The sequence below is a fragment of the Vulpes lagopus genome, chromosome 2 (assembly GCF_018345385.1).
Source record: "Vulpes lagopus strain Blue_001 chromosome 2, ASM1834538v1, whole genome shotgun sequence".
In the NCBI taxonomy this organism is placed as follows: domain Eukaryota; kingdom Metazoa; phylum Chordata; class Mammalia; order Carnivora; family Canidae; genus Vulpes; species Vulpes lagopus.
The window spans coordinates 33,553,619-33,841,976 of NC_054825.1; the positions used below are offsets into that span (position 1 = coordinate 33,553,619).

A 288,358-nucleotide genomic window follows, 5' to 3' on the forward strand; every position below is an offset into this window, starting at 1 on the left:
GTTATGCTAAGTGAATTAGTGAGAGAAAGAGAGAAGTATCATGTGAGTTCACTTATAAGTGGAAGCTAATAAATGAGCAAATCAAAACAAAACTCACAGAGAATAGATTGGTGGTTGCCAGAGGGGAGGGGGTTTGGGGAGTGGGTAAAATGAGTGAAGGAAATCAAAAGGTACAAGCTTCCAGTTATAAAATAAGTAAGTCATGTACCTGGGATATCATGTACAACATGGTAACTGTAGTCATCTCATCATACAAAAAAAATTGAAACTGTATGGTTATGGATGTTAACTAGACTTATAGTGGTGGTCATTTTGCCAAATACACAAATAAATCATTCTGTTGTACACCTGAAACGAAATCACATTATAAGTCAATGTTACTTTAATCAAAAAATAAAATGAGTATTAGACTAAAAAAATACTATTATTATCATGCTCCTTTGCCTCTTCCCCTCTAGATAAAACGATAGAAATGGAGACAAGGATCCACTAAGTGTAAATATGAACAGTCTAGGTTTTGAGCTAAAGAGAAGACCGCATTGAGGGATGACTTCTGTGCCTGTTTATTTTGTATTTTTAACCAGACAGGAGGAGAGGACTTTTTCTGCATGTGGTTTTTAAAATTTTCCTTTGGAAAAATTTTATAAAGTTTGTATAAAAATGCTTACCGGCCCATCACTTCCTCTGCAAACCTCTTTGTGAGTAGTCTACCCACCATCTGTCATCTACCTATTTACCTGTCTCTATATCCAATTTGAGACACAAGTCCTTGCAGTGATCAGGGCATCTCCTGCAACATTAGGATCTACTCTAGAGCAGAATGTGAAGGGCACTTATCTCCGTGTAAAGATTATGAGTCTTCCTCCAGCCTCCATTGTTCCCATCGCACCAAGGAGGGTCTCTACCATACCCCAGACCCAATTGCCCTGAACATTCAGCGATGAGTAACCAGGAGGCTGGGAGTGAAGGCCACATAGTGCTCTGAGAAAGGCTCCTCATGTTCCTTTTTCCAGGAGGCCCAAGAGTTCCCAGGTAGACAAGGCACGGAGCAAATGGGAAGGTGGTGTGAGAGATCAAACCACACCTGGGAATGGGCAGAGCCTTCTGTGCACCTCCAGCCTGTAGTCCTCTCCAGTCTGCATTGTACCTATCAGACAAAAGAAGGAAGTCCAAGGAAAGATTGGAAAATGAAAACACTAAAGTCAAGACGGACATGTCATCATCAGCCCCTGGTGGTGAAGCCTGTCTTCACCTATCAGAGCTCAGGGCAGGGATCTTTAAATGAGATCTGGTGGCCTGGATGCAACTAGCACATGCAGTGCTTTCTATCAATTAGACAAAGTGCCTGCTCTGAGCAGACAGTGATGAAAGGGCATCTCTTCCTCAAGGCTGATGCAGCCAGGGCTCCAGGCTTGACAAGCAGGGCCTGGCTGGGTTTCGGCCCTTGCACGCACCCCTCAGGGGGGCATCCTTTGCAGGGAACCACCTGCATGTTGATTCGCTATGACTCTGCCTCCTAGTCAGTGGGCTTGGGGCAGTGGTCCCTCTCACTGGCTCTTCCTGCTCACTTGTCAGTGGTTTCTGTCCAAGGCCTCAGAGGCCACCCCTTATCCTATCACCAACTGCACAAGGCCCCCTGTGTGTGTCTCACCAAGCCAATCATTTGCCTGGGGAATTTCCACAATCTCCCTGCTACTGTGCCTCCCCTGAGGAACTGAAGAGCTGAAAGCCAGAGGTTAGCCTTGTAGTAACTGTGAGGACTTCGATGTACAAAGAGACTGATGTTCCTGTGCTGACCAGCCAAGCTTGACCCCTGTTGTTGGAGTCCCCGGTGTGACTGTTCCCTGAGGCAGGTAAGGAGGGTGGGGCCCATCCTAAAGCTGGCCCTGCTTCCCTGATGGGGAGTTATGAGCCAATAAGGTGAGGAGGATCACCTCTACTTCTGAAGTAACTTTGAAGGGCAGTGAGGAACAGGTGGACTGGCCAGGTGGATAGGAGAGAATACTAATAATACTATTGCTACTAGCAATCAAACACCTATGTGGTAATTACCATCTTCCAGGCACTATTTTAAACACTAGCATTAGCTCATTTAATCTTTATAACAATCCTATGAAGTACTGTGGTGGCTATAAAATATGGCTACATAATTTTTTCATACACTTCCCTTCAAAAAGTGGGGCCTAACTTTCTTCCCCCCACACACTGGCTGGACTTACTTTCTTCTAATGAGTGACTATAGCAGAAGTGATGTGATGTGATATCACAGGTTAGGTCATACAAAGGACGTACCGTCTGTCCAGCTCTTTCTCTCCAGTACCACCTGCTCTGAGGGGAGGCACCTCCTGTGTTGTGAGGAACCTCAAGAAGTCCAGTTGGGGAGAAAGTAAAGCCTCCTGCCAACAGCTAGCCCCAATTTGCCAGCTGTGTGAGCGAACCACCTTGGAAACAGATCTTCTAGCCCCAGTTGAGCCTTCAGGTATGATAGCCCCACCCTACATGTGACTGAACCTCATGAGAATCCATGAGAGTCACCCAGCTAAGCTGCTCCGGAATACCTGACCCACGGAAACTGAGGTAATAAATGTTTATAGTTGTTATAAGCCACTAGGTTTGGGGGTAATTTGTTTCACAGCAAAAGATAACGAATGCCAGCTGGTTCTTTTATTATCTCTATTTTACAGACGTGGAAACGGAAGCAGAGAAAAGTCATGGAATTTGCTTTAGGTCCTGGTCAATGTGATCTGAGACCAGGCAGTCTGGCTCCAGGGCCTGTGCTGTGACCCCCCAGAGTGAGCCTGTCTGGATTCTGAGGCCTGTATAAGAGACAGGGCTCAGGGGACCCAGCAGTAGTCCTGAAGGCGTGGGTCCTGCCCATTTTATCAGTGGGCTCTAGCCTTCCTGTCCAAACTGGGAGTTACCAGAAGCCTTTCCAATGTATTTCTTGCTTAAGTTAGCCAGAATTAACCCCTGTCTCTTGTCAGTAAGAAGCCTAGTCAAGGGGAAGAGACCCATCCTCCCCAAACCCTGTCTTCAATGGCAGCCAGATTGCCTCTAAGGAGCTTAAACTCATAAAAGGAATGTTGGTGGTTACCTTGTTCCAGCCTTCCGAGGAGAGATGCAATTAAAGGCTTCAAACACAAATTTTAAGCTCAGAAAGAATAGCCCCTCTCCACGTAAGTGGCAACTTTTCTCTGTGGCCCCTGTGGCCAGCAGCCGCACTGGCCAGCCTGGTAAGGAAAGCGGTCCGCTCAGCACACACAGACCCGGCACTTAACCGCAACCCAGACACCAGGCCCGGCCCAAGGAAAGCAGAGACAGGAGGTGAGCCATGCCAGCAACAAGCCCCGAAGAGCCTCCTTCACTGCAACTCCCCAGGTCCCGAGAGGGCCAGCGTCTCACACAACATGTGGCATAATTCATCTTGCACCACTTTTCCCCCTTCGGCTACTTGATTAGTTCTGTTTCTGATTACAAAACAGTAGGGTTTGGAAAATGCAAGGAATAACTCAGAGAAAGTAAACCCAGCCATCATTCTTCCGTGAAGTAAGTCCATGGGTTTTTGGTGTATAGCCTTCTGGTGTTTTGTTTGTTTTCCTGTGCGGTTGAGGCTGCGGGTAGACATACAGGTACTTTACAAATTGGGGGTCCTGCTGCACGTGCTATTTTGTAATATGCATTAAAAACATTTCCTGGAACATTATTTTTCTATTCTGCCCTTCGGTTCCCCAATGCACATGACTGCCCCATGACGTGATTCCTGAGCCTCTCGCCACCCAGGGAAGGCTCAGCTGTGAGGTTGAAGGACACCCTCATCACCCACACTCGCTGTCCGGCAACGGCTCCCACAGGCCAGCCCTTGCTTCTGTTCCCATTGATCTAAAGCGAAATGAGAAAAATAGAGACCATGTAGGGGTTTTTCTGTGAGGCTAAATACATCCACTTTTTTTGGGAAGTTATATCCTACTTACCTTTTTGTTAAACTTTTTTATTGGAACAGAGTGTTTGTGGTAGTCATTTTTAAAAAGAAACAGCTCTATGGGGGGCACCTGGGTAGCTCAGTGGTCGAGCGTCTGCCTTTGGCTCAGGTCGTGATCCTGGGGTGCTGGGATAGAGTACCACATGTGGCTCCCTGCATGGAGCCTGCTTCTCCGTCTGCCTGTGTTTCTGCCTGTCTCTGTGTCTCTCATGAATAAATAGATAAAATCTTTAAAAAAAGAGAGAGAGAAAGAAAGAAAGAAGAAAGAAAGAAGAAAGAAAGAAAGAAAGAAAGAAAGAAAGAAAGAAAGAAGAAAGAAAGAAAGAAAGAAAGAAAGAAAGAAAGAAAGAAAGAAAGAAAGAAAGAAAGAACTCTATGGGACTCATGGAGATTTACAACAACAACAAAAAATCCTGACCTATGCGGTCCCCAAGGCCAGGAACTACTCTCTAGGCATCTGGGGGACCCAGTTGAAGTCCAGCAGCCCAGCTAGTGGTGATAATAAGGACGCGCAGATTATACAAGAAAAAACCTCCTTTCACACGCATGCTCTTATCTCATCTTGAGGACAGTTCTCCGGGGCACATAGCATAGATTACATGGGGTAGTACAAACTCCCATTTTACAAATGAAGCTGCAAAAGGGCCCAGTGTAGCACCAGGAGAGGTTCCAGCTCACATGGCTTATTAGGCCTCAGTCAAGCAGACCCACATTTCTGGCTCCCATCCCAGTGACCCTGGAGGGGCTCTTCTCTGAGCCACAGCTTTGAAGTGGTCCTGGATCCCACACAGAATAATAATATATCCAATCGCAGAATTGAACTTGATGGAACATTCTGGAATTCCACTCTGGGAGCCAGAAAGCTATAATATACTTAGGTGAACAGAGAGCCAAGCCTGGGTGGGTCTCTGCAGCTCTTGCTCATCCCTTGGGGCTCTGTGCTTAACCACCCCACAGCTGCCTACAGAGGTGCAGACTCCAGGAGTCCTGGGCATGAGCAACCACAAGCCCAACAGTAACTTCAATGAAATGCCTGACCATTTGGGTGGCAACCTCTAAGGCTTGACTCCTGGTTCTGTAGCTCACTTGGGCAAGTGATATCATTTCTCTTGAGCTCTGTTTCCTCACCTGTGAAATGGGAATAACACTGATCTCTCTCACAGGCTTGTGTAAAGATAGTGAATGTCAGGTCTTTAGCACCGTGCCTGGCACATAAGTGCCTCAGAGCGTAATAAGTGTAACTACATGAATTACGTGAATTTCTCTTCAGCCCCTGACACATAGTAGATGCTTGAAAATATTTTTAATAATTGGATAATTAAACAGATGAACAAATGAGTGAACGGAAAGGAAGCCTGGAGGTTTGCTGTGCACCCTGGACATCTCCCTCGGCCAGCTAAGGCACCGACCTCCAGAGCTCGCTCGACAGCGTGCGGACAGCTGGCGGGGAGGGAGCGAGCTGGGCCACACTCGCATTCCCCAAAACCTCCCCGTGGGGCTAGAGGGCATGATGCACAAAAGAAGCCAGTTTTGAGAGAAGCGAGGTGCAGGACGTGCTCTGAGCACGGAGACCTTCCTTTCTCGGGAAATAAATACAAGCCCAGACCATGTAGGTCCAAAAGGACAGAAGAGACGTGCGGAGGAGAGTTCCGTGGGGGCCCGAGGCGCCGAAGCTGGGGCCGCGCCGAGGGCCCTCCCTGCACCGCGCGCACAGGGTCCCCCGCGGCGTCTGCGCGGCCGGCGCACGCGCGGTTCTGGCGAGGGCTCCGCGGAGCTCCAGGGGGCTGGGCGCACGGGCCCCTGTAGGGAACCACGCGGATCCACGCAGGAGGCCAGCTGCAGGAACTACGTGTCCCTGGGCACAGCCTTCGCCCTCTCTGGTCTCACCTCCTTCTCTCGCAAATGAAAATGTTGAACCGAATGAGCTCTAGAAACCTCCCCAGCTAGGGGCCGGTGAAGTCTGGGGAGACTTGACAAGCTGCTCCACACTGCCCCCTCGTGGCATTTGGCTCCAGCAACCGTCATTCCTCATGGATCCATCCATCCATCCATCCATCCATCCATCCATCCATCCATCTATCCATTATTCCTTCTTTCTACTCAAAAACACTCTCCTGGTTGTTGGGGACCCCACAACAATTGATATGTTGCCTTTGTCCTAAAGGGAAACTCACAAAACATTGATATTAAATATAAAATCACTGAGGGGCACCTGGGTGGCTCAGTGGTTGAGGGTCTGCCTTTGGCTCAGGTCATGATCCTGGGGTTCTGGGATTCTAGCCCCGCATGAGGCCCTTCGCTGGGGGCCTCTTCCTCTCTCTCTGTGTCTTTCATGAATAAATAAATAAAATCTTAAAAAAAAACCCACTGAGTAACTTGCAGTGTTCTTAGATTGTTGTGGGCGATGGCTGGGGTTAGTAGCTGGCTCTCCTGGGGGCTCAAGCAGAATTCACAGAGGAGCTAGTGGGTCATTCAGCAGACAAGCACTGAGTGACAGAAGTGCCCCAGGGCAGAGCAGGGCAAGCCAAATGAGGCAGCATATGACCATCACCAGAAGGTGGGAGCAGACCTAGGAAAGCCAAAGAAGAAGAGAATCATTCTCCACCCATATTTTGGCTCCCCTTGTCATGCCCGTGGGGCTTCTGACAGGCACAGTCACTGGGAAGTGTGAGGCAGGGACCACTCTGGAGCCTTGCCCTTAATTGGCTATCTAGGCTTTTCTAAAGGAGAAACCAATTAGAGCAGTTTCTCAACTCTGTCCCCCCAAATGGGGTCTCATTTGGGACATACTAAAACCCAGTGTTTAAAAAACATTGTTTCTGTCCTTGCATTTTAGGTTTGGTGGCTGAATTCATTTTTGAGGTCACTTTAAAAGGCCTTTTAAATTTAAAAAAAATTTTTAATTTCTTTATTCATGAAAGACACACAGAGAGAGGCAGAGACATAGGCAGAGGGAGAAGCAGGCTCCCTGCAGGAAACTGATGCAGGACTCGATCCCAGGACCTCAGAACCCCAGGATCACGACCTGAGCCAAAATCAGATGCTCAACCATTGAGCCACCCACGTGCCTTGAAAATGTCTTTATTTCTGCAGAGGGAAAGCCAGAGATGAGTCCTAAGGGGGAAGGACGTGACAAATCAGAGCCAACCGCTCTGTTGCATTAGGGTAATTACCCTCCCCAAGGGCCTGAGATGTCTCTGAAAATTGTTTCAGCTTTCCATATCAGAGGGTAAGAGTAGAAAGAGGCCTGGGTTTATGTCAGGTAGGCAATAATGACTTCAAGGAGCAGGAACACAGGAGGAGGGGTGACCAGGTGGTCCTTGGAGCTGCATGTGGAACTCAGAGGTGCTGAGTGACACCCAAGTGAGCAGACTGGGCCTCTGTGGATGGTGGTGGCTTCAATGAGTTTTTAAGGATGAGAGCACATTGGAAAGGGATGTGGTGGCACACATCATGTGCACACCCACGCACTGTAGAAATGCTGCAGGATGATGTACACTTCCTTTCGAGCCCCATCTTGTGACTGGGAAATTTCTCACATGGTGAGTCCCATCTCCCCAAGGTCAAAAGCTAATGCTGGCTTTCCTAACCCACTTGCAACAAGGCATAAACACCCAGGACAGATTTGGCTCCAGAAGAGGACACGAGGAACTTGAGGCTGCATGGATTCCATTTTGGGATAAGGGTTTAGGGCACAGTCATGGGTTCCTAGCATTTGGTGGCCATTCCCAACAGTGCGAGCCATGCAAGGTGTCTATGCCTCAGGGTAGCCCCCAACATGAGGACATCATTCTGGACTGGAAGTCTCTGAGACCTGTTCTCTGGCCCTCCCCTCAGAGACCCTGTGAGCTGTTCATAATACCTTTGCTGCTTAACCCAGCAGACTGGCTTCGTGTGGGAATGTTGCTCCTCTTGTGCTAACATTTTGCTCAGCCTCAGAGCCTCTGGTCTGGCTTCACGAGAATCCCGACTGCTTGGAAAAACAAGCAGCCTTAACTGAGCATTTTCTGAGTGCAGGCATCATGCCCTTTCTTCCCACAACCAACTCAGGAATGAGGCTAGGAGGCCTGGCTAACTTTCTCCCAGTTTGCTTTCTCTCTCTCCAAACTGCATTGCAAAACCAGCTGTTTCTGTCTTGCCAACCACTTCATCTCCCCTTTCTCCTCCTCTCTGGCAACCCTTGCTACTTCTAGCAACTGCCAACAGAATGGGGCCCAGCATCACCTGGCACGGAAGCAGGGACCTGTGAGAGGGAGGTGGGCAGTGTGTGCGGGATGTGTGAGGGACTGGTCGCTGGTTCCCACCCAAGGAGATGGGCACAGGTCCTGCTGCCGGCGCAGCCTCTGCCCGACCAGAAGTGAGGAAAGAGCAGCTCCCTGGAGGAAGTTGCCGACACGGAGTTTCTCTTTTCTCAAATTGTTTTCTGTATAGATTTATGCATGGGGCAGTCTTGTCTCACTTTTGGGTTTGGGACAGAGGGATGAGATTTTCTGGATTCAGTTTTTCTAACTCCTGAAAAATAATAGGTAGCATTTGCTGACGCTCATCGGTACCGTTAGTATCTTCATTTTACAGGTGAGAAAACTGACATGGGGGAGTACACTGGTCAGGAAGTCTTTCGGTTACAACTAAAACTTGAATTGAGGAATTCAACCCAATTTGAACAAAAAGTAGAAGAAGGATAATGGGGGTGGGGAGAGAGGGAAGAGGAGGAGGGAAAGAAAGAGAGGAAAAAGAAATGTACCGGCTCAGGTAAGCAAAAGTCCAGTGGGTAGAACTAGCCTTAGGCACCCCGGGATCCGGGTACCCAATAGACTTGTTTGGACATCTGTGTGCCTCCCGACTCTTTTTTTCTGCTTGGCTTTGTTTCAGGCAGCCTGCCAGTCTCCTAGCAGGAGCACAGAGGCCCCAGCAGCTCTTCCTACTTCCTACCAACTCAGCAAAGTCTTTTCTTGCACGGTGGGCAGAATGCCCGAGTATGGCTGTCCTGGGCTGGGTTGGAGTGGCATGCCCATCCCTGCGATCTGGACTGAGACTGGTGGCAGGTTCCACAGAGAAAAGTCAGAGACCTGAGACAGAGGAAGCGATGCTGGGGAGGCTAACAATAGGGGTCCACAGCAGGGGACAGAGTGTGAGTGGGCATCCATTGCTCTGACATCATGAAGCCCATGAATGGCCTGGGAGAGCTGGACTCTAGTTGTGCTTCTGCCACTAACTAGCTGCGTTACCTTACGACCTCACCATTGACAGCCTCACTTTTCCCGTTTGCAAATAAAAATAGTAATACGTCAGGGCTCTTGGGTGGCTCAGTCGGTTAAGCGTCTGCCTTCAGCTCAGGTGATGATCACGGGGTTCTGGGATGGAGTCCTGCATCCAGCTCCCTGCTCAGCAGGAAATGGGCTTCTCCCTCTGCCCTTCCCCGCTGCTCATGATCTCTCTCTCTCTCATTCAATTAAATAAATAAAATATACATCTCCAACTTCCCTCACTGGATTGTTGTACATATTAAGTCAGACCTTGAATTAAAAAGCATTTCAAAGAGTTAAGCAGAAGGTATCATATTATTCCTGTGTATATCTTCCAATTGGTATGTTGGAATTAACTTACAACCCTCTATATTTTCCTAACTCCCTTTTTTATTTTCCTTTTTAAAAACATATTGCAAAAGTAACATATACTATAAGCAGTTTTAAAATATAGAGAAGAAAAATAAGATTTTTTTATTTTTATTTTTTTCATGTATTCATGATAGACATAGAGAGAGAGGGAGAGAGAGAGAGAGAGAGAGAGAGAGGCAGAGACACAGGCAGAGGGAGGAGCAGGCTCCATGCAGGGAGCCCGATGTGGGACTCTACCCCGGGTCTCCAGGATCGCGCCCTGGGCCATAGGCAGGCGCCAAACCGCTGAGCCACCCAGGGATCGCCCAAGAGAAGAAAAAATAAAGATAAAATGATTTATGATCCCACTGTCCTTAAATAACATTTTGGTATTATATTTTTTCCATGTGCTTAGACACATGTATGTTTTATTAAAATAAAAGTGGCATACTACTCTTTTAAAATCTGCTTTTCACCATAAATATGTTGCACACATTTTATGTAGCATTAAATATTTTCCTACAACATCAGTTTAATGGCAAAATGACCTTCCATTGTTTAATAAAACCCCTCTGATTAGACATTTGGATTATTTCTAATTGTTCCCTATTAGCAAAAATACTATAGGACACATCTTAATAACAAAATACTTATCCAAATATTCATGATTATTTCCTAAGAAATTTTTCTAGATGTGGAATTTCTGGGTCAAAGATTTTGCAGCATTCTAAGGCTTTTGGTATCTATTGTATGTTCAGAAATATTGCACCAAATTATGCTCCCGTGAATAGGAGATATGTGTCCATTCCTGCATCAGCTATTATAGTAGGTGTTGTCATGTTTTAAAACTCTCATAACTTTGAGGGGTGCCTGAGTGGCTCAGTCTGTTAAGTGTCTGCCTTCAGCATAGGTCATGATCCCAGGGTCCTGGAAGGGAACCCCACGTCTGCTTCTCCCTCTCTCTTTGCCTCTCCCCTTGCTTGTGTCTTCTCTCCTTCAAATAAATAAATAAAATCTTAAAAAGAAAAACCTCTTACAACTTTGATATCTTTTCTTGTTTTGGATTTAGATCCATGATTACTTCCCCTTGATTACTTTGTGCCAATGAAACTTCAGAAGACCAAAGTTCACACCCACACTTAGAAGCTGTGTGACTTCTGGTAAGTTAATTTCACTAAGCAACAGTGTCCACATCTATAAGATAGAGATCTAGTCCTGCCCCTGGCCTGCTTGCCTTATAGGCTATGAAAGATCAAACAAGAAATGGATGTGAAAGTCCTTTCTAAGAATTCAGCTTCTACACAGCTGCCCAGGAGGCTTCACATTTGTTCACTATGGTGGTCAGTCTGCCAGGTGGCCCCAGTGAAGGATGCTTCCTGACACTCACTCCCTAGTGTGTAGGCCTTTCCCTTTGTAGCTAGGCTGGTCCTATGCCCCATTTCTAAGTAGTAGATGCACTAGAAGTGACACTGTGTGACTTCCGAAGCTGGTCACAAGATTATCTGAAATCATAAAAGAGATTCCAAGAGAAAACCACCCATCTTGCCCTGTCAATCTACAAAACCAGGAAAGGGAGTAATACATTTTTATTTTAAGCCATTAGGTTTGGGGCTGTGTTGTCACACAATAATGGATGAGCAAAACACCTGCCAAATTTTCTTCTAGTACCTTGATTCTGGAGCGAGTCTAAAGTTTAATTGTTAAAAGGTATTGTCTTTGGAACCAGACAACCTGGTTCTCAATCTTTGTCACCAGATGATGCATCTACATCATCTCAAGGAAATTATTAAACTCTCTCAGCCTTACTCTACCAATCAGCAAAACGGGCACAATAACAGTACCTGCATCATGACACTGTTGAGATGATCAGATCAGATAATGCACATAAAGTCCTTAGCACAATAAGTCCTGACACACAGTCCTCATACATTTTAACCATAGTGATGGTGATAATCCCTGCTGATGAAGTGCCTGCCTTATTTAGCTTCCTTAATTAAATTTCTTAAATTGTATATATCAAACTACCTAATATTTTTAGCCCCTCCTCAACCAACATCCCTGTGACGTCTTCTCCAAGCATGCAAGGGATTTTCAACACTTCCAACCTTGGAGATGCAGTGCGGGTTCAAGTGCCCAGGCCAGACTGAAGGTATTCTAAAAGTCAGTTTCCTTAAAGAAATGGTTTATGTTCGTTGATGTCATTGATCAAATATTTACTTGATTTATAGCCACATTCTTGAAGTCGGCTATATAGTCTCTTTCGCGCCCATGTTTGTTTAAAGGGCTGAATCATACTGCTTGTTCCTCAGTGATTCTCCTGGAAATTCTAAAGCTTAGGTATTTAGGTATAAACCAAGTGCTTCTTAAAGACACTCAAATGGTTGCTATCATTGTTTCTAAAAGACCCTCATTCACTTGTTCTAAAGACATCTATTGAGTATCTACTATGTGCCAGACCTTAGTCTGGGCATGAGCAATGGGGAGGGAAGACCATCCAACCTCTGAACTTAAGAAGCTTACAGTTGGTTGGGGGTGGAATGGGTGGAGGGAGAGAGTGACAGGCCAAGTAGAAGGTTATCATAATACTGAGAGAAAAAGGCAGTGGAAGAGAGAAGCATAAGAATCATGGAAGCCCAGAGAATATTCCCTGTTGTGTCTTTAACCAGACCTCCCAGCTTGGGGACAGAGCATTTGGACATAAGACCTGGTGGCAGATTCCAATCCAGCAGCTATTCCCAAGCCCCTCCTTCTCTGACATCTGGGATGGCCTTCAGTGGAACACAGTGCTCTGTGTTCTTCACACTGTTTCTTTTGTCCTTCCCAGCCACCTTGCAGGAGGTGGGCCACCTCACCGAGTTCAACCAATAGAGATGTGAACAGAGTCTGTTACAGTTTTATGCAATCAGGAGCCAGTACCCTCTCCTTCCTCCCTCTTTCCCTGCTGTGGTGACCTTAGAGGTCTCATGGTCCCAGGGAGATAGCTACAAGATAAAGGAGGGCCACCAGCTCACAAAAATCATGAAGAGAAAAAGAAATAAACCTATATTGTGTTAAGCCGCTGAGATTTCTGCAGGGTTATTTAAAAACACCAAAGCTTAGCCCAGCCCATTCTAATACACTATGTAATTCCATGCTGGTTAATGTGAGGTAGGAAAGTGTCCTGTGCAGTTTCTGGATGGATATTTTCCTAAAACATTTCATTTTATTGGAAAAAGCGGATAGGCATATAGGAATTCTCATTCATTATCCAGGCTAGCTAGTTGTCTGCTTCTTGGTTTTTGAAAAAATGTCTCATTAGACTCATTAGACACACTAAACACACATTAGATAGTGATGTTTGGAACTGCAGCAGCCATTTTGTGAGCATGAGGATGAGAGACCAAAGGGATTACAGAGATGACAGGCTAGAGCCCTTAATATCGTGAAACTGGGATTGTCTGATTCTATACTTCTTTTTAACAAACCAGAAATGTCTCCATGGTGTCAGCCTTTTCTATTATAAATATCCCCCACTTTTTGAAAGTTCATGTTACAGCCTCTGTGCTTTCATAAAAGACCAACATTAGTACCTGTTCTCGATGACTGAAAGAAAGCCCTTATAGCGGCAGTGCACCCCCTGAGCAGCGAGAGGTGGCACTGCCAAGCTCCTTCCTCAGAAACTACACTCAGCATCTCAGCATCAGCTTGTCAAAACGTTGTGTCTGGGAACCATCTGTGCTTTGTCTCAATTTATTTAGTGTATCAATTAGCAAGAGGTGTCCTAAGGTATCAGAAAAGTCTAAGAAAGGTTACTTTTGGGGTCTAAGAACCCTCAAAAAATTTTTTTCCCACGTAAGTTAATAGTAATTGCTTCTTCACTTTACACCATTTCGGCTTAGGAAAGGTTACATAGGACCACTCTACTTTTGGACACTGGGGGGAGATTTGTGTTTGCATCTGAGAGTATCTGTACTGTTACGAGTTGCAAATGAAGATGAGGAGTTGGTTATAATGGACGAGTAAAAGGAAAGGAGGTTCTGGTGGGAGGGGTGGGTAGGGAATGTCACTTTCATCTCCTGTCTTCTCTTTCTCTCTGTCCACACTACAATCACTGCTAAAAGATAAAAAATAATCCTGGATGGTCTTTCTCCACCTGTAATGTGCTTTTGTGTACATTTTCTAGCTTTAAGGTGATAGAGTGGCAGCATTACGTCGAGGGTTAAGAGCACAGTCTCTAGAGATAGACACACTCAGGTTTCAGTACTGGCCCTGCCACTCTTGTTGCTGTGTGATCTTGGACAAGTGACTTAAGCTCTCCAAACCACAGCTCCTCGTCTGAAGCAATTATAGAAACTCCCATGTATATAGTGTTACTGTGAGGACAAAATGACAGGATGCATATGCAGTTTTTAGGATATTGCTTGGGACACTAAACACACTTAGTGCACAGGATTCCCTAAAATAAATCAGACTCTGGTTTCGATGACATCCTAGGAAGATAGCCGGGGCAGGCACTGACATTCCTAAAGCAAGGCTCAGGAAGCTAGTAAGGGGGAGGGAGGTTAAGGACTTGCCCCAAGTCAGAGCCAGATTTTCATCCCAAGTCTGGTGGTTCCCATGTTAGGGCTCTTTCCAGATTAATAGGCTTCCTTGAAATTGCCAAGGAAGTAAAACAAAATAGTTTACATTCTGAGATGCTTCATTTTTCATTTTCCATAAAATTCACTCTTTCAAGGGAAGGGAATTTTTACTGTAGTGTATGTGCAAATGTGATTATTAAATGTATTTTGAGAATAATAGGGGCACCTGGATGGCCCAGTGGTTAAGTGTCTGCCTTCGGCTCAGGTCATGATCCCAGGGTCCTGGGATTGAGTCCCCCATCGGGCTCCCTGCAGGGAACCTGCTTCTCCCTCTGCCTGTGTCTCTGCCTCTCTCTGTGTGTCTCTCATGAATAAATAAACTCTTAAAAAAAAAATATACTCTGGAAGCTATTTTTCATCCTCCAGTATCAACTTCCCTACCACTTACCTCCACCTTATAAAAATCCAGTGAAAATGCACACCTTCATAGTCTATGCAAGGTGGCCTGGATGCTGTCTGCAGTATCTGTGAATCAACCAGCAAAGCTGACCTTTTTCTAAGCCTTTTTCTTCTCCTTCATGAAAACCTCTATTGATTACATCTCCTTCGGTCTTTTAGCATTCAAAACCGTCTGCTTTCTGTGTCTTTGCGGCTATGTGACTCTCTACAGCAGGTTAGGAGGATACGCAGGAACCCCTTTCACGGTGTCAGGATCTGGATCCACACTACTGCCCTTCCTCTACCCCCTCACCCTTTGTCATCACAAAGTGACCCATATAACCCAGACCATTTTCTTTAAGTTCTGTTTAATGATTCACTTTCAACATAAGTCCCAGAACAAACACTATTAAAACTTGGATATTATTTGCTATCTTAGACCTAGCTCAGTCAGCCCCTCCTTCAGAAAGCCTGTCCTCTCTCAGCAGTGGGGTGGTGACCTCACTGTGCTGCCCTTGATCTGCATTATGTCCACCTCGCCTTGGCTCTGCAGGCAGGGGGCCCCGCCACACTCCTCTCTCCCTCTAGTGTCTTGTGTGCCACCTCATCCATTGCATATGGGCTAAATGTTTGCTGAGTCCAGTAAGGAGGTCAGTGCCTGGTATGTCCTCTGAAATGGGTGAGTCTGCCAGAGATTCACCTGTAAATACCTGTTAAAACATCATGGTGGAAGATGTGCTGATCTCATTCTGGGATTAAATCAGTATACTGAGTCTGGTTGGCGAGAAGGTGAAGGTTATGATCAGATGGTAATTCCTTCCCTAGGGGGACATGCCATTCCTTCTTTCACTGGTTTTTTGGTTTGGGAGACACATTAATTGGACGCTCTTTGAGAGCTCCTGCCTACTTCTGGACCTCACGATGCTCCAGGGCTATCTTCTTTGATCCTTTCTTCATCTCTTCAGACTCTATGCACATTCCTGACTTTAACCCTCGTTTGGGTGCCCCCACAAAATTGTCCACTTGGGGGTCTTGTTAGTATTTCCCACTCAACTCTCCAAAGCCAACATGTCATTAGAATCAAGGCAGAGAGCACAGCACAGAGGATAAGGAGAAATAAAGACACGCAGGCCAACAAACCACTGGATTTGCCTCAGGAAGATGAAGCATTGAGGAGGACTTGAAAAGGGAAAATTACCCTTTTGGAAAATTACCCTGCTGGAATCATGGCACACAAGCCAAAGTGGTAGGGACTCTCGTGACTATTGCCTTTGAAATCCTGCGCCTCCCTCGCTTTCTTGCCAACCCATTATGTGACCTTGTATAAGTCACTCCCCTCTCTGGGACTCTGTTTCATCAGAAAGTCAAGGTTGGCCTAGATGAGCAGCTCAACCTTTAGTAAAACACCAGAATGCCCTGAAGAGCTTGTTAATAATGTATATTCCATGCTCTTCACCCCCAAACATTCTGATTTAGGAGATCTAGGGGAAGCCAAGAAATCAACATTTTTAACACGATCCAAGGGTGAGGTGATTTCCCAGACCAAAACCACGCAAGTTGATGATCTCATTGTTCCCCGCCAGCCCACAGATACCCTCAGTTGTCCGAGTTAGGAAGCAGAAGGAAGCAAGAAAGTGCTGGCAGCCAGCCAGTTCTGTTTGGTAAGTGTAGCCACAAAAGAAAAAAAAAAAAAAAAAAGCCAGATGGCAGGTGGAAGGGAATGGTCAGGGAGGGCCATATTCACTGTGTCCCTCGGATAATGCCTATTTGGTTGAACTGGACTTGGGGGGAGACCTCAGTCCCAAGATGGCAGGCTGGATCAAGAGTCTGCCTTCACTTCCTGCCACCCCTGCAGGCTAAGCTCGCCACCACTGCTTTTGCCCCACCGGGATGTTCTACACGAAGGCTACAAATGGGCAGTGTGGCCCCACATAGTGTTGTTTTTAATTTTCCAATTTAAAAATTGGAGGATTTCACATTTAAGTATTCCAGATTTCTCTTGGGAAATCTGAAAGGTCAGCCACACGAGACTCATGTGCATAGGACCTACCTCGGCTGGAGCTGAGCAGGTGCAGCCCCCCTTAATTAAGGGCACCATTTTACAGCCTCACATCACCCAGCTCCTGTTGGAGGGGGCTTTGAGTTGGCTCCCTTGACTCATAAAATTTGCTCTGGGATAAGCAAGAGCATCAGAAAGCCACGTGTTGAGAGAGTATTGCCTGCCCTCCTGGATCATGGAATCGTCTCTGGACTGAAATTACTCACCTACATGGAAGAACATTGGTAAGAAACCAGCAGAGTGGGACCACCTGCTGTGCTCATGGCAAGGCTATGCTAAGGCCGCGGGGCCCTGTATTCTACGGTTTCCTGTGAAGGCACTCAGAAGTCTCTCTCCAGCCTCAGCACCGGGATCACTGTGGTGGTGTTCCTCCTGAAGAGCCGCTGTACATGTGAACCATGTCACTGGTATACAGGACTGTCCCTGTGCTCAGTGCCAGGCTCACCTCTCTGAAGCGCATTACCTGCCCTGGGGCTACCTGAGGTTGGCTCTATTTTACTTCTTAGGCTAGTTTTACTCTCACTCCCCCCACTTTTTAAAAATCTTAGGATAAGATTTATATCTTTCAAGAGTAAGACCTCCAGTCTTTATTAGAATAAGGCAGTTTCTGTACCCTCCATATACCTTGATTATAGCACCTCCTACGATGTATTATACTTATCTAACTTATCTATTATTATACTATCTAACTTATCTGTTAGATATTGGCCTCCTCTAATCCTCCTCTAATCAGATGGTGAAGATGGGGCTGCATTTTATTATCACTGTGTCACTAATACCTAGCCCAGGGACTTTCATGTAGTTGACATTTAATAGGTGTTTGGAGAATGAGATGAGAGATGCTGGAGAACTCGCATAGCAGGGATCCACGGAACAGGTGGAGCAGGGGTTCGACAAGACACAACTTCTCAGACCAGAGGGATGGGAACATCAGTTGGCTCCTCTCTGACTCAAGGAACATTCCACTACTCTGGTTATATTATCACTTAAGTATATTGAGTTTGGAGAATTCACAAGGGTTTTCTGGCAGGGTAGAGAGAAGAATGGCTTTGGAGTTGACTTGGGGGTTTGAAACCCCCAAGAATGTATATGCTTCTTTTTTAAATGATTGTGGGGATTCTGCTTAACCTTTCACAGCCTCATGTGGTTTGGGGTTCCAGTGGATCCTTAACTACCTTATCGTTTTATACTGTAAGTGAATCCATTGTTTTGGCACACCTCTCAGGAGAGAAATCTGAGAATACTTACCTATGTACATATACACTAGGCATATTAAAACTTATTAAATAATTTTATTCTTTTCTCCTTTATATTACTAACAGTAGCCCAGTGTTCAGCATTTTAGAAAACTTGAAGAAATAAAAAAAAATTGGGGGTTTACACACACATGTATAAAAATATATATTCGGATAAGCAAATATCTGCTCATTACACTGCCCAACTTTAAGAGTGCCAAAAATAAATAAATAAAATGCCTGCCAATCAAATGAGAGGGCTAGATGGTTTTGCTAAAATTCATTATAACACCTTTAAATGACCAACATGTGGTAACAAAATTCAAGTTAAAGTTACAGTCAGTTAGTATGAAAGAGAACATTATGTGGCCACTGAGTATTCCTTAAGCAGAATCTGCTTTGTGCTTAGAACACAGCTAGGTTTCAACAATAAGCAGCAAAAAAGGTCAAGAAAATTTCCAACTTTTCTAATAACCGCCTTGTAATAGCAAGGAAAAAATATAGAAAGTATAACAATGGCCATGAAAATCGGAATTGTATGTTTATGAGGCTTGGGTAACAAAAGCCAACATAGTTAAGATCCTTGGTTAGTTATCTCTGGTTTTTAAAAACCTACAAAACATAAAATATTTGCTTGTTGGTGCAACAAATTTAATCCGTGAGCAATAACCTGAACTATCTTTTCTTCATCAAGTACTTTAACAGTGCAAAATGTCAGCTGTCTCAGCTCACACATTCCATCACTGAAGCCTGAAGATGAACCATCTCAGGGAGGTAAAGCTGCCAAGGAAAATGCAAAGCAGCCAAAAAAATACAATGATTCACTCCTATACCAGAGTCTCTGAAGGTAGGGAGGCAGTTTCTTATGTAAGAGGTGAAATAAGTAATTCAAAATATCCATAAGCTAACATAAGATACAGTATTGAATCTTTTGACACAAAAACAAAGAATACTTATATTGCTATTTGGAACAGTATTCAACGTGGACAAGTAGATCTCGATGTTCTGTGGCAGGGTACTGTATATTGCACTTGGGACATTCCACCAGGCTTTCATTTAGTGCAGCAGTGGGAGTTTTTGGTGAGGCAACTTTTACTCTGTTTTCAGACTCTCCTTGGAAAGTGACTAATGGCTCTGTGAAGGCAAGCTCCCGAAGCTGCTTCTGAAAAATAAATATATATGAGGTGGTTATAAATTACCCGAATTACCCAAGAAGTACTAGGCTTGGGGGTTTACATGGATAGTTCTATTAAAATACTTAGAGCCAAATGTAAAGGTAGACTTGTGTGCAAGGCTGGCCAAATTTGCTAGTTTTGTAAAAAAGCAGCAAGTTCAGCAATAAAAACAACAATGTAGAATCAAGAATAGCAAAAAATGTTAATGTTGATCAAACAGGTTACACACAGAAATGATGAAAATACTGCATAAAATGTTTGTGACTTTCCTTTTTCATGTTTTTTCCCCCTAAGGAACTCAGAATAGTCAATAAAGCTTAAAAATGAATATTTTATAGTACAGTCTAAAGATGATGGACAGCAGGGACACAAAGAAAAAAGCACAGGAAAATTATGGACTCTTTTGTATATCCTCCAGCTTCCTATACTTTGGAAAATAGTAACAGAATGAGTTATAAATTTCAATTTCAAATATTATAAATCCTCAAAACCAATGACTTACTAGAGTCAAAGCATATTGTCTTTTACTCATAAAGAAGCTACAAATGATTTTAACAATTGCTTTTTTCTCTTTCAAAAACTGAGGAAGTCTATTTGTAACATTTCACCATCTGCAAATATTCTGTAGTACTACGATCATGTATAATATATGGGCCAATGGGACATAACATGCAAGCACAGATCTCAAAAGGTTATTAGTAAGATGCAAATAATAAATCAAAAATCACTTCTTCATAGAAGAAATCATTTAAAAGGCTTATGTTTTAAAAGATTATGTGTTCAAAGGTAACCCACAAAACGTGCTTAATTTAATATGCTTAAAACAGTGTATTAACAGGAACAGTCTATTATCACTAAAAATGGCATTTTTCTTTTTAAATAGAAAAACAGTTTCCGTTGAGGATTTACAAGTGCGCTCCCTTCCCCCACGCCCTCCAGGGCAGCCCCTGTGTAGTGCCTCTAGAATCCCGCATGCTGGGGCGGAGAAGATCCAGGCACCACTAAGCGGGCGTGATGCTGAGGCCCATCATGTCCCTCTTCCTAGTGCTCTGGGTTGATGCTAAAAGGCAGCTGCTTCAGATGAAGCAGGGGTTCTTTTGCCTACTGATTTGAGAAACAGCCATTCTTAAGCTGTATCCTCCTGGTTTGGGAACTGGTTTGATAAATAAATGGAAAAACAGCAGCAAGAGAAAGAAGAAAAGAAGTTTTAGTTGAACCATTCCAAACTCACCAAGGATTCCAACTGTGTTATTTGATTTCTTGCTTTTCGGAGCTCCTTAAGAATTACATGCAGTTGGTGCTGCATATTCTGACGGTCAAGTTTTTCATTTTCAAAGTCTAAAGTACATGCATGCATCTGGAACAAATGCCCAGGACAAGACAATTATGGCTTAATAGACACTGTCCGGTTCTCCGGACTAGATGTGTAAATGTTTTTCACGGCACAAGAGGCAAGCATTTGTGCCTCTCAGCAAGAATTCATCTGAGTACAATGAGATGTTGATAAATGAAGCTTACGGTTGAGGCTTTGGTTTATCCAAGGAGCAAAGCAAATGCTGGAGGTATAGGTGAGTGAGGAGGAGCTCAGGAAGTTGACTGGAATTTCTCCTCCCCATCCCCCTCCCCTGTTTGTGGGGAAGGGGAAGAAGGGAAAGAGATGGCTATTCCTCAGTTTGGAATACACTAAAAACCTCTGGTCTCTGTTCTGAGAATAAATGGTGCTCTCTGAGTTCTGCTTGAAGTTATACAGTAGCCCTCATGGGGAGACCCTGCTAGGCTAGAATAGGGACTATGGAAGCCATGTGGGGAAGAATAAAATTTGCTAAGGCCAACATCACCCTGTCAAAACAATTGCCATCCTAGTTCAGAGAATCTGGTTTAGCCTAAAGACAGAAATATATGGCAAGATAAGTCAGATAGTCACTTAATTTTTTTGGTTGTTAAAGTTTATTAAAAACATTTTTCAGGGTGCCTGGGCGGGCTCAGTCGCTTAAGCGTCTGACTCTTGACTTTGACTCAGGTCATGATCTCAGTTTGTGAGATTGAGCCCCACAATGGGTTCCATGCTGGGCATGGAGTCTGCTTAGTAAGATATTCTCTCTCTCTCTCTCTCTCTCTCTCTCTCTCTCTTTCTCTCTCACTGCCCCTCTCCACCTACCCCATGCTCTCTCTCTCTAAAAAAAAAAATTCTTTTCATGACTTTCAAATGGTTCTTCACAGAATAAACATGAGGAAATATTCCATTTCCTAACAAGTTAAGGTGAATTTAGAAGCAACCCCAATAAGTACCTGTTGTTCCAGCAGAGCTATCCTTGTTTGTTCTTCTTGATGCTTTAACAGAGATGTGTAAAGGAACTGGACCTGTCAGATGTAAACAGAGCCAACACCGTCATAGCTGATCTTTTGGTTGCGTGACCTGGGGTACATGAGAAGCTCACCAGTCTCACATCTCTATCTGGGACAACACCTGCTTGTCGCGCTGAGTCACTGCAGCTGCTTGTTTGATGGCAATCTATAAAGCAGCTGAGCAGAACCACCCTGGCTGAGAGTTCCCTGGGGCACAGACTGCATGGTGATGAACAGCACCAAACTCTACAGCACACACACCTACTTTCTTGAAGTACTAACATCTGCTAATATTTCTGAGTTGGATAACAAAGCTGGCAATGCCTTGCCCTCCTGGTCCGCAGAGGTGTGCAATAGAATTCTCAACCATTTTTGCTTAATCTTTTGTAAATATCACTGTGTGCACCTGTAGGCAGAAGCTAGGTGGTAAAGACTAAGAAGGCAAATGTTAGACTTTTTTTTAATCCCTCTCTCAACTTTTGGATGATTTTTAAAAATTACTTCGTATTCTAATAATAGCAATAACTAACTTCTACCCAGCCCTTGACTTTACAAAGACCTTTCACATTCTCTCAGCTGACCTTCACAAAAGCCCTTATGAAGCAAAAAGAGATTGTTGTGATTAATTTGACACACCAATGACCTGCAAGTCTGGGAAGGCAGCTGATTTTCCTAAGGCGGCACATTCTGAACTAGAGACCAGGTATGGATCCCAGATCATGTTTTTTCCATTATTCCATGCTGCCGAGTAAGATTTAAATGAATGATTTCAAAGTACTATTCAATTCTAATCATCCTAACTTAGTAACTCTAATGTTACTGACACAGACATCCTGGCAGAAGGTGGGGAGTAGAACGAGAACATGGAAGATTTGTGTGAATTAACTTGAGCACAGCATCACCATGATCAAGGTGCCAGACTGCGAACCAGCATCAATTAACCTCTTTGCTTCACACCTTCTGACTTCTGGCACACACCTGCCTCCCTCTCACCAACTGCCTTGTACACCTGAGTTCCTCCACAGGGAATTCCCCATTGCTCGCCTTCTTACCCAAAGACCTTCTTACCCAAAGACCTTTGTCTCAGTACCATCTCAGGCCTCCAGTCTCTCTGCATCATATTGCCCTGCTTTTTTTTACTTGCTTATGTAGGTACTTGTTTAGGGTCTGTTTCCACTCTAAAGAATCCCATAGTAGGGCAGGAACTTGCAGGAACTTGTTTTGTTCCTTGCTGGTTCCCTAGTAGTTAACCAGACACTGGATGAGTACAATGACAATTTCAAATTCTGGATCATGGATAGTCTTACTGGTTAGGCTCACCTGAGATAAGAGCTCTTCAGATCTCTTCTTCTCCTCTTCAAGTTTTTCCCTAGCAATATCATTCTCTTCCTTGAGCCTTTGTATTTTCTCTGTTTTATGCCTATCGTCTTCCAGATGTTGTACATCTGCCTTTTTTTGTGAAGACAACAGTTGATTTAAATCTTGAACTTCTTTTTGGGTTTCTTCATATTTTCTTCGAAATTCACTAAGTTCAAAATTCAACTGAGTTATGGTCTGTCGTTCAACCTCGAGATCTTTTTTTGCATTTGCCAGGAGATGGTTGTAATATTTTTGTTTTTCTTCTTGAAGAAAATCTATGACAAACACATTGTGGCACAAGACACTTTTTATATAATAGATAATATCCCTGAGAAGTTAAAACTAAACACATTTCTATAAATAAGATCTCTTTTTTTTATATAAATAAGATCTTATGAAATGAAGAGTCAAGAGATAGGGTTGATATTTGACAGAACGAGAAAAAGAAGTTCAGGTACATTTTTTGAAGTTAAACAAATAGAAGAAGTGGAAACAGTAACATAGCTGTTCTATGGGAATATAAAGTAATAATGTAAAGAAGATAAATCAACAAGTAGAGATATAAACTCATTGTTCATATATATATAATTACCAAAATTAAAAACAAAAATGCTGAAAGCAATTGCTCTCATAGGAGGAAGAGCGAGCGATTGGGATGGGAAAGGAAGGGTGGGCAGACCTTTCTATACTTCTATTAAATTACTTTAACAAGAGTTCATATCACTTTGATAAAACACATACAGACAGAGAGAAAAACCTATATTGCCAAAGAAAGAAATTAGACTTAGCTCACCACTAAAATATTACTTTTATGTATAATAAACTTATAAAAGCATTATAGTAAAGTAACTTTGCCCCCAATTCTTTTATATTTTCCTTTTTAAAATTTTTTTATTTATTTGATAAGAGAGAGAATGAGTGAACACAAGCAAGGGGAGCAGCTGAGGGAGAAGCAGGCTGCCCCCTGAGCAGGGAGCCTGACATGGGGCTTGATCCCAGGACCCCGGGATCATGACCTGAGCCAAAGGCACACACTTAACCACTGAGCCACGGAGGCTCCCCTATATTTTCCTTATTAGCATTAGCTTCATTTAAAATTTTCAAATGTGAAGCTCCAAGATTATGAGCCTTGCCTGCCTTTCTTTAGCCTTCTCTTTATATAATTCAAAGCTTCAGTCCCGTTAGGGCTATCAGTTTTTAACAAGTGCTTTGCATGGAAGGTTTCTCTTCTTTTCTTAGTTTATAAGCTAGAACTGCTGGACCTATTTCCCCATCTGTAAAATGAGAATAATGACCCCTCTTGCCCCACTTCTTAGGGTTCTTGTGAAACTCAAAGCCAGGGAAGCTACAAAGCCCTTGGAAAAAAGGTTGCATACTCCCTAGGATCCTTCATTTCAATTCTGTGGGAGATTCAAAGGACTGAAGAATCATCTATAAGATGTATTCTTTCTTCTGGGACTGACCAATACATGAAAGGAAGCAAAGTAAAAACATGATCAGTGAGGAGGCCAACTCTGGGGGAAATGAAGTTGGAGAAGATCTGTGAAAGTGGGGAAGGACACATAGGAAGGATAAAATTTAATGTGCCTTTAGAACTGTCAGAGATCCATCACCCTGTGCCTCTGGTCCCTTTGATCAGAAAACAATGAGAAAACAAACTTGCTAACATAGTCTTTCTTACTTCAGAGTTATAAGACTTGCTTAATTCACTTTCTAACATATTTATAAAAATCTAAATTTGACAAATCTCTCCTTTTGGAAAATGGCAGGCAAGCCTACCCCAAAAGAACATTTTTATACCAGTACCTTCTGATTCAGCCTTTTTTGTCTGCTGTGGGCGTGAATGAGCAGCTGTTTCTGGTTTCTGTTCCAACTCAAAGATCTTGGCTAAAAGTCCTTTTACATAGACCTCCCGCTGTTGATCATACACAAGCCACTGCTGATTTTTCTCCAGAGCCTCAAAAAGAAAATGAAAGCAAATCATTAATAAGATAAAAAAAAAACCAAAATCTTCAAAAGGGTAAGGGAGCCCCAGTGATGTAGCCTTTCCTAGTACAAAGAAATTCTTGTGGGTCAAATAGAACTCTAGACCACCACCACATGATTTGAAACCCAGAGATCCATTCTGACGTCAAGGTCCTTCAGAGCACCTAACACCATGGTGAAGTCATGTTTCCAGGGGGTCAAGTTCATTTGTTCTATACACAACTTGCTTTGTGTCTGTCCATGTAAATTAGAACACCTCTGTGGCAGAGTTAGAGGCCCTGCTCCAGAGATTTCCACCCAACACACAACTCTGCTCGGGAGCTCCCCATGTGGAGAGAGACACGGACTTGCGGCCCCGTTGGCTGGTGCTCCCACCCAGTCCAGCCACTTTCCTTCTCCGTTACAGATGCTGTTGCCCAATAACCTGAACTCCAAACTCCACCTTGTGGCTGCCTCTCAGAGAATCACACCTAAGAAGCCTGCCCCCTCTTTATCACCAATTTTCATCCTCTTGTGACTCAAGTAAAAATCCCACACTGGGATCACTCACTTGATTTGCAAAGGGGCTTATGAACTCAGTTGTTATATATATATGTCTACATATTTTTAAAAGTCATTTTACCAAACAAATAATAAATAAATAAAATAAAAATTATTTTGCCAAATATCTTCAGCTTTTTAATCTGTGGTTACTTTGTCTTTTAAATAGTAAGTTTCTTGAAGTGGCAGACCATGCTCTTCTGGAAGTATTCCTGGCTTTGTGTATAATATGTACTCCAGAAATCATCTGGATGATGGCATAATATTAATAAAGTAGGCAGTGTTTATTTAAGTTAGCAGATAACAGAAACTCATTCACTTTACTTTTACTGCTAACATTAGTTTACTGTTACTGCTAATAGTTTTTCATTTTGGTTCTTTCCTTCAAGAAACTAGACATGCTCTGATAGCCTTACTTGGTTGGCCACCTAGCCTAAGTCTAAAAACCTGATACCATCTGATCTGTGGTAAGACACTGGCAAATCCTCACATAAGAGGCTACATTAACTTTAGAGGATAAAGCAAGGTGGCATATATGGACAAAGGTGTGTAGATTTATGAGGTGGTGTATTATTATCAACCAGGATAAATTCATATATCCTCTGATTCTAACTCTCATTGTTCTTAACCAGTTGATCCCTGGAAATTCGGTGAAAGGCAAAGCCAAAGGAGTCTGCCAGGACAGCCCCGTATCCCCAGCAATTGCACACTACCCTCCCCCCCTTCCCCTAGTTTTGTTACTGAAAGTGGGGCACAGATTCAAGTTAAAGCTAGCAAAATAGACAATTCATCTGTTGATTCTGGGCGGAAAAGCCTAGAAATTCTTATACTGCACCACCATGCAATGAGATTATAAGTCTTCTTTCTAACCTAGAAGTTCAATCTAAGAAGATGAGACTGTTCTTTTCTTGTTCTTTGTTTCTGAGAGGCTGGGCAAGTAAATCTCAACGGTTATTTGTGTAGAGTGTCCATATACATCTAAACCTCATGTCACATATGTAAAGTATGGATGAAACATCCCAGAAGGAGGCCTACATAGTGACATGAATATCCCTTCATGATAGCCAAGCTCATCTGTACTGAGACTTCTGCCCCATGGGCATACCCCATGCTATGATTTGTCTTGAGCAATGATTGACTGTTGGATCTTGGTAAACCCTGCTTTTGGATTAAAAGAAAAAAGAAAAAAGATGTGTCCATTTTTTGCTCAACAATGCAGACCCTCAGTTGGAAGGTGATTCCCCCATTAAGAGAGTGAGAGGAGACACAGACTATCACCAAAAACTTTAGGTTAATTAATAGAATAATCATTCTACTTTGAGAGGAAAAACAACTCTTAATAAGTTCAGTTCAACCTCTCCCTTGGTTCCCCTACGTGCTAAATCATTTAATTAGTAACAGAATTTTTGAGAGCTTCATGACACCACTTGCTAAAACTGAAGCTATGTTCCCTTAGGCTAACATTAAAATGACCCATAAACTGCCTCTTCCTATCTCTTCAGGTTACAGCCTAGCCATTTCTGGCCTCCACTGCCACCTTGCTGTCCACATAGCTATACACACCCTCTTGCCCAGAATGCCCTAGAACTCGTTCCTATATCACATGCCCACTTAAATCCCACCTTTTCATCAAGTTCCAGTGCATCCAGGGTTGTCTTTCAGGCCTCCATGCCATAAGTGCCCTCACCAAGCTCCCTCTCCTTTGTAAGCCAACAGTGATTTTAATGTCCATTCAATTTATTTGGCATCTTATACTAATGACCTTGATTGTGTTCTGATGATAGTTCTTATCTGAACTAGATCATGGCCCCTGGACAGCTGGCCCAGGTTTGTTTAGATTTTGTATAGTTCCATTCATATATTCGATGCTTCCATGGCAAGTAGCTGCCTAATAAATGTGAACGATGGTAACAACATGGAGCAGAGAAACAATGGTTGCCAGAATCAGCAAGCACCCACACAAGCCTTTTAGCCCCAAACTGAAGTTCAGGGGAGGAAACGTCATGAAAAAATCTAGTAGTTCCTTATACATACTAGAATAATCCATTCAAAATGATTTAAAAAGAATCAAACACTCTCAAAAAGCTATTTCTCATTAACTAAGGAATATATGAAAATGAATTTCAAACCCCTTTATAATGGAACTACCATAGCTATTTCTATGATTTTAACAAGTGTATACTATGCACCCTTTGTGTCATAATTCACTCAGACCTGTTGAAATCTATTATTATCAGTGGTTGAAGTGGCAGCCAGGACGTATAATTTTATATCCTTCAGGGGTGCCAAAAAAGATGGCACAAAGTTCTTGACAAAAAAGTTGCATGATCAAAGCAGACTGAAGTAAAACACACATACTGAAACACTTTCAAAAATGTTCAATTCTTTTTCAATCACCTTGCATTTGTTGTAAATACACTGAAAAAGGAGTAGCTCCTCTCTCCTATGAGCTGGCATCTCACCCCAGGGGGTGAGATGGGAAAAGTAGTAAGGAACACACTGGACATTTTCAGTTGTATACCAAGGCGTCTTCTTTTAGAGTAAGAACTTCTATCTTTTAAAGATATAAAACAGCTGAGCTTCAAGTCTGAAAAGATCTTTCTATATAAAAACTCTCAGTCTAGAGAGTTCTTCTAACCTTTACTAGGCTCTTTCCATGAGCATCCTACAAACTCATGAGCATGTAGGCATGGGGCTTAAAGAATTTCAGTGTCTGCTCTCTTCAGAACTAAGAAATGGATTAGGATGACAGAGGCAGTTTCTGGAATCAAAGACTTAGTCCAAGGTCCTCCAGTCACTTGACCACACACTTTTCTCTTGGTACCTGTCAGACAGTTATAACATGAGTCCTCCTCACAGAGCTTAAGAATAGATTTGGAAAGTGGAGATAATGTACATTCACTCTGTATTAAATACTCAAATTTAGCTGCCAAAAGAGGTAGTGTTGTAGGATTCAAAAAGCATGCATATAGCCAAATCTTTATAAATCATGTGTTTGATGCTAAAGATACCTAATTGTATATCAAATTTTAAATCTGTCCAACTTTAGGAAACAGTTTTTTAAAGACTTCATTTATTCATAAGAGACACAGGAGAGAGGCAGAAACATAGGCAGACGGACTTGATCCCAGGACCTGGGGATCACAACCGGAGCCAAAGGCAGATGCTCAACCACTGAGCCACCCAGGTGCCCCAAGAAACATTTCAATATAAATAATTCAAGTCAACGTTGGATGGTGCTGAAAATTTTCTCCTTTTTTAAGATTTATTATTTGAGAGAGAGCACAAGAGCAAGAGGGAGAGCAGGAGCAGGGAAAATGGGCAAAGGGAAGGGGAGTAGCAGACTCCCTGCTGAGCAGAGAGTTCAATGCAGGGCTGGATCCCATGCATCCTGAGATCAAGACCAGAGCTGAAGCCAGATGCTTAATGGACTGAGCCACCCAGGTGCCCCAAAAATTTTCTTTTAAAGGAACCTGTCCATACATCACTTAAGTATGAGAAACAGAACTGTTGGTTGAAGATTTGAGGGGCAATATTCTAAAAGACCAGGTGATGGCGATGTTACGTTAGTAAAGTAGTCAATGTTTCTTTCCTCCAGGCCTCACTGTCTTCTGCATTTGCTTTCTTCTGTAAATAGTATCAATAATAAATGGACTTGATGGCTATCAATAAATGTTTATATTAGTTTTGCATCTTTAGAGTCATCATTGCATTATCATCTCTTCCAGCTTTATGCCCTCTATACATTTATAAGGCATGCATTTAACATTTCCACTCAAATTATCAATAAAAATATGGAACAGAAAAAAAAATATGGAACACAAGTAGGCAAAAGTGAATGCTACTAAAGCTCTTCCTCAGGCTTCACAGGGATCCATTTTATGTTTCCTGAGCAAAAACTCTAACATAGGTTAAAATGTTAGTCTATACTGGAGGAATAAAAAAAGCAAGTCAACTGACAAAGCTGGAATATGTGCTTGTATTCGGCTCAGGTCATGATCCCAGTGTCCTGGGACTGAGCGCTGAGTAGGGCTCCTCACTCAGTGGGGAATCTGCTTCTCCCTCTGCTCCTACCCCCACCCCCACTTGTTTGCTCTCTCTCCCTCTATCAAATAATTAAATAAAATCTTAAAAAAAAAATAAAGTTGCTATCTGTACTGTAGACATGTAAGAAGACATCCTTGTTCTGAGGAATATATACTGAAGAAGACATCCTTGTTCTGAGGAATATATATTGAAGTATATAGGTTTAAGGGGCTGTAATACATGCGACTCACTCTTAAAAGGTTCGGAAAAAAAATTTATGTTCTGGGGGGTCTGGGTGGGGATTGAAGAGATATATAAAATGAAGCAAAACGTTAACAATGTTTGAATTTTGGTAAAGAGTATATGGGTGTTCTACTTACCATTTTTATTCTTGTAACTTTTCTGTAAATTTGAATTTTTTCCAAATAAAAATTAATAATTGTTATTTACTTTCCTTAAATTGTTTAAAAATCAGATTTTTAAAATTCAGAGCAAGAAATGCCTATTTCAGCTTCCTCTTAGCTATTTGGTTTGCAAGTCAATGACACTCTACAATGTTTACAGTATGAACTCCATGTAATTATTTCAAAATGTCAGCCAGACCGAAATGTTCACTGAGGAATGATACAGTTAGGCATTAAGAAAGGTGAACATGGGTTTTTAGGGCTTTTTTCAGCATAACGAATACTGATTCTTAAAATAGGTGGGCAAAGTGATCCAGGAAGCTTTGTGGGAACCTGGAAGAAGGGCAAAAGACTGGAACTACTGAGCTCTCAAAGCAGAATAATGTGAGCCCTGTGCTCAGAGGAGTGACAGGTTGCTTTCCCTGCTTCCTAGTTTCCCCCTGGGCTCAGAGACAACCAGAGCTAAATCATCTCTTGCTCCTCAAATGTGTAAGTTAATACAGCAGAGCTGAGAGCTTATTGGAAACGTGGGATCTTGGACCCTACCCTAACCAATGAAATCAGAATTTGTGTTTTATGAAGATCCCCTAGTCTCATATGCACAGGGGAGTCTGGGAGGCCTTGCTCAGTCTAGACCATTGGATGGTGAGTTGGGTTAAATTTTACTCCACTTATCTGAAATCCTTTCTAAGGTAAACAGAGCAGAGGAGCACAATATGATCCTTAAGTAAGCCAGGAAGATAAAACAGAACAAAAAGGTTGGGTATCCATGTATAACATTTCAAAGTTATTTTCATAAAAAGAATTGTCATTATCTAAAAATAACTTTAACTGATATTTGAAGCAGTTGATACCAAGAAGCCTAAAAGTTACATGTCTTATACATGTTTAAGACAATAGCATATATTTTCAGGTACTAATAAAATTCAAATGTTCTAGACACTGGGCATATAGCAGTGAAAAAAAACATGGAAATCCTCCCCTCGTAAAACATATACCAGTGTAAGACTTACATAATAAACACAATATGTGAGTGAAATATATTGTAAGTTTAACAGTAATATGCGATGAGAGGAAAAGTTACAGAAGCAGGAAAAGGTAATAGGAATTGTCTGGGAGCTATAATTTTAGAAAAGGTGGCTGGGTAACCCTCTTGCCCTGGCCCCACCCAAGAAAGTGACAATTGAATATTATCTGATAAGGTAAGGAAGGTCATGAAGATATCTGGGGAAACGGTGTGCCAGGCAGAGCAGAGAGAAAAGGTAGTGTATTGAAGGAGTAGTTAGAAAGCCAGCATGGCTGGAGCATGTAAAGGGGAAGTAGGAGGTGTGCACATAAATCATTCATACATCTGTACATCTGTGCAGCTGGTAGGTATTGACATACATGGAACAATAAAGGTCGTATAACATATGACACAAGGAACTTATTTTGATAGATCTTTAAAAAGTATGTTTCTTCTTTATCTTAGTTACCTGTAGGTGAGTTACTTTGATAAAGTACTATAGGACCCTGAGATCCAGACACTCAGATTTAAATTCTTTGGAAGATCAAATAGACCTCAAGGTACACTTGTTAGATGAAAGAAAACAGGAATCCTAAGAGAAACTTAGAGAAGAGTAGACTTGCCAGTAATATTTCTGGAACCAAAATACCTACCTACTGGCCTAATAATTAACTCAAGAATTTTCTACATTGTGTATCTCAGACTAAAACTTGAAAAAATACAGTGAATAATAATCCTATGTCCTCAATTAATTCAATTCACAATGAAACACACCAATCTATTTAACACATAAGTTTGAAGTAATATAGCCTTACAATATATCTAGAAAACTTCATCTCAAATTCTACAGAAAAGTACTGAGTATACAGAGAATGTGTTTCTTTTTCAAACTATAAAAGCAAATCCTGATTCCAAGGGAAGAGTTTCAAGTGAATAAATACATCTTGCATGGATAAATAAAAAGAAAAAATTATAAGTGAAATTACAACATAATATAATAACTGGGCAAACTAGATTTAGGTAAAGAAGGAACATTGTTGAGGTATTTGGGTGAGTTCTAGGGCTTTCTTGCCTAAAGAGACTAGGACTAGAGAAACTGGCCCTCTTGAATGCCTAGAAAGAGACCTAAAGGTAGTAACGTAGGGAGATGATCTCAAACCATTCAGTTCTTTACTCCTCAACAGACTATTTTCAAGTCACAGCATCAATGCTGTCAATTTCCATGAAATTTAAGAATGAATTAATTAATCCTCTCTTCCCATAACTTAATAGAAGGAAAATGAGGGGCGCCTCAATGGCTCAGTCAGTTAAGCATCTGACTCTTGAGTTCAGCTCAGGTCATGATCTCAGAGTCAGGAGATCAAGCCCTGCGCTGGGCTCTGCACTGAGCATGGCGTCTTCTGGTCTCTCTCTCTCTGCTCCTCCTCGTGCTCTCTCTCTTAAATAAATAAAAGCCTTAAAAAGTAAATAAATAAAAATAAATAAAAGGAAAATGAGCTTACATCTTTCAGTTGTATTTCCATTTCATGAATATTATTCATTGATGAGTTGATGCAGCTTGTAGCCATAGTCTGAAATAAACCAATATTAGTTAATATAAAAAATTTAACAAGTTTCCTCACCATATTTGGTTCTATAATAACAGAGAATACTTCACAAGGACATCTCAAAATCCACATCTAGTACATGCTGATGAACCATCATGCCAGGTGACAGGTACCAGAGGAGAAGGAAGATCTGGAAGCTTCCTCAGCAGAGTGGAAGCCCTGAGATTTCATACCTAATTTGATTTCTGAGGTCATCTGGATCACAGGATACCTCAGTGCCTAAGAATTGCCCAGTGGTTTTCACCACAATGAGACAAAACTAAACAAGTAGGCTGTTTAAATGAAATCTGGAAAATATTAAATTGTCAAATAAAAGATAAAAGTTGTTTTCTAGAATTATATTTGTATTAGTATTAATTAGTATTAGTCCATACAGATTATATGGAACTCAAGACAAAATTTCTTTCCTTTTTTTTTTTTTAAATTTTCACACAGAGGGGAAAAAAGTGGTTGGATGGTTGGATGGATAGGTATCCAGGCTAACCAACAAAACTCCTAACAAGCTATATTTCAGTCTTTTAACACCTTTAAGGAAGCAGACTTGTGTGAACACTGGCAATAAATCACAAAATATTTTTCTCCAAAGGTTCTTAGCTCACACCAGTAGCCCTTTCTCCCCCTCAATTTAGTCATCCTGGTAAAAACTAGGACAGAGGCAGTTCACCAAAGCCTTTTCCTTTTCCTCTGGGTACACTGTGGACTATATTTCCCAGCCTTCCCTGCAGTTAGTGAGGCCATGAGACCAAATTCTGTCTGATGGAATGGGGGCAGAAGTGACATATGCCAATGCCAGGCCTGGTCCCCAAACCCTCCCTTCATGCTCCACACGTTCCCTCTAGCTTACAGCTGTACACAGAGGATCTGGTGCAAGGCCGGGGGAGCCACTAAAAGGAAGGAACCTGGATCTGAGTGACTCTGCAGAGCAAAGCCTCTTCCACTCCCACATGCACAAGGCCATGACATGGGGGGTGGGGTGGGGAATGAACATCTGTTTTATGAGACCCTGAGATCTGTAGGTTGTTACAGAATCAAAGCAGGCCGACTAACATAGAAATCAATAATAACCTTATAATATGATTGTTATAAGAATACATTTTTTAGAGTTATCATTTCTACCAGAATTTGTGTGTCTGTATTTAAAAGTGGAGAAACTAATTCTTGAGCTTTAAGGAAAAGTTTTAGGTGATCACTTTGGATCCATAATTTTCATGAATTTTAGCTGTGTGAAAATTCTCTACAAAAACATATCCTCTTTGTTTTTATTTTTTTTTAAACCTTTTGTTTTAATAAATAAGACATATTCACTGCTTAGGTCTTAAATCACATTTAGAGATGAGGAACACTTCTAGGCCCAAACGGGTTAGCAGTGAAGCAACTACTGCTGGGAGGTATGCATGGCCCCCATGCACTTTAAGCCTAAGAGCAAAGACTTCATGTCAGAGAACACCGTACACATCACCTCTAGGCTCAAGAACTAGAAGCAGAGGACTCGCGGAAGAGTGGAGACTTGGTGAAGCTCCTGTGACCACCATCTGATACCCTCACCTTCACCCTACAGAAGCCGATGAAAGTTGTGCTACTTTTAGATAAGCTAAGAAGGAGCTTTCCTGATTATATGAAGTCAAACTTTCTCTCTATTGTTAACAATTAGGATAAGGGCATTAGCTACACAGAGTATCCACTGACAAATACAGACTATGAGAACAGAGAAGAGGAAGCCACACAGATATCTCGTTTCTTCAAATATCAGAAACTTCCACGCCACAGCAGGAGAACAGTGGATGAACTCTACCCCTCCCAAAGGTTTAGTTCAAAAACTTCCTGTTGCCTTTTGCACCAAATAAGGCTCCCCGTACTTCTGGCATCATCTGCTGGGCTATAAGGTCCAGTCAGCTTTCTAGAGTATTGGAAACCTTTATTTTACAATCCCCATTATAGATCTCCACTTCACCGGCGATTTCCTCAAGCAGGTAGGATTCCTGATCAACATCTTTTTTGGTGGCAATTTTGTACATAGGAATCACTTTTTGCATTGCAGCCTTTACCAGAGGGAAAGGCTCTGTTTCTTGCAACGAACAATCATTTGGGGCTCCAACAATTGGTACAAACCCTGGAGGACCAGTCCATCCAGCAGTACTTGGACTCTGGTTGTATCTTTTACCACTTGGCTGAGTCTGTTTTGCTTCATTTAGCAGGTCTGTAATAAGGTCATCTCTTATCTTGCTCTGAGGACCTTGAGCCTTGCTTGATTCATCAAATTAGACATCTGAATTTTCTGCTGCTGCTCAATCTGTTTTTCTTTCTTATCATAGTATTCCATAATCTTCAGTCTTTGGGTTTGCACAAGACGACCTTTCTCAATGTTGAACTCTTCCTCTGCCTTCGCATCTATTTCCTCTGCTTTCTCGTTGGCTTCTTGTTCAATAAAAGCCATCATATGCTTAATCTGCTTCTGCACATTGGCGTCGCTGAGGGCCATGGGGAAAGCTGTGCTAGGCCGGCAGGCCACTGGCTCAAGCTTAGCCTCGAAGGTGGCGGTAGAAAGCAGGAAAAGAAAATCCTGCAGAGGTATCGGCTTCCTTTGGTTTATCAACATATCCTCTTTGAATTCACCTGTAAAAGTACTCAATTGCCCATCTATGACAGTACATGTAAATGGTATAGGCCCTATCACTCTGACTATTCTGAATAGGAGAAAAAGTGCAAAGACCCTTATTAACATTGAGGTATATCTGAAAGCTACAGATTTTCTTCTATAGGTGGTAATAATACTATTAGTATTATCTAAATGTTCAAATTTGCAAAAGAATCAAAGATCTAATCAATAAGAAATCATTTCTTGAGCATTTACTATATGCCAAGCACCATGCTAGGGGATTTACATATATCACCATATTTAATCTCCAGGATTATTTCTCTATTTTTTTATACCTCTCTACCTCCTTCACCTATTTTAATCTCCTATATTCTTATCTTGATTTTAACAGTGTGGAAACTGAGGTTTAAAAGAAGGGTCTGGTGAATTCTAGCATTGTCTCTAAAGCTAGAAAGGTTAAGGAATTTGTTCACTCAACTAGCAAGTGGTAGAACCAAAATCTGAACTCAGATCTGCCTACCTACAAAGCCTTGTTCTCACTAGTAACTTTAAAACAGAGGAGGAGGGAGCAAAAGCACTTGTAGCTCGAAAAAGCATACCAGATATTATAATTGTGTATCTCAAATCTGAAAATAACAAAATGAAGGCTATTGTCTTTATGATAGAAACTACAGGAAAAAAAACCCTAGAAAACCTTGGATGTTGTAGATACACAGTAGATTCTGTATTCTGAATATTCCTTTGCACAAAAAAAATGATCTGGGGAGTGGAGGGAGCCATATTAACTATTTTTGCTTATAGAGAAGGTACCAGGCTATAAATAAAAAATAACTTGTTAGTATACTATGTTGTTTCATCATTTGACAAGTGTGTTTTAACAAACCCATTCTTCACAAGAATTAAAAATTGTGTCAGAAAGGGAAAAAATCTGAGTTTAAAGAAATGATGAGTACCTGTGATAAGCGGAGTGTACTGGCTTTGCTTTCAAGTTCAGCAAGCCTTGCAGTTGTAGCAGACAACTGTTTTTTCAATACATCTGTCTCTTCAGACAAGGATTTCAACAGCTGTTCCCTCCTTTCGCCTTCCTTTGTCTTCTCCTCCAGCTGTTCAAGCAATGTAGTATTATTATACTTGGCTTTCAGCTGCTCTCTGAGTCTTTGTATTTCTTTGTCTTTCTCTGTGAGGTGATATGCATTCTTCTCCCTCTCAGCTTCTAGGACTTGAATTTTCTAGATATAAACTAAGAAGAATCTTAGAACAAAGCCAGGTCAAACATGAAAATAAGCAACATACAACAAGCATTTATGAAGAGTTTATTATACATCAAGTCAGCATTATACTAGATACCAGGGCCAAAAAGAAAATGAAGCCGAGGTCCTATGCTCAGAGAGCTCATAGAGAGGTAAACTGATAAATTACTGCGATACACTAAGTGCCATACTTAAGATATATGTAAAATGAATGGGACACATACACAGAAAAGAGAAACCAACTCTGTCAAGAATGGTAAGAGAAAGCTAAAGGAAAGCTGGCTCTCACATCAGTATCTGATAATAATCCTTCTATAATACCAGTTCTAATCATCTTAAAGGCTAAAAGTAAGCCATACAAGAGATAGATACACGCTCATTAATGAACTCGAAGCAACAGAACTTAAAAATTACAGAATGTTACAACTGGATAAAAATGCATTTGTTAACTTGTTTTTTGTTAATAAATGATTTGGTATCAACTCTAAAAGATGATCTTCAAAGGAGTGTTCACATTTTCAAGGATTTAAAAGATAAAGAAGGCATGCTTGTTAAACTGCTGCTGACATAAGGCAGAGAGCAACTCTGGGGAGCCCAAAAAAGTTAAGAGACTGACTTTACATGCTAAGACGGTAAAACCACCATAAAACTACAAACTTGCATGGAGGTGGAGGGGAGAAGCAGTTGTTCAAATATAAAATGGGGAAACTGAGTTAGTTGACCCTGTGAAAATGATGTGGGGACTTTAGTTGCCTCAAGCCTAAGATAAGGCAGTAGTATGATTCAGTTAAAAAAAAAAAAAGCCCATATAATTTTAGGCTTTTGGAGGGTACAGCATCCAGATTAGTGGAAATAACAGTGCCATTTCAACTCATGTTTGCCACAGTGCACAGCACACACACCAATATTGTTCAAGGAATGTGAAAACATCACAAGCATCACAAGGTGCTCAGGAAAGTAACCAGGATTATAAGATGCTAGAAAAGCTGAAGAGTATGGGGTTGGTCTACAGAAAAGTAAAAGTAAAAAAAAAAAAAAAAAAAAAAGTAAAAGGAAGGAAGATTCCGTCAAATATCTGAGAAGTTTTCATATGGATAAAAAATTACTTGTTCTATGCCTATAATACATACAATTAGAACAAATGGGGAGAAGTTACAGAAGGTTTAATTTCAATTAATTATAAAGGAACAAAGTTTTGACAACCAGTGCTTGTCAAAGATGGAAAGAACTGGAAAGAGATCTCTCAGGGAAGCTATTAGATTCCATCACCAGACTGCAAAATAATCTTTATATCTAAGATTTAGTGATAGATCATTTCTCAATGCTTGAATAAGTATGTGTTGTTAAAAGAATAATAAATCATTTGGTTTTATGATGTGTCTATAAAATAAAATTTAAAGAAATCCAATGATACTATTTAATACAGGTCATTTATTTTCTAACTATGAATAATAAGAGAACTGTTGCAAAATAAAATTGATGATTAAAAATTTAAAATCTCCCAGTTCTAATATGTTCCTAGCTGCTTTATTGACTATGCCATAACAAACTGTAAATTAGAGAACCTGAAATATAGTTTAACAGAATGCAAAATGCCAATACATGTAATGATTTTACCTCAAAAAATCTGAAAACAAAGATTACTTGGAAAGCAGCCAATATACATGATAAAATGGATTTTTAAACACTCATGTTAAAATCTGAACTCTGTTGAACACTTTGAAATTATTAGATTTGATTTTTTACATTTAGTGAATGAACAGAAAAACTAAATTATATCATTATTGGGAAAATACTTTATCTCCTACAGCAAAGTTTATTACAATTGAAAAACATTTATAAGGCCACTCACCTCCAAAAGTCTGTGTCTGTCTTTATCAGTCAACTTTCCTTTTCCACTTGTGATTTCATCCACTGATGTTTTTAAGGCTGAAATTTCTCCCCTAAATTTTTCTAATGCAGTTTCTGATTTGGAGTTACTAGGCTTTGATCCCCATTTACCTTTAATTAAACCTTTGGGACTTCTGGAAGACATTTCTGAAACTATCTGTGAAAATGAAAATACAATTATATTTTATGAGTCTAAGTTTAAAAGGACAAATCTCAGGCTTGTAACCTTTTGCTAAATAGAAGAACATTTCTATCTCAATAGAAGTGACACAGCCAAACCAGCGGGGTATGAGAAAGAGACTGGGAAAGGCTTCTGGCTTGGTGGCATCAATATTTATTTTTTAATCTGTGTGGTAGATACATGGGGAGAATTCACCTTTTAAAAACATGACAACTTATCTTGACATTCACTAATTCTGTGCACAGTAATGCACAGAATTAGTGAATCACCATATTGTACACCTGAAACTAATATAACACTGTATGTTAATCATACTGGTATTAAAATAAAAAAATTTAAAAATATGTCAACTTGGATGCTTATGCTTTGGGGAGGATTCTGTATGTATGTCATGCTTCAATGAGAAAGTTTCATTTAAAAAAAGGGGATCAATACTTAAACCATTAAATGAAGGCTGAATGAAACAGATCACAAAGACATATCTTACCCAGGAATAAAATGCTTGTGGTAAATGATATAATTCTGAGAACATAGGCACTGAAATGTCATTACCTAACATAATGATATGTCCTGTTCAAATCTATGTTCAAATCTATGTAAACAGGCAGCTACCTGAGAGACTATAGTAAGCAGAAGCAAGAAGAATCCAAGACAGGATATTTATAGGAAAAAGAGACACAATATTCAAGAATTAAGGATAAGAGGCCAAATTAAGTAAGGAGAAGCTTAGAATCTGCTAAGAATATTAGGTAACAGTTTAGAAGAAGTGTATAGTATTAACTCCAGGGGCAAAATATATAGTGAAACATACTGTGCATATAATGAAAGTAGCTTTAATTAGAGAGATTAAAAACCATTTTCCACCTTATGGATCCCAAGATAAAATAATGGTGGTAACTGAGGAAGTTAAAGGAATATAAGACCATTCATGCACTCAAAAAATATTAGAAAATCTAATTTACGAAGTAGCATAATAGGAGCTGGTATAAACTGGCTATAAGAAAGAAAGAAAGAAAGAAAGAAAGAAAGAAAGAAAGAAAGAAAGAGAGAGACATGTCCCCTTAATGGGACGTTTAATCTAGTAAAGGAGGCAAGAAATAACAAGGACACAAATTCTTAAGTTGTAAAGATTCTCAAGGTGTAAAGTTAACACTAAATAGAAAATGAAAAGTAGTGCTAAGTGATTCCAGTAAAAACTGGGAAGACCTACTTTGATAAGGTGGCAGGGAAGGCCTCTCTGTAGAAGTGACTTTTAAGGTCACCCTGTATGAAATCAGAGAGCCTGAAAACACTCGAGCTGTGTAAACTGAGGTGAAGGGACTTCTAGCAAAAGGTTAGTCCTGGATTTTTGCCCATTTGAAGGTGACAGACTAAAATAACCAGTAAATCAATTAAGGTTCATGTAAGGTTATGGTATCTTGAGAACCCGCCACCACAGGAGGTTCTTCCCTATAGAGTTCTGGTAATAACACTTGCTGACTCGGTATACTGGGTTGATAAGACAGCACGCTGCAATCCAGCCACCTGCACAAGGCATCTATTACACGGTTCCCAACTGCAGGCAAATCTTACAAAGACAGGCGCTCGGGGGGCACAGTCGGTTAAGCCACAGACTCTCGATTTCGGCTCAGGTGGTGACCTCAGGGTCCTGAGATGGAGCTGGCGGTGTCTGTTTAAGATTCTCTCTCCTTCTCCCTCGGCCCCTCCCTCTGTGCACGGGCTCTCCCCCTCTCTCACGATAAATAAATAAATAAATCTTTTTTTAAAAAAATCTTTAAAAAAAAAAACCCTCACATAAGAGCTACGTGGGCAGAGAGGCAAAGAAAATCCGCAAAAGAAGGCACTTTCTCACTTCTAAAATGAAGATGTTTGTAGAACAGACACGAACGTGCTTGCTAATCCGCACGATGTCCTCACGAAAGACCCTGGCCAAGTCACTTGGCCTCTCCGCGCCAAATAAAAGAAAAAGGGGGGGGGGGAGGATGAAAATACGCACCTACGCACCGCAAAGCTGAAAGGAAGGATGGACACGCCCGCGGCGGTGAGACTCCCAACCCGGTGCCAGGCAAGAAGCGAGCGCCCGGGAAGGGGGACATATACCTGGGCGGGCAGAGACTGAGTCCAAGCAGACGCTGTCGGCCCGCGGCCGTGTCCCTCGCCGTCCGGCCTGGCCTCGGGGCTGCGGGCCCTGGCCGCCCTCGTCACCCACGGCTGTCGCCTCCCTGCCGCCAGCCAGCACCTGAGGCGAAGCCGGGTCCTCGCGTCCGCGGGGTCACACCCTGCGGCACCCGCGCGGCTTCCGGGAGTTTGAATCCCGCGGCTGCGGGGCGGGGCACGTCACTGCCGGCGGGGGCGTGGCCGGCAGCAAGGGGGCGCGGCACGCGCGGCGGGCTCGCGGCCCTCCGATTGGCTGCGGCCTCCGAGGGGGCGGGGCTGGAACCTGGAGGCGAGGCGGAACGGAGGTGGGTCCGAGGCGGCGGGAGCAGAGGCGGACTCAGGCGGGCAACTCCTGCCCTCCAGTTGGTGGTCCTCTTCTGGGGATGTCTCCAGGCTCTTCTGAGCGCTCAGACCTCGGGCTATGTGTTTCCTTATAAGGAGCCGAGAATTGTGTTTGTCTGCTTTGGGGATCAAGCACATTACTATGTCCAGTGAGCTAAATCCAGTAACTGAACTGGGACTAACTCGTTCTGTGTCCCGGAGCATGATTTGCCTTTCTAGAAACCAATTTTGCCCATTATGGAATAGGAGAACTGCATTCCCTGAGGGAGGACAGCCTGTCTTCCCATTGTGCTGAATCTTTCTCTTGCCAGAAGTCAGGGGTGGAGTCCTGCGGAGTGTAGCAGGTGGCAGAACTGATAGGCACGCCAGACTGAACTCGTAGATTATGAGCCCCAGAGGAGACTGGGCAGGCGTTTGCTCCAGATTGCTGCCCTCTGGCTTGATGTAAGTCAAGTCTGGGTCATGGTTAGCCACCTTAGGGGCTATATTGCTAAAACGAGGAGGCACAAGGAATGTTTGACAGAGCCTAACCTTTCTTATTTATTTACTTATTTATTCAGAGAGAGAGAGAGAGGCGGAGACACAGGCAGAGGGAGAAGCAGGCTCTATGCAGGGAGCCAACGTGGGACTCGATACCAGGTCTCCAGGATCACACCCGGGCTGCAGGCAGCGCTAAACCGCTGCGCCACCGGGGCTGCCCAAGCTTAACCTCTCTCTTTTAGATCAAGCATAATCTCACCAGAAACGTAATAAAAGGATACAGTGGCAAAACATCCTAGAAAAGCAGGGTCACATACCAGTTAACCCCAGATTAGGGCTGCGTTTAGCTCCTGACTGCCTCTTACCGGATGTGTGATGTTAAATAAGTTCTTTAACCTCTCTGAGCCTTGGTTTCCTGACCTGTAAAATAAGGCAAATAATATTTACCCTACAGAATGGATATAAGAATTAAACTGGAGAATCTATGTTAAGTGCTTGCCATTTAGTAAATGCTCAGTTGGAGTTAGCCATTCTTACACAAAAAGCAACAAACTCCTATGTAACTACATATAATGGATGAGAAACTGTGTAGAGAACTTTAAGGAATTTTTTTCAACATACGAAGATAACATTTGGTCCCTGCTTCCAAGGGGCTCACATTTCTGATAGAAAAGTGAATAGAATTGGGCTCTTTCACATCTGTTGTGTTTAAAGTATCAGATGGGGTTGGGTGGGAAGAAGTCATGGCAAAGGATAACGGGGTTTGTGAAAGTTATGCATTGCCTACAGTTGAGAGCAAGAGCAAAATTAGTTTCCATCGAAATTTGCAAAAATCCTTAGAGTGACAGAGAAAGAAATCTCCCTGCTCAGTTTTGAGCCAAATGGGGAGTAAAGAAGAGAAGGAGCTGGGGGAATTATGTAAAGAGGGGTGACACCTGGCAGACTGGCAGCTTGAGGCCTGGTGTCTGGGCCTGCTGGGCCAGACACCTCAATTGTACACATCTGCTTCCAGGTCCCTCTCTTCTGGTGGGAGCTACCACTGTGACAGAGCAGGCAGAGGGTCATTGGCTCCGTGGCTTGTTGAATTTTGTAATTGTCATTATTAGACTTGAAAATCAATGTTTGCTCTTCGCAGATAGGTGCTGCCAGGCGCAAAGTGTGAGGAGCTGTAGTTTGCATAAGGCCTCACAAAGGTGCTAGTACTTTGATGTTGACAGCTTACTCTGAGAATCCTAGGGCAAGGATTCAAACAGAAAAGTAACAGCCGTAACAGCCTAGCAGACTGGATATTTATTTCTGCAGGTTAGCTCATTTTCCTCCCAGTAGGAAAATCTTCCTGAGAAATCAAAGCAGTACCAAAGCCTGCTGAATGTGTTCAGCCTTAGTAAAACGAGATAGTGGGGCTGTTATAGATGAATATGATCAATACCTTTGAAAGATTAAATCTTCCAAAAGGATGCTGATGAATGCCCAAGGCCTCACCAGCAGGTACATCTGTGTTTTCCAATACAACTTTCTGCAGTGATGGAAAAGTTCCTTCTGCTCTATCCAATATGTAGCACTAGCCACATATGGCTGGTGAGTGCTTAAAATGTGGCTATTGTGATTGAGGAACTGAATTTTTAATTTTACTTATTTTTTAATTTAAAAACTGGTAGCTAATTTGGTTATTGGAAAACTTTTAAGTATATTTGGAACAACTCGGCTATGCAAACCTATTTTTTCAACTGTAAATTTTATGAAATCTAAATGCAGATGTATTTCCAGTGAAAATTTTGTTTCTGAATTGAAATGTGTGAAATACACAGCAGATTTCAAAGACTATGAAAAAAATGTGAAATACTTCACTAGTACTTTTTTATATTACTACATGCTGAGATGGTAATATTATAGATACGTTGGGCAAAATAAAATATATTAAAATTAATCCTGCTATTACTGTTTTTTACTTTCTTTACTGCGACTTTTAGAAAATTCAAAATGATCAATGTGGCTTATGTTACATTTCTATTGAACAGTGTCAGTAAACACACAATAAATGTTCTTTAGATGCAACCAAGTTGCATCTTCTTCTTTAGAAGAACCAAGTAAACTCTTGCCTCCTTCCAATGCAATTTTCTTTCAGTAGAGATATTTTTGGAATAATGCAGATCTAATCATGTCACACATTCCCCAACACAAACACTGAAAACATTTTATTGACCCACCTTTGTTCTTGTCATAAAACAACAAATCCCCAATTTGTTCTCTCAGGCTTAGCAGGGCTAAACTGACCTCCCCAGCCTAGTCTCAAACCAGCCACATTTGACACCTTTCATTCCTTGACTAGGCACCATTCTTCCTGCCTCAGGGTCTTTTCACTGGAGGTTCCCCAATCAGTGATGCTCCCACTATTATCTCTTTTCCCTTTCAGACCTTTACTCAATCTTCACTGCCTCAGGGAAGACTTTCCTGCCTCCTAGAGAAGGGGATTTCCTCTCTTGACTGCCTACTCCTTCAAAGCATTCACTATAGTTACAATTGCACATTTGTTAGTAATTCTTTGACTTGTGTCCTTTACCCTCACTAGACTGCAAACTCCTTGAGGAATTTGTCTGATTTTGCTTACCACCATATCCTTCGCACCAATCATCACAGTGCTTAAACCAATTAGGAAGTTAATAAATATTTGCTCGATGAACGAATGGATAAATAAATGAACTAGGCATCCTCTGCCCTAGACTATTGTGGAGAAATAGACAAATTCTTTACTCTCCTCCTTTCTTTACTCTCCTCTCTTCCTAATGAATATTGATCAAATATTCATTAACTCGCACAAAAAGCATCATTTTAGAACCCAGCGCCTTCTCAGGGTTGACCCACTGCTCTTTCCTGGGTTAGAAAAGTTCATCATGGTCAGCCAGGAAGGGCTACATTCTAAATCGGTAAATAGGGAGACACCCTTAGCATTTAGCTGAGATCAAAGCAGCCCTATCAGTAAGTAACACGTTGGGAAGCCATTTCCGGGCCAGGTTGGGCAGATTTTCCCTGCTGACTAATCTCATTTAAGAGAGTTGGTTCTCAGTTCACAGTGCATTCTGTTTGAAGAGAGCAAGCTCCTTGGGCACTGACTGCTCTACCTGTTTTAGCTCATTTTAAACTAATTTTCAGTCTGTGGAGTTATTAAAATGTTTCATTTGTATCCAGAGTATTGGGATGTAATTCGATTATTTTGCTTCCCTGCTGAAAAATGCATCTCTAGTTAAAACCTCCACTGCCACTGAGGCATGGTGCAAGTAGGTAAGAGCATGGAGTCTAAAGGCAGGCTGCCTCTGTTCACACCCTGACTCCACTCGCTGTGAGAACTTGGACACTATTTAACCAAACTATGCCTCAGTTTCCTCATCTGTGAAGTGGGGGGTGATAAATAGTACTTACCTCATAGAATAGGGCAGCAGAAGGATTAAATGAGATTAATAAAATGCTTAGGGTAGCATCTGGCACAGAGTGAGCACTCATTAGATGTTAATTGTTCTTAACAGAGTAATAAGTCTCTCTAAGCGGCTGCCCACCCAACTGCCTATGTTCACAGTGAGATTATTTCACCTCACACGTGATGTTTCACCAACATTGAATGCCCTGAAGTTTCTAATGCTTACCATATGTATTTGTTTAATTCAATTTCAGATCATACATATGTCAATTCAACCATTAATATAGATATCCCTGACTTAACAATTTTTTTACTTTATGGTGGTGCAAAAGTGATATGCATTCAGTAAAAACCATTCTTTGAATTTTGATCTTTTCCTCAGCTGGCACCATCTGGTAGGATCCTCTTTCATGTCACTGGGCAGTGGCAGGCGGCAAGCCACAACTCCCAGACAGCTGCACCATCACAAGGGCTAAAATCCATACAACTTACAACCATTCTGCTCCTATATAACCATTCTATTTTTCACTTTCAGTACTGTATCCAATAAATTTCATGAGATAGCCAACACTTCGGTTAAATGGTTTTGCCCAACTATAGGCTCATGTAGGTATTCAGAGCATGGTTAATGTGAGCAAAGCTAAGCTATGATGTCTGGTAGGCTAAGTGTATTAAATGCATTTATGATATTTAATGCATTAAATATATGTATCAATTTACGATATTTTCAACTTATGATGATTTATTGAGATGTAACTGCATTGTAATTTGAGGAAGGTTTGCACTCAATCCAGCTGCCATCTCCTCCAGGAGCCTACCCTGCTCGCCCTCACTTGCCCTGTTAGACGCCTGTCTTCTCTGTCTCCCTCTATCATTGCACTCCATTAGGCTATGATTATCTGTGAGCTTTCTTGCAGAGAAAACATGTATCTTCTTTATCTTTGTAGTTAGCATGTGCTTGGCACCAAATAGACTTCCACTAGCTGTTAGGTGAATACACGCACATGTGCATGAATGAAGACTCTTCCAGAAGGATGATTGGGAAGCATTTGTCTATTAAATATTTGGATGAGGAATTGTTTCCATAGGTGAGCACAAGGCTTACTTGATTCCACTTTTCTCTGGTCTTTTTTTCTAGATATATTTTAGAATATGTTCATAGTGAGTTGGAGAAGTTTGGATTCATTCCTATTTTGTATTTAGCTCCTCAATTGCCTTAAATAATGACAATATAATGGTGCCAAGTGTTATAAAATACTTTGTCCCCTCCTGCCCTCCATTTAGATTTAGTCACTACCGGTGCCTTTTTAAAGAAGCAAAATTTAAATATACCACATATTAAATTTTTAAAAAATAACATCTACTGCTATGTAAAGCCCTGTAATTAAACTACCAAAAATAGTACTTTTGCTCTAAAAATCCTTTTAGTTATCAACTGAAATAATTCTTAACAAAGTACTTCAGCAAAGAGATCTTAAACAATGGACCCTCTGTGCATGCCAGTTTGAAAACTACTGTTAGGTAATATCTAAGATTCTGCAAAAATGGAATAGGAATAAGATATTATGAATTTATCTTCTTTTCTCTTCCACTAACCCCCATTTGCTACCCCTGTTACTTTGTTCTTCATATCTAGATTTTTTGCTAAGACTCTCCTCTCTTCTATTTCTTTTTCTCTGCCAAGAGCAGTAAATAGACACATGAGACCTGGCATGTGGTCCCCGCTAGCTGTGGAGCCCCATCAGGTCAGACTTTGGTTTATTTTCCACTGACACCCCAGTATAGACCCCCACTCCCACCCTCCAGAAACATAGAAACAGACTTGCTTACATCTACACATCTCATAATATGACCTACATTTGGGGAAAGGTCAAACTTTTCAATAAATGGTACTAGAGCAATTGAATGCCCATATTTTTAAAAAATGAAATGTGACCTCTGACTTTACATGACATATACTCAATTATAAGTGGAATATAAATCTAAATGTGCATGATGAGGGGCACCTGGGTGGCACAGTCAGTTAAGTGTATGACTCTTGGTTTTGGCTCAGGTCGTGATCTCAGGGTCATGAGATTGGGCCCTACATTGGGCCCTACAATAGACTCTGCACTCAAGGGAGAGTCTGCTTAAGGAGTCTCTCTCCCTGTCCTCTGCCCCTTCCCTCCCCCATCTGTCTCAAAATAAATAAATAAATCTTAAAAAAAAATAAATCTGCAAGATTAAACAAAATGCTTCTACCAGATAATATTGTAGAATATCTTCATGATCCCAGGTAGGAAAAGTTTTTGTTTTGTTTTGTTTTAAAGATTTTATTTATTTATTCATGAGAGACAGAGACAGAGAGAGAGAGAGAGAGAGAGAGAGAGAGAAGCAGAGACACAGGCAGAGGGAGAAGCAGGCTCCATGCAGAGAGCTGGACATGGGATTCAATCCTGGGTCTCCAGGATCAGGCCCTGGGGTGAAGGCGACATTAAACCGCTAAGCCACCCAGGCTGCTCAAAAGGTTTTCTTAATATGGAAAATGTACTAATCATAAAAGAAAATATTGATAAATTCAATTGTATTAAAATTACAACCCACAAAGGACTAGTATTCAGAGTACATAAAACAGCTCTTACAAAAACAGTAAGAAAAATGAACTCAATAGGAAAACTCAATAGGAGTTTTCAAGAGAAAACTCTTGAACTCAATAGGAAAAATGGCAAAAGATTTGAACAAGCACTTCACAAATCAAGAAAGGTAAATATGAAAAGGTATTCAACCATGTTAGTAATCTGAAAAATGCAAATTAAAACTCCAGTGAAATACTATTACAAGGTCACTGGATGGGCAAGCATGGAAAAATCTAACACTACCACCTAGATGAGCAGAAGTTTTTACATGCTGCCCATGAAACTTGAAATAGTATGACCATTGGGGAAAACAATTTTAAATACCCACTAATTCTGTAGAAATGCATGTACCCTCTGATACAATTCCAATTGTATCAACAATTCCACTCCTAGGTTAGATCCTAAATGTGCTCATGCACATTTGTAGCAGGAAACATGCACAAGCATGTTCACAGTAGCCCTCTTTGTAATAGCTCCAAACTGTGGATAATCCAATGTTCATCAAAAGCAGAGTGGATTAATAAAATGTGGCGTATTCACACAATGAAATGGTAGATAGCAAAGAGTAAACAAAGTAGTTTCATGGATGGATGTCAAAATGTAAGGTTGAGAAAGAGAAGCCAAACACAAAACAATTCATACTGATTCCATTTCTTTTTTTTTTTTAATTTTTTTTAAATTTTTATTTATTTATGATAGTCACACACAGAGAGAGAGAGAGAGAGGCAGAGACATAGGCAGAGGGAGAAGCAGGCTCCATGCACCGGGAGCCTGATGTGGGATTCGATCCCGGGTCTCCAGGATCGCGCCCTGGGCCAAAGGCAGGCGCCAAACCACTGCGCCACCCAGGGATCCCCTGATTCCATTTCTACAAAAGTCATAATATAGCAAAGAATTCATTCTGTATGAATATAGGTATATGTGTATTATATACAGAGGTTTGTATATGTCTGTATACAAAATTCATGTAATATATACAATAACTCATGTTATCATATGAAGGTCATAATCAAGGGGGTTAACACTATAAAGAAAAGAACAGAAATTATTACCATAAAAATCAAGATAGTGGTTATCTCTGGGAGAAGGAGGTGGATATACATATGGGAGGGTCTTCTGAAGTGGTGGCAATGTTCTCTATCTTGACCTAGATGTTCATTTGTTAAACTGTCACATTTATGTTCTAAGAATTTTTCTGTAATATTTTTCACAATGAAAAGAAGAAATGAAAACCAGCCAAACAAAATAAACATAATTTTGCTTATATCCTACCAAAATATAGACTATTTAATCTGTGTGTCTAAATACATTTAGTCTAATATAGTCCATTTAGTCAATGATCTATGTAGTATTGTCCATTTGTTGATTACATAAGCAGTTGAGAAGCTCACAGAATTCCTGTAGATAAACAATGCCTTTTCAATGCATTTGAAGTGTTTGCTTACAAGTGGTCTTTTCCGTCGTGTGTTCAAAAGTGGAAGGAAACACTGTGCTCCTTCACCCTAAGTTTTTAGCTTTTCTTCTGAAACACAGTGAGATCCTGGTTTAAAGCCAACTTGCATTACAGGAAATGCTATGAAATCACATACCAGCACGAACTTCTGGTTGTGTACGTGTGTGCCTTAGTGTGCGTGCTCTGTGCCAAGGACCCACGCTAAGACCTTTATCTTATGACACCTTTACCTTTAACTTTAGTTCATAGATTAGATAACTATGGATGGGGGGAGTCGGTTAGAAACTTGTAAGGTTACATAGCTCAGAAATGGTGAAGCAGGGATCCAAACTCAGGTCTGGCTGGCTACTAACCCCAGGCATCCTCTTGCGAACTTACTCATCAGGCTACACTGCTTAATACACCCTCCAGGTCACAGAGATTCTTTGTTTGAGCAAACTGTAGTCAGGCTTCACCCTGGGCCCATCTGTGCACTTCTTTGTAAAAGTCTGTTAAACCAAAACCACTCCCCCACCCTCCATATCTGATCACTCTTAATACCTGATGGGGTTTCTCATCCTTCCCGGTCTCCCAACTGATGTCTGGTCATCCTGATCTACCTTCAACAAGAATCCTGTTAGGTCTGTTGAACCAGAACCCCCTGACTCCTATGTTTCTTCCTAGTAATTTTGCATCCACTGGCCCCCACCCTGACTATAAATTCCCACTTACTTATGCTGCACTCGGAGATGAGCCCAATCTCTCTCCACTACATTGCAGGGGTCCCTATACCTGTTGCAATGGTCCCCTTCCCTTGAATAAAGCCTTATTGTGCTTTAATAAGTGTCACTGAATTTTTTTTTTTTCTTTAGCAAAGGAAAGGAAGACACTGCTGGGGGTTAGCTCTGAAAAAAAAGTGGAGAACCATTCTCCATTTCCATTGAAGACTGTTAGCAGCTTTTGATGGACCGGGAAAACGTAAGTTCCCAGCTGTCATCCCTTAAGGATTTTTTTAAAGAAATCCAACGCTGAATCCTTTCATAAAGCAAAAGGTCAGCCCCAATACACCAATTTTGCAAACCCGTATTTACCCCCTCCGGATGGGTTTACAATAAACTCAGTTATCCCTCTGTCATGCAACAGGGGGCACCCTTTAACTGATTTTTTTATTTTTTTAAAACCTTTTTCTAAGTGGTTGCTGAGTGGAGGTGTTCAACAGCATGAGAAGAAACAGCAAAAGTAAAAAAACCAAAAAAAACAAACAAACAAAAAAAACACAACGAAGTAAAGTTTCTAAACTCCATGAAGCTCAGAAGAGAACGAAAGGGGGTGGCGGAACGCCAAATCCATTCGGCTTCTCGATCTGGGGCTAAAAGGCGGCCGCGTCGGGGTGGTCTCCCGACCTGGCCGCATTTACTGGCGCCCATCCAGGCCGGCTGCGTTTGTCGCACATGATTGTTGCGAATTGAGGCTGGGCCCTTGACACTCCACCTTTCCCAGCTGCTGAGTGCGGGGGCCGGGGACTTTGGGCATCCGTTCACGCGTCGCCTTCAGGCGGCAACCGGTCGGAGACCCACCCCCTCCCCGCCCCGCGCGGCGCTCCCGGGCTGCAGCGCAGACGCCGCGGCTCGGCTCGGCTCCTCGGCTCGGCTCCTCGGCTCGGCCCCTCGGCTCGGCCCCTCGGCTCGGCTCCTCGGCTCGGCTCCTCGGCTCGGCTCCTCGGCTCGGCTCCTCGGCTCGGCCCCTCGGCTCGGCCCCTCGGCTCGGCCCCTCGGCTCGGCTCCTCGGCTCGGCTCCTCGGCTCGGCTCCTCGGCTCGGCTCCTCGGCTCGGCTCCTCCGCTCCGCTCCTCGGCTCTGCTCCTCCGCTCCGCTCCGCCCCGCGCCGCTGGCTGGGACTTGCTCTCCGCGCGCAGGACGAGCCATGCTGCGGGTGATCGTGGAGTCCGCCAGCAACATCCCGAAAACGAAATTTGGGAAACCGGATCCTATCGTTTCTGTCATTTTTAAGGGTAAGGAAACGTGTTCTTTTTTTCTCAGGTCCTGGCGTGGCATCATGCTAAGTTCTCGTGGGTCCCACTGGTTTGACAGTCGGCGCTTGGTCCACGGAGAAGGCAAAGCCTCTCTGGCTTCAGCAGGCTCCGTACCTGTGCAGGTGAGGGGAGAGGACCGAATCCTACGGGAGGCGTTTCAGCTTCCCCGGGGTTTTGAGACGCAGACGATGACCGGATGTGTGAACTCTAAAAATGTGATTTCTGTAAACCCGGGTAGGGATTTGTAGATTTGTAGATGGGTCCTCAAATTAGAAGCCTCAAAGAGGCCTGCGTGGGATCAAAGTTAGTGTGGGCCGTCTGGTGTGCAATTTTACCGTCTCTGCTTTTGAAAAGTCGGTGACAGAGGGAAAAGTGCTAGTTAAGTTTTTCCAAGCGCCAGTACTCCCCACAACAGCCCCCTCACCGCCGCTTGGTCACCGGGCTTCTGGAAGCTGCAGTGAAGTTATTATTTCGGATTCGTCTGTTTTCACATTGTTTTGTGCCGTTTTGTAACTGCTCTTCATCTTTCCCGACTTGGAGAGCGTGTGTTCCATAGCTTCTAAAGTGCTCAGAGGAAAGAGCTCTGGACGAAACAAGTCTGTAGTTTGGACATCTACTTTGGTTTTGCTGAAAAACCTTGGGCAGATGACCTCGTTTCTCCGAATGTCAGTCCTCTTTTCTGTAAAAACTGTGAGCAGGGTTTAGACTAAATTATCTTTAAAAGGCCTACTGTAATTCCAAAAGTTTATTCTTTTACGAGGCTGAATTGCAGCGGAGGGGGCAGGAGTGGCTCGTGTGAGGGCTCACTCCCAAGCGTTGTAAGTGATTCCAGTTTTGGCCTGGGTGATGTGCCAATATCTGAGTTTAGGAGCTTTATCATTTTCTGTTTGTTCAGGGTCACTGGTAAGATTGCCAGCTCACTTCTTGGCAGGAGGGATGAGAGCCGTGGGGGAAGACAGAGAAAGTAGGAGCCTTGATGGGCACAGAGTTCCTGACCACGCCTCTGACCACACCTCAAACATTTCTCGCTTCCTCCAGGAACCAAGCAACTACTTCTCCCTTCCAGTTTCTGGTTTATCTCTGCCTTTTTCCTTTCTTTTGTCTATTTTATCTATTTCTCTTCTCCAACCTTTCTTTATAAGGATGAGCAAGATGAAAGAAATGAAACCTAAAGCTGTCAAATGATTGTTTAGTTAAAAAAAAAAAGAAAAAAAGAAAAAAAAAACAAATTTAGAAGGCAAAAGTTCAATTCTTAAAGGACACCGTGGTTTGAGAATCTGGTTAGTGAATATCATGTAGTCATGTTATGACAATGTTCCCTTACCTGTATTAGTTGCTTGCAAGTCTTTTGTTTTTCCCTGAAGTAATTGCGTAATAGGGACTTAACGTAAAAAGTTTGTACCCTCACCACTGACAAGTAAAGACATGTAAAAGTATATCAGATTCAACTTGGTAATGTCATTATGTGATACAAGTCATACAGATCATAGAGGAATTAGAATTTAACACTGAATTGAAATCTGACTTAAAATTTTTTGGAACGTATATGCATTGGTCAAAACTTTTATTTTTTTTATTTTTTATTTATTTATTTATTTATTTTAAAGATTTATTTATTTACTTATTCATGATAGACATAGAGAAAGAGAGAGAGAGAGGCAGAGACACAGGAGGAGGGAGAAGCAGGTTCCACGCCGGGAGCCCGATGCGGGACTCGATCCCGGGACTCCAGGATCGCACCCTGGGCCAAAGGCAGGCGCTAAACCGCTGAGCCACCCAGGGATCCCTATTTTTTTTTTTTTTAAAGATTTATTTGTTTATTTATTCAAAGAGAGAGAGAGAGAGGCAGAGAGAGACGCAGGCTCCATGCAGGGAGCCTGACGTGGGACTCGATCCCAGGTCTCCAGGATCATACCCTGGGCTGCAGGCGGTGCTAAACTGCTGCGCCACCGGGGCTGCCCCTGGTGACTAAAAATATGCCTGAAGCTATCAACATAAGTTCTCAGCTGAAAGTGGAAAACTTCAGTTAGACTGGGCAAATGCAGTCTCTCCAAACAATTATAGTTATTAGATCATTTAAACTTTAGTCTCTTTTCTAGTCTACTTTGGTTGTGCAAACTGGGGAGTGAGGTCATTCATTCACCTAACAAGCAACTTGACAGCAGAATCAACTCTGAGCTCAGAGTAGGAACGCCCATACTCTAGCTGATGTTTCCTAAATGACCCAAAGTTACCACCCAGGGCTCTAGTTTCTCAGCTGTGGAATGATGGGAACTGATCTCCTTGAGGCTCCTTCTGGCTATAAACTTCTATCATTTTATCACTCTCACCAAGATGTGGAAGGCAGAGCCTTAGGGACAGGAGCACAGTAACAGAAGTGGCCTATTTCTTCCCCTCAGTCTCTTTCCTAGTTTTAAACACTGGTGATGGCAGATTCTTTCCAGGTGTGCTTCCCAGTCTTGAGCACTGTATATAACTAAGTAACATTAAGTGTGGACAGAACTCAGCATACTTATTACAGTGAAGCTAAATGCACTTCACAGTGCAGTGTTGAGAAGTAGAGTGTGGAGAGTGAGATGTCAAAGGCCCTAAGAGAAGATGAAGGAAAGCCCCTATGTTTACTGAAATGTGTAAAAGTCCAACTTTTGAGTACATAAAATGGTAAGGTTGGGCAAAAGCCACTTCTCCTCTAACTCCAAGGTGGTAAGAAGAATGTCCAAGTGATGGGCATTAGGGGTGATGGCTGTATAGACCCCAAGGCCCCTTGAAACTGAAATTACTCTGTAGTAGAGGAGCTGCTGTGCTGCCAACCAACTGGTTTCAGGTTGACCTCAGTCTTTTGTGTTCCAGCCTCTCCTGAGGTTGACTACAGAACTTCATAGGACCTGGTAGGAACCAGGAGGAATTGGGAGTTGAGTCCCTGTTGAGAGAATGTCATGGATGTTTCACAGTGCAGGAGTAGATTATGAAGACCATTAAGCTTATTTGATTTTTTGCATCATTGCGGTGCACTAGCTCTGACTCTTCAGGCCAGAGCACCTGCAAGCCTGAAGTGGCCATTCTTTCTTGAGTTCCATGCAGAAAGCCAGGCCATGAAGCTGAATCTGGCTGAGATTAGTTTCAAAATAATATTTAAGACATTTATTAATTAAAAAATACAATATAATATAATAGAAGATCACGTTCCTCCTATTCTTTCTTTCTAGCCACTCTTATTACCTAGGAATAACTACTCAGAACAGTTTGATTTGAATCCTTCTTGACTTTTGGGTATAAATATGAAAGTTGTTGCAACAACTCCCTGTTAGTGCCCTGTAGTGCACATTCTTACAGTGTGTATCTTTTAAAAAACTATAAAGTTTATTTATTTATTTGAGTGAAAGAGAAAGAACACAAGCAAGGGGAGCAGGCAAGGAGCCTGCTAAGCAGGGAGTCCAATGCAGGGCTCCATCCCAGGACCCTGGATTACAATCCCAGCAGAAGTCAGATCCTTAGCCGACTGAGCCACCCAGGCGCCCCTTACAGTGCATGTCTTTGTGAACATGTGGGTTTCTGAAGGACAGTTTCTCTTTTTTGCTGTTATTGCCTTTTTGGGTTGTGGTGATTTTTTTCCCCTTTTTCGCTTAAAGATGATTTGCTGGCAATTGCCAAGGATTTCCATTTTCCCTTTAGCTCATCTCTTGCTTTGGTGTCAAATCTCTTAGCATTAGATTGATTGAGAGGGAATTTTCTTGCAGTCCTTAATATTTCTGTGCTTTTACAATGTGGCAACATTGCATTCATATGAAACGTCCAGCTCCTAGGGTGCATAATTGTTCCAGTAATCACATTTTTCTCCTTCTGTCCTTATGCTATCGCCCATTCCATCAGCCAGAATTTTCCCTTCTGGTCTTGTGTACATCATTGCCTTGTGAAATGACTATTACTCAGATGGTCACCAAATAATTATCATATATTATTACCTGTTTTTACAGATGCCTGTTATTTCATTTGAACATGTTTTTGGAGTGAAATCCTAGATATTTCTGGGACCTCCTTTCAAAGAGCTTATCAACTTTGTAATCTTAAGAAACCACTTGACCTCTCTAAGAATGCTTTCTTTTTCATCTTTTGAAAAATGGAGTTTTAATGGCTTATCTGAAGGGGAGTAGATCTGAGGGGTCCCTTGAGGCTGGGGTTTATGCAACAGAGAGTTTTCTGACTTTTTTAGCAAAATTTAATTTGCTCTTTGACAATTTATAGTTAAATATTTTAAAATGACCTTTTAAATAAGCAGAAAAGCTATGAAATTCTATTTAAGTAGGATGAAGCATGATGGGGAAAAGAGCCAATGGGTCTTATTCACTGTCATCTATGAAGGCACCTGTGGAGCAGCCCACGTGGTGACTTGGTTTACCCAGATGCACCATAGGACTAACAAGAAGATTCCTACAGGCTCAACTGACAATCATGCTATGATGCTGGTACTCTCATAGAACCACTGTCTTGCATTTATTAAACACTCAAGAAAGCAGAACTGTTTGATCTACTGAGTCATTTCCCTCACTTCCGGGAGTACAGAGCTTAGAGAATCACCACCTAGGGAAAGTGGTCCCACTCTATTGAATGAAGCATGGGAACTCTCAGAGGTATACTTCCCAAAGGCACATTTTACAGGCTCTCAGTCATTTACAAAACCACAAATGCCTTTTAAAAATGAATTAACATGGTTTGTTTTTCTTCCCTTCTTCTACAACATCTCTTACTTACATGCATGCCCTCCAGTCATGCCCAAAGTTGCTGGTGTTTTTCTGGTTTGGGTTTACTGGTGGGTTTCTCCATCCCAGGGGGATTCAGCTCTGCCAAAAAGGAATGAGATTTTATATCCTCTGCAACCCCTAGCATATCATTGATGTTGAATAACATTTCAGATGTTAACCATGGAGGCAAGAGCTGTCAGGAGATTTGAGACAGCTTAGTGCAATAAAATAATTGATTCTTGGTCCTGAAAGGGATCACCAGAAGTCTGCCAATCTCCCTTCTTTCAGGAAGAATTAAACTGAATATTCTCTAAGGTAGTTTGTGAGTGAAGCTTGGCAAAGAAAAGGTCACTTTACACATTCCTTTTTTTTTTTTTTAAGTTTATTTATTTAAGTAATCTCTACACCCAACGTAGGGCTCAAACTCATGACCCTGAGGTCAAGAGTCACATGGTCTTCTGACTGAACCAGCCAGGCACCCCTGCACATTCCTGAATGCGGAGCATAGCCAGTTCCTAGCATGTGCTACCCAAATCGATGTTGTAGTACTTTTTTGCATTCTTGATACTGCAAAGAAAATGTGAAGCTTTTATGTTGAAAATTCATACACAAACTGTGCAGTGGTCTATAAGGCATAATAATGCATGTACCATGAAATGGCAATGATCGCCTATCCTTGGTGTAATTTCTATTGAACAACTGTCCTGTTGAGTAGGGGTGTGCTTTGAGCGGCTCTGAGCCACAACTGCTTGGATGGCGGGCACCTTAAACTTCCTCAGCTAACTTAGCATTAGGTGATAGGTTGCAACACCTATTGGGCATTCCAGTGCAAAGGCCCTGGGCTTTGGGGTCAGGGGGTCCTAAATAAGAATCCCATTTCCCATCCTTTGCTTGCTCTGTGCTCATGGGCAAATGAATTAAAATTTTTGGCTTAGTGTTCTTAATAACATTTACCTTGCAGGGTTTTTTGAGGATTAAATGAATATACATAAGAAATTGCACATGGGAACTCCTAACTTACTTCCTCCATTTGATAACATTTGCTTTTATGGAGATCTCCAAGCACCAGAGAGCACATGAGGAATAAGTCTAGAAAAATATACTAGCATAGTTTGGTCTCGTAGGCCTAGGAAATCAGCTAGTAAGAACACAAGAATGAGATATGAACCAGAAAAGACGTATAGATTTATAGTGTAAGAGCAGATGGAGGAGAAATATGCTTGGTGGGGAAGTATCAGTGCCTTGGTCTTAAAGGATGAGGAAATTTCACAGAAATGCCAGGAGGAGGATGACATGCCAGGCTTTGAAACAGCACAGGAAGGCCAGGGAGCCATGAGCTTGTGTTGTGAGGCTGACAGAGGGTAATCTAGTGTGGCTAGGGATTGCACTTTACTCACAAACCAGTGGGGAGACACTAGGCAGCATTGTGAAGACTGGATTAGTACTAGTCAGGGTGACGAAACAGAAGGTTTACTGGTTGAAACAAAGCTTTTCAGGACAGAGGGAGTTCATCCCAGGGCTAGAATGAGAAGGAAGAAACTAACATAAAAGTTACTGAGAAAGCAGCCTGGCTCATTGGGTCACCCTTCCTCACACTCCTCTATAAAAATGGGACATCAGACTGCCTTCCTCCCAGCTGGGGGCGGGGGGGGGGGGTGGTACCCTGTAGGTGAGTTCAGGATTGAGTTGGGGTTGCTCTGCAGGAGGCCAGTATGAGAACATGAGCTACCTGGATAGGAGGGAAGATGCCCACTAAGAGGGAAAAGAAAGGCAGAGAAATAGAAAGTGACCGGGAAGACAAATTCTGCTGTTTTCCCAAAGGCCAATGGGGAACATTTCTAACCAAGCTGAGCTGTGATCTCATTCATATAAAGTCCTTCTCGCCCTACCCGGTTGTCCCACCTGGAAGGTGATGTGTCATGGCCAGCAATTGCTTAATTGCAAGGAACACATACCCACAAGCTTACTTAAATAAAGTGTGGTTTTTTTCTTTTTCTTCTTCTTCTTTTTTTTTCCCCCCAAGCTAGAGAGAAATCTCCCAGAATCTAAATCATGGGTCCCACAGGAGTCAGAATCATGTCAAGCAGGGTGGCATTCACTCTCTCTCCCCTAGGGACAATGGGGTCTCATGCCTCTCTTCTTCCCTGCACAGTGACAGCCTTCATGGAGTCTCTTACTCCTGCTTCCCTGCAGTTGGCAGCATGCATGGGGCATTGGTTTACTATAGTGGTGACCTGGTCCAGATCTTATATCTCCTATAATCCCAGTGTCTCTTAGTAGGGCTCTTTGAGAGAAAAATACCAGTTGGCTCAGTTTGGGTCAGGTGTTCACCCCTGGTCCAATTGGCTGTGCCAAGAGATACAGATGCATAAGGCAGGTATCCCAGATGCCTCTACTACACAGGATAAGCTTTGAGACCTAGACCATCAACTCTCTGGCCCGCCTCCCTCCAGCTGGGGCATTTGACCTGCTTTGCCATCTTTAAGTTACTCTCTGAACAACCGCACTCTATCCCCTAAAAGAGCCGCCCTCTTTTAGTAAACAACATGATACATGTAAAGTGATGAGCTTTGGACTGGGCAGACTAAGTTTCACTCTTGAATTTGTCATTGGGAACTAAATATTTTTTTTCTGAGTCTTTATTAGTCTATAAAATGAGGAGAATGATACATACCTCATAGGGACATTGTAAGGATCAACAATGATAAAATATCTAAAACACTATCATAGTGTCTGGCAGATAATACAGATCTTCCTTGACTTATGGTAGGGTTACATCCCAATAAACCCATCATAAGTTGAGAATATCATAAGTTGAAAATACATTTAATACACCTCACCTATGGAACATGATAGCTTAGCTGAACCTACCTTAAATATACCTAGAACACTTACATTAGCCGACATTATCTGGACAGAATCATCTAACACAAAGCCTGTTTTATAATAAAGAATATATATATGTAATAAAGAATAAAGATACTTATTACAGGAATATCTTATGTAATGTATTGAATACTATATAGAAAGTGAAAAACCGAATGGCTGTACGGGTGCAGAATGGTTGTTAAGTGTATCAGTTGTGATTGTGTGGGTGACTGGCAACTGTGGCTCACTGCCCCTGCCCAGCACCATGCAGGAGTGTATCATACTGCATAGCGCTAGCCCAGGAAATCCCAATTCAAACTACAAAGTTCATTTCTACTGAATGCATGTTGCTTTTGGGCCATCATAAAGTTGAAAAATTAAATTGTATCATCCCAAATCAGAGACCATCTGTAGTTGTATGGCAAACACCCACTTCCTCTCCTCTTTGTGCCCCCACTCCTTCCCTCCACTGCTGGGGTGGGGCATCAAAATCCTGGGGGACATCTAAGGGGTGGTCCAGGCTTAGATCAGGAAATCGGATGCCTGGTAGCTGTGGGGCACAAGCAGGTCAAGGCAGAGCCAATGCCTGATTCATTTGTGACAGTGCATTGTAACTTCTCCACCAGGCACATGATAGGTTCTTTGTTGCTATTGTTTTACTTGTGGTTAAATGTGGTTAAATGTATATGGTATAAACATTACCATTGCAACCATTTTTAAGTGTACAGGTTAGTAGCATTAAGCACATTCATGGTACTATCATCACCACCTTCAGTCCCCAGAACTTTTTCCGACTTCTCAAACTGAAACTCCGTACTCTATTCAATAATAATTCTTCATCCCCCACCCCCACCCCCAGCCCCCAGCAACAATCATTCTATTTTCTCTCTGTGAATTTGACTGTGTACCTCATATGATTGTTATCTGTTTGTGACTGGCTTATTTCACTTGGCATAATATCCTCAGGGTTCATCCACATTGTAGCATGTGTCAGAATTTTTTCTCCTCTTACAGTGGCTGTATGTACCTGCCACATTTTGTTTATCCATTCACCTGTCAATGGGCACTTGGATTGCTTCACCTTTTGGCTGTTATGGGTAATGTAGCTTTGAACATGGGCGTTTAAATACTCTTCTTGAGTTCTCAATTCTTTTGGGTGTAAAGCCCGAAGTGGAATTTCTGGGTCATGTGGCAATTCTATGTTTAATGTCTTGAGCCACCACCTCACTGTTTTCCATACCGACTGCATGATTTTACAAACATTCCCACCAGCTGCGTACAGGATTGCAACTTCTCCACATCCTTGCCAAACACTTATTTTCTGGTGTGGTTTTGTTTTCATTATCATCATCCTGATGGATGTGAACATAGTAGATTCCTAGTAACTCTCTGTTGATTTGGATTTTCAGCTCACTCTTACCTCAGTAACTCAGAGTGAAGCTGTCTGCAGCGTACTCTTCAGCCTCAGTGGCCGGCAGCAAGGCAGCCCTTTTGTGATGAGAAGCCTGCCTGGCGGAGGCCCAGCAGCAGCCTGAGAGAGGCAGATGGCCAGCTAGCCAGTGGAGCCTGGCTCTCTGACGTCTGTGTGGCCAAGGTCATGCCAAGAGCTATGGCAGAGCTGAAGGCAGATGGGAAATTGGTCTCCTCCAGTGCTAGGTCTTCCGGTTGGTCTGGGCTCCCCAGGGCAGGGCTGGAACCAGAAGTCCTAACCCTCTGTATATGTTTTTCCTAACATTGTGTACTCCTTCATGGCTCCTATTGGAATACACAGTTACATATTTGCTGACTTACTTGATTTCTGTCTGCCTAACCATCAGATAGTAAGCTTCATGATGTCAGGGATTGTTGTCTCTTTCCCTAGCACCTAGCTTAGTGCTTGGCAGGTGGTAGGTACCAATAGTTATTGAATGAATGGATCTAGCTCCTCACCTCATTCACTCAGGTCATGTTACCAGACCAAAGTGGGTCCCTTCCTTAGTGAGTTATAGACAGAGACTACATCATGTGGAGTCACCTCTCAATGTCATCCTCGATTTGTACAAATAAGGAGACCATAGAAATAATTCCAAAGATGTGGGAGGCTCCTTTTATTAGGGCTTGGGATGAATATTCAGAGAAGGATTTTGACATTATAGTGAAACTGAGGTAACTGTTGGGTACTTTCTGGTTGATTTGCTACAGATCCTCAGATGTTTCTTTTCTTGTTTTAGCAATTCATTAGTTAGCTGCCTTTTCTTTTTAAAGATGATTATTTCACACACAGAGAGTGCACAAGTAGGCAGAGTGGCAAGGAGAGGGAGAAGCAGGCTCCCCGATGAGCAGTGAGCCTGATGCAGAACTTGATCCCAGGACCCCAGGGTCATGACCTGAGCCAAAGACACCTAATTGACTTAGCCACCCAGGCACCCCTCATTAGTTAGCTTCTAAAAGATGAAATTGATAGGCAGAAACTTCTACCAGTTTCCTGAGTTCAGGAGGTCAGTCCTGAGTTCAGGGGGTCAATGGTGAATTGAGGGGTCAAGCGGTCTTACCAGTAATGGTCAGGGTCTCACAGGCCTGAGGGACCAGATCTGCCTGCCCACAAACTACAAAACTGATCTTGAATACTTCAGAATTTCCACTGGTTGGTTGGGATCCTTTAAGCTGCATCCCAAAGGGAGCTGGAAGGCAGGGGAGCCCCAGTCTACCTCTGACCATGATAGTAGGGCTTTGCTGTTATTAATAGCAAGAAAGTTCTCTGAATCTCAGTCTTCCCAGCTGTAAAGTGGGCATAAGACCTACCTCTGAAGGTTATACAAGTCCAACGAGATGATGTATTTAACGTACTTGGACTAAAAATAGATGTTTACAGGGGTATCCAGCAGGCTCAGTTGTTAAAGCCTGTTGGCTCTACCGTGAATTTGAGCCCCACGTTGTATGTAGAGATTACTAAAAATAAATAAATAAATAAACTTAAAAAAAATAGATATTTACTGTGACCTCACCTCTTGAAGTTTGGCTCTCTTTGCATGTAGCAAAGTGAAAAATCAATGGTCTAGGTCAAGGACTAAGGAAATAAGAAGTTTGCAAATCAAACAAGGACAGCTGATGCCAGACTTTTATGCTCTCCTTTCCCAAGGTGAAGCTATGAACTAGAAAACAGGTCTAGGTTGGGTTCATATTTTGTCAAAACAACTAGTCAGTTTGGTGAAAATAAAATACTGTTTTACTCATTTTTATTTACTTCATTCAGCAGTCATTTATTTGTGTGCTCAATTATTTAGTTCAGAACCATCCACTGAAACTTCTAGGGTGGTGGAGATGGTTGAGATCTGCCCTGTATGTTATGGTAGCCCCGAGCCATACATGGTTGCTAATCACTGAAATGTGGCCAGTGTGATTTGAGGAACTGAATTTTTTAATATTTTCTAATTTTCATTCATTTAGATGTACACAGCTACATGTAGCACAGATAGCAGGAGGACAGCCATAGTGGTGAGGAGCCCAGGACCTCCTCTCACTCACAGCTGCCCAGCCTCTCCATACCTCAGTTGTCCCATCTACAAAATGGGCAGCAGCCCAATCACATAGCATAAGTAAAGTTTAGCATAAATAAAAGTTAAGCACATACATAGAAAATGCTTTAAGTGTTCATTGCTCCTTGGGTCTTCCTGAGGTTCTGGCATGTGTGGGTTAAGAGGGAGAGAGCTTGAGGACCAACCACTTGCTATACCACCACCACTATTTATTAAACACTTACACTGTGCCCACACTTGTTGCATATTGTCTTATTTAATCCTCATGGCATTTTTAGGGAGTAGGTCTTACTATCATATTCATTTTACACATGGAGAAACTGAGGCAGGGACCAGTCAGGATTCAGCTGAGGACTGATTGCAGAGTCTCCATGTGCATTGCCTGAGGTCAGCATGGGCAAAGAAACAACCAAGTCAATTTATGATCGCTCTCTTTGTGCTCTGAGTGGATTGAGTTGTTCAGTGTGTGGGGATCATTTGGACCCAGCCTGAGAGAGGAAGAACATGTACCAAGAACACAAGAACTTAAAAAAAAAGAAAAATAAAGCTTAGCCTTCCTGGAGTGAGTTTCCCCAGGGTAATGAAAGCCTTTAGGACTTGCCATGACTCAGAAGCTCAGAGCTGACATAGCTTAGCAGTGAATCATTCCTCTGATAATCAAGTCGGAGCCATTTTATTAGTGGAGACTAAAACTCTAATGTATTACATGAAAAGAATTAAAAATCTAATATTTGAGTGGCAAGGGGAGTCTCCTTCGCCTCCCCTCAGCTCTCAGGTGTATTACCTTCATCCTCTTTTACAACCCAATAGCACAACTTACACATTTATTTTTAATTTTTTTTAATTTTATTTTTTACACATAAAAAAAATCCTTTTCCTCATCTCTTTTTCCTTCTTAAAAAATAAAAAATTTTCTTTTTGCTTACCTGTCCCCATTGGCAGAAATCACTGCCTGAACTGTCCCTGTCTCCCTCCCTTCTCTCATTTGCTGCTGTGTCTCCCTACTGCTTCTCTCAAACACAAATTCATTAAAAAAATGTTGATCAGGAGTGTACTCTGTCAGGCTCTGTGCTCAGCACTGCAAATCAGGCGAGGAACTAGCCAGACTCACCCCTGCTCGCATGCAGCTCACAGCCTGGCTGTAAATGCAGCCAGAGGTCAGTGACTTCAGAGTAGTGAAGAATTGGGGGCAGTAGATTAAACTCTTGGAAAATTTAAACTTTTTAAAATTTTGTTACTTGCAGATTATATTGATGATGAGAGCTAGTAAGTACAACAAGTGCTTTACATATATATTCACTTAATTCTCACCAAAAAATGAAGTCTGTCTTTTTATAGTTGAAGTTCTTCTTTCTATGGGTGTGGGGAGGGCGGATTGCCTGGGTCAAGGTCCGGCAAGAGGTTCAAGTCAGAGCAGGGACATACAGGCCCCCCGCTGAGACTGTAACACCCCGACGTGAGGAGCCCCCCCCCCCCCCCCCACGTCTCGGCCCCTGTATACTTTCAGCCCACCGAGGGTAATGCACACAGACTGGCTCGGCTCCGAGCTCAGACCTTGTGGCTGACATCCAGGCTCCGTCTCCTTCTCATTGTATTTCCTTGGGCAAAATCAGCCCTGAGGGCATCTAGCCAGAGCAATGCCAGGGCCTGGGGCATTGGTGCCTGTGGACTTGACACCTTTGGTGGCCTCAGAGGTCTTGTCTGGGGCTCCAGATGCCCCTCTGGTTTGTCCCAGTGTGCTGGACATGTTAGGATGGCTTCCCTTGTGTGACACGGCTTGAGGAAGGTGCCCACCAGGGCACCTACAGTGTGGAAAGCCCTGCCCTGGGATTGACCCACAGCCACCCTTCACAACAAGTGTAGCAGGGGTCCAGGGCACAGATTGTGTATACTCATTTATCAGATGAGGAGATGGAGCTTCAGAGGGGTCAGGAGCAGCCAAAGCTGGTCAGCAGGACCAGGCAAGGAGAGACTAGAACCCCAGTCCTGAGACTAAGTTCCCATTGCTGTATGTGTGTCTGGCTTTCTCTGTGCTTGGCATCTCTCTTGGTTAAGTCTACTTCCATCTCCATCCTGGACACTGATTCCTAGCTCTTCCTCCTACCTGTGGCAGCTGACCAGCCGAGCTCGCTAAAGAGCCCAGAGGTCAAAGCCATCCCCAGTACAGGCAGGAGAATTGGGGGCAGTAGATTAAACTGCTGGTGATGGCAAAAATCCCACTTAAAGAGATTATTTTAGTATGGGACACTGGGGTCTGAGGCTCAACATAATTCAACTAGAAATTTGTTGCCTAAAAGGTATGGAATTGAATTCTTAAGATTTTGACTCAGGCTTTGTGCTTATTTTCAAAATTCTTTTCTCTATTTTGTTGTCTCTTGATACTATCTCTTGGAATCAGGGATGGCAGAGGAACTGGATCCTCTTCATATTGTCTGATGGAGGTAGTTTATGATTCTGATCCTGATCCAACACAAAAGAGTGTCCCCTATGTCCTAGACACTCACGTTTCCTCATCTGATCCTCAGTACAGCCATGCAAGGTGGGTGTCTTCATCCTCATTTACAGGGTACTCAGGCCTTGGAAGGCCCTTCTGGAATACTAGGAACTCTCCATCTCCTCAAGCTGGGGTGGAAGTGAATTTGCCAAGTACCAGCCTTCATTCATTCTCTAGCAAATTGTCTCAGAAACATACCAGGCAGAGGAAGGAGAGGTTAAAAGGCTAGGAGCCAGAACACCAACATTCAAATTCTGGCTTTGTCTCCTACTAGCAGGAGACCCTGCACAAGCAGCTTAGTTGCATTACGCCTCAAAATATGGATGCTAATAGTAACAGGTAACCTATACCAAGCCCTTAGAAGATTGCCTGGTGTACTATGAGCCCTGTGAATGGTAGCTCTTATTCCTGGATATTAGGTACCAATATTTATTAATGAAGAAATGTATATGGAGAGTTGGATAACTGGCTCAAAGTCACACAGATGGTAAGTGGTGAAAACATAGTAGGTCACCTGGCATCTCAGCCCTTGGTAGAGGTTAAGAGTACAGGTTTGGAAATGAGGCAGACGTGGGGCTGCAGCCCAGCTCTGCCACTTATTGGCTGTGTGATCAAGTCACTTAACATCTCTCTAACTTAGTTTTCTTATCCATAAAACAGCAATACTAATACCTCCGTTTTAAGGATTAGACATGATAGTGTTTAAAGTGCCTGGCACTTGGGGCACCTGGGTGGCTCAGTTGATTAAGCCTCTAACTGTTGGTTTCTGCTCAGGTCATGATCTCATGGGTCATGGGATCAAGCCCCCACTGGGCTCTGCATTCAGCAGAGAGTCTGCTTGAGATTCTCTCTCTCTCTCTCTTCCTCCTCCCCACCTCACCACCAAATATATGGATAAATCTTTTGAAAAAAAGAGAAGAAGAAAAATAAGGTGCCTGGCACAGAATGGATGCTCACATGCAAAATAAACAAACAAGCCCAAGAGTCACACGATTCAGTTCTCCACCGAGACAGCCAATCCAGATGCCTGTCCTGCCTGGTAGCCCTTCACCTGCAGTCCTGGCAGTTGGCAGAGCTGGAACACAACCACCCTCAGGGTCAGCCTTTAGGAAGTAGACTCTGTATGGGTTGTTCAGATTGACTGGGCTTCACTTCAGTTCCCTTGGAGGATTTGGTTTTAAGTGCTTGTGTGCCTGTAAGGGCATCTGCAGAGGCCAGTGGGGCGTGGGGCATGGAAAGCAGAGCAGTAACCCTGTGTGCCTTTTGTTTCTGTTTATCAGGAGTATCAGTGACTATTTCAGAAATGTACAGAACAGCCTTGCTTTGTATCATAGTTGCCATTTGGCTAAAATGCCTTCCCCAGAACCCGTTTGACAACATATCCTGGAGCAGTAGGGCAGCCAGGGTTAGAAAGCAAAAAGTCAGAAATACACCTTTAGCTGGGTAGAACTGGATGGGCCATATGTCTCTGTGCTCCCCCTAGGTCCCTCTAGGTCCTGAGGGTGGTGGAGTCAGTCTCCTGCTGGACCTTCCCTGCCCTCCAGTTACTGTGAAAATTCTCCCAGATGCTGGTGGCTGCCAGACTGACTGCCAGGGATGAGCAGCCACTGCCCCTATGCCAGCTGCCCCAGGCAGGCCTGCGAGGTCTGGAACAGAGCCATGTGAGAGAAGTGCTCCAGCAGGGCTGTGCCTAGCGTAACAGGGCTCTTTCTCTGGTCGCTGGACCCTGCCCTCCAGGGAGACTCCACAGTCTGGGAAAGTCTGTGGGGCACACAGGGCATGCTGCCTAGGTGCCATAGTGAAAATTAATAGCTCCTATTAGTTCAGTGCTTTCTGTGTGTTAGGCCCTGTGCTGAGCACTTGCTATTCATTTCCTCACTTAATTATTAAAGTTACCCTAGTAGTAATACTTCCATGAGCTTATGAAGTTCAATTCACTCAAATCATGGAGAAATTACTCTGAGTGAAATAACAATATTAATAAAATACAATTCCAGCCTTCAAGGAGTCACTGTCTGGTCTTAATCCTCCGACTCAGGCAACTGTTCTGTGTCTCTGTCTACTGGAGTCTGAATCCCAGCTCCACCACTTCCTAACTGTGTGACCTCTGACAAATTGCTTAACCTCTCCGTGTCATGGTTTCTCCTTTTGTAATTGGGGATGATCATAATAGAATTTACCTTTTAGGGTAGTTGTGAAGATTAATGAGACACTCCATGAAAAGCACTGGAAACAGTGACTAGTTCAGAGCACTTAATGACTGTTAGTCATGCATGAATGGCTTCAGGGGACCTGTGATATTCTAGGCCATATAGTGGGTGATTTTGTATTTGTCTGTGAATATTCCATAAGACAAAGGGGCCATAACCTGGGACCCTGAGAAAATGAAGAGGTATTCCTAAATGGAAGGTCAAGTTTAGATGCATGGCTGGACCTAGAGATCTTGTTGTTCTACTTTGCCTACCAAAAAGCTAAGTTCTTAGGGGAGCTTTGTAAATGGCACCCCCACTGCTCCTGGGGTCATGTCAGTAAGATATAGCAATCTAGCCAGTGAGGACTTGAGGGACTTCATAAGGCACATGATCCATAAAACCTGGAAGAAGACTTAGAGATCATCTAGTCTAAATTCCCCGGGGTACACAAGAGGGACTCTGAACTCAGTAGTTGAGCCTGTGTCTCTCTGAGATAACAGTTCAAAGAATTGGAGAGTTTACTGATTTGAAAGTCTAGTCTGAAGAACTGGGCCAACTCCTGTGTTTTTTCTTGCAGGAGTGCAAGGATCAGGGAGATGGGGTGTCTTTGGAAGCACTGAAAAAGTGTTACCATTGTAGATTACTATTACTAACTTGGTGTTGCTCCTTGTTTTAGCGTTTTCCAGAGAAATGGAACCTGTAGGGTGTGTGTATGTGTGCACGTGTGTGTTCAGAGAAGGGGATTGAGAGACTTATTTTAAGGAATTGGCTCATGTGATTATAGGGACTGGCAAATCTGAAATTTGTGGGGCAGGCCAGCAGGCTGGAGCCTCTGGCAGGATTTCTTTTCTTTTCTTTCTTTCTTTCTTTCTTTCTTTCTTGCTTTCTTGCTTTCTTGCTTTCTTGCTTTCTTGCTTTCTTGCTTTCTTTCTTCTTTTTTAAGATTTTATTTATTTATCTGAGAGACAGTGAGAGCAAGAGAGAGAAGCAGATTGGCTGCTAAGCAGAGACCCTGATACAGGGGCTGAGATCATGACCTGAACTGAAGGCAGACACTTAACTGACTGAGCCACCCAGGCACCTCTCAGGTAGGGTTTCTGTTCCAGTCTGGAGGAACATCTTCCCTAGGAAACCTTAGTTTTGGACTGTTTGGATGAGGTATATCCACATTATGGAACATAATCTCTTTTACTTAAAGATGATTACAAATGTTAATCACATCTATAAAATACCTTTACGGTAACAGCTAGAGTTTGACCAAACAAGTGGCACATAGCCTCTCGGAGTGACAGATAAAATGAGCGACCACAGGAGCCCTCATAGTGGGGTCGTAGCAGTCTGATCCTAGGAGGTCTGGTGATCTCGGCAGCCTTGTCCCTTAGGGTCCAGCACACTGTGCAGCAGGCGCACAGCAAAGGAAATGGCTCTGCAATAGGGCGGGGTGGCTTGGCAAGGAATGCTTATTCACTTCTCTGAAAACCTCATTCAGAGGTTGGCATGCAGGTTAATTACTGCAATGGTGACCTTCAGCGAATGGAGACAAGCAGGGAGGCTGACTTATCAAAAAACAGGAAATGTCCCAAAGAATGCCTTGAGTCATGGTCCGGAGTGCATTCTGCATTTGAGTCAGTTGTTCTGTTCTGGGTTGAAAGCATTTAATTCCTGTCCATAGGAGGAAACAGTCATCTTAATAAAATTAGAGATGAGAGCAGGGGTGGAGAAGGGGAAGAGAGGCTCCCGTGATTCATCTGATGTTTAGCACCTGCAATTTAGACCTTTAAAAAAAAAGTGGTGAAATTGAATAATTGAATAATATAAATATGTGGCTCTGTGGCTGCTGACAAAAAAGAAATTCATTTACTTTCGAGGTTTTTTTTTTTAGCTGATATATTTATGTGTGAATAGACTTTCAATAAAATGTAATGTCACATATTTGGATAAAGTGAGAGCCTCCTTTTCAGAAGGAATTGAGCTGGGTTTCTTCAGAAAGGTAGGAGCTAATGTTAGCGGGTGATCTTTACTTGCTGAGGAGGGAGAAGGAGGAACAGTGGTTGAATGCGTGGACTACAGAATCAGACTAGTTCTGAGTTAGAGCGTTTCTTCCTAGCTCTGTGATCTTGGGAAAATTACCTAACCATTCTGGGCTTGTTTTGCTCCCCTGCAAATAGGAGGTAATTTACTTGGAGGGCTTGCTGGCAAGGTTAAATGAAACGACCAATGTGCAGGATTTAGCACATGCCTGGCTGAGAGAGCGCCCCCTAGAGGGTAGCACTACTGACACCAACGCAAGGGCCGGGAGCAGCCACAGCTCCACTTGAATAGTCTCGCTTGGTCTGTGGTCACCCGCAATCTGCAGGGACTCGGCCAGTTCTCTTTGTTCTTAATACACAACAGGATCGTCTGTTCAAGAACATGTATCAGAAGAGTTGTTACGCAATTTGGTTTTTCTTGTGGGATTATGAACCTCTTGGAGTTATAAAGCCCAAGGTCTTTTTTTTTTTTTTTAAGATTTTTATTTATTTATTCATGAGAAACACAAAGAGAGGCAGAGACAGAAGCAGAGGGAGAAGCAGGCTCCATGCAGGGAGCCCGATGTGGGACTCAATCCTGGGACTGCAGGATCACGCGCTGAGCCAAAGGCAGATGCTCAACCGCTGAGCCACCCAGGCGTCCCTAAAGCCCAATGTCTAAAGCCCTCTTTACGAAGTGGTTTGTATCAGCCAGATGAAGCTTAGTTTGGCATTCATGGCTTCACAGGGTGGCCATAACCTTACAGCACAGCCTGGTTGCCTCTACTCCCTTCCACATCCCTTTTGTTCCAGCCACTTGGTCAGTGCAGTGTCCCCAGACATGACCTGTTCTCTCTCCCCTGTGGTTGACCCACCCACCCTATTGCCTCCACCTGGAGTAACTTTTTCTTCCCAACTCCACGCTTGCAACCCATTCTTGTCTTTTAATCCCCAGCTCAGCCTCTGCTTCCTCTGTGAGGTCTTACCTGCTATCTTGAAGTCACCTCCTCTTTTCATTTGTACCCCCTCTGATGGCAACTGCAGCCTACTCTCTGTACCAGTCACCTATCGTTAGTTACATCAACCTCCCTGCTAGAGCACCTGAAGCCAGAAACTGTGTCTGGGGATCTCTGTATCTCCCACAGTGTCTAGCTCAGTGCCTGGAAAGTGATATTTCAAAACTATTTATTGGATAGAAGAATGAGAAAACTCATTAATGCTTATGGAAGAACTCACTTAGTGGATCATTTCCATGGGTTGATCTACGAGGCATTATTCCCATTATTCCTCCTCTGGCAGGAGGAAGCTCCAACATGAGGACAAAGCAGGCAGGAACATGGTGGGCTGTTTGCTGTTTGCTGAAAACATGTATCAAGATTCATTTGGCTCTTCTGTTCAAGAGCCAGTGAACTCTATTTGTTCAATGTTTGAAGACCAAGAATTATCTTGTACTCTTCTGTTTCTCCAGTTCCCAGCACATAATAGGTGCTGGGTAGATGTTTGAAGATGAATGAATGAACAAATGACCCTTCCTTTTTCACACTCTGCAATTGCTAACTCTGGAACAATCCAGCCCCTATTGGGGAAGGGGAGGGGGGTCAGTAGTAGCAGGCTCAGCTTCAAGGTCCCCATGCAGCATTTCTTCTCGTATGCTGACTCCCAGGTCAGTAACCAGCTTGAGATTCAACTCAAGTGAGCAGGTACTGGCTCTTTCCACAGTCTCTCTGGAGCTCTTGTCCCTGTCTAGAATCTTGGGGATTCAGAGACCAAGTTTTGCTTCTGTACCATCCTTCAGTAACCTGAGTCCTACTTCAAGCTTCTGTGCCCAATTTCCATAAATTACATGTGGCTTTCTCCTTGCTTTACTTACATGATGTGATCTCTTACGATTTCCCATCTTTTCCCTTGAAGGTCTGCTGCAGTCCCAGGATCTAGATTCACTCCTTCCTGACTCAGTTCTCTAGCCACCCAGCTCTGGTTGTGGCAGCAAGAGTGGTGGTGAGCTAGAGGGATATTAATGGTACCATTTCATGCTTGTGCAAGGCAGGAATTCCTAACTTTTGTGAAGATCATGAACTCATGTGAGAATCTGATGAGATCAGTAAACTGTTTCCCCAGAAAAACTCACAGATGTCACATTTTGTGTTGGAGCAGATAGTCTTAGAGAGTCTCAGGGTACTCTGAAACCTGACCTTTAGACTTTCCTATGGCCATTGCCTAGGAGGCCAAGTGCATCACACATATTATATTTATGTGTTTTCTTTATCTAGTGTTTCTGACAGCTTCCAGACAGGCGCTATGGTGCGGTGGTGAACACACAGTCAGGTTTTAGAGCCAAGGAGATGTAGGTTCAGATTCTGGCTCTCTTTTTTTATTAGCTGCGTGACCTTAGGCAAGTTAACCAGCTTCTCTCAATTCTTTGTCTGTAAAACAGGGATGAGAATGTTAACCCTGCAAGGGTGCTGTAAGAATTTAGAGACATGGCAGTAGAATGCACATCCAGGCCCCTGTAGGTGATTATTTAGAGGGAGCTGCTACAATTATCGAAAGAAGCCCATTGTCCAGTTCCATCAGTTTAAACTTTGCTTGGCTTCTCTTTCTCTCAAGAGTACTTGCTTATTCTGTAACCAGAGAACAAAATTGAGAGGTTTCCATCAGATGACAGGAGGGGTGAGTGTGGCCAAATGGCAATGTGGGAGGGGACAGGACAGCTTCTAGGTGCTATCGGAATCAGGTCCATTGAGGGGTTCCATAGGCCACATAGAAAGACCACATTTAGAACTAATCAGTACAGGTCCAGGCATGAGCCAATGAGCAGGGTCATGCTGAAGTCTAGAAAGGGAAGCCAGCTAGGCTCTGGGAGTCACTCAAGTGGAAAAGTTAATACTTAGCAGAGTGAGGGTGGTGATTCATGGCTTTATTATGCTGAGGTCTTGGAAGAATGAGGTGGTTAGTCCCACAACTCTTGGAGGAGAGGCTGCTGGAGTTTAAAACCTATCCCTGCCACTTACTAACGGGGTCACTTTGAATATGTTACTTCTCAGTTTCCTTACCTCTGAAAGGGGGATGAAAATTATTATACATATCTCCTAGGGTTTTTTCTTTTAAGATTTTTTAAAATTTATTCATGAGACAGAAAGAGAGAGAGAGAGAGAGAGAGAGGCAGAAATACAGGCAGAGGGAGAAGCAAGCTCCATGCAGGGAGCCTGACATGGGACTCGATCCTGAGTCTCCAGGATCAGGCCCTGGGCTGAAGGCGGCGCTAAACCACTGAGCCAGCCGGGCTACCCTCTCCTGGGGTTTTTAAAGAGATTAGATGATGTGAGAGAATAGAAAATATGCATGTTGTGTTGTTCTCTGCCCCCATTCCCCATCACTTCCTGGCACTGAGCTAAAACCTTTATAAATTTTTAAGTGATAGGAGTGGGAGCATCTTTAGTTCTAATGAGGTGACTCTGGGTGGGCTCCTGGATGGGGACTGGTCATTAGAAAGACAAGGCCATGATGAGAAGCTTGGAATTTTTGGCCCTGCCAACCACTTCTCAAGACTGGGGAAAGGGGCTGGAAATAGAGTTAATAATTGATCTTGCCTATGTGAGGAAGCCTCCATAAAACCCCAAAAGCATGGAGTTCTGAGAACTCCCAACTCCATGGGGATAGAAGCTCCTGTGCCCAGAACCTTCCAAACCTTACCTCATGTATCTCTTCATCTAGCTGTTCATCTGTACCCTCTATCGTATCCTTTAATAAACTGGTAAAGAGGGATCCCTGGGTGGCGCAGCGGTCTGGCGCCTGCCTTTGGCCCAGGGCGCGATCCTGGAGACCCGGGATTGAATCCCACATCGGGCTCCCGGTGCATGGAGCCTGCTTCTCCCTCTGCCTGTGTCTCTGCCTCTCTCTCTCTCTCTCTGACTATCATAAATAAATAAAAATTAAAAAAAAAAATAAACCGGTAAACATAAATAACTGTTTTCCTGAGTTCTGTGAGCCACTCCACCAAATTAATTGAACCCAATGAGGGAGTTATGGGAACCTCAGATTTATAGCCTGCTAGGTCAGAAGCACACATGACAGCCTGGACTTGCTATTGTCATCTGAACCCTTAACCTGTGGGATCTGAAGCTGTCTCCAGGTAAGTAAGTGTCAGAATTGAGTTAAATAGTAAAACACCTAACCAATGTCACATAAGATTGCTTGGTGGGGGACCCCCCCCCCCATACCTCTGGTGTCAGAAGTGTGTGAATGTTCTATGTGATAGTAAAGGAGATACACAGAAGGAAAACTGCTTTGTTTTTTTTTTTCCCTGAAAACAGATGAGCTCATGCTTACAACCTTTTGTATTCAAACACTAGCTTTTATTTTGATAAGTATTTGGGGATTAGAGACCCAACAGATGCCCCTGCTCTTTGGACTTCTCCAAGGAAACTTTAAGCACTAGCTGGATTAACATTTATTCATCCAGGGAGGTGTACTGTCCAGTCTCAGATACAGAAAAGGAAAATCTGTATCTTCAGAAAAGGTGAGCCTGGAGTAATGGAGACCCTATATTCTCTGCCGGTCCCAGAAAATATATACCCACTAATTACCGGGTGCCGAAGCCCAGGGAGGGAGTCCAGCTCATGAAGCTATGGAGAGTTAATACATGCAGAGGCAACATGGGCTTCAGAAATTGCAGGCTATATAGGACCCAGTGCCCAGTATTAGCTCACAAGAATTTCCTTGTTCCTTTGAATCTCAGTAGTCACATCTATAAAATGGCAACGCTTGTTTGTTAAAGGTTAGCTTCGTTGGCTTCTTTCTGCAATAAGCTGGAGATGTGGAGGCCCTGGGTAACCTTGGTCTATGGGAGCTGGTGAGGGAGAGGCAGGGGATCACAGCATTCCCATGATTTTGAGTCCCTCATCCCCTAACATCCTGTAGATCTGGGCACAGAAGAAACATTTTAGGCTAAATAAATGCCATTCAGTTTGGAAAACTTTGACTCAGATAGCCCCAGCTCTAGGCAGAGGAATGAGAAAATATGGGCACACTAGTCAGCCCTCAGGGGAACACTCTTTGAATGAAAGAATGAATGGTACATGTTCAAAAAATATTTCTAGGGACGCCTGGGTGGCTCAGTGGTTGAACATCTGCCTTTGGCTCAGGGTGTGATCCCGGGGTCCTGGGATCCAGTCCTACATCGGGCTCCCTGCATGGAGCCTATTTCTCCTCTGCGTGTGTCTCTGCCTCTCTCTGTGTGTCTCTCATGAATAAATAAATAAAATCTTTAAAAAATATATTTCTAATTAACTGATCTCTTTTTTTATTTGCAGATGAGAAAAAGAAAACAAAGAAAGTTGACAACGAACTCAATCCTGTCTGGAATGAGGTAACTTGTGATTTTTTTTTTTTACGTTGTTTCAAGGGATAAGCTACCTCTGAATGTACCATCTTGGGTCAAAGATTAGCTTTTCCCTTTGGAGGAAGAATCTCTGCATTGTACCCCCACCCCTCCATTTCCCTTGTGGCCACAGAGACAGCAGAACCGTTCAGGAGATATACCACAATGACATAATACAGTAGTACAGTGAGCAAAGCCTAGACCTGGAGTGAGAGGGTTGAGTCTAACCTGAAACAGTCTGGAGGTTGCTGAGTGACCTTGGTGCAGTTATGTCGCATGTCTGGGGCATATATGTAGAGTAGGGTGGGGTTAGATCATCTTCAGAGCCCCAGAAGGAAAGATCCATATTTAAACACCTGTCTGCATGTGACTAATCAAGAGTGTATTACATGACATTTTGTGTGTCTGGGTGAGTAATGACATTTACTGTTTTTCATGTTTTGATAAAGTAATATATCCTTAATGTAGACATTTTGAAAGCTTCAGATCAACATAAAAAAATTGACCTTTGTATCCACTACCCAGAATTAACTACTGTTAACATCTGGGATATATCAATAAATGTTTATTGCATAAATATATTGAATAAAATATGAAATTGGCAAATTAGCATCATATAGCACATATGGCTTCCTATCCTATTTTTTCTTATTATTATATTCTGAGCATATAACATATAATTCCATTCATAAATATTTTAATACTATGCAATATTCTATAGAAGGGTTATAATTTCTTCACTTCTCCCACTGTGGACTTTATTTTATAAACAGTTCCATGTTGAATATATTTATAGGTATGTGAAAATTTTAATTCTTTCCACTGAGTAGATTTTCCTATGCTGACTAATTTTTTAAAAGATGATCATAAGCCCCATTGTTTTTCCCAAAAGCCAATCAAACCTTCCTGGATAAGCACAGGATAAATGTCTTTGTTATTTTCACTGAGTCATCAGGCTGTGAAGACTTCTCCTCCACCAACTGTAAATTTGTCTCTACCCCCACAACTAGTGTCAATATCCTGTAAAATAAAGACTTTGCCTTTTCATTGAATGAAGTGAAGACAAAATGCCTTTTTAATGCCTTTCTGAGAAGAAGAAAATTCTGAGGCAATTCTACTTCTTTGAAATTTCACTGGAACCCAGAACACAGCCAGTTGGATGGCCAGTTCTGTGAAAGCAAGAGGCTAGTCTGGTTGGTCCAATGGACACTGTGGATCCTAGCACCTTGTACAGAGCTTGATAAATAAAACAAATTGAAAATACTTACATGTATACATTTAGTGCTTCAAGTTTTGAGTAATTCTAACAGGTGTCTTTATACTTGGTCAATCCGTATGGCTAATGGCAGAGAGGTAGATGGATACGTAAACAGACATGTCCTCCGCAGGGCATCACCCATCTCGCCCCATTTTGTTTCCAACATCTATTTTTTACGTTGCAAATGTATTTATCAAGTAAACTTCTCAGTTGTAGTTTTATAACTAAAATCTAGCCCAAATGAGATGCCAACCCACACCCATTGGAGTTAGTATTCTAACATGAGCTCTGACAAATTCTCCATCTACTCCAAACCCATTACAAGGAGAATCAAATCATCAGTAGACACTGTTTTATTTAATTCATATATTACATAATCAATCAAAGACATCACTGGTGTTTTGATTTTTTTTAATGTTTGCCATTAAACAGCAATTTATTATATTAAGATGAAAGTCTCATCTGACTACAGACTAATCCTGGTGGAACTTAAAATAAAGGGCTGATGCATTTTAGAAAATGTATTTTTAGATTATTCGTCTCTTTGATAATAATATGATTAGGAAGAGCAAGTATTTAGCCAAGAAAGCATTCATTTTATTCTTCTAGCCAATTGTGGTGGACATGAAGTAAATTCTCTATGAGATGGGTTTGGTGACTTGTCCATAGTCACTGAGCCTAGAAAATGGGAAGCAGAAGTCACCCCAGGTCCTCTGAGGCTAAGTCTGGTTTGCCTTCCCACAGCTCTCAACAGCTTTCAGGTTTGGAATTTGGTCACTTCTATCTAACTATAGAATTAAGTAATTCAAAAGATTGTTATTGGTGAAGATAATGACCTGGTGTTTAGTATTTGTACATCTTATTATACTCCCTGATCTCTTTAACAACTTTTTTGTTTTTATAACCTTCCTGTGCACAGATTTTGGAGTTTGACTTGAGGGGTATACCACTGGACTTTTCATCTTCCCTTACAATTGTTGTGAAAGATTTTGAGACAATTGGACAAAATAAGTAAGTTGATATCAACTATTTTTTTCATTTTACATATTATTTTACTATTGTCTATTTTGTTGAAGGAACATATTGTTAATGACATTTTTATATACTTCCAATGTAACTGTGCTTCAATTCCATGTCCCACTGCCCCCCACAGCCTTCTGAGCCAATATCAGATGTGATTAATTGATCATAGTGCCTTCTCCCAAACTTCTGTACAATAGTTCCCCCTAATAGCACTCATGGGAAGAGGGCAAATCCCCACCTGAAGCCTCAGCTTGGCACTTATTTTGGATATTCAGTGTCCCTTTCTGCAGACTGAGTTGATGTGCAGTCTATCTGATCCTGACATTCTCTTCCTAAATTTGAACAAAGAAAATGTGGTGGGTCGTGATATAGGGTCCTTCCAAAGTTTGGGGCTCCATGCATCTTGCTGAGAGATATGTTGCACTTGGTGTTGTGGTGTCTGCTGAGCATAATGACCAAGTGAGCAGGCCATTACTGTGGCATTATTTTGATGGGAATTTTCAGGCCAGAAAAAGGTAAATTCCAGGCAAAATACAAAGCTGGTGTTCATTACTCTTTCTTTATTTCTTTTTTTTTTAAGATTTTATTTATTTATCCATGAGAGACACAAGAGAGGCAGAGAGATAGGCAGAGGGAGAAGTAGGCTCCCTGTGGGGACCCTAATGTAGGACTTGATCCCAGGACCCCGGGATGACGACCTGAGCCAAAGGCAGATGCTCAACCACTGAGCCACCCAGGTGCCTCTGTTCATTACTCTTTCAATCTCCCCCCCACCCCGCTTCTGGTAGGGGGCCTCCCTCCTCCTGACCTCTCCCAGGCACCCAGTATCTGTATTTATGTTTCAAGGCTCCCACCAGGGTGCCCACTCCACCCTGCCTTCTGGGCCATATCTGCACCCTCTGCCAATTCTTTTCCCAACAGAATTTACCTGTCCTGTATCTCAGTCCTTCAGAGGCTCACTGGTTGAAAGGAGCTGTCTGGGTGGGAAGCTACCCCAGATCATGGTGGTATGGAACTAATAGTTTATACTATGTGAACTTCCCAAGAACAGTGATCTTGTGACTGAGGCAGCTGGTGACTTATCTGAAGAAGTGAACAAAATGGAAATTTTAAGCCCTTATGGCAGGGTCCTGGGGGAGGTCTTTTAAATTGGGAGATTAGTTCTGTGTCCTACAAATGTCACTGCATAGGTGTTCACCATCTTCCAGTGAAACGCGACCCTGAGTCTGCTTTGAAATGAACAGTGCAGGGATCCCTGGGTGGCGCAGCGGTTTGGCGCCTGCCTTTGGCCCAGGGCGCGATCCTGGAGACCCGGGATCGAATCCCACGTCGGGCTCCCGGTGCATGGAGCCCGCTTCTCCCTCTGCCTGTGTCTCTGCCTCTCTCTCTCTCTCTCTCACTCTCTCTCTGCGACTATCATAAATAAATAAAAATTAAAAAAAAAAACAACAAAAACTTTGAAATGAACAGTGCAGGTGATAATGACCTTGTGCTGTCTGTGCGCTCACTGTGCTAAGCTGCATGCTTCTCCACCATCAGCCAGGAACTGTGAACTTTGACCTTGTGGCCACCAAGTAAACAATGCATACACCTTGGTCAAATTCAAATTTGCCCGTAAGTATATTGCAGGAAAAAGAAATTTAACCCATCTGGGAATATGCTATATATTTGTCCAAACTATTTCTGTATTTTTGCCCCAGGTTTTTTTTCTTGGCTTTTTCTTACTAAAAATTTGGCCTTCAGGGATCTGCTCACTGTTCAGTGTGGGAACCGTCTTTTACCTGAAAGTGCAAGGCTGGGGCAGAGGATTTTTCTACCAGCTTAAGGAATGTCTTGCTTGTTGACATTCCTGTTGCTGTGGAAACTAGTTGTGCAAACAGGACTCTCACTGAGCATCTGCTGCTCTGAGCCTGGAAAAAAACAGGTTTGCCTGTGCACCCATGCCCACACCCACAACAGACTGCCAGGTCCAGTCCATGCAAGCATTGCTCTGGTATGTCAGCGATGTCCCTCCTCGGACTCTGGGAGCCTGCTGGGCTGTTCGGTGCAGACTCTGCTCTTCTCCACTTCATAGTCATTCAACCAACCATCCAGGCTGAATGAAGGTGAAAAAGGAGCCAGAAGTGCCTCTTGGTCATGTGATGAAAATGAAATATTTTTAGCTGAAATGTCAGAGTAGAAGGATTTTAATAGCCACTGAAGAATGAAGAGTTCCCTCTGCAGACAGGCAATACAGCTATCACTTAGGGAATCCCAAGGGCTATGCCAACCTCTTTAGATGCATTATCCTATTTAATCTTCACAGACACTATGAAGCAAGTCATAGTTTTCCCCAAAGACTCATAGTATTCTGCTCAAGGTCATACAGTATGTATGTGTCAGAGTCAGCATTTATATCTAGGCCTTTGCTCTTGACTTTTACATTATACTGAAAACCTCAAACCACCTGTGGGAACCAAAATGTAGGTGGAATTATTCGTTAACTGTTGGCTAGAGTAAAAGTAATTTTTCTTTCTAATTTTGCAAAAAAAAAATTAAGAACAGTCATCAGAGTATTGATAATTCCTCCTTATTTAATGGTTTCAAGCAGGCATTTTTATACTCTTGAATAACAAGTCACTTATGCTCATGCTTTACAGTGGACAAGATAAATTTGTAGAATATATTCTCGTCTCCTGTGGTCATCACAATAACCTTGAGAAATGGAGATGAGATTTGAAACTGGGACTCTGATCTCTTGGCATCCTGGTCCTGCTGTCACTCCATTTGAGTTCCTAAAGAAGAATCAGCTTCAGGAGCCTGGAAATGTAGGAATGAAAGGTGTTTACAATGAGTTTTCAGGTTAGCGTGTGTGTGTGTGTGTGTGTGTGTGTGTGTGTGCATGTGTGCATGTGTGCATGCATGCCAAAGAGGAAAAAGAGTTACCAGTTAGGGTTTTTGTCTTTCTGTTCACTCTGCATGGAATACTCTTTCCTTCTAACTGCAGTAGATGTGAAATGTAGTCATTTGGCTCCATACCTTGGACTACCCACCCTAGAACTGCCCCTACTTTTGCTCTCCAGCTCACTTCCCTGCCCTATTTTCTCAGAGCCCTTCTTGTTAGTGAGCTCATATGGGAATGGAAAGGGTGGAGGGAGTCCAGCTGGGTATGTGGACATTTGTGTTGGGTTTTAGATAAGTACTGAAAGATGTAGCTGGTCCACATTCCTGCTTTATCTAGCTCAGTTCACCACCATCTGACATGTTCTTATCTATTTGGTTACTCACTTGGCCTTCCCCTTCCCCTACTATAAGCTCCACATCTATCTTGTTTGCCACTATAACACCAACGCTTAGTACAGTGCCTAGCACATAATAAGCTTTCAGTAAGTGTGTTTTGAATGAATTAACAAGTAAGTTTATGATATCAGGGATGCCTGGGTAGCTCAGTGGTTGAGCATCTGCCTTTGATAGAGTCCTGAGATTGAGTTCCATATCGGGCTCCCTGCAGGGAGCCTGCGTCTCCCTCTGTCTGTGTCTCTGCCTCTCTGTGTCTCTCATGAATAAATAAATACAATATTTTTTAAAAAGTTTATGATACAAATATATGAATGAAACCTAAAGTATCTTGCATTGGATAGTTGGCCCACTAGTAATGGGCCATTGGTGTAGACTGTCCAGCCCAGCTCTCTGGACAGCCCTCTGGTTCCAACTTCGGTTTAAGCTGCAAAGAAGTCAGAACTTAAAGGAGTCAGATCACAAGGGAAACGCATGCCTGTGCCAAAGCTCCTGCCTTTTTGTAGAGAGATGTGGGGCTTACCCCTGAGCTCACAGGGAGGCAGCAGATCATAATGCTTGGAAGCTGAGATTCGGGAGCCAGAGACTGCTTAGAGACTCAGCTCTCCTGGTGACTAGTGGGGACCTTAGGCAAGTGACTTAACCCCTCCAGTCCTTAAAGTGATCATAGTTTGGATATTTGCTTGCATTATGATAATATAACAGGGACTAGATGTACTCACTCACCTGCTGCACCAAAAAACAAGATGAAACATATGTAACCATGGTTTCAGATATTGAACACCAGCAGCATAGGATAATGACAGCCGAGAAAGGGGAGGTCAATGAAATGAGCTTTTCGAGTGCCCAGCTTAACGCCTAGAGAGCATTTCCAGGCTGCAGTTCAAGGAGAGGGAAGTCAGGCAGGTCCCAGTTGTCTCCCAGGGTTGGGGACTGCAGATGGGAGTCTAGAGCTACACACACGCATGCACACAAAGTGGGACCTGGGGATACAGAATTAGAAAAGGAAAAGAGACAAGCTTGGGTTGCAAAATATACGAACTAAAGGTTAAAGGTTTGTGGGGTTTTTTGGAGGTTTTGTTTTCGTTTTTTATTAGAGAAAACAGAGAATGTGGTTTGGAATGGAATTGATTTAGTGGAGAAGTATGGTATGGCTTATGAGAAATTTTCATTTCCTGGTATATAGAAGACCTTGTCTTCAGTCTTTTTATACTTTTATTTCTCTTAGCAATGAGGCTCACTTCTCACATCACCACATGTACACATGATAGTGAGATTTGTTTAGGTGGAGCCACCACCTTGCTTTCTTCCCCTGTAGTTGGTGAGGAGGGATGGACAACCCATGGGCTGAGGCGGGCTTTCTAACTGACGCAACTTCTCAGACTGTGTGGACATCTAAACCAGAAGCCAGAGTTACTGTGGAAAGGAGTTCTTGGTTCGGTTGTCTTTAGTTCCATATTATCTATCAATAGAGTGGCAAAACTATGAAAAGATCAAAACTGGCTTGGGCTGGCTGACTCCGGGTGCTAAGGCTGAGCCCCCGTATTTGGAGAGAACTGCTAAGTAGCTGCCACAGTCCTGCGGGCATCCCTTAACATCTCATGAGTAAGTAAAGGGGGACAACAGCCCTGGAGAAAGACACCTAGAGAGACTTGAAAGAGAAAGGCATTTCATAATGACAAGAGCTATAATTATCCTCTAATTGCACTTGGAGGACCATCTCTTAGGAAAGGAAGCTTTACAATTTGTAAGTCATTTGCCAAGTTATTGGACTATCTTCAGTGACGTATCAATTAATGTATTCATTCGACAAATAATTACTAATGCCTATGTGTGCAGACATTGCTCTAGGCATTGGGAGTACTCCATGCCTTTTATCAGGTTTATATCTGAGAGGAGGGAACATATCAGATGGTGATCAGTAACGATGAAGAAAAATAAAGCAGGGGAAAAAGAGGAGAAAATGATGAGAGGTGTGTGTGTGTGTGTGTGTGTGTGTGTGTGTGTATGCGTGCATATGTGCATATGTATATGTGTGTACTGGTTAGGTAGGGTTTTTGCATAAGGAATTATTTTGGAGTCTGTTTTATAGTGGAATATCTTATGAAAACTCTGGCTTTAAAAACTTTATTCAGATTCCATTAATTGGATCTTATGAGAATTCAGCTATAGCTGAAGTTTACTTCTGGTCTAATTCTGAAAATAAAAATTGTTTTCCAGAGAAACTCTTGGTATACACAGCATTGAGGTTGGGGAGGGAGCTGTTTTGTGTAGAAAGGGCTGGTTTTAAGAACTTTGCACAGTGATTGCACAGAAATGGATGTGGGTAGTTAAAAGGGTTCTTATCTGTTCATTCCTGCCTGCCTACCCATATCCCTGCATAGATATCCCACTTTCCTGTGATTTAGGCTTGAGTTCATACCAGCTTTCCCTGTAAGTACTGGGCTGGCATCACATGCTTCTTTTGGATCCCCTTTACTAGAGTAGTGTCTGAAATAAAAAAAATAAATAACTGTTAAGCACTTACTGCACCATCCTTACAATACTGTTAGGTAGTAGCTGCCATAATCCCCATTTTACAGACAAGGAAACTGAGACTCAGAGAAGTAAAACAACCTGTATACGGCCTCTAGTATGAGGAGGAGTCTGAATTAGTCAGTGCTGCATAGCTCCAAATTCTCAATCACTGTTATTCTGTCTCCTTTACTTGTTAGGTCCAAGTACTTGATGAGTAAATAAATGAGTGAATGAATGAGTGAATACATGAAAGCTACTACCTTGATTCTAATGGCTGGGGGAATTAGACAGAGGCAGAGCCTGGGTATTCCCCTACACTGTTAAAACAGGCAAGCACAGATTCAGAGCTTTGAGGACTGAGTGAACAGGAGAATTGGTTAGGTGAAAATAACAAAATAGCAGGTTACAGTCATTTATTCCAGAACTAATTATTGAGCAAAGCCTGCATGCCAGGCATTAGGCTAGCTGACCTCCTTGCAGCCACAAAGTGACTGACTCTGGCCAAGATGCCTCACTGATCCAGAGAGCTTTTGTTGCAGAGGCTTTGGCTTCCACTCAGTTCCTTCTCTGGTTAAAGTGACGCCATTTGCCACAGGCAGCAGGGTTGGGAGGGACTGGAAAAAAAGGGAGTTGTTGCCAGCCCTGAATCCTGCAAAACCTGCCCCAGACCAGGTCAGTGATTCCAAAACCCAGGAATGGAGTTTGTGAAAAGTACAGAACACAGCCCAGCCCCAGAGGGGGGCTGATACACAGCCAGGTTTGGGAGTCACATCTTGGACCAGTGTTTCTACATTTGATGAACAGGACAAAGGCCCCAAGGCTCTCTGACAATCCTGGTATGGAGTAAGGAGGGAAAGCCACAGGAAAAGTACAGATAACTAGGCTTGCTGAGTGGATTTTATTCAAGTTTTGCTTACTACTTTGTTCTATTAAATAATTGGATTTCTGTGCCCAATTCTCAAATGTGAATGTGTGTTATCATATTGAAGGTACTTTTAAAAACCATACATGAAAAAAATAAAAAATAAAAACCATACATGTCTCCCTCCCTCCAGATATAGCTTTGCCAACTGCCTTTCCTGCCCTGACCCACCCTCCACCCATCCCTCTACTTTTCTTGCTCCCACTTAGAATCACTGGTTTTAGACCATTGTTTCTCAAACTTCCTGGGTATAAGAATGAACTAATGACACAGTCTGACTCTGAGTCCTGAGAATCTGTAACTGCCCTGGTGATTCTGCTGCAGGGAGTTCTGGGGAACTACAGTGTATGAGCTAATCCAAAGGGCCAGGTGGGCTGCTTGGGAGACTCAGGAGGGTTCTTCACTGGTGAAGTGGCTGGGAGACCCAGAAGATGCCCTTTGAGGGGGTTTTTGCTTATTCACAGCTTCCTGTGATAGCACTTGCTGTCATGATTGCCCCAGCTTTTCCCACCCATCTGGTTGTAAGCAAGGTATAAGCCTGCCTCTCCCACCTTTGGGCTCAGCTTGGGGGTATGAGTGGGGATGGTGTGGGGAGGAGTTTGACAGATACAGGCCCTGGGGAATAGGTGTAGGGGTGGGTGATGGGGCCCAGCCAGGGAACCCCAAGACCACTCTGGCCTGGTTGAAATGACAAAGCTCAGCTGGCTGAGAGCCCAGTGCTTCAAAGGGTGGACATGACTGGCCCTTTCAGGTTTTCTACAGGGGACCTGGGAGCAGCTTGGAGAAGTATCTGTCCTCAGCCCAGTTGGGGATTGTTATTCCCTCATAGAGGATGGAAAGTTGAGACACGCTGCAGTCTCTAGGGGCAGAAACAGTGCATGTGATTTACTTTCCAGAGTCCAATGTATTTTTTCTTTCCTTCACAAAGGAATTTCCAGTAAACCCTCCTCCAGTAATCCATGTGGGCTGTGTCCCTGCTGCACAGAACAACTTGATATATGTGAGCTCTCATGAACTCAGCCAGCAAAGCCCTTACTCACCACAGTGGCATGTGGCTGTTAACATTTGGGTCTATGCTAATAGGGAGAACATTTCCCTTTTCTCTTTTTTAAACATACTAGACTTTGTTTTAACAAGTTAGAGAAGTTCCGAACCAACCCTTGCCTGACGAAGTTGACTAGTTTTCAATTCCACTGCTTAGAATTACTTTCATGTCACAGAGAGACCCAACTCAAGACTATCTAGACATTCAAGAACTGTAAGGGATAAGAACAAGACTGGCTTTTTCTTCACTTCAGAATACATCTGCAGCTTATTAATTCTGCAAACAAAGCTAAAGGGCCCTGAGATTCTTCCACTGTAAAGTTTCCTTTTGAGACGTGGTCCATCTGTTTTAGTGTTGGCTGAAGTCCACGGGGAGACTCTTATTTTTCCATGCAAATTCAAGGCAAACTGTGTGCACTACTGTCACACTGTAACTTGTTAGCATATTTATAGCGTTAGCAATAGGAATGAAAAAGGGCTTTTGGTTTAGTGTCACCTCCTTTAAAGGAAGCTGGCTTGTGGTCCGGCTGCACTGCTCTTGTCCCCTGTGTAGGAGGTCAGGTCATCATTTCCCAGCCTCTCACAGTAATCTGTAGCCAGGCAACATCACAGAAAGCAGCCCACACCAGGCTGGCCGGCCCTCCGAGTCCTGCGGAGCTCAGACTTGCCTATAGGGGGCGCTGTCTCCAATTCACAATGAAAGCTTAGAAGTTGTTACTGTTGGCATTTTATTTCAACTCAGCCTAGCTGTTAAAAATATTTGGGGGGATTAAAATCTTCCCAGGCTTTCATGTGAACACATTGTCTTTACTTCAGAAAAAAAGAAAGTGAAGTTTTCTGTTAAGCCACCTCTCCCACATACAAACACAAAAGCATCAGAAGTTTATGATGAAAAAAAAACAAATTGTAAGAAATGGGACTAGAGTTTCTGAAAGAAGGAACTGAAGTGTGAGTTTATAATAGGCTGTTTTTATTTTACTCCATTCCTCGTCCACTCTCTGTCATCACTGTCTCTCAGCCTCTTAGGGGGAAGGGAAATCTACACGTAGTGGTTGAGTCAGAACAGAGGATGTAGAGCCATTCATGGCCATGAAGGGCCAGCGGGTGGGCTTTGTGTTCCAGGCGAGCCTGTCCTCTCCAGTTAGCACAAGGCACCATTCCCTACTGTCTTACCTGGTGTTCCACAGTTCTGTTATTGGCCTAACCTTTCCCCTGACACCGTATGAATTTAAGCTTGACCACAAGAACATAGGCCAATATGTTCTGGATTGTCCAACATGGACATATTTTAAGATATATTTTTCCTAAATCAATGAACGAGAATTTTAAGAGAAAGAAATATTTAACATGAGATAGTTTTCTACATAGATATCTGTAGAAAATATCACATGTACAAGCCTAGCCACAGACTTTAATAGGTAAGGGTCTGAGAAATTATTTACTTCATGCCACTTATTTGCAGACGACAAAGTGGGCTCAGAGAGTTGGGTGACTTGGTGGTTACGACTTGAAGGAAGTTGGGACACTGAGTTAAGGCAAGAACAGAAATTGTCTACCCCAGTGTTTTTCAACCTGAGGTGATTTTGCCCTCTAGGGCACCATTGGCAGGGTCCAGAGATGCCCGGGGGTTGAGGCCAAGGATGCTGTTGAACATCTGACAAAGCACAGGGCAGCCCCCCAGAACAAAGAATTGTCAAGTTCAAAATGTCAGTAGTGCCAAGGTTGAGAAATACTGCTCCAACTGCAGGCCAGCCCTCTCAGTATTGTCCCAGTGTGATATATTTTGTTTTCTCCTAAGAATTAGTTCCTGCTGATAGAGTTTCAGGTCATCTTGGCCTCAGCAAAAGCAAATCTGTGCATGTCCAAATGTACAATGTTATTATTTTAATTGTACAGATAGATTATGAATCATGGAACTGTGAGGAATAAAATCCAGTGTGTTTCCATGTCTTTCAAGACAGGTACCTCATTTAGACATTTAATACCAGTCAGATGACTTTTAAAATTGTAGTTTTCACATTTCATCCTAAAAACTCAATTAGCCAACCTCATGGCTTTCTATGCTATTTTTAAAACTTGGGAAGAAATTCTCATCAGGCTCATATCATGTGGGGCTGACGGAGATGTGGAAGAGATTTTGCCAAGGACTCTCACTTTGTGTGGGAGGTGTACTTGTTTCATCTGGTGGCGATGGAGTTATGTGTAGACTCTTGTCCTCAATATGTCAGAGAAATTAAAATCTAAGTGAGGAGAAAATATACTCAGTTTCTAAAAATCTAGCAAACTTAGTGAACATGCTCAACTGAGAAATTACTCTATTACTCTAAAAACTAAGAAGTTCCATCAATTCTCAGCGTCAACTGAAAGACCTAATTCCTGTATTGACCTAAAAGGGCTGAAATGTTCACTCTTAACCATCTAGAGGCAGAATTTCTTTTCCATTGCCAATAGCTGACTGTACTTGCGATATTAGAAGAGATGAGAATCCATCGTGGTCGTTGAGCTTTTTATGTGGTGTTCTGTCCAAGAACATGTATTCTTCCAAGAAGCCATGTGCAATGCTTCATGCCATTTGGTGGATTGGGTGAGACAGGGTACCATAGCAATTTTCTGATCTTGTACAGTCTAATAGGCCTATTCACAGAAAGTGAAGTCCCTTATTCATATTGTCGAGCCAGTGGATGTATGTGGTTGAGTGACTGACCCCAGATCTATAATCCACTTCCATTTCTGAGGCCTGAGGGAGAGAGGAGAATATGGATATATGTCAGCTCACAAATGATGTTCACACATTGATATTACTTTTGCCCAAAAGCCCAGAGTTATGTTTTATGCTCAACCATGGTTTCTTTACCCTGTGTTTTTTGATATAAGGAATCTCTTCTATCACTTTGAGGATTTGATGCTTAGTTTTCTATTTTTATGCTAATTATATTCATGCTATCATGTCTGCCATTTATTTGCATCAGTCACTGCAAATGTAGGCAAGGTATAAATAAATATTTTTAAATTCTTCCTGTTTCTTTTTTCCTTTTTCCAGTGTCCATACTGAGAGCACACCTCTGAGCTTTCTTTGCTTTTCAACTGGATTTCACAAAGGGAACTTCTTCAATTCATCCAATCTCATTCTGTGTTGTTTGTTATAATCGCTAATTTACAAACTATATTTTGTAGGTTACATTTTTATATTCACTAACTGTTGGTGGTTGTGTGTTCCATAAATTTCTTCAATCACATTCCCCAACTACAAAAATATTTTGGGTGTTCATTCTTAATGTATGTAGATCTATTTATTCTTTCCTTCATTCAGTAAATAACTATGAATAAAAGATCTATGTTCCAAGCACTGAGGTGAGAGTATTGAACAGAAAAGGCAACAATCCCTACCTGTAGGGGGCCTGACAGTGATGGGTAGAGACATATGGAAGCTTCCATACCATTAGGTTATGTACACTGAGAGGTGGATGGGTAAGTAGTAGAGACTGAACATAATCCCTCGGGGTCCAGGAACAGGGAGGATTACGCACATCCAACTTCTGAATTCTGCTCCAGAGTATGCAGGTTAGTAAGTTGGCCTCATCAGTATACTAGCAACTTATTTGCAGCAGGTCTCCCTGGGGAGGACATTTTTTACAGTAGGCCATGGCAGATGGGTCTTTTTACATTTACATTTCAGAGGAATGTCTGAATTTTGTCCTACTTTTCTCTCTTGGATTCTGAAGGGTGCTATTCAGTCTTTGTCACCCATTTATGGTGACTACCTCATTCATGACTTGAAATTTCATAGGCACCATAGGAAGACTCTCAAAATGACTACCTGCTATGGAAAAGTGATGTTTACTGCCAAAATTCCCCAAATTTATTTCACTATGAGTGATTTTAATGAGAGCAGACGAATAGGAGGGGAATTAGGAGGTCTGCTGAGAAAGTAAAAGCATCTCACTTAGGTTACTGTGTGCTTTCTTGTTTCACCTGCAGATTAATTGGCACGGCCACTGTAGCCCTGAAGGACCTGACTGGTGACCAGAGCAGATCACTGCCGTACAAACTCATCTCCCTGCTCAGCGAAAAGGGGCAAGATACTGGGGTGAGCACATTCTCTCTTGTTGAATGACTTTGAAGGGAGATAAGTAACCAAAATTTCATTAAGAAAAGTGTGAAATTAAAAAAAAAAAAGAGTGTGAAATTATAATCAGCTCACCGTGCACAGACACATCCACACCCACACACCACTGCTGGTTTTGAGATAACACATCTACTTGCAAATGATATGGCCTTATCCTATACTTGCAATCACAGAACTCATAGATTAGATAAACTTGATTTTCTTTGACAGAATGCTATAGAGTGAGTGGGACCCTCTCTTGGTATAGCTCTGTGAATACCACTTGGGTGTTTACATTTGTGTGGTGAGCATAGCTCTCTGTATCAGACACTCTCTGAGACATTCTGTTGAAGGTGTTTCATTAATATTACTTTGGAACATCGGATGTGAATATCATGATGTTTATCATTGCACTGGCAGCCTCTCTAAATAAGTACATACTAATATTGTCTGATATAAGCCCAGAACTCTCTTTCTCGAGTGCACTTAAAAGAAATAAATGGATTCAAAGCTCATAGCGCTCAGATTTCATTGGCTTGCTAACAGTGCTCATAAAGCTACCACACTTGCTCCATTAACCTTTAACATCTTTATTTCCCAATCAATTTAATTTCCTTGGGAGCCTGGGCAAAAGGAGAAAATTTTACACTAAAATAGGCCAACCCTGTAGGCAAGAATACAGGTTAGGCTTCTCAAAGCCTTTCCAGAATGCTGATTTTGTTGGTCTATACTCTGAAACTTAAAGGTTTACTGTGAACCGACATTCTAAATTCTAAAACGTAAACTCAGTGTCATCTGTCATCTATTTTTCCAAAATCTGGCTGAGAGAAATCATACTTAGGAAAGATGATACCAGTCAGTGGTGCTTCTGGCTGGTTTGGGTTTCGTTTTTTAAGCACAGAAGCAAGCACACATAGAACTGGAGCACTTCTAGGAATCCTGATGTTATCAGGAAATCACTGATCCCGAGGCATCCATGTCCTTTTCTAAGTTTTGAAAGTTTGATTCTTCACTTAAGGTTAGCAGTCGAGCCCCTCAGTGCTCCTTGCATTCAACCTTCAGGTTGTGGCCTGGGTCTTCAGCATAGGTAGCCGTGGGATGCTGCTGTGGGATGCTGCTCTTATGATTCTTTATTTGTCACAAAACTGTTGTTGGGGGGGGGTCTCATTTATTGTTTTGTTCAGTGTCTCCCAGCTCTGTAGTTCCTAAGTTGAACACAGAATGTGCTGACCCATGAAAGAGTATTCACTGACAAACAGACAGATGAGAAAAAATAAAGGCAGTATGCTGGGTGCATGCGCACATGCGTGGACATACTAGAGTTGACCACATGTAGCAAAAATGGCAGCTGGAAGTATGGGATGCCCATTGAAATTTGAGTTTCAGATAAACAATGAATAATTTTCAGTATGACTATGTCCTAAATGTTATGTCTGTATTTTAACTGGTAACTTGGGTATGTATGTGCAGGTGTGTGGGTGTGTGTACATGCGCCATCCATATTTGCAAAGGATTCTCTTTATTCTGAGGTTTGTCCTTCCTCATTTTTGCTGTTAAGATTAATTTCTTTTGTGAAATTATCATAACAGTAGCTAATAGTTATCGGCTTGGGTTAGTATCCCTATGTTGACGCTCCCTAGCAAACTTTTTGAAATTTTATAGGTTTTATAGGAAATGCTTAAGTATAGGAAACTCTGCCCTAAATTAATGCTCCATGTGAGAAATTTATCTCAGGTTTTAAAAATGGTAAAAACTTTATTTTCTGTAAGGAACTAATATGTTTCTTCCTTTCTGAAAATGAAAGTTACATAATATTTTCTGTTCTCCTTTTTGCCTTGGTTCCTAGCTATCTTGGAGTCACATTTTACCCAAGATGCAGTTACCTTGAACCTCATGATTTGCATATTTGTTTTCTCTTTAATCAGACTTGATTCCCTTTTATTCTATTTTATGAATCACATTGTTATATAATTTTTGTTAGTCACTCAAGTTGTTTTTAGAGAGAGAAGAAAAAAATGAAAATAAATTTCAGCAATGAATAAAGAAGCCAGTGTGCACACAACTAACTCAACCATGTAAAATGAGCCTCTGTGATTGGAGGCCATCTCAAGTCTAGGATGAAGGCTAATTACAAGTTCATGCTTGCTTGGCACAACTTTGCTCCAATTTGTGAGATTGCCCGTTAGCAATGGTACACTTGCCAACCTATAACAGGTAATTCCTTTCTCAGGCTTTCCTGCCCACCTGGCTCTCCAGAGGGAAGATAGAAACAATGGAGCATGTGTGATCCTTCTCTCCTTCTCTTCTCACTTTCCCATCCGCCTGCTCACCCCTTCCAGAACTTTTTACTCCTGCTGATTTTGTTTGCATTGAATCCGCTACCCTGCACTGATTCTGCCTGCAATGAATTATTTCTACCCAGGCCACCATTGACTTGGTGATTGGCTATGATCCACCTTCTGCTCCACATCCAAATGACCCCAGTGGGACCAGTGTGTCAGTCACAGAAGGTAAGCTGACCCTTTGGAAGGCCCCACCTATGCCAGGGGTAGTCTGTTAAAGACACAGAAGGAGTCTCCAAGAAAGCTTTCTTTGTCATTGTACTGTCTATAGTGCCCTGCTCACCTGGACAGGGCCCCATGGGATAGGTAGAGCTGCCCCAAACTGGGACATTACAGTTGTTTGTGAAATGCCCTTCAGGGGAGAGGAGGAGGGTGAGACAGCCCCTTACTGGCCAGCCTCACAGTGGGCCCGTCCAACACACAAGCTCTAGCGGAAACTGCTAAGCAAGGCTTTGCTTCAGGTTTGTAGCTTCTACCCCTGGTTGGAATGCCCCTGGTTATTAAGCTCCAAGAGTGACCTCTGCTCTTTTCATGGGTCTCTTCACTTCCTAAATGTGTGATCAGCAGGCTGTGCTCTCAGGTACCAGTCTTATGGCTGGTGCCCATGGATTGGGCCTCTTTCTCTCCCTTGGCTTTAACTCCATCCCAGCCCCTGAATAGCCCCTTGGTCCTTTAATGAATCATTTCCCTCAGCATGACTCACCTCCTGCTCCCTTTTCTCTGATGCGGATTGTTGGTCCTTCAGGGCATTGGGTGCTGCTCTAGAGGGGACTGCTGGCTCTGGGGAAGGCTTTGGGCCTCAGGGGGAAGGAAGCCTACAAGACGATTAGGCCTTTCATGCAGGTAAGTTTGACCTCTTAGCGTTTTTCCAAGGTGATGTGATGTAAAAAGTGTCTCTGTCCCTTCCTCTTCCCGAAGATACCTAGCCAAATGCTCCTGTTTCCCCAGCCCTGGCAAGGGCCCCAGGAAAGAAGGAGTCCCTTTTCTTGCCACACTTACCAGCTGTCTTGAAGTTCTTCCTGGGAGAGCACTTGGGCACTTGTTCCTGCCAGCCTTGGCTCCTCAGGACCTGTCTTTTCATTTCTCTTGGTTCTTTTTTTTTTTTTTTTAACTTTTATTTATTCATTTATTCATGAGAGATACACAGAGAAAGAGGGAGAGACACAGGCAGAGAGAGAAGCAGATTCCCTGTAGGGAGCCTGATGTGGCACTTGATCCCAGAACCCCAGGATCACAACCTGAGCCAAAGGTAGATGCTCAACCACTGAGCCACACAGGTGCCCATCAGTTCTCTTGGTTCTGAACTCAGCTCTCTGGCAGCCCATGGGGTTTACTCAACACCTACAGTGCCATATCCCTCCTGCCTGACCCCAACCACTGTCCCTGCTCACCCACACCCCGAGGTGGCCCGTTACTGAGGTTCTGGCTCACTTCTTGACCAGGTACTTGTAAGTGTTTAACATGGGTCATCTGGTCCCTTCTCCCTTGGGGATAATTAGAACTGACAGCCCCAGTGCATCAGCAGCACCTCTATGTACCACCATGGGCATGTTGTATGGTGCTCAGACATGCTCAGCCCTACAAAAACCCTGCAATGGCCCAAAAATGTCCATGGCTCCCTTTGCTGCCACAGCAGTAATGACAAATGAAACCCAGAGGAAACAGTCCAGTCTGGAATAGCACATTATTGGGGGAGCTGAACTGACTGGTCCTACCCTTTTCTTTCTCACCCCCTCTCCAAAGCCTGCTGTCACCAGGGTTTATGTTAGCCTGAGAAGGACAGTAGGTACTTTCTGGCCTGCAAAAGGCAACCCCAACTGGCAGGATATCTGGCATTGCCTCTGAATTGGGAGGATCTGCTTACCTTTTCTCACACTGCCATTTTTCCTAGCCAGATCCTGTTTATTAGTTTTCTAGAGTTGCTGTAATAAAGCCCCATAAGCTGGCTGGCTTGAACAATAGAAATTGATTCCCTCACAGTTCTGGAGGCTAAAAATCAAGATGCTGACTGGACTGGTTCCTTATGGAGACCCCAAGGAAAAATTTGTTCTAGGCCTCTGTCCTAGCTTCTGGTGGTTACTGGTAATCTTTGCTGTTCCTTGGCTTGCAGATTCACCACTCCAATCTCCTCCTCTGTCATCTCAGGGCATGGTCCCTGGGTATGTCCAAATTTCTTACTTTTTGTAAGGATCCCAGTGGTTGGATTAGCCTACTTTCATCCAGTGTGGTCTCATCTTTGCTTGATCCCATCCACAAAGACCCTATTTCCAAATAATGTCATGTTCTAAGGTTATAGATGGGCATGGCTGCTGGGAGGATGCTCTTATCCGGGTATACTAGAAGATAAACGGCAGTTTCATTATGTTCATTCCATTTCAAGAGCCAAAATGTTAAATGAGCCCTTTTGTGTTACCACTTCAGGCAGGCCTTTAGGGAAAAGATAATACTGTGAATCATTCAAGCAAAGGAGTAAACTTACAGTTTACAGTAAACTGGTGCCACACCATTTCTTTAATATTTATGAAATAAAGAAAGTCATTGCTGGGTTTCTCGACCTAACACTAGATACTGCAGTGCTGGGTGATAAATGCTTTAGGGTACAGCTCCTGCTCTCCAGGCATATTTAGTCTAAGTTTTAGAGAAAAAAACTTTTTTTATTATCGTGAAAGTTTGACTTTATAAGAGCAAGGGCTTTGGGGTCAGACTGGCCAGGTTGGATTCTGTATCTGTTGTTAATCTGCCATGTAGCCTTGGATAAATCACTTAGCCTCTCTTAATCGCTTCTCTCTTAATCTCAGTTTTCTTTACCATAAAGTGGGGATGATAGTGGCACCTAGATCAGAAAGTTGTCACAAGGATTAAATGAGATAAGACATATAAAGAAAGCACTTAGCTCAGTGCCTAGTATACAGTAAGTGCTACCTAAATGGTGGCCATTGTTATTATTATTATTACTGTTTTTACAAAAACAATTCTAGTTGACGTGTAGTCATGAGCTCAGTTGGGTGGAACACTGTATGAACATTCAAATTGTTTCCTCTAAATATCAGAGCTGTTGGAAAAGAATGAATGATCTGATTTGGCTCAAAGTCACATTGTGATACTTAATGCTTATTTGTAAATATCTTTTTTAAAAAAGGAAAAGAAAAAAGTTGTGTCCTAGTAGACCAGAGAGACTTTGAGAATAAGCAATTCATCAAACTATTTGAGAGTGTACGGGAAGATCCCATCCTCTGAGATGGACCACGGATAGGGCATGCTCAGAGACCATATGATTTCTCTGGAGCAAAGGCTGCCTCCTTAGAAATGAGAAAAGCTCTGAACTTTAAATCCAGTGAGGAGAGAATCCTTGCCATCTAAGGTCCCTCTGCTTGAGGCTCCTGCTCCTCACCTTCTGGATTGTCTTGGTAGCACTAATGCTCCAGCAGTGTTCCTGGACTGGGAGTTCACCCATTCTCTTAGGAAACTCACTCCCAGCAGGCTCTGCAGTGGCAGTTGGCCAAGGTCTTTCTCAGAAGTTCTCTAGAATCCCTGATACTGCTGGGTGGAGATAGGAAAAGAACCTGAGCTCCTTTTATTTGGATTTCAAACAAAGAGTGTTAACAGGTGCTAGGCAGGAAATGAGCTGTGTCTGCAGGGAAAGTTCATTTTTAAGTGTGAGATGACAAAAATGAAATTTTGTTACTTAAAAAATGAACAGGGCAGCCCGGGTGGCTCAGCGGTTTAGCGCCACCTTCAGCCCAGGTCGTGATCCTGGAGACCCGGGATCAAGTCCCGCGTCAGGCTTCCTACATGGAGCCTGCTTCTCCCTCTGCTTGTGTCTCTGCCTCTCTCTCTGTGTGTCTCTCATGAGTAAATAAATAAAATCTTAAAAAAAAAGAAAAGAAAAGAAAAGAAAAGAAGAAGAACAGAGTTCTTTGACCTAGAAGTATTATCTTTGCTTTATTAGATGACTATTCACCAAAGCTGGGTCAAGAGTGACATTCTGAATGTCGGCTTCGTAATCCAGCTGAAAGAATCTCTTCTTCGGTATTTAAAAAAATCCTTCAACATCCTGGGTTATTTGGATGTTTCAAGAGAGAAAACCTTTTTTTTTTTTTTTGTCTTAATAAGACAATTCAATTCAACTAAGCAAAGATTTCTTTGGGTACTTACTACAACTCCATACTAGGGAAGATGCTAGGAAAAAAACAAAACAACCAACAATTTACAGACTTGGGGGAAGAAAAGACCAACAAATATGAGGCAGAGAAGTAAGAGCAAGATAGCCACACCTCCTGCCATCATATACTTCAATAACCTAAGCAGAACATCTGGCCCAAAATTTGTTTTCTTTTTCTTTTCTCTTTTTATTTTTTATTTTTTATTATTTATTATTTTTTATTTATTTTTTATTTATTTTTCTTTTTCTTTTCAATTGGCTCTTTAAAAAACTTTACCATTCTATGTCAAAGCAATGAGTCTGCTTCCTCTAATTTATATAGGTCTTTACAAATTAAAATTTTTTGAACTCATTGATCTTTTTGAGTCCAAAAGCAATGATAGCTTGTAAAAATGTAGACATTACAGAAATATAAAACACAAAAAGTGCAAATCTTCCACAGTCCCATCCTCCAGAGATAATCACTATTCATTATTACCAATACTGATTTTAAAGATTGCCATTCATATAATAAGTCCTGCATGGAAGAACTTTGAAATCTTAATTATAGAACATAAAAGTGAAGATTTTCAGGAAAATTCGTCCCTGGAAAGTGAAGAAACTAGTTTGACTATAGGTCCCAGGAGTTGGATACCTGAGGGACTTGTGTGTTCATTGTGTGTATTTAAGGACTTTGTTTTCTTTTAGAGCGGTTTTAGGTTTGCCATAATATTGAGAGGAAGATAACAGATTTCAGATACACACCCTGCCCCTGCACATGTGTAGCCTTCTCCATCATCAGTGTCACTCATCAGAATGGTACACATTTTACAAAGGATGAACCTATGTTGACACATTGTAATTACCCAAAGTCCATAGTTTCCCTTAGAGTTCATTCTTGGCTCATTCTTGGTGGCATATATTCTAGGGTTTGGACAAATGTATAATGACATATGTCTATCAGTTTAGTATCATACAGAGTACTTTCACTGCCCTAAAATCCTCTGTGCTTTGCATATTCATCCCCCACCCAACTTTGGTGACTCCTGATCCTTTTATTGTCTCCATAGTTTTGCCTTTTCCAGAATGTCCTTGAGTTGGAATCATATAGTATGCAGTCTTTTCAGACTGACTTTGAGTTAGTAATATGCATTTAAGATTTTCCCATGTCTTTTCATGATTTGATAGCTTACTCTTTAAGCACTGAATAATATTCCATTGTCTGGATATACCACAGTTAATTTATTCATTCACCTCCTGAAAGACATCTTGGTTTCTTTCAAGTTTGGCAATTATGAATAAAGCTCCTATAAACATCCATGTATGGATTTTGTATGAATATACATTTTCAACCTCTTTGGGTAAATACCAAGGAGCGTGATTGCTGGATCACATGGAAAGAATACCTTTAATGTTGTAAGAAGCTGCTAAACAGTCTTAAAAGTGGCTATACCACTTTGCATACCTACCAGTAATGTATGAGAGTTCCTGTTGCTCCACATCCTCACCAGCATTTGATGTTATTAGTCTTCCAGATTTTGATCATCCTAATTTGTATAGTGGTATCTCACTGTTTTAATTTGTATTTCTTGGGCAGCGCAGGTGGCTCAGTGGTTTAGCACCACCTTCAGCTTAGGGCATGATCCTGGAGACCCAGGATCGAGTCCCACGTCAGGCTCCCTGCCTGGAGCCTGCTTCTCCCTCTGCCTGTGTCTCTGCCTCTCTGCCTCTCTCTCATAAATAAATAAATAAAATCTTTTAAAAAATAATAATTTGTATTTCCTGATGACATAGGATTTGAAGCATCTTTTCATAGTCACATAAAGGGTTACTGACATTCAGAAAGGAGACAGGTCAGTGTTGGCAGCAGTCAGAAGCTTGGTAGGGTTTGACTGAAGGGCATGGAAATTGCTGGAGAGGCAGGATAGCATTCATATAAAGGAATTGTGAAAAGCTTGACATGGCCAAAGTGACATTTTAAGAGGAACAGAAAAATAGAGCAGTAACCATAGGGAGAGTCAAAGAAAGTTGTTTTGTGTTTGTTTTGTTCATTTTTCGTTTTTTTTTATTGTGGGCTATATTTTACATATTTGGGAATGATCCTCCTGAGAGGCAGAAATTGCAGAAGCAAAATCCTTGAGTGGGGAGAGGAGATGAGGTCTGCACACGTATGGAAGGATTGCCCTCATGGGGAACACAGTTCAGTGATTGTAGCAGGAGGGAAGGCAGACAACAGAGGCAGGTAGGAAGGTTGACTTGGAGTTGGGAGGATGAAGATATTCTCTTCTGATTACCTGTTTTCTTAATGAAATAAGATGCAAGTTCATTAGCTGGCAATGAGAAGGAGAGGTTATCTGAAGCTTTCAAGGTGCACAATAGGTGGAAGTTCAGAAAAGCAAAGTGATTTGATTGTGTTGGCCAATTAGTGGCTTTCTCAGACCAGGATCCAGGATAGATGCCTTGGAAATATGGTGGGATGGCGTGTGAATCCATTTAACATGTGTGATCATGAAATTAAAGTGGGACTGGCCAAGGGGGTGAGTGTTTAGCCAAGCTTAGCTCCCTAGGTGAAGGGGTGGAGTGAGTGGAGGTTGAATGAACCAGGTGAGTACAGTAAACCAGAGGAAGGAAGGAGTTGAGGTTGAAGAGGAGCAGGGCAGTGTTAGAGCATGGACTGGCACAGATCAAGAGAAAAAAGATGTGAAGACAGTGGCAGGGGGTGGGGAGGCATGGAAAATGATGTGGTTGATAGACTGAGGGTGCCTGTGTGGCTACAGACTGTAGACTGGAGTAATAGATGGAACACACGGGAAAGAATCAAAAGATGGCCTTTGTAGGGAGTTGAATAGTGTCCCCCGCCAATTCCTACACAGAATATCAAAAGGTGCCCTTATTCAGAAATGGGATCTTTGCAAATGCACTTAGCTAAGATGAAATCATACTGTTACAGTGACTGGTACCTTTACAAAAAAGACGTGGGGGTGCCCAGATACCCAGGGGGAGGAGGCCATGTGCCAACAGAGGCAGGGATTGGAAGGATGCAGCCACAAGCCAAGGAATGCCCAGCACTGCCAGGAGCCACCAGCTAATAAGAAGCAGGAAGGAATTATCTCCAAAATTAATGTTACAAGATATCACAGGCAGAGAATGACATTCTAGGACTCTAGAGAAACGGGGTTGTTATAATATCTTCTCCACCCAAAAAAGCATAAAATATTCCAGAAGGGGGATGCCTAGGTGGTTCAGTTGGTTAAGCATCTGATCCTTGATTTCAGCTCATGTCTTGATCTCAGGGTCATGAGTTCAAGCCCCACGTTAGGTTCTAGGCTGGGTGTGGGGCCTACTTAAGAAAATCCAGAAAAGACTCTCCACCAAGGAATGGAAGAGGATTAGATGAGATGATGGTCCTGAGGGAGAATAGCCCTGCCAACACTCTCCTTCTAGGGTTTGGAACCGTCAGAGAATCAATTTCTATTGCTTTAAGCCACCTAGTTTGGGGTTCTTTGTGACAGCCAGCAAATACAAGGAAGCAAATACAATCAGCAACTTTCTATTTAGTTAGTGGTTCCCAATGTAATGTTGCCCTCTCTAGTCATCCTTGTAGATCATCTGAGCTGTGGTTCAGATTTATTCCTGGGTCTCAGCAGTAGGGCATGCCCACACAACTACCCACATCTGGTAATGAAACAGCCTGCAGAGAAGAGTGCGCTTGGCAGTGCCTAAAGGGCCCCCCTCATTCTTTGTGGAACACTTGGGGTGGCATTGTTTAATGCTGTGTAGCTTCCTGCAACATTATGGGGGGATTTCCTGCTCAAATATCCTTCTGCTATGTGCAGAGATGCTGACAGTAGCCATGACTCAGGCTGGTTTCCTCTGACCCATCCCTCAGGCTCAGGTCTGAATGGCAGAAGGTATTTCCTAGAAGAAACTGGCTCTTCATTGCCTGCGGTCCTTCAGAAGCATCCATTAAGAGTTTAATGAGGGGGGATCCCTGGGTGGCTCAGTGGTTTAGCGCCTGCCTTTGACCCAGGGCGTGATCCTGGGGTCCCGGGATCAAGTCCCGCGTCAGGCTCCCTCCCCTCAGGTGGGGCCTGCTTCTCCCTCTGCCTGTGTCTCTGCCCCTCCCCTCTATCAGAAATAATAATAAATAATAATAAATAATAAATAAATAAAATCTTTAAAAAAAAAGAGAGAGCTTAATGAGGACTTATACAGGGGCCAGCACGCAGAGGGCACGGTTTACCCCTCCTTCTCCTATTTGCTGCCCTCCATAACCACTGACCCCAAATGGAACAATTCGCAGCAGGGAGGAAACCAGGATGAGCAAAGGGAGTTTGTCTTAGTTGTCAGAGGAGCCCTTGAGGCATTCAGCCCAGCCACTGCCCAGTTCAGGACTGGTTTGCAGCAGGGGGGCCAGACCTTCCTATGTTTCCCTGAGGCTGGCGCAGGGGTCGGAGGAGTGCCCTGTACTGTCCAGCTGAAAAACTCAAGAAGGCAGGCCTGTGTCTCCTTGTTGGTTCTGCATTCACTGAGCTCCTGGGTAGGGTCACTTGTGGTGCTGTTCAGAGCCAGGGTATTTCATCAGGGGCTTGAGAAAATTGGAAGTTGAGGCACTCATCTGGTGAAGAATGGGAGGAGGGACATTCTAAGACCTGGGTGCCCCAAGGTGGGTGGCAGGCAGGCAAGCCTTGCTTTTGAAACCTCATCAAGGATGGAGTAGAAGAGTCCCAGATTATCTTGCAGAGGGCCAAGGTATTCCTTCTTGCCTTCAGCCTCTCTGGGGTTTCCTGGTATCCTGACAAAGGTGCAGACAGCAGCTCCTTCCCCCACAGCCTGGTTTTAGACTCAGTCTGGAGCCAGTGAGGTAAGCAAAGACCCAGTCCTCATTTCAGCTCAGCTCCCAATAACCTAACAGGTCACCTCGGCTTTCCAGACCTCAGTTGTCTTGTCTGGATGCTGTGGTGAGGCACATGTTCTGACCAGGGATCTTGGAGTCCTCTCTGGCCTCACACTCTGTGGGTCTAAAGTGTAGATGCAGAAGCCATGAGGTCAGAGGGGCAGAGGACTAAGGAACAGAGTGGGAAGTCACATGTGGGGAGCAGGACATGGAGAGGAGCCCAAGAAGAACCTGAGATGGTTTAGTCAGAGGGCCAGGAAGAGAGCTGTGTGACTCAGAAAAGTGTGTGTGGCTGCCCAGTGCCCAAGACCATGTTCAGTGGAGTGGGAAGACTCAGAAAAGGGCCCTGAAGCTTAGCAAAAAGTCATGTTGGATCTCTATGGATGGAAGTAGCTGGAGAGGCTGAGTGTAAAAGAGGTGATGAAGGGAGGGTTCATTCTGGGCTGAACTCTGAAGCAATACACGGTCATGGGGCTGGGGGGGAGGTGCTTTTACCTCCTTGTGGTTGCACCTTCCTCATTCTGTGTCCCCTTCCCCCATGCTGCCCACTGACTTCTCCAGCCCCTACCTCTACCTCATGACTGCTCTCTGGGAAGTGTTCTTGTGTTCTGCACTCCCACCAAAACTGATTCCTCAACAAAAGTTTAAAAAAAAAAAAAAGACTAATATATTGAGTGTTGCTGTGTGCCAGGCACCATGTTGAAGGCTTGCATAAAAATTAATTTTAGCTTTACAATAACCCTGTGGCAAATACTATTATTTCCACCTTCTTATATATGAGAAATCTGAAACAGAAATTAAGAAACTTACTCAGACTCACACAGCTTAAAACTGGAATTTGAACCCAGGCCACATAACTCCAGAGCCCAAGCTTTAAGAGCTGTGCTACACGGCAGTCTGATTGAACTAATTCATACTATAATGTAAGTGACTGACAAATGTGTCTGCATGGAAATTCGATCTCTTACATGATTTTGCATTGTAAAAGAGGGGGCTTCAGAATCCAAAGGTAGAGGGTGAGAATGCTGTTATTTTTTTGGACGAAGTAGATCCCTTAAATTATATTGTACAGATTACCAGGAGGTCATCACTTTTTGGTCACTTTTTGTCTATTAAGTTAAGAAAAGCTGAAATTGTCAGTGAGTTTAAAAGAGTTTGTGAATAAAAGAAAGGAGAGACAGAGTAGACAGCATTGAGTTTTGTTTTTTAAGGAGAGAAAGAGCTGTGCCTATGTGAAGAGGGAAGGCCCTATAGGGAAGAGTCGACTGGAGGTACTCTGGGGGGCAGGTGGGATACTTGGGGGTGTTTCCATAGAATCAGAAGGAAGTAGGCTCTCAAGTATTGGAAGGGGCTTCACTCTATCAATCAGGAAATACCTTCCCCCCCGAGTATGAAGGGAAGTTAGGAAGATAAATGAGGAGATAGATGCATGTGGAAGTGACAGAAAAGGTGGGCAAAGGGAAAGCATGAGACCACATTGGTCTGCTTGGCAAGGAAACCGGAGGTGTGTTTCTCATCTGTCACAAGGGTGGAGAGGGCATTTAGGAACCTGGAGACTCAAGCAGAAAGGAGGCAATGCAGCACTCTCATGAGTTCATCTCTAGAGAAAAGACCAGCACTGGGGATGGTGGAGTCAAAGTCTCCTTTGCCAAGCTCCAGTGTCCCCTGGGATTGTCTCCTCTCTCTCTCCTAACCACAGAAAGGCCCCTTGACCTCAGGCTGGGTCCCCAGATCAGAACCAGGTGATTTCTGGTGGGGTCCAACTGACTCTTCTCCTCTTGCTCTCCCCTTCATCTCTGGAGTTCTCTTGGTCACTTTGAATACAGCCTGAGTGAGCACCCGATGCACCCGTGAACACATTTTCCTAAAGAAACTGTATCTGAGTCGCAGCACATCCCAAGTGGAGCAGCTCCTTCACCACCCCTGAACACTGAGAATTCTGTTTTCAGGAAACCTGCATTCAGACATTTATAGGATGAGGGCCATCTCTGACCGGATCTCTTGTTGGTGTTTCAGGAGAAGAAGAGGAAGATGGAGGTGATGAAGACAGGTTGGACGGCACGGTCACGGGCCCTGGGCCCAGGGGGTCAGGTGGGATCGTGTCGGAGGCTCACCTCACCCGGAGGCTCACGAAAGCAAAGAAGAACCGGCGGATGCTGTCCAACAAGCCTCAGGACTTCCAGGTGCGAACAGCCCTAGAAGCGGGCCCTGTGTTTTTATGCTACCACCGTATTGTCCAGCTTCTGGCAATTGCACTGTTGCTGGGAAGGACCTGTTGCTAAGGGCAGCTGCCCAACTAGCAAAAAGGGACATCAGAGCATAAACCCAAGAAGAAACGCTGTCCATCTATTGCATGCAGGAGTAGATGGAGTCAAGCCTGAAGAGACTCTTCAGAGAAACAAAACTATACCCCTCCTTCCCATTGGTGGTTGGAAAGAATAGAGGCACAGTAGTGCATCTTCCTAGTTCTGAGCACTTCCTTGGCAGACAGCTGTGGAGTGAGTTAGTACATCCCAGGCTCAAGCAGACCAGGTGGGAGGCTGGGGAAAGAGCAGCGGGCACCTCCCTCCCACCCCCTACTGCACCCTTTCCCGGGCCAGCCCTGGACTGTTTCAACCCCACTACTCCTCTAGGTTTCTCCAACCCAGCCCCACTTCCACCTTGGGAATGAGCAGGGGGGGCTACCCCCAGGCTGTGCGCACCTGCCCCGGGCCTGGCGTCGGTGATCCTCACAGGCAGACAGACTGACATGGCACCTGAGGATTCTCTCACCCGGTGCTGGGGAAGGATCAGTAACAACACCCCTTCTGTGCTTGCAGATCCGCGTCCGAGTGATTGAGGGCCGCCAGTTAAGTGGCAACAACATCAAGCCTGTGGTCAAGGTCCATGTCTGTGGCCAGACACACAGAACAAGGATCAAGAGAGGGAACAACCCATTTTATGATGAGGTAAATGGGCATAGCACGTGTTTCTGCTTAGTGAGTCTGTTCTATTTACACACATCTTCCTGCCTTCCACCTTCCCCTTCCTCGTTCCACATTGAGGGGGGACTCGTGTGCAGACATCTGGCAAAGACAATGCAAAGTTCCAGCGTTCAGCATTCTAAGAGCCACTGGGTCTCGAAATCAAATGGCCTGGTCTCAGAGCTGCCAGCTTGGCACCTGTCCTGTCGGATCCTTGCATTCCTAATGACGGACCACAGGAAGTCACTTACATCTGCCTTTGCTGTTTCTAAGCAGCAGGACGTCTCTGAGGGATGGTTAAGGAAGTTCTGTGATCGCTTTGCTACTCAAAAAAAAAAAAAAAGCATCACCACATTTTCATAATTAAGACCAGTTCATGCTGGACCCTCATGAAAGAAAACAATGCTAAGTTTCAGTCACAGCTCTAAGGCAGATTGTCACATATTTCACATGGACGACAATGGTTGACTTTTTAAAGGTGTCAACACCTTTCTGGCTATAAAAATAATATATGTAAAAGGAAAGCAATTAGGAACCAAAAGGGTCTTCTTTTCCCTCCCACACCGAGAATACAGTCCTGCTGACATTTTCCATAACGCTCCTCAGAAATGCTGAATACCTTGGCAGTTATCTCAGGTACCACAAAACTTGCAGAGCAGGGCTGTGAGAAACATAATGTTTGGGGAGTCCTCTGAACCCAGCCCTGCTCTGCTGAGGAGACGCATTTCTGAGATTCCTCAGGCTTGAGTCCCAGGCCCTGTTGTCTGAGCCCAGGCCTTTCCTACTGTGGTTTCCTCTCATCCTCTCTCTGGGTTCCTTGCAGCTTTCCGATCCCAGGCTGGCTCCGGCTTTTGTTTTTTTCCCACCACTGTGCATACAAGGAACCCGTTTCTTCTGTCTGGGGTTCCAGTTTCTCCCCCTTTGTTCAAGGTGGCCCTACCTTCACAGAAGGCCCGTCTTCTTTTCACTTGTCACTTTCCCACCTTGGAGGAATTGGAGACAACAACACGCAGTGAAGTAGTGTCAAAGCAGACATATGATGCAGGTGTGTGCTGAGGCGGTGAGGGGGGTAGCACTTGAAGTGGACTTCTGGAGAGCCTGAGAGAGGTTCGCCAGGGAGGACTTGCAGGGAGGACAAGCTTCTGGGTGATTTGCATTTATAATGCAGGATGAACATTTACTCAGCTGCATTCTGAGGAGCTTGGCAAGAATCCCCACCTTAAAATTTTCCCATAATAATGAATTTTTTTGAGATTAGATCTCTGAATCAAATACCAGAGACTCTAAGCAGACCAATTCAGGAATTAATAAAAGAATTTACTACAAAATCCCTAGTTTACCTACATCTTCTTAACCAAGTGATTAAACTTGTTATCACCAATAATGGCACAAACTGATGTGTGTGTCCTGATGTGATATAGTGGAAGGACCAATATCACCCATGTCGTTTCTTGTCAAATAGCCAATTTGAATCTAATAGTGAGGAAATATTTATGCCAGTCTGGATTGTGGAATATTCTAGAAGACAACAGATCTTGATAGATAAATAAATAACAAAAATAAGCAGGATAAATAAATAACAATAATAGTTTGCTGTATAAAAGGAAACTAAAGCTGGAGTGCTTGGGTGGCTCAGTCGGTTAAGCGTCCAACTCTCGGTTTCAGCCTCAGGTCATGATCTCAGGGTCGTGAGATGGAGCCCTGCATATGAGGTCAGACTCCCACACTTAGCACAGTCAGCTTGGGATTCTTTCCCTCTTCCTCTCCTTCCCCTGTGCTCTCCCCCTGCTCATGCTCTCTCTCTCTCTCCCTCTAAAATTAAAAAGAAAAAGAAGAAGAAGAAGAAGAAGAAGAAGAAGAAGAAGAAGAAGAAGAAGAAGAAAACTAAAGAGATACAACAACCAAATGTAATCCTTGAGTGGATCCTAGATTAAAAAAAAAAAAACTAAAAAGAACTTTTTTTAGGACAATTGTAGGGAATTCAACTCAATTTTCCAGGTCATGCAAACCCCAAACATCCATTTTAGTGAGACTTGCAGCATGAAGTAAACTTAGATCTACATATCAGTTAGCTATCGTATTTTTGGCCCCCAATGAACAATTCAATTTCATTACATACACACTATAGTTGTTACATATTCTTTTTTTTTTTTTTGTTACATATTCTTTTTTTCCAACATGCAAAAGTGAGTTTGCCAAGAAGCTCATGAAGCTTAAGCCTCAAGGCCTTTTCGAAGGCTCATGGTCAAACCTACTTTTGGGGTTATGTTTTATATTTTTTAGGAGGGTTCCCAAATTATAGCATTAGATCACACTAAACCTGAGTCCACCCCCGTTAACATTCAAACATTTTTCTCTTCTGTTTTGACAGTTATTTTTCTACAATGTCCACATAACCCCTTCTCAACTGATGGATGAGATCATCAGCATTCGGGTAAGGGGGCTTTGGAATAGAAAGGTCATGTTTTCTAACTGCCAGATAAAGCCAATAAGCTTCTCATGGCTCTTCTTTCTTCCAGGTTTATAATTCCCATTCTTTGCGGGCAGATTGTCTGATGGGGGAATTTAAGGTGGGTTACAACAGTCTGTTTCGTTCAACTTAGACAGGCATTTTCATAGTGAGGAATCAGGTTCCTGGCCAGGTATCAGGCTGTCCACCTTGATGACATATTAAAGTTACGTGTAAGGGATTCACACTATGGGCCATGTTTGTCAGAGTGTTCTCTGGCCTGGGTCTAGTCAACTTCTAAAGTACAGCACTTATATGCCTTAAAACAAATGCCTGGAAGATGCCACATCAGGGCCCTCCTAGAGTTCCAATGCAGTGCTACAGAGGGAAGGGGTGCTTGACAGTGGCAGGAAGCCCATAAACTAGCTCCACTTACCAGTGGCCCCAGGGTTCCATCTCCAAAGCCAATTATTGTAAATGTGGAATCGGAAAAGCAAACCAAAACAGGAAAGAGAATCAGGGTACTTTTCCAAGTAACTCATTTGAAATCAAAGACAAATACTTTGTGGTGCTTCTCAGCAATTCTATGTGGAATGGGCTGCCTCTCAAAAGAAGGAGCTCCAAGCATTAGAGGTCCTAGAGAATGATCTGGGTCAGGCATACATGTGTTCATACCCTGTGGCTACCAACTAGCCACATACCAACTGATCCTTAGTTTCCTCTTTAAAATGGACTCATTGTGAATACTAAGTGGGATAGAATATATAAAACATCTAGTAGAGTGCTTGGCACATTGAAGTGCCCAATTGATGGTTATATTAATGCTAACATTAATTAATTAGCATTAGCTGGAGGAGAAGAAAGAGGAATATTGGACAGGAAATTGGACCAGGTGACTTCACATAGGGTGCCCAAAGTCCAAGTCTGTCTGGGACTGAGGGATTTTACAGAATGTGAGACTTTCTGTGCTTGGGGAAAAGTTCCAAGCAAACCGGGAAACACTGGTCATCCTACTTTCATGGTCCCGTCCAGCGCCAAGACTAGTTAGTTCTTTCATTCAAAATGATTGGTTGAGGGTCTTCTGTGTTCCACACATCAGACAAGACATTGGAGATACAAAGAGGGTAAGATGGAAGTGTTGTTCTCAAAGAAATTGACTTCTTTTTTTTTTCTATATTTTTTTATTGGAGTTCGATTTGCCAACATATAGCATAACACCCAGGGCTCATCCTGTCAAGTGCCCCCCTCAGTGCCTGTCACCCAGTCACCCCAACCACCCACCCACCTCCCCTTTCATACCCCATGTTTCATTTCCCAGAGTTAGGGGTCTCTCATATTCTGTCACCCTCTCTGATATTTCCCACTCATTTTCTCTCCTTTCCCCTTTATTCCCTTTCACTATTTTTTATATTCACCAAATGAATAAGACCATATAATGTTTGTCCTTCTCCGATTAACTTACTTAACTCAGCATAATACCCTCCAGTTCTATCCACATCGAAGCAAAATTTCTATACCCATGGTGGGTATAGAAATTGAAGTCGTCAAGAGCCTTATATTTAAATATAATAATAATGGTTTCTTTGAAGTAACTAAACTGATTTTAAAGTCGATTTGAGCTATTTTAAATTATCTTTTCCCAGATTGATGTTGGATTCATTTATGATGAGCCAGGTAAGTAATATTCTTTCTCTCTATGAACTTGAAGATTCTGGGAATCAAGAAAATCTGAGGGATCAACAAAGGAATTTAAAAAGTATCTCTTTTCTTTTTTTTTAAGACTTTATTTATTTATTCATGAGAGATGGACAGAGAGAGAGAGAGAGGCAGAGACACAGGCAGAGGGAGAAGCAGGCTCCATGCAGGGAGCCCGACGTGGGACTCGATCCCGGGTCTCCAGGATCACACCCTGGGCTGAAGGCGGCGCTAAACCGTTGAGCCACCCAGGCTGCCCAAAAGTGTCTTTTTCTTAATTGAAGAGGGGGAAGGATACTTAGTGGGAATGAATGAATGAAGGAATAGCTTAATAAGGATATCTTTTTCAATCTGATGGCAATTATCCTAACATTCACAAGTATGTAAGTTCTCTGTTTTGTGATGGTATTTTGATCTTACCAAAATCGAATTAGAGAACTAATTAATAGACCTTAGAGATCCTTGTTTGAGTGATACCAGGGCAGGATTGGGGCTGGGGGCTGGTCAGTCCAAAGCACAGAGGACATTTTTTTTAGAATTTTATTTATTTATTAATGAGAGACAGAGAGAGAGAGAGAGAGAGAGAGAGGCAGAGGGAGAAGCAGAGGGAGAAGCAGGCTCTATGCAGGGAGCCCGCCATGGGACTCCATCCCAGGTCTCCAGGATCACACCCTAGGCTGAAGGTGGCACTAAACCACTGAGCCACCTGGGCTGCCCATCATGGAGGACATTAATATAGAGACTCCTCTGGCAAACTTGGTGTCATTATGATACTTCAGAGGAAATGATTGTTTATCTTACAGCAGATGAAATCACAAAGCTGTCAGCTTATCTTTAGAGGGTCCCTGTCTTTTTAATCCTTCTTTATTTTAGGTCACGCTGTCATGAGAAAATGGCTTCTTCTCAATGACCCTGAAGATGCCAGCTCAGGTGCTAAAGGTTACATGAAAGTCAGCATGTTCATCCTGGGAACCGGAGATGAGCCTCCTGTAAGCCCCTATGTTCTCTACTCTTTACATTTTTTCACCAAAAATAGGGACCAAGAATTAAGCAAGTGGGTGTGTCAGTAGTTGTGAAAAGCAGCACAGCTTCCAATCAGTAACTCCAACCTTTCAACTCTTCCTATACTTTGGAAACTATTCTTTCCTTCATATAGAACTATTCTTCTAGCTCACTTGGACTCCTTCCTGGTGTCCATGTATGGGTTTTTCATTCAGTAAAAATATGTGTGTTTCCAAGGCTCTCTTGCATCATTTAGCCTACAGAGTGTGGCTCCCATGCAGAATTAGGCATTGCTACCTAAAGGGACAGTTGTCCTTCTAAGGGGCTGGACGAAGGAAGTGCCAAAGAGAAACAGGAAAAACTTCAGGAACTGTTTCTCTCCTTCTCTCCTATTTAGTGCTCATAAAATTACAAAAGGTCACATTATTTTCTTGTGTTGTGTCTATTGAAGAAACATGAGCTTTGACTTTGCAGACCAATTTTGAGATCGAATTTGTGGCTGAACTCTTAAGCCTGAAACACAGGAAATCCTAATGGAAATAGTCCCAGTCGGTTTCATCTTACAAGCATCAGTCTGGCTTCTTACAAGCACAGTTTTTCTACTTGTCTCATTTGTAATCATGTCTCCCCAATAGGCTGAGAAGCGAGATCGTGATAATGACAGTGATGACGTGGAGAGTAATTTGTTACTCCCTGCTGGCATCGCCCTCCGGTGGGTGACCTTCTTGCTTAAAATCTACCGAGCAGAGGACATCCCCCAGAGTACGTATGGACTTAATCCTGCCCTAGGATGACCATTTATTTGCATGGTCATGTGTGTTAACACCATACTCTGAATAGTGATTGGTGCTGTCATGTTTTTCTTCATGGACTTCTTTTCATTCATTCTGACCCCATTTCTGGCCCCATGAAAGCTACCTGAGCAGATTGATGGGGCAGCCAGTTGGTCACTGATCCATTTTCCTTAAGCGTTTGGCCCATCCCGCTCATCTCTCGTCTTCTCAGTATTCTACAGCTTCTCCTTACTCTAGAGGATACTGAAGAGAGGCCAGCAGGCAGCACTTCCAGTTCCTTTCATCCGAAGGAAAAATATGAAATTTTTGAAACAAATAAGTGTGCTTGTTATTGAATTATTAAAAATGGCCGAGCAAAGGGTTGCTATGTGCCAATAACTAGTAATTTGTCAATATGATGTCATGGGGTACGTATAATAAGAGATGGGTGCATTTAAGAGAGTCACTTACTGTGATTTTACTCATAGAGACTAGTCCAGAACTCCTGTGTACTTGCCAAGGACCCAGCATCCTTTTGCCCTGCCTAGCCTGTCTGCTTTCTGTTGGGTCCTGGGACATGGGACCCCTCTCCAAGTCTCCAGGTGGCAGTAGTTTGTATATAGGCCATGGGTCTCTTCAGGATTTGCTACTTTCTCTTGGAACCCGCCCTCACTTGTTTAATACCCTATAGTGCTTCTCTCATCTCTCCTTAGAAATATCCTAAATGAAGTTAATAAGTTAAACCTCACATTATACTGCCTTGGCAAACCGGTGTAATTGATCCTCATTTGCTTCTGAGTTTGTTAAAACAGAGAGAGAGAGAGAGAGAGAGAGAGAGAGAGAGAGATGCTGTTTATAGTTGCTTAAATGTCTTATTTATGGTTATGTTATTTTTGATTATGCCAAAGCTCCTTGAATTTCTCTGAAAAAAATTGAACTAGGCTTATGTCATTTTGACCTAAAGCACCTTTTTCAAGTTGAAGCCAGGTTGAGTTTTTGAATGGCCTCTTATCCTATCTAGATGGACTTTATTCTACTTTTTCCCTCAACAAAATGACTGATTTTCAATATAATAATTTATTGGCATATTTTTCAAGATGCTCTTGTTTTGTTTCATTTTATTTTTGACTTTTTTTGGTGTTTTGTTTCGTTTTTGACTTTTGGGGGAGAACACATTTCTTTCTCAACTAAGACAAGATTTCTGCAGTTATAATGCTATTAGCGCATGCCACTTTTGAGAACAATTCTTGTTGAAACTGTCTTCATGGATAGGAGAAAAATTTTAATTTTGCTGAGTGATTTCTATCCTTTTAAGAAACTCAAATTTAATTTCTGCTGTGTGATGTATTGCTTTCCAGTGGATGATGCCTTCTCACAGACAGTAAAGGAAATATTTGGAGGCAATGCAGATAAAAAAAACCTAGTGGATCCTTTTGTAGAAGTTTCCTTTGCTGGAAAAAAGGTTTGTATGTGATCTAAATGCAGACACCTCTAGAAGTAAATATTTAAAGCATCATGCTTTCCTTGGAGTGAATTTCTGTTTACTCTTTGTTAAAGTAGCCCCCTGATGGTCTGGGAAGTCTGCAGGAATGGAGATTATCTGAGTCAGAACATGCAGACTTCTCCACAAGTTTATTTTGGAGCAGAAAGTATGCAGATTCAAATTAGAAAAATTCAATCTTCAGAAAGAATAGAACATGAAAACTATCACTGAATTATTTGGATTACTTCTCAAATCCAAGCATTTTCTTAATCTAAGGCAAGCTCCCTCAGTGGCACCAATGATTCCTGGTAAATGTAGAATATGGCTCCCCTAATGTCCAGCTGCCCACTCCTATCATGTTTCTCACTTTCCAGACCCCAGTGAGCTGCTGAAACTGGAGAGCAGTCAGGGGAGCTCCATCTCATTCTGCTAGGAAGAGCCAGGGGACTCTTGGTGTAGACACATCTGTAACCACCACTTTTACCCACAAAGATGGTCAAAGATGGAAGACTGGGATTCTGTAATAGAATAACAATGCACCATGGACAGCTGTAGGCACAAAGAACTAGCATCTTTTATGTAGTTGAACCAGTTACTTATAAAAGCGAGATTTGGGAAACCATACACTTATGGACCAGGTGTTACTTCCTAGGAGAGTCAGTGGTGGGGGAGGCGGTGAAAAGCCCTCAGTTCTAGAGTGAAATTTAAATTCAGACTTTAGGGACGCCTGGGTGGCTCAGCAGTTGAGTGCCTGCCTGTGGCTCAGGTCATGATCCCAGGATCCAGGATCGAGTCCCACATCAGGCTTCCTGCAAAGAGCCTGTTTCTCCCTCTGCCTGTGTCTCTCATGAATAAATAAATAAATCTTAAAAAAATAAAATAAAATAAATAAATTCAGACTTTAACCCACTCCAGAGGTGGGTAAGGCAATTTCCGTAACCTCTCAGTGTCAATTTTCTTAACTATAAAATAAGATAATAATAATCTCATAGGATTGTTGTTAATGGTTAATTAATTAGAGAAGTAATTTTGTGAGCCTACTAAATATCAATACTGTCCCATATTCTGAGGATAGAGAAGTTTGCAAGACAGTCATGGCTTTCATGGAGCTTCCTTTGTAGTAGAAGGCATAGCAATAAATAAGTTAACAAGTAGTTTAATGATCTTAGGTAGTGCCCATTACTATGAAGAAAACAGAGTGGGGAGGGATCCCTGAGTGGCGCAGCGGTTTGGCGCCTGCCTTTGGCCCAGGGCGCGATCCTGGAACACCCGGGATCGGATCCCACATCGGGCTCCCGGTGCATGGAGGCTGCTTCTCCCTCTGCCTGTGTCTCTGCCTCTCTCTCTCTGTGACTATCATAAATAAATAAAAATTAAAAAAAAAATAAATAAAATATTAAAAAAAAAACCAGAGCGGGGGACAAGATGTGATTTGTACAGGGGGTTGGAGAGATGGGTTTTCATTAGGTTGTCAGATGGGACACCTTTGAGGAAGTAACATTTGAGCAGAGGCCTGGATGGTGTAAGGTCTGGGGACGGGGGCTTCCAGGCAAAGAGAAGAGCCCAAGGAGAAGACACATCTGCAGTGAAAGAATCCCCTTGAGGCTGTAGTGCCACAAGCCAGGGGGCGCTACAAGATGAAGTCAGAGAGATTTGAGGTGGGGGAAGATAGGTAGGCAGGGTTTTATCAGCCAGAGCAGGGTCTGGACTTCATTCTAAGTGTGCTCGGAGAGCTCACTGAGACTGCTACACAGGGGGTATCATGAAAGTAAGGAGGCAGGAGAGGACCATGCATCAGACAGGAGCCAACAAGAGGTGTACAGGGGGAGATCAGTCTCTGCATGAAGCAGGGGTGTCAGGACTTACTCACAGATTAGGTGAGGCACGTGAGGGGGAGAGAGATATGGCTGATTTGATTTTCCTGTTTTGATAGGAGCTGGTTTGGGGAGCAGGGAGAGGGGCTAGTGGGCAGGATCTAACGATCTGTGTGCACACATTAATGAAGAAGTGCTTACTAGACAGTATGTAACAAGTGCTCAATAAATATTAACACCTGCATCATTACACTAATCCAATGTTAGCAATCTGGCAGTTGAAAACTAACTTTTAGTTATGGAAGTGCATGGAAGTAGAAGGCATAGTGCATGGAAGGAGCAAAGATTAATATTAAACCCATATTACATTTACCAAATAGAGAAATAAACTTGAACCAGGCTACTAAGTATATATCTAGTAAGTAAACTATTAAAGTCATAATCTAGGATGCATATGTTGTGAACTTATGGAAATTAGAATCTTGAATACCTATAGTTGTGTTTTGATTATTTTACAGGTTTGCACAAATATAATTGAGAAAAATGCAAATCCTGAGTGGAACCAAGTCGTTAATCTTCAGATCAAGGTTTGACTTTTTTTCTTCAATAAAAAGTAAGGCTACTTAATTTAATAGTTACTGAATAAGTTGAGAAATAACTATTTTGTTCTGTTTCCTTTTAACAGTTTCCTTCAATGTGTGAAAAAATAAAACTAACAATATATGACTGGTAAGTTAAAAAATAAACTTATTAATTCAAACTTAAAGAATTGAGTGTTTGGATTTTGGGGAACACTACTCTAGATGGTCTCTTACTTTTCAATTTGCTCCTTTTTTCTTCTTTGGCATAGTCACAGGGGGAGGTGATAAATTGCTCCTGGAATTGGGTGTTTTCTTTTAAAAAATTAATAATGGTATTGTTGCAGAAAACCTTCATGTATCTTGGTTCAATTGCTTGTAAACAAGGGAAGGGAAAAATAATCTGAAAAATCCCGCAAGATAAGAAATCAAGGATTTTTTAAAAATATTTATTTATTTATTCATGAGAGACACAGAGAGAGAGAGGCAGAGACACAGGCAGAGGGAGAAGCAAGCTCCTCACAGGAAGCCCGATGTGGGACTTGATCCCGGATCCCAGGATCACGCCCTGAGCTGAAGGCAGACTCTTTTTTTTTTTTTTTAAGATTTTATTTATTTATTCATGAGACACACACACACACACACACACACACACACACAGAGGCAGAGACACAGGCAGAGGGAGAAGCAGGCTCCATGGAGGGAGCCCGACATGGGACTCGATCCCAGGACCCCAGGTCACAACCTGAGCCAAAAGCAGATGCTCAACCGCTGAGCCACCCAGGCATCCCTGAAGGCAGACTCTCAACCACTGAGCCACCCAGGTGTCCTGAAATCAAGGATTTATTTTATTTATTTATTTTTTATTTTTTGAAATCAAGGATTTAAATAGCATTTAGGCTATCCAAAATAGACTTCTGAAATGGAGTAAACCATTTCCTGAGAAGAATCACCAAAATGTTCCAACAGCTATTTTCTTATGGTTAGAAAGGAAAATGGACAAAGCTACCTATCTGATTGAATGAGAAGAAAATTCATTGAAAAGTTCTGATGAAATTTTGACTAGACCATCCTCCTAGCGAGGATGGCCATCATAAGGCCATTCTTAATGTAATGTTCTAATTGGATGAAGCATTCAGTTGGCAGTCCTTAACTCCTTGAGAGTGAAAATGGCAAATACTGTCCTCATCCTCATCATTAGTGTTTATTCTGGAGTTAGCTACCATTCTTTTCTTTTCTTTTTTTTTTTTTTTGAATATGAAGAAGTGCTGTGCCTTGTGCCTTAACTACAATATCCCACTAGTCTTTAGAGCAATGCCATGGGTTAGAGACGATTATTAGTTCCTTTTACAGATGAAGATACTAAGGCTCAGAGAGGCCAGATGCATGGCTCACTGTCACTCCGATGGTTAGAGACTGAGTTGGGCCCCCATCCTGTCTAGCTGACTCCAGGATTTTTCCTTTGGCAGAATGTATTTGGCTTTTGTGTTAGCACCCTCTTGGTACTATGACAACAGGGCACTTTGGGAGGAGGATAGGAAGTCTCATTTTGTTCGATGATGACATCACCATTTATTGAGGGTCATGGAGGAGTCGAGAGGACAAAAAACCCCTTCCAGTGAGTGTAAGCTTGATTGAAGTACTTGAGACCCTCAGACAACATTGTGAAAGTGTTCTGTGGGGGGATCCCTGGGTGGCACAGCGGTTTGGCGCCTGCCTTTGGCCCAAGGCGCGATCATGGAGACCCAGGATCGAATCCCACATCGGGCTCTGCATAGAGTCTGCTTCTCCCTCTGCCTGTGTCTCTGCCTCTCTCTCTCTCTCTCTCTCTCTCTCTTTGTGTGACTATCATAAATAAATAAAAAAAATTAAAAAAAAAAGAAAGTGTTCTGTGGGCCTCAAGAGACCTCAGGAATGTGGATATGGGCCTATATATCACAGGTGACTACTCTGGCTTACCAGCTTTGATTGTGGATTGAGCCTTCCTAGAGTTGCCTGTGGCCACTACAAATGTGGTTCCTTTCTGACCTAGTGTGCCCTTTCCAAAGAATAGTGTAGACTAGGATGCACAGGGAGGCCCTGTTTAAGGAATCCTTGGGTCCAAATCTTAGGTTACATATCCTGTGGGTATTTTCATAACTGAGGAGAAGCTAAGAATTCTTTAAATGTAGTCTAGATCCTTTTGGATGAACAGAGAAGGTTTAAGACTTGTGCATGTGCTTAATATCCTTAAATATTTTTTTCTCATGCAAACTGTTTCATTAGTCTTTCTATAGCCTAATACTATTGTACTATACAATGTATAATATTATATGTAACATGTGATATTACTATAATACAGTATAATAGTATTACACAGTAGCATAATCTTTCTCCCAAATACTTAACCTTTCTTCTTTCCCGTGGGGTCTTAGATTCAGAACGGATATATCACTATTTTGAATAAAGAAGAGGATGCATTAAGCAGAGAGATGCTATTAATAGAAATCTTATGGGGTACCTGGATGGCTCAGTCAGTTAGGCATCTGCCTTTGGCTCAGGTCATGATCCTGGGGTACTGGAATCGAGCCCCGAGTCAGACTCCCTGCTCAGCATGGGGCCTACTTCTCCCTCTCCCTCTGCCTTTCCCCTCAACTCGTGTTCTCTCTCTCTTTCTCGCTCTCTCTCAAACAAATAAAATCTTAAAAAAAAAATAGGAACCTTGTTTTTTACACCTACTATTTGTCCAGCCAGAGATCACTTCATGAGTTAGGCTTGCAAACTCTCTGTGATATCCATGGAAAGATTCATCGAGTTTTAGTGGGAATACTTGTTCCTACCATGCAGATAAGATTTAGGTTCTAGGTAAGCAATGCCCTCTGCTGCCCTGCATCTGTTATACAGTAGGTTCTCAATTAATATTTGAATTGAATTGGAAAGGAATTTTTCTCACTCTAGAGGAGAAAAAAATATATATATAGCCCATTGTAGTCATTAAATCAGAGTAATTAGTGTGAACATGATAAAATCAGATAGTGCACTTATCCTATGTAATGTGATTATATTTCACTCATTATATAATGTCCCTATAATTGGCTTATTCATTTTTTGGCAATGGTATTGAGTGGCTATAAGCAAATTCCTTGGCCTCTGTGTACAAACCATAGTTTCCACAGTTGAAATGAATTGTCTGATTAATGTTTCTCAATGGGTGGTTGGAGGATCATCTGTTCAAATCAGTTGGGATAATGCAGATTGTGTAAATGCAGATTCTTGTTCTCCACTCCTGCCTTTATTAAATAAAAAGCATGAACAGGAGAGGAGAGGTGGGGTTTCTAGGTGATTTTTAAAGTACAGTAAAAACCTTGAGTCCCACTGGCAAGGATGATTTCTGAGGTCTAGGGACTTTTCCAACTCAACCTTATTATTGTTGAAGGGAAGCTATTTATTTATAGGTAGAAGCCTTAACCTGTTCTTTTACACAGGGACCGTCTTACTAAAAATGATGTTGTTGGAACAACATATCTACACCTCTCTAAAATTGCTGCCTCTGGTGGGGAAGTGGAAGGTAAGTCACTCAGCAGAGCTGAAACAAGACAGAGTGCAGAATTTTTGAAGCAGAATGAACTGGAGTAGCCACCTGGACTTGGTTTCTTAAAAGCCAAATGTGATGAGCCTAGTGAACTATTTTGATGATGTTTTGGTGATGACCAGAACAGTTAATTAGTAGTTAATAATTGAGGCAACTAACAGTTTGAAGACTTTATATTCTTGCTCCCATCCAAAAATTCTTCCCAGTAGCTATTTTATAAATTTTTGAGTGTCAGTACAGAGGGCTAGCACCCTATTTTTTTAGATTGGCATTGACAACAGTCCACTCAAATATAAAATAATACTTCCTTCTCCATTGACTTCTTTAGCAGGAACAAGGATGTCAAGTAGCAATGAGCCATGTAAACTCCACTCCTGAAGATAATGTGCATTTTGTTTTCATGTTAACAAGCATCGATAACAAATACACTTTTCGTTGTTCTCCATACTGAGAACTACTGCTTGCTTATACTTGGCATTAGGATTCTGTGCATATTCCAGAAATTATAATAAGAAATGAAGAAGAAAAATGAAGATTATAAGAGGAAAAAATGTAATGTTAACATATCTATGATATCAGCAGCTGATTTTTTGTTAACAAAACAAATATAACAAAAATTCTTTTAATTGCCAATATATTAAACATATTGAATAAGTTATATGAGAAAATTTGAGACCAAATATTGTCTTGAGAAACTCAAGGTTCATCTCATCCTCATTTTTTTTTTTCTCATCCTCATTTTTTTTTTTCTCATCCTCATTTTAAGAGGGAACTTTATAGGTTCTTTAAAAATATATTAATTCAAGCAATATAGCATGAATAAGAATCTGAAAGATTTTAGGGATATAATGAAGAAAATAGAAATTTCTTCTCTTAAGAAGAAAAAAAAAGGCAACTAGAAATTCCAAGAAAAACAAAATACTGAACAGAAAGGCATAGTTCAGATATAAAGTCCCATGTGGCCATTATTCTAAACAACTGTTAAAAACTAAAGAAGATCCCATCTGCACATCCTCTGCTAAGTGGCAAAGGGGAACATATGACTGGATCTGTAGCAAAAGAAATGTAGTCACAACTTTTTCCTTTCCTCTGCAGAGACAGTATTTATATGGCTGCTATACTGTTAGCACTTGTAATGGATTTTTAAAATTTTTTTCTTTTACCCTAGAGCCAAAGCTCTGAACAGAATATAAATGCTATTGCCCATCGCGATGTAGAAGTACAAAACATAGAGGTTAGAAGTGGAGGAAGGAATGCAAGAGAAGAGAGAGTAGGCCTGCTGGTAGCCTCTTCTTATCAAGTGAGGAATTAAGAAAGAAAGGCTAGATTAAATCATAATGGTAAAAAATAGAGTAATTAAAAAATCATACCAAAACCATGTGGGTGGGGAGGGCCAAAATGAGTTAAATTCATCTATCATTGGCAAGAAGTCATTCGATAATTACTTGGAGGTAATTATTCAAGACATATTGGTATAAGCAATTTTCTTAGTGATACAGCAGTAACATCCAGAGCACTAAAACCAGAAATCGTTATATGCAGGTTTCAACCTTGTCTCTGAGGCCTTCTCTCCCTGAAGGCCCTGTAATCAGTCTGATAAGAGTCTCAAAATAACAAAATGCAGCAGACATCCACCTATCACCACCAAAAAAAGGAAACAAATAATGTACCGTAAACTACAAGCCCTTATGTGCAAAGCCTCAGACTAAATTAATTTGGATTTTCTGGTCTTGGTCCCAATTAAGTCAGACCTAAAACAAGTGCAGATTTTATGAAAAACATGAATGTTGGTAACTTCACCAGGCCTCTTTTGGTGGTGAGAAGCTCCCTCTTCTCAGGTGCCTTGCTGCCTTAGAGCTGGAGAGATTTGAATTATTTAATGGGTGGTGGTTTTGCCAGTTGTCCCAAAGGTTTGAGCTGTTTTGCATTTAACTGATGAGATTTGTGTAAATAACAAAAGAGTCATGTCATTTGGGTCTGAATTTGGGGTTTTTCTAGTATTGCTAAACCACTTACCTATATTGGATTTGATAACTTTTTCACTGTCTCTGTTATAATGCCCATGTTTCTCTTGTTTAACCAGTCATATTTTTACTATATAGATTTCTCATCTTCGGGATCTGGGGCTGCATCATATACAGGTTTATGCTTTGTAATTTTCCTATCTTCTAGATTTTCCTATTTACTCTTGTCTTATTAAGAATGTCTCAATTGACTGCATTTAGAACCTTTTTTTTTTTTTTACATTTTGCTGTCTCAAAATAGTTTTGCTAGCGTATTAATTTTTGTACTTGTGCTATATGGTTGTCCTGCATGGCTAAGCTTAAAACGAGTGTGCTAAAAGGCTTCGCTACCATCTCACCTAGATGCATACCAACCTATTTGGTGTCACTGTAAGAATTGTTTGTGAGAGATAACCTTGTCTGCTATTATTGTTTATGTTCAGTAGGTAGAGTTTTGGGGCACCAAATCAATTATTCAAAATATATGCAGTAACTGCTCCTTACTTTGAACATGGATCTCTAGGTTGGAAGACACTGAACGATTGTACCTTGAAGGTTTTCATCTTCCAAATGGGGGGATCATAACATGTCTTTTGATTTGTACAGCACTGGCCATCCTTTGCAAGTTTGCTCAGTCTCACATTTGACCATCACAATTCTTCTATTATTATGGTTCCTCAAATAGATGAGGACTCTGAAGTTTACAAAAGTTTGTCTTCTTTCAAGTAAACATGAAAACCCCTGCCATGCTAATTACCCAGGGTTGTGTGGTGAGGGGAAAGAGATATTGCAAGTGAGAAAGCTTTGCAAATATAAAGCATTATGTCAACCTTTGTGTTACTGACACAATGCCCCATTCATATTCATTTTTAAAAATAGATCTTATTATTATCTTATCATCGATTTTTATATGAATATTAAGTAGTCCTTAGGTTTATAATGAACTTAGAAGATTTGGTAACACTTCATTCCTTCATAATAATATTTATGTGGTAGCTCCCTATGTTAGAACTAGCCTTTGGTGTTTAGGGAATCAAAATATGTTCGAATCCTTCCCCACCTACCAAAGGAATTTATAATGTTGTCAGAAATTAGCAGCTATTTAAAGTTCAAAAATTAAAATATAAAATAATACCTTATAGAAATCCAAGATGCAAAGGAACTTTGGAGAGGTGAATGAAGTTTGGAAAATATCGCTTGAAAAGCAGGTCCGAGGAAAAGGTTGATGACCCAGCTAATGAATTTTTGTTCATTGGAAGTTTGATGTAACAATTGTGCATAAAATGGGTTAGGAAAATTTGGGGGAAGGAAGAGACTTAGCTTGTGAGACTATTGGCTTTCCCGGGAGACAGTGCTGAGAAGCATAGAAGGAAGACTCATAGACACATAGAAGGAAGGCTCTCCATGTTACTGCATAACCAACAGGCCTAAGCATTTAAAATACTTGAAAAGAGATTTGCTTGGACAAAAAGAATTAAGCTATTGATATCAAAATAACATACAGTAGATCATAATTGACAATGTGTGTCTCCATCCCTGGAAATGTTTAATGAAAAGCAAGTACTCATGACAAACAACTTAATAAGTCGCCTATGCGTACAGGCTGGGGATGAGGTGGGACTAGACGAGAGGGATGGGTCATGTACTGGAAGGTGCCCTTGTCTGAACTATGAAACTATAAACTATGAAACTCAAGATCTGGGCCTAATCTGTCATCTTGAAGGAACTTTGACAAGTCATGTCACTTCTGTGGACTTCAATTTGCCCATCCATAATGTGGCATGACTATGGTGCAAGAGTTTTAATGTCCCTTCTTTCTTGAACATTCTGTGATTCAACTTCTGGAAGTACCTTCTTTTTCTTACTATGGATCTCTGCTCTAGTTCCTTACAACATATATTCTAGCACAAGGAAAAATCTTAATGCTGCTTATTAATAATAAATTAGTCAACTTTGACATATTCCATATGGCAGAGCAGATGAAACCAAACCAATTCATATATCCAGATATAACGGTCATTTATTTCATCCTGCTCATTTGATAACATGGTAGCACAATCCAGAGAAATCTCTGTTGGAAAAATTCTTGGTTCTTATTTGCACTTCACAAGAAATTTCCAAACAGGTGTGAAATATGGTCGCCTACGGTGTTACCATATCTCACTTAGGCCGTCAGTTATTACTTTCCTATATCATTATTTAAATCTTTATTTTCTCTTGCTTTCTTCACTGAGATTGCACTTCAACTAATTTCTAACAGGGAGCATGGTTCCTATCTATCTCAAAAGTGTCCCAGCCCATTTACACATGTAGAAGAGCCTCAAATTTAAAAAAAAAAAAAAAAGGCAAAATGTACTTATATACAGTTTGGTCAACTGTTTATTAATGGATATTCTGCTCATTTGTCACTCCACATCTATCTTTCTTCATTTCATTTAAGCATAGAGTTGGAAAGGGCCATAGAGGTGATGTGGTTAATTTCTCATCCACAGGGGAATTGTCTTGATAATAATCCTGAAAGTCTTGGCCTCAACATTTCCTCTGTCCCCAGTGCAACATATCCCATTGTTTGACACCTCTAATTCACAAAAAGATCTTCCTTATATTGAGTGAAACAAAGAATGCCTCTTTGTAGCACCCATAAGTAATCTTTACTTTTGGAAACAAATTCATCCTTTTTCCCTATAGGAGCATTCAGGTGGTTGGAGGTAGCCCTTACATTTCCCCATCTTCACCTACAATCTCCCTTTGACCCCCTATTTTGTTACATTGCCCTCAGTTCCCCTCATTGCACTAGGAATAGTCTTGCTAAGACAAGGTAGCAGAAATATGGAGCACTATTAGATGCTCATCAGAGAGAGAATGTTATGAATGGGAACTACTTTAGACCAAGTGGCATTTTGGGTGAACAAATACAGTTAATCTGATATACATCATTTAGTATCATTTAGTGACTTCCCCAATCAGTATAATTTTAATAACAATTACCAATGACACATCTAATACAATGCTAGTTATAAGCTTGCAAAAAGGGCAGCCCAGGCGGCTCAGCGGTTTAGTGCCACCTTCAGCCTAGGTGTTCGATCCTGGAGTTCCGGGATCGAGTCCCACGTCCGGCTCCCTGTATGGAGCCTTCTTCTCCCTCTGCCTGCATCTCTACCTCTCTCTGTCTCCCTCTCTCTGTCTCTCATGAGTAAATAAATAAAATCTTAAAAAAAATAAACTTGCAAAAAATGTGAAGATCATCTTGTAAGTCTTCTTATTCTTTCATTTGAATAGCATTATCTTTCTGTAATAAGTTTACCTGAGCTATCCAGAAAATGTTTTTTATTTAGTATTTTATAGCAATAAGAGAAGGTAAATACAGCAAGTCTCACAACTGCTTATAATTTGCACTAATACAACTAACTCACAAATTAGAGGAAAATATGCTCACTCAGCTAACTAATAACTAATATTTATTTCAATAGATCAAGTGTTAAAAGCTTAAAATGTAATAATGATGTTATCTCTCAGCAAATACAGGAGAAACAGAGGTGGGCTTTGTTCCAACATTTGGGCCTTGTTATCTGAACCTTTACGGAAGCCCTAGAGAGTACACAGGATTCCCAGACCCCTATGATGAGCTAAATACTGGAAAGGTTAGTTTCTCAATTACGGTTTGTTATTAATAAACACTGATTAATGTGATTCCTTCTTATAATGCTTATAATTAAGTCTTATATCTAAGGAACTAGTGCACATGCACACACACACACACACAAATAGACCCAACATGTGATGGATCAAGTGTTGAAGGACAGAAGTCCCATTCTCCTCAAGTCTTTGAATGCAAGGTTAGGAAAGGATCCTGGAGGCCATCTAATTAAGCAGTTAGCAATGTATAGCATAAAAAAAAAGAAAGAAATGTATAGCATGGCCATTCACCTGGTCCTCCACTTAGGGCAAATGTCAGCGATTAGTGCTGGCTCTTTCCTAACAAGCAATGTGCTGCCTCAGAATTCTGCTCAATACTGTGTTCTAGGAATGTACCAAATGATTGGAGATAACATGCCTGAAGAAACTGTTCACTATCACCGATCCAATCCACATCTTCATTTTATACAGATGAGGGTATGGAGGCCCAGAGATGGGAAATCCTTTTTCCAGCATGTTAGAAATAATGTCTTTGAGTCAGCTCTCAAGGCCCCCAAGAAAGGGACTGTGGTAGAGATAAAACGCTGAGGGATGAGGGGTAAAGGACTGACTGTGGAGGTGGAAGCCTTCCCTTCCTCTCCAGAAAATTCTATTGCCAGCGCTACTAGGTATGGAGGGAGGAGTATCCGCTCTTCATCTTCATGCTCAGCCACACCCAGACTATCTTCCTCTTTTATTTCCTGGCTCCTCTGAGACTTCCCCTGGTGGCCAGTATGGCAAACTTCTCTTCCTGAAAAGAGGAGAGAAGGAGCCAAGTTGTCGCAGATAAACTCAGACAACTACTTTAATGGGGTGAGGGAGACTTGGAGTACCTTCCTCTTCATCCCCCACCTCCAGGAACCCCTTCAGGATCCAGACCTCAGTCATGGCCAGGACCCCTTCCAGTCTCGGCGCCCCGGCTCTCTCTGGGATCCTTCCTGAAATCACCGACTTTTCTTTCAGATACCAGAGAGCTGAATCCAACTGAGAGAGTTACTGACTGACTGATTTTGGAGGTTAGGGCCATGGGGAGGAAGCACAAAAATGTAGCTGAATGAGCCTGCCTAGAGAGACAGAGTTCTTTTTGCTGCTGTTCACTCCTAGAGGAATAATCCTGTGTTGTTTGTTGCCTTTCAGGGGGAAGGAGTTGCCTACAGAGGCAGAATCTTGGTTGAATTAAGCACTTTTCTTGAAAAGACACCACCAGACAAAAAGCTTGAGCCTATTTCAAATGATGATCTGCTGGTTGTGGAGGTAATCGTTGAAGTGTGGATGATGCTTGGTATGGAAATGGGTATTAACGTTAGAGGATTGGTGGTGGGATGGATAGTACTGGCCTGCCTGAACAAGTGGGGACATCCAGGAACTGAAGAGTCAGCTTTGACAGAATGGGAGAGAGACCTGAATGCTCAAGGACCTCTTGATCTATTTAACACCCTCTTGATCTATCTAAAACAGCCCGATGGGGGTAACGAGACTTGCTTCATCCTTGTGATGTGAATACCCTAGTGAAAACTGGAGAGACTGACTAATGATACCTCCAAACTGAATGGCCCATTTGCTAATTGGAATTGTGTGGTCATGGGGAGGTTGCCACAAGAGCCATCCCAAATGGCATAGGTCCCACCACTAATCATTTCCACTTTCAGAAGTAGGCATATCTCAGGCTTCCCAGCATGTGAAGGCATGTTTATATTAATGCCCACATTATAATAGCTCTGAGCCCCATTCTTCCTTGAAAACAGGAAGTCTTCCAAATTCACCTCCCCAACCTTTTCTTTCTTCTTCTTTTTTTTAAATTCACTCTTTCCCCTCTTGGGAGACAATTTATGCATAACACCCATCATCCTGTGGTAGAGAGCTACAGATGTAGTTTTTTTCTAGTAAATTCAGATATCAGTGTTACTAACTCCGGGCAATAAATACCAAAATATTATTATCATGAAACCGTTAAATGCTCCATTTTTCTTGTCAATTATTTGGCATATACAGTACAGATTTGTTAACATATGTGATGAATAGCCCAGTATTAAACTAGCCCTGTCTCTATTGTTCACTGAATTATTTCCAACACATCCTGTGCCATTAGTAGGGGGTTTTAAAAATAAATTATGCTAGTTTATTTATATTTTTATTTTTCACTTTAAAAAATGAACATACAGCACTGTGTAAGTTTAAAGTACACAGTGTAATGATTTGGTGTATTTATATACTACAGTATGATCACCACTATAGTGTTAGCTAACACTTCCATAACATCACATAATTTTTTGTGGTGAGAACATTTCAGATCCAGTCTCTCAGCAATTTTGAAGTCTGTAACACAGTATGGTTGACTATAGCCACTATGCTCTGCATTAGATCCCCAGAACTTATCTATCTTCTAACCGCAAGTTTGTACACTTTGACCAACATCTTCCCAATTCCCCCAACCCCTGGTAACCACCTTTCTACTCTCTGTTTTTATGAGTTTGCCTTTTTTAGATTCCACATATACACAACACCATATAGGATTTGTTTTTCTCTGACTTACCTTACTTAGCACAATGCCCTCAAGATCCTTCCATGTTGTCACAAGTGACAGGATTTCCTTCTTTCTTACGGCTGAATAATATTCCATTTTGTATATGTATATCACATCTTCCCCCATTTATTTCTGAGAATCTTAGGTTGAAGCTTACATGTTCCAGAAATCTGAATTTTTTGCCAGAGCAGCCAGCTCACTGATGCCCCTCAGCCCACTCTGCCCCTTGCTGGATTTTCCACACCTCCACCCAACAAGCTTCTTCAGGCTGCTGCCCTTCTCTTACCCTCCATTCCAAGCATGGGATAGACCTTTCTCTCTTTTTTAAAATTTAAGTTCAGTTAATTAACATATAGTGTATTATTAGTTTCAGAGGTAAAGGCCAGTGATTCATCAGTCTTATATAACACCCAGTGCTCATTATATCACATGCCCTCCTTAATGTCCATCACCCATTTACCCCATCCCCCTACCCCCTTCCCTCCAGCAACCCTCAGTTTGTTTCCTATGATTAAGAATCTCTTATGGTTTGTCTCCCTCTCTGATTTCATCTTGTTTTATTTTTCCCTCTCTTCCCCTAGGATCCTCTGCTTTGTTTCTTAAATTCCACATATGAGTGAGATCATATGATAATTGTCTTTCTCTGATTGACTTATTTAACTCAGCATAATACCCTCTAGTTACGTCCATGTTGTTGTAAATGGCAAGACTTCATTTTTGATGGCTGAGTAATATTCCACTGTATATATACCACATCTTCCTTATCCATTCATCTGGGATAGACCCTTCTCTTATTTCTCCATTTTACATCAGAAATCAAATAGCAACTTTAGAAAAACTTTAAGTCTAGTTTGGGACAAGAGTAGGGTTACAGAGTGAAATGAGTAACTTAAAGTGGTTGCTAAAGATGGCTAATCTCAAAGCCCCTGGGCTCACACCAGCTTTCTGGATCTCTCACAGTTGGTTTCCCTGTCTGTCTCCAGCCTACTTTGTGGCAGGACTCAGCTCCCCATCTGTCCTTACCCCCAGCACTACTACCCTGTACACATGGCCACCTCAGAGTCCATGTCTAACTGCAATGAGTTCCCAGCCAAACCAGGCTTTCTCCTTCCTTCTAGGAGTCTCATGTCTGCCTGTTATGAGATTTATGCCTTTCAGTATGGTTGACTAGGAGAATATCCACTCCCTTTAGAGGAAACTCCCCTTCTCCCCCAGAGCACTGTGGCCTTGTTCATTGACTCCCAAGAAGACAATATTAGGAGGTTAGAGTCCAAAGCAGTATATTCTGGATTTTTCAGTCCTGGCATGTTTGGAACATGAGTAATCCAATTATTCATGAGACACACAGATTTCATGCCAGTGCCTTTGTCTTCCCCGAAAGAGAATATTGTGCTGTACATTCTTTCATAGATTACCTCTTTCTCCAACCCTCAGTCTAGGGAAGGAACTTAAACAACTATAAGCATCAGTCTAACCTCAGGGAATTAGATTAGGTTAGGTTAGGTTGGGAATTAGATTAGATTAGATTAGATTAGATTGGATTAGATTAGATTAGATTAGAACATAGTCCTGGCTAAAACACGTACTTCCCAGTTCATGTTACCAAATAGAACAGTTGAATTCAGGTTATTTAAATTGTGAAAGAACCCTGGTAGGTATTTGTTTTATATTATAGTTAATGGTCTATCCAGGCAATCTTCCTAAAGAAAAGCAATGATTTGCCTTGAATGTGAATTCATATCTCTACTTCTAGAATCAGGAACTGCTTAGAATTTTTAAGTCACAGTTTTCCCAATTTTTTACACTAATGTATCCAATAAAAAATTTTAGGGCAGTTTTTTGTTATTGATTTTTGTTTGGTCTTATTGTTTTGTTTTGTTTTTTCCCTGAATCAGCCTCTTAAGCAAGTGGTTATAAAGGCCGGATTATTACAATAAATCTTGGGAGATAAGTCTTTAAGAAATTATCAAGTCTCTCTTCATCACTCTACTCTTAACCCCCTACCTATCCCCACTGGTATACAGACACACAAATAACACCATTTGACTTATAATACCAAAGGTGCCATAATGCCATTCTTAGATTTAACATTAATGATTTTATCAAGCAGAATACTGAGAAGGGGTAACAAGTAACAGCTTTTAAAAGTGACTGTGGGACCACTAGGCATAGGACATGAAGGGTCAGTGACAAGGAGACTGTGCCAAAGTAAACTGCCCAACTTGCCACCTTGGTATGTTTACTAAAGGTGGCTGACAACTGGGACAGGTGGTAGAAGAATCTGAATGTGATTTTTCAAACAATAATTATTGAGCACTTATGTAAGCCAGACTAATGGGAGAACTCAAGGAGGCTCTAATTGAGCAGAAGACAGAATGCATGTTCATGAAATGCTCCCAAAGGATATTAGGTCACATGTAGAAAGATTGGGAAGGAGTAGGAAGGAAGTGGTCTAGAAACAGATCCCAGATGGTGAAGACAAAACAATGGGGTCCTTCAGTGGCCAGGCAGAGGTTCCAGAAGCCAGCAGGTATCTGAATAAGGCTGAGATTACAACACTTGATCTTCTACCTGCCCGATCCCTTAGGGAAGTGCAGGTTGAGCCCTGTGGCTTCTCCCGAAGGGTCTCTCGACTACAGCAACAGGCCAGGTTTGGTTCTAAGCAGCTTAGGGCTCTTTGGCAACTGAGCAGGAAAAACTCTTTCTCCCTCCTGTGTGTTCCTCCTTTCCTCTCCCAGGACTACCGCACTCTCACCACTTCTGACAACTGATGAGGGGGAGGGTGGGGATTTTTCCACACCAAGCAATTCTGCGACACCAGTTAAGTGTCCTATAACTTAACTCAATCCTGACACTATCTACCTAAAGACACATTAAGATCTCAGTCCCACAAAACTGTGCCTCCCTCACTTGAGATGCTAATCGAAAGTCCAGGTTCTGATCAATCAGCTATAAATTGCAGGTTCCTATGACTTCCTCCTCAGGTTCTAATTAACTCGCTAGAGCAGCTCACAAAACTCAGGAAAACAGTTTACTTAATGTTTATCAGTTTATTATAGATGATATGATAAAGGTTACAGATGGACATCCAGATGGAAGAGACAAGGTATGTGGAAGGGATTCAGAGTTTCCAGGCATAACATTCTCCCAACACCGTATGTGTTCACAAACCCAGAAGCTCTCTGAATCCTGTATTTTTGGGATTTTTATGGAGGCTTCATCACATAAATATGATTGATCATTAACTCAATTTCTAGGCCCTCTCTTGAGAACAGAAGGTAGGACAGAAAGGTCCAAGGAACTGCCCCATCTTGAGCAGCTTGCTCACAGTGTGTGCTGATCTGTTGGGAGGTATGATGGCCAGAACCCAAATGATTATCTTAGAGCTCAACTCTGCAGTGTGAGGGTCCTGTTAGGGCTTCTGCAGGTGCCTGAAGCTCTGCTCAGGAAAATCCAGGGGGATTTCATGGAATCATGGCCATATGCAAGGCAGAACCAGCCCAGCCAGAAGTGGCATTCCCCACCCCTTCCAGAGCCTCCTCAGGCATTTCTTCTCTGCAGCCCCTGAATTAGCAGATGGCTCCAGATTAAATGTTGATTGTTGTTTCTGGGCCCTGACTTTGGTCCCAAATTATATTTCATATTTTGCTCTTTCTCTTCTCTTTTTCATCCCAGATGGTTTACAAAGAAGAAGCTATGCTGTATATATAAGTTCTAATACAAATAACTTCCTACTTTCAATTTTCACACAATTTGAACCAAACCCAGAATTCCCATAGTATTCCTGAACCATGAATAATTCAGGAGGATTAAGTTTATTACTTAGTGAGTAGGGGACTCCTGACAAGTAACAAAAGTCTCCAACATTCTTTCTACCAAAGTGACAGTGAACTAATGTAAGGAAGTTTTTTAATGCACAGTTGTAGACAGAGTCTGTGGGATGTGGGGCCCAGCTATAAGTATATTTTGAAGCCCCTCTAGGTGACTCAATATGCAGCTAAGGTTTCAAACCAATGTTTTGGAAAGACTTTCAAAAACGATTGAGACTCAGAGGGATTTCTGATGAAATCCTATTGGAGGTTTCCATGACATCATGTCAAAAATTCCTTTTACCAAAATGGTAATTTTGTAATAGTGGAATGTCCTGCAGTTCTTCAAGACAACAAACTAAAGTTACTGTCAGATGTTCTTAAAACATTCCTCAAGAAGTTAAAAATAGAATTACCATGTGATCCAGAAATCCACTGCTGTGTATATGCCCAAAATTGAAAGCAGGGACTCAAATGAATATTTGTATACTCATGTTCATAGCAGCGTTACTGACAATAACCCAAAGGTAGAAGCAGTCCATTGATAGCAAGCCATCAATAGATGAATGGATAAACATGTAATATATACACACTGCTAAATTTATTAAACAAGGACGCCATCAGACAGAAGTGGCTCTAATGCCTTGGCAGCCTATATAAGCAAACCAGAATGTAAACCTATTAATGCCTGAAGGTTAGGAAATCAGGGGCACCTGGGTGGCTCAGTCAGTTAAGCGTCTGCCTTCTGCTCAGGTCATGATCTCAGGGTCCTGGGATCAAGGCTCTCATCGGGCTTCTTGCTCATTGGGGAGTCTGTTTCTCCCTCTGCCTCTCTCCCTGCTCATGCTCGCTTGCTCTCTCTCTCTCTCTCTCTCCTATCTCCAATAAATTAATAAAATTTATTTTAAAAAATCAAAACTAAAGGGCAGTGAATAGCAAATAACCATCTAGGCTTTCTCAAATAATGCAACCACTTAAGCTATAGCCAATCAAATAATTTCCTTGTCTTCCTCTACATTTGCTCTGTAGAAGTCTTTCCCCTAGCTCTTGTAAGTAGAGCACTCAGAGCTACTTCTGCTTTGTCACTGCCCAATCCAATATGTTTGCTCAAATAAAATCTTGAAAATTTTAATATACCTGTTTATCTTTCAACAGTACAGTGCAGAATTATTCAGTCTTAAAGAGGAAGGAAATTGAAATGTGTTGCAACATGGCTAAACCTTGAGGACATTACACTAAATGAAATAAGCCAGTCACAAAAGGACAGATACTCTTTTGTATCTGTCAGTTACATGTTTTGTGTACATGAGATACCCAGAGCAGTCAAATTCATGGAAACAGAAAGTAGGTAGGAATGGGGAGTTGAGGTTTAATGGGTACAGAGTTTCAATTCTGTAAGATTGGAAGACTTCTGTGGATGGATGGTGGTAATGGTAACATGGTAGCATGAATGCCCCTAATGCCACCGAACTGTACACTTAAACATGGTTTAGATGGTAAATTTTATGTTATGTGTGTTTTACCACAATTTAAGAAAAGAAAAAGTTTTTGAAACTATTGTCTAAGTACTTCCGTAAACACACTCTTATACAAGGTCGAAGATCTATCCATGATTGTGATTCATTTAATAGAATAAAGGCCATGGTATGATGAAAAGCAAAAGAAAGGAAAATCAGCTAATAAATATCCTACAGGGATCAAATAATTTTTGTTAGCTTCCTAGAGATGAAAATGTCATTACTTTTCTACTTAGATTATGGTCCTCAAATTGGTAGCAAGGTAGGAATGCAAAAAGGCAAATCCAACAACAAAAAAAGTCATCCTGTGCCAAAGTTTGATAGCAATGTGGCCTCCAAATCTCAAATTGAAGGACTATAGATCTAGAAGTTCTTTCTCTATGGGCTTTCAGGACAAACTTGCTATGGTGAGAATCTGTCAAACAATTTGAGTATTATCACTCATGGATCTCCACAAGTTCTCTAGTGAAACAGGTAGCCAATGTTGCTATATAATAACCACTATAGTTTCACCCCCAAGTTTTGCAAGTGTCTACAGAGCCTGGGTGCCAACAGGGATCTGGAAAGACTTTAGATGCAGACAATATTAAGTGGAAGAATGCCTAGAACATAATGAAACACAGCAGTTTAAACCAATGTATGGCTCTATTTGGCTAAAGAAGGCAAAGTACCCAAAGATCAGCGGGGATATGATCCACAAAGAAGGAGACATGCCATCTGAGCAAGGATTTGGGGCAGGTGGATTCAAGAGATTTTATGTGCCCAGATGAAGGAAGGCCAGAAGGGCCCATGGTGGTCATTTCTGCTAGGCTGAAAGATCCTCAGTGTGGTCATTGTTGACCCTATGATCAGCTCCCAACTTCACACACCCACCCACCTACCCACCCCCCCACCCCACCCCCCCCCACACACATACCTACATACACACATACACAGTAAACCAGTAGTTTTTTAAAGGTAGACCCATATGTGCTAACATGGAAAAAAGACATTTTTAGGTGAACCCTTTATCCCATTCTATGGATGTAACATAATTTTGTTTAACCAGTGACCTATTGATAGACATTTGTATTGTTTTCATCTATTCTCTTTTTCAGTCAACATTGTAGTGAACATCCTGGTACTTCTATCTTTGCCCACTTGAATGAGTACAAGAGAAACTGCTAACTTTAAGAACATTTTCTACTGGTATATAATGCAACACTAATTGTTAGGTTTAGAATTACACCTGCTAGAAACTCATATATAAATAAAAGCAAAAGAAGTCTCACTGAGGCTCGTGTCTGCTCAAACTTTCTAGAAATACCAACGAAGGCGGAAGTATAGCCTGTCTGCCGTGTTCCATTCAGCCACCATGTTGCAAGATGTTGGCGAGGCCATTCAGTTTGAAGTCAGCATTGGGAACTATGGCAACAAGTTTGACACGACTTGTAAACCTTTGGCATCAACCACTCAATACAGCCGTGCCGTATTTGATGGTAAGAGTCACTCTAACCGTCTCTCCTTATGCATTTACAGTGGGTGCACCCAGCATATTCTTCCACTAGCAGCCATTATGTTCAGCATATGCTTTGTGAGAAGAAAAGGTGGAATAGGGAAGAGAGGTGGCTGGAGTCCAAGCATCTTCAAGACTGGTCAAACCCAAGAAGTCGCAGGTCCATTGCCAGGGTCTGAACACTATTCCCTTTCCCATGTCCAACTTTCACACTGGCCCTGTCTTATAAAATCAAAAGATGGCAACTTGCTGAACTCTGAGATCTCCAAATCAGCTCCTGATCTGCCCAACTCCACTTGACCAAGCCCCAAACTGCTCTTAGACTGAGTAGTGAAAGTGCACAAGACTTTGGCTCAGGAAAGCTGGAAAATCCAGCTTCTGGTCTTCATTCTGTGACTCGCCAGCACTATGACCTTAGCAATATCACTTAATTGTAACCTTCAGTTTTAGCCTCTTCTCCCAAGTTGCTGTGTGGATTGAATAGCTGTATTTGAACAAAGGTGGATGATAAACAGTCCCTGCTTTTAAGGAGTTTGCATTCTAGTGTATAAAATAAGTCATAGTAGAAAGCAGAGTATGAGAATGCTCTTGTTGATGGTATCAACAAATAGTTTAAGACTATACAGAGAGGAGAAAGAAATTCTGATTGAATATTCCAACAGTATTGCCATAGTTTTTACCTAAATTCTGTACAAGCAATGTTAAAATATAAGATGTGCTAGAAAATGTTGGCTGATAATTCTTAACCATTATAAGGCTCTCAGTAATACAAAACCCCACATATCCAAAATCCTTTTATTTTCTTGCCCCTATTCTGGCAAAAATGTTTATTTAGAGTAGCACTTTTCAGGTACAGACCCATACAATCTAACCTCCTATTCTCCTTGTATATTCTGTGGCCGTGTTATATGATCATCAGTGATGTTCAGACACATGATCCCGAACCACTACAAGGTCCTAAAACTGGTGTGTTCAGTTTAGGAGGGTATTTTAGAGAGATTTTCAAAACAACTATTCCTCAGTTACTTCAAATAAAATTTTTTTAAAAGATTTTATTTATTTATTCATGAGAGACACACACACAGAGAGAGGCAGAGAGGCAGAGACACAGGCAGAGGGAGAAGCAGGCTCCACACAGGGAGCCTGACTTCGGACTCGATCCTGGGTCTCCAGGATCATGCCCTGGGCTGAAGGCAGTGCTAAACCGCTGAGCCACCAGGGCTGCCCTCGAATAAAATTTAAACACCAAATCACCCCAAACCATTCCCCGAGTATACGGATTGATCAGTAGCCCAGTTTGCACATCTCTTCATAAACATGTTTAGGTGTCCAGTGTTCACTGACTCTCAATGTCCTATACCAGGGAACTACTATTATTACTTGCCTTGGGCCCACACAAAGCCAGTTGTTACCCTGACTTCATACTGGGAGGACATCAGTCATCGCCTGGATGCAGTGAACACTCTCCTAACCATGGCAGAACGGCTGGTAAGTCCATCTTTTCTATGTGTCCTTCCCACCAGACAGTAAATTATGTGCTAGTTGTATGCTAGACCCTCTAACCTAAGACCTCGGAATATAGCGATAAGCAAGATACAAGCTATTTCTTTAGTAACAGTTGAGGTAGGTGTTCCATGGTTGGTATGGAGATTCAGTGCTATGGAGGACCCAGACTCCTCCCCACTTGTTGCTCTCCCATCACTGAGGAGTTGTCATTGTCTGCATGGTTGAGGTGGCTCATCATTATACCTACCTTCCAGCCGATGGAAAGAGAATGGGGAAGTAGATGACACACTTGCTTTCTACTCATTTTCCATTAGGCAGAATCCAGTCACACACCCACATCTTACTATAAAGGAATTGGGAAATGCAGTCTTAAGCTTGAGTTGACGTATGGCCAGAGAAAAGCCCTGTCACTGAGGAAGTTGGGGTGGACATTGAGGCAGGGATATCCAAGACAACTGCCAGTTTCTGCCACAAAAAGGTGTGATGTGGAGAATGGTTTGTTACAATAGAAACATGCAGCCCTTAGAGCTTTACTGCTAGAGGAGTAAAATCTCCACTGTGGGAATAGATGGGCTCAGAGGAACCAGAGCCTGACATTTTATATTCTTTTTGTAAACTGGAGGACTTTGTTTGGAAGTTGGGTGTCCTCTCTGGTAGAAACTGCATAGATGTGGTATCTGCAATTCTCCATCTAGTTGACATTGATGAGGAGAAGAAGGGGCACATGGTTGGGATATTTCTAAGTAAGTCAAAGATACTAAATTACTTCTATCAGGTACTGATAAAATCCATCTATTCTTAGAGTGTTGATTTCCAAATTCCATTAGTATTAACTTTTTCTAACATCTAACCTCTGTTAGGGCAGGACCAACATGTGTGGGGGTCCTGGAATATACCTGATCTAAGAGTTCACAGCAAAATCTAAAAATACCATTTTATGTTATAAAGACAATATTGAAGGAGTATTGTAGGTTTAAGCTAACTTAAGCATAATTGTTCACGTAATAAAGTTGTAACTGATATGCACTCTAGTTTTGGTATTAACTTCCAGGCTTCCGTCTTGAGGGAATTAGTGAAGAATTGATCACCCCTCTATCCTGATTATGTTTTGGGTGCTCTTCAGCCTTATTCATCAGCCTTGATCGGGCTGTCTATATTCCATGTTCATCTGGACAGGCTGGTGATTCCCCATGATGGGGACTTTTGCTAATCATGGAGGGCACTTTCTCTGTCTCTCAGTCAGCAGATGCTCAAAGTGACACAACAGGATATGCTAGGCTCTTCTTGCACTTACCTGTCCCAGCCCAAATTGCCATTTTCCCAAGGAATTCTATTTCCTTTTAGTGTAATAGGATGTGAAAACCAAGGTCTGGGTTTTAGAATGCTGATGACTATTTGGTTGCCTTTGCTTCCAGGCCTTCTCACCTTCTCAGTGGGTAGATGTAAACACACACACACACACACACACACACACACACACACACTCACATGTCAATTTATTTCTAGATCGATCAATATACGGAAAGCAATGAATTTATAAGGATAACTCCAAGTCTATTCTAATATCCTAGGTTTATTTTAGTCTTCCCTATTTCTATATTTGTAACTCCTTTCTCCAACAGTGAGAAACCTCATTTGTTCATGTATTTGATCCTAAAATCCATAGATAAACCCCTGCGAAAAACAAACAGATTTAGAGTTTGATATGTTCGTGGTTCTTTCTTTTCTTCAAACTGAGAGTATATCATCAAAATATTGTGTTCAAAAGCTATTTGGGTTAGTTTAGTGCAATTATGTTATTCATCTATAATATAGGTCATTTGTTTCTGTTTTATATTCCATGTTGGGGTTCCCTCCCCCATCTTTGTTGGCTTTATTTATTTATTGAACACATGGTTTCAAAATATTTACATGGTTTCAAAAGTCAAAGGTATATGAAAGACTGTCCTACTACTTGTACATGTCAGCATTGACTGCATTTTGAAGACATGTAAATAGTGCTAAGCTACCATGAGCATTTATTTTTAAATGTAAAAAAATAAACTCTGGTTTTTCTGTTAAGCCTTTTATGCATTATTTTTTCTTGAGGATAAGCATTAAACCTTTACTGGGTTTAATGGTATGATGCATAACTACCAATTATTTCCTCTTTCCAAACTCTCCAGCAATTGAACTTAGAGGCTCTGAAATCAGGGATGCAAGGTAAAGTTCCTGCAAACCAGTTGGCTGAAATATGGTTGAAGCTGATCGATGAAGTTATAGAAGATACAAGGTACAATGATCTTGTTCCTATCTCAGAATTCCCAGTCATGCTTTCCTCCCCAAAACTGAAACACTAAAAGAGCCTCTAGAATTGTCTACAGTGTTTGCCTGAAAAATGAATTTGAATTAGTCAAGATTCTCCAAAGGTCCTAGTCACTGGGAGGAGTCTCTGAATCACCACCAGGAAAAGTTCCATTTTCTGATTAAATGCCAATTCTAAAGCAGCTAGGGAGCCTGAGGTCCCTCCTGGAAACACATCCCAGGGCAGCCTCAGGCAAAAAGTGGGGAGAAGGAAGGAGGGAACAGGCCCAGGCCTGACTCCTGTCAATCGTTGTGCCCTCTGCCTAGAGAAAGGTGACTCCTGGCTTCCACAGAGAATAATAGGTCCTAGGGGTGGAGCACTGATTTTGCCATTTAGAATAACATTCCTAATTCATGAACACATTTTTAGAAACAGCCTTTTTTTGGGGGGGGGGGGGGTGGGCAGCCCGGGTGGCTCAGCGGTTTAGCACCGCCTTCAGCCCAGGGCCTGATTCTGGAGACCCAGAGTCCCACAGTTGGGCTCCCCGCATGGGGCCTGCTTCTCCCTCTGCCTGTGTCTCTGCCTCTCTCTCTCTCTCTGTGTCTCTCATGAATAAATAAATAAAATCTTAGAAAAGAAAAGAAAAGAAAGAAAAGAAAAGAAACAGCCTTTTTACTTGCCCCCCCGCCTTTTTTTAATTGAACGCCTAATAAACTGGGGCTAAGTCTCCCTTCACAAAGCCAATATATTTGACTTGAGCCATAGAGAGCCTTTTATAACTGTGAATTGGGGAAACAGCTCAGATCTCTGGGCATTTGGAAATCAAAGAGGGAAGTGATTCATCCCCAACTCATTTTAAATATTGACTAATAGAGCAGTGGACAAGGAAGTTCTAAAAGAAGAGCATAATTGAAAACTTATGACAAAAAAAAAAAAAAAGAAAGAAAGAAAACTTCTGACAAGCCGCAAGAACTGGGGATGGGTTCCCCCCTCTTCGGGGCAAATGCCCTCAGTCTCCCTGTCTTCTTGTGCCTTCTAGTGGTTTAGCGAGGTCATTGAAATGCAGCTGAGATCAGAGCAATGCTAGGCTCGTTTCAATTCAGATCCAGATTTACTGGGTTTTAAGAGTCATCTATCCCAGTCTCCTCATTCTATGGATGAGAAAACAGAGGCCCACGGAAATGATGCATCTGATGCCCAGAGTTGGGTTTATCCATACTTTTCCTACTACATGCTTCACATAGTCAACATCTATTTATCAAAGGTCTCGTGTGTCTTTGAGCTAGCAGCTTCCATGTGCATTTTTTGCCTCAAAGAATCATTCCAGGGACTTAACCTTTGCCCCTGCTTTGCCACAATTACTAATATAACCAAACAGAAATATTTGGCAAGAACTTCGTGTAGAAAATTCTGTGAATTTTGGGGTTTGCTGAGAGAAACACAGATATATCTATTTACACAGTTTTTGAAGAACCAAATTGATGTGAACTGGTTTTGAAGAATCAAATGTTATCTTTTTTAACTTGATGTAACAGGAAATTTGTGTTTAATAGAAGTCATACTAGGATTTCCTTCATTTAGAAGTGAGGGGACATTCACACCAATGGAGTTTCTAGGTAGAAACAATGTGAGTGGGACTTCCTGGAATCAGTGACACCCTCACCCTGTGGCCCTATCAGCTGCCATGGTGAGAGGAAGACCCTGCAGAGGAAGGCAAATTAATTCTGGTGCCAACTTGGCTGTTCTAGACTTCTCATTTTAACGGGAGCTTTGCCTACACCAGTGGTTCTAAACCTTTTGGGAGCTAATGGGCCCCTTTGAATGCCTTTGAATGCTCATTATATATAATGAGACTATGACAATGAGGAAGACAAAATTTGATGATGATCACAACGTCATTCAGACTTTACTCTGCCGTAGGCATTGTTCTAAATGCTCTCCATATATTAATTCATTTATTTCTCACAACACCTCAAAAGATAGATGCTATTTCCCCACATTTGAAGATAGGAAAATAAGAGATTAAGTAACTGCTCAAGATCAATAAATAGTGGAATCAGGATTTGTACCTAGATGGTTGGCTTCAAAGCATGGGGTCTTTATCATAACGTCAACTGCCTGGCAACACAGACATAGACTTTTTAAATAAGTTCCAGGGGTTTGCAGGCCTCCTGAGCCCCCCACCCCCCTCCATGGACTGCCTAGGGGTGCATGGTCCTTAAAAACCTTCTGCTAAGTGCTCTGTAATCTGCCTTCCCTTCCTTCGTTTTGCGGGTCTGTACCCTGGTTGCAAGAAGCAAAAGAAGGGAAGGCCTGCTCCTCCCAAATGCTGCAGCCATATCCATCTTCTCTCTGGGCCTGTAGTCAAACCCAAGAAATTGCTTTGGAATTTTAATTCTCCACCCCCCCCCCCACTCCCCACCCCCGTCACATTCCTCGTGAGAGTTAGCAGTCTATCTGGCAAGTCTGCTCTGCCAATTGCCACATACACTCAACTTCAGCTTAAACCTGGTCATGCTTATGGAGTCAGGAAACCGGTGTGGCTTGCAAGATGGAAATCAAACATAAATGAATTTGACGGTTCTGAAGCCCAGAAAGTGATTCTGCAGATTATCTGTTTCTTTTCTTTCCTTTTTTTTTTTTTTTTTTTTAGGTACACATTGCCTGTCACGGAAGGAAAAGCTAATGTCACAATTCTTGACACTCAGATCCGAAAGTTGCGGTCCCGATCTCTCTCCCAGATTCACGAGGCAGCTGTGAGGATGAGGTCTGAGGCCACAGAGGTGAAATCCACACTGGCAGAAATTGAGGACTGGCTTGAAAAATTACTGCAACTGACTGAAGAGGTAGGACTTTCAACTACTCAAAGTCACTCGATATGGCAGAGGGATTCTGTAGAATGGCACCACAGAGAGAGAAGGTGGTTGGAGAATCTAGTTTATTATCTGGATAGTGAGCAGATCTGACAGATGGTGAAGCCAGGGAGTTACTGGGCTGGGATGCTAATGGGTAATGGGCTGAGCATCACTGAAGTGAGGACTGGAGAAGAATTTTGAGTTGGTGGTCCTGGAAAGTCTTCAAAGTAGACAAATCATTATCATGATACAATCAAATACCTCAGGTAGAGGGATAAAGTAGCACAGACTATTGAAGTGCAACTTTTGCTTGGGATTGGGAAGACCTGGGTATGAATCCTGGATCTACCATATGTAAACTTGGGTAGCCTCTGTAAGCCTCAGTTTCCCCATAAGTAAAATGGAGATAATTGTGGTACTCCTTTCACAGCATTGTATAGTGAAGATTGAAGATGATGAATATAAAGAGCTTAGCACGGTGCAGGGCACACAGTGGTGCTGGATGAATGTTGGCTGCCGTTAACCTCCAGGGACAGGAAAACCAAGAGAGTAGGAGACCCGTCCATCCTCTTGAGCTTCAGAAATTTGGGAGAAGGGGGATCATAATATATCTGTGGATAGAAATACATTTGCAAAAACATGGGATTATAAGTAATTTTTATTTTCTGCTTCCTATGCTTTGGTACTTTCAAAGTTTCCTATGGTGAACTAATATCACCTTTATAATCAGAAGAAAAGAGGTTTTAGAAAAACGAAATTAATATCTCAGATTTGGCAAACATTGGATTATGAGCTGGAGATGCTTTGTCTGTGTCCTATGACAGGTATGAAACCTGTAATGCTTGACTGCTGTTGAGGGCTTTCTTCAAAGGATGGGTGAGATAAGAGGGGATATTTCCTAAAATACCTCTCAGAGCTGTGTAGGTCAGGTTTGGGGCAGGTGAAGTTCCCCCTCTGCTTCACCTTATTCCTTCTGGCCAGCTGTGGTCTGCCTCCCGGCCCTGCAGGCTTCAGCATGGTCCCAGAAGATGTGCAACTCAGGAATTCAGACAGATCTCTGAATTGCTAAGGAGAGCCCTGAGGAGCCAGCCTGCAGAGTCTCCAGTCCCTCTAAGTGTAGACTAACTCCAGCTTTTCTTCCTTTTCCATCTTCTCATATGGCCAGCCACAGAACAGTATGCCTGACATTATCATCTGGATGATCCGGGGGGAGAAAAGACTGGCCTATGCACGCATCCCTGCCCATCAGGTTCTATACTCCAGCAGTGGTGAGACTGCATCTGGGAAATACTGCGGGAAAACCCAAACCATCTTGCTGAAGGTAAGGTTTCATCCCTATGCAACATGAAACACTTAACGCAAAACCCGCATTCCCAAGAAAGGGGCTGCTTTATCTGCCAATCACTGAATAACTAATATGATCATGATCAATTCCGACCCATTCTAGCACCTTCCCCTAGGCTGGTAATTCCTAGAGAGTCCGGGGTCTGCTGGCATTCAGTCAAGGACACTTCCGTAGAGATCTCTTTGACACTAATACTAATGTGACATTGGGAATGCTGTGCTTTCTGGCATGATTTTTCCTCTTACTTCTAATGTCTTGTGCTAAGCAATGCCTCCTTCCCTTCCCTTCTGATAAGTGTTCAGGAAGTACGGGATCCCTGGGTGGCGCAGCGGTTTGGCGCCTGCCTTTGGCCCAGGGCGCGATCCTGGAGACCCGGGATTGAATCCCACATCAGGCTCCCGGTGCATGGAGCCTGCTTCTCCCTCCGCCTGTGTCTCTCTCTCTGTGACTATCATAAATAAATAAAAAAAAATTAAAAAAAAAAAGTGTTCAGGAAGTAGAAAAAAAAAAAAAAGAGAACATAATATAGATAGTCCATGGAATCCCTGCCCTAACCTCAGATTGAAAACTTTGGAGAATTTGCTGCTTTAGTGCAGTGGTTCTGAACATTTTTAGTCACAGGCTCCTTTAACAACCTGATGGAAGCTACTGGCCCTCTCTCCCAGAAGAACGCATGTCTGCCACGCATCCAGTATTTAACACATGATTCAGGAGCTTCGTAGACCCCTGTAAGCCCATCCCAGGACCCTGCATCAAAAACTGCTCTGTGTGTGCTTAGGGAGAACCAAAGGAGGGCCTGGGGCTGAAAACCAAGAAATCAAAATAGTCCCAGCTGTATTGGTTTGACATCTGTGTCCCTGGCCAACCCCAGCTGAAGTCTTTGGATTTGAGGAAGAGGAATAAAAATCAAGACGAGAAAAAGCAGTCAGGGGAGAATGTTCTTTGAAAACAAGGACATATCTGCTAACTTTTAATAAATGTACTCGTTGTTCTTTAATCAGGAGGGTGAAAATAGAACCAAAGTGATTATCTTCCTTCAAGTATCTCTTGGTGGAACAAATGTTACTTAAGATAGAACCACAATTATAATTGTGTCTGTCAGCAGTTGGTGCAGGCAAACCGATTAATAAATAAAATTTCACAGTTGGTGAGAGAGGAAATGGTATTCTCTGTGTTAGTTTTTAGAACTTGGTGGATAAACAGCAAAATGCTTTCAAGACAATGTTATATGTATTTATTGATTTTGTCAACACTCATTATCCAGTTTAGAGAGACAATTTAATTCATTGGGATTTTTTTTGCTCGTCTTGGGACATCCCCACCCTTTACACTCAAAAATATTATTGAAGACCCCAAAGAGCTTTTGTTTAGGTGGGTGATATCTATCAATATTTACTGTAACAGAAATTAAAATGAGAAATTTAAAAATATATTAATTCACTTAAAATAACAATAATTAAACCCATTCATGTCAACATAAATTACATAGGTAAATTTTTAATAAATTATAACTATTCTCAAAATTAGAAAGAAGACTGATACTGTTTTACATTTTTATAAACCCCTTTACTACCTGGCTTCACAGAAATATAACTGAATTCTCATATCTGCTTCTACATTTAATCTGATGCAATAAAATTTTTTTGGTTGAAGTGTATGAAGAGAATCGGGCCTCACATAGATGTGTAATTGGAAAAGGGAGAAGTATTTTAATATCCTTTTCAGATAATTGTGGATACACATCTTTGTTATATAATACCAAACTCAAGTAATGGCTTCTAAAAGGTGATTTGTAGTATGGAATTTGAAACCATATCAGTGAAATTTTCATTTTCGGCTACATTAAAATCTATTGGTTTATTTTGTATTTGAATGATTCTTTTATCCGTGCATGATTTTGTAACATTTAGCATTGATTATTGAAAAAATATCACTTCATTGGGTTATACAGGTCTTCCTAGTGTTGACACATTTCATCTTGCATTGCTGAAAAAAACACATTTATTAATATCACTCATCAGAAAAGTCTTTATGGATCAGGATGCTATCAAGCTTACCATGACAGAAGTTTTCCAAAATTCTTTATTTTTACTTGAAAGCCTGAATTTAATCATTGATAACAGAATATAGTCAGTTGTTGTCCTTGAAGAGACAGGCTTACTTTGTTTATGTTCAAGGTAATGTCTGCCCCATACCCAAGTCTGAATAACCATATTTGTCTGTAAATCGCTATTTCAAGTAAAAAAGATTTCCATTAAAAAAGAAAAGCTACTTCGGTTCACATTTCAAACAATTGCACAAGAGCTTTTTCTCAAGATATACATAAATATGCAGCAGAAGTGATTTGTGTGTACTTTCCATTTCATTACACAAAATAATAAAAAGATGTACTCACAAGGGCACCTGGCTGGCTCAGTCAGTAGAGCAGGCAACATGATCTCAGAGTCGTGAATGGAGCCTATTAAAAAAAACAAAAACAAAAACAAACAAACAAAGATGTACTCAGGGATCATGATTTGGTTAAGATTAGTTAATTTTTACTGTTTTATTGAGAGAATTCATAGGTAAATTTATATATATATAAATCAATTTATATTATTGAGGGAATTCATAGGTAAAACCAGTCAGTATTTGTTTTCTCCACTGAGAGTGATGAAGAAAATCATTCCCATGGGTTCAGTTTGGTGTTACTGCCCTGATTCCTGCTGCAGTGCCTGCACTCTTACCCACCATGCTTTTGTACCAGCAGTGCACGTATCAATACAGCAAAAAAGACAAGAAACATCTTGGTATTATTAGGAAAAGAGTTTAACTCCATGAACCTCCTGGAAAGTCTCAAGGACACAAGGAGGGGGGTCTATGGATCACACTTTGAGAACCACCACTTTGTTGTTATTGTAATCTCTGCAGGGTCATTTGGAAGTATTTTAACTAAGCAAATGTAAAATTAGACTGGGGAGAGCAATGATTAGATCTGCTTTTGGCTTGAACTTAATGTCATAGCCTATACTGCACCCAACATCACAGAGCATGTTATTGTGCCCCTCACAGTATCCGCAGGAAAAAACCCACGGACCAAAGGTGCCCGCAGAGCTGCGAGTCAACATCTGGCTGGGCTTAAGTGCTGTTGAGAAGAAATTCAATAGCTTCGCAGAAGGAACATTCACCGTCTTTGCTGAAATGGTACATTCAATGACATCACTATCGTTTCCTCTTTGGGGGGAGTCCTGTTACTTGTCATCCTTAGAGAAAACATTCATCCATGTGCTAATATTAGACCTCAGTTCTCTGCAGAATCCCCTACCACTCTCATCCCCCACAAAGTTTCTGGTGGTCTCTGAGGTACTTCACATGTGCTAACAGTCTTGCCCATCTCCGTGCCTAGATTTTACCATAGGCATGCTGGCTACCAAGTAGAAGTAGTGGGAACACCCTGCTTCTCCATTCTGTGTCCTTGTCACTTAGAAACCAAAGGAGCTGTGCACACACCCCCAGGTCTCAAAGCCCCTTGTGATAATAGCTTCTTTAGCTGCTTCCTGGAGTTTATCTCCTTTCAAGGCTCAGAAACTATATCTGAGACAGGTAATGTTGTGGCTGCTTAAACCAATTTCCCCATCAAGCCTCTACTCAAACTTCTTCCTTCCTTATTCAGCCTCAAACCCCCCTGTCAGGTGCAAATCATCTTTTCAGTGGCTCATCAGCAGAAAAATGGAAATTTCAGCTTGCACCCAAACAGGGACACTCACTGGCAAATCTCAAGCCTTTTAGTGGTTGACATTGTGAAGAGCAAACCATTGTAGATTTATAACTTCTAACTTAGACAGAAATGCCCTATAAACAGGAGTCTGTTTTTGCCACTAAAGCTACTTCTAGAAAGGTTTTGGTCTTCATCCCCACTACATTCGAAGGGATGAAGGCACAGAACTTTTAGGCACCATAAAGATTGGACCTTTAAAGGACCTTCATAATGTCAGACAGATTCTTTGTAGACTGCCTGCAAAAGGTTCCCTCAGTTATAATGTTGATTCTGTGGGGAAATGCGCCCCAAGTTTTAGGCAGTAGACTTTACAAATAAGCTCTTAGAAGCCTATACATTCATAAAATTAGGACTTTATGTGTATTTAAAAAATTAGGTTCAGAGAACCTTTTGGAGCCATTCAATATAATAATGGAAGCAACTAGTGTGCTATACCACTGTTTACAAAGCACTTTTGATTGCACATTTGAACAATTCTATGAGAACTGGTGGTATTATCCCCAATTAATAAATGGGAATACTGAGTCTTAAAAACAAGAGTGAGGTACCCAAGGTTGCATAATCAGTAGCAGCCCAAGTTAGGTCCATACCTTAAGTTTTTCACTTTCTATCATGGTTTAGCTTAAATGGGCTTAAAAATTTATGAGTGGGCTTTATTTCTTGCTCTTTGATGTGTTTTCTCTAATTGTTTTTAACAGTATGAAAATCAAGCTCTTATGTTTGGAAAATGGGGCACTTCTGGATTAGTGGGTCGTCATAAATTTTCTGATGTCACAGGAAAAATAAAACTCAAGAGGGAATTCTTTTTGCCTCCGAAAGGCTGGGAATGGGAAGGAGAATGGATAGTTGATCCTGAAAGAAGGTAAGCCCTTCCATTTTTCTGAGAAAAAAGGGTGACAATGAAACCTTTCCCTAGATATTGCTAAATAAATCTTCTCTATCATTATTCTTGGTAATACTTATGCAATACCCACTGAGCAAACTCCATAGAAATTTAAAATAGGTCATTGGTGCCGCATAATAAAACAAAGAAATAAAAAGCACCTGGTACTAACATTCATTGAGAACTTATGAGTGAATGTATCAAGCAATAAGCTAAGCACCAGGGTGTTAATTACTTTATTGAATCTGGCCTATATCCCTATAAGGTAGCTAGTGTCAAAAATTATGAAGGATCTGAGATGTTTAGCTTACTTGGAAGCTAACAAGGTCACCTGCCATACTTCATGGATGCTGGCAAGAGACAAGAGACACAGGACTCCTGGGTCAGAGACAAGGGACTTCACTGCCAACAGCAATAGAAGTGCCAGTATTAACATTTGCTTTAGTTATCTGAGCTCCAATTCCCACAGGGAGACAAGAAGATGGTCAGATGACACTTAAACATGAAGTGGTTGTGTAATAGGAGAGGAACTTAAGCTTAGGGAATCCAAATCTTTTTAATGAGTAGCAAGCATGCTGGCCCTTTGCTCAAGAGAGAGAAAGAGAGAGAGAGAGAGACTATCTCTATCTTCCAAGATTATTCCTCATATAGGTATCCTTGATGCTGTGGAAACATAAGAACTCATAGAGAATTACCTCCCAAAAAATAATAGCATGATCTCCACTGTACAGGTGAGGAAAGTAAGACCTACAGAGATTAAGTAACTTGTCCAAAGACACATAGGTTGTAGGTGGTACCAGTCCAGACTTAACTATTAGGCTGGAATGTCTGTAAGAAACAGTTGAGAGTACACTTTAAATGGGTGAATTGTGTGGTATGAACAGTGTGTCTCAAAAGCTTGTTATTAAAAATAAAGGAACAGTAAAGGGGAGGCAAGGATGTGTCCCCTGGAGTTAGGGTTTCTGAATGTTGCCAACAGCATCAGAGTCAGAGCTCCCTCTTCTCCGCCTCTTGGCAGCAAACTTGAGTTTGGAGGAAACAAGCTTGGTAAAGTTGGAATTCAAGGCCTTAAACTAGAGTTTTTCCTCTCTTTCCACATTTGTTTCCTGTGATCACAGGCATTAGAGAAGGAGGGGAATGAGTGCGCTGGGTCTGGTCTGTTCTGGTCTGGTAAGACCCAATGATTGCACATGATTGCTTGTAACCCATGACAGCTTGCTTTGGATAGAGTTGGGGTTGCTGGTGGGGAAAAGGGAAATGGGATTTGAATTGGACAGAAGGAAGAAAGGGTAATGAGGACAGGGAAAGGTGGAGGCATTGGAAAAGCTGAAGGTCAAACCATGTCAAGGATCTACAGGACCCCAGAGGCAGCAGCCAGGTCTTCTGTTCTCCTTCTCTGGAACCCAGAGAATGATGGGATGAGCTTAATTTATACAAATAGTTGGGGCTACTTCTATTCTGATTTCTTTCTTTTTTTTTTAGGTTTTATTTATTTATTCATAGAGACACAGAGGGAGAGAGAGGCAGAGACACAGGCAGAGGGAGAAGCAGGCACCATGCAGAGAGCCTGACGTGGGACTCGATCCAGGGTCTCCAGGATCACGCCCTGGGCTGCAGGTGGCACTAAACCCCTGCGCCACCAGAGCTGCCCTCTATTCTGATTTCTTTCCAGTGCTTGATTCTAGGGGAGGATTGGGCAGGGAAAAGATGTAGGGACGGTAAAAGAAAAAGACACCTCACTTGAGTGGGTACCTGGCAGGAGACTTAAGTCAAAGTTGGAGCCTCTATACTTTCCTTTATGGGCTGTCAAAATAGTACCAAATCCAAGAGGAAAATTGGCATGGCAGAGAGTTGTATGGGTTTCTTAAGTACCTAAATGAAGTCTGGAGTCTTAAATGACTTGGTTTGGCCGTCAACCTAGGAAACTATCCAGAAAATTTAAACTCCTCCCTTCAGTTTGTGTTACGTAGACCATACAAGCCATGAGTAAAAATTTCCATACTTGGCCTCAGGAGACTATTTCCATGCCATTTTTTTTTTTTTTAAATAGGGGGAATAAGGGTGGACAATATCCTATTCTTTTGAACTGTTAGCCAGGAGTTTTGCTGACCGGCCCTGAACTGAAACAAAAATATGGAACATGAGGTCTGTATAAGGAGCTGCCCACAAGACTGTTTTCCCAGTCCCCACCCTGATGACTGAGAAGGAGCAGCCCTGCTAACTTGAGGAGTCCTCTGTGATTCTGGTCTCATTGTTCCTGCAGGCCCCTTTTCCAAAAGAATGTCAGAAGTTATTAGCAGGAAGAGGAGTTTGGTGGAGAACCCCAGGGCTAGAGTAAGGAGGGAGCCGGTGTAGATGTTTCCCGGCCCTTGGGCCTCTGGGGTTGCTGGCTACCATTGCTCCTTTGGTAACTCAAGCCTCGCCCACAGCTTGCTGACCGAGGCAGACGCGGGGCACACGGAGTTCACGGACGAAGTGTACCAGAACGAGAGCCGCTACCCCGGGGGCGACTGGAAGCCAGCTGAGGACACCTATACCGATGCGGTGAGGGGGCTGCTCCCCACACGGAACCTCCAGCCCTAGCTCTTTGGAACCGTGGTCTGTGAATCCACCAGCCACAAGGCGTGGCCTCCCCTTCTCTTCTGCTCTGTCTTGTGTTCTGAGTAGCCACACAAGTGCACCTCTAAATATTTTCTATAGAAAAGACATTGGGCCTGTTTAACTGGATGTTGGTATATGGTAAAGTTTGAGTTGTGCAATTTTTTATTGTAAATATTTATTACTTAACTAGTTTTTTTAAATCACAAGAAATAAAATGGACATGTCTCTAAAATGTCCCAAGAGCATAAAAGGAAATGAAAAGTAAGTCTTCTCCCAGATTTACATTCCACCCCTCAGTGATAACCACTGAAAGTATGTTTCTGTTCACACTCAAATGTAAAACTTCTCTCCCATGCCAAAACACACCTAAATAGAATTATGTTGTATACACAGTTCAATAATTTGTGTTTTTCATACAACAAAATATCTTGGGCATCCTTTTATATCAATATGTATAGATCTATGAGCTTTGTAAAAAAAAATGCCCACAAGTGTCTTATTATGTGCACCCTGTATAATATATTTAAATATCCTCTCCTTGTGGACATTTTTTTTTTTTCCAGTCTTTGGTTTTTTTCAAGCAATGCAGCAGTAACCATCCTTATATATACATTTTTATCCACTTGTGGAAGTTTATCTCCAAGAAAGATTCCCTGGATGAGTTTGGTCAGATTTCAATGCATATGCAGTTTTGATAAATATTGCCAAACTGCTTTCAAATAGGTTGTATGAATTTTTATTTCCAGCAACAGCATATTAGAGGGCTGTTTTCCTAAACACTCATTACCTCCACTACACCAGCTTTGTCCGAGCTTGAATCAGTGGTGCCCTGAAGTCTTTTCCATTTTCCAACTCTTAATTTAAAGTGAGGCTGTGGGGCATCTGGGTGGCTCAGTCGGTAAAGCATCTGAGTCTTGGTTTCAGCTCAGGTTGTGATAGTAGGTCATGATCTCAGGGTCATGAGATTGAGCCTCGAGTCAGGCTCAGTGCTGGGCATAGAGCCTGCTTAAGATTCTCTCTCTCCCTCTCCTTCTGCCCCTCTCCACCACCAAATAAATAAATAAATAAATAATCTTAAAAAAATAAATTTAAAAAATAAAATGAGGCTGGCATTTTTCCATATGTTTATGGACCACCTTTTTATGTTCTTAGGAACTTTTTCTCCTGTCAGTTTTCATGCAGTCAATACTTTATTCAATAGGGAACCTAAACCTTGCTCAAATGTTACATGATTAACATCTAGAGCCTCCAGTGATATTACCTTGTACTTGAAAACATGTGTTTTTCATGCTTTATCCATCTCTGATGGTTCCCTTCCAATATAACTCCTTATAAAGAGTCACGCCATTTCATAATATTAAATTGAACCATATGAAATTGCTGATATTTGGCCATTTTTGATCTACTACAACAATTTTCCATGGTTCAACCCAACATACCCCTAACAGAAGGTATTCTAAAAAACTAATCTTGTGTAGCGATTGTGAATAAATTGAGATTAGAGATTCCTAAATTAGCATTCGAATGCTATTGTTAAGTTTGAGTCATACTCTCACCTTTGCATTTTATCTGACACCCTGGCTCACTTCTCTTCTTCTTCTTCTTTTTTTCTTTTTAAAGAATGGTGATAAAGCAGCATCACCTAGCGAGCTGACATGCCCTCCAGGATGGGAATGGGAAGATGACGCATGGGTATATGATATAAATCGTGCAGTGGATGAGAAAGGTAACATTTTAGATCTATTACCTGATGGGCTGTCTGTAGCAAGGCCCTGGTTAACTCCAGAGTAAAGTTTCCTTGGTTGTGGGGTGGTGGGGAGCAGTCCTACTTCTGTCAGTCTGTGACAGTCAGGTCTTGGATATTACCTGTGACTATTCAGAAGGAGAATCTGAAGGACAAAGAAGTGCTTGAATAGGTGCAGGTAGGGGCGTCATGAGTGAACACTACAAGATCACAGTGGGCCATGTTGAGATGTTGGGGATCCAGGATGAGAATATGGGAGGGAACTGGCATTTGGATATTCTTCTCTATTCTAGTTGCACCCCATAGGCTCCCTGGGAACATCTCACTCAGGAAGAAGGAGTGTAAAATGCCTTAATAGTCATCCTGTTCAGCAATAATACAGATTGTTTTGGGTTTTTTGGAAGTCTAGTTAGCACACAATAATGTAGATTATTAACATAGCTTCTGTTACTGGTGTTTATCCTTTTCTATGAACAGTAACCTGAAGTTAAGTGAACTATAATATTTGGAAATATCAAAAGAGAAAATGTGATTTTTTTTCCCTTATAAGAGAAAGAACAAGTATGGATAGAGAAGGGTTCAAATTGATTATAAGTTCTTTGCTGATCTTGACACACACACCAAGCCTTATAATAATAGCATTGATTGAGCACAAACTATGTGCTAAGCATAGTCCTCATCATTTGCATGCATTATTTCGGTGAATTCTTTTTAAGGAGGTATACTTTACCTTTATGCTGGGGAAATCCGGCCATAGGCAGGTTTTTTACTAACCTGCAAAAAGCTTACATAGTAAATAGCCAGCATGCAGGGATGCTGGGATTTAAACCCTGCTGTGTAACTACACAGGCCACACCCTTCAACACTGTCCCCAATGGCCTCTTGCACTGTGCTTTATTCTTAGATGCACATAATTACCATGAGTGACTGGAGGGATAAATAGGGAGGAGAACCCCGGGGCAGCAAAGGAAGCTGTTTGAAGAGGAATCCAGGAGAAGAGAGCTGTATTCAGTTTGGTTGAATTGCAGCAAACTGAAAGGAGCGACAATGGCATTTAATGCCACAGTAGAGCATGTTGGGGGAGCAGAGACAGTGACTGGATGTTTTCTGGAAGTTTATCTGGCAGTCTGGCAAATGCATCTTTTTGGGATAACCATTTGCAAACTCTGTTCCAGGCTGGGAGTATGGAATTACCATTCCTCCTGATACTAAACCCAAATCCTGGGTTGCAGCAGAGAAAATGTATCATACTCATAGACGACGAAGGCTAGTCCGAAAACGCAAGAAAGATTTAACACAAAGCACTGCAAGCACTGCAAGGGTAAGAGTTGCCACGGGAGGGAGCTAGGCTGGGGGCCATATAGAATTCCTGTTATTTGGCTATTTCTACAGAAACTGCCAATCAAGGGCCTAATGCCCTCCCTGCACAGGGGTTCTCAAAATGCACTTGCTACCCCAACCAGCAACAACACATTACCTGGGAATTTGTTAGAAATGCCTCACTCCAAACCTACTGACTTAAAAATTACAGGGGTGAGGTCCAGCAATCTGTGTTTCACAGTGTCTTCTAAGTGATCTGAAGTAGGTTAAATGATAAGAAACACTACCCAGTAGTAATAGAAATTATTTTGCATAATGAAGTAGTGGCAATAGTTCAGTGCTTAGAATAAGAAACACAAGGACTCAGGGGAGCCTGAGTGGCTCAGTGGGTTAAGCATCTGCCTTAGGCTCAGATCATGATCTCAGGGTCCTGGGACCGAGCCCTGTGGCGGGCTCCCTGCTCAGCGGGGAGCCTGCTTCTCACACCTGCTCCTGCACACTCTCCCTGGCAACGTCTCCTTCTGTATCAGTTGCCCTGGTATCTCTCCATATACCCACAGTCCATCGGCCCCACAGGGGCCAACAGCCGGTCTGCTTTGTTCTTTGCTGTATCACTGGCTCATAGCACAGTGCTTGGAACAGAGTAGATATTTGTTGATGGACCAAATAATCTACCGTATCAATTAAGGGATGTTGTTATTGTTGTTATGATGATGATGTTAGCCTTCACCTTAAAAGTTTTACTTCTGTTTTAGGCCATGGAAGAATTGGAAGACCGGGAGGGCTGGGAATATGCTTCTTTAATTGGCTGGAAATTTCACTGGAAACAGCGTAGCTCAGATACCTTCCGCCGTAGACGCTGGAGAAGGAAAATGGCTCCTTCGGAAACGCACGGTGCGGCCGCCATCTTTAAACTGGAGGGCGCCCTCGTAAGTAACAGGTCCTCAAAGCTCAGATACTATTGGTTGAGGCGGCGCCTCCGTGGCCCAGTGGTTGAGCGTCTGCCTTTGGCTCAAGTCTGGGGCCCTGGGATTGAGTCTCACATCAGGCTCCCTGCTCATCGGGGAGTCGGCTTCTCCCTCTCCCTCTGCCCCCCCACCCTGCTGGTGCTCTCTCTCTCACTTGAGCTTGCTCTTTCTCTCAAATAAATAAATAAAATATTTAAAAAATCTATATTGGTATAGGGAAAATAGATGAGTGTTGTATACACTACTGACTCCACAGAGATTCCTCTAGTGCTGCAGAACTGCAGATAATTTGAGAAAAAAACTACACATCCTGGGTGCTCAGTAAGTCTTGTTGCCTGAATACACCATGAATAGAGGAAAGGTTCTAAGAAGTTCAACCGCAGACGCGCCTATTTAATGTTATTTCACCCAGCATGTCCCACATATATCTGTTATAAAACCCTCGTTGCAGGTGACATCTGTTATCATTCCCATGTGTGGGTTCCTTGGATTATACCTTGGAAACTACAACTGTTCCATAGACCAGGACAGTTAAATATACAGATGTGAGGGGGAGAAAAACAGGAGGATGGCTCATGGAATTAGAGAATAATTCCAATGGAAGCACAATAAAGAAGGCAGGGAGGGGGAAAACACAAAGATGGGAGGGATGAATACGAAAATGGCACTGGTCCCTCTAAACCAACATGGTGATTGGGAGCCATTTCCTGGTTTTATATTTTTGCACACTGACCCTGCTGTGTTCTTCTGTTGCTTATTCTCATCCTCCTCCCACCCTTTTAATCCCTTTATTTATCTTTTATGCTTTCCCTTTTAAAAATTTTCAGCATCAGGGTTTGGTAAGCCTGGACTTGAGGCAGAAAGACTGGCTTCCACTTCTTACTCTGTCACTTTCCAGCTAAGTGACCTTGGGCAAGATACTTGTTGTTCTGGGCTTTATTCATTTTTAAAAATGGAGTGATTGGATGAGAAGAGTCTCTTTTAAAAGCCACCATTCCATTTCTTTGTAATTCTTGCCTCTCTGTTTTGAGGCATTGCTAATGAACTTTTCTACCTTTTTAGGGTGCAGACATGACCGAGGACGGAGACGAGAAGAGTGTGGACAAGCAGAAGTATAGTGCCACCACTGTATTTGGGGCAAACACTCCCATTGTTTCCTGTAACTTTGACAGTAAGTTTTAAACATGGATTTGTGCATTCCCCTGCAATGACTTATCTAAGGCCAATTCTCTGAATCACCAAATATGATTAAAATGTCTTTATGCAAATGTAACTTTTATTTTCATCATTTGATGAGGATTTTTTCAGATACAGTTTTAAAAATCATATTTGGGGTGGGGAGGTCATCAAATCATTGACTCTGATATGGTCTGTCCAATATGTGCTCATTCTATATGAAGCTCCCCGAAAGATTGTTTTAATTAGAAAAAGAGGTTCAGGAAGTTAAGTAAGGGTCGGTTCTGATGATAATCTTTAGGAATTTTGGAATGAGGCAGACCTACTATGTAATAATAATAACAAATACTTATCTAGGGCTTAGCACATGCCAGACACTATGCATATATTAACTCATGTAATCCTCATAACCACCCTAGGAGGTGGTGTTATTATTGTCCTCATCTTAGAGGTGCAGAAAGATGAAATAACTTGCTCCAATCTTGCAGTTTGTAAGCACTGTAGGCAAGATTTTAAGTAGTCTGACTCTCAGAATCTGTGCATGAATCACAATGCTCTACTATCTATCTCTCAGATTACATGTGTTGTTGGGATGGGAGCAGATATACATTAATATAAAGATGGGGATATAAAAATTTTGAACTATCAAAATAACTTTTAAGTTATTTAATTTTGAACTATCAAAGAAACTTTTAGCAGGTAACTGTTTCCTAGATCTGGGGCTGAAATAGTATAGGAAGCCCTATTTCTATAACTCATGGAAACCAAGTTTCATTTTAAAGGTCTGTGATGACAAGCAGTGGCCTAAATCCAGGTGTTTCACAACAGGACTGATGTTCTCCTGAGTGATACACTTGCACTGAGCTTATTGTAGTATTTTTAAAGTTAGTTTTATTTTATAGGAAACAGAACTCTTTGGGAGCACATGTCATCACCACCTATGTGTTCTTTACTGTGGAGTAGATTTGAATGACCCATTTATCTCAAACATGTATTATCTCCAAATATGCCAGAAAATTTGCATTTTTCAGTGTTATGTTTCTTATAAGTAAGTAACCTCCATCCTCTTCTTTTTAGGAGTCTACATTTACCATCTGCGCTGCTATATCTATCAAGCCAGAAACCTCATGGCTCTAGACAAGGATAGTTTTTCAGGTAAAGGGACAAAAATCTCTGTCATACATGTTATTACATAGCAGGCCAGCTTGATTCTACTTTTCATCAGGTGGGTGCTTTTAGTAATTTCTCACAACAAAAAGGTTTTCCATATTGAGATGAGTTTGATTTGTGTGAGGTAAACTGCTCAGTCATTAAGCAATCACTGGATATGTTGAACACTATTGCTGGGTGCTGGAGATACACAGAAGATACATGGGCTTTGAATACTAATAATCATTAATTGATGAGTAATAAAAAAGCACCAAGAATAAAAGCAATTTCTGCTCTCTGCTTATACACACAGCTATATATATATGGTGTGTATATATATATATGTATATACACACACCCTGGGCTCTCTCTATATATGATATATATATCATATATATCATATATACACACATACATCCTGGGCTCTTGGGCTGATTGCTAAGTTAAGATCCTTTATATAATTTTTTGGTAGCTCTCTCAAGTTGACAAAGGTTCAAAAATTCACCCATTTGCCTACAATCCTCAACAGGATTGAGGCAGTTTGGAGTCCATTTTGACCCTTCTGTGGCCTGTCCCCATAAAGCCATGAGATCATAAAGCCCTGAGACCCAGCTTGCTTTGTGGCCTTTGGACTGGTTCTAAGGGGAAGGCTGTGGTTAGGGCTTGGGGAAAGGTCAGGGGGCCTGCAGCTGAGGATTTGTGCTGTTGCTGCTGGGATCATGAATGGTTCAGGGTCCATGTTGGCTACGTGGGGAAATTTCCACTTCAGGGCTTGAAGGCCAGCAGAGCTTTGATGGAAACACTCTTAAAGCAGTTGCCTGACACTCAGGCATGCTCACATAAATTGTGAGGCATATTCCAAGCCCTGATGTAACCAACATTTGTGCATGGTTTCCTTTTCTAATAAATTAGAGCAGATTCAAAGTTATCCTTCTAAAATGCATCTCCAAAAGGGGTTTGAAGACATTTTTCTGAATATTTACCACCAGGGGGCACTCAATCATTGAAAGTCAAAGTTAGAATCCTAATCCAAATTCTTGACTAGAGTTGTATAAAACTCAACACATGCCTTGAAGTTTGAGATAGAGGATATATGATCGGAGCAAAAACAAAGTGTCCCATTTGTGTGATGCCCAAGTGCTAAAACTGAAACAGCCTTTTGGATGATGCAACACTTTCAGGTTAGATATTAGGCTGTTGCTCAGAAGGGTCAGCTCCCAGGCAATTGCAAAAGTTTTGGTGAAGTTATTTAGCATGGAAGAGAAACAGATTGCTTCTTTTTTCCTTATCTTTCTTCAGCTTATTGAGGTATAATTGACAAATAAGGTTTTACACTTAAAGTATAAGTAATGATTTGATATACAAATATGTTAGGAAATGTTCCCAAAACTGCATTAATTAACACACCTGTCACCTCACATAGTTAATTCCATGTGTGTGAGACAGAACATTCAAGTTCTCCTCTCCTAGCAAATTTCAGTTATACAATACACATTCTTAACTATAGTCCTCATGTTATACATCAGGTCCAGGCCTTATTCATCTTATAACCGAAATGTGTACCCCCCAATTAACCTCTCCCCATTTCAACCCATCTCCCAGCCCCTGGCCAACATCCTCCTCCTTTCTGTTTCTATTAGTTTGATTTTTGAGGAGGTGTGGGGGGACACCCACATAGAAGTGATACCATGTAGTATTTGTCTTTCTCAGTCTGGTTTATTTCACTTAGCATAATGCCCTCCAGGTTCATCTGTGTTGTCACAAATGACAGGATTCCCTTCTTTTTAAATGGCTGAATTATATCTATATATGGTATATACATAATACCACATTTTCTTTATTTATTCATCCATCAATGGATACTGAAGTTTCTCCCATACCATGGCTATTGTGACTAACACTGCAATGAACATGGGAATACAGATAGCTCTTTGAGATAATTATTTCATTTGCTTTGAATAAGTACCCAGAAGTGGGACTGGTGGATTATATGATAGCACTATTTTTTATTTCTTGGGGAACCTCCATACTGTTTTCTGCAGTGGCTGCATCAGTCTACATTCACACCAATAGGCACAAACATCCCCTATTCTTCACATCCTCACCAACACTGGCTGTCTCCTATCTTTTTGATGATAGATATCCTAACAGGTGTGAGGGGATATCTCATTCTAGTTTTGATTTGCATTTCCCAGATGATTAGTGACATTGAGCACCTTTTCATGTACCTTGTGGCCATTTGTATGTCTTCTTGAGAGAAACATCTCTTCAGGTCCTTTGCTCATTTTTAAATTGGGTTATTTGGGCCTTTTGGTATTTTGCATGAGTTCCTTGCATATTTTAGATATTAACTCCTCATCAGATATGTGGTTTGCAAATATTTTCTCCCATCCCGTGGGTTTCCATTTTGTTGATCGTTTCCTTTGCTGTGCAGAAGCTTTTTAGTTTGATGCAGTTCCATTGGTTTGCTTTTGCTTCTGTTGTCTTTGTTTTTGATGTCAAATCCAAAAAAATCATTGCCAAGACTACTATCAAGAAGCTTGCCCCTTATATATTCTCCTAGGAGTCTTATGGCCTCGGGTCTTATGTTCATGTATTTAGCCTATTTCGAGTTGATTTCCTGTATGGTGTAAAACAGGGCTCCAGTTTCATTCTTCTGCATGTGGCTGTCCAGTTTACCAGCACCATTTATCAAAGAGACTATCCTTTCTTTACTGTGCATTCTTGGTGGCTTTATCAAAAATTAATTCTATCCTTTCTCCACTGTGTATTCGTGGCACCTATGTTGAAGATTAATTGATCACATATGCATGCATTTATTTATGGGTTCTCTATTCTGTTCTGTTGGACCATGTGTCTGTTTTTATGCTAAGACCATACTGTTTTGATTACTATAGTTTTGTAATATAGTTTGAAACCAGCAAGTGTGATGCCTCAAGGTTTGTTCTTTCTCAATATTGCTCTGGCAGTCTATCTCTCAGGTGGTGGTGAGAGTCTGTGATCAGTTCAACTGGAGGTAGACCATGTGATTGAAATGAATGCTCCTGGGGAGCTGGACTTCAGCCATGGCCTCACGGGTACTGTCTTTTTCTGTTTTAGATCCATATGCACATGTCTCCTTCCTCCATCGAAGCAAAACCACTGAGATCATCCACTCGACTCTGAATCCCACATGGGACCAGACAATTATATTTGATGAAATCGAAATCTATGGGGAACCCCAGACAGTTCTACAGAACCCACCCAAAGTTATCATCGAACTTTTTGACAATGACCAAGTGGTAGATAATTTAGAATTTCTAAGATGGCTTGGGGAATGATGGAGGTTTATAGGGATATTTGTTGGAGAATTTAAGGATTGCTTGTTTCTCTAGGGCAAAGATGAATTTTTAGGACGAAGCATGTGCTCTCCTCTGGTAAAACTAAACTCAGAAACGGATGTCACACCCAAACTTCTCTGGCACCCTGTAATGAATGGAGACAAAGTCTGTGGGGATGTCCTTGTAACTGCAGAGCTGATTCTAAGGCACAAGGTACTTACTGAGTTCTCATGTATATGTTCTTTCCTGGTAGCTGTTTAAAAAACTTGCTAATAATAATTAAAAAAAACTTGCTAATAATGCAAGACACCATTTCCTAGAACTAAGGAGAAACGTTGATGTCTCCATGTTTGTTTTACAGGATGGTTCCAATCTTCCCATCCTTCCCTCACAAAGGGCACCAAATCTATACATGGTCCCACAAGGGATCAGGCCTGTGGTCCAACTCACTGCTATTGAGGTATGCAGCTCCCTAAGTTTTATTGATCAAGTCAGATGACATAGCTACAGAACTGTACTCTCTCATAGGAAATGGATCTTGCTACATATTCGCTTACTGTCTCCAACAAGAGAATTTGTCCAAAAATTTGAAATATTCATGGAAACAGAAGGCTTGTTGGAAAAAAAAAAAACAGGTCAATTCCAGCATTACTGAGGAAATCTCGAGTTCTCATTTACTAGGAGCTAGGAGACTGCTGGATTTCTCATGTCAACTGGAGAGAAGGAAGAGGGAAAGCAGACAGAGCAGTGTGCACATGTGTGTGCGCGCACGCATATGGGTGTGTGTGTGTGTGTGTGTGTGTGTGTGTGTGTGTGTGCAGAGAGCAGGGGACCCAAAAGGGGGCCAAGGTGGGAAGAAGGATGGGAGCAACAGGAAATGGTGACATGGCAGACAGGCTGATGGAGCTAACTGGTAGCTTCATGGACAGCATCTGGTCCACTCTCAAGGTCTCTCCTGGTCCAGTCAAGTGGCTGTTACCTTGGGATTTCCCTTCTCAGGCTGTCTTAGTAACAGTTCACAAAGACCAAAGCAGACGGCTTAAAACAACAGCTTTCATTTTTGAATGCTTACATATCAGACACTGTGTTAAGGAGTTTACACTTGGGATCCCTGGGTGGCGCAGCGGTTTGGCGCCTGCCTTTGGCCCAGGGCGTGATCCTGGAGATCCGGGATCGAATCCCACGTCGGGCTCCCGGTGCATGGAGCCTGCTTCTCCCTCTGCCTGTGTCTCTGCCTCTCTCTCTCTCTCTCTCTCTCTGTGACTATCATAAATAAATAAAAATTAAAAAAAAAAAAAAAGGAGTTTACACTTGATCCTCAGAATGACCCTGTAAGTGGATAATAGTGTCGGTCCTGCTTGCAGACGAGACCTAGAGAGGGTCCTAACTTGCCAGGGTTCACAGCCAGGATTTGATTCCTGCACTCTCCACTGCTCTGCCTTTTAGCATCTCAGGCAGAAGAAAAGGGGCAAAAGTGCTTTCTCTGCATGACCTACAGGCTTTCTAGGATAATAGTCCTGGAGATTTTAGGCAAATCTGCCTATAATCTGAAAAAGTGTGCCAGTTACTAAGGAAGAAATTTTTCCTTTTCAATATTATTTGTAATGTGCTGAGTTTTCCTCTTCTTTCTTTATATTGTTTTTCTTAGATTCTAGCTTGGGGCTTAAGAAATATGAAAAACTACCAGATGGCTTCTATCACCTCCCCCAGCCTCATTGTGGAGTGTGGAGGGGAAAGGGTAGAATCAGTGGTGATCAAAAACCTGAAGAAGACACCCAACTTCCCAAGTTCTGTTCTCTTCATGAAAGTGGTACAGTATCAAGACTGTAATAGTTCATGTGTGTTGAGTAGCTGAATTTTACACCAAATATGAATATATATATATGTAATCACATCCCTTGATCACCCCCCGCCACACACACACACACACACACACACACACACACACACACACACAGTTAATATATTTCCAAACTCTGACAGCAAATAGAAAAACCCTGCCTTGGCTTTAGCTTGACTTTCCTCCCTTAGATTCTCACACTATAGTAATGGTTTCTTGAAGCTTCACACATCCTTAAAAATGCAGAAATATTTATGAGAAATGCTTAGGTATTTCTTGAATAAACTCTCCATCTGTTTAGCTATCAGGTACAGACTTTTGGTCAATGCCCTGGAGGATAGAACTGTAACCCTCAGCCCTGCTCCTGGAGCTCTGCCATGGACTGGGACCTTCCAGATTGGGACTGCAAACTAGGGAAGGGGCAGCTGAGGAGGCCATTTGGGTGATGGGGCCATGCCCTATCAGCCTGTGACTGTGCCCCACTTCCAGGTACCCTTAGAGGGCACCCACTTGGCTCCATGGAAGTCCTCCCCTGGTTGTTAAGAACGGGACAGTGTCAGATCTGGTTCACAATCCTCTGTCAGAGACCCCATAGTACTGCAGCAAGAAGAGGTCACCCAGTCCTTCCACTTTTAAAGTAGTTAAATCCTTAGCGTTTTTGTTTTTTTAAAAGTCTTCCTTTCTTACTGTACCATATAAAAAAAGATAAAATCAAGGCATTTTCTTGGCATGATGGAGTAGGGGGCCCAGGACCTTCACATTCCTTTTCCCTCCCTCATCATTTGATGTTGCTAACACACCATTCTCAAACTCTAGGGTCCTGTGGTTTAACTTCTGCTTTTGCAAATGAAGAAACTGAGGCCTAGAGAGGGGACACTGTATCCAAGCCCCACAGGGAGTGTCAGGCCACGCACTCTGTGCTGCAGAGGTTACATGGAGAGGTGACAATGGGACAGTTCCGTGCCAGCTGCATTCATTCACACTCCCTGCATTTAGTCTTTGCTCTCACCCGGCAGGACAGGCATCTTTCAATCCTTATACACCCAGTTTGGAGGAAATCTGGAAGTAAAGTAATTTACACCAGGGACACAGCTGGCAAGTAAGGTAGCCAGAATTTGAACTTCAGTTCCTCCAACTCCAAAGCCCGTGCTCTTCTCCCTACAATGCTGCAGATGGAGTGCCACCTGGATGCTCCAAGCCAGAATCCCAAAGTGATCGCCCCGGGCCACTCAACCCATCCTTGCCCACTCCCCGCCCCTGCCCCCAGGTTCCAGTCTGAATGTAGTCTCAGGCAGCAGGAGTGAGGAAAAGCACTCCATCAACCTGAACTTCTACTCCTGTGCAAGGCCAGAGATAAAAATTATCTGAACCACATACCAGGCACACCTTAAGACCAGCCCATGCTTCCCTAATCGGACAGTGTTACTGAGGCCACCAAATTCCACGTGGAGGAACAGGAGGAATTGAGGAAAAAGGAGCATTCCATTTGAACACTGACCTTTCAAAGCTAAGAGACCCAGCCACAGTTCCCTTGGAAATTCCGTTTTATCTCAGTTACTTCTAAATTCTAACTAATTCTAACTAAACGCTGCCTCTGCATCCTGTCATAGAGCACAGCCAGGTAATAAGGCACTATTCTAAGCGGTTCACACACATCAATTAAACAATCCTATTATTGAGGTCTACCTGGGGCATTGAAAAGTTGCCTGAGGTCACGCAGCTCCTGGTGGCAGAGCCAGGATTCAACCCCAGGCAGCCTTTAAGCTCATGCCCTTAAGCACTATGCTGCTTGCCTAGCACATAAATTCCTAAACTACTTATAGTGAGTCCCCGGGGCTACACCAAATGGGCAAAATGAGTCTGGGTTGGTCCCTTGGGTGAGTTTATTGGCATGGTCTCGTACAGAGGAGTGATGCCTGCCCCTGTGACCCCTCAGTTCTTGCCCAAGGAGGAACTGTACATGCCTCCGCTGGTGATCAAGGTCATCGACCACAGGCAGTTCGGGCGGAAGCCCGTTGTTGGGCAGTGCACCATCGATCGTCTGGACCGCTTTCGTTGTGACCCTTATGCAGGAAAGGAGGATCTTGTGCCCCAGCTAAAAGGTAAAATGCATGTCTATAAATATCATTTTGGGCTTCTTGTGTGTGATCTGATTTAATCTTTACAAACTTCCTCAAGATAAAAATGCAGATGAGGAAACAGATTTACGGTGGGCCATGTAACTTTCTCAAGCTAGTTAGTAAGTGGCAGAGCCAAATTTGGATTCCCACCTTGTCTTGGGGAGGATCCAATGCTCAAACTGTTACCTTCTGAAGTAACCTGTCCTTGGCTGAACATAAATAATGTCTCTTCAGGAAATGTAAAGTACTTCCTAAAGTTGTCATACAGTTAAGCAGAGAGGACAAACAAGAAAATGAGTGGTTCAGTCCAGTGTGATAAGTGTTTTGGTGCAGAAATACAGGGGTCCCCCCATGAGCCCTGAAGCAGTGGGAGGATTTTTATTTCGTATTGCTTTCCATCTGTTGTCCTCATTAACACATCCCATTATTATGATGTAATTTTTAAAAAGATTTTATTTATTTATTTATTCATTTATTTGAGAGAGAGAACAAGCACAAGCAGAGGGAGCAGCAGGCAGAGGGAGAGTGAAGCAGACTTCCCGCTGACCAGGGAGCCTGATGCGGGGCTCGATCCTAGGACCATGAAATCATGTGAGCTGAAGGAATACACTTAACCAACTGAGCCACCCCAGGTGCCCCTATTGTGATGTTCTTTGAAAAATATTATTTCATTGTTGCCCATGGAGGAAAAACTGACACCCGCTGAGTTTAAATGACTTGCCTTAGGTCACATGATTAAGTAGATGATAGAGCAAGGCATAATACTTACCTTAGGGCTCCAAAGAAATAATAGTTAATGAATAGCATTTTGCTATTGCCTACTCAATAATGACTTATTTTTAGCTTATTATGTGCAGGGTCCATGTTCAGGGCTGGGAACTGGGTCACAACAGTGAACAAGGTAAGGTCCTAGGACCCCTGGCTATCATGAGATTAGGAGAATTGGCACACACTCATCCAACTGATCATTGGTGCCTCAAGACCAAAACAGATGTCTCCTGTTTAAGCAGCTGCACTGCTCAACCAGTTCTGTTTAATCTTCTAGAAGGTTTGGTATTGATTTTACAGAGCATCTGAAACTCATCTGTTACGTGGTTCTGAACATGCTGTATCCCTGATTCAGAGAAGGGGAAAAAATAAAATCCACAATCACACTGGGCAAAAAAAGCCTACATGAGTTTACCCAGAAATTTCCCATGCAGAGCGTTTTGTGTTGAATTGATAGTACCTAAAACAGCAACACTTTTTATAACAACAAGGATTACTGTAACTGCAGCATTGTTTTATTTGGGGTTACTAAATGGAGAGAAACTGTTATCCTAGCATTTTTCCTAGTGCTTTCATGGGACAAGGTTCTTTGATCCAAATATGTGAAATCACAAATTCTGCGACCTTTCTCTGGCCTCAAGTGCGGATCTATTGGTGTCTGTTGGTCAGGGGGGTGGGCAGGTTGGGTTTCAAGCAGAGGTCTCTGGTTAGGGACTGTAGGTAATTATGTGAAGTGTGGTCAAGATTTCAGAGAGCTCTTCAAAGAGGAAAATCCTTAAGGAGTATGAGGCAAGGCATGGGGGGGAGGGGGCGGGGAGCATAATGTTCCCAAGACTAGAATCTATTATTTTAGAGCAATCTGGTCCTTTCTTAAAACCAATAATAGATTAAGACTTGAGGAATGTATTTGGCTGGCCTAATGTTGGAAGCATACAGAATAATGTTTTCCTCCTGTCCTTGAGGCTGTTGCCGAGAGGCTGGTAAAGCAGAGAACTGGTAAGAAGGAACTTGCATACAGTTGTGTTACTGCTTGCCTGCCCGACTGGCTGTCACCTTCTGTGTCGTGGCAGTTGTTAGAGGTTTTGAGGGAGCCCATCTTAGAAATGCAGAGAGTGCTGATAGATATGGGGGCTTCTACTTGGATGTAAAATAACTTAGCGTAGCAACTGGAGTATCATAGATGTTCAGTACTTGTCGGTCTCCCCAGCCTCCCCAGTGGCACCCTGATCTTTTCCAACATTCGTTGAGCATTTACTCTGCTCTGGCCGCTGATATGTCAAAACACAAGCTTTAGGGTCAAACAGCCCCAGTTCACCTACTTCCACTTCCTCTGTGTTTAACCTGAGGCAACTAACTTGCAGTCTCTTAGCCTTGGTTTGTTTAGCCTTTATAATGGGGATAACAGTGCATAGTCTACAGGATTATTGAGGAATTAAATGAGATAAAATACATAAAACACTTAACCCACCGCCTGGCACATAGTACCTACCTAAAAAAAAATGTGTTTTCCCTCCCCTGCTTTATGGCCTTCCTGGGTGGGTTAAACAGAAAGTTCTTTTGGCTTGGCAGTTCCTTCCAGCTTGGTGCCAGCCTCCTGTTGAATGTCTGACTACCCAGTGCTATCTGCCATAAAGAGTGGCCATATCCCTTACCCACACCCCTGCCCTGGGGCTAAGGCTTTGGTGGAACCAAACTGGGTGGGCCCAGGGGCTACCCTTGAGTTCTTACTCTAATTCCAAAGCCGAGGGCCACAAATACAGTTGATCCTTGAACAACAGCAGGGGTTAGTGGTGCTGAGCTCCTGCAGTCAGAAATCCATGTCCAGCTTTGACTTCCCTAAAGCTTAACTACCAATAGTTTCCTGTTGACTGGAAGGCTTAAATAGCAATGACATAAACGGTCCATTAACACATATTTTGTATGTTGCATGTATTATATACAGTATTCTTACAATGAAGTAAATGGAGAGAAGAAAACATTAAGAAAATCACAAAGAAGAGAAGATACATGTACAGTACATGTATGGAAAAAAAATCCACATGTAAGTGGACCCACACAGTGTTCAAACCTGTGTTGTTCAAGGGTCAGCCGTATTCTGGGAATTGCTTAAAGCCAGGGTGATGCCTTTTCCCTGTGTACACGTTATGGGAACTGGCACTGAATGAGCTTTTGCAACTTCAGACCTGAAATGTGCAACTATTCACCCTGCTTTTGTGTCTTGGGAACAGATTCTAAGAAACAGAGGAAACAGAGGCTTCTTTAGATGTAGGTTCCCTTCCCCGCCACCACATCCTCTAAAGACAGGTATTGACACCATTCTTTTTTGAGCACTTCCTATGTACAGGCACTGGGCTAATTGTCCAAGACAAGAAAAAAAATGGGCCACATCATTCCTTAAAAATGTCTAACCCTACATCACGTTTTGGGGAAAGTAATGAGTTACTGGGTCACCTTCTCCATTCAGGTGCGGTCCTCTCTTACTCAGTAAATCCCACCCACGCATAAACTCTGCCTTCCCACTGTGACTACTGAACTTGAACTTGGACTAGAATGTTCACTACTGTATTTTTCTAAGCATCTTAGGTGAGAAATTGTTTGTCTTGCAGCCTCCCTTCTATCTACCCCGCCCTGCCGGGATGTCATTATCGAAATAGAAGACACCAAACCATTACTGGCTTCGAAGGTAGGTTTCAGAACTGATCATTGGATAATGTCAGTTTTATTTTCCAGGTGTTTAGGCATTGGGTATATTAGTCAAACAACCATTCAATGCAATTAAAAACCAGTTTATCGAGAAGATAATAGAATAAATAATCCAATTCTTACACTCATCAATAGTTAAGATGACATTGTGTAGACTAGTGTCCTCTACCCTGGATCACCCAAGATGCTTAAAATAATACCCAGACCAGGCCCTACCTACACGAGGAAGACGGGTCTAGTAGACATCAGTATATTTTAAAAATCTCTCCATGCAATTCTAATGTGCAGGCAGGTCTGAGAACCATTGGTGTGGACAGCCTGAATGATACCATTTGCTAGAAAGAGAAATTTCAAGAAACAGTTTATAACACAGAACATTCAGAAGAGGGACACACAAAGCAGAGCGGGTTTTTTTCCTCCACATGAAGGAGAAGTGTCATGGATTTTTAATGACCCAATTTGTCCGAGTATGGGGTATCTTAGATTTTTATACTCACTGTGGTTTTGAAGTGAAGAAATTGGTGGTGATGCTCACTCAGGACCCTATTTTAGAACCATTCCAGCCAATTCTACAAGAAGGAAAAGGAAAAAAAAATTTAAAGGTCTCAGTCCAGAAAAAAGAAAACATCAAATATCTCCCTGTTTGTGTTGGCATTTAGGATGGACTTTCACAGCATGTTTTAATGTGCATACTGGCCAAAGAATGCACATGATTGCACTTTAATATGTTATGTCCATAAACAGTGCCTTTTAAAAAATTCACTTCCTTCCCACTTCATTAAGCTCACTAACAACTGGACCATATTAAATGTGGTCTCCACAGCCAGCACTGCATAGCAGTGTATCTGATTCTGTTTCCTGGGAATCCTCCACAGTAACAAATGACAATACCAAATTTGCAAAACTACCACATTCACTTTGTAAACGACCTCACATATTCCCAACAAAACAGTAGTGGTCTAGAGAGAAATTAAGTATTGTATACTTAAGACCCTTTATGTACATTTTCACAACTGCTCTGGAAAAAGGCAGTTTAAGATCCTGTTCTATCATCTGTCTCCAGTTTCCCTACTTCATTGTCAAACAATTCTTTTTCACACCTGCTGCCTACACAGTAGCCCTACACGGAGTGGGGGATCAAGAGGAATGAGGCCAATCTATGCCGATAATCTCACTCATTTCTTAGTAATAGTTAACAGACGACTGGGTTACTGCAGCAACACATTGTAAAAGTTGAGTTTACATCCTGGTATCTGAGTTACAGCCTAACAGCTTTCTGAGGTTTCAGTGACCCCCAGTCAGTAGCAGGTCAAGTGGTCGGGAAGCAGATCATCAGAAGGTCACTGATAGTAGCCTAACACTGCGTCACAATCCTTACATCATCCGCCTCACATCATCTCACACGTAGGCATTTTGTCAACTCACATCATCATGAGAAGGGCAAGTTCAGCACAATAAGATATTTTGAAAGAGACCCCACATCCACATAACTTACTACACTATATTGTTAAAATTGTTATATTTTATTATTACTTATTGTTGATCGCTTACTGTGCCTAATTTATGAATTAAACTTTATGGTAAGTATGTATGTATAGGACAAAACATTGTATGTGCAGGGTTCCATACTCCCCACAGTTTTGGGCATCAGTTACAGGTCTTGAGAGGTATGCCCTGCAGATAAGAGGGGAGCACTATACGGAGAATGACTTTAATTCAGCTTGCTCTGCTAACACCTCGCTGAGGTCCACGTGTTAAGAATGGCTAGTTGGAACCTCCCTTAAAAAACTGGCTCCGCCTATTCCTCAGGGAAGACAGTACACATCTCTGCAAAGTCGAATGAACCAAGTTGAGCTTTGGAAGAGCCAATAACCAGCTTGCTGATGGGCATACATTACATGTACACGTGATGTATGTTTAATGGACATCTCTTACCACTAACACAATCTGGGTAAATTGAGAGAGAGAGTCAAAGCTCACTGTACTGTGGATGCATGCTCGAGGCTCGAGCTTTGGGTGACAGTCTCATGCTCACAGAAACTCACACCGTTACTGTGAGAACTGTGGGAGTTCTGAAGTGGGCTCAGCACTACCACCAGAAAGGTGAGAAATAAGTACTTGGGACAACCTGGTAAGTGCTTGCCAGGTCACATGGACATTCCTACATGGCCATTTCAACCATTACCTTCCAATTCCAGTGCTTAAGCAGTTTGTCAACAGCACTCAGCAAAATGGCTTCTCCAACGACAGTGCATGTATGTATGATAAGGAAATGCATGAGGCTGCTTGGGACTGGGGGAATCTTGGTCTGAAGACTTTCATTCTCCTTTCAGATTCCTTCTAATACTAGATTTTGGAGTGAAAGGTGATCTTTAAACAAATATGATTGTTTTAAGCCTAAGGGAGACTCTTACTGTGTAGATACCATAAAGCAAGTTACTTTGGTTGCTCCTGTTAACTTTTCTGCATGAACTATTGAGCAGACAGGTGTGAATAAATTCTCCCATATTAATCCTAACTTTTAAAATCAGGCATTTGTTTTGGGTTGTGCTTTCTAAATCACAAGCTATTCTTTTCTTTGAAATGATTTCAGATTGCTGAAAATAGATGTGAATAAACCGACTTTAAAAATCTTTTTTTAAAAAAATTCATGAACCATTTGGAATGTGAATGCACTTTGGGCCTCAAATTCCTCTCTCCAAAATCTCAATTTGGCTGTGATTGAACCTTTAATCCTGCTTTGGGATGAATCTAATATAAGGAATTATTACATCTGTCTGTCTCTCTGCCTCTCTTGGCAGTTCTGTGTGCTAAATAACCGTCACCCAGAGAACAGTGAGGGCACTTACAGAGGAAGCCCGTGGCCACCTCATACAACAGCTGTAGGGAGTGCCTGTAATGAGTTGTTCTCTCCTCACATGAAACATGAACTTTAAGTTAGGATTTCAGGAAGGGGGTCGAGATAGCAATCCCTCAGACCTCCCCTGAGAGTGAACTTGGGTGATGCACTGGCAGGCATGAGGCAAAAATTCAAGCCCCACATCCTAGTTCACCATTCTCTCATCTCTTGGATGTGCCTTGAGATCAGAGTTGGATTCTCCATGCAGAAGCTCAAATGGAAGCATTTGACCACAAGAAACTTGACATCTGAGAACAATTTTGATGGACAGATCTGTATCTGGGATTATAACAGAAGCATGGGGAGAAAGCAAGGAAAGGTTCCTATATGATGAAATTGCAGCCATACTAGACCCGAATATCTCATGACAGGAGTGTTGGAAGGGATAAGAATAAAGCCAAGTTGAGGAATACTTTAGGAGCTAAATGAAATGAAAAGTTTAGGGTAGGCAGATGAGCAGCTGCACTACCAGGCACCCCCACCCCACCCCTCCTGTCTTGGGACCACTGTGCTGGCAGACAATAAGATTATCTAACTCTTGAAAACATGGGATGGTTAGCTGCCTCCAGCCTTTTCATTCTAGTTTTGCTGATAATTCATTTACACATTTTCAGAGAAGAAACCAATAAGGTGTGTTTAATTATGAGATCATCTTGAATACTTTAAATAATTCATCAAAAATGTTGACAATATAAGGCATACATGAAAATTAATTTCTCCTTCTCTCTTTCTCTTCAAACCTAATGCTCCTGGGGTCTACATATCCATGTGACTTTATATGGTTTGCCCTCTTCCTGTACACAGCTGACAGAAAAGGTAACTATTATACATGCTTTGCTAGATTTAAGATTCATTTTAGATTTTCTGCCTACAGTGGATATGTGAAGAAACTTTTTTTAATCCAGGCTGGGCTGGGTTACTAACTATAAAGGGGAAATAATTGTGTGTGTATGTATGTGTGTGTACATACATATGGTACACAGATAAGATATAGCTTTTCTCGAGTGCTCCTTCCCCGTGCCTTCCACCCCCACCCAGACTGAATAAGCAATGAGTGCATCTGATGAGGCTCTATTCTTGTCAAATGTGTGAGTGGAATTTTAGCAGCCTTTTATAAACTATAGGCTTCTGCAGTTACAAAATGTTTTACGAGTGATTCTGATATGTTGTCCCTTCTGTGCAACCACGCACCACCCTTTTAAACCAGAGGTTCTGAACACTGGCCGCATGTTGGAATCACCTGGGGAATTTATGGAAGCATACTAGATGCCCAGGACTCACCCAGGCTCATTGGATTAGAATATCCAAGGATGGGTTAGGAGCCACTGGTCTAAAGGACCTAGAATGCCTCCCTGCTTTTGTTTCACATTTTATCATTTTTTATATATTTTTTAAAGATTTATTATTTGGAAAAGAGAGCATGAGCAGAGGGAGGTGCAGAGAGAGAGGGAGACAAGCAGACTCCCTGCTGAGTGAGGAGCCAGATGTGAAGCTTGATCCTAGGACCCCAAGACCATGACCTGAGCCGAAACGAAGAGTTGGATGCTTAACTGACTGAGCCACCCAGGACCCCACATTTTATCATTTTCAAAGCTCTTTCTCTAATGATCTTACTTGATTTCCCAAACAACTCTCTGGGGTAGATGGAGACAGGTAGTGTTATTATCCCACTCAGTAGATGAAGAAATTGAGGCTCAGAGGTATCAGACAACTTGTCCAAGCTGGCACGGCTTGTAACATGAGGATGTATGTGGCTTATAATATAAAGGATGTGACTTGAATTAGAGCCAGTTTTTCCATCTCTCAGCTTAGTTTTGTTTTATAATGCATTGCTGGCTAAAAAGGTTAAAGAAATGTAATAGTAGAAAACATAAATGGGAATTTAATTTATTTGTATATACAAATACCAAAACAACAGCATAAAAAATAAAATGAAACTAACGAATAGGTTGTGTTTATAGGATGTAAGAAATCATCTAGTATAGCTGTCAACATTAGAGCCAAACACATTTCATTGGCTGCCAACGATGATCATTTCACCTCCAGCTTCTGGGTAGAAGAATTGTGGATGCTGAGTCCATTGTGCATATAAACAAAAATGCTATAACGTTCCCTGTTTCAAGTTTAGAAGTATCTATTTCTCTTGCCTATTACATATGGGGTTTCTGCATTGATTGGAAATCTACATCAACACTAAAGATGTTTCCATTTGGATGTGTCTTTCATTAGGAGGAAGAAATCGTTGACTGGTGGAGTAAATTTTATGCTTCCACAGGAGAACATGAAAAATGTGGACAATATGTTCAGAAAGGATATTCGAAACTCAAGGTACCTGAGCCTATGCTGTTGTGTGTGAAGGATCGGCATCCATTAAAACAGACCAAAAAGTCCAATGGAGGGTGCTGATGGGGAAGGGCCAGGAGCACCCCTGGCTTCCTGGAGCGTCCTCTTGTAATGGGCTTTGGCTTTGCCAGGATTCCATGAGCTTAAGGACAGCTGTTATATGAATCTCACTTTGGGGCAGGGGGCTGATGGAGGGTTGGGAACGGGTTGGCACCACACTAATTAGGCCAAAAATTATCCGGTTTGACCCAGGGAATCCTAAAAAGCCATACTCTTGCAGAATAGCATGAAATGTCAACATTTCTCATTCTGTCCTCCAAATGGGCATCATGCCTCATTCTGTCCTCCAAATGGGCATCCATTTCATTAGCTGAAATTTTGATTCTGTTACATGAGTGTAACATTCCATCACAAATATTCCATGCAATCATGGGTGCATGTTTCCAGAGGAAGGCAAACTGTTGAGCTAGGCAGATCTGGCTATCTGTGATCTCCTGGGCTAATGTTTTGAGTTTCCAATTCCTCATTCCAATTTTTAGATTGTAATTAATGCACTTAAGTAGAAGCAAATGTTAAAGTTTTCAGAACATTGCATGGGGAAAAAATCTTTAAAATGAGAAATATGTAGCCATTAAAATGATTTTCCCCATCAAAGTAGAAAACCCCCACATATTTTCATGTTATCATCATAACATCTCAGTGCAGCTTAAGAAACACCAGCATGTAAGAACCACCAATTTAGAAAAATGATCAAACTGGTCAAGTAGGTCAGTCCCAAATCTACCCTCCTTCCCTCTTTCTCATTCTTGTTCTTCCTCTTCTTCTGTTTTTTTTTTTTTTACAGAGGTATAATTTACATATACTATTCTATTCAATGGGTCGTGATAATTATATACATCTATGTAAACCACCCCCTAAAACAGGGCAGAGAACAGTTCCATTACCAGAGTGAACTCCTGTGCACCCTTTTCCAGCCAATAATCCATACTCCCCCATCTCTCCTGGAGTCAGCTGATCTGGTTTCATCACCATGGATTGCTTTTGCCTGTTTTTATACTCCATATAAATGAGCTCATACTATATGTATTTTATGTGTGTTTGGCTTTTTTAGCCCAATACTGTCATTCTGAGATCCATCCTGCAGTCCTGTGTATCAGTAGTTTGTCCCTTCTTACTACTGAGCAGTAGTTCATTGTATGGATAGACTGCAGCATGGGTATCCATTCTCCTAATGGTGAAGCTGCTTCAGACCTTCTCGTACCATGTGGACATGTTTCCATTTTTCTTGGATAAAAACTTAGGAATTCAGTCTCTGCATCATAGAATAGCTGGATATTTAACTTGATAAGAAACTGCCAGATGTTTTCCCCAAGTGGTTGTACCATTCTACATTTGGGCCAGCAATGTGAGGGTTCCAGTTGCTCCGTCCACATCCCCATGCCCACTGGTATTGTCAGTCTTTTTGATTTTAGACTCTACCTGTATTTTAATGAGAAATTAAGAATCTGTTGATGGTTTTCAGATATATGATTGTGAACTAGAGGATGTAACAGAATTTGAAGGCCTGACAGACTTCTCAGATACTTTTAAGCTGTATCGAGGCAAATCAGATGAAAATGAAGATCCCTCTGTGGTAGGAGAGTTTAAGGTGAGTAAAATGTAGGATTTTGTGCTGTTTCAAATCCACCTTTAATTCTTTATAGACTTAGGATAAAGGACAACCAGCCTCTGGGGCAGGGACCTGTCCTCTGACATCTGGAGGACGCTAGAAGCTAATGACAAGAAAAGGGCCCCTGGGGTTGGGGGTGGAACCTTCCAAGCCAGTCTGTTCCTGTCTCTCGCCCTGCCCCTGCCATCCAAGCCTGAGTCCTGCAGCTTGAGCTTCTCCAAGCCCCCGTCTCTCTTCCCTATATCCTGCCTCCTCCCAGGCTTTCCGCAGGTGACCTGCAGCAGCCTCCAGATCTCTCGTCCTCACCACTTTTCTGTCCACTCCAGTTTATTCCCCATGCAGCCAAATCGAATCCTGTTTCTTAACTACTGAAAGATGTTGGGTTTCCAGGGCTCAAGTCTCCACTCCTTCCTGAGGCGGAGCTGGACTTTCACAAGCCACTCAGCTCCCAGGCCCCCATGCCCTGCCGCTCAGGACCTCTCCCAAGCCCCAGACACACCTTGTCCTCTCACAACTTGGAGCCTTGGGACAAGCTCTTCTGCCTTCCTCTTTGTGGTTGGACAAACTCCTACTCATCCCTTTCAAGGCCAGCTCAAGTGTCACATTCTTTGTGAAGTGCTCCCTGATTGCTTCTGGCGGATTGACTCACTCCTGCTCCGGGCTCCCACAGGTCTGGTTCCAGCCACCATTAAAGCACCTTTCATGTTGCACGTATGGGCTTTCGTTATGGCCCCACCCTCTGATTGCAGGTGGCAAATCCAGGCAGCGGTGCTGCTACTTCCTAATCCTTTCCAATAGCAGACGTCGCTAACCTATCAGGGCATTCTACCCTAGCCATACTCTCAACATCCTGTAGCTTCCCAGCAAGCAATCCAAGAAGGCCTGAGAGTCCAGCCTATTTCACATCCCTGTGCCAGACTGGATTCCTTGAGCTTCTTTTGGGATTCCCAATACCTGGCACATAGTACAATCAGTGCTTACTTCACACTGCTTTGCTGAATGAGTGTAGCTGGAACTAAGACCTACATGGTTTGAATCCAACTTGAGTGCTGGTTTCAGGATAAAGTATATGGCATGTCAAGCTGGCCTGATGGCTCCCTCATTCAAAAAAACACTTATTGTACCCCGGCGACATGCCTAGCCATGTGTTAGGTCTTGGAGACAGAGAGGAAGCTCCCAGTCTCATGAAGAATGCAGACAATAAATAGACAAGTAGAGGCAGAGGTCAGTGCTGCAACAGGGGTGAGGGCAGGTTAGAAGAGCAAGTTCGGAGACGTATCCAACCCAATCAGGGAGCTTTCCTGGAAGAGGTGACACTTTTTAGTTGAGACCTGAGGGATGAACAGGAGCTTCCCTGGGGGCTGGGAGGCTTACTGGGGTGACGCCAGAAAAGATAATCATCCTTTGTACTTTACTGGGTTTAAAATATAATCACGTTTATTCCTATCTTCAGAACACGTGCAGTTTCACTCCTCACCACCTCTTTTGCCACCGTACCGATCCAACACTTGCCTAGATCTGTGCCTGGTCTCCCTGCTTCGCCCTGCCCTTTCTCTCCCCTATGATCAGTTCAATAATTACTTTATCATCATTTCACACTCCCCACTGGAATTATGCAAAGTGTAATAGACATTGTTTCTTTCCCAAAAGGCAGCCCTCGTGACCCAACCCCATGGCCCCTGTGGCTGCCCTGAAGTGTACACGGTCGGGAAGGCAGGAAATTTCTGCCCAGACTACCATGGTCCTTGGGAGGATATCTGTGTGTCTTTCTCTTAGGGCTCCTTTAGAATCTACTCTCTGCCGGATGACCCCAGCGTGCCGGCCCCTCCCAGGCAGTTTCGGGAATTACCTGACAGCGTCCCACAGGAATGCACGGTTAGGATTTACATTGTTCGAGGCTTAGAGCTCCAGCCCCAGGACAACAATGGCCTGGTAAGAGTTTGGGTGTGGGGCCTTCTCCTGTAGCAAGATAATTACAGTCATCAGCCACAATAATTGTCATGTTCTTTCTTTTGGGGCGTCTGTTATCTCACTAGAGGAAAGATACTCTATCCAAACAATGTATTCGGGGGGATTGTCCCGATGGGGATTTATCTGAGAGCTTGAAGGGGCTTTGAATCCTCTGGTTCATGCTTCTCATTTTACAGATGTGACCTCAAGATTTGCTGGGTCCCTCCTCCCTGCCTCTACCTTTTCACCCCACGCCACTTCTCTGAAGGTAGCTGGCTGTGTGCCGCCCACAGGGGCATGTTGCTCAGACCTCAGCCGAGGTGCGAGCACCACAGCCACCAGCTTTTCATCACTGTGGGTGTGGAGGCTCACCTGAGTCCCAGAAACCGCCTTGAACTGCACCCCATGGTGACATAGCATGCCATCTGTTTTGTCTCTGCAGTGTGACCCTTATATAAAAATAACACTGGGCAAAAAAGTAATAGAAGATCGAGACCACTATATCCCCAACACCCTCAACCCAGTTTTCGGCAGGTAACGAACATTTCTAAACGTTTTCTGTCATTCATTTCTCATGGCTTAGCTGGTAAGGATGTGACATGTGCCAAGCACTGTTCTAGGCTCTGAAACTGTGACCATGACTTAGACAGATATTCTAAGCAGCAGAGCAGGTAGTAAGTGCCATGAGGAAAATAAAGCCAAGTCACGAGATGGGCTTCTCTGAGAGAAATTTGCTCTGAGCCAGGGAGGTCAAGGGAGCAGGGGGGCTGGGGGAGGGATGGCACGAACCCCAGAAGTCCAGGAAGTTTGCAAGCTCTAGGCGAGGAGGACAAGCGGAGTGCTTCCCTGTAGCAACGTGTTCATTCTCTCTCCCTGAATCCAGTCTGGGCCCTGTCCTCTGGGACATTCTGATTCCACCTTTTCCATGTATTAATGACCCTGTTGGCAAAGCTGAGGAGGGGGTCAGATGCCTTCTGTTCCTCAAGACTCTTGAAAAAGCTGTCGTTTCTTCATTGTTGCCACTTTAGACTTGTTTCTGGGCTGCCACACTGATCTCATCAAGGGAAAGAGATCCTCCTCCAGGGAAAGGCAAATCCAGGTCACCTCTAAATGGGACCCATATTGTTTAGTTTCAAACTGCATCCACATTTAATGATAGCTAATATTTGCTGAACTTTTAACTGAGTGCATGCACTCTGCTGAGCCATTTATGTGAAACATCTCAAAAATGTCACAACTTTGAGATGCAATTGTTCATCCCCATTTGATAACAGAAGAAACTGAGGCATACGGTGAACCAGTACCTCATGTGCTTGGCTGGTAAAAGGCAGACTTGGGATGCGCACCCAGGCCACCCGACCTCAGGGGCTGTGTGGTATCCATACTAGGCTCTCAGTGGCTGCCACCATGTCATTTTCATGTCCATGTCCAGCCTATCAGCAGGGCAGGGCCAAGGTCAGCAGCCCCACATTACGAATGAGGAAAACACAGTGCCAGAAATCTGTCGACAGAGCTAGTCCATGCTAGGGCCAAGATTTAGGTAGTAATTCCTGACCAAGCCCCAGGCCTTTCCAACACCCTTCATAATGCTTCATATTCATGGCAAAGCCATCATGTGTAGAAGAAATGTTCTTTCTGCTGTTATTTCCCAGAACCTTGCCAAACGGGAGAATACTTTGTTCTTATTTGATGTGTAGCCTATAGTTTACTTACTGGCTTTATTATCTTACCCATCCTCTCCTTTTCTACTCGTGCTTGTTGGTTTGTGTCCTTATGCATTCTCTCCTGTGTGCATGCATGTGTGCACGTGCACGCACACACACACACACACACACACACACCTTGAAATCTGTCACTCAGAGTCTCTAAGGTTCACACACACTCTTCTCCCTCATACATGCTCACATCCTATGACATACGCGCACACAGGACCTCATGTTCACTCAGCTCCTGGGCACATGCATTCACAGACCTGCACACACACACACACACACACACACGCACACACACACCTTGCTGCACACCCCAAAGCTGCGTGCTGGGGCCAGGGAATGGAAGTAATCCTCTGGCACGGCAATATGATCATTTTCCTTTTCTTCCGCTGATCCAGCCCTGAGGTCTAGACAGGAAAAGGCACGCAGGGCAGGAAGGAGGGCTCCATGTGAGGGAGACAGGGAAGCAGGGGAAAGCCAGCTTTTATGGGAGAAAGACGGCCCTGTCTGTATTGCATGTCTCAGAGGAGCCAAGCACAGGCTTAAGTGGCAGGAAAAGTCTTGCTCAGAGACACCCTGGGAGGAAGTGATGCTGTCAGGCTCTGCCAAGCCAATCCATGCCTGGTGTATATGCAGATTCTCTCCTCCCCAAGGAGATGTTGGCTTTGCAGCCTCTTGGATGGCTGTTGGTCCCTGGCTCGGTCTTAGGGGGGTGACTTTCTTCTCAGCAGAGACCCTGAGGGGTTCTAGGATAGGAATTCAGAAAGGAGCAACCTTTCCTATGTGCTCAGCCATCATTCAGCATATTCCTGTCACATCATAGCAACATCCAGATCAGAATTCAACAGAATGTATGTCTTCTATAGAATGTTAATTGGTATTCTAAGAAAAAAGTATTCCTTCATCAAACCAAGACACTCAGGTTGAAGATGACTGCAGGACTTCTCAGAGCCTTTAGTTTGACCAGAGGGACTCCAAAAGCAGTGGTTCTCAACCATATTTGACCAAAGAATTCTTTTTCTCAAGGGACACATCATATATTCTAGTTTAGAATCCAGTTCTAAAAATGTGATATTATGGGGCATGTGTAGATACAGGGCTTCATGTATGGTCATGATTCATTCGCCTTTTCTCATGTGGCTACCTGCCTCTCCATGCCCCTTCCTGGCCACAGCCATCTAGCGAAGCCCCTGAGAAGTTTGCTTCCAGGGCCCCAGTGGTTCACACCCTTATGCTCAAATGGATTAACATTCCTGGCTTTGGGGGCAGGAACTAGTCCACACACCAGAGTGCAAGGAGAAGGGAGGAGGCCTGGGGAGAGGAGGGATGAGAGAGGCCTCTCACACTTTCCCTTCACCAAATTTATGGAGCACCTACTATGGGACCCATACTTCTGTGGATGGTGCAAAGACCAAACCTCACCCATCCAGAGCTTATGCCATTCTGTTTATCATCCTTTCAGAAACTGCTCACCTGCCACAAGAATCTGAGATGTGTTTGCAGTTCAATATGAACTCTATAGAAAAGCCTTTAAGAAGTAACAGCAGACCAGAAGGCCTAGGTGGATGGAGGGACTGAGCCTTCTCGGCACCTTGCACATCACATGTGTTGGTGCACACCACTCACCACGCCCCTCCCTGGTGCTCTTATGGGGCAGTCAAGGATGTTCCGTGGGCTAGTGGTCTCTGTTGAGGCAGGGGGCACATAGTAGGGGCACAGAGAGAGGGCTGTAAATCAGGGTGCTGCGTCTTTAAACTCCCAGCTGGGCAGAGATGCCTGGGTGTCCCAGTTAATATGCATGTGATAATAATGTTAATAATATTATAATTAATCACTAGTATTATCATAGCTACAGGGTTTTCAGCCATGCAGTCATGCCAAATGCTTTCTAAACACTGCTCCGCCTGACCCTTACAACCCCAGGAGATGGTAGTTATTACTGTCACTATTTTACAGATGAGAAAACTGAACACAGAAAGGGTAAATAAGTGGCCTAGGGTCCCATAGCTAGTAAGCTAGGATCAATACCTCAGGGTTCACACATAGGTATTGAAAGCCGTGCTCTTCCCCTGAGCAAGCATATAACCTTGCATTGTTCTTATTACTAACATGCGCTGCTGCCAAGTGCCCCCACCCACTGCCACCCACCTGGCTGGCCCAGGCACCATGTTCTCCAGCAGCCGTAACCTCCACCCAGGGATTCTCTGCACAAAGCCCTGATTTTTTTTGAGGGACCTGGATAGAATCATGGAGATTCTAACTTTGCGTTTGTTGATTTAGAATGTATGAACTGAGCTGCTACTTACCTCAAGAAAAAGATCTGAAAATTTCTGTCTATGACTACGACACCTTTACCCGTGATGAAAAGGTGGGAGAAACAATTATTGATCTGGAAAACCGATTCCTTTCCCGGTTTGGGTCTCACTGCGGCATACCTGAGCAGTACTGTGTGTAAGTTGCTTTGGCCATGAATGTAGACAATTTTCTCCATCCAACATTAATATATGGGCACGCCTTGGTTCTCTACTTCAGTGCCTGCCTTCTGTGAGCCACTCCTCATTTGAGTCAGATACATACTGTTTTTAATAATAGGATTATCTTTGGGAGAATAGGGCCAGAGCATTACTCAACTCCAGGGCAATGCCCCCGCCCCCCCCCCCCCACTCCTGATCAATTTTGTGATGTCCCGCTTTCCCTAAGTGCTATTTGGCATATTCCCATAGTGTCTAATGAGATACGGCCTGCAATTTCTACTTTATGAACTTGCCTATTGTGATTACAGTTTGTAGACAAACCTCTCATTTTTGTGGAGGTGGAAATTCAGGGGTGGGCGGGCAGGGAAAGGATGAGTTGGCTGAGGCCAACCTAATTGTGGATTTTAGGTCTGAAATAGATTTCTAGGCAAAAGCCAAAGGGTAGAGCACATTCCCTGTTCCCTCGTTACATGGACACACCCTTAAGTGTATATGTGTGTCAATCTAAGAAGAACCTCTGTGCCCTGGAGTAACTCTGAGTGTGGAATGTTATTTACAGTTCTGGAGTAAACACCTGGCGAGATCAACTGAGACCAACTCAGTTGCTTCAAAATGTAGCCAGGTTCAAAGGCTTCCCACCACCCATCCTTTCTGAAGATGGAAATAGAATCAGATATGGAGGGCGAGACTACAGTTTGGATGAATTTGGTAAGTGCATAACCATAGACTGCAAGCTGGTTACAAAGTGTAGCAACCTATCTATATTGCGGGGCCCCGCTCTGGAGGGGGGGATGGACAGAGTAGTGCCCTAATTATACCACAGGATACCCCACACACAGGACTATCTAACAAAAGCCCCATTATACTAGGTTTTGCTGTCTTGTCAAGTGTCAAAGTGCACACATTTTCTCGTCTGTCTTATGTTTTACTTGCCCTTGGTCGTAGCCATTTGAGCTTTGAACACAAAGTTCTAGTAATTTCTATGTAATGCATGTTTAGCTCATAATTAAGCTCAAAAGTGCTCGGGTGGTAATGCAAGAATTTCTCTTCCAGTCTTCTTCCATCATTCTTCCAGCCCTTCTCTGAGAAGGCTCAGGGATGCACGGGGTTGGTTTGAAGAATCTTCTGAGTTCACATCTGGCTCATGTCTGAGCTTGGGGTCTTGCTCTTTCTCCAGCAGTAATTTATAATACACTCTGTCCTGACACATAGCCATCTAGCTGCGTTATAACAAAGCCTGAAATAAGCTTAATAGAGCATAAGAGCTGTGATGTAATTCAGTGTTTTGTAGGGAGAGAGGGCTTCCAGGAGTGGGTGGCAGTGGAGCTTGCATTGGAGGGTGGACAGGATATCCAGAGAAGGCCAAATACAGACACATGGGAGTAAAGGTGCTTCCCTGATCCTCAACTGTTTATTCTTGACATTGCAAAAAACTATATTTTGTCCTTCCATTTGAAGAGGACTTAGTCAATATCAGGAATGATTAGATGCTTAGGAAATGTTGATGCTGCTGTCAACATAAGAACTTGCAAAAGGGATTGGGAATCAACTGGCAAGTAACATGGTGTCATAGTTAAGAATACCCCTCAAATAAACAACTCCCCCCAAACTGTCTCAGTCATAAGGCTCATTCCAGTTACTATTGTTACCTAACAAAGCACCCCAAAACTTAGCGGCTGAAAAACACCTATTTTGTTTTGCCCACAGTTTTGCGGGTAGGAATTCAGGAAGGGCTCACTGGGCAGTTCTCACCTGACTAGCTCATGTGGTTGGTTGCTGTCAGATGTTGGGGCAGGGGAGAGCTATAGCTATCCAAAGGTTTGACCGAGCTGGGTGTCCAGGATGCCTCGCACACATGGCCGGCAGTTGATGCTGGCTCTTGCCTAGGGCTAATAATGATCAGAACACCTCCTCAGGCCTTTCCAAAAGGGCGATCACCAGAGACTCATGCTCCCTACGTAGTGGATGGCTTCCCTCAGAGCAAGCATCCCAAGAGGACCAACCAGAAGCTATGTGGCATGAGAAGTCACACAGCATTCTTTCTCTGCACTTTAGTGATCAGATATGTCTCCAGATTCAAAGGAAGAGGACAGAGAACTTCACCTCTCTGTCAGAGAAATTGAGGGCTGATTTGAAAATGCCACAGTGATGCTAGTTACTGTAACAGTTAAACTTCCACATGTCAGTGGCTTAAAACAATAGAAGTTTATTTCTCAGAAGCTCACAGTAGGTATTCCAATGGGCAGCAATGCTTCATGGACTCAGGCCCTTCCATCTTGCAGCTCTGTTCTTGAACTCAGGCACCTAACATTGCTGTTTCTTCTGTGCCCAAAAGGGAATAGCACATAGAATCTCTCATGAGAGAGCTTTCTGTGCCAGGTCTAGAAGTGACACACATGTCACTTCTACCTATGTTACATTCAAGCCCAGCTAGGTTGTGTGGCCACACCTAACTGCAAGGGAAGCTGGGAAATAGAATCTGGCTGCGAGCTCCTGCCACAAAAGTAAATACAGGCTGCTCTCACTCACTGTGTTCTGGTCCCTCTGCTATTGGCACCCCCCAAGTCAGGTGTGAGCCTGGTTGGGGCAGGGCCCATGGCCAAGAGTGACTTTTCTCAATGACTCATTCACAAACCCAAGTTTGCACACTGGCACTGCCCTTTTGGGATGAAGGGCTACATGCTCCTAAGGGCAATCTGGCTGAACTGTTTGCAGATGCCCCTCCCTGTTTCAATGCCACTCTCCATTCCAGAAGCCAACAAAATCCTGCACCAGCACCTTGGGGCCCCCGATGAGCGTCTGGCCCTTCACATCCTCAGGACTCAGGGGCTGGTCCCCGAGCATGTGGAAACGAGGACTTTGCACAGCACCTTCCAGCCCAACATTTCCCAGGTAAAAGAGCTGTCCCTCTGAAGACCCATCATCCACATCCCAAACACAAACACAGTGACAAGAGCTGACCCAGATTTGCCTCTTTTGTCTCTTTTGGACACTTTTAGATACACAAGAAATAGAAAGGCAGCTTAGATTAGCTTTATCCCAAAGGGGAATTTATTCTAAGAATTTCTTGGTAACTCACTAAATCCAGACAAGAGGGTGACCATGACTCTGAACAAGCTCTCTCCCTGTCTCTTGTCTGTTTGTCTCTCTGAATCTCCGTTAGTCTGGGCTCTCTTCCTGTGATCACCTTTCTACGTGAAGGTCAGAATACTGTGGGCCGTTTCTAAGGTTTTTATGTTATAATGTAGCCCCAGCTACTTCCAAACATGGAAAGGACTGGTTGCCCCAACTTGCCCACCCAGCCACCCTGCTGGACTGCTGACCAGCAGCCAGGCAGACAGTGCCTGGGGAGCACTGGGCTTGGCCCCCCCTGGGTGAGCTGCTGCTGCCTGAGACCACAGGACACGACATGGCTCATCACAGGGACCACATGGATAGTGATAGGGGAGGCTCAGTTTCCAGGAGCTGGGAAGCAGTTTCCAGAGAAGCGAGGAGAGATGTGGCAAAGGCCAGAATGACCCGCGAAGAAGCTTGTTCCAAGGAAGACTTCCGGCCGCACCTGCAGTCGTTCAGATCCAGTAGGTCCAAGGTGGGGTGGGGGTGGGGGCAGAATCTGAGTTTTAAGAAGTAGCCGGAGGTGTTTTACTACAGGTGCTAGAAAATCACACTTAAAGTAGTATTAATTGAATAAATGCAAATATTGTCAACAATGACCACACAACTGTAGATGAGCTTCTCTCTAAAATGTTTAGAGAGTGACAAGTGGCCTGGGCTTACTAGTTTATTTTGTCACTCATTTCTTGCTTTTATTCTGTTCCACATTTTCATTTTCTTATTTATTCCTTCTCCCAAAGAGCCCATTCCTCCTCCGATCTCCCCTCCCACCCCTCAATTGGATAAAGTCTTAAGAAATTACAAAGTGAGGAAGATTTCTCCCTCCAAATCCACCCCTCCCTTCCACTTCCCACCCCCCATCAATTCTACCTACTGAACTGGACAGACTGTGACTGGGCCTTAGGAGATACCCAGATGCCTCACGTTCTGCATGGTGCCTGATATATTATAGAACCTGGAGCTCTAGAGATTAGTTAGAGGAGAGTCAGGACCAGAGAAAGATATGTCCTTTTTCAAGAGTTCCAGTTAACTCATTTGGATCACTGTGTGCTAGGAAGCCAATCTGGTTTCCTTGGTAACCTTAAAGACCAGCCTGAAGGCAGAGTCTACATAACATCCAAGAACAGTTTGGGGAATTTAAGTTGGTTCATACGGTTGATATGGTTTGTTAATGGCATTCCTGGCATGTCTGGAAGAACATTCTAGTCAGATAGATGGCCCTGGTCATGGCCATGGAAGACCTGAGCGGGACCTCACCAAGATGACACCACAAGTGTCATTTAGACTTTCACTTCTCCCCTTCCTGCAAGCCTCCTCCCAGGTGGTGGACACTAGCCAGCCATGGCAGGGATTCCTCAACTTTGGGGAACAGTAATGTTCTTGTCGTTTTCTGGATCTCTCCTTGGAAGTACCATGTTGTAAGCCTCTCTTTTACAAATTAAATACCATTTTACATTATTTTTATTTTCTATCTGGAGGTAAGTGGAGAAAACCCTGTGTGTCACAAAATCAGGACTGATAACAAGCAGGCAATGTGATAAATAGAGTTCTGAGTGAAGGACGCAACTTTCAAGTCATTGTAAGAGGGTACAGGAGCATGTGTGTGTGTGTGTGTGTGTGTGTGTGTGCACGTGCGTGCGTGTGCTGGGGTTGTGTTCGCGATGGGAAGCCCTCTTTTTATTAGCCGGGGGACATTCAGACTATAATAGAGATGGGCACACACAGCCATCGGAGACTCCTGGTGAGAGTGGGAAGTGCATGGCCTAAATGACATTGAAGATAGATGATTTATCTTGGTTTGCTCTTCTACTCTACTTTTTCACTTTCCATATGCATTAATACATTAGCAGGCCTGAACAAACAGTTTCACCTAGAAAATGTGAAAAAAAGTTACAGACTCTACCACTCATAATACAACTTAATTTTTTTTTCATTTTTGAATGATGTAGGGGAAACTTCAGATGTGGGTGGATGTTTTCCCTAAGAGTTTGGGGCCACCAGGCCCTCCTTTCAACATCACCCCCAGGAAAGCTAAAAAGTAAGTAATCTTAAGACCCTGCTATATTAGACTAGGGTCTTGGTGCCGGACCAGAGAAAAAAACACCTTCAAAATGTGCTCCTTTCAGATACTACCTGCGTGTGATCATCTGGAATACCAAGGACGTTCTCTTGGATGAGAAGAGCATCACAGGAGAGGAAATGAGTGACATCTATGTCAAAGGGTAAGGTTAGCATCCTAGTGCTAGTTTGTTTGCCTTTGACAAAGAAGGAATGAAACAGACTCTCTCCTTTGTGAGTCACCATCATTCAACGTGTCCTCTCTAGGATTCTTGGTCAGGTGAAGCTATATCATTCCATTAATGTAGTTTGCTCAGGAAGCTCCAGCAAGATGAAGGGAAAAAGAGAAATCTGTATGGATCTTGTTTATAAGCAGAGGTATCTAATGGCTATTAGAGCCAATAAAAATTTTACATTTTTCTTTTAAAGTGGGTTCAGTTTATTAGCAGACTTATTTCTTTTTAGTCCTGCAGTTCATTTTTATTCCTTTTTGATGTCTTGAGTAACTAGAAACACAAGTAAGGCTTTTAAAATTTCAGTTTGTATATATTTTATTATCAGCAGCTAATGTCCATGGAAAAGAGGAAACATTAGCATATGTCCAAAAAAATCTTTGATTCCACCAACATTTACAGAATGCCTACATCCAACATGTAAAGTTCTGTTATTCTGTTACTTGTATCATTCAATTCCAAATAATCCATGTTGATGTTAGTTTCTTGTTATGCCCCAATCAAAGATGTCAAGTACAGAATGGCATAGTGATGCAAATGCCAGATTCTGGAGCCAAACTACCTGGATTGAAATCCTGATACTTTCCCTACCAGCTGGGCAAGTAGTAAGCTCACTGTCTGGTATCCATCTGTAAAATGCAGATAAAGATAGTACTCACTTAAAAAAAAAAAAAAAAAGATAGTACTCGCTGCTCTGATATTCAGAATATTGAGTTACTGAAAGCATTTAGGACAGTGCCTGGGAGATAGTAAATACTATGTGTATTAGGGTTCCCCAGAGAGTCAGAACAAGTTGTATGTGTGTGTGTGTGTGTGTGTAGAGGGAGGGGAAGAATCAGAAAGATAGAGAGGGAAATTTATTATAAGGACTTAGGATACATGATTATGGAGGCTGAGAAGTCCCATAATTCTAACATGTGCAAGTTGGAGACTCAGGAAAGCCAGTGGGGTAGTTTAGACTGACTCCTTCTGCCTCTTATCCTACTCAGGCCTTCAACAGATTAGATAAGACCCACCTACACTGGGGAGGGACTCTACTTCACTGAGTCCACCAATTCAGATTCTAATCTTATCCAGAAACACCCTCACAAGACACACCCAGAATAATCTGTAACCTGGGCACTCCGTGGCCAGTCACACTGACACAGAAAAGAACTATCACACTGTGTAAGTGTTAGCTAGTATTATTACTATTCCACATGGACCAGGTTTGGTTCTTTGATATGTAAAAGATAAGATTTGTTGAAATTTAATATATTCATAAAGTGATAACAAAGTTTCACTTATGATCCCAAGTGGCCTTCAATCAAAACTTTGTTGAAGACATAATTACTATCATTTGGGTTCACTGTAAACAGGGAATGTTTCATCAAGTTCTTCATTATTCTTTCTCATTTCAGGATCTTATTACCATTCCCCAAGGAAAACTAATCCTGGCTAATTATATATATGCAAATTTATTTGACTGTCATAAGCATTTTTTTTTTCAAATCAGAGAACCAAACTCAAGAAATACTGGACTGAGAGAAAACTCTAACCAAAGAATAAAAGCACAACCTAAAGTACCACATCCTATTTGGAATTAAAATCTAAATACTATATGTGAAAAATGAATTATGCACCATCGCATGCTAATACAGATAGTGTATTACTAACCCTAATACACATAATATTTACTGTCTACCACAGAATAATGAACAGCTATGACCCTTCACATATTGGATACATACAAAATTATACATATGTGTACATAAATTCATAGGGTAGTTGTTTAATTTGTTTTGAAATAAAAATGTGAAAAGGTTTGTATTTAGAATTAAATATGAAAAGACTCAGAAAAAAAGAGAGGGAAGAGCTTCAAGGGGTGAGCGGTCTACGCAAGGAGTATGGTGGCACTTTGGGGCATTGATGTTGTCAGGAAATGAAGTCACTGAGGGCCTAGCCAAAGAGTGTGATCTCTCTTCAGCAAGTTCATTTAAAAGCTTAAAAGTGGATAAAGATGAATCTTTCAATGAATCTAGCTAGTCAGTCAACTAGCAAAAAGTGCAACTGTTGTGTGGTTGATTGATATTAATACCACCACTAATAATAGGATCTAATGTTAGCATGTGACTTTCCAGTCTCCATGGTCCCTTAAAGCAGAATAATAGGCCTGGACTTTGGAGTCAGCCCATCCAGGGCTTCATAATTCTTAATACTTAATTCTGTCTGTTACTGGCTATGTGACCTTGTGGAACTTAGCTATTTCTGTCTGGACCCCAGTTTCCTAATCTGTAAAATGGATCAGTTATATAATTGTTGGGAAGAATAAAATAAGGCATGCTGAGTACCTGATTCATGACAGATGATCAGTAACACAGTTAAGGATTTCCCCCTTCCCATTCTGACCCTTCTAAGCCATGAGCGCCCATTCTGGCTTCATATTGACTAAGGGAAGGGAGCACATATTGTTAACCTTATTTACATATGGGAGAGGAAGCCCAGAATGGTAAGTGGCAGAGTGAGTTCATAGCCACGCCTGCCTCCTACTAAGAATCTCTACTGGGGGCAAGGTCATCCAGGCATCAGTATTTTTTTTTTTTTTTAACTCCACAGTTGATTGCAGTGTGAAGTGTGATTCTCACGGGCCATCAGTAGGGAGGACTATGCACTCTGCCACCTTATCAGTCTAAAATCCAGCACTCCCCTGGTTCCTCAACGGGCCCTTTCCCAATAGCAGGCAGATGTGACAACTTCTTCCCCTGCACGTTCATTCATTCCTTCAACAGACCTACTACATGCCAGGCACAAGCCACAGAAAACTTTCCAAATGTCAAAAGTTAAGATGTTAAATTGTTTATGGAAATGAATTCTCATAAATATGCACATGGAAATAACAGCTTACATCTCTCTTGCTAGTCTCATTAATGTGATCATAGTGAATTTAAGAATAATAAAAAAAAGGAAGCTGTAAGATTACTTGAGTCGTGCCTGTTTTGTTTGCTTAAGTAAAATGTAGAAGAGGAAATGCTAAAATTTTGAACTAACTCATATTCATTAAGCCTATCAGCAGTGATGACAGACACTGATGAGTTATAGTTAGGAAGACTAGCATCATAGCCAGCAAGCTTCAGCATTCCCAAAATAGAAGCTAAGTTGTTGATATTTTCCAGAAAATGTCACCTTATCCCCATTAACTGAAGTCTAAAGGGTTTCCTGCTTTGGTTTTAGAGAAATTATGTTTTATTTGGCTACAACCGGTATTGGATGCAACAGAGCACCTCCCCTTCATAAATCACCCCCAGCTCCGTAGATAACTGGAACCTGCCCAAGAAAAGTGCATTAATTCTCTTGCCCTTCACTCCCCTAATCACTGCACAATTTTGCGGCTAGATTACTTGTCAATCACGTGAGGCTAAGTCTGTTTGCTTCTGCTTTTCAGCTGGATTCCTGGCAATGAAGAAAACAAACAGAAAACAGATGTCCATTACAGGTCCTTGGACGGGGAAGGGAATTTTAACTGGAGATTTGTTTTCCCATTTGACTACCTCCCAGCTGAACAACTCTGTATCGTTGCTAAAAAAGTGAGCTCTGCTTTATGCCCATGGGAAGTGGGTGTCATGGGTCTGCTTTAACAGATACGGGGGCTATAGGAGCTGTTCCGTGCTTCTAAGGTCATGAGTCCAGCTCCCTCTTGATGCAGATGGGGAATCTGAGACCTACAGAGGTACAGATACTTACCCAGAGTAACAAAACTAAGACAGCTATTTGTGCAATTAGGAAGTGTCAAGAACACAGTTGTCCTTCCCTAACATGTTGGCAGCTGGGTGAAGGATCTAGTAAAGGGTAGACCTGAGGGTCTTGTGTTAATATATGCAATAAGCCCATTGGGTTTTTATGTCACAGAGAGACTGATTTCTTCCCATGATAAGCAGAACTGTTTGACTCATTAACCAAACAGAGGCAAAATTTTAAAGTAGGTGAAATTTCCCTTTTACCTTCTTTATTAAACCTCAGCATCTGCTTTACCTCCTCCAGAAGCACTTCCATGAAGGTTCATGGCCCTCATGGTCTTAATTAGTTAAGACTCTAGTTACAGAACTCAACTCAAATTGGCTTATACTAAAAAAGTGATTTATTGGTTCACATTACTAAAAAGTCCAGGGATGGCTGGCTTAGGAACGTTGGATCCCAGGTTGAACTGATGTCTTTAGGAATTCCTCTCTCTTTCTCCTCCTCTTGCCTTCTCCCGTGGACCGCATTCCATGGTGAAGCAAGATGGCCACCAGCAGCCCCAGCCCACCTCCTGCCCTCCTAGCAACCTCAGCAGAAAGAGAAGAACTAAGTCCCGGTGGTGCCAACCAGAGCTGTGGCGTCAGGCCTCAGAGTCTCTGTCTGTGTAGGGTCACGTTCCCATCCCTGAGCCAACCAGTGTGGCCTGGGGAGGCAGTGCTCCAATGGGCCCAGCTCTAGAATCAGGAACAGTGTCACTTCTTCCCAAACTGCATGGACTGGAAGAGAGTCCCCAAGGAAAATCTGGATGCTTTCTTCCCCAAAAGGGGGTGGAAATCTGAGCAGGCAATCATAACAGATGTCTTTTATAGACCCCCTCCCCACCCTTGATCAAAATGCACCTGCTTCATGTCCCACCTCGCCAGACTCTACCCTCTGCTGGTGTAGGGAGCACTTTTCTGTGCCAAGCAAGATAAATGCCTTCAGAGGGCCCTTTCTAGAGACACAGAGGCTCAAGCTGATGTCGAATCATGCACACTTCCAGATGGTGAGGCAGACTGGTGAGGAAGAGAGGGATTTAGGGTCAGGTAGGCCTTTCCTACTTACCTGCATCCAGTGTTGGACCTCTCCATGCCTTGAGTGCCACCTGAGTGTGACCCCACACAGGATGGTCAGTGGGGCCAGGCAATAGCTAAATGGGCTTCCTAGCCCCTCAGAGCCAGGGCCCCTGAGTCCTGCAAAGGGCAACATTCCTGAAATGTCATTTGAAAAACATGAACAGGGGCATCTGGGTGGCTCAGTCAGTTAAGCTTTTAACTCTTGATTTTGGCTCAGGGTTGTGAGATCGAGTCCCACGTTGGGCTTGCTCTGGGGAAAGAGGCTGCTTAAGATTCTCTCTCTCTCTCTCAAAAAAAAAAAAAAAAGATTCTCTTTTTTTCTCCCTCTGACCCTCACCCACCTGAAAGAAAGAAAAAAAAAAAGGAAAGAAAAACTAGAAACAACCCAACCATGTTTCTTCGAATGCATGAAACCCTGGGGGAATCTCATTCTGCTGAGGCCTGAGGAATGTAGGTGTAATTAGGCTGTGGAGAGGTTATTATGTTTGGCGAATGTTGTTCAGGCAGAGGCAGAGACCAGAGGGGAGAACCTGGAGGATCCTCACTCAGTCCTCCCTCCACCTAACTTTAGAATGAGGAATCTGGGGATCTTGGTTGATTATAGCGTGTAAAATACAGCAATATTTTCAAAAGCCAAAAATATCAGGACATTTTAAATCTGTGCTGATAGAAGAGTGAAAGCTGAACCCCAGTCTCCTCACCCCTATGTGAAATGACTGTGCTCAGATGTCCATTTTGGGTGGGTGGAAGGTCACTGAGCAAATGTGACACCCCAGCAGGTGATATTGTAGGCTGGCCTAAAACAGCCTGGCTTTGGGAGGCTAGTCTGAGCTGGCCATAGTGGTCTGGGCCGGGAGCGGGGTGGGGGACGGTACAGATACAATCACACCCCAAACCCCAGGAGTAGCAGCAGGGAGTCGCAGCGATAGGAACACAACAGACAAGAAGCCTTCTGTTTGGGAATTGCCTGGGACAACTTTTTTGTCACCCAGCTGGTGGCCTTGAGATTTCCTGAGGAGCCTGGCTCCATACCATGGGCTCCATACCATGGGCTCCATACCATGGGCTGGAGGGTTGAGGGCAAGGGGAGGGGGTGTTTAAGGTGGGGTGCCAAGGAGAACAAAGGCCCCGTTCCCTGATGCTGGGGTTTCAAGGGGACCCAAGGGGAAAGTTTCAGAGTCCAGTAGTCAGTGTCATTTGGTTTTTTTGTTTCTCTTGTCATTTTAGGAGCATTTCTGGAGTATTGACCAAACTGAATTTCGGGTCCCACCCAGACTGATCGTTCAGATATGGGATAATGACAAGTTTTCTCTGGATGACTATTTGGGTAGGGCTTACATTTGGATACTTTTCTCTATGAAATTCTACTTGGAATTAGTGAAATCAATTAGAATTTGGAATCAATGATTTTAATCTCCAATACCATGGGTAATTAAGGGTTGGGGCACACCCCCTGCTGGAAGCCCCCTGGGCAGTGCGGCCTTGCCTGTTTACTCTCAAGTCCTCTGAGAATTTGGCGTGGCGAACGTCCCCCTTTTCTGTGGCCCTCACCCACCTTAAGGGCCTAAGGAGGCTCTTGCCCCAGCTCCTGTCCTGCAGTAAACACTCGAATTCTGTTTTCACAAGGGAATGCTGCAGCCCTGCCTCCAGTTCAGACTACCCACTCTGCCTCCTCAGCACATCAGATTTGGCTTCCTCAACCCCCTCCTCTGACTGCTCTCAATCCCCTAATGTCACCAGCCATTGTTCTTCCCTTCTCCCCAAGTCCATCCTCTGTGGTTAAAGGCACTAGTTAAACACCCCCCACCTTGGACTCTTCCCTTTCTTGGTATGCAAGCCCCACCACCATCACCACAATAACATAATGCTCTTCCGAATTCTCCTCTCCCAGGCCCTGGGTTTGTCTCACTGGCCTGCTCTGTTTTTCCCTCACATTCTTTAAATACAGGCCTTTGCCTTCATTCCCTGGGGTTCTTTGGCTCTTCCCCAAACCCCCTCATCAGCTTACCACCCCCCTCCTCAGTTGAAAGTAAAACTTCAATGTTCACCCTCAGTGAGATATGACTCCTAAACCGCACAAGTAGCCTGAGCGCTCAGAGTGCCTCTGTTCGGGGTAGCCTGAGACCATTAGGAACACAGTCCAAATCTGCATTCAGCGGGCATCTAGTCTGTAGATGTTTAATTCTTCTGAGCTTGTAGAAGAGCTCTGTTCATGCTGGTATCTTTGAGAAATAAACCATGTTATCCTCTGTGAGACACAGAGCAGGGGACAGATATTTCTTCTACCCCTTTCCATCCTATCTGGAAGGAATTTTAAATGTCTACCAGGATCCCTTCCTCTAACTCACCCATCACCTGCTCAGAATCACTGTCTGCCTCTCCTCTGACAAGAACATTCTGTTCACTTGTGAACAACCACTGATCCATTGAAACTTATTCAGGTCTAATTATTTCCTTGGCTAGGTTTCCTGGAACTTGATTTGCATCACACCATCATTCCAGCAAAATCATCAGAGAAATGCAGTTTGGATATGATTCCAGACCTCAAAGCCATGAACCCCCTTAAAGCAAAAACTGCCTCACTGTTTGAGCAGAAGTCCATGAAAGGCTGGTGGCCGTGCTACGCAGATAAAGATGGCTCCCGCGTGATGGCTGTATGAGTATTCCCCAGTCCTGGGTCATTCATTCCTTTTGTCAGTTAGGCTCCACCCTCTCTCAATGGATTTATGACAGATAAGATAAGGAAGTGTTACATTGCTAAGACCTTAAGTTACAAGAATGGTTTGTAACTGGGATTACAAGAGAAGGTGGCATATGCCAAGAGCATGTCTGGGGCTGTGTGTAAGGTGGAGGGATTGGAATGGTGGAAAAGCTGGTAGTCCGAGTGACTACACTCTGCTTCTTGAGGACCCTCTTTCACCAGGAAGGCTAATTTATCCTGAGCTTTCAGTACAATTCAGTACAGGAAAAGGAACTTCAAACTCAAACTCTCTTGTTTAAAAAAATAAATTTAAAAAGGTGGAGGAAGCAGGGAGCCTTGACACCCACTGGACAAGAAGACTGAAACTTACAAGCAAGTTTGGAGAATTCCCAGATAAATCATGATAGAAAAGCAGAAGTCTGGGTCACCATGCCATGTCACAGAAGACTACCTCATTCATCATGTATTATTGCTATTAATAACAGCTAACATTCTAGATCATTGATTAGGAGCTGGGGAACATGCTAAGTGCCTCATGTTCATAATCTTGTTTTTGAAAACGACTTTGAGGTATAAACTGCACCCATTTATAGTGCACAATTCCATGAGTTTTGACTGATATAAACCCCCCTAAAACCACCACCAGCATCAAGATCCAGAACATTCCCATTGCTCTAGAAGTTTCCTTGTGCCCTTTGCACTCTACTATTAGCCTCTACTCCTAGCCCAGGAAACCACTTCTCTGTTTTCTACCACTATAGAGTAGTTTACACATAATCTCGTTTAGTTCTACTGACAATTCCAGACTAGACATCAGCTCCATTTTGTAGATTCAAGAAACAGGCTGGGATATAACATTTTATGTCAACTCTACTTCAGTTTTTTAAAAAATGTTTTTTAGTTTTTTTATTTAAAAAATAAATAAAACTACTACTGAACTAAGTAAAACAAAAACAAACCCCAAAAACAGGCTGGGAGAGATGTAGCAACTTGTCAGTCAGATACCATGTTTTGTCTGACTTGTCAGCATAGGAGTCATATGGCTCCATCATAAAATCGATTCTCTGAGTTGGGGTTCTCAGAATGTTGGTGACCTAGTGGGCATTCCAGAGTCCTAGAAAGTCCATTTACAAGCCTGGCCATAAAAGTGGGCAACTTTCTAGACCTCTTTTGGCTTCAGCGTCCTCAAGCACATATAAGGGTCATAGCAATACCTGCTTTATAGGGTTGCTGTGAGCATCACATGAGATTACCCACATAGAAAGCTTAAAAGGAAAAAAAATAAAATTAAAATTAAAAAAAAAAAAAGAAAGCTTAAAAGGTGTCCACTTAGGACACCTGTATGAACATGGAGGCAGCATTCATTCATTCACTCATTCATTCGTGTATTCAGGTAGTATACATCGAGTACCCATGACATGCCCTCCCTTCTCCATACAGCGGGGCAACCATGGGTAAGCAGGAAGCCACGGAGAGTCTCTCAGAGCCTACAGTTAATGCTCAATCAGTGTTACATTCTGTTCTTAGCAGGATTTAGGCTAACCTGGCCCAAATAAAGTTACAAAGGACAGTGTGTGAGAAGGCAAGGAGATGGATATGAGAAAGTTAGAGGATGGGGTACAGAGAATGAAAAGCAGGGAGCAAGGGGAGGGAAAGCAATTTGTCCTCTCAGTTTCCCACAAGGGGTTGGTTCAGAAACACATGGAAAAGGAAATGCGATGAAATCTCTTGAGGAAAATTTAAGGCAATCTAAAGATTGTTTTACAAGAATAAAAATCATTGCTCAGGGAATACTCCTTGGGTTGAAGTGAAAATATTTGTGAAACGTGATGTCATGTGTTTAACCTGTTCTGCTTTACTGAAGGGGAAAGTGGAGATGACGTTGGAAATCCTCAATGAGAAGGAGGCAGACGAGAGGCCAGCCGGGAAGGGACGGGATGAACCCAACATGAACCCCAAGCTGGACCCACCAAAGTGAGAGGCCCTCTTTGTTCTCCACAATGTCTGATCCCCAAACACCTGCAGTCTGAAAGCCCCCTTCCAATGAGCTTAATGGAATGGATTCAGTGGTGTCTTAATTTTGCACTTGAGGGGAGTGGGGGATGGTGAGCTTGGTGATCCGGCTTCATTTTAACCTTTCTCCTTCCCCACAAAACCGAAGTCCAGAGTATCTTTAACATCTTAAGAGGCCATAAAATGTTATAGAATCTTTCTCAGCCAATGATGAGGAATAATACCTTTTCCTGACTTTTTCAATGTTATTAATTATTCTTTAAACTGTATTAGGGTCTGAAGTAAAATATCTGTCCCACCCGACTTGGGTAGGTAAAACCATTTCTTTGCAATGCAGCCGACCAGAAACTTCCTTCCTCTGGTTCACCAACCCATGTAAGACCATGAAGTTCATTGTGTGGCGCCGATTTAAGTGGGTGATCATTGGCCTGCTGATCCTACTGATCCTGCTGCTCTTTGTGGCCGTGCTCCTGTACTCCTTACCGGTATGAGTGTTTGGCCTCATGTCTTGGCTTTTTGTGTGTGAATTATGGTCAGTCATCCAATGTGGTTCTTGCCTTGGTTGCCTGCCACTCAATAGATGGACCTACTTAGCAGTTGTGGTATTGCAGCCCTCAGCCTTTGGAAAATTGAAAGTAATGTGTGTTGTGATGAGAATGACATTCTTAGGGTTGTATGAATTACGGGCAGAACTTCTTGGTTTGAAAAACATGTTGGTATCAAGAATTCTAGGAGAAATCCCTCAGACCTTTAGCAATGTATGTCAGGACAACAGCCAACATTTCTGACTGATCTTCCTGCCTTCACACGTTCTTGTCCCAAACCATCCTGCAAGCTAACTCCTTAATCCTAGCATTCACAGATCCCTGCATCTGGGCCCAGTATGGATCTACATTAACCCTGAACTTTACCCCAACTAGCTAGTCCCTTCCCACCCCCCTGCAGGTATTGCCCTTACCTTCCAGAATGCCTGTGCCAATGCTGTTCCCTTACCAGAGTCTATCAAAACCTTATTTGTTCTTTAAGGCCTGCATCACATAACTTCTCCCCTAATTTTCCTCAGTCACCTCAGTCATAGATGGGAGTCTAGACAGGAGGTTTGCTGGTGTGCCTAGAAGTCTTACTTTCATTCAAGGGATTTATTGAGCATCTGCTACAGGCTAGGAATTGGGATGTTGAGATGACCAAGGTATGATTTCTGCCCACCAGCAGTTCAGGGCCTAGGGAAAAGCAGGCATATGGATAAGTAAATTGCTAGGAAAGGCAAACTTTTATGGAGAGATGAACAGATGAGCATAGGATCCCATTGCTGAGGATGGTTTCACCAAGGAGGTGAAGTCCATTTTGCCAAGTGGAGAAGGGACAGCCTAGGCATTTAAAGACTTACTTTGATTTGTATTGGTAATAATACAGCTGTTTTTGTGTAGGGTAACATAGTCACAACTATAACAGCAGAGATGTAGGGTTTCTATTTATCTCCAGTATAATACTTTGGTTGTCAATGCACAAACACGCCAGCTTCTACTTGTCAAGAGTCCAATCTGTCTTGATCACTTAAAAAAAACTCACAGTAATTCCTTTTTACTGATTTAGATTCTATTGATCTAAACCAGCGATTCTCAACTGGGGGCAGTTTTGCTCTCGTGAGGGTGGTTGGCAATTTCTGGAGACATTTTAATTGTCACACCTGAGGGGTGCAGGCCAGGAATGCTGCATACCCTGAGGTTCATGGGACAGTCCCCAGCAATAAAAATGTAGTTCAAATAAATAAATAAATAAATAAATAAATAAATAAATAAATAATAAAAATGTAGTTCTAAATGTCAGTAGTGTTGATGCTAGAAAAACTGAACTTCAATATTATTTTTTTAAACATTCTTTCTGTTTTCTCTTCAGAATTATTTGTCAATGAAGATTGTGAGGCCAAATGCATAGTGAAAGCAAAAGCTTCATTGCAAGACATCCAGCAATGAGGGATTCTGTCTCTGTTTATGGATGGGACCAAGAGTGATTTTGTTCGTGTCTGACACTACATCCCGGTGGCGTGTTATGTTACTTCATTGAGGCCAGCAGCTACTGGAGGGTCTAGGTCCTGGAAAGTCAGGCCAATGAGCAACATTTGTATTTTGTTATCTGTTGAGATATTACGAAGTTTTAACCATGTTTTTCAGGATATTTTTCAAGGTGGCTGGTTCCATTTAAAAAGCATCTTTTTATGGGTCCTTAATTTTTTAATTCAATTTTTAGAAACTGCTGAAATCAAATTAGAAAATTTCTGCATCTTCATATACTTCTTATTTGTAATCAACAAAAAGGACTGTGCATTATAAAATAGTTAGAATAAGTTAGAGTAAAAACATAAGAATAAGTTAGAGTAATTCTTATTTATACCTACAACTATTTTTACGGTATTTTGTATGGATGAATGTCATGAGGCTCTATTCAATCTCTGTGATGAACCCAAATAAAAACATTTCAACTTTGACATGTAGCTGTTTATTGTAGCTATGGGCTGAGTTGGGAAGGAGACAGTTTCTAGTCCTCTGGGTTTCTGTGGATGGAAAGCCACCGCATACCACTTGGCCATAAACCTTTTATATGTGTGCTACCAAATCTTAGCCTGGGGGCCAAACTGAGGCTAATATAATAATAATAAAAGCTCATGCTTATTAAATGTACTTATTCTGTACACCACATTGTTACAAATGCTTTATGTGTATTAACTCATTTAATCTTCAAGATAATCCTATAAAGGTACATAACAGCAACCCCATTTTATAGTTGAAGAATTTGAGGCACAAAGGTAACTTGCATAAGGCCACACAATCAATAAATGGTAGAGCTGGAATTAGAACCCAGGCAGTCTGGGTTCTTTCCTTCATAACTTCTTAACCACAACACTATACCACCGATGGGAACACTGTCAAGAGGGGCATGGAACTGAATGGTCAAGTAAATGTATGACAGGAGCAACCAGTGTGGCTTCATGCGGACATCAGACGCAGAGCACCTTGTAGAACACTGTCCTGATGCTATAGGATTCCATGGCGAAATCAACAAACAGTTCATTTCTAAGAACCCCGGGGGAGCAAGATATGGTACAATAATGGTGTTGCTTTTGGACATTTAGACATTATATCACAATGGTGACTGTCTTATTAGCATTATTGCCAAGTTGTTTCACATTTTGAACATTTTATGTTCTCCCCCATATGTTAACATTCTAAGTGTGTTGAGAGACACAGCACTAACTAAATCAGAATGCTCCTACGGGGTATTTACCCCAAAGATACTGATGTAGTGAAACGCCAGGACACCTGCACCGCAATGTTTAGAGCAGCAATGTTCACAATAGCCAAACTGTGGGAGGAGCCGAGATGTCCTTCGACAGATGAATGGATAAAGAAGATGTGGTCTATGTATACAATGGAAGATTACTCAGCCATCAGAAGAGATGAAAACCTACCATTTGGTTCAACGTGGATGGAACTGGATGGTATTATGCTGAAGGAAGTAAGTCAATCAGAGAAAAAGACCACCATCATATTGTTTCACTCATATGTGGAATATAAGAAATAGTGAAAGGGATTATAAGGGAAAGGAGGGAAACTGAGTGGGAAAAATTAGAGAGGGAGACAAACCATGAGAGACTCATAACTCTGGGAAACAAACAAAGGGTTGCAGGAGGGGAGGTGGGTGAGGGGATGGGGTAACTGGGTGACGGGCACTAAGGAGGGCACTTGAAGGGATGAGCACTGGGTGTTTATTATATGTTGGCAAATTTAATTTTTTTAAAAATCAAATGGCTTGCCATTTCCCTGAGACACCTTGTACTCTCCTCCCTGAGCCTGGGCAGGTCTTCTCCCAGCTGAATGCCTCCGCCAACCTGCACTGGTAGAAGCTCTGCCTACCCTTGAAGTTCTGGCCAATACCTCTTAGGCCCCAAAGTGATCTTTCAGTATCAGATGCAAATGTACTAGTACAACCTTCCTGGAGAGAAATGTTAAAAGCCTTAAAAATGTTTGTGCCCTTTGACCCAGTACTTTTACTCCTGAGTATTAACTCCAAGGAAATGATCAGAAAGGCAGCCAAAGGTTCATGTACAAAAATGTATGTGACGATATGTCTTATAATGGTACAAATCAGAAACAATCTAAATGCCCAAATATAGGGAAATGGTTGAATATATGGTAAAATCCCTATATCAGTGCAAGGATGAAAATATATCAATTTTTAAAATTGTGTTACTGACATCGGAAAATGCTGATATGGGAGACACAACCAAAAAAATCATAATACAAATGTATATAAAATAAGTCCCAGAATACGTGTGCCCATAAAGAGATACACTAAAATATTAGCAGTGTAAGGAGTTTATGCAAGACTTATATTTGTGCATATTTCAGTAATTTATAAAAATAAATCAACATTGGAGGCTCATGACAATTTTTCTTTCCCTAAAACGAAGAGATCAAGTTTGACAAATGTTGCCATGCTTTGTTATAGCTTCACCTTGTAGCTATAGAGGTGTGGCTTGTTTTTGCGACTGGCTGTAAGCTCCTTTAGGACAGAGGTAACAGCTGTAAGATCACCCCAGGGTGCCCAAGGGCAGCCGGCCTGGATCTGTATCTTGGTCATGCCTCAGACTCATCTGCAACCTGGGAACAATAAAGCTTCCGTCACTGAGTTAAGGTGAGGAAGGAATGGAATCGTTTATGCAAAGCACCTCGACATATCTGAGGCCTGGCGGGTATTCAACACTTAGAAGCTTTCGGTATTACATCAGACTGGTAAAAATCTGATGTGCTAGTTCCAAAAGCAGATAAAAGCAGATTCTTTTCCAAGACTCACTAAATAGGAGAAAAGCAAACTAGAAGACTGCCTTCTACTTCCTCAAGACCGAGAAAGAAGAAAGTGAAGGAGGAAGGAAAACAGGTCAGTTCTCCCCTTTCAGGCAGTAGTGTAGAAGCCAGTATGTGTGTATGGTGGCAGGGACATCTGCATTCTTCCAGTGCTTTCAGACTGCTCCAGGTTGGGGACCACTGGGCTCTCCTCATTATGGGGTTGACAGGTGTCTTCCTGGCTCTCATTCCGAGCAGCCAGCTCTTCATGAGCTAGACTCCTAACCCTCTGGAGTCCCATCATACCTACACCCAAATTGCTACTTTCTTAGGACATCACATTATCTCCCTTATAATTAACAGAAGATCTACAGCTTTCAGCTAATTTAGGGGACACTTGTGATGTAAGGGAGACAATTTCACTTAAAGTGAAATTTTCTTGGAGAAAAAATAGTAAGTTCCACAGAAGAGCATTATTCCAGACAAGACTGTTATTTTGAATATTTAACAATCAGTATTGCACTGACACCAGCCAATCAGAACAGATGCTTCACCCATCAAAATGGAGAATGGCTATTAAAACCTAGACCTGCCATACAGTGTGTGCAGGTTGATTATCAGCCTTCCTTCCAGGGAATCCCAGCAATCAATACACTCTTGCCCAATGCCTCACTCGAGGAACACAGGCATACCTAGGAGATAGTGTAGGCTTGATGAATACAGCAATAAAGTGAGTCAAATGAATTGTTTTGGTTTCCCAGTGCATCCAAAAGTTAAGTTTATACCATATTGTAGCCTATTAAGTATGCAATAGCATTATGTCTAAAACACTAATGTACACATCTTAATTTAAAAATACTTTTGCTTGGGACATCTGGGTAGTTCAGTCGGTTAGGCATCTGACTCTTGATTTCAGCCCTGGTCATGAGTTCAAGCCCTACACGGGGCTCCACGCTGGGTGTGGAACCTACTTTTAAAAAAAGTAAAAATAAAAATACCTTTGCTAAAAAAATGCTAACCGTCATCTGACCTTTCAGAGTCATAATCTTTTTGGTGGTGGAGCAAAGGGTCTCGCCTTGATGTTCATTGCTGCTGACTGATCAGGGTGGTAGCTGCTGAAGGTTGGGGTGGCTGTGGCAGTTTCTTAAAATACGACAATAATGAAGTTTGCTGCACTGTCTTCCTCTCATGAACGATTTCTCTGTAGCATGCAATACTATTTGACAGCATTTTACCCAAGGTAGAACTTCTTTCAAAATTGGAGTCAATCCTCTCAAACTCTGCCTCTGCTTTATCAGTTAAGTTTATGTAAAATTCTAAATCTTTTGTTGACATTTAAACAATCTTCATGGCATCTTCACCAGGAATAGATTCCACCTCAAGAAATTGCTTTCTTTGCTCATCCATGAGAAGCAACTTCTCATCCCTGACAGTGTTATCACACGATTGCTGCAATTTGGTCACATCTTCAGGCTCCACTTTCAATTCTAGTTCTCTTGCTCTTTCTACTACATCTGCAGTTACTTCCTCCACAGAAGATTTGAACTCCTCAAAGTCATCCCTGAGTGTTGGAATCAACTTCTTCCAAACTCCTATAAACATTGCTATCTTGACCTCTTTCCATGAACTATGACTTAATGGCATGTAAAATGGTGAATCCTTTCTGGAAAGTTTTCAATTTATTTTGCCCAGATCCAGCAGAGAAATCATTATGTATGGCAGCCGTAGCCTTACAAAGTGTATTTCTTAAATAATAAGAATTGAAAGTTGAAATTACTTCTTGATTTATGGGCTACAGAATGGATATGCTGTTACCAGGCGTGAAAACAGCATTAATCTCATGCATCTCCATCACAGCTCTTAGGTGATCGGCTCTACTGTCAAAGGGCAGTGATATTTTTGAAGGAATCGTTTTCCTGAGCAGTAGGTCTCAACAGTAGGCTTAAAACATTCAGTAAACCCTTATGCAAACAGATGTGCGTGTCATCCAGGTTTTGTTGTTCCATTTATAGAGCACAGGCAGAGTAGGTTTAGCATAATTCTTAAAAGCTTTAGGATTTGTGGCATAGTAAATTGGCATTGGCTTCAACTTAAGTCACCAGCTGCATTAGCCCCTAACAAGCGAGTCAGCTTCTCCTTTGAAGCCAGGCATTGACTTCACTCTAGTTATGAAAGTCCTAGATGTCAACTTCTTCCAATGTAAGACTATTCCCTCCACATGGAAAAATCTGAAATCTGCTGTTGAGTGTAGCTACCTTCGTTATCTTTGCTAGATCTTCTGGATAACTCACTGCACTTCTACATCAACACTTGCTGCTTCACTTTTATGTTATGGAGTTCGCTTCTTTCCTTAAACCTCACGATCCAACCTCTGCTAGCTTCAGACTTTTCTTTTGCAGGTTCTTCACGTCTCCCAGCCTTCACAGAGTTGAAGAAAATTAGGGCCTTGCTCTGGATTAGGCTTTAGCTTAAGGAAATGTTATGACTGGTTGGCTCCTCTATCCAGACCACTAGAACTTTCTCCATACCAGCAATAAGGCTGTTCTACTTTTTTTTTTTTTTAAGATTTCATTTATTTATTCATGAGAGACAGAGAAAGAGAGAGAGAGCGAGAGAGAGAGAGAGAGATAGAGAGAGGCAGAGACACAAGCAGAGGGAGAAGCAGGCTCCATGCAGGGATCCCGATGTAGGACTCGGTCTCAGGACTCCAGGATCACACCCTGGGCTGAAGGCGGCACTAAACCGCTGAGCCACCCGGGCTGCCCTGCTCTGCTTTCTTATCATGGGTTTCTGGAGTAGCGCTTTTAATTTCCTTCAAGAGCTTTTCTTTTGCATTGACAACATGGCTAACTGGCTCAAGAGGCCTAGCCTTCAGCCTCTCTCAGCTTTCAACATGTTCTCTGCACTATTCTTAACCGTTTTCTAGCTGTTGATTTGGAATGAGAGATGTTTGACTCTTCCTTCCACCTGGAAGCCACTGTAAGGTTATTAACTGGCCTGATTTCAATATTGTTGTGTCACAGGGGGCAGGGAGGCCTGAGGAGAGGGAGAGAGATGGGGCAACAGCCAGTCGGTGGAGCAGTGGGAACATGTGCATTTATTAAGTTTGCTGTCTTATATGGGCACAGTTCATGGCACCCCAAAACGGTTATAGTAGTAACATCAAAGAGCGCTGATCACAAATCACCGTAAGAAATATAATAATAAAAATGAATAACTTTTAAATTACCAAAATGCGATTACACAAAGTGAGCAAATGCAGTTGGAAAAATGGTGCCAATAGACTTGCTCGACTCAAGGTTGCCACAAACCTTCAGTTCGTAAAAAACGCAATACCCACGAAGTGCAATAAAGTGAAACGCAGTAAGATGAAGTTTGCCTATAGTTGCTGAGTAGATAAATGAATGGCTGTAAGGAAAGTCTTTTCCTCCTTTGCCTTCAGCAGACCTAACTGGAATGCGCTAGCGTGGTTCCTTTGAGTAAGTGGTTGTGGAGCTCTATTAGGAATGAAATAATTCCCAGAGAGAGTATTAAGCTGGCTTTCTGGGTAGCACCCCTCCCCCTCCTCCCATCCCCCCAGAAAATGCTTCATCTTGTCAAAAGATAATGGTCCCTCATTTGAGGTTGTTAGCCGCCTGGTGACCTATAAATGATAGCTAAAAGCTGGAACTAATCACAGTCCAGTCAGATTGTCGCTTCGCTGTGAATTAAATACCACTTAGTCCTAACTGATTCTAGCAAGTGCCACCATTACCGTCAGAGGCTTCATTAGGAAAATAAATCTCCATCAATGTCTTGGGGTGACAGGGAACTGCAAATACCGACAGGCTAACATTTGATTTTGTTTTGTTCTTCTTTCTCATTTTAGGGCTAGAAAAAAAAAAAAAATATATATATATATGTCACAATTAGACCTGCGTGTTGCCTCAAGGAGCTGTTTAGAAGGTGGATCAGGTTCTGAAGGCCATTTTGGAAAGGCAGCGGAGGGTGAGCTGAGCAGTCTGGTTCCCCAGCTGCGGGCCAAGTGGCAGCTCTTTGCCCCTCGGAGTTCACCCCGGCTCAGAGGATTGTTTGTCCAGAGACTGGAGCTGACTCGTTTCACCACTGTTGAGCAGATGTTCTTACAAATACGAGTAGAAGGCAAGGGTGCTTTCCAGAAACTGCTGTTCAGTTCAGAGAAAGTACAACCTGACAGCCATATGGGGAACCAACAGTGACAGTGATTTCAAAGTTTGAAAACCTTCTGCAGTTTAAATGTTTCAGGCTAAAGAGATTTCTTTGTGAGGCCCAGACGTTCAGTACTCCAGACCATATGCACGGAGCCTCCCACAGCGGATGAGAATTCCATTCCAAAGACTGCTTTTCGGAGTCCACTCGCTGTGGAATTAGTTCCTAATAGGGTCGATGTTGTAAATAGATTAAGCACCCGCCATCTTTGCAGCCGCGTTCTGTGTTTGTTCAGCGTTGAATGGCAACTCCCTAATCTTTCTTAGGTTAAACATCATGGTGTCCCAAGGAAGATCAAAGGAACACTGCTTTTCCCTTGGATATACATCCCCGAAATGAAATGCCAGAGTTCATGAAGTTCAAGAAAAACACAAGAGAAACGTGTAACACGGACTAACTGCAAGACCTAACGAGTCAGGGAACGTAATGAAAAACACAGGCCCGCCATGTGGATAGGCAAACCCAGGACTTCAGGGGCGCAACTTCGCAGGGAATACAGACTCCAGATTTTTACTATCTAAATAAACTTAACGGGAAAGAAAAATTATAATTTTTTGAGTCCCTCCAGTAAATTGGATGCTTCTCCGGGCACCCTGATTTTGCCAAAGTTTATCTCAGCTTCTTAAAAAGGCCCATTCAGCCCTTGACTAATATTAATGTGCTACTTCCATGTGTTTTCACAAAATCCTACAGCCAAACCCGTAATCCTCTCCCCGTCATATTTCAGCTAGTCCTGCCCCAGTAATTATCAGGAAGAGGACCAGGAATATCCAGCTGGATCCCGACGCGGCACGGCAGCCTCTCAGAAGGGGTTTCGCTTGGGTCAACGGGATAAATAAAATGAATGGATGGAATCCTGTCTTCGAGGCGGCGAGAGCTGGGGCTGGGGGTTCCAGACGTCTGGAAGCCTGTGAGCTCAGCCGGGTCGGTCACAGCATAAGGCTGTGTCTCTGGGTTTCCCGTCTTCAGCCTCTTTTCCTTCCTTTGTGAAAGTAAATGCTGAGTTAAATGAGCCTGTCTGTCCCAGCATTGTTTATGGTTCCACTTCTCTGTGGCTTGGTTTCCTCACCTGTAAAACCGGGACAATAATCCTTCCGGAATGATTACGAACATGACATTATTTAAAATATGCTGAAGTGCTGGCGACAAAGCGAGCATGCAATGTATTTGAGTTAGCATCTTAATCATCACCATCATCACCACAGGACAAGAACAGCCAAACAGATAATGGGCCCAAGGGTTTCATCCATGTTCTGCTTTTGAAAAATGTAGCCTGAGAAAGGATGTGATCACTGCTATCCCAAATGATGATTTCCCAAGTTCTTTTTTTTTTTGTTTTAAGATTTTATTTATTTATTTGACAGAGAGAGGGAGAGAGAGCATGCACAAGCAGAGAGAAGAGCAGGCAAAGGGAGGGGGAGAAGCAGGCTCCCCACTGAGCACGGAGCCCAACGCAGGACTTGGTCCCAGGACCCTGGGATCACGACCTGAGCCGAAGGCAGACGCTTAACCAACTGAGCCACCCAGGCGCCCCTGCCCCCAGGTTCTAACTGCAAGTTCCTAAGTAGAGAAAGCAGCCAAAAATGCTAAAAGAATAAGCCAGCCCCCACCCCGCAACATATTCAACAGACTTACCCTATGGCCCAGCAACTCCACTTCTGTGTATATACCCCCAAAGAACTGAGAGCAGAGACTCAAACCGATTTGTACAGCTGAGTGTGTAGGGGCAGTGTGCCCAACAGCCCCTGCCCATCGGAAGATGAATGGGTAGAGCACGTGTGGCACAGGCACGCAGCGAAATACCATCCAGCCTTCACGAGGAAAGAACTCGTGACATGTGCAGCAGCTTGGGTGATGAACACATGATGCTTGAGACACGTAATGGAAACGTGGTGCCAGGTGAAATACGCCAGACACAGAGCAGATACTGCCTGATTCCACCTTCACTGGGCACCCAGAGCATCAGACTCCTAAGACAGAAGGAGACTGGTGGTTGCCAGCGGCGGGGGTTGTGTGTGGGGGTGTTCTTGTTTAATGCAGACGGCTTCAGCTTTGCAAGATGAAAAGGCTCTGTGAGAACGGTGATCACGCCGTAGCAAGGCGAACGTGCTTGCTTGGTGCCACCGAGACACATAACCCAGGCGCCCTAAGCTTATGTTATGTATATCTTACCACTACAATGGGCAGAGAATGTAGGTCCTTCAGACAGACCCTGCCGTGATCTCAGGGGACCTAACTTTTCTCCTACTTCCGGTGGATCCAAGAGGCAGGAATACTTGCTGACTGACCACAGGGGTGAATCCCGTCTCATGACCAAAATAGGATCACAAAAGGGTCTTCTGAGAGCTAAATCCAGCACCTGCAGATAGGACTTGTTTGGCTCGAACTGCCTTTTTGGAATTAGGTGTCCATTTTACAAATTAGAAAAATTTATATTAAAAAATAATGGTTTGAGCTTTTCTTAACAAATTATAAGTTCTGTTAATGCTTCACAGTGGGGGAAAAAAAAACCTCAGCTGGAAGCCCCCAGGCTGGGTAGCTCTCTTGCCCTGTCTCCCCCAACACAGCCACGCCCCTGCCCTGCTCCACCCTGGACTTCAGCACCTCTCTCCCTCCTGCATCCTCCTCACCCTCCCCTGCCGCCCCAAGTCAGCCACAACCCGCCTGAGGTTCCAGGGAAGTAAAATTAGCTTTCAAACAGACCTGTCAGAAAAGAACATGTGAACAGCCAACATGGAAAGAAACTCACTCTCATTAATAAGGAGGAAAATACAAAGTAAACCATAATGAGGTATCCTATCCCACCCCCACCCCCAATGGGTAAAAAATTTAAAGTCTGGTACCACAGACTTATGAGGGTTTGAACAACATACATTTTTACACAGCTGGTGGGAGTCTAAATTGGTTTAAACCACTGTGGAAAACCATGTGGCATTATCTGCTAACGGTGGCATTCCCTGCTCTGTGATGCAGTGACTCCGCTCCTCAGTTTGTGCCCTAAGAGAAACATCAACACTTGGGCACCTGAAGATGATACAAGAATGTGTGAAATTGCAGAACCCTGGAGAGACCTCCAGGTCCATTAACAGCAATTGCATAACACGGAGAGGTGTAGTTCTGTAACAGCACATTGTAAAGCCCTGAATGAATGAATTGGGAATGAATCATAGCCACACACCGACATGCTCAGTAACAATGCTGAGTGGGAGAACAAGTCAGAGAAGAATACCTACAGCATTCTTTCTTTTATATACAATTTAAAAACGTGACACCAAACATATTGTTGAGTGGGCAGAGACACAGTAGATCTACAAAAACAAGCCAAGGGTTGACAGCCTTGGGAGATGGAGATCTTTGGGTAGGGAAGGAGGAGATGGGACAGGGAGGGGTTCCCCGAGGGGTTCAAAAATAATGGTAAATGTTTCTTTCAACTGGGTGGTGGATACAGGAATGCTCATTCATTGAATCATTAATTATATTGTGTATGTTCTATAAAGATACTCTTTTGAAGCCAATATGTAATTTTTCAAAAAATTTCAAAGTTTCTTCTCCCAAAATGATCGGGTCATTGTACAGTATGCTGAGGTTAAACATGAAGAACAGCTCTTTGAGGCACTCAATTCATGGCGAAGCAGATCTGTGAACAAACATGCAGTAAGTCTTGTAAAAGTTGTTTATCATGGTCATTCAAAACCTCAGGTAGAGTGAAAGTCAGAAAAGTGTCAGAGTCTGAGGCGCCTGGTTGGCTTAGTAGGTGGAGCGTGTGAGTCTTGATTTTGGGGTTGTGGGTTTGAGCCCCATGCTGGGTGTAGAGATTACTTAAAAATTGTTTTTTAAATCTTAAAAAAAGGGATCCCTGGGTGGCGCAGTGGTTTGGCGCCTGCCTTTGGCCCAGGGCACGATCCTGGAGACCCGGGATCAAATCCCACATCGGGCTCCTGGTGCATGGAGTCTGCCTGTGTCTCTGCCTCTCTCTCTATATATATATATATGACTATCATAAATAAATAATAATAATAAAAAAATTAAATCTTAAAAAAAATCTTAAAAAAAAATAAAAGTGTCAGAATCTAGTCAGGAAACGGAGTCTACATCAGGGATTTCAGTAGAGGTACCACCCCTAGGAAGACAGGGACAGAGGAGGCAGGACACTGCCCTAGAGCAATAGGGGCCTCAGAGGAAATGCAGTCACCGCCAACATCACTGCCCAAAGCAGAGCAAGAGAGGGCGGAGTGCCCTGTCTCTTGATTCCCCCTGCCCTCAGCCTCCCAGAAAGGCCTTCCCAGGGCCAGATGTAACCTGAGAAACAAGAGTTGACATAGTTTGGCCCCTTGCACACAGCAAGGGTGGGGAATGGAGCTTAGGGTAGCCAGGGAGGACAGGGAGAGCCACAGAGAAGCCACAGCAGCCAGCTACTCTGCATGGATTCTCTTATTTAATCTTTGCAATGATTCAATGGGTAAGTTACATGTTGCTCCTCTTCTACATAAGAGTAAGGTTCAGAGAGGTTAAGTAATTGGCCCCAGATCATCAAGCAGTTTAGTGGTGGAGTCGGGATTGAGACTTGGACAATCTGAGTCCAGAGCCACTCCTTCTGCTGATTCTACTTCTTCATATACTCCTTTCGTTAATGAAATCAAACTAGGAGATCAAAAACTTGAGGGTTAAATTCAACTATTTAATGACTGACTTTATCCCCACGGGGCCACATTTTTACTGTAATTTTCATTCAGTTCTGTTTATCAATCCTGTACCACATTTGTCTCAGGCAATGAGAGGAGGGCTTCCAGAGTAAAACCAGTGGACCTTCCTAATTAGTCTCACTAATTCCATGTGTGCCTCAGTGAGCCTCCACTCCTGGCTCCCACCGGCTCCCAGTGAGTGTAGTGAAGACCCTGGGCAGGCACTCACATCAGCGCTGGAGGGAGATCCTGGAGGGAAGGCTGCAGATGGGAAATCCCAGGGACACTTTCCCCTTACACCTATACCCTGTAGCAGAGAAGGCCCGAGTATGCCCCCTAGGAATTTCCTCCTTTTTTCTCATTGCTTTTAGGATTTTAAAGTTGACACATATTCATTATAGAAGCATTAGAAAATGCAAAAAAAAAAAAAAGAAAAGAAAAGAAAAGAAAATTTTAAATATCTATAATGTCATGATTATGAGAGAACTACTGTTAATATGTTGTAATACTTCCTTCTAGTCTTTTTTTAAATATAAAATTAGGATCCCAGCCCCAGAACTTCCCTGCCCTTGCCTTCACAAGTCTCTAATTTTAGAGTTTGCTCTTCTTCCCTCTTTTAAAATTATGTTTCTTAAACACCTTTCCACATTGTGGAAAAAAACAAATTTATAACAGCCATTTAAAATTCCACCATACACATCAACTATAATTGAACTAACACCCTATCATTGGACATGTGTTGTTTCCAATTCTTTGCTATTTTAAGTAATGCTGCTTTAAACATCCATGCACCGGGTTCTTTGTCTGCATTCTGGGGCTGCCCGGTCTATTAAGCTGTTAACATGAGAAAGGCAAGATAATGTTTGTCCTGTTCACCCAACCTAGCATATGACATGGAGCTGCCATCGCTGAATGAGTACATGGATGGATGGATGAATGAATGAATGAGTTTCTCATTAGTTCTTTAAGTAAATCCCTAGAAGAAGATAGAGTCTTCTTGAGGTTAAAACAAGGGTAAGAGAAGAAAAAAAAAATACATCAATTCTAAGAGTCAATGTGGTTGCTCTTACTGAGCTATAAAAAGTGACTTGGAATATCCAGGAAGTTAAGGTGAAGGGAAAAATATCATATGGCTCTTTTTGGCTGGTTGGTAAAAACATACCAGATCTTCAGAAAAAGCAAAGTTATTTCTTAAACCAAAAGGTGATAAAAAACGTCTCAGCAGGATCTTCATACAGCTCCTAACATTTGCTAGGTCCACTATAAATGTTAGCTGGTACTGTTGTTGTTATTTGTAAAGTACAAAAATACCTTTTGTAACAGCTTTTAGTAAAAGCCAGAGCGGGAGAGGAAAGCACATTCCTTTGAAGGACTAAGTTGTTACGGTTGTCACATGTAACGATAGAGAAGAGTGCAGCTTTTACATTCTTTTCCAAGTATTTTTCCTATGTACCAGTTGTTTGATCACCGGCTGGATGGTGATGCTCTCTGGGGATCCTGGGCACGCAGACTGGGCACGCGCCGTCCCTGTGAGTCCTGTACACAGACGAAGGTACCCAGGAGTCCCTTCTGCTAGTTGGGAGCCACATCTTCTCAGCACAGGAATGGGTCCAGGCCAACGCCATGGTCATGTGCTCTGTTGGTCTCCCACAGTCTTACCTGTTTCAGACATTTTCTCTCGCAAAGGATGCCACCATCAGCACCCTATTTATCACTCCAGACTTGGCTGCACGCCCGGCCCCTGCGGCCTGCAAAGGCTGGCATACTCAGAGCCCAGGATGGCATACAAATAATAATAATGGTGATAATACTTCCTTCCCATAGTCTTGACCTCAGAGTAGAGAGATGCCAGTGCTGGGGACACAAGGAAACTATAGGATATCTCTGCAGCATCTGAAGGAGGATGGGTGCCGCTAGGCATGTGAGAAGGCCCCAAAGAGGGCACTTGCTTGCCTACACCACATCCAAGCCCCAAGGATGGACGTTTCAGGGGGGTCTCCAAGGCCTCTGGGGGCCATCGCCACCTGGTTTAGGTGTCTCTCTTCTCCCTTTTCCCTTTCTAGCTCTTTCCAACATTCTCCTTCCCTCTCTGCATCTCTTGTCTCTCCATGTAGGTCTTTCGCCGCTGCGCTCAGAGCTAAGAGCTGTCAACCGACAGGACCAAGCCCCTGTCTTCCTGTCTCTGCCTGTGCCTGGCCCACAGGAAAACGCTCCTTACCAAGTCCTTGAATCAACTGGAAAGGACAGCTGTGCTGAGTTCAGTCACCCCATGCCACACTGCCTCTGTATGGAGGAATGATACATGGGCATGTGGCAGACTCTTACCCCAAGGACCTTAGTACACAGGGAAATAGACTGAAAGCCTGGGGGTTACCTGCAAGTTTGAAGCTTGGTGGAAACCTTGCTTTAATTTACACATTTATTCTAAGTTGTGTATTCCATTTCACAATCTCTTAATTTTAATCAGATTTGGGGGCTTTGTCTACTACAACATCAGATGCAAATTGCCTATAAATTTTCATCAAACAAGGAAAGCTTATCTGGGGAAGTCCAACTCATGATATAGGCCATGTGGAGTACGTGATACTCTCTGCAGGTCCCTTCCATCCCTGGAACCTCCAAGAGAGAGGCTACCAATCTCGCCTCTCAAACCCCCAGCTGCCAATGAGCTGCTTCTCACATGGGTCTGGGTCAAGCGCTCCAGGATAAGGAGCAAAGAAACATATGGATGAATGGATTTAATAATGATTGTGGTTTATACCTCCTCAGTGCTGGGAGGCTAGTCCATATAAAATAAAATGGTAAATAACTTGTTAAATTGTTAATCCACACACACATACACTCATCACCTTTGTCTATCTTTATTACAAATTATACTCCAGGAACACAGTCCGTGTCTTTCCTGTGGCTTTGCAACCTCGCTGCACACATACCGAGGAATACTTTTCCCTAGTTGAACAGATCTTTACATTCTCCTAGTCTAGCAGAGTCCTGGTGCATAGTTGGTGCACAGAGATACATAAAATCCCCACACTCAATAGCTCTGACCAACTCTCTTGGTGCTCAGTGTCTTGTTGGGGAAGCAAAACACATAAACCATTAAAGCACGATGTGACTGGATGTCCAGAGCCAGACTGGCTGGGGTCAAGTCCTGGTTCCCTCTTCCCCTTTACTAGCTAAGTACAAGTCATGCAGCCATTCTGAGTCTCAATTTCCTCTCTCTGCTGTATAGATGGTAATAATAGCCCAGGCATTAAGGAGTTTTTTTGATAATACAGCACTTAGCACAGTGCCTAGAATTCAATAAATGTGAGCTATTATAATTATGATGACGATGCTTTCAACAGAGGAATATAAACAGATTAAGCATGCATCCGGAAATGTAGCCTAGTGCTTTGCAAAGGAGAATATTCCATCAGAGAATCAGCCAAGATTTGTTTGAGAGAAATGGAAAAAGGATGCAAAGGCCGCGTAGGTCACTTCTCCTGTGTTTCGAATACTGTCCACAAGATGGCAGCAGCAGCCCCACGTTCTCCCTTGGCCCAGGAGGCATTCCATTCAGCCTACATTCCACGGAACCCCGCCCCAGACAGGCATCTCTGGGACATATTTTCAGTGGAAGGTGACCAGCACCGCAACTAAAGGATGCCCTTCCTTCTGGAATGCTATAGAAGTCTGACTAGACAGACAACGATGCTCTGTCCTTGGGAAAAATCTGGAAACTACCCATCCATCCATTTACTCGTTCATTCCTTCAACAAATATGTAGAGACCCCCCAACATCCTAGCCATTGTGCAAAGGAAGACAGCAGAGAAGGCCTCACTCTCATGACCTTCTGGTCACGTCACACACAAATCAGACAGGGGTAGACCATAGGAAGATGTCTCCCATCAAACTTAAAAGGACAAGCCAGTGGAGTGTGGTAATACACCGGTGAAAGTCAAGCAAAGAAAAACACGCGATAGGAAGTCCATGTTGACTCTGCTTTGTATGCTGACAAGAGGAAGAGGGAATTTGAAGTCACAGAAGTTGGTAGAATTAAATCATGATTGGGGGTTTTGCTCCCTGTGAAATTACTTATGTTCTTTTTCTACCCCCTCCTTGAAACTAGAAATCTGGGCCGGGCTAATGGAAGCTGTCACCTGGAATGTCTGGGGCAGTTGTACAAGGTTACATTCCAGGCTCCCAGCAAAAAAATGCCAGCAATTTGCCTTTTGTCAACTGCAAATTAAAGTAATTTCCATGCAGAGGGTTTCTCCTGCTGGCGGTGAGCACCCCAAAACACCAGGCTGTTTGCAGCAAGCCTTTACCTGGCCACCCTGCCAGGACACTCCCAGCTGAGGGTGAAGACGCCTGGGGTTGTAATCAGGGGATGGTGTGCTTGGCTCTTCTTTCACTGCAGCACCAAACCCAGTGAGCATTATTAGGCAGGGCCTGGAGGTGGGAGATAGGGTCAGATCGTACTTTCTAGAATGTGGGACAAGAGAGGCTCTCAGCTTCAAAAAAAAAAAAAAAAAAAAAAATTAAGAAAAGGTAAATGTGTGTGTGCTTCCATACCCAGTGCTATGATGATAATAAAACACAGCCATTGTTACTGAGAGTGCCATGCAGCCACGATGCTAAGAACATTCTAGCCATACATCCCTGAATTGTCATAGAAGGTAAAATAAATATTATCATCCTTATTTATAGATGAGGAACTTGAGCCTCTGAGAAGTGAAGCAGTTTGGAGAAGGTCACCAATACTAAGTGATAAAGGTGGGATTTAAACCTTCCTTTGTCAAACTCCTGAACCTAGACACTTCACCCATGCACAGCCAACCACTGGAGAGGTGAGTAGAGAAAAGTGCTGCCACCAAAAACAAAGAAGAGCTTATGTATTCATTGATTCAGTAAGTATTTACAGTGCACGCACTTGTATCAGACACTAGGCATGGAAAAGTAGGTACTGTCAACTCCAGATTAATCTCCATGCAGAGAAACTGCTGCCATGATGGGCCCAAGGTCGGAGACCAGAGGCGAACAGACCAAAGAGGGAGGCCAGTGCCTGGGGTTTAGATCAAGAGCAAACAGACATGGTACCTCCAGTTACAGATGCCATAGGGTGTCACACACACCGAGAAGGTGAGCGGAAGTGGGAACAGTTGGGGCAGTGGTGGTGGCGTGATGACTCAGAGGACAAAGTAAACCTTCACCTCTTCTTTTTAGAAGAAATATTAGGATTTTGGGGGTTGGACTAATCCGGTTGCTAATCCTGGTACTCAGCTTACTAGTTGTATGACCCTGGAAAATTCATTTATGTCCTGGTAAGCACTTGTCACCCTGGAAAGAGCCATCACCTGCCCCCAATCCCAACACACACCCTCACGCCCCCATCTGTATTCAGACCAGCACCTGGCCGGGGACCTTGACGGTTCCAGAATCTTTCCCATCCAGCACCCACTCCCTTACGTGCCTTTCTCATGCACTGTGTGACCTCATGGGAACTCCATCATCTTCCCTAATCTGTTTGGGTCTCCTTTTCCTCATTTGTTGGATGGACTATCTGAGCTCTCTTCCAGTTCCAACATTTCTGAGGTGGCCATTTACTGAGCACCGACTATGCCCCAGGTACTGCTGCTCCAGATTCTTACAATCATTAATTACTTGTCACACACATCCTATGAGTGAGTGTGGCACCCCCATTTTGTAGATGAGCTTTAAAATTCAGAGATATACCAGATGGTTTTTCCAAGGTCATACAACTAGTAAGTTGAGTACCAGGATTAGAAGCCAGGTTGGCCCAACCCCAAGAGCCCCAATATTTCTTACCACCTCTAAAAAGAAGAGGTGAAGGTTTTACTTTGTCCTCTCTGTCATTATGCCACCACCACTGCCCGGACTGTTCCCACGTACACAGCTCTCCCCTTGTTCTTGCCGTCATCCTTTTCCAGCCTCCTTGGCCTTATTTCTGGGAGACATCGGTAGGTGATGTGCTCTTGGCCTGCCATCATTCGGAACTCATGAAGAGGGCCCCTAACCTTTGGCCTTCTAAGATCCTGTGCCTCCCACACTAGGCACCTCCAGCCCCAGCCCAGACACTGTGTACAGCTGTGGAAATACCCTGCCTCCTAGATTTTGACTTCCTCCACAGACAGAACCTGAGTCAGTCACTTCCCCCGCACCAAAGTCCTCTCCACCCTCCTCCCCGCACCCCCCCCCAAAGCACCTCTGAATGGCCTGGCTCCTTTCTAACTTCAAACACCACAACTTAACATGGTCTCTCCAGTTTTTCCTCTGCCTCTCCCCCCACCCCAGCAAGGCTACCTCCTCCCTAAGCTGCATGTCACTCTCTGGGCCACCTCCTCCAGGAAAGACCTTTCTCAATTATTTCCTCCCCTTCAGGCATCTTCAAACTCTCCCTCTCTTTGAGCATCTCTCCCACCCCCAGCTCAGGAAGCATCCCCCACTGAACGGATGGTGATGTTTCTTCCCTTGGCTATTTTTGGAAGACTCACTCTTCATAACCTTTTCTTGGAAATCTGAGCACCCATTTCACTCCCCCGAAGCAACACCCTCCAGATTCGGCCAACTGCAGCCTCCAAATCTAAGGATCTTTTCTCAGTGCTTATTCCTGGAGAAGTAGAATCTGCTGTCAACCCCAAGCCTTATGACTCCATTGCTCTCAACTTGTCCTTCGCATCACCTTTTGGCTCTGTTTCCTGACTTCCCTGAGCCTGTTTCCCATCCACTAAAAGAGAAAAATGAACACCAACATCATAAGATTGTCAGGGGCACCGAATGAGATACCCTGTGCCTGACACACTGAAGGGACCCTACCTGGTTATTGCTGCCAGGGTTGCTTTTCTCTTACATTGGGAGAATCTCGATTTACCAGTCTACCCCACTACACGTAGCAAACACTGCAAGCCTCTGCAGGGTAGAGATCCTCTGGCCCTAAGGAAACTCAAGAATCTGCCTCGCACACAGTAGGTGCGCAGTCAGTTCCCTGTTGATGGTGCTGACAGCCTTATAACCTCGAGCTACTTCCCCAGCCTTTCAATGTCAGTAAACCACAAATGCTTTTTCCACCACAGACTTGGCTGTTTAACAGTTTCAATCCTTTGAAAAGGAAAATGACTCCCTTATTTTTCACTTACTTTCTGGTGTTAGAGCCCTTTGATGTTCCAAAGGCCTTTCAAGAAAACCTCTTTAGTAATAGGACCTTGGTTTTTGCCACAGGGAAGTGAACTTGAACCCCAAAGGTTGAGCTGGGATTCTGGAGTCCCAGGCAGGCGTTTTTTTCTCGCAGGCTCCAGGCCTGACCCCAGCGCAGAGCTTGGAGAAAATGCTATTTGCAAGCTCTTCATCCTTCTCAAAGCTGTCATTTTCGTCAGCCTCACTGGGCATTTTGACAAATGCCTTTGCTAATTACTTAATTATTTTGGCCTGCACAAGTGTGGGGGCTATTTCCTTAAAGAAAAGAGGGCTTAGCCAGTCCATTCTCATCCATGCAAGGCTTGAGAGTAGCTTCCTTCAATCCTATTAAAGTGTTTGGCTAACTAAGCACCCCTACCCGTCAAATTAACTCCAATACATTATGATGCAAGAACACAGGCACAAAGCCCTCCTTCCCCAAAGCCAGGCTAAAGCTAGCATCTGTTTTCTTATGCCTCTGGCTTGTTTCTCCTAGCTCCAGCCTCTTTTGCATGGGAAAGAAACCTGTGCTTCTCTTGCTGACTTTCAATTAAAGAAACAATTAGGATAAATGGCATCAACGTGTCCCTCCTGGAATTAGCCGGGAGTGTGAGCCTGTCACCCAGTCCTCCGCACAGCGGGGTGCGCCACAGCGGGACCTTGTGGAAGACACCCTGCTGGGGTGGGAGGCTTTCCCCAGGCTGGCCAGTGGGGACATTCTTGTCCCCCTAAGAAGTGCCCTGTCTGAGCATCCTCCCTCCGCACAAGGCCTCACATCTCCGCCCCCGCCCCTCCCCGCCCTGGCTGTGTCTTCTGTGGCACCTTGGAGAAAAAAGACCCTTGACCAGTTCATTTGTTCAGGGAACGCGGGAGGCCCAAACAAACTCAGAATTGAGCCCGAAACACAAATTGTGCTGGGAGGTGTGAATTCTGCACAGTGGTTGTCCACGCCGACCAGATAAACAGCCAGCGCCCGGCCAGAGGCTAACACGGTGCCTGGCACCTGGTGGGTCCCCGGCAAAGGGCGGCTGGGCGTGGAATACTCCCCAGCCTGCAGCAAGAGAGGAGTCGGGGCACAGTTGAGACTCGGTGGATCACTGGAGGGGGCAGGGGACTCACAGGGGCTCCAATTAGGGCTGACCCAGGTATTTGTTTGCACAGCTGGGACCAGAGAAACTGAGCTGACCTGGGTCTTTCTCATGAAAATGCAATGAGGGCAGAGCTGCCCCTGAACATACCAGCATCTTGCGTAGAGTGGAGGACCGGCTCACACTGTAGGCTGGCCTCACACTAAGGGATCTGGGAGGCACACTCCCATCTCTGCACAAAAGGAAACTGAGGCCCGGCAACAGTGAGTGGTTTGCCTAAAGTCACACAGCCAGTGAGAAAGTCTGAAAAGCACATAGTTCATTTGCCATGGTGGTTGAAAAGATAAAATTCATAGGACAAATTTAACCAAGAGTCTGTAAGATCTATAGGAAGAAAATTTTAAAGATCTAGTGAGATTCATAAAAGAAAACTGGAGTCAATGAGAAGACACACCCATCTTTTGAAATGTCATTCTCCCTCAACTAATGTTGAGTGCTTTTCCAGTTAGAATAGAAAGAGGACTGGAGGGGAGGGAGAGGTGATAAAATGGCATTAAAATTTATCCGGAAAAATAAATAAATAAAATTTATCCGGAAAAATGAACATAGGGAAATATGTGGGGAAAGGCCAAAGAAGAATAATGAAGTAGCACTACTCTTACTAGCTATTAAAATACATCATGAAATGACAATAATTAAAACAGTTCACAGCAGAGGAAAAAAATAGTAGAGCAAAAGAGGAGGAGACCATAAATAGACTGAAGTGCCCATGGAAATTCAGTTTATGATAAATACGGCACTTCGGCTTAATGAGCAAAGAGAGATCATTCGATGATTGGAGGTCATTGCTTATCAGCTGGACGGAATCATGAAGTCAGACTCTACACCCAAATAAACTTTAGTTGGATGCAAAATTTAAACTGTAGAAAGGAAACCATATATCTCAGAGAAAACATGTAAGACGTAGAATCTAAAAGTGGAGTACTTTCTAAGCAGATTATGTGACCCAGAAACCAAAAGGATCAATGGATATGTTTGACCACATGAAAATGTGACAATTTCTATAGGGCAAAAATAAGTGCCATGAACAAAGATAAATAAAACTGGGAAAAAGTGTTTGTAGTCTATGAGTCTAAAGGGTTAGTTTCTAGTTTCCTATTTTATGAAGAGTGTACCGGAATCATCAAGATCTGCAAGGTACAACTCAACAGAGGAACAGGCAAAGTAGGTGAGTATGTACGTAGTTCAATGGAACAAAAGATCCAGGATAATAATGTGGTGAAACTCGCAATGGTACCACGGCCACTCCTTAAACAATCTTCCCTATGGCTTATTTTCATCAGAAAGTCCACTGGTGGAATTTTCAATTGTGTATTTACTTAAAACTGTCATGGCCAGTTTGTTCTCCGTGGGCCCACTCTTCAGTGGGAAGAGCCAGGACAACTACAGGGGCCACCTCCCCCACCTGCCTGCCAGTCCCCAAAACCACCACCAACCCTCCCTCAGGCCGGGTCCTGGGCAGGTGCCATGCTACCCTCCAGCACTCCAGGAAAGGAACAAAACCCACAGCATTTTAATGTCATCAAATATTCACGCCACCTCCTGCTAAGGCCGCCCTCACTGCTCCTGGCTCCCATAACAGCCGGAAACCCACCATGGGTTTAGGTTTCCTGCAACTCCAGCTACCTACGATGCAGAGAACCCAGAATAGAAGTAAAAAAGAAAATGCCTCTGAACAGTGGTCACTCTTTCCTCAGAGGATGGACTGTGTCCCTTGACAATTCTGGCTTTATACACTGTCCCATCAAGGCTGGCCATCTGCTGATTTCTCGGAGAGCAGCAGTGAATTAAACACGGTTGCTGGGGTCTGCCGCCAGAAACCTAGCCACGGCAGAAAGGTTGGTCAAAGGCACAGAAAGAGGAGGGCAGCACAGAGGTGATGCCTCAGAGACAGATTACAAAACCAAATGAAGTTGGCCATGCCATGTTTAAGGCAAGGCAGTGTGTCATCCATTTGAGAAATCAAATGACGTTTTACCCCAGAAAGAATCAGCCTCAAAATCATTGTGGAGTATCACTAAATGGGGTATTGGTTAGGCTCGAAGTCAGTAACTCCCCTACTTACTTGTTGTTTAAGCACAGACTGTGCGGGGGAGCAAGGTGAGAACCCACGAGCCACGCACACAGAACAGCATAGAATCAAATGAAACTTAGAACCTCGATCTGCACATGAACAGATGGTGCACGTTTCACATAAACTCCAAGAAGGGACACTTGCTTTTCACTTCTGAACCTTTTTTATTTTTTGGTGAATGCTCTTCCCATTCAAAAAGTTAACTGTAACGTTCTCCCAACGCACGCTGCTCACTCCTCTCTGGAGTCCTCTGCCCCTTTTAACAGGATCAGACCTATCTCCAGGCCCCCAGCCCCACCTCACACAGGCCCGTGGCAGGGGCAGGAGTGCCAGGCTGGCCTGCTTCGGGGAGGAGACAGCTGGGCCTCAAGCCACAGACAGGCTGCAGAGCTCATTTCCAGAAACCAACTGTGAAGGGTGACATTCCCCCCAACTCAGGTTATTTTTCTCTGCACCAGGCTTGAAGGAAGATGCTTGGGGGGCCCTGCACAAACAGAACCTCCTCCTCCCCTCCCCAGATTTCCATCGTCAGCCCTTCCTTTCAGAAAAGACAAAGGCTTGCATTCCACAATTAGCGACAGAAGGTTTAAAATGCAAATTAATGGTGGAGCTCACAAACCCTTGTGAAAGAGTTTCCACTTAGGTGTTAATTATTTCCACCTCCTTCCTGGGCTGGGCTGAGGAAGAGGAGGGAGCAGAGAGAGTGGGAGAGGGGAAGAGGGAAGAAAGCCTGTGTGGAGCCCGAGGTGAGGGGGGGGAGGTGCCAAGGGTGAAGGTTGGAGGACTTCCCTAGTCACCCCTCCCTGCACGGGACAGAACTAGCCAGAGGGGCCCCCACCCCCGTCACCGTCTCTGTCAGAGGCCTTTCTCTAGACTAGGAAAGCTGGGCAGAGCCACAGAGGAAGCGGAGAAAAACCACCTGTGAGTCTCCTGCTCCACGAGGCCAGACCATACCTGGAGGGGGTGATGACCTGCGCGACGAAAGGGCAGGTCCAAGGAGCCCAAGATTAGTGCCACCTGAAGAGTCTTCTGTCTGGGTGGGATGGGCACAGATCTGAGCAGGCCTGAAGGGCCACGTTCCCTGTTGCCCAGAGAGCGGGACAGCCAGACAGAAGGCGGGGGAGAGAGTGCGCTAGCTAGCACGCCACCCACCCGGAGTGGATGAAGCGAATAAAGGGCACCTAGTACCTCTGTATATTTTGGCTTAAAAATGGCCAGAGTGACACATATTTATGCAAACATGACAGGAGAGTATAAAAGTAAAGTTCCCCCTCTCCCCACTAGAAGTTAATGTAGGTTTTTCCAGGACTTTTTATGTATATACAATCAACTACACAAGTAGAAAGTTTTATGACAATAAGGTCACGTTCTGTTTTGTCCTGTGGATGCTCTTTTTCTCCAGTCAGTAATGTATTGTGGACGCCTTTCCATATCAGTGCACTTATACCTGTGGTTAATAGTAATAGTTGAAATAAATACTTTTAGGAAGTTGTTTTCATGATTTTATTCTGATGCTTAAAGTGGAGCATATTTAAGAGAGAAAACTTGGGAAGCACACACGAATGTAAAGAAGCAGAGGCACCCACAGTGCCAGCACCCTGAAATGCCCGCTGCTCCTACTTTGCCCGGCACCCGAAGGCTGGAGCCCGAGGTGCTGTGGGTTCCCGCCAGGGGTACTGACGGCGACTAGCAAGCCCGCTCCGCCGGGCACCCAGGCTGCAGACCCAGCGCGCTCTCTTCTGCAGCCCTGAGCACAGAGGAGCTTCAGGCCACCCTGGAAGCCAGTGCAGGGCCTCAGGGCCCATGGGTCCCTGATCCCGCAGTGATGGCACTGCCCCCTGCCTGCAGGAGAGGTCGCTGCCCTTACTGGTCTACCAACCCCTCTGCTGGTTTCTTCTTTCTCCTCAGGAAATGTATCACAGAGTCTTGAACATTCCCCAGCCGGCTGGACGTAAGCCCCATGAACCAGAGACCATCTTCCGTTCATCTGCTGTGCCCAACATATAACCGGCTCCCAGTAAGTGTCTGTTGAATAAATGAATTGGCTAAGCATGCACCCCACCGCCTGGTCTTTGCTTAAAACATCACCCCTGCCTGTGGCACCCTTTCCTTCTGTACATGGTGTCAGTGCTTAGGGCCTCCCTCAAAGCTTATCTCCTCCAAGCCTTTCCTGACTGCTCATTTCTCTTTACTTAGACCAGCCCTCATTTCACTATATTTTGATTTTTGCCAATTATTCACCAGATGGGCCAGCATTCACAACTCCATCTACTATATATATATATATATATATATATATATATATATATATATATATTATAATAAATATATATAAATATATATAAATTTCTTTCTTTCCTTTCTTTCCTTCTTTCTTTTCTTTCTTTCTTTCTTTCTTTCTTTCTTTTTTTCTTTCTTTCTTTTCTTTCTTTCTTTCTTCTTTTAGAAAGCTAAGCCAAGGGAAACTGCTTTTGTGGTTGGGTTGTATTGCTTAGTCTCAAAGTGGAGGCTAAGAGACTGCCCATGTGATCCATCTCTCTGCCATACTTTCTTTTTATCCGTCTGGTTTCCTCTTTTATATAAATGAAGGGATTGCCCTACAATCATTCTGTAGTTTCTCCTGAGCGCCAAGTTTAATGATTCCAGACTTGGATCTATGTTTCCATTCATTTCATAAGACCTTTCATTTTGATTAGAAGTCTTACCTCCTGAAAAGATTTCATGAATCTCGATTCCTGGCTTCAATTTTAAGACTCTGCAACAGAAAAACACAAATGGCCTTCATTTAGTTAGAGCTGATTTTCTTTTTATTTTTTCACATTAAAACACTCATAATTGGAGTATTTTTATTTTATGTACAATGAGTTGGGATCAAAGTAGGTTCTTGGACATGCAGTTAAGGTAGGTATCTTGGATGACCCATTCAAGGAAGTTCACTTAATCCAACTTAATGAAGCCTATATCCTTGGCGTACTGACGGAAACACTGGTGGCATATGTTGAGGCCATATTTCCGGATCAGACCGTGCCGGTTTGAACAGATGCGGCAAGAATGAGAGCCCTGGCCAAACTTCCTCAGGTGGCTCCAGTAGAGCTGCTGGTGACCCATCTTGCTCTTTCTGATGCAACGAGGCAAAAAAAAAAAAAAAAGTAGAGCTGATTTTCAAGAGTAATTCTTGAGTTTACTAATTACTCTTTCTTGTTCTGCATCATGGTTGTAATTTATGACATATGGACAGTGCCCTATTTCTGAATGACTTACTAAGACCTGGCGATGCTTCTTTGTGCTATCACTTTTCCATTTTTCCCAGAGAAGTTCTGGCTGCTGCCACCTGAGAACCTGGCCCCTCTGCTAATGCTACCATTGTTACCTTTGAGATCCCTGAAGCTCCGAGAAGTCCAGTTTATATTTCCCTTTCTTCACCCACCACCTCCAATTCCACCAAGCTTAGTGTCTCTTTCCATGACAGGCATTGCCTCTCACCTTCGCCCAACTTGACTAGTCCCCAGACTTGTCTATGAACCTATGGTGTATTTAACTTCAGTGTTCTATTCCTGGAAGTTCTATTTGGTTCTTTTTCATATCTGCTAGATTTTTTTACAGTTTATTATTCCCTACAAATATGTTCAAGTTTATAATTTATTTGATAAATACATTTGTTTTATAATAGTCTGATCATTTCACTACCAAAGGTAGGTGCAGGTTTGTTTCTGCTGTCTGTTGTTTCTCTTGATTTTCACTCTTGTTGCATTTCTTGTGCAAGCCATAATCTTCAGGAATAAAAAAATGCTTCAAATGACACACAGAAACAAAATCTCTCAGTCATTCTTAAACCCAGTAATTCACAATCATCTTGATGCAGGAAAAAGGGATGTGTGTTGGAAATATATGTGTAAGCCCAGGATCACCTGTCAAGGTCTGTTGGAGTTGAGTCTATTGAATTTTTGAACTCATCTCTTTGTAGACCTGACTCCTGTGATCTTTATTCCTCTTCCTTGGCTACAACTCACCCACTGCCCTCAGGCTTACCTTAATAATTGTTATGTGATGTTCACAAAGCTTGTCAAATCCATTACTACTATGATTTTCCCTGCAGTCCTTTGAGATGGGCAGAACTGGGTGTTTTTATCCTAATTTTCCAGACAATAAAACAGTTCCAGTGAGCTTAAAAGTCTTGCCCAAAATAATGAGGGTAAAGAATGGGGAGAGAGTGAGATGAGACCTTGATGCTGTCCTCCCCCCATGTAGCATCTCTTCATTGGTGGATTACAGGCAGCTGATTTCCCAAACCAAACCACTGCATTTCTTGCCAAGAGACATTTCTTTCCAGCAATGAGGTTGAGAGACATGACTGGTCACTCAAACTGGCTATAAGGTGATAGTTCCTCTAGCATGGCCCTCAACTCTCTTTCAGTGACGCCTGGATTCCCACACCTAGCCAATGCAGAAGCTCTTGTGATTTTTCTTATGTCTTGAGTGAGAGGATGAGCAATCACCTAGAAGAGATGGAAAGAAAGAGGAGGGACAGACCTCATTAACAGGAGCTGAGGAGCTGGGCCTGTTGGATCAGACTTGTTGGAGCTGAAAGCCCTTAGAGAAATGTTGCACCTACTTGCAGAAACCTTTACAGCAGGAAGAAGGAGAGACAGACCACTGAGTCATGGAAAATGATGTTTTGGAAAATGCCTGCAGTAGTTTGAAAGTGGACATCTCTGAATGGCTGGAACGCTCCCCTGGGGTGTGAGAGGTAGAGAACAGTAAACACCAGTTTCAAAGAATGCCGGGCCTCTCTGTCAAGCTGATGACTGCTGGAATGTGAGGACCAAGAGGTGGAATGGGCCAGACACTTTTCTCAGTAAGCAATCTAATAGAGATACAAAAGAAAGGAACTCCTTTTAGAGCTGTGAGGACCCTTGAAACCCATGAAAGGGTGTGTGACACCAAATTCAGACAGAGCTGGTTTACATACAAGCTCTCCAGTGACTGGCTGGTGACCTTGGGCAAATCGTTTAATTTTTTTAAACTTCAGTGTCTTCATCGACAAAATAAGGAGCAACAACAATATTGCCTATGTTATAGGATGGTTTAGAGAGAATGAAATGACCTGAAGCATATTAAGTGCATGGTAACAGCTAGCTAGTACTGCTACCCTTCTTTTTATGAGGTTCAGAGAACCCTCTGAGGTTCAGAGAGGCAACATGCCCCAGGTCATCCAGGACAGACTCCCTGATGGGTGGTCATTATAGCAAAGCACTTATTTGGATTTTTTTAAAAAAAATTTTCTCAAGGACTCAGTTTCCTCATCTGTAAAATGGTTATAATATATATTCTCAATATTTTATTCAAAACCTTGGAGCCAGATGTGTTCAAAGCTTAGAAAGTTCAATGTGAGGGGTGCCTGGGTGGCTCATCCAGCTAATTGTTGGACTCTTGATTTTGGCTCAGGTCATGATCTCAGGGTCATTGGATCAAACCCCACATCATGCTTTGTGCTCAGCACAGAGTCCACTTGTCCCTCTCCCTCTGCTCCTCCTCCTGCTCACTCTCACTCTCCCCTCCACCCAGATATATAAAATCTTTTTTTAAAAAATTTCATTGTGAATGCCGATCTCCAGAGGGGCATGGGGCAGAATCCAGTAATCAAACACATCAGTATTTTTGCAGCAAAATGTGAGAGTGTTTAAGTGAGAGAAATAAAGACTGCATACAGTTTCATGTTGGTTCAGGTCAGACTTTGCTAACCTGCCAATCTGCAATTTTAATAAGAAGTATTTTGGTTTTTAGGCTCTGAAAATTCAGATTGTGGACCTGTGATGCCTATTTCAGATGATTTGGAGGATTCTACAGGATGGCCCACAGCAAGTGGCTGGCATAGGTGGGAGCTCTATATTAAAGTAACTATTATCATCAGCTAGTCCAGTGCTCAAACGCAGTGCTGCAAGGTGTTAAGTCATGGAGACTGTACAGGCAGGATATGACAATCTCAGAGACCCTCAGGAAGATGTCTTATCCTAGCACTCAGCCTAAGCATACCATACCCTTCCTGCAGGGCTAAATAAGAGATGAGAAAGGGGCAAATGCCCCATGAAAACCTCTTATACTATCAGTCTGAACCATGAGACCTTTACGAGTTCTCTTGGGTAAGAGCCCATTTTCTGAAGCCTCTGAAACTGTGAGGGTTATTTTATTTTTTTTATTGAAGTTCAATTTGCCAACATATAGCATAACGCCCAGTGCTCATCCTGTCAAGTGCCCCCCTCAGTGCCTGTCACTCAGTCACCCCAACCCCCTGCCCACCTCCCTTTCCACCACCCCTTGTTCGTTTCCCAGAGTTAGGTGTCTCTCATGTTTTGTCACCTTCACTGATATTTACCACTCATTTTCTCTCCTTTCCCCTTTATTCCCTTTCACTATTTTTTATATTCCCCAAATGAATGAGACCATATAATGTTTGTCCTTCTCCAATTGACTTACTTCACTCAGCATAATATGTGAGGGTTATTTTAGCTAGGGAATGAGGAGGATGATGCTCTAACCCAGAGACTGAAACCTCAAGGACCAGACAAAGGAGTTGGGTGTGGCTTATGGCAAGTGGGACAATACCTGCCCATCCCAAAGGGAAGATGCCACCCACTTCGAGTCATTGGTTTCCATGTAGTATTTAAGCCTTGTGTTGCCTAACCAATTTGAATTGTTAGGAGTGAAAATTGTTAGGAGTGAAAATCTGAAATATGTGAAATATCCTGGCTTTTACCTGGTGGCCACTAATATTTTTTTAATTAGTTAATTTATTTGAGAGAGAGAGAGAGAAAGAGAGGGCAGGAAGAAGGACAGAGGGAGAGGTAGAATGAGAATCTCAAGCAGACTCTCCACTGAACACAGAGCCCCAAAGTGGGGATGAATCTCCCAACCCTGAGGTCACATGACCTGAGCTGAAGCCAAGAGTGGGATGGTTAACCAACTGAACCACCCAGGCACCCCTGCCACTAATATTTTTAAACATTGTACAAATGCAACAAAATAGCTATGGACCTCTGATCTAAACAATCAGAGTAATTTAATTGAGAGCATACTGTGTGTTAGACAGTGCCCTACAAGTACAATGGGCTTATATTTAATCCTACAGCAACACTAGGAAGGAGGAGCTATCAATGGCATTTTACAGAGCAGGAAAATTAAGGCTCAGATGACAACATTACATAAAAATGGTTAATGTCCTACAAGTCAATAAAACTGTAATCTTGGGGGCTCTCCTTTCTACAAACAGAAATCATTTACATCCCTACTGAAAAAGAAAATTTATCAGTCTTCTACAAGTTAATATTAAAGTTACAGTGTCTGGACTTTAAGCATAGTTATCTTAGTCAGCCCAGGCTTCCGTAATAAAATACCTCAGACTGGGTGACTTAAACAACAAATATTTATTTTCTCAAGTTCTAGAGGCTGGAAGTCCAATTCAGTTTCTCGTGAGAAACTGAATTCTCTCTTTCTGGTTTGTAGATGCCCATTTTTTTGCTATATACTCACATGACCTTCCTTGATATATGCATGTGGGGTGATGGGGAGAAAAAACTCTTTGTTATCTCTTCTTTTTAAATTTTTAAAAATTTTTAAAAAAGATTTTATTTATTCATTCATGAGGGACACACACACACACACAGAGAGAGAGAGAGAGAGAGGCAGAGACACAGGCAGAGGGAGAAGCAGGCTCCATGCAGGGAACCTGACATGGAACTCGATCCGGGGACTCCAGGATCACACCCTGGGCTGAAGGCCAATGAGCCACCCGGGCTGCCCTGGTGTCTCTTCTTATAAGGACACTAATCCTATTGAATCAGGGCCTCACTCTCATTAACCTTAAGCACTTCCTTAGAGATCTTATCTCAAAAGATAGCTCCAGTGGAGTTAAGACTTCAATATACAAATTTTGGAGAGACAGAAACATTTAGACTCCAATAGATAATAAATAGTAAGTCAAACAAAATGATAATTCCTTAGAGCATCAGACAGTCCTGAAGTTAGTTTGTTGGACAGTTCTCTCTCTGACATTGAAACAAGAGCATGCAGATAAGTTAAGATAACTTCTTTATCTTATATCTAAGTTTTGGAAAATTTTTCTTAACAGGAACTTTGAAAGAAAATCTTAATGAGCCATCACTTGATAAGTCAGGAAAGCTGTTTTGTTCATATGAAAATAAAAGTTAGCACTAAAAACTGGCAAGTAAGTACTAAAAAAACTTTATCTACTGATTCTCTTGTAAAATATTCCTTGTATCCTTACTAAATATGTCTGCCATTATAATGCTTCCTTTGGAAAAGCTGGAATTTTCATGATTTGGTTGCACTTTGTTTTATTTTTTAAAGATTTATTTATTATTTTGGAGAGAGAACATGTGTGTGAGTGTGAGTGTGAGTGTGAGAGGGGGAGGGAGGAATCTCAAGCAGACTCCCTGCTGAGTGTGGAGCCTGAGGAGAGACTCCATCTCACCACCATGAGACCATGAGCTGAGCAGAAATAGAGTCAGATGCTTAACCAACTGAGCCACCCAGGTGCCTCTCAGTGATTACATTTTAAATTGGTGCTTCCTGGGGCACCTGGATGGCTCAGTTAGTCAAGAATCTGCCTTCAACTCGGGTCATGATCTCAGGGTCCCGGGATCGAGCCCCATGTCGGGCTCCCTGCTCGGTGGAGAGCCTGCTTCTCCCTCTCCCTGTGCCCCTCACCTCGCTCATGCTTACTCACTCTCTGTCCCTCTCAAAGAAATAAATAAAATCTTTCTTTAAAATGGTGATTCCTTTTCAGAATCACAGTAGCTTCTTGCTAAGATTTATGCAGTCCTCTAATTTTATTTACCAGACCCCACATTTATGAAGCACACATCACTGTGCCAGGCATGGTGCTAAGGCATCTTAAATATGCTATATGATTTATATCCTCCTGTTAGCTCTGTGAGCTAGATGCTACTGACCCCATTTTAAAGATGTGAAAACTGATGCTCACAGCTTGTAAGTAGAAATGCCAGAAACCAGACTTGGATTTTCTTACACCAAGTCTGATGTGCTTGCCATTGTTTAGCAGTTTAGATGTGAGAGTATTTCCTGGGAAGACTGCAATAGTGATATTTATTAATTAAGCAAATAGATGTTGAGCATTAAACATCATATTGGTAGTCACTAGAGATAAAGCAATGAATATGATCCCTGTCCTCACAGACCTTACAGCTGAGAAGGTAGCTTATCTTATCCGTTTTGTGTCATTTTTCTTTCTTTCAGTTTCAGGTAGTCACATGCTACAAACTTGTTCAAGGATCTCAGGGAAACACTATTTGGGTTCCTTAGTCTCTGAAATCTGAAACATAGACAATTTTGCCAAGGAAGCTCAAGAGCAGGGCCATGGATAGAATCCCCCAGATGCCTGAGGATGTCATTTCCTAATGGCACTGGTGCCAAATGCCTCCGGTACTGAATTAAGTCAGGATCATCAATACATGAGAAATAGATCTCCAAGAGTATTTCTTTCCTAAAAAAAAAAGGACTGTTTTCCTGGGCAGTCCACTTCACTGGAATTCTTTCTGCTTCACTGAAGGGCTCATCGGCAACTACTCTTTCCTTGGATTTCAAAAAAATTGGCTTTTTAAAGATGCAGTACAGAAGAATGATATTCCCTTCGATAATGAATTGTTTTTCTTGCTTCATTCCTCCAGCTCTACTATTTAGGATGACAAGAGAAGACCAACCACATCCATTTAGTTCCACAGATGGACAAAAACCTCAGAGGACTGGCTCTCCTTTATAAGCAAGGAACAAATATGCAGGAATATTGTAAAGACAGACGTCAAGACTTGGCCATTACTTCCAATTAAGAAGCTATTTCCAAACTCACCAACCAAACTCTTACGTGGTGGGAATTCAACAAATGGATGGAAGGATGGGTGATTAATTGAGCTAATGCTTATAGTGGCTCTTGACTCAGTTTTTCTTTTTTTACAGGGGAAAGAGTGGAAAGAGTTTCTGGTCTGGCCAGGCATAATTTGGGCAGTTTTGTAAATTTGGGGTCAGTACTAAGGAAGAATCTCGGCACTTGCTCTCTGGACCTCCAAAGACAGAAAGAAGTTGAACTCTTTGGAGCTGATCATATCACTGTGCTGAAAACACATGAATGTGCCCTGACTCATACCCATGAGTTCAGTGTCCTCTGAGTTATTTTAATTCTTTATTTTGTATCCATAGCATTATTTCTCCAACCCTGAATAACTGGGCTTTCTTGATTACATTCAGCGTATGTCTTCTCCGGAGGTTTTATTGCCGTATTATTGTTCTCACTGGCCTGTTTATGCCAGAGAATGAAAACACTACATTCTGAAAAGGACGGTGTGTTTTTTTGCGTGAGGGAAAGAAAGAGTCATAATTGGTTCTGATTGTTAAACATGAAGAATAGGCCCTGTCATTTCTATTTAAACTCAGTGAAATGAGAAAACGAAGTTCCAGCTCTGAATGAATAATCCATATTGCCTAAGTAGAGTAATTATAAAGGGATAAGTGGAGAGCAATGGAAGTGAAGCTAGAGACCATGATGCAGCACGACTGAAAAACAAGTGCTCACAACACAGGCTTCCCCCCGCCACCCCCCTCATCTTTTCATCTACAACAGAAGGGGATGGATCCTGAGGAGCTCTTCCTACTTCAGAACCCTGCCCTTCCCACCAGAATCTCACTATTTACTAGCATTGTGGCTTTTTCAAAGGAAAACTTTTATAAGATCCCTACTTCAGGGAGAAACTGGCTTGATTCCCTCCTCTCATCCCCACGCCATCTTTACTCTTTCAGCTACTTCAGTGTTACTTTTCTTGCTGCCCTTGACTTGTCTTTCCTTTCTCTTGACATGTTCTCCTGGGCATTCCTGCTGCTTACTGCAATGTCAATCTCAGAGAAAATGGGGTGGCAAGAGTTGTGAATCCTTATGTTGAGTCAGAGCAGATAAAGAGCACGTCCATGGAAAAGGTACTTGAGGTATTTGCCTCTGAGGTAACTGTCATTAGCCAAGGTTTCACATAAGCACTTTCTAATATTTGAGTTTTAAAAATAGAACCTTTATGAGAATGCCTTTGACCCCGCAATTCCCCTCTAGGAATGCACTTCGCTAGAGTGCAAGGCTATAGGTTCAGAAATGACCTCGGAGGCATTGCTTGGAAGGGTCAAAATGGAAACAATGTAAGGGCTCTGTGAAGGTTAGAAAAATCATGGTACATTCAGGCAACAGGCAGTCCATTTGGGCTCCGTGATGTTTCCAGGACACTGAGCAATTCGGACACCTTGTTCAAAGGACTTAAACTCTATAACAATTTTCTTTGTATGATGCAGAAACATGAGCTCCTACTAACATCCTTTAGATATTAGCAGGGAAAAGCCATGATGCTCTAGTCCCTTGTGTAAATAGGTGTATATGCTTCCAAACTTCTCCTAGAGGTAAAAGATCAGACTTTTACTCTCTTCCTGATCATAAAAGCATCTTCTGTCCGAACTAACTAACATCTACTGAGCCCTTACCAGGAGTGCTGGGTGCTGGGACTAGAGAGATGACTTTGCATTCCTGGCCTCCAAAGGCATATAGAGACCCAAATAGATAATCATAGTACAGTGTGTGCGTCTGCTATGAAAGGGGTAGCCTTATGAAGCTGTAGGAATGTGGGATTTGCGGTGGGGGCAACCTAGTCAGGCTGGCAGGGGACAGTGGGGATGGGAAGGGAGGTGGGGGGAGCGGGAGCAGTGTAAAATGGTTTTCCAAACGAAGCAGCCCAGAGCTCAGCCAATTAGAGAGGCTGGCCTTTTTTTTTTTTTTTTTATTTTTTAAGATTTTATTTTTTCATGAGAGACAGAGAAAGAGAGAATGGCAGAGACACAGGAGGAGGGAGAAGCAGGCTCCATGCAGGGAGCCTGGCATGGGACTCGATCCTGGGTCTCCAGGATCATGCCCTGGGCTGAAGGCAGGTGCTAAACCACTAAGCCACCCAGGGATCCCCCACAGCTGGCCTTTCTGAGATCACTCATACTAGGCAGTTGGTGCCCAAACTGCCTCATCTTACATTCTGTAAGTCTTCAGAAGACTTTTCTCTCCGCCTGTGACTTCCTCTTTCCCCTCTTTTCTCTTCCGGCTCAGCAAGAGGCACCCAGACTGTTCCAGCTGGTCCTTCTGTGCTCCTCATTCTGATATTCCAAGGACAGCATAGCTAGGTGTTCAGTGTTAATTGTGAGACTTGAGCCTTAGTTTCCACATCTATGAAATGACATTAAACATAGTTTCTAAGCAACAAAAGCAAAAATAAACAAGTGGAACTACATCATACTAAAAAGCCTCTGCACAACAAAGGAAATCATCAACATGAAAAGGTAACCTACTGAATGGGAGAAAATACTTGCATATCATATATCTGATAAGGAACTAATATCCAAAACGTATAAAGAACATATAAAAAAATCTGATTAGGTAAATGGCTAAAGGTTTGAATAGACATTTTCCCCAAGAAAACATATAGATGGCCATCAGGTATATGAAAAGATGCTTGACATCACTAAACAGGGAAATGCAAGCCAAAACCATAATGAGATATTACCTCACACCTGTTAGAATGGATATCATCAAAAAGACTAGAAATAACAAGTGTTGTTGAGGATGTGGAGAATGCACTGTTGGTTCGAGTGCAAACTGGTACAGCCACTATGGAAAACAGTATGAAGGAAATTAAAAATAGAATTATCATATAATCTAGCAATTCCACTTCTGGGTATTTATCTGAAGAAAATGAAAACACTAACTCAAAAAGATACTGCACCCCCATGTTCATTGCAGCATTATTTACAGAAGTCAAGATTTGGAAACAACCTAAGTGCTCATTGATAGATGGACTCCAATATCTATATGGTGGAATATTACTCAGCCATAAAAGAATGAAATCTTGCCATTTGCAACATGGATGACCTCAAAGATCTGATTCTAAGTGAAATAAGTCAGACAGAGAAAGGCAAATACTGTATGATCTCACTTGTATGTGGAATCTAAAAAATAAAATAAAATAAACCAAGCTCATAGATATAGAGAACAGATTAGTGATTGCCACAGGTGGGAGGTGAGGGGTGAAGAAATAGGTGAAACATTTTTCTTTTTTCTTTTTTTTAGTTTAAATACATTGAATAATTTAATGAAATAAAAAAATTAATCCTAATATTTATCTTATAAAGTTATTAAACAATGAAAGCTAGCACAAATGATTGATCATGTACAAAAGACTATGCTATAAGCACTTTTAAACATGTTATCATTTCATTTCATTCTCAAACAAGCATTGAAGTAGTTATAATGATATCCCCATTTTACACCTGGGAAATGACCACTGTGCTCAAGTAACTTGCCAACACTACCAACTGGTCATGCTCTTGGCTCACTATCTTACTTCAAAGATTAGGTGAAATAGTGAGTATAAATGCTTAGGAGGAAAAAAAATGCTTAGGGGAGTGCTGGTACACAGCGAGCACTCAGTAAATGTTAGTTATTGTTGTTGTAGGGGATAAGCTCCATTCAGTGCGAAGACTTGACTGCTTTGATTTTACTGTGTCCTCAATGCTCTGAATTAACAATGCCTGACACATATAGGTACTCAAAATATAGGTGATAAATTTATTATCCAAGAGTCATTAGTCCTGGCTTTTTCCTGCTCTGGGCCAGCTCTTTCTTTCAGCACCAGGTACATAAGGAGTCCCTGGCATCTTGGGACAAGCCTGAAGATACGGTGGATTTCTGAATCTGTGAGCAAATCACTGACATGGCTTGGCTTTGGTGGCTTTTCTGATTGCCTTAAGTTTTTGCCAGGATATTGAAGAAGATCCTCAACAGTAGTACTTAAGGGATATGGTGAAAACAAAGATACCGAAGTCATAAAGCCTGATGGTTGAGAGGGTGAGCTCTGGACTCCAATCCTGGCTCTGCCACTTTCTAGCTCAGGCAAGTTACTTCTCTAAGGCTCTGTTTCCTTTGGCTTAAAACTCAGACAAGGATAGGACATACTACCTACCTTGTTCAAAGGACGAGACAACACAACTTAGGATACATGCATGTCCGGTGTCTTGTTCAGAGATCACAGCAGCAGCCCAGGAAAAGCGCAAATCCAGGGGCTGCTCTCAGGTTGGTATGTTAGGATCTTCCTGATTCTTCTAAAATTGACTCGCACCAAGAGGAGTCCTTCTGTATTTGCAAGTTTGCAAATAAAGGAAAAGTGTTTTTATTAGCATTGTCAGATACGATTATTAATTCTATCTGCTGCTAATTGAAATTATTGCAGAGGGCCTGAGTGGCTCAGTCAGTTAAGCATCTGACTATGGATTTCAGCTCAGGTCACAGGGAGATCGAGCCCCACATCAGGCTCCATGCAGGACGTGTAGCCTCTTAGGATTCCCTCTCCCTCTCCAGCCTTTATCTCTCTCTCTCTCTCTCTCTCAAAAGGAAGGAAGGAAGGAAGGAAGGAAGGAAGGAAGGAAGGAAGGAAGGAAGGAAGGAAGGAAAGAACTATTGCAGCCAGCAGTATGCTGATAAATGTTTAACAGGCTCTCTAAAGAAGAAGGAGGAGAAGGAGGGAGAAGGTGGGGCCAGGGAGCAGAGAGGAGAAAGAAAAGAAGAAAGTCTTGATTGGAAGCATTTGCTAATGTCCCTAGTGTAAATACTCCTACTGTGGTTGATTTTAAGCTACTGCAATAAATGACATGGGATGTGGAGTTTATAAAGAGACGCTAACAACCAACTTTGAGCTGGCTCCAGTGATTGTGGGTATCATTTCATTCAAGGATTCTCACTTAAGAAGTGTTGATTACATCCATCAGTTCCACTTGATTTATTCCTTGTCATTATATGAAGAATGAGATGTACTATACACAAGAGGCAGTGCTGGTAGACTGTTGCCAGCCTGCTGGGGTCACCCATTGTCTCCATAATTGCCTGGCTCTGGGACCTTGGACTTAGATAAGTTATTCACCATCTCTCTCCCTCAGCTTCTTCATGTGTCAGTTTGGACTAAAATAGAACTTATCTCCTATATGTTCAGGGACATCATGTCACATGCCAGCCTAGTACCTGGTGCATATGTGTAGAACATGTTAGTTGTTATTAGTAGTGTTGAGCTAGCACAGGGAATTCTTGCAGCTAGCAGAGTAATTAGTGGCTAGCATTTGTATAGAAACTCTTCATTCATAAAATGCTTTTTCACACATTATCATATTTGACTTTCATAATGGCCACAGTTGAAAAACCTGAAGGCCATTGTCATATGGGTGATGGTATAGCTGTTAGGCGGATCCCTTGTCTTTCAACACTTCGTCCTAGGTTCAGACGTATATCTTAAACAGGTATTTTGGAGAACATGAGTCTATATCATGAAATTGGGTCTGTTCCTGAAACTCCTTTAAAATCTTCCAAGTTCTCAGGAATGAATCAAGGGATGCATGATTTGCTACATAACAAGGCAGAAAGCAAACCAAGAGGCCTAAAGTGGTATTCTAGAGACCCAGAGTGGAATTACCCTTGTCTTGATAACTCAGCATGCACTAATACAAAAATGGTCTTGGCTCCAGCTGGCCCTCCAGCTTTTCCTCTCATGGGCACTGAAGGAGGCCCTCAAAGCCATGTTCTCTTCCCAATTCCCAACAGTGCCCTGCTGAGGTGAGGTTGCCTAACCAGTTCCAAGATGCGTGAGATATTATTGTACTAAATATTGAGAAAATAGGTTGCTAAGGGAAAAAAGCACTTGAAATGTGCCTAATATTTTCTATTTAAATCTTTGCTCCTTGTTGTTTTCTTCTCTTTTTAATTGCGGTAAAATAAACATAACAATTCACCGCGTTAACCATTTTAAAGCACGTGATTCTGTGGCATAGTACACTCATGATGTTGTGCAGTGGCTACGCTTGGTCTCAGCAGATTGGAAAGAGGGTGGGGGCACCTAGCCCTCTCTCCCTGCTGAGGGTGACGTTTTGCCCCTGGGTTCTGAACCAACAGTGCTTGGCACAGTCTCAAAAAGTCTCCCTGGCAGAGGGCCATATCTATGATGGGGGACAGTGACCAATTCCTCCAATCTTTCTCCTTCTCCAGGCACTCCTAAGGAGAAGTAACAATGACAAGGAAACCCGGCACCCCCCTCCCTCAACCAAGAACCAAATTGCTATGCACATCAACTCATGCAAGCTCCTTGGAGTGCATGGCCAGCCCATCCCCTCCCAGAGACATCTCAGCTCCAGTCAGCACGAACAGCAGCTCTCACAAATGGTCTCAACCAGTCTGCAATCTTGTGAACTAGCTAACTGTATCCCATTCCGTAGATTGTGGAAAAAAGTCATAGTAAGAGACATTCAGTATTAGGACAGGCCAAGCCAATGCAGCAAGCAACAAATTCAGCGAATCCCCACCCATCATCCCTGGCCAGGGACTTGGTTATCTTAAGGCACATTGCTGGAATGCCTGGACACCTGCATATAAACTTCCCTTTGTGGCTTCCTTTTTCTGGTTAATTGTTCAAGGATAACCCTGCTGATCCTCTATCTTTGCCGGCTGTGGTCTTTTATGACCCCCTGATAGGATCCCAGACCACCCCCTGGTATGTAAAAGTTTGAGACAACTTAGGGTCTGTGAAAACAGATGCCAATTTTGGCTCCCAAAAGGCTAGGAAAAGTAGGAAAAGTCAGGGTCTGGCCTGGTTGTGTTGTTTACCCTGGCCAGCAGGAAGAAAATGAGGTTCTGGAAAACATGGATGTAAAGAGCCTGCCATCCTGCCATCCATTATAGATGGAGGAAGGGATTTTGAGATTTAGATAAACCTGAGCCAAGATGATGGCTGGTTTTATCCACCTTTTTAAAGGAGCCCCAGGACTCATAGCAAGCCTCCATTTCTGAGGGGTGCATGTTGGTATCTAATCACAAGTAGGGAAACTGAGGCTCAGAGAGGCTAAACAACCTGCCCAAGTTCACACAGCTTGGCCAAGCCAAGAAAAGATGGCACCAAACCAAGAAGTTAGAAGTTGGAGCCCTTGCTTAGGCCAGGATGGCAAAAGAACTTTTCCTTCAACCCCCGAAACAGTGACCTTATTGTGGCCCCAGGCTGCTGCCACTCCCCAGGACTTGTAAGGAGAACTCCAGGGGGTCCTGGACCTATACAGGAAATAATCACATCTTCCTTTTCACAAATCTCTACCTGCAATTTAGCTTTTCCTTCAATTGTCAATGTTGAACCTGGGACTTTGTAACTGAAATTACAGATTTATATATGATATTGTCTGTCATATCTTACTCTAATTACTGCATGTATATCAAAATATCATTTATACTAACTGTTCCAAAATTTGTTTAATTAATTAATTTATTTTTTATTGGTGTTCAATTTGCCAACATATAGCATAACACCCAGTGCACATCCCATCCAGTGTCCCCCTCAGTGCCTGTCACCCAGTCACCCCCACCCCCCACCCACCTCCCTTTCCACCACCCCTTGTTCGTTTCCCAGAGTTAGGAGTCTCTCATGTTCTCTCTCCCTTTCTGGTATTTCCCACTCATTTTTTCTCCTTTCCCCTTTATTCCCTTTCACTATTTTTTATATTCCCCAAATGAATGAGACCATATAATGTTTGTCCTTCTCCGATTGGCTTATTTCACTCAGCATAATACCCTCCAAGTCCATCCACATCGAAGCAAATGGTGGGTATTTGTCGTTTCTAATGGCTGAGTAATATTCCATTGTATACATAAACCACATCTTCTTTATCCATTCATCTTTCGATGGACACCGAGGCTCCTTCCACAGTTTGGCTATTGCGGACATTGCTGCTATAAACATCGGGGTGCAGGTGTCCTGGAGTTTCATTGCATCTGAATCTTTGGGGTAAATCCCCAACAGTGCAATTGCTGGGTCGTAGGGCAGGTCTATTTTTAACTCTTTGAAGAACCTCCACACAGTTTTCCAGAGTGGCTGCACAGTTCACATTCCCACCAACAGTGTAAGAGGGTTCCCTTTTCTCCGCATCCTCTCCAACATTTGTTGTTTCCTGCCTTGTTAATTTTCCCCATTCTCACTGGTGTGAGGTGGGATCTCATTGTAGTTTTGATTTGTATTTCCCTGATGGCCAGTGATGCGGAGTATTCTCTCATGTGCTTGCTGGCCATGTCTATGTCCTCTGTGAAATGTCTATTCATGTCTTTTGCCCATTTCATGATTGAATTTTTTGTTTCTTTGCTGTTGAGTTTCATAAGTTCTTTTTAGATCTTTGATACTAGCCCTTTATCTGATAGGTCATTTGCAAATTTCTTCTCCCATTCTGTAGGTTGTCTTTTAGTTTTGTTGACTGTTTCTTTTGCTGTGCAAAAACTTCTTATCTTGTTGGAGTCCCAATAGTTCATTTTTGCTTTTGTTTCTCTTGCCTTCATGGATGTATCTTGTAAGAAGTTACTGTGGCCTAACTGTTCCAAAATTAAGGCAGTTATCAGGGCTGCTCCTAGATCTTATTTACTGTATTAGTAAAGGAGCTCATGTATTTCTATGTCACAAAATTTGTTTTTAAAATATATATTGATAACTGTTTATCAATATAATTGGTTTCTTTTGTGATCATGTTATATCTAATATACACATACACATATAATTTTATGCATTTTAAAACATTACTTGTCACATTTTTTGCAATAGCCAAAAGGTAGAGGCAGCACAAGTGTCTGTTGATGGATGAATAAGCATAACGTGGTATATAGATACAACAGAATATTATTCAGCCTTGAAAAAGAAGGAATGTCTGACACATGTTACATCATGGATGAACCCTGAGAGCATTATGCCAAGTGAAAAAAAAGTCACAAAAGGACATATACTGTATGTTTCCACTTATATGAGGTATCTAAAGTAGATAAAATTCATAGAGACAGAAAGTGGAATGGCTGGGAAAGGCGGGAATGGGGAGTTAGTTAGTGTTTAATGGATGGAAAGTTTCAGCTTTGCAAGATAAAAAGAATTCTGTGAAAAAAAAAAAGAATTCTGTGGATAGCTGCACAACACTGTGAGTGTACATAACACCACTGTACTGTACCCTTATAAATGGTTAAGGTGGTAAATTTTATGTGTATTCACCATAATTAAAAGTCTTTCAAATTGTTGGCCAAGCAATCCACAGACTTCATCAGACTGCCCAAGCAGCCTGTGGCACAAGAAAAGGTTAAGAATGCTGCTCTTAAACAAATAATGAAAATGACACCTTTTTAATACAAGAGGGTCCATGCCCCATCTCCTATACTCTACCCATAAAACTTCCATGCTTCCCTGCTGCTTGTAAAATGGAGTCCATGAGCCTGAGGACCCATTTCTATCACTCAGTAAGTGGGTGACTATGAGCAAGTCACATAACCTCTTTAAGCTTCCTTTGTTTCAAAATGGAAATGATCATCCCTGTCTCTCCTCCTTTGCAGAGCTGTGGGAGATTAGGGGAGGCAGTGGCATTTGTGACCATCCTCACTGTCTACGTTTTCCTTGACCTTCCTCACTGATCCCCCCATCCACCATGAAATACTTCCCCCTTCTCTCAGTCTACAGAAACTTCCTGCATCCCGCCCTTCCACAAAGTCATCTTAAAAAAAAAAAAAGATTTTATTTATTTATTTGAAAGAGAGAGAGCATGAACTGGGTGGGGAGAGTGGCAGAAGGAGAGAGAAGCAGGCTCCTCACTGAGCAGGGAGCCCTACAACATGGAGCTCGATCCCAGGACCCTGGGATCATGACCTGAGCTGGAGCAGACACTTAACTGACTGAGCAACCCAGGTGCCCTCCCACAAAGTCATCTTTGACCATTCTGGCTGAAGCAATGTCTCCATATCCACCTTCAATTAGTGGGTGATCTTTCACAGATAAATATAATCCTCTCCTTGACCAGCAATCAAGAGCAATGACATTGGCATTAGAGTCCAGGTGTGACCCTGGGCTTTGGCACTGACCCACAGCTGTCTGTCCTGGATGGAGAGCAAGCTACTTAACCTCCCTGAGGAGGCTTATAAAATATGAAATAGGCTGATAATAGTCACTTCATTACAACCGTGTACCAATTCAGTGAGATAATAAACATAAAATGCATGGAACAGAGTAGATATTAAGTAATATTATTCTTATTATTCTTGGACAATAAATACCTTCAAGGAATAGATTTTAAAAATGTGTACCCCCACAGAACTTTAGGGTAATAATGATTGAGCAGCCTCATAGACTCATAATAAATATTGGATACATAGATGAGGACAGAGAAACATCACTTACAAATTATTTGTCCAAAGATATCATTCTTGGACTTCAGACCCTGTGAGGTGAGCTAAGCAGCATTGGGATTCCCCTCTTGGAGGGTCAGAAACTCGAAGAAGTAAGTAGTATATCATCATTCTTCTCATTATCCCAGGAACACAGAAAAACAGAACACAGCTAACAAGTAGCAGAACCCCAGGAGGCCACCTCCAGAGCTCAATTCCTAACCTCTCCACCACACTGCTTCCTAAATGGGCTTAAAATGCAGTGGCAGTAAGTGCTTCGGAGTCAGACAAGTCACCAAAGCAACAAGAAACAGAAAAGCATAAAACCCTCTCTTCACCTCACACATTTTAGCCCTATGTGTATGATCTTGGTGAAGCCACAGAACCCCAGTCTCTGGGGCCCCACTAGTAACTGGAGATAATGCTGCTTACCCTGCAGGGCTACCGTTAGGAGTAAATGCGGTACAGATGCAAGACGCCTGGCACACAGTAGGTGCCTAATAAGTAATAGTCCCCTCTCTCAATCCTAGATGGGAACCCCCTGACTTTGGTGATCTCAGGCAAGAACTCTGTTTCAGAGTGAACATCACAGATCTCTATCTGAGGGAACACCCACATCAGCAGCAGGACGCTGGATGCAGAGGGAGGGAGAGGTCTATGCTAGTCTTCTCTCATGGCTCTTTTGAGACACTGTGGAACTGAACAGAAGAGAGACTGGATCCAATGGATGGCTGACTCCTGGGCTCTTGACATCCTGTTTGGGATTTCCAGTTATTCGTGTTCATGTGCACAGAGAAGAGGATGAGAAGGTGAAGTACTGACAGCCATGTGTTCTCTTGGCCTGGTGACTGGAGTACAGGAGAGGAAGGGTGGAGGGGACAGAGTGTGCACTGGGAAACAGGAGCAGTCAAGTCTCCTTCTGTAGGCTCAGTGAATTTGAGGCAGCCTCCTGATTTCTTCAAACAAACAGCGTGGCTCTTTATACAGGCTCCCATATTTGCACTGTGCCCATTGAACTGTCGACCCTGCCAGGCAAGTCCAGTCCTTCCTTTACCCCACTACACCCAGTTCAGCCTTCCACATGCTGAGGACATCTACTCCCTGTCCATGAACAGATTGGCCGGACATCTCCCTTTCTCTTTCCTCTTTTCTTCATGATTAGAAAGAACTAGAGTTGACTTTAAGAGGTCAAAGTATTCTTCATGGATGGCCTCAGCCAAGAACACCCAGACCATTTCTGGAGCCAACTTTAGCATATGATGCACTATGCCATGGAGGAAATATGGGAGGAAAACAGTAGGGCTGGATTCCAGAAAGAGAGCATATAAACTGAGGCCAAGTAGACACGCAACTGAAGGTCTTTTGAGAGACATGCTGGGAACAATTAACCTTCAAGCCAGTTTCCTCTCAAAGTGTGGTCACAAGCCACTTGCATCTGAATCAGCAGGAGTGTCAGTTAACACTCTACTCAGATATACTGAATCAAATTCTCTGGGGATGGGACCCCAATAAGGTTCATTGTCAAAGCAGCCCTACCCCAGCTCTGATGAGCTCTAACGTCTGAGAAGCATTGCTGTAGACCTTAGCCACTTCAGCCCAGAATTGGCGCTCTACCTTTCAAAAATGGAACATTTCCATGAATAAGGGGCTCACACCTCCCAGCCTGTCACATGTCCCCTCCATCATCACACCCACTTAGCCATCGCTTTTCCCTCCTATCTTCTAATATCTTACTTGATGAGCACATAAGCCTCAAATCAAACTTAGTATTTTAAGAATAAGACCTAGAAATAAGAATTCCAAAGAGGGAGGAGAAAAAAAAACCCAACACTCTGTAATCATACTTTCTCGCAAGGGGGAATATAAAAATGGATATAAAAGGGCCCTTTCATCTCGACTTTCTATAAATGTTTAAAATAGGGTTGGTGATAATTAATGTTTCTATAAGTATATGCTTAAGAAGTCATTACAATCAGCCTTTGTCTGCTTGGAGCTGGCAGCCTGGACCCACTGCATTTCAAGGGAATGCTTGAGGGTCATTTCACATTGCCTCACTCCTGGCAATCCAAGAGCTGCTATAATTCTGCCAAAGAACATAGAGGGTTTCCCAGTCAAGTTTCATCCTGATTTTGATTATTGTTTATCTCCAGTCCCTGTCTGAATAGTCGTAGTAAAATAGAGGAAGTTTTACTCCTGAATCCGAGGTCAGCTGGTAATGAACCATGGTTTCAATTGCATGAACAGCTGCTTCTTTTATAAGCAAGGAGGGTTCACTTACAGTTCAGGGTAACACAGAAATAATTCAAAGAACAAGGACGCTTCTATTCATTTCTTGATTTTTTTTTATGTTTTTGAAACATTTTGACATTTGAGTGCTGTAGAATGTGGATTATTGACTAGACTCAACAAGGGGAAAAAAGAAGCCAATAAAGTTAAAAAAAATAAGTTACACAATATTTTTTGACCCACCCCCACACCCTAGTCATTACATAAAAATTTAATTTGTGTAGATTAAGTTCAAATAATTGACCACACATTTTTTTAAAAGGTACACTGAAGATATTTAAAATTTTTACACCAAATACTTTCAAAAAGTTCCAAAAAAATAAAACAAATCCTCCCACCTGTCCCCTTAAAACACTATGATGTGAATTTAAAAAATGGCTTTTCATTTAAAAAATAAGACCTAAAATGGAATATTTTAAGGTTTACATTTTCATGTTGCAAATATGTCTGACATTTAGCCAAGAATAGTACGGCACATACTGTTATGTTCTGAATCTGTAAGGACCTTGCAGGTCACACAGCCCAGCCTCCCACCTGCAGAAAGAAGGGCTGTCATCCCATCCCTGACAGCCAGACCCAAGCCTAGTGACTGAATAAGCATGACAAGCGCAGGGAACAGCCTCTTCTCTGTGGTCAGTTCTGCTTATCACTATTGCTCTCTTCAAGTTGGCATTATCTCTCCAAATCAAAAGTGTACCCTTGGGAGCCACAAATTCCATTTGTAGAAATTCATCCAACTCCTAGACTTGCCTGGATGCAAAATGGCATTATATACGTAATTCTGCAATGCAGCTCTATTAGGAAACATCCTAAATAGAAGACCAGTTACATAACTTATGGTGCATCACTACTGAATGCTACTGAATCACTACTATGTGCCAGGCCCTATTCTATGTGCTTCCAATGTACAAATTTATTTAAATTTTTTAAAAAGATTTTCTTCATTTATTCATGAGAGGCACAGAGAGAGAGGCAGAGACACAGGCAAAGGGAGAAGCAGGCTCCTTGCGAGAAGCCCAGTGTGGGACTTGATCCCCAGACTGAGGATCATGCCCTGAGCCGAAGGCAGACGCTCAACCACTGAGCCACCCAGGTGTCCCTATTTAATCCTTTTCATTATAATTTTATTATACTGTCGTGCTAATGAGAAACCTAAAGCAAAGTGAGATGTAGTAACTTGCCTAAGATTTTATAGCTAGTACATGGTGGAGCTAGAATTTCAAACCAGACAGACTTTCTTTCTTTCTTTCTTTCTTTCTTTCTTTCTTTCTTTCTTTCTACCATTCAGTACATATTTATTGTATGCCTACTGCAATACACCCTACATGGCATTGGAATAAAGTTCCTGCTGTCATACAGCTTGGTTTCTAATGGGAGAGATGAATGATAAACAACAAAACAAATGCATACATATTGTGCCAGGTTGTGCTAGGAAGAAAAATAATGGAGGGGAGGGGAGACAGGGTGATGGAGAGGTGCCATTCTAGATGAGGTGGCCTTTTTGTTTCACAGGCCTGAATGCAAAAAACGTGCCAGCTGCAAGGCTAACCAGGGTCAGTTTGACTTCAGAACATGCTTGTTTCCCAAAAGGACTGAACACCTCTCAGCCAGGAACACAACAAAGGCCACTCTGGGGGCACCCAGGTGGCTCAGTCAGTTAAGCCTCTGCCTTCGGCTCAGGTCATGATCCCAGGGTCCTGGGATCGAGCCCCCAGTCAGGGTCTCTGCTCAGTGGGGAGTCTGTTTCAGGGAGTCAGTTTCTTCCTCTCCCTCTGTTCCTCCGTATTACTCATGCTCCCTCTCAAATAAATAAAATCTAAAACAAATAAACAAACAAAACACTAAAGGCTACTCTATGTGCAGGTTTTGAAAGCTCTCCAAGTTTTTCTCTGCGACAATGTATGAACAGTATAAAGAACGCGTGGTCACTTCTGCATATGTACACATGTGTCACATTTGTAAACACACCTACTTTCTGGAAAGACACAAAAAAACAGATGCCAGTGGCTGTCTCCAAACAAGCAAAGGAAGTATGACCTACTTTTACTATACGCCTTTTTGTACATTTTATATTATATTTTTATTATGGATTGTTTGACATCTACAAAAATATGTGCAACATGTATGCAGGTGATGTAGTACAATTTTTTAAAATAAAAAGTGCAAATTCCCCTCAGAGAGTATACCTCACTGCTAGGACATTTTCAGCACCATACAGGCTACCTGTGGGCTCTTCCTCTACCCCATTCTTGTGTACCCCCCTCCTCTTCTCTTACAATAAAAACTTCCTGAATTTCATGTCTATTATTCTCTGCTACCTTTTTTTTTTTTAAAGATGTTTATTTATTTATTCATGAGACACACACACACACAGAGAGAGAGAGAGAGAGAGAGAGAGAGACAGGCAGAGGGAGAAGCAGGCTCCATGCAGGGAGCCCTATGTGGGACTCGATCCTCGGTCCCCAGGATCACACCCTAGGCTGAAAGCAGTGCTAAACCACTGAGCCACTGGGCTACCCTCTCTGCTACTTTTTTTTTTTTTTTTTTTTCCGGTCCAGGGCCCTGCCAAGCCGGGCCGCCTGCTGCATAATGCGCAGCAGGCGGGGACGGCGGCTCCTCTCTGCTACTTTTTATAACAACTTTACTGAGATATAATTCACAGGCCATACAGTTCATTCATTGAAAGTATACAATTTGATGGGTTTTGTTATATTTGTAGACTTGTGCAACCATCACCATGGTTTTAAAACATTTTCAGTAGCTCTATACCCACTAGCAGTCACTCCCCATTCCTTCCAAAACCTTCCCACCCTGGCCCTTAGGCAACCAGCAATCCATTTTCTGTGTCTCTGGATTTATTAATTTCATATAAATGGAATCACTGCGACCGGCTTCTTTTTATTTAGCATAATGTTTTGAAAATTCACCCATGTACTCTGCTTCAGTACTTTGCTTCTTTTTATTACCAAATAATATTCCATTGTATGAATATACCACATCTTATTTAACCACTTGTCAGCTGAAAGACAGTTGGATTGTTTCCATCTTTTGGCCATTAAGAATTATTCTTAATTATTCTTAATGTATCATACAAATACAGCTTTAAGCAATGTATTATTTCATTTGGCTTGATTTTGGGTTTGTAAAAACTGTATCACACTATGTGTAGTCTTCTACATCTTACTCTTTTCAGGTCAACATTTTCTAAGATTTTTCCATATTGTTGCATGTATCTGTAGGTTTTTCTAGAATCTAGCCACTGACCCCTGCTCTGTTCTTTGGAGCTATACAGAGCAAATCTAAATCCCACTGTCTGAAGAGCCAACTTTCCACATGTTTGAAGATAATTACCTTATTTGTCTAATCCAGTCTTCTCTAAGCTACCTAGATAAGTCAAGGGGGAGAAAACAGAAGTTAGGATTGGATGTACCCCTGCTTGATTAGATGTGGAGAATTCCATAGTTTCTTAGGAGGCTGATAGGATCTTTGTCTAAAAAGGAGCTCTGTGGGGGGGAGCACCTGGGTGGCTCAGTCCATTAAGTGTCTGCCTTCAGTTTAGGTCATGATCCCAGGATTCTGGGATCAAGCTCCACATCCGGCTCCCCGTTCACTGAGCAATCTGCTTCTCCCTCTCCCTCTGCCCCTCATCCTGCTTGTGCTCTCTCTCTCAAATAAATAAATAAAAATCTTTAAAAGTTAAAAAATAAAAAGGAACTCTGTGGGCAATGAACTCAGGAATGCTGGCCTAACAGCAACAAGAGCATTTTCTTGACTGCAGAACTTTTCTGAACTAGTTTACATTATAAATTTCTGAGAGAGGTCCTAGAATGTAACTGAGTGCCTTCTGAGAAATGCTTAGGCCACGCTGATCTTAAGGCAGGGTGGGGACTTGTCTGTGTTCCCCTGACTTCTTTCCATTCACTTGTTTCCTTTAGGCTTATGTCTTCCTCCCCCTCATCCCTGTCCTTCCACCAAAACATTTCTCATAAGAAAAAAATCTATATCAGAGATTCAGAACTCTAATGCGAACTTTTATTCGAGTCTTGTCTTCCTCAACTCCAGCACAGAAGATTTGAGCCTGGATTAAAGTGAATTCCAAAAAGAAGAGGTAACTTTGAAGGAAGTATTGGAAGCGTTCTCCTTCTGTCTTAACTTCTGCTCATTGCTGTGGCCAGAAAATGCGGTTCCGAATGGCAAAAGCCAAATGAAATATTGCGTGGTGATGTGTTTTATCAATGGTCATGGACAAATATTCTGATAATAAGAATTGTATAATAATAGTGAACATTTCTACTTTACAGATAACATGATATTAGCCCCCTAACAACCCTGAGAACTAGATATTAGCTGCATGTTACAGATGAGGAAACCGAGGCTTACCCAAATCATGCAGTTCCAGAAATTCCTCTCTGATCCCAAAGTTTGGACCCTCAACTCCTTGTTCACCCCCCTTCACAGCCAGCACAGGCCTTGTCAGTTATAGGCTTTATGAAACCTGTCACCTGGGACGCCGCCTAATCAAATGCTCAGCAGCCTTTCAATTGGCTTTCCTGGTTTTCCTGCAATACTAAGTGTTCCATCTCCTTAGAAAGCCACTTGGGCTTCCAGGACATAATTCTCAACTAACGTCTCTCTGACAAGAACACTCTGGGCTTAACTGTGGGCTTCTTAAGCTTTTCTGTGGCCCCAGCCACCTTCTCTAGAAGGATTAAACCAAACCTGTCGGCTCTTCATGAATCCCGATCATAATCCCATTCTAAACAGAAATCTGCCAATAAACTTCCACTGACTGATGTTCCAAAAGATGTTCAGTCTGAAAATTATGTTTGTAAATAACCATGGGTGTCCTCAAAGATTCTGATGTAAGAAAGAATACTGCCGCAGTACTGAAACAGTTTCAGAGTGCCCATTCCCAAAAGTTGCCTTCTGGCTGAATCTGCCTCATTTACAAGTGCTACTATCCTCAACAGTCATTTCTCTTTCTTTTTAACAAAAATACCAGAGCATAAACCTACACTTTTATTTATTTAGTTTTCACTAAGTTTAAATCCTTGAAGGGTACAGCATCATACGGATCCTGTGGCCAATGGCTTTAGCAGGAAGGTTGCTTTGGAATTTGGCATGAACCATGCCACTGTTTCCATGAGTACAAGTTACTTTCCCCAGATTACTCTGGTTTTGTTTGGTCTGCCACCAGGAGTCACTGTGTTGTTCTCTATGTTGTAAACATAAGCCCATCTCTTGCCTAGACAGAATTCAGCTTCATCTCAAGCATAAACACTTCCAGTTTTAAGAAGACCTGTGCTCTCCCTCCGGTTCCAGAGACAGCCCCCCTGCCCCCGCCATTATAGCCAGCAAAAATGGCCTTGGATCACAGCCTTCTAAACATATTTGTCATTTTAGAAGTCCTGTTCCCAGCAGGCCTTGACAGGCTCCAAGATAGCCCTCACAGTCATTTCTATACCATCTGACATTGGCCATGACTAACAGGACCAAGAATGACATCTGGCCCAATGAGAGGACCATGAACCATGGTTCTGTCCATGACTGCCCATGAACCAGTCAGCACCCATCCATAAACCAGCTATACCTTGTATGGCTGAGCTCAAGAGAATAAGGTTCCGCTCTAGAGAATTTAAACTAAGAGTCTCCAAAGGAAATTGCCAGGTGGCTGTGGTGGTGACACTATCGTTTGAAAAGCCAGGAGAATGGACACAGGGCTAGGCATTATGGTATGTGCAAGGAGAGATTTGGGAGAAAGGAGAAACTGAAACCACACAGGAAAGCTAAAGAGAGATGGAAGGGAGGGTATATGTGCTGAGAAAAGCCAAGAAGCCATTAGAGACGAAGAGAGACAGACACAGACCCTTGCAGAGACAAGCCCCTCTTCCTAATGGTTCTGGGGTTTCCTATCCTAGTCTCAGTGAAATGTGACTGTGTTGGGCTCTTTACCATAGATTTTGTTGTGTTTTCCTTTTGAGTTCTCATAACTAAGTCCCTTTTTCTGGAACATATTCAAGTAGGTCTATGTTCTTGGAAACCAAAAGGATTCTGGGTAGAATCCCCCAAATTCTAAGGACAAGGGTCTACTGCCCCACCAGTTTGGCCCAAAGCAAACACTCCTAATCTGTTTAAATGCTGGAAGCCTCATTTAAGAGAAATGAAATTGCTAAGACACTTAAGACTTAGATAGTCCATTTTTTTCCGTTTGTTTTAAGCTTTTATTTTTTATCTATTTATTTAAAAAAAATTTTATTTATTTATTCATGACAGACACAGAGAGTGTTTTTAGCTTTTAAAAAGCAACACAGACATGCAAATATACACAATAATTTTATCTAGTATCTTATAATTCCACAGTTTTGTTTAAGAACAAAAATACATATTAAATAGAACATTGTTTTCATATGACTGTGTTTGATGGTTGACATTTAAAGTTATACTTATTTAGACAGTTAACTACATTAACTACATGGATTCACCTCTAATATCTTATCTACTAAATTATAATTTCCAACAGGGAAGGTCTTTTAGATTTTCAGTTTGCTCATTGCTATATTGCTATTCCTAATACCTAGCACATAAATAATTGATTGATTAATTTTTTTTTTTTTTTTTTAAGAACAGGAAGTCCCTTGTGAGAATCTCTTTAAACTGGAACAGCTTTTATCTGCCAAGTTTTTTTTTTTTTTCTTTTTAATTTTTATTCATTCATGATAGTCACAGAGAGAGAGAGGCAGAGACACAGGCAGAGGGAGAAGGCAGGCTCCATGCACCGGGAACCCGACGTGGGACTCGATCCGGGGTCTCCAGGATCGCGCCCCGGGCCAAAGGCGGGCGCCAAACAGCTGCGCCACCCAGGGATCCCTGATTGATTAATTTTAAATATCCATTTTTAAATTGAGTTATAAGGTAACAATTTTAAAGGATTTTCCAGATGCGTTTCTTTCTTTTTTTTTTTTTTCCTTAAACTAAAAGTTTTTAGTTCACTCAAATCAGGCAAAACCTGATAGCAAAAGAAACCATCCCCATTATCACAAGGATGTCTTTAAGGACAACCAGACACTAAAAGTGTCAATTTGTGGGGAAAGCTCCAAAGAAGAAATAAAAGAGGGGAAATTGCATGACTTATTAGGCATATTTTTCCCACAGAAAAACTGGCCTAAATGTTCTGAGTTAGCCCTCTCAGTATTTTCCACTTCACCCAATGCTTGACTTCTACTATCTTCTTACACCTAAAAATGGAGGAGGGGGTTGGAGCAACCTGGGATGAGCTGTAGAGGCTGTTGGGGTGCCCTGCAGCCCCCTGGACTCTGAGCCATGTTAGAGACCCATCTCTGACACTTCCCAGCCATGTGACAGAGCTGGGACCTCAGCTCTCTCAGCTCTAATGTGCTCAAAGAAGGGAACAGGACAATCTCTCATTTCTTTTAGTGTTAATCATCCCTGGTTCCAGACTGCTCACTTTCAAGATATATTCAGTGCTTTGCTGTATTTCTAGACCTAGACAGTTTCCTTCCCACATGGCAGAGACAAAGCTCTCAGAAGCCAGGGGCGACAGGCGCTGGGTCCTGCTGAGAACCTGCCAGCCTGGCACAGGCCGGCTGTGCCTGGAAGTCACCCAGACCACATTCCTGATCCAAACACTCAGCATCTGCGACATCTGAATGTACCTTTCCAACTTTAAGACCTACACTGTGTATTTCATTCACTCCAATGTAGGGAGTATTACAGTGCAGACTTTAAATCAGAAGAAATTTTTACCGTCAGATGATCAGATTGATCAAGGAGAAGTTTCTTAAGTGTGTCTCTACTTTTATTCTCTATTTTTAGGTAGAGATACACCTATAGTAGGAAAGTTCCTCAAAGCTCACCTGTGCTGAGATTTCAACTCCCATTTTCAGATTCGAGGCACCTCGGCATTTTCCTAAAAATACAGATTCTGGGGCACCCTTCAGATTGTGTCAGGAACACGGAGGGTAGAACCCAGAAGTCAGTGATTTAACAAGCCCTCAGGTGATTATGAGGAGGAGGTGGGTTTAGGACATACTACCGTGGATCTTAGCTTTGAATTCTGGAATATTCCCTGCTGGGGATGCAGCACTCTGGCTAATGGAGAGCTCATCTATGGGAATTTGTTTTAGAGTTTCAAACATTTTAAATTTCCTCAGAAATAGCCATTGCAGGGCAGAGGCTGGACTCAGTCACCTGGGGCAAGACTCCTCCCCCCACTAGGTCTCAGGCAGGTGAGATGAGTCCATCTGAGGGAACTGATCTCCTGGAAGGTTCAATTCCTTTTTCTTTTTCTCTTCCCAGAAAGTATGCCTGTCCAAGGTGACAATGATGACCAAGCCTCAAATATGAGCTCAGCTGGATCAAGTGGACTGTGTCAAGCAGGACTCCATGCATTTGTAGCCGTAAGCTTGCTTTCCCCCCAAACTTCCTACTCTGAAAATTCTCAAATCTATAGTAAAGGTGGAGAAAATAATTCAACACACATCTATATACTCTTTATCTAGAAAACTCAGTTAACATTTTATCATATCTGTGCCGGATTGTCTCCTTTCTTCCTTCATTCTCTTCATATACATACCTTTCTCCCCTTTCATGTCATTTGGGAGGACATTGCAGGCATCACAATACTTCACAGCAAAGTACTTCTGCATTTATTTCCAAAGAATATGAATGGTGTGCTACATCAACACAATATAACCATCACACTCTGGAAATTTCATATCAATACAGTACGATTATCTAATGTAGGACCCGTATTCAGAGTTCCCAAATTATCCCCTGAATGTCTTTTATAATTTTTAAAATATATTAATGATCCCACCTACAATTACACATTGCATTTAGTTGTGAGAACAGCTTTTCCTGTCTTCCATGATAGTGACTTTTTTTTTAAGCATTCAGGCAAGTTTTTGCAGAATGGCCTTCAAATTTGGATTTCTTCCCAAATTTGATTGTTTCTTCATGATTAGGTTCAAGTTAAATGTTTGGCAAAAATACTAGAGATCACCTTATGGCCTTATATCAGAAGACACGTGTGGTCTGTTTGTCTCATTTTAGATAAGTTTGATCATTTGACACAAAGGTACTTTTTTTCCTCTATTAAGTGGACATTTACAGGATGATATTTTGAGACTGTGAACATCCTATACCCTAATGGTTTCATCCAGTAGTTGAGCACCCACTGATGAGCCTTTACTTCCTTCAGTTATTGAATGGTGATTGGAAAATGATCATTTCCTAATTTTATTATTCCTTTTACATTTTTTGATGGCATTATTCAATAAAGAGCTTTCCCATCTCACCCCACACTTTTAAAATTATTATTATTATTAGAATAACTCAATGGACGCACTGATCTTTTGTTTGATGTTATTATCTATGATTTCACTATTCTTTTTGATGTTCCAATTGACCCAAACTTAACCAATACGAGCTCCTTCAAGATGGCTCCTATGTCTTTTGATGGTTTGAACGCTTCCTTACTTGGAGTACTTACTGGCATGACAAGGCATCCCAGATCCACCTTATAGTTTCCCTTCTCTAGCCCTGGAATTAGCCATTTCTCCAAGGAGTTCTGGTAGCCTTCAAGCTCATTGCCACTGGGGTGTCATTGCTTCCAGGCCTTTGGAGTGAACAAAACTAGGAAATACACATCTATTTTTAATGTACTATTTCTTGCAATTCTAATCTAACATGAAAAGTACTTCCTTTCCTTCCCCCATTCCATAGTCATATGTCCTTTCTCCAACAATAAAATCCTAACTCCCCCAAATACCAGTCTATTCACTCATTTACTACAATATACTCAAAATAGCTTGGGAATTACTTCACTACAATCTCTACTGACCACAAACTGCCTAAGTTAAGGGGAAGGTTTCTGCAGTTCAGTAATCCTTGGCCTACATCCCACCAAGTGTGTTCAGTAAGAGTACTGTGTTCCTAAGTTCCTTGGATGGGTTCTTTGTTTTCCTCTGCATGGTTATATTGTCACTCTGATTTACAGTTAGGTTTAACTAAGCTTTTAATAAATATTAAGAAAAGCTCAATGTTATAGTCACAGACAGAACCTGGAGGGCAGAGACACATGGTGCTAATTCAGAGCACACTACTGCATTCAGTCATGGAGGGGAGGGGGTCAGAGAGGCCAACGGAATCTGCATCCTTATAGGAATAATGGCCCAAGACTCTTCCTCCTCCACAGGACATGAAGTTATCAGAAAATGAACATGCACACATTTGCAGAGCTAACACCAAGTTCCCCAGCACAGACCTTTCAGCATTGAGGTTTGTCTTATTGTTCTGAAGCTTCCTTGACTGGGGAAAGAAAAGCTGTGAATGGAGAACATGAGGGACAGAGAAACGAGGGAGACAGGGAAGGGACTGAAGGAAAGAGGGGGAGAGAGAGGAAAACAGAGACAGGGAAGATGGCACCAACATCGAGCCAAGGCTATGTCGTGTCCCACAAAACCCAAACTGCACTAATCTTGAATGAACCTTCCCTGAATTCTCCTCTTTACAGAGGAGGTAAGTTTGAGTTGGAGGACTGGCCCTCCTGTCCGGGCTAATTCCGACAGTTGGGAGAACCACAGCCAGCAGTCAGCTCTGGTGGCTGAAGAGAACTGGAGAGACTCCAGCCACAGAGGCAGGCAGCAGGGCAGATGCCTGTGCTATCAGGGTGCCACAGGGGGGTGCTGGCGTCCTTGTAAGACTTTCTTCCTAGTTTTCCAGGTGTGAGTCAGCTCCAACTAGGGATCTTCCCTTCCAGGGGGGCCAGGCCATGGGCAGGGAAGAAGGAGAAGAGCCGTGTGGAGCCCAATGCAGGGCTTAAACTCATGACCCTGAGATCAAGAACTGAGCTGAGATTAAGAGGTGGATGCTTAGCCACCTGACTGAGCCACCCAGGTGCCCCTGAGTCCATCCTTCTGCTGTCTACTTTATGCTGTCACGGCACAGAAGGAAGCCAGAAAATTGCATATCTGACTTAGGAGTGAGAAACCTGGGTGAGGGATGAAGATCTGTTGAGGGTCCACCATTCCTGCAGAAGTACTTCCCCCACCCTCCATCACACTGCTCCATCACACTCCATCACACTGTTCTCGCTGGCCAGCCTGCTCATGGGGGGGCCCATCATGAGGGCAGTGGAGGCCTATAGCCCTGTGGGAGCATTCTCTACTCTGTTCCTCTGTACTACCTGCCGTCTGGAAAGGAGTTAATATATATCCCACCTCCCTCAAAGTAAAAACCCACACATGGTTTAAAATGTGATCCCTCCAAGAGAAACGTTGAGTTTCAACCACAGATCCTTAGGTAGTAGAGGCTAAAGCAATAATGGTGGAAAGTCAGACAGTCTTTTCTAAGCAGAGTTGCCATTCAGGGATGGGAGTTCCTTGGTCTCCTTTCAAATTATGACATTGACCTCTTACAAAGGTGGCTCTGAATGAACGTTTGGGGGATACTTGGAAAATTCTGTTTCTTCCTAATTAATCTTTTGAGTTACCATAAAGCTTGAGGGCCTGAGTAAATTCAAGGGGCACCATAAAATTTACTTCAGCAACAACCAGCCAACATCTCACACAATTCTGCGTAAGATATTCCACTCAATCACAGCATGAAGTCACAGCTTTGGTAGGACCCAGGCAAATAGAACATTACACTTCCTCTATCCAACCTATGCTTGTTCTTTGATACAGAGTGAAATGCTAGCATCGTTCTTTCATGAAGACAAGAGACGATGGCCAGACATGGTATATGGACCAAGACTCAAGGTGGAGTGGAGATGCAGCTGTCACTACTCTCTGAGCTTTCTTGGCTCCCTGCACCCTGGTCAGAAGGTCTAGAGAACCACGAGTCCTAGAGAGGAATCAGAAGAAGGAAGCCTCCAGAAGCACCACTCTGGAAAAATATGAAACTGGGAGACAAGCTGAGAGGTTTACTAATGGGAAAAACTGTTCTAAGCAGCACTGTTGGTACACTGGAGGATATGGGGAGACTGAGCCAAAGGTTCAAAGAAATCTAAACAATGAAAAGAAATGAGCAGTAATTAGCCCCAGGAAACTAAAAATTTATACAAGAAAATAGATGTCATAATAGTACACCACTTGGCTCAGCATTAAACAAGACTAACGGTGCGTTTTTTTTTTTTCAGTTATAACCTTGTTAGCATTATTTTACTTTTTAAACTGTGTTCAAGTATTATTTTGATAAAAGCTAATTTGAAAAGATTTTAGGGACTTTAAAATCATCTTATTTGGTGGAGTAAGTAGATCGGACCTGAATTCCGTGTGGCATTTGGCAGGAAGTTAGATGTTGACATCCAGTGGTTTTGTTCTCTTACCTCTTTTGTCTAAAAGGTTCAAGTTCAGAGGGAAGTCAAGGGCTTGGAATGTGACATCAGATCATGTCTCCTTGAGGTGGTGGGAACATCCAAAAGTCACTCACAGTTTAGAGCGCCTTGAGGGCATTAGGCATCCTTGTGAGCCTGAGATTTCCCTAGCAGGACAGCGCAGGGACAGAGAGGCAGTAGAGGGGTTCTAGTCCAAGTTGACAGTGTGGGGTGAACTTAAACAGCTCATTCTACTCCCTGCCCTTCACCCTGGGCTCCAGTTTGCTCACTGCTAAAATTGCTGGGGCAGGGAAAGGCACAAGACAGTTAATTACCATTCATTTACTCACAAAAGTTTATGATTACCTCCCACATCCCTACTGGTCACAGGAGTTAAGCCACGAAGCAGACTCACAAAGGCTCTGCCCTCGTGTGGTTTACAGTCCAGTGGGGGAGACAGACAAGAAAGCAGGGAGCAGGCAAATACATACCTCAAATTGTTGGGATAAAAAATCATGGCAGGCAAGTGTGGGGTACTTATTAGATGGGATGGTCAGGGAAGGCCTCTTTGAGGAAGTGATTTCTGAGCTGAGGGTTGAGTGGTAAGAAAAAGCAATTTGGGTTTTATCCAAAATGTCAGGAGAAGAGAGGATTTAGAAGACCATGGCAGGGTTTTAAGAGGGAGTGGTGTGATCCGGGCTAATTTGTAGATTTCTTTTTAAGATTTTATTTATTTATTCATGAAAGACACACACAGAGAGAGAGGCAGAGACACAGGCAGAGGGAGAAGCAGGCTCCATGCAGGGAGCCCGATGCGGGGCTCGATCCCGGGATTCCAAGGATCATGCCCTGGGCTGAAGGCAGATGCTCAACCGCTGAGCCACCCAGGCATCCCTGATTTGTAGATTTAAAAGCATTTCCTGGCTGCTGTGGGAGGACAGCAGGTGAAGTGGGGTGGTGAAGGCTGGTGCTACCATCCAGGCTGCAGGATGGAGAGGAGAGAGTACATTCACTGTGGAATTATGTATGTCCTGAAGTATGTCTGCAGTTCCTTCCAGCTGGAGTGAGTCTATTACCACCTTCAAGCGGGCTTAAGAAGAATCTCCTCATCTTGTCTTGGAAGCACTGGGGCCATCAAGCCATAAGCAGTGACTTAATGGTGACTCCTAAAGAAACCACAGACCCAGACAGAGCCTTCATTCACTTTTTAAAAAGGCACCCTATTCACCACACAAATGCAGAACTACAGCGGGGCTGGTGGTCTGGCCAGTGAGGATGATCTGAATCTGAGCATCGGCAGTGCGCTGGCTGCCAGATGGTCTATGGCAGCTCTCTCCTCTAGGTATCAAAGGTCAGACCTTAGAAGCTGAAACAGAGACCTTTCAGACTGAGAGGGTGACAGTGCTGGGCAAAGAGAAAGGGGAGGGGGTGGTTAGAGGCTTCTCTGAAAATCCCATGGGAGCTACGGATGCTCTGGAACCAAAAAGTCCTCCTACACACACACACACACACACACACACACACACCATTTAACATTCTGTCAAAAGGTGACAGCTCCTCCATCAGCATCACTGCCAACTTCAGTCCCTCATCCGATCCAACTGCTTCATTTCCGGAATGGGGAAACTGAGGTCCAGGTGGGGGTCAACTGATTGCCCAAGGCTACAGCTGTGAGATGAAGAAGAGGCAATGCAAAGACCTAGGTTGCTTTGCTTCCCTAAGCTCCAGAGACCTAAGCACACCTGGTCAGCCTCAGTCTACTGCAATCCGTGGCCTCCTGGGACAGCACAGCCTCCCAGCCCACTGGGTGTCCTTGAGCCACTGCTTGGTCAGAAGCATCACAGGACAGAGGATTTCGGTCTATGCCTGGAGGGAACGCTCATGTACTCTTGGGAGGAGAATCTCTGACTTTTGCAGAAGAGGAATTAAGAGCAAAGGAGATTTCCTTCTCAGAAAATGAAAGGTTAGGACTGGCTCTGAGATGTCCCTTGGCTGTGTGCTCACCCAAGTCTCCTGGCCCAGCTACCTGACCCACCCCTTCCCTGGGATCCTGCAGTTTCCAGGGAGCCCACCACAAGGTGACAGCCCAGGCAGGCTGGGGAGGGGGAAGGCATCACACCCAGAATCCAGAGCAACAAACAGAAGGGAAAGAAAGTGAGAATGGGGAAGAGAGAGAGAAGAAGGAAGAATCAGAGGAGACATAAAGTGGGAAAAAGAGGGACAGCAGACAGGAGAGCAAGGATGACCTCAGGCTCATTAACCTTAAGACATGGGATCTGGGCAGCCCCGGTGGCGCAGCGGTTTAGTGCCGCCTGCAGCCCAGGGCGTGATCCTGGAGACCCTGGATTGAGTCCCAGGTCAGGCTCTCTGCATGGAGCCTGCTTCTCCCTCTGCCTGTGTCTCTGCCTCCCTCTGTCTCTATGTGTGTTTCTATGAATAAATAAATAAAGTCTTTTTTTTTTAATTTTTATTTATTTATGATAGTCACAGAGAGAGAGAGAGAGAGAGAGGCAGAGACACAGGCAGAGGGAGAAGCAGGCTCCATGCACCGGGAGCCCGACGTGGGATTCGATCCCGGGTCTCCAGGATCGCGCCCTGGGCCAAAGGCAGGCGTCAAACCGCTGCGCCACCCAGGGATCACAATAAATAAAGTCTTTAAAAAAATTTAAAAAAAACAGACATGGGATCTAAGCCTCCTCCTCACCTCCCCATTCACATTTCTGGTCTGTGTCTGTTCAGCCCCATCCATGTTCATTCATTCATTCATTCATTCATTCATTCATTCATTCATCAATATTAATGAGTGCCAGGCTTTGTGCAGAATGCTGAGGTACAGACATGAGCTAAACAGGCCAATGCCTGCCTTTGTGAAGCCCAGACAGACAGACAAAGTCAAATAAATAAACAAAACACAAATACAAAACAAAAAGTCTTAATAAGCCCTAAGAGGGAAAGAACAGCCACTCTGAACACATAACAGAGGAAATAGACATCATATTTTGTAGTCCTAAGACCTTGAAGATGAAATAAGATTCCTTCCTCCCAGGTTTTTGTTTTGAAATTTTCAAACTTATAGAAAAGTTACAAGAATATTAGAAGGAATACCTCATACCCTTTATCTAGATTCACCAATTGCTAACCTTTTGTCTAAACATTTGCTCTCTCTACATACGTGGTTTTGTTTTTGTTTTTGTTTTTTTGCTGCACCATTGAAGAGAAAGTTGTAGATATCATGACTCTTTACCAATAAACATTTCAGCATATATATTCTAAGAACAAAGATATTCTAAATAACCACAATGTCTTGTCCCACTGACCAAGTTTAAAATTAGTAGCATCACTATTCTGAGCCTAACTGTATCTCCCTACAATTCACATATTAAAGTCCTAATACCCCAGGACCTCAAAGGTGACTATTATGTGGAGACAGGGCCAAACATAAATAGAGAGAGTTAAGGTAAGATGACGTCACATGCGTGGGCCCTACTCCAATAGGAGCATATTCTTATAAGAGATTAGGACACAGATGTGTGCATACAGAGGAAAGGCCATGTGAGGACACAGTGAAAAAGAAGCCATCTGCAAGCCAAGAAGAAAAAAACCAAATCTGCAGACACCTCAGTCCTGGACTTCTAGCTTCCAGAACTGTGGAAAATAAATGTCTGTTGTTAAGCCACCCAGTCCGCGGTATTTTATTATGGCAGCCCTAGCAGACTACTACACAGACCATAATCAAAATTTTCTAATTGTCTCAATAATATTCTTTATATCTACCTTTTTTTTAAGGCCAGGAACCATTCAAGGATCAACATGTTGCATTTGGTCGTCAGTCTAGTGGAGCACAGCCTAGAGTGTCTCCAGAAACCTAGAACCACTTTTCCCCAACTTTTTCTTTCTTGTCTGTCCTGCCACTGACATCTTGGAAGAACCCAAGCCAATTAAATCTCGTAGAGTGTCTTGCACTCTAGATTTGTTTGATTGTTTGAATGTGCTTTAATATTTTGGGCTTGGGCACTGGATGAGTTATGCCTTGTGGATGAAGCAGTACTGAAAACAAGTAGTGGGCATTCCAGACAGAAATGATCAAAGCTGCCTTTCAGAGCACTTGTTCTGTAGCAGGCACTGCTCTGAGCATCCTAGGCATATTCCATTCACAGAAGGTGATTGGAGAGTGTGCAGGGGGAAAGCTCAGTGCCTTGGAAACACAAAAGGGATCTGTGGCAGGGAGGAGGAATTTAAGGATGGAAAATGCACACTGAAGCCAGAATATCGCTATATTCTGAATATAGCCAGAATATATTCATTCAGATAATGAATGTCAAGTTAAGGCATCTCGTTTTACACTAAGGCTTTAGGAACCCTTAGAGGTGTCTAGAGGGCCATGCAGAGTCAGGGACATGCTTGTGACCAGAAAGCCCAGAGGGTTTGGGTGACCTGCCCAAATTACACAGGGAGCAGCAGGGACCAGGACTCCTGACCCCTAGGAATTGTCTACGCACTATTAATAATACTTCAGCACAAGTGCTTGCAGGATGGTAAGAGCACCTCCTTGGGAATCACTGAGCCCATGCCCAGGGCACAGGAAAGAGACAGAGGACATTAGTGGAAATCAGGGAGCTGGTCAGTCTCCAGAGCCTGGCTCCAGAATGAGATGCACTCTATGAAGTTCCTGGTATACAGTAAGTGCCAAATAACCATTTGTCTTCTTCCTCTCTTTCTTTCTTTTGCACTGTTCTTCTGTTTCACATTGCCTAGTTCATTTCCCCTACAGAACAGCTCTATACAGTGATTAAGAGGATGTTCTCATTTGACAAATTTGAAAACCTGAGGCCCAGAGAGGTTCAGAAACAGTTCACAAAGGAGTTCACGCTGGGGTTAGGGTGGCATCGCAGATTTCCCAGGGTCCTCCAAGGTGCCCTGTGTCTCTTGGACTTTTCAAATTCCATGACATTACCTTATCTCTCTCCAATTTGCTGTATGAAAATGGAGTTGCACAAAAAAGTGAAGCAGTTGGGGGCTGGGCTTCTAGGTTTGCAAAAGAATTCTTTTTTGAAGACAGCAATTCCTCTTGCTTTTCAAACCCATTTGTGAGCACTGCAGCAGCTGTGCCAAGGAGGTCCTGGGTATAGACACTGAGCCCAGCTGGGCCCAGCCTGGGAGGGCAGGGACAGCCAGGGTTCAGTGTGTCATATGGCAGTCACCACTAAGTTCTGAGACCCATGTGCACCTGGAAGCCCCTTCCATGGGAGCCAGTGCCAGGGTGAAAATGGGCTAAACCACAGCCCAGCCCGTGGGAAAAGAAATGGTCCCATGGCTGCCGGCCCTAAGAGAGGAAGGTGTCTCTGCCAGGTCCTGTGATTTTCTCTGGAGCCAGACCCTGCAGGTAGATCCTGAGACCCATGTGAGAGCCTGCAGGCAGCCAGGCTGCCCAGGCCTATGCCAGAAGGAAAGGCTGGTGACGAAGACAACCAAGTTATGCCCCAAAGCCTTGGGGCCCATCCAGACTACATATGGCACAGATCATTATGAGACCCTGCAGACCTGGCGTGGCATCCTCAGGGCCTGTGATTAGCCTACAGGAGAGCAAACAGGAGACATAGGTCATCAGGCTCAAATTCCCCGTCTGCCCTGTCCCCACTCAGCCACAGCAGCCCCCACCCCTTTTCCACATACCCCTTGTCCTTGGAGAGGAGAAACTATGGCATGTCATCATCAACAATGACTTATGAGGGAGACAAAGAGCCAAGCAAGACCTAATGTTTGCCACAAGGAAGCTTGCACAAAGAAGCTGCTAAAGAGGACATCAGTCACGATAGCACTCTGAGGGGTTAGTTTATGGGGAGAAAAAACAAGTAACAATCCCAACACAGTACTTGGCACAAAGCAAGAGCTCTGTAAGCTAGAGATGAAATACAGACAGGAAAAGAATGGAGGGAGGAGGGAGAGAGAAGAAAGGGAGGGGAAGGAGGAGAGGGAAGAGAAATGGGAGGACAGGGAAGATCTAGATAACAGTGACCATACTGCAATTGCTTGGAATGCTTTGGTGCCAACAGGAAATCCTCTGAATTCTGATATAGAAAGGCCACAGAACACCACAGAACCAGCAGGCACACAGTCACACCCACAACTACCCAGAGCCATATTCACCTAGGGAGACACTAGACCTCACTCTATAGTCTCAACCTCCTAAATTCCCCATAGGTCTGCAAGGACTCATTCAACATCACCTCACTCACCCATGGACTGAGATGGACCATCCCCACCTGCCACCTCCATACCACACTCATGTCACACTCTCAAACACACAACCACATCCCCAGGGATATGGCCATACACACAACCCAATGAACAATCCAAGTCAAACATGCAATGACCCTCAGACCAGACAACCAATGTCCCCACCCCTCTCTGTAAGCACATTCACAGCCACTCTCTCTTCCCACCCAGAATCACATTGATGGTCTCTTTTTTTGGCAACATTTACACCCAAATGCAGTAGGTAGGGCTAGAATGGCTGGTAGGGACCATATCCCTGTCTCTAGTTACAGAGTGTCAGGTGGGGACCCGGGCTAGACTTTGACAGGGATTCCCACCTTCCAATAAATTTGTCTTTGACCCTCAAAAGACTCTGTGTGTGTGTGTGGAGGGGGGGGGGAGGTTAGATGGAAAGGAAGAAAGGGAGAGGGACAAAGAATCAGAGGAGATACTCAGTCTGAAGCAATAGGATGGCCTCTCAGCCCTGAGCTTGAGTCCTACATCACCCCTGTGAAGAGGAGAATATTCCTTATAAGAGCAGGCATCTGGCTCCTGGACAGAGTCCTAGGTATCCAGGTTCTAGAATGAGGTAGATGTCTGGGGAAAAAGAAAAATCTGCCACTCAGGGGACACTTTCTGGTTCCATTAAGCTCCACAGAGCAGGGCAAAAATAATAACAAATACCATTTCACATGTGAAACACCTTATTGATATTGTTGTCAGGTTATTCTAACCATGCACTTCCTTATTTTTTAAGATTTGATTTATTTATTTGAAAGAGAGAGCAGTGGGGAGGAGCAGAGGGAGAGGGAGAAGCAGGCTCTATGCTGAGCAGGGAGCCCCATATGGGGCTTCATCCCAGAACCCTGACCCAAGCTGAAGACTGACGCTTAACCAACTGAGCCATCCAGGTGCCCTGAACCATGTATTTCCAAGCCATTACTTCATTTTATACAACCTACTTTATTCAGAATCCCAGCTTCTGTGCACTCTTGGCCAGGAGAAAAGAAATCTGGGTTCCAGTTCTTGGGAAGGCCATTTAAACTCCCAAAGTGTCAGATTCCTCACCTTGAAAATGAGGATGCTCTGACCTTGCCCAAGGGCCCTAACAGACTTAATGTTTTATGCTTCTATGCACCTAGAGCATCAGCGTTCAACAGAAATATCACGCAAGCTATATACATAATTTAAAATTTCCTAGTTCTTTTTTCCCTGGCTAAAAAAGTCCAGAAAGTAGATAAAAATATTTTCATAGGTATTTTTTATTTAACCCAATATATCCAAATGATTAGCATCTATCCAGTAATCAATATTTAAATAATTATACTGATTTATTTTACATTCTTTTCTCACACTAAATCTCCAAAATGTGGCGTGTATTTTACATTTTCAGGCTATCTCCATTCAGATGCTAAATTTTCATCGGAAATACTTAATCTGTTTTTAGATTTCATAAAAATGTACACTTGTAAAAGTAAAAGGTATGATCCACATACCTAAGCTGTTCCAAACATATTTTTAAATGTTTCCAATACCTGAATCAAGCATCTGTTTTTTAATTAAAAGTAAATGAAATGTAAGGGTTCAGTCTTCAGTGGCACTAGCCACATTTCAAGTGGAACCTAGCAACACGTGGCTGGCGGCTACCACACCAGACAGTCGACAGTGCATGGGGGTACACCAGGGGGCCCAGTGTGTGGGGGGCTTGGGGGGATCCTGCTCTCTGTTCACCTTCCCCCTGGAGCACTGGACACACTGCTAGTTGAGAGTGACAGGGAATGGAAAGGAGCCCAAGCCAATGTCATTCTATCAACACCTCCCCCACCACCTCACTGTGTGCATGCCAAGAAGCCAGAATAGGGGCCGACCCACCTCGCCCACGGAAACAGTTTCCAGCTCCTTTCCAGGGAACTGTTGCCAACGTTTCCAGCTCAGACGCAAAGGCACGGGCAGGCGTCTGAGCTTCCTCTCCTCACTCAAAGGAATGCCCGCTGGGCAGCTGCCCAGGGCTGCAGCCCAGACTCTACGTGTCACATCAGGGATTTGGGCTTTAGTACAAAGTCAGATGCAGGATGGTGGGGGCCGGGGTAGAAGGCAGGTAAGATATTAGCATCAGAAAGCAAGGTCAAGAGGACACATCTGCTTCAGGCTCTGCATTCTACGGTGGACGGTGGACGGTGGACGGTAGACGGTGGACGGTAGACGGTGGATGCAGGGATATTTTCTGGATTTCAGAGATACTGCCTGGAACCTCACAGGCCTGAGTGAGGAGAAGCCCTCAAAGACACTTGCAGGATGATCCTTTCATGCATCTTAGAGCTTGGAGAAAACTTAAAACCAGTAGGGTTTTCACACATAGAGTTGTTATCTTCATGGAAAAATGAAACTCAAATAAGTTAAATAACTTGCCTAGTGTCATGCAGCTATAAAGCTGAAATTCAAATTCAAGTCTGTTTGACTCCAAAGCCTGCACCCTTTCTATAATACCCAATAATAGTAGGTGATGGTTAGTGAGTGGTGTCATGTGCCTGGCACCATGATGGATACTTTATAAAAGTGAACTCATACTCACAACTTCTCTCCAAAGTAGGATCTCATATCCGTTTTACAAATAAAATAGGAAGGATCTTTCCCTGCCTCCTCCCAGCTTCTGGTGGTTGCCAGCAATCCTGGAGATTCCTTGGTCTGTGGCAGCATACCTAATTCTCTCTCTGTCCTCACATGGCCATCTTCCCTCTGTGTGTCTTTGTGGCTCTTCTCCCCTTCTTCTAAGAATACCAGACATACTACATTAAGGGCCCACCCTACTGCATAGGACCTCACCTTAATAATGATATCAGCAACAACCTTATTTCCAAATAAGGCCACATTCTGAGGATCTGGGAAGAACATGAATTTTGGGGGAAAACTCTTCAACCCATTTCAGGGGCCAAACTTCAGCCAATTGGGGGGAGGTGAGTAGGTATGCAAATGCTCCAGTCATCAAATCCACTGATGCCACAATTCTGAGATGGTGCTCCATATGGTTTCCCAGAAGTTCCCCAGCAAGATGGAGTCTCTGTTTCTCACAAGAACCCTCTCTTTAATGTCCCCACCACTGGCTTTTCTCATTTGTCTGTCTCACTTCCCCGACACGTCTTCATTTGGGCTTCCTGGGGTCACCTCCCAGAGAAAACACCTGTCTCTAGATTTATTTTATGGGGAATCCAAGTGAATGACTTACTTTAGGCTGAGTGTAAAAAGGAAATGAACCTCAGGCCCTAAGTCTGTTAGGTATTCTTCGCCTCACTCAGGCAGCCTGTAGACTTTTCAAGGATCATAAGATGACTACTCTCCATTCCACATCGATTTAAGCAGATGGCTGAGAGCTGGCAAACACTTTGTGAAGGGCCCCCTGTGGGGAAGACTGGAGTTGGGAGACATGAAATATGTCAAAAGATGGTGGCTCAGTTGGTTACATGGCTAACTCTTGGTTTGGGCTCAGGTCATTGTGTTGGGATCCTGGGATTCAGCTGCATGTCAGGCTCTGCACTCAGTGGGGAGTCTGCTCAAGGAGTTTCTCTCTCCCTCTTCCTATACCCCTTCCCCTGCTCACTCACGCTCTCTCTCTCCCTAGAATAAATAAATAAACCTTAAAAAAAAAGATGGTGGCATCATGTAAAATGACTTTGCTAATGGTTGTATAATCAATGTTGAGAATTTTATCAGTCATTCCCAAGAAATGGTATCAGCATCAAGAAATGTTTTATATACCCACCATTTGCTTCAACGTGGATGGAACTGGAGGGTATTATGCTGAGTGAAGTAAGTCAATTGGAGAAGGACAGACATTATATGTTCTCATTCATTTGGGGACTATAAATAATAGTGAAAGGGAATATAAGGGAAGGGAGAAGAAATGTGTGGGAAATATCAGAAAGGGAGACAGAACATAAAGACTCCTAACCCTGGGAAACGAACTTGGGGTGGTAGAAGGGGAGGAGGGCGGGGGGTGGGGAATGGGTGACGGGCACTGAGGGGGGCACTTGAAGGGATGATCACTGGGTGTTATTCTGTATGTTGGTAAATTGAACACCAATAAAAAATAAATTTATTTAAAAAACAGAAATGTTTTATAAAAAAAAGAAAAGAAAAGAAATGTTTTATAAATGAAGGAAATCCAATACACTATCAGAGGGAAATTTTAGGAAAGGAAGAATATAGGATGGTAATAATATAAATTAGGAATTTTCCTAATTGCATCCATCAGATCTGTGGTTTTGTTCACCATGGGCTCATCCATCACTTAGTTCAACATTTTTTAGAATGCATCCTGCAAGATTTTCCTGAGAAAAAAGTCTCTCTGGTCCAATCAAGTTGATGAATGCTGATTACTATTTACTTTTCCTAATGATGCACAGTCCATGTGAGTATATTACATTTTCTAAAATCTTGCTTTTGGAAATAAAATGCAGGTTAATATTGCTCCCCAAACTTATTTTGCCATGAAATCTTTTTATCATGTACTATCTATTTAATATCCTCTAGAACAGGTATTCCACAGGATCCACTTTGGGAAATCCCAATCTATCTGACCAGTATGTGCAAAACTGCTCCCGCCCCTAGGACTCCTACTGCAGAGTTCTTTAGGGTAAAACTATCTGTCTTTGTCCACATCTCACACCCACCCCAATCTCCAACCTCCTTCCTTCCTTTTTGTTCTTTTCTCCATGTTGGCTTTGGTCACATGACTTTCTGGCCATGGACTAAACCCCCACCATCACGGGCCTGACATGTCCTCTTGCCTAAGTCTGCCATGGTTACGCTGAGCTTCTGGTGGCCCCCTCATCACTAGCTCCTCCAGGAGCAGAACAAGACGGGGACCCCCCAGCAGATAGACATCCACACAGGAAGTACTCCATTGCCAATGAGAATCTGTGAGCATCCACAAGCAGTCAGCATGATTCACATCCTCCTGCTTCACTATAGACATCGAAACCACTTTTCAACCCATAGGGTCTGTTATGGGTTGAATTGTATCCCCATCTCAATTCATCTGTTGAAGTCCGAACCCCAGTTCCTCCAAATGTGACCTTATTGGGAAATAGGGTCATTGCAGATATAAGTAGCTGAGGTCCTACTGAGAGGGTCCTTAATCCAATATGATTGGTGACCTTACAAAAAGGGGAAATTCGGAGACAGGACTGTACACACGTGAAGACTGGAGTTCTGCGGCCCCAAGCCAAGGAATGGCCAGAAGCCAGGAGAGAGGCTTAGACCAGATCTTCCCTTAGCACCTTCAGAGATAGCATAGCCTCCGGACACCTTGATTACAGACTTCTAGCCTCCAGAATATGAGACAATAAACTGCATTGCATAAGCCACTCCATTTGTGGTACTTGGTTATTTATGGCAGCCCCAGAAAGCAAACACATGGGGGCAAAGTCTCCTCCTAACCTCCCATTCCCTAGTCACCTGCTCCTGACCCAGCTCCTGTGGGCGGGGGGGTGGGGGTGGGGGGAGCACGGAGGTGGAAGTTAGCCCTGGCAGCTATGTGGATAGACTCAGGACCCTCTCTGGCTGGCTGTTTAGATCTTCCTGGTTTCCACTGTGTCTCTGGCCTCTGCCCCGTCACAGCCAGGCTCTCATGATTAGCGGGAATGGTCCTGCCAGCTTCTCTACCAGTGCTCTGGGCTCACTACAGACCCTGACAAAGGAGCCATGAAGGGGGCAGCAGTGCTGCCTGGCTGGAGAAGCATCATTGAGAGGTTTATGTGCTGAAGGCCAGCCCCAGGAACAAGGATCCTGACCCCCTCAGAGACGTAGTCAAAACTGCCAGCTTTCGCTTAGGACTTGTCAGGCTGAATCCTCCACCTTTTGGGGTGCTGCCACAGAGATGAGCAGAACAAGCCGCCTGTTTTGAACAGACAGACCAGTGTACTCGAGGACTCAGATAGGCCAGGTCTCTCAGTCCTGGCACTACTGACATTTGGGCAGGATAATTCTTTGTTGTGGGGCTGCCTATGCACTGCACAATGTTCAGCCGTGCAGCAGCCTCTCTCTCATCCACTAAATGCCATTAGCCCCACTCCCCAAGTGGGGACAACCAAAAATGTCCCCAGATGTCAGTCTGTTCAGACTGCTGTAACAAAATATCACAGACTGGGTAGGTAGCTTATAAAATACAGAAATTGATTTCTCACAGTTCTGGGAGAGGCTGGGAAGTCCAAGATCATGGCACCTGCAAGGTCATGTTCCAGGAAGGGTCCTCTTCCTATTCATAGCTGGCACCTTCTTGCTGTGTCCTCATGCGGCAGAAGCTCTCTGGGGCCTCTATAAGGGCACTAATACCATTCATGTGAGCTCCACCCCATGACCCAAGCGCAACCCTAAAGTCCCACCTTTAACCCTATCACATTGGGCACTTGGACTTTGGGGTATAAATTGCAGGGTGGGGCACCAGATGTTGCCAAATGTCTCTTGGGGGGCAAAACTACCCACAGTTGAGATGCCCTGAGATGGACCAACCTTGATAATCCCTAATCTGAGGTCCTCACAATCTGAAATCCTTATAATCTGAGGCAATTTTATTATTTCAATGATTTTAGGTTTTAAAAACCTATTTATCTAATCTTAGTTACATAAGAAAAACCTACAAAGTAAAAAATGACTAGAAGAAAATGCTCATCATTGTCTCTGAATGCTAGGTAGTAGATTTGCCAGTGGATTGTCTTTTCTTTCTACTTTTTTGGAAAGTAATAGGAAAAAATCCTATTTGTTGATTTAGACATCTTCATGCTAAGTACAATAGTAAGACCCTATGCACACATGATTTAAAAAAAAAAAAACCCTAATTAAGAATAACCAGAGCAAGATGATAAAGGAGAAAAAGTATGGTTTTCAGTAACTCCTACTCACTCGCTGGCAACAGGGATACCGTTAATATCTGCCCTGCTAGGCTAATCTAAACCTGAATGTGGGAATATTTGTAAAGCATGTAGAGGCTGGTAGGGATTTAATAAATGGCACTTGCACAATTTTTAGTTTCCCTTTCAGCTCAAGGACCTGCACCCCTCTTTATTTTGTGTCTGTGCTAGTGTGGAATTCTCTCAATAGAGAAAGTCACCAGCATGCCCTTGCAAGGCCCAGTAGGATCTCCTTGGGCAAGGTAGCCCTTCTTTCCGACTCTTCCAGACTCAGGGACTCTTAGGAAGGGTAGAATGGCAGTCATCGGTATCATTATTATTGTGCCAGGTATCATGCTCCACACTTTTCATACATGGCTCCTCTTCTTCTTGACCATCGTAGAAGGCAGGAATGATGTTCCCCTTTTCAGCAATGGGGCATCCGGCTCAGCTTATGCAACTTCTCTAAGACTACACAGCTGGTAAGCAGCAAGAGTCAGCATCAGATAGTTCAACCTCCTCATTTTACAAGTGATAAAATTGAAGCTCAGAGAATGAAGTGATTTGGTGCCCAAGGTCACCCACAATGCCGCAAATGAGCCAGATTCTTGGTGTGATAGTTCACAGAACACACACGGGCAGTTCCTAGGGGTGGAGAAGCAAAGTGGGGATGCCAACATTTTACTAAGCAATTAATGAAGTCACAAGGCAAGGATAAAATCACAGTTTACAAAGTAAGACCTGGACCCAGACAGCCTGAGTTCAAATCCCACCTCTATCTCTCACCAGCTGTATCATCTGTTTTGTTTTTAAGTTTGTTGTTTATTTTTAGTAATCTCTACACCGAACATGGGACTCAAACCCATGACCCAGAGATTAAGAGTCATATGCTTTTCTGATTGAGCCAGCCAGGTGTCCTCGAGCTATATTATCTTGAGTAAATTACTTAAAGTCTCTGGGTTTCCATTTCCTCATCTCTGAGGGAAAATAAGAATGTACTTAAGAATAAATAACTTAATCCACATACATACTTGAACTATACCTGCCACATAATAAACTCAACAAACAACAGGTGTTATCAAACTGCACAGTGAGCTACTAAGAAATCAGGCAGGGACTAAACTTTAGTTTTATTCTTTGCCAGAAAGCATTCTTCCCATTATTTAAAGTAAATCACTATCATTGTGAAAATTTTGGAAAAAAGGGAAACATATAAGAGAAATATAACAATCAACCAGAATGGTGACTAATTAAAAACAACAGCAAAAACCTTTTTAACTTTGGGAAATTTCAAACACACACAAAAGTATAAAGAATAGTATAGTGAAACTCCATGTCCACTCAGTTTTCTCAAATACCACCTCCTAGCCCATCTTATTTTATTTAAAGCCTCATATAATTCTCTCCCCTTCCACCTTCAATCTCTTAGAGCAAATAGCACATGATATAATTTCATTTTAAACATTTCAGAATGTATCTCTGAAATAGATGAACTCTTTTTTTAAAGTTGAAGTACCAATATCACACCTTTAAAAACTAACAATAAATATTTAATATCCTTATATTACCAGTCAGTGGCCAAATCTCCCTCAGTTGTCACGTGAATCAGGATCCAAATTACATCCACATGTTGGATTGGTTAATGTTTCTTCAATATCTTTTAATCTATAGATTCCCTTACCATCTCTTCTTCCCCTTGCAGTTTGTTTGTTTAGGAAATTGAGTCATTTGTCCTGTAGAGTCTCCATAGTTTGGGTTTTGCTGATTGCATCCCTGTGGTATTACTTCACATGTTCCTTTGAACCGTGTGTTCCTTGTAAATTAGTAGTTATAGAGGCTTGGTCAGATTCAGGTTTGATTTTGTGCCAAGAATGTACTATGGATGGTGCAGTGGACTTCCACTAGAAAACGTGTAACGTCTCTTGATCTGACCTTTTAAGAAGTGAGCAGCCTTTGATGAGTATAGCCCAGATCCACGAATTTTTTTGGAGGTTACAAAATCGTGATATTCTAAACCTATAAATACTTTGTATTTTTCAGCTGGAATGTTTTGGTAAGAAGAAACTTACCTTCATCACAATATACAGTCTATATAGGAAAAGAAAGATAAATGCTTGATTCTTTCCCTTTAATGGCTAGCTTTCAAAATAAATATCCTAATATCCTCCAAAGGTGATAAGTAAGTTTTGTTGCTCTTATTTTGTTTTAGTATCATTACTAGTTGGCATCTATATTATCAACTGATGGATATGAGCATATTTTACATTCTTTCAGCCACTATAGCTATCAGTCTCACAAATGCTTAAATTATCTGGAGTTCTTCTTTTTCTTTGCTCTTAAGTAGCATTGGTATTACCTGATCTTTAAAGGTTTGGTAGTTTCCCTGTGAAACCATTTGGTCCTGGTGCTTTTTTGTAAGGAAACTCTTGAACTATTTTTTCTATTTCTTCTATGGTAACTGGTCTGTTAAGACTCTGTCTCTCCTGGGATTACCTAACATAAGTTGTATTTTTTCTAGCAAATTATCCATTTCATCGAGTTTTCAAATATTTTTGCACAGAATTTCTTAAAAGTCTCATGTTTTTATTATAGATTTCCTCTGCTTTGATGGTTTTCCCCATCTACGCACTGCTACCATTTCTAATTTAGTGGCCATGATATCATTAATTTTTAAAATAGTTTAGCTGGTGGTTTGTATATTGTATTAATTGTGTCAATCCTAGGCTTATTCTCTTTTTCTATATTCTAACTCATTAATTTTTGTTTTACCTTTATTGATTCCTTTCTTCTGCATCCTTTTGTCTTACTTTGTTGTTCTTTTCTAACTTTTTGAGTGGGGTGCTTGATTCATTTCTTTTCATTTGTGTTGATATAGGTATTTAATGCTAAACTATTCCCTCTATTAACTCTTTACCTGAATACCATAGAGCTGATTATTTGTATTTTCATTATCATTATTCCCAATAATTGCATGTGATACTTCTACCTCAGACCAAGAGCTGTTTACTAGCATGATTTTTATATTTTCCTTAATTTTCTGATGAAGTGGTCTTTGCTATTCTGTTTGCTAATAATTATTAGTTTTGATTGTATTGTAATCAAAGAGTATTCTTTCTGTTCTTTGGAATTTACTGAGGTTTTTTCCTTTGTGGCCCAAGGTATGGTCACTTGAGAAGAGGCTGTTCTTTCTTCTACTGAGGTTCAGATTTCCACACAGATCTATAAGAGCTACCTCACTGGTTATAAGTTTCAATCTCTGATATCTTTACTGATTACTTGATCTTTCTGGGATGAGAGAGATGTATTTAAATCACCTAAATTAAATGGGCTTTTATGTCCCCTGCATCCCTGCATCTCCAGTTGTTAGTTGCATAAATATTAACAATTGATGGACCTTCCTTTGAATTGCTGCCTCTAGCATCTTGTATCTCCTTCTTTGTCTCTGTAATGCTTTGTGGTTCAAATTTCATCTTGTCAGACATCAAGACTGCAACTCTACTTTGGGGTTTTAATTTGCAGTTAGTATTTCTGTCTATCTTTTTATTTTTAACCTCAGGACCTCTTGTTTTAGGCATATCTCTTGTGTATAGCAGAATGTTAGATTTTGCTTTGTTAGCAAAGCTGAAATTCTTTTATATGAGAAATTTAAGCCCATTTACATTTATTGATATGATTGGTATGTTTGACCTAAACTCTGTCATCTTACTTTATCTTGTGACTAACTTTTAATACAATTTTTTTTTATCCCTGTAACTTTCCTTCTAACTTTGTAATCCCTTTCTTGGGTGAAGTTCCACACGATTCCCTTTTGTTTCCACCATCCTTCATGCTGTTTTTGATGCTATTTTGTAGTTCACACTGATCATATATCCATCTTGTGATCCTAAAGCTTGGAAACCTCCTCAGCCTGTTAAAACACTTAGAGTCAAAGCATTAGTCGGCTGCAGTGTGTTCCATCACGAATGAAGGAGTTGTTTAGAGAGACTCACCCAGGCTTGCTTGACATAGGAATGAACCCAGAGTTTGGAAATTAAAAGACAAAGGGTGTTAGGAGAGGAGAGAAATGTTTCTGGGAGCGTTTCCCTTTACTTAATGAATTACTAGGAGATTTGTGGCTGCCCAGCCCGTTCGGGTAAGTCTTTCAGCATGTGGACTCAGAAGTGTCATGGGCTTGCTCCACTATATCCTCACTGCCCTTTCCGTGAACTGTGACACTTCCTGTCACCAGTTTATTTTCACTTCTCTCCTGGCAGCTGTCCACTGTAGTCGGCATGCATTTGAAATCATTTGCTACTTACTTGAGAATTCACGCTAGGGAGAAAGGGAAGAAAATAACCATTCCTGGGGACACCACATTGCCATGAATTTGAAAGAAAAATCAACATTGCAGAAAGCTCATTTCCACCTTTTTTTTTTTTTTTTTTTTGCCACCCAAATGACTGGATTAAGGACCCAGAGAATGCCAAATAAACTGAAGGAGAAGGGAAAGAAAAGTTCAAGTCAGTTAGAGGGTGGAGATGGGGGTGCCATAATGAGGCTGCAATGCCTTTGGGAGCCCTGCTCCAGCTGGGCAGCTCTGCAGGCTGTCATGCCCCTCTCATGAGCTGCTCTGGGTTCAGCGCCTGCCCATTGACTCATCATAGGCAGAAGCTACACATGCTCAGGAATTTCTTAGGATTTTCTGGAAAGCTCTGGTTTGGTCTTCAATGTGTAGATTTTGTTGTTTGTAAACTAGAAACAGGAAACTGAAATTGGGTGAGAACCTCAAAAGCAAGCTGTATGTTCAGTGGTCATTCCAAGAACTTTGGTTCAAATAGTCTTGGGTTTAAATCATAGCTCTTACATTATCTGTGTGATGCCTTGAGCATCAGTTTCCCCATTTAAACACCTGGGAATATAATATCATACAGGGCTGCTGTACATCTTAAATGAATTAACGTAAGTCAGTAGTCTTCAAAGTGGGGCCCTCAGATCAGCAGCATCAGCATCACCTGGCAACTTGTTAGAAATGCAAATTCTCAGGCCTTAGCCCAGACCCACTGACTCAGAAACCCCAAGGGTTAGCCCAGCAATCAGTGTTCTGAAGGACCCTCCAGGTGATTCTCCTGCCCACTGAAGTTTGAGAACCACTGGTATAAATATAGCAGGTAGCACAGAGTCAGCAACATATCAAGTCCTAGATAATGGTAGCTCTGAGCATTGCCATTATTTAGAGTCCACTCTCTGGATTTGATTGTGGCAGAGTTAACTCCATCCTGACTTTCTGTGATGTGCTTACAGGAGACAATGAGGAATTATTTTTTTCCAAAGTTAGAGTTGGATTTCCGTCACTTTCAACCAAACATGTCCTGACAAATATATGCCAGAAACAGAGGTTCCAGAGCAAGGATCCAATCTGTGTCCCCTAGCCATATCATACATACCTGGTCACATCTGGAACTCGTGAAGCAGGCACATGAGGAGTCGATGGGCATGAGAGACTTTAGTGATCTCTTTAATTGCCTTCCATCTACCCACTATGATGGGCCCCAAAAGCCATGAAAGTCCTTACCCTAAGAATCTGGAACTGAGACAGAAAGAGAATTACAGTCTCTGATTGTCTAGAACTGTTGTATATGAATTTTGACACAGTAGGTAACTTTGCATCTGTCCTACAGACCAAATATAGAGCCGGTGGTGCAATGTGAATGTCACAGAAGTCCAGACAAAGGCAGAGCAAGAACTCCCTAGTTTTATGCACATTTCCCACTTCTCATCTAGGCTTGAACCTTGGTGCATTCCTGTTCTTTAATTTAGTAAAAGATTCTTGAATCACAATAATAAATTATCTGTCTTTGCTTCTAAAGTTCAAGTGTATTTCTCTTACTTGCCTCCAAAAGAGCACAAACGAACACACAATCAAATGTAACATAGTCTCAAGTGCAGAACTATTGTAGGAGAGTACAAGGGAGGGCACAGAGTTGGTGCTACATCAGGTTTATCCCCATTTACCCAGGTGGATGATAAGGCATAATTAGACTGGAAAACAAAATCATGAAGAATGGAGAAGAAGGAAAACTTTTGCATCAGCATTATGTGGATGAATAGGTTCTTCAAACTACACTAGGGGGGACTGGTACTTGGTTGAGGGGGGGGGCGTTACTGTGACAAGGCCAGGTGGGAAGGTGGGTAGGATTATAACTTGGGAGGTGTCTATAAGTCTCCTTATGGATGAAAATGGGAAATTTTGAGCTACTGCAGCTCCTATGGCCTAGCTGGCTGGGAAAACCACAAAATAATTATTAGCTTCTATTTCTTGTGAACCTATTGATTCTTCCTGAAACATCAAGTCAGCTTTCTGCGACCTAATAAGAGATCAGCTCCTTCCTGGTCTAGCCCAAGCCAGGAGCTGCTGTCACTGAAACAACAGTCCAACAACCAACTAAAAAGTTGTTATAAAATCTTTATCTCTCTGCTCCTCCTTTCAGCACTGTCAAGTGTTATAGATACTGTTTAAATAGCTCTTTATATTTGGTCACCTATCCACATCCAGGCCTCTTTGAAGATAAACTCTTACCCTTGTCCAACGACCCAAATGACCCTTGCCTTCCAAATTAGAAGTAGATGGTGGTGCTCTTTCTGTCTTTACTTCTGTCAATGACCAGCAACTGCGTTCTCTGCCAACTCCCTCCTTCATCCCCATTGTGATCTAGTTTTCAGATCCCACCCTTCTTGGTCTTAGCAATCCTGACATTCCATGAGTTCCCATTCTGAGAAGGCAATTCTTTTATTGATTCATTCATTTATTCCCTCATTTGTTGCATCATAAATCACCCCAAAAATTCACGGCTTGAACAGCAATAGCCACTTATCATTTCTTATGGTTTATATTGGTTGAGAATTTGGGAGTAGCTCAGTTGGGCAGTTCTAGCTTAGAATCTCTCATGAGGTTGCAGTCAGATATTTGCTGGGGCTGCACTGTCCGAAGGCTTAGCTGGGGCTGGAGGATCCAATTCCCAGGTAGCTTGCTCACCTGATTGGCAAGTTGATGCTAGTTATTGGTTACAGACCTTTTGTTCCTTTCTACATGGGCCTCTTTACAGTACTGCTTAAATGTCCTTGTGACATGAAAGCTGGCTTTCCCCCATAGTAAGCATTTCAAAGGTGAGAGAGTGCCAGGTAGAAGCTGTATCTTTTTTTACAGTCTCATAAGTATTACTTCTGCCACATTCTATTTGTTAGAAGTGAGTTACCAATGGCCACTTTCAAGGGTAGTGGAGGGGAATTAAATTCTACCTTTTGAAAGAAAGATATGCCAATGAATTTGCAGACATATTTTAAAATTACCACAACCACCAAATATTTCCATGGAAACAAGGGGGAAAAGACTATAGTGCCTTCTTCTCTTTATTCAATATTTGAATACCTATAATCAAGAAAGGCTAATAGGTTTCAAATCCTATGCCAATTCTCACGTATTGCTAGTAGCTTCCAAGGGCATTATGTTGCAACGGGTTCCAAGGTCTTACTCAGGTCCAACAGGGAAGATTGCCATGGTTGATTAGTGATGTCTGCCATAAACATCAGAGCAGGGAGTGCTGACACCTGAGTCAAGTGTTTGTTATTTCTGTGGCAAGTGTTCAACCCTGTGACAGGGACAAAAGTGAATACAACATAGTCCTGGCTCTCCAACTGTTTACAGTCTATTTATTGAGGACTATAATGGGTATAGTAAGCTATTCATTGAATTCCATTCATCCCTTCTTTCATTGTGATGTGACTGCAGCTAGAAACATGGCTGCCAGCAGATACATTTCCTACTTTCCTTTGAATTTAGATGTGATCACAAAACTAAGTTTTCTCCAAATTAAGTAGAAATAATATATACCACTTCTAGACTAAATGCCTTAACACTAGGCCATACCTAGGAGATGGTGGAGAAAAGTATGGAAGGAACCAATCTGGACGACCATGTGGTATACAGCTACCAGCCAACCTGAAACCTGCCTCCTAGACTTTCACAGGAGAGAGAGAGTTAGATGTTTTTGTTCTTTAAGCAACTGGTCTGAGGGATCTTTTCTTAGAGCAACAAATATAACAAACACAGATAAGATACATAATAAATGCTACAAAATCTTCATGTAGTACTAGATAAATACACATAAGACATGATAAACCTTTGCAAGGACTAAATGAGTCCTATGGAATATTGGTGGTATTTCAACAGTAATAGCACCTAATTATAAATAGTAATGACTCCTAGAATTGCTGTGGGGATTAAATGAAATCATACCTATGAAGTTCTTTAACCCAGTGCATGAAATAATTTAAAGAGAAGTCAGCTATTTTGTTCTTATAAATTCACTTATAAACACTGGTGTCACATTTAGGCAAAAAAAATATATACGCTGAACTGTTTTTTGTAGCTAAATGCAATTCCAGCCCATTATTTCATTTGTTTTCAGGGCCAGGTCTATTTCTTGACCATTAATCCATTACCTGGTAGGCAAGCAGGAGGATATCTAAGGCAGAAAAGCTAATGCGCAGCATGCATATGGCCTTAGTCTCCAAGGAGTTCATTATAGTCATGAAATTGAATAACCAAAACCATTAAAGAAATTTAAAGCATTAGAAGTAAAATCAGTTATTCTAGGTCTGGGCCAAGGCAATCTACATATCAGACATGTATCAATATTTGTGAGCAGAGCTCTGTATAAGCAGCAAATTTCCCTGTGAAGAGATGCACTTAGAAGAGAAGCACACACTCCACAAATACACATAGTAGAGAATGCCCCCTCTGCTCATCAGAAATCCATCAGGGAGAAGAGCGCAATGCAATTATCAGGAATTGTGTGTTTGGTTTTTCCTCAGTATCGGGAAGAAAAACACCTTTATCTTTGTTCCTCCTGCACACTCTTCTGAGGCCTGGGACTTCCTTCGACAGTCACTGGGCTAATGTATGAAAGCTTGGGAAGCGACTGGAGGTCACAGCTGTGGGAAGTGAGAGAAACTATATGATCAGTTCCTGCCCTCCCTAAGCTTACAATCTTATTGGATGCTCCCACAGGAAAAACCAAAAGAACATAACTAATGAATGGTTAAATCACACAGCCCAGGCGGAGTGCTGCTGGAGGCAGAGAACGGACTGCTCTTGGGAACTGGGTTAGAACCATCAAATATTAGCACTAGGAGGGACGATGGACTTGGTATTGGTTTCCTTCCCATAGTTGGTAACTGCTTGTTAGTCCAATTCTTACTCATACTGCATAAAAACATACATTCCAGAGCCAGGTAGAGAGAGAGAGAGATGAAAACTCACAGCAGATTGTTTTTTTGACTGGACAATGAGAGGGATTTTTTTGTTTCGGGGTATGTTTGTTTTGTTTTGTTTTTGGAATGGGGGTTGGTAGGAAGAGAGAGATGAGGAATAAAAGAAAGAAGAGAGAGGACTTTTGTGTCCCTCTTTCTGGGAAAAATTCAGAATGCACTCACCTCACCGCCTACCTCCCCTTTGACTTTGGGTTGATTCTACTCTAGTCTCTATTCAAGGAGAATCAAATGAACATATTTAAAGTGTCACATAGCCTTCTAATATATTTGTTTTTACTTGTATATAAACTATCAAGGATTTCTCACTGGGATTTGAAGCTTTCAGAGTTCTCTTCCATTCCAAAGATGGCTTTGTCTTTGTCTTTTGAAAGTCTGAGAAATATCCCTTCAGCTGTATTTGAGATGTGAGAGAGTCAAGTTAGGGTAAAAAAATTTTTTTAGCTTAAAAAAATTCTCAGACATTTTTTGCTAAGCCATAAATCAACAGTGGTTGAATTAAAACAGATCAAGCTTGGCTTGGAGTTAGACCTCCATGAGGTCTCTGGCTAAGCTTGAAGGGAAAAAAAAATAAGTTAATACTTTTTTAAAAACCAACTCCTGTGCATGTCCAATTGGAAGAGAGCAAATCCCATTTAATGAGAGCCGGCTCTTCTAACCACCCCTACATTTGTATCTTCATAGCATTTCTGTGTGTTGGCCCCAAAACTGGTTTTCTGTCCCTTTCCTTGCACATACACCAAGACAGATAGAGACAAAAACAGAGCTTATTTGGAGAATCCAGAGCCCACGTCTAAGATAGTGTGGCTTGCCCAGGGAATTGGTACCTAACCCTTTATATTAACTTCAGTGAGAACATAAATATTGGTTCTTTGGTCTCTGGCTTCCAAGCAGCAGCTTCCAGAAAGAGCCATCCAGGATGGTCCACTCCCCAAGACAGAACATCTGGACCCTGGAAGGATGCTACATACGAAGCTAAGCATCTTTTTCTCCTCAGTGGGTCAAATCTAATGGAAACATCTTTGTTTTCAAAGCTAAAAAAACAAGCAGAAAGTCATTATGAATGATACTCAGAGGCAGCATCTGCACAGAACCATGGCATCAACTGTTTTGATCACAAATCCTTCGGACATCTCTCTGAGTAGCAAGATAAAAGAAGTTTCCAGAGCCACTGGGTTTTTGAGGATGCATATTACTTCGTAGGCATTTATAAGCATTTGCTTCTGGGGTCCACAACCTTGGAGCTTGTATTAATTAAGTAACATAAGCATTTTATAATTGCATATGATTTTTTCTTGTCTTCTTTCCTTCTTTCTTTTGTAATTTTATCATCCATGTTTAATCTGGGGGGACAGATCTCTAAAGGAGCCTTACCCCAGCCCCACCTCAAGTTATAACCATTAACTGATTTGCCTTGCTTTCCTTCTGACTAACATAATGAGTAAAACAGTTATTTCATGGACACTTGAAGTCCTGGAAAGTTTAGACACAGAGAGATACTTCACCATTGTTTATATAGGGTAGACAAATCTCTTATTAGATTTAAAAATCACTAGTGGAAAAAAAATCACTAGTGGATTCAGTTATAAAACATAACTACAACAATATCATATAAAGAAAATGAAAAATTCTAAGTACCAAAAAGGTATACTTAGTCTCTGATCTTGACTGTCAGTCTATTGCTTTAGCTCTTTTAAGCAAAGTTTTAAAGGAAAAGGTCTTCACAGAACATGTTAATACACCATTTAGTCTATAAGATGTTAACCTTATTTAGCCTATAAGATATCTAAAGTTACAATGACTTTAAGGCACATGCTGATTCTTTCTTAGTTCTCAAAACACCAAGTCTTTGCTAACTTTCTTTCTAAAACTCTCAATGTCAATCTATCCTCGAAAGTCTTGTATCTTTTTTTGTATCTGCTCTTTTTTTTTTTTTTTTTTAATAGATGGTCTATCTTCTTTTTAAGATTTTATTTATTTACTTACCTATTTGAGAGAGAGACAAAGCAGGGAGAGGGGCAGAGGGAGAGGAATAATCTCAAGTGGAGTCCATGCTGAGTGCAGAGCCCAACGCGGAGCTCAATCTCACAGCCCTGAGATCAACCTGAGTTGAAATCAAGAGTGGGACGCTTAACCAACTAAGCCCATCAGGCACTCTTCTGCTCTAATTTTTGTAGTAGAAGCCTACAATATTACTTTAGTTCCATAGTTTCTGATTCTCTTCCTCTAGCTATGGAGACGTGTCCTGCATTATCATGGGGGTAGGGGAGGCAACTAGATATGGAATAATAATTTGCATACGTTAAATGAATGCATTCACCAGTTCACAGATTAAATGTATCTCAAAAATGTGTTGTTTGTAACTTGATATGCTTTTCCCCCCATAGAGACCAGGTTATGAATGACAAATACAGTCTAAATGGCTCTTAGAAGTGTGTTGCTATTATCAACAAGCTGAATGATAATATTAGCTGCTATCTAGTTTCCAATGATTTCTTTTTAAGTTTATTTATTTAAGTAATCTCTACACCCCATGTGGGGCTCAAACTCACAAGCCCCAAGGTCAAGAGTCACGTGCCCTTCTGACTGAGCCAGCCAGGCGCCCCTAGTTTCCAATTACTTATTTGTGTTATATCTGGAATTCTAAATTCCAGCTGAGAAATTCAGACACAGGGGTGGTATCTTTCCCAAGGCAACCCCAGAAACTAGAAGAGAGCCTCCACACTCCAAACCCCACACCCAATGACCCAGTAGCAAAAAGAAATTTTTCTACCTGCTCCTGTTTGCAGATCAGAGACAAAAGAGGAAACATTATAGTTTCATGGGTAAAAGTAATGTCTAGTTCAACTTCACACAACCTGTGGGGGCTTTGGAAAGTTATAAAACCACTTGAATTTCCATTTCCTCCTAATACTTCCCTCTGCCCTAAAATGAAGATAGTAACACCTACTCACTGGATTGCTGTAAGAATGAAGTGAGATAATGTATAGAATGCCCTTAACACACAGTAAGTGCCCGATGAATGGCAGTAATGATTCTCATCCACCTGGTCCCCTCCCTCACAGTCTCGGTGGTGGGAGAGGACTTTATTCTCATCTAAATTCTTCCAGTCCCTCCACGATGAGTCAGGTGCTCACCAGGACCCCCTGTGCTATCTTTGCAGTGAACCTTCCCCCAACAACTGCAAGTCAAACAGATTTCTTCAGGTTAAAATAAACAAAAAACACTGGTTGTGTTTACAAAGATGGGTTGGTAAGCCACAGATGCCCATCCCTATTACTAATCAGCTCAGCCACAAGCCAGACTGGCAGTAAATGCAGAACCCTTCACCAGACTGGGGAGTAGGGGGAGAATAGGGGGAAAGCTGCTGGTCAGACCAGCTTGGCTTTCTTAAAAGAAAGAAAAACGTTGAGATTGGCACATTTGATGATGGCTAAGAAATAAACATTTAGGTTATCTTAACCACCTTTTAAATATAGATTCTGGTGCTGGGTCTATTTTAAAAATAGTATCAAGATATCATGTAGACCGTGTTTTCCATACTGCAGAGTGCAATCCATTAATACTGTATAAAATCAAGTTAGGGGGTTACTATCAGCATTTTTTTAAAAAAGAAATAGAATAGGATAGAAAAAATTGAATGCATCAAACAAAGTAGTAGTGAGTATAGTTTCATGAAACTAGGTTCAAATATACAATGTATTTTTTATTGAGGGCTACAGTCAAAAAATTTGCCTCTGATATGGACAGATTCTTGAAAAGGATTGTTTTCTCGTTAAAGTATTTTCTACATTCAATAAGACCAAGTTTTATTTTGAAAGTTCACAGAACCAAAAGTGTTGCTCCTGCAAACACACACACACACACACACACACACACACACACAGGCATCAGCAACTTGAGTTCTAGCCCAGAAAAAGACTATAAACTTTCTGTTAGATTCAGAGAGGCTTTGGGGTTCAGTTGTCCAGGACAGACTATCAAGTCAAACAGAATTGAAATTTACCAAAAAAGTAAAGCAGATGTGGTTATAAAAATACTGGTCCAAATGGAAAGACTATTTGGTATTTTATTTAAAAGTGGAAGGTGAAATGATCCCTATGAATGGGAATGATGGGTGGGAGGCAAATGGGACTTTTTCCAATAGTGCCCAGTACATAGTAAGTAAGTACCCAATAAATATTTTTAAATAAATGAAAATGATAATGTTACAGGGATAACCAGCCATGACTTTCAGAAAGCATTTGCAGGAGGAAAAAAAAAAAAGCTAACCCACAACTCTTGGGAGGTTTGACCAATAAAATGACATTTAGTAAGAGTCGATGGAAAACAATGCTGAGTAATTCCATATTCTGGGTCTGAGGGAGAGTATCTCTCCTGGTTATTCTTTAAATTCTGCCCACTAGTGCCCTGCCCAATACATTTTGTACCTTTTTCTGACGTGTTCTGTGTCCTGGTATGAGGATCCCCTTAGGGACTGCATCGTCTGCCTCCTTTGACCTCTCCTTTGGCCATCTGGCTTCCATTGGAGATGAGCAGGTGGGAGGAGAGAGAGGTCAGGGTGTTTCTTTCGGCCCCTATTCTGCTGCAGCATCTGATTCTGGTGGAGGCTGCATCCCTCCGAGGCTGTGGTTTCCACCAGCTCCCTCTCAGGCTCCAGCTTCACCAGCTCTTCAGTAACACTGGCTCCTCTCCTCGCCCCTCCAGGACCAGAGGTGGATTCCTCACTGCTGCTAGTCTCTAGATGCCTCAATTTCCCTTGTGGATTCCCTCTAGCCTGATTATCATCCCTCTATTAAGTGGTCATTTTCCAAAAGTTCTCTAATTTGAAACTTTTGAGGTCAATTTTGTTTCCTGCCTGCACTCTTAGAAGTCCTTTACCTAAAGCATACAAAATTGGCTTCTTTTTAAGTTGAAGAATGGCACAAAATATATAAAACAACTTTTCAAAGCACCATTCCATCTATCTTTAATAAATGAAGAGGCATCTTAAACTCTTGAGAAGTCCTTGTAAATAGTGTTTAGTTTTGTAGAGAACTGGTTGTCTACAGTTCTCAGCCTAACCACTGAATTTACCAAAAAAGTAAAGCAGATGTGGTTATAAAAATACTGGTCCAAATGGAAAAGATTTCAGTGGGTAGGCTTCCGGTTGGCTGATTTCTGGATAAAGAGACAATTGTCCTCCCTTGACACAGGAGGGTTGATAAGGCCCAACTGGGCTAGTTGTCTGGAAAGTGCTTCAGTAGGAATATTCAGGCCTCAGGGCTGGAGGAAGGAGGAGTTGGTGAGTAGGGAAAGAGGAGAAGGAATGGGCTAGCTTCCTTTCACCCAGAGTTTCTGCAAAGAATGGGGAATAAAAGGACAACATTTAGGACAATGTAGGGGGCAAGGTGGGCAGAGGCATAGCCAGGAGAAGCTCCTGAGAAGAGACTGAGCCAATCCTGTACTGCAGCTTTGCCAAAGCCCGATATGGCTGCAGCGACACTTCCTCTCAGCCGTCCCTCCATTTATTTCTCTCTCCTAGTAGGTACTGGCCACTCACCTATCTCATCCTTTTTTTTTTTTTCTAGCTACTGGATGAAGTCAATCACTCATCCTCTTCCAGAAATACTCTTTTTTCACTATTCTTGGACTTGTAGACTTGAGTATTTTCTAGAGTTTTACTTGAGTATTTTCTAGAGTTTTACTTCCATGTCAAAGGGGATGGAAAGATTGGTACTATCAGAGGCTGGCTAGAGAACAACCAACAGATGGGTTTGTGAGTGCAGAAAGTCAGCAGTCTGTGCCCAAGTGCAGGAAGACACACCAGGGCAATGTGCTTTCTTACTGGTGGAAGCGAGCTTCCTGAGTCCAGGGATCACACTGTCTTGCTCATTGCTGTCTCTCTCAGTGCGGAGACAGTGTAGGGCACATAGTAGATGTTCAATGAATACTCATGTCATGTACCATGGTGTCAGAAACCAGCCAATAGTTTGTCTAAAACATCTTTGGGTTGAGCAGTGAAACTAAGTTAGGTGGGCAGACTCTAATAAAAAGCATATTTCCGTAAAGTTAAAAAACGTTGGGATTCCAACATGATACACTTACATCCTAACTTGAAATACTTCACCAAGAACTGGAGCCTCCACTGGGGAAGTTCCTTGGACCTACAGAGGCTCGTGTGCCCCCTACTGCCCCTCTCCCCAGATGAAAGGGAGCCCATCTGGCACATGCTGTTAACCAGATGTGCTGCAGGAACCAGCATAAAGGTCTCCCTGTGCTCACAATTCCTGTCTAGGAAGTCAGAGAACTTTTGGGAAATGCAGAGAAATGGCCAAATTGGTTTGCCATGGAATGTATAAACCCAACTGACCCCATGATTGGATTTCATCCTCTGACCACAAGAGTGCCAGGCAAGGAAAATGACTGAAGTTTTCCCCATCTAAGGCCTATGAAGACAAACTGATTGACTTTAAACTTTTAGGTTTTAATTTGTCCTCTACCCAGAGGGCCCCTAGGGATGGACAGAACCATCCTTCTCCCCTGAATACTGGTTTAACTTTTTTCTCTTCGGTTTCTTTGAAGATGGTATATCTGATGGAATTTTTAAAATGTAATACATACTATTTTTCTAATTATAAAAGAAGTACATATTTATTGTAAAAAGTTCTGGAAGTCCCAAAAAAATATTTTTAGAATAACATTTATTTTATATTTTTTAAAAGATTTTATTTATTTATTCATGAGAGACAGAGAGAGGGAGAGAGGCAGAGACATAGGCAGAGGGAGAAGCAGGCTCCCTACTTGATCCCAGCACCTTGGGGTCACGCCCTGAGCCAGAGGCAGATGCTCAACCAGTGAGCCACCCAGGAGTCCCTTAAAATAACATTTAAAAATCAACTGCAATCCCTTCACCCGAGAGAAAATCTCACAATTATAAAATTGACATTTTGGTATCTTTCTTATTGGATTTTTTATATGAATATGTGTGGGTACAATGTATATATATACTTTTAAATCAGGACCAATATTTTTCTAGTGTAAATTAACCTGTTATAAATAAATATTCTGGAACATAAACTTTCTCTACACTTTTGTCTACATTTCCCCAGACCTGATTTCTAAAAAATAGGATTTAGTGAATCAGACATATTTGTAAGGCTCCTAATGCTTGCATATTGTTAAATTGCCCTATGGGATAGTTGTAACCAATTTTTGCTTTATCTGGTGGTATGATTTTATTTTTTGGAGGAAGTTTTCTTCTTTCTCTCAGAGTGTTCTATGTGTTGAGATTCTAGGGCAGGGTAAGGCTATTTATTGAGTAATATAACCCATCTGTGAAGCTGATGGCATCCCACATGGATTTTTCTCCACTACAGGTAAAGAAGTGGGTTAGACCATCTCAGGAATGTTTTCCACCCATGAGTCAAAGTCTGTTTATTAAGGAGTCCTCAGCCTCCAAACCCTCTCACTCATTTAGGTACCAAGGGATTTTTGGCAGGGGGCTATTAACGTGTATTCTGTTTATTAAAAGCACCAGTATTTACAGCAGTAGTTGTACCTGTCAAGAGAAAAGACTTGAAGTCTGGTGCTTGGAGAAGGCAAAGATACTCCCCATGGAAGATCACCTAGTAACAGCATTTGGGTGTGTCCAGTTTGGGTGATGAATCCAGATTTCTCAATGACTTTTAATGACTTTTGGGCTACCCTAACTTCTGATTCTCTTTCTATGTTTGAAAATTTCCACACCAAATGAGTTTGGGAACATGAATTTTCTTTACCTGAAAGTCAGTGTTCCCAGCATCCCTTTCAGTAGGACACAGGCATGTGATCTAAGCTGGGGTAAGGAGATACCCACCCCAGATTCAGAATTGGGAGCTGTTGACTCAAGATAAAGAGAGCATTCTTTCTGCAGTAGCAACAGTGGCAGCAAGGACTGGTTTCTAAATGGCTGCAGTGGTGGCGACAGCTCCCAGGGTCCAGGGCCAGTGGTATTGGGGAACAGTTCTGTGGTGTGGATTTGGCTGCAGACTTTAGAGCATTTGTTCTAAGCCTGTTCCTGCCCTGTTTTCTAAGCCTGTCCCCTAATCTTCCCAGTGATTCTGTGAGCATCTTGATATCCCTTGCATAAATTCTTTTTCTGCTTAAATCAATCCATTGCTGTAACCAAGAGCCTTGACTGATACATAACTAGCCTCTTTAGATTCAGGGTATTCATCTATAAAATGGGACTATTAGTGCCATTTCAGAGCACTGAGATGAGGACTAATGAAAGAGCACATGCAGGCACCTAACCCGACAGACAGCATGGCACATAGTAGAAGCTCAAAATACAGTGGCTTTTCACCCTCATTTTCAATTTTGGGAATCCCAGCTTACCATGCCTATAAAGATCCGAATGTATTGGGGAGAAGAAAAAAATCAAGTTGTTTTAATCTCAACTGTAAATATCACTATCATCACCTCAGGTATAGCACTCCTTTCCCTAGCTCTCTACTGCATTCCTGGCATTGTGCTCGGTAACCCACATACCCTGCCTCTAATCCTCACAACGCTGCAAATCCTCACAACACTCCGATTTTACAAATGAAGAATCTGACACTCCAAATGGCTAACAAACTGCCAAACTTATTCCAAGGAATTTAAGCCCAATGGAGGAGATACTGGAGGAATTGTGCAAAAGTTTAGAGAATTCTCATAAAGACAGAAGAACTTGAAATATAGCCACATTTAGACATCCATACATAACCAATTCAACCATTTTGACCATATCAAAACTATTAAATGGTTTGATTGAGGTTTCAGAGTTGAAATCCTGACCAAGACTCTTGTGAGTTTAGTCAAGAGGCCAAATTAACTATGCCTTCATTTAGACCCGAGAGTCTCAATGGGTGCAGGATGGTGTTTACCAGAAGGACCTTGAAGATCCTTTCAAGCCACACATACCTGCCCTCACTACCACTCCAAAGAAAAGGAACTGTGTGGCAGCAGCTATACAAGAATATCCTGAGACCAGTCTTAGATGGCTTGCAATTTAGGGAAACACAAGAAAAATTTTTGTGGTTAAGATTCATGGTTCAGCTTCACTGTCTCTAGGTGCAAGGAGGAAAAAAAATTCTCAAAGGTCAAAAATAAAAATACTAGTTTCATACAGTGCAGCCGGAGTGACATTGCAATGACAGGAAAATGTAAACTATGTGTGAGAGGGAGAGTCAGACATGCACACAGACAAGCTCTCCTCAGAGCGGGAACTCCAGAGCTCCAGGCGTCTGGAAAGAGACGCCAACCCACCCAGCAAAGGCCTTGTGCGGCTTGCAGGTCTTAAAAGCCAGGCTATACTTTGGCTTCTGAAATGAAAAATCATACCAAAAGAGATGCCTGATTTTTATTAACTATCTTAAAAGGAGTCTTTCACTAATTCTAGGGAAGATATTTTGCTTGAGTGTTTTCCCACTTCGGCAAATATAATCCAGAGGGGTTGGATGGAAGGGGTTTCGCCCTGGGCAAATGGTTGAGCACAAAAACCCTGCTGACTCCAGTAACAATTTAAAGAAGAGGGAAGAGATTTCCTTGAATCAATATGGTGGAGCCAAAATAAATGGCTACTCCGGTTCTCTTGAGAAAACATTATTGCATTATTTCACAAAGAGATCTCTGATGCAAGGGACCAGACAGCGTACTAGGAAACGTTGGGTCCGGATTCAAAGAGACTGGGCTAGCCTCGAGCCTCTGAAGCCATTTGCTCAGCCACCATGTGGCAGGAACAGGGGAAGGGGTGGAAGTGGCTTTGGACAGGAGCCACCCTTCACAGCCTGTGAACAGATCTGGGTTTTGACAGATTAAAGATGATTCCTGCAGATAGGGCAGGAGTGGGTGGTGCCAGGGCATTCACCCAAAGCTCTCCGTCAACAGTGGCAAAGCAAAAACCCACATGGACAATCCTGGATCCGCAGTGAAGATTTTGGAAGGAAATCTTAGCAAAAAGCCAGAGCAAGAGACGGGAGCAATAAATCAGGCCGGGAGAAAGTCTGAGTTGAAGGACGCTGTTGCCTCGTCTATCACTCCTCGGCCAGCGGAAGCACACGTGGGTCCCAGCCGGCATTGACTCTAGCACCCTGCCAGTTTATTCTGGCTCCGAGAAAATGAGAACATCTTGGCTAAACATGTTGGGGGCAGTGAGTGATTTTCAGTAAAATAATTTTTCCCCAAAGGGCAACTGAAAGCCTGGGGCCTCTTACATCAGGCAACAGCTCTAACCATGCTATGGTGGCCCAGTGCTAAGGCTTACTCCGACAGTTCTCATCATTCCAGAAAGCTGATGGAAAAGAGCAAAGCAAGGAAAAGAACCAGTCCCCATCTCTCAGAAATGGTTCCTTGGGTACCACACTGCGGATTAGGAAAAGAAAAATTAATAATGACATGCTAACCAAAACTCCCCAGTCACTATAATGGAGTGGTTACAAGCCTAGGATTTAGATTCAGACCTCTGAACCTCAGTTTCCCCATCCATAAAATAGGCGCAATAAGTCCTGCCTCATATTGTGAGGATTAAACAAAGCACAAGACCTGGATGTGGTAGCTGAGATCATTTAGAACCACTTCAGAAAAGCAGTTTTCCAGAAAGCATGGAAATTCATGGGGAAAATGTTCCATTCTTTGAAATACCTAAGTGAATGGCCCAAGAAAAGCAGGGAACAATTAACTTACTAATTGTGTGTTGGTAAAAATAGATGGGAAAGAAGGGAGGGAGGGAGAGAGGGAGAGATCTGCCTTGTATTTTTCAGACTCTACCTCTTGTAATCTGCCTCTCACCATGAGGTCAAAGGGACCTTTATAAACCCAGTTCCCCTGTGACCAGGTCTTTCCCTTGTCCAGAATTTGCACTGGTTCTCCACACTCTAAGGAAGAAGTCCTACCTCTCTTAAACAAAAGCCTATATATATATTTTTTTTTTCAAAAGCCTATATAATAGTGACTCCCTCCCACTCAAGTCTGAGGAACTTCCTCCAGTGGCTCTCATGCAGGGTGGCACTGATTGCCCCCAGTCCTCTCTCACCCAGGGGCCGGGGGCCGTTAGAAATGTTTGAAAGGCTCTGGTTGTCACCATAGGGTGTTAGGTAGAGAAGGGACATAAACCCCTTGCAGTGCAACTAAGGAGTGGGCAGTGTCCTATAACAGTCCTGGCCAAAATGCCAATAGCAGCCCTGCTAAAAAAACGAAAACAAACAAACAAACAAACAAAAAACAAAACAAAACAAAAAATCTGAGCCCCTCTACCTTTGTCCCTTTAGTGTCCCCAGCCTAAAATGTTCTTCCCTTTATTCCATTCCACTGGACTTTCTTATTCTCAAAGGCCTCGTTCGAAACTGATCTCCTCTAGGAAGACTTCCAGGACCCCTGCACTTCCCCCACAGCAGAACTGATGGCTCTCCCCTACACACTGCTCTGAACTAGCCTTTGCAGGACCCCTATTCACACTGGCTGAGTTGGCACATCTGCCTCCCCACACACTGACGCAGTGAGGTTCAATTATACATACTGAATGAAGGAATGATGACTTCTAGTTCTTTTGCTCATCCATGAGCACACGTAAAAAACAAAAAGCAAAACAAAACAAAACAAACTTCTGGAGGGCAAGGGTCCATCTTCTCCAGGAAACTGCATGGGAATCTTGCAAGATTAACTGCGAAAGCACAGCATTACCAGCATTCACCAACTCTGCTGCAAGCTGTGTTGCTGATATGTCTGCTCTTCTCTTGACTTTTTTCTGTGAATTGAATTATTTTTCTGGGTCATTAAAAGTTGTTTGATTTGGTTAATACCTTATTTATTTAATAATAGATTCCACCCTGGAAGCCAAGTTCAGGAACTAGGAGGCAGGGTTGCTATTTCTTTGATAGAGATCTCCTAGGCTCCAGTAATCTTAGTCTGGGCATGCTCTAGGAAACAGACTCAAACTGAAAATTTGGATTCCTCAGGGAGGTGCTACAGTGGTGGAGATAAACATATAAATAACTATATGAAGCAGAAGGCTTTTGGTGCTGAACAGAGGGACAAGCACACAATTAAAACAACAGTAGTAAATAATACGTGGTGAATAAATAGAAACTGGCAATCAGTTGAGAATAGAGGAGACAGCAGGGACACAAGTTATCCATATAATGATCATCTTCATGTTAGCTCAAGAGGCAGGCCACACAGTGATTATGACATTTGATTATTGTCTGACATTAATTCGTTGCCAGATTCATATCCTTCAATGCATTGTGCACACTGCCATAGGTTAATATTCTGGAAAGATACTTCCTGCTTCCTTCCCCCATACTTAATTTTCAATAGCTTCCTATAATCTCCAGTTCAAAGTCCTTAACCTGGCATCTAGGGGTTTCCCCGAGCCCTCCGGTGTGGGCCCCACACCCTCCTCCCGCGGCCCCCACTGACCTTCTACACCAGGGAAGGTGGTGCACTGGTGGAGAGGCCCTGTCACTTCTGTCATTTGATCATGCCATTCCTGTTATCTAGAATGGCTTCCCCTTTTAACACCTCCATATCCTGCCTTGTTAGCTTCAATTTCCCCTACACTCAGTTTCTCAAATTCCCAAAGTCAAATTCTCCCAAACTGCATAGCTGGTTTGAATCAGCTCTGGTGTGAAGGATGGATCACATGATTCAGACATGGATACCATGGGCCACTGCCTTCAGTACCAACCAAGCAGGCTCATGTCCCTGAGAATGGAATAGAAATTGAGATGTGCATAGCAAATTGAGCTTGTTTTCCATTTTTGCTTTTCTCATCACTGACAGGTTTCACAAATGATTCTAGACTTAATGAGTCCATTAAAAAAGAAATTTATTCTTTTTTTGCAAAGCTTATTAGACCCGAATCCAGGTTCAAAATCTTGCTGTCCTTAAGGTTGTAGGAAGGATGATGGGCCCTACCTGGCCAAGGATGTCACCTCAGGGCAGCCTGGAACTTCTCAAATCCATCCCATGGCATGAAAGTGCAGACCCAAGCTGTCTTCTTGGTAGCCCATGGCTATCCACAAAGGCAGCCATTTCTGTCCCCACCACTAAGGACTCAAGTGAAGACCTCCTTCCCCTGAAGCTGCCTCCCAGACCACCTCTGCCCACCTGTAGCTAGGTGCACCCAGTAAAGTCATTTAACTTGTGGGCCTCTGTCTTCTCAATTGCAAGCTACAGATCCTAGCACATACCTAGCAGGACTGTTGAAGGATTACAAATAATATATATAAAGATACTGATGTGAAGAGGATGACAAGTAACTGCTAGTTGTGGTGACCTCTGGATAACTTTTCGGGGTTGGTCCTAAAGACTAATGCAGAGTAAAATCCATATAGGTAAGTAAGTCATATGGACAGAGCAGAGATCCACAGAGAGTGAAAGTTTAACTTTTTCTGCATCTAAAATCTGCCCCTCACCTCTGTTTCCACCATGCAAACACCCCAAATTCAGCCCTTCCAAAGCCTGTGCAGATCTTCTAAGGCTGACCCCCTCAGAAGTTTTACTTCTTTCCTGCTTACCCACACATCTCTCTTTTATTCTGAGGTCACTGCCATGCACTCTTTTGTCCCTTGAGAGCCCATACCCCTATCCCACCATTCTACAGACACAACAAAGGGGCAGACACCAGACCACAGCACCGCCTCTGCCACCTTCACCTCCTAGCATCTCCCCCACAGAAGGTTCTTTCTCTCCCCTCCTAACCTCGACCTGACAGATGCCTGTCGTTCCCCTGAAGTGCATTCTCCATAAACGCTTTCTGAATGAACAAAAACTCCTGTCATTATTCACTATCTTACAAGCCCTTAAAAGAATGCCACCAACTCCCTTCCTGTACTGGCCTCATCAGGAGACACACAGTCCCACTATGAAGGGCAGGTCAACCAGAAGCCAGGCTGTCCAATCTGGGCAGCCCAGTTCACCCAGCCACAAAGGCAGGGATCCCTGCTTCCCCTTCCAGCCTTACACCCCAGGAAGACAGACCACCTTTAACTAGGTCAACCAAATCCACAGTCTTCACTCTACCCTCTCCGCCTTTATTGTTCTGGTTCTCGGTCGGAGGCACTGAGTTTATTGTGTTGATTTACGTCTGGAAAATAAAACAGAAAAGTTTCACCGATTCTTGACTGAACCGGACAAGATCTTGTGTGGAAAAGCACACTGCTAAGGACAGCAGGATGCCAGCTGACTGTCTCCACTGGGAGATTTTTCTAAGAAGGGTTCTGAGCTGGCTAGAGCTAAAATCCTGGCAACTTTGAGATAAGAGTCAGAAAAGAGGGAAACTGCTTTTCAAAGAGCCAGTCCCATTTAGCTCCTGAAGAGCCATCTGTCACAGGACTTGACCTTCTTACCCCTTCTCTTCCTCTCTGTTTCCACAAATGACCGAGCACGGCTTTCCTCTCCTGACCCATAGACCAACCCTTGGTGAATAAAGGGGAATAAACAGCTGCCATATAAAAACTCACCTTGCTGTGACTGACCCCCTTGCCCCAAACTATCTGCCTCAAGCTGTCCCTTTACCAGTACATGCTGCATTGTAAAAACCAACAGGAAACACCTTTCCTTGTAACAAATGAAGCAAATATTGATGCGACATGAAGTCACATCCCGTGGCATTGAGGACGCGCTGGGAAAAGCTAAAGACGCCCTAACCCAAGGAGCTTGTTATCTTGTTTGCTTTACCCCTGAAGGCGAAACTGTACCAACACAAGGCTTACAAAATGAGGGGTTCTTGAACTTCATTTGTGTGTGTGTGTGTGTGTGTGTGTGTGTGTGTGTATTTATTAACAGACAAGTGAAAGCACAGCATTATTCTCATTCCTGTGAAACTTTCGCTTCACCTACACTTGTGTAACCAGGTCAAATCAAGCCTGAGTTACATGAGAACATGGATTCTAACTTTAACAAATACATAAAGTCATGACCCTTTTGTTTTGATATGGTGCTGGTTCCAGACAGGCAGAAAAGCCACCACTAAAACCAAGAGGTATACAAGGCTTCACAATTTATTAAGAAGATTAGCTGGCCTAAGTTTGTCCACTAATGATTAGTCACAAATGTTCCCTTGGAAGCCTCGGAGGTCAGGTAATTCAAGGAACAGTTTGGTTTAATTTTGTTTCCCTTTCTTTTTGATGTGTTACTGTGTGCTGTAAATTAAGGGCTGTTTTACGTACACCCGTTCCTAACCAGATTACATACGATGCAACAAGCCCACCTTAAATATTGTATGTTTTTTCACTTTCCTCTATATTTGTAGAGCTGCCTGCTGTGAAATTACAAAGTTCATGGTTCAGCTGAACTTTTGAACTCAAGTGAGGATTTGACACAGCAAAACAATCTAAATGAACCCAACACGAAGTTTTCATAGTCGAAACTGCTTTTCAGCCTATTGTCTGGGGTAATTGGGTAGGAAAGTTCTTTATTGATGTTGTAAAAACTACCAGTTTAATAACAGGCAGAGGGAGTGGAGAGGAGAGGAGTGGATGTACCTTGGAGCGTCTAAAATCACGCTTCTTTGCGAGTTCACTGAACTCTACCTGACCCCATGAGGAAGGTCTCCCCAGGAAAACCCACCAACCCCAGGGTTTGTGACCAAGTAAGTGGCTGCAGCCTGCTAGTGCTTAATACCTCAGAGCAATTGACTTCTCAAAATGTGACATGAAATGATAACAATATTAATTTAAAAATCATTACAAAAAACAGCAGCCACTACAATACCTCAAAT

General features: G+C 42.6%; 3 protein-coding genes and 2 pseudogenes across 6 annotated transcripts; 1 reads left to right on the top strand and 4 right to left on the bottom strand.

Annotated features, from left to right (window-relative positions):
• Window positions 1-17,937: 17,937 nt before the first annotated feature.
• CEP55 (centrosomal protein 55) lies at window positions 17,938-40,520 on the bottom strand. 3 transcript variants are annotated; one of them, XM_041744646.1, is made up of 9 exons: window positions 40,334-40,520; window positions 38,015-38,209; window positions 35,866-36,141; window positions 32,212-32,280; window positions 24,554-24,704; window positions 22,709-23,022; window positions 21,332-21,403; window positions 20,274-20,399; window positions 17,938-19,029 (listed from the first exon to the last, which is right to left on the bottom strand). In XM_041744646.1, exons 2-9 carry the CDS (start codon window positions 38,195-38,197, stop codon window positions 18,829-18,831), a joined length of 1,392 nt encoding a protein of 463 aa, XP_041600580.1. In that variant the 5' UTR covers window positions 38,198-38,209; window positions 40,334-40,520; the 3' UTR covers window positions 17,938-18,828. The 3 variants fall into 3 exon arrangements, with proteins under 3 accessions (XP_041600580.1, XP_041600579.1, XP_041600581.1); XM_041744645.1 differs by having other exon boundaries at window positions 40,230-40,520; XM_041744647.1 differs by lacking the exon at window positions 20,274-20,399 and having other exon boundaries at window positions 40,230-40,520.
• LOC121484872 lies at window positions 34,122-34,795 on the bottom strand (annotated as a pseudogene).
• Window positions 40,521-50,460: 9,940 nt separating the features above from the next.
• Window positions 50,461-193,594, top strand: MYOF (myoferlin). Of its 2 annotated transcripts, XM_041744274.1 has the most exons (55): window positions 50,461-50,681; window positions 73,832-73,887; window positions 76,077-76,168; window positions 87,918-88,026; window positions 90,467-90,554; window positions 101,441-101,607; window positions 102,244-102,372; window positions 104,759-104,821; window positions 104,907-104,957; window positions 106,480-106,510; window positions 107,405-107,520; window positions 108,169-108,295; window positions 109,665-109,768; window positions 112,122-112,190; window positions 112,289-112,332; window positions 115,646-115,728; window positions 117,855-117,893; window positions 121,272-121,396; window positions 122,568-122,684; window positions 130,581-130,758; window positions 132,139-132,263; window positions 134,447-134,553; window positions 137,219-137,411; window positions 138,586-138,741; window positions 141,817-141,948; window positions 143,221-143,384; window positions 145,835-145,949; window positions 147,627-147,732; window positions 148,926-149,071; window positions 149,826-149,999; window positions 151,101-151,209; window positions 152,292-152,369; window positions 155,463-155,644; window positions 155,738-155,896; window positions 156,045-156,143; window positions 157,332-157,493; window positions 159,460-159,625; window positions 163,018-163,094; window positions 165,313-165,369; window positions 166,818-166,829; window positions 168,243-168,341; window positions 169,879-170,004; window positions 171,802-171,957; window positions 172,418-172,509; window positions 175,968-176,138; window positions 176,721-176,869; window positions 178,914-179,053; window positions 181,225-181,313; window positions 181,402-181,497; window positions 184,988-185,129; window positions 187,623-187,722; window positions 188,859-189,049; window positions 190,961-191,070; window positions 191,447-191,594; window positions 193,006-193,594. In XM_041744274.1, exons 1-55 carry the CDS (start codon window positions 50,594-50,596, stop codon window positions 193,042-193,044), a joined length of 6,243 nt encoding a protein of 2,080 aa, XP_041600208.1. In that variant the 5' UTR covers window positions 50,461-50,593; the 3' UTR covers window positions 193,045-193,594. The 2 variants fall into 2 exon arrangements, with proteins under 2 accessions (XP_041600208.1, XP_041600209.1); XM_041744275.1 differs by lacking the exon at window positions 165,313-165,369.
• Window positions 193,595-218,083: 24,489 nt separating this feature from the next.
• LOC121485146 (40S ribosomal protein S29-like) lies at window positions 218,084-229,494 on the bottom strand. Its single transcript, XM_041745207.1, has 3 exons — window positions 229,325-229,494; window positions 227,342-227,532; window positions 218,084-218,376 (listed from the first exon to the last, which is right to left on the bottom strand). The coding sequence occupies exon 3, from the start codon at window positions 218,364-218,366 to the stop codon at window positions 218,196-218,198; it is 171 nt and encodes a 56-aa protein (XP_041601141.1). The 5' UTR covers window positions 218,367-218,376; window positions 227,342-227,532; window positions 229,325-229,494; the 3' UTR covers window positions 218,084-218,195.
• A 13,401-nt stretch (window positions 229,495-242,895) lies between these two features.
• On the bottom strand, window positions 242,896-243,241 carry LOC121485145 (annotated as a pseudogene).
• Between the last annotated feature and the right edge of the window lie 45,117 nt (window positions 243,242-288,358).

Bases quoted from the DNA above. Each gene is read 5' to 3' on its own strand.
- CEP55 (XM_041744646.1), bottom strand. From the start codon at position 38,197: ATGTCTTCCAGAAGTCCCAAAGGTTTAATTAAAGGTAAATGGGGATCA. The intron at 24,705-32,211 runs GTAAGCTCATTT...TTTCTTTTTGAG, and splicing joins TGGAAATACAACTGAAAGAT to GCTCTGGAGAAAAATCAGCA. The intron at 19,030-20,273 runs GTGAGTTTGGAA...TTTATTTTTCAG, and splicing joins TAACACAGTTGGAATCCTTG to AAGCAGCTTCGGGAGCTTGC.
- MYOF (XM_041744274.1), top strand. From the start codon at position 50,594: ATGCTGCGGGTGATCGTGGAGTCCGCCAGCAACATCCCGAAAACGAAA. The intron at 150,000-151,100 runs GTAAGTAACAGG...CTACCTTTTTAG, and splicing joins TTAAACTGGAGGGCGCCCTC to GGTGCAGACATGACCGAGGA. The intron at 185,130-187,622 runs GTGAGCTCTGCT...TTGTCATTTTAG, and splicing joins TCTGTATCGTTGCTAAAAAA to GAGCATTTCTGGAGTATTGA.
- LOC121485146 (XM_041745207.1), bottom strand. From the start codon at position 218,366: ATGGGTCACCAGCAGCTCTACTGGAGCCACCTGAGGAAGTTTGGCCAG.